The sequence below is a fragment of the Falco biarmicus genome, chromosome 3 (genome assembly GCF_023638135.1).
Source record: "Falco biarmicus isolate bFalBia1 chromosome 3, bFalBia1.pri, whole genome shotgun sequence".
In the NCBI taxonomy this organism is placed as follows: Eukaryota; Metazoa; Chordata; class Aves; order Falconiformes; family Falconidae; genus Falco; species Falco biarmicus.
Genome location: NC_079290.1, coordinates 54,573,976 through 54,862,333, shown reverse-complemented (window position 1 = coordinate 54,862,333; position 288,358 = coordinate 54,573,976). Strand labels below are relative to the sequence as shown.

Sequence of the window (288,358 nt, the reverse complement as noted above, 5' to 3'; positions counted from 1 at the left end):
ATAAGAGCAGAAGTGAGTTAAAATACAATAAAGTATTATTAATACATCTCAGACTGTATCCAGAGCCTGTTTAAAGTGAATCAATGCACAATTAATGGGAAACTGGGCTCCAGTTTCTGTATGATTATGTATAAGGCATATCATGCAATATCATCCAATCTGCAAGGTGTTTAATCTTTTTAGCACTTCTGAAATGAAACTAAATGTGATCTGGACTTCAGGCTGCTCTGTTACTGTAGTGATGGGTATCTTAGAAATAACAGAAAGTGGTAGTCAGAAAAAAGCATGTATTTTGTGGGAGGACTCTCCATAGCTTCCTCCTCCAGCTGTAATTTCCTATCTTCATAATCCTTCAGGTTAAATAGAAATATTTCTAGAAAGCTGGGCAGAGAGGAACCTAATGAAGTTCAACAAAGGCAAGTGTGAGGTCCTGCACCTGGGGAGGAACAACCCCATGCACCAGTACAGTCTGGTCGTGACCTGCTGGGAGGCAGCTCTGGGAGAAGGACCTGGGAGTCCTGGTGGACAGCAAGCTGGCCATGAGCCAGCAGTGTGCCCTGGTGGGCAAGAATGGGATCCTGGGGTGCATCAGGAGGAGTGTGGCCAGCAGGTGGAGGGAGGTTGTCCTCCCCCTCTGCTCTGCCCTGGTGAGGCTGCATCTGCAGTGCTGTGTCCAGTTCTGGGGCCCCCAGTTCAGGAGAGACAGGGAACTACTGGAGATGGTCCAGTGGAGGGCTACGAAGGTGGCTGGGGGGGGGCTGGAGCATCTCCCTTATGAGGAAAGGCTGAGAGAGCTGGGCCTGTTTCACCTGGAGAAGTGAAGACTGAGAGGGGATCTTATCAATGTCTGCAAATATCTTAAGGACGCGTTTCAAGAGGACAGGGCCAGGCTCTTTTCAGTGGTGCTCAGCAACAGGACAAGGAGCAACGGGCACAAACTGCATCACAGGTAGTTCCACCTGAATATGAGGAAGAACTTCTTTACCTTGAGGGTGACAGAGCACTGGCACAGGCTGCCCAGAGAGGCTGTGGAGTCTCCTTCTCTGGAGACATTCAAAACCCACCTGGGCATAACTCTGTGCAGCCTGCTGTAGGAGAACCTGCTTTAGCAGGGGGTTGCACTAGGTGATCTCCAGAGGTCCCTTCCAACCCTGACCATTCTGCAATTCTGTGTTTCTGTGATTCTGTGATTTGGTTTGGACAAAAATGTCAAAATTCTGTATAAAAACCCTGACAATTTTGATTGCAAGAAAATTGTCACACATTTGTTTTGAGTGGATTGTTAGACCTATTATAACTGTGGTATTGATTCACAAGATTTTCATTTTTTTTAATGGAATTTCTGTGGTGGCAAAAAAATTTGAACAGAGGAGACTGTTCTGGGAGAAGAAGCTAAAGACAATTTTGGAGGCCAGGAAAATGAACTACAGTGCAAGCCTTCTGAGATTTTGAGTGAGGTCAGAGCCTGAAGGCCTGCTGAGTGAGCCCATTTATGTGCTAGCCAAGGAGCTGTGATTTCACTGGGACTTTCCAGATTTGGCATTGAAAAAGCAGGTCCCATCACTTTGAGCTTTTCACATGGTAACAATTAGACATGTTAAAGTAGATACTGTGGCTTTTGTGTGACTTGTTTGTCATGTGTTTTGTCCTTACTACATAGGTAAATGATCCAAGAACTCAGAGAAATTCCTAATTTACATAGACATCAAATGCCAGGTGTAGAGTAGTTTGTCTCAGTGAGAAAACTGTCAGGTTTGTCTCTGAAAGAACTTACAGTCCATTCTTGAACCTTACTTTTGAGACAGGTGCTGGTCTTCTCAGAGACAAGGCTGGCCTTTTGTATGTCACCAGTGCTGTGCTCCCTGAGGACTTTTATAAGAACTAGTATTTGGGTTTTGTTTTTACTTTGGTGGGTATTGAGGGAATCAAAAAGGCAGTTGTGGCAGTGGAGGGAATGGAGTTATTGCTGCTGCAGAGGAGACCACAACAGGAAGGAAAGCTGAGGCCAAATCTTGGTTTCAAAGAAAGAGGGACATTTCCCTCTTCTACTGCAATAAGCAATGACAGCACACCCTGCCTTGCAATGTGGTAACTTGTTTGCCTTTCCCCTAGCCATGAGCACGGCCCTTCCTGACAGCCTTATGTTAAACATGGGTAGTCCAGCATTGAGGAAGTGCAGCAGACAGCTCTGGATATAACCTCTAAGAGAAACATGTGGATCAAGTTGGTGAATTGTGAGAAACAGGCAGGTCCTGAAAGCAGAGATGTAGGGGTAGGGAGTGTGCGGACAAGGGCATACAACTCATTCTGTACCTGTCACCAATGTCTTCAGCACTAGAAAGGTGATAACCGCAGCAAAGCTGATTCAGCAGAAAACCAGGAGCAAGGATGCTTTCTAGAGTGATATCACAGCTACCCTTCCCCATGTCCACCCTGGTTTTATGAGGTGCATTTGAGACCGATGTCAGTAGCTTTGCTGCTGACCCCAAATACCGCTCTGGGTGAAAGTCACCTCTGTGGAAGATGAAGTCAGAGGACTGTTATGTCTCTGGTGCCCTGTCCACTTGTCATACTGGAAGGAACTAAGCCACCTTCCAGATAGGTGTCCACAATGGATGCGATAACTCTGCTCTGGATGTGCCACAGTTCTCAATGTTGGCCATACAGAGACTTAGATGCCTGACTTTTGGATAGCTGAGGAAGTTACTGCCACCTGTCCCCAGCAGATTTTTAATACTGCCTCGCTCAAAAGTCTGGCTTTTCACCAGGGGCTTTCTCCTTGTCATGCTTGTTGAGATGGGGCAAATGGAAAAACAAGCTGGATGTTTGACCTGTCTTTTGCAATTTGATGTCTCTAGGGGAACTAAATGTTCCACATTACAGTAATACTTGAGTTCCTGGCTAATACAAAGATATGATAAGACCAGTTTGAAACTCTCTTCAGGCCACCTTGACATCTAAAGAATAGATTCTGCCTGAGTGGGAAGTCAGGAGTCCCTGATGCAAAGAAAGTCCTGGCCCCATGGAAAGGTGCTTTATGGTTTCCCTACTTGGCTCAGCCCTGTGAAAACTTCCAGGGCTCTCCAGTCCCATGGAAGGGTCTCCTTTCTGTCTGGAGTTCAGCAGTTTGGGGCAGTAAGGGCAGGAGGAGCCACCAGAGGTGTGGGCCTCCCTGCTCTGGTGCTGATGGGGGCCAGCTTCATGGCAATTTTATTTTTTCCTCCATATTTGGTTTGAAACCTTTATCTGTTTAGCCTTTGGTTCTGTGGTGCAGATGTTCAGCAACCTGCATTCTTTTGAAAATAATGGGTTATTTGCAGGGCACTGATTGTCCCCATTAAAAAAAAAACCAAACCCCTATCCTTGAAAATGAAAAAGTATGCCTCTCCTACTCTGTCATCTCTTCTAACACATTGCACTGAGGGTTAAAGGCGTGTCTCCGTCTCCTCCCCAAATGTCTTTATTAATAGCTTTCAAATATTGGTCTCCTTAGGCCATGGGCAGATGCAGCTCTGGACATGCTAGAGGCTGCATAGCACTCAAGGAGATAAGACAGTTTAGTTTAACACAGCACGAATGATTCCAGCCTCAAGTCCCAATCAAAGAGATTTACAGCTGTTTTAAAAAGACAGTAATGTTGACTTGACTGGTGAAAGAATGCATGAAACCACTTTCAATAAAAGGCCTGGTTTTAACAAGTAAATAAATGTTGGAAGCACAACATACATAACTCGATTATTATTTTGTAAAAAATTAGTGTAGTAGTCTAATTTTAACACATCAGCAATACTTGTACTTTTGGAATTAGCATTCAATACCCCACAAGAGAGACACATCCTTTAGTTAAAACAATTAATAAAACAGACAGTGAAACAGATCTCCTTTGTCACCATTTAGGAGCAATTTAATACACTCTGTCCCTAATATTTTACGATGCAGAAATCCTATTCTCTAATTTCATTTTCAAGCCTCTATCCCAAAGGGCTGTTAATTTGATCTTTTCTACTTCTTTAATGAAAGAGACCTTGCTCAGCACCTCGCTGGATCAAGCCCTGGGAGAGGCATTAAAAGATCAGAACAAGCAAGGCATCCCCCTCTGCAAAGGGACAAAGGCAACCCCGTGCCTTGTGAGGGGTAGCTCCGCATCGATGCTAATGAAGTGACCATCTGCAATCTGCATCAAATAATTATAAGTTGCCTCCCCTGACTGCACTCCATGTGCTGGCACAGCCTGGTGGGAGGTGCACCGTGGGCTGTGGGCTGCCGGTGCCATGGCCTGTGCATGGGGGTGGCGGGGGCTCGGAGGAGTGGATCATGTTTATCCCTTCACCACAAGGCACACAACCTGCTGAGCAGACAGGTGCTGGCTGTGCTGATGTCCATGGGCGATGAAGCCTGGTTGTCCTAGTAGCTGACATCTATATCTAGATCTATCTGGATTTTTAAACTGATACAACATGAAGAATGTCACTCTCTGTTACTGTATATGTTTATCTTATGGATATCCTTTAAGCACAATGCCTTGACCATGTCTGCCCTGTTTTCTTCAGCTGATGGATTTTGCCATTGTAATGGGCTATTGTTTTCCACAGTTTTTTTAATTTATCCTTCAGTTCAAATGCTTCTGGACATGATTACAGTTAGACTCTTTTCCCAGTACTGTAACAACTCTATTGTTTCTACTTATGCTTTTAAAAACTTTAAACTTCATCTTAATAATGCTCAGCTATTGAAGCCAAAATAAATTCTGCCTTAACATATACAAAAGCTTTGGAAGGACCCTACTGTGCTAAGCATGCTTAAACCCTATTGATGTCAGAGGGAGCAGATTACATTGCATGTGCTACAGAACTACAATGCATTTAGTGCTTCCTTTTTAATTCCTTTTTCTGCCTGGTGCCCAGCTGCCTCTCTGCTGGTATTAAAAAGATGTTGTTGGTTTTTCTTGGTCCAAAGTTTAACTAAAGCGAACACAAGCTTTTATAAAATCTGCCTCTAAAAATACATTTCCAAGATATTCTATAAAAGTCAAGAATAACATATATTTTTACATCAGTGTACATTCTTTGGTAGTGTTTGAGACCTCGCTGCAACAGGACTAGAGCCAGTTAGTGAAAAAGAATGTGAACAGAAATCTGTTTAATTGAGTCTTCACCATTTTGCTCACAAAAGGAAACAATTAAACTGTGTGTTCAAAGTAGTTTCAGGAAAGCATTATGGGTGGCACTCAAGACAAGATCAGCAAGATAACCCTTATCTAGGCTTCGGTCCATTTTAGGTAGGCAGCATCCTATAGCAAAGGCTTTTCTGTTGCAGACTAGAGCTGAAGTCAGAACAGGGAGGCAGGAGGGTGTTTCAGGTTCCAGTCTGTTTCTGTTTAGCTGCAGTCCCCTGCAGTGCTGCTCTTCCAGTCACCTGGCCTGGAGACTTGGCTGGTGCGCATCAGGCAGAGCATCACGGCTCCTGGAAAAAACAAGGCAAGCATTTTCTAGCAATGATGGCAGTGAGTCTTCTAGCAACATCGATTGTGCTTTGCATGGAGGTACCGAAGTCTTGGTGTACTGATCAGCACCTGCCAGCATAGGTTTACAGAGGATGGGGCTAATGGGACAGTCCTCCCCACTGTCAGCACCTAGCAGGCACAAACGAGGTGGCAGTAGCCATCCGGCTGTGCAGCTTCCCGTCCTCCCACCCTGAGGTCACAGCGCAGCTGGATCCAGGCCCAAACATACTGCGGTTTTCTAGCAACATGCCTGTGCACACAAGGAGGGTTACCTCCAGGCAAGTGTCCCTGGGAGATGATATCAGGCCCCTCGCTCAAAGCAGCTTTGTGCTGCACATCCTTGCATACAATCTGATACATCAGTCTTGGCTTGTGCTTGTTCTTGTCTTTTGTACCACACCCTAATTCTTCCCCAGTCTTCCCTTGCCCACAGGATGGTACCTGGCTGACATACAGGGAATTACAGGAACAGAAATTGCTATTGTATGTAGGAATAGTGGGTAATCTGTTGCGATTATACAGACATTGTCACATGCCTTTAAAACTCAGTTTCATTTTCTCCCTTCAGGCTGTTCTCAGCATCCTTGATACCCTTGCAGATAAATAAAGCTGGCAGAGAGACCACCTCAATAAGCAATGAATTTTTCATCTCTCTAGTAACCCAGCTGACCCTGTGCAGCCTCATCCACATGTTGTAGATGCTCAGGTAAGGACTTTGGTGGTGAAGACCTTGCACTAGTACTTTGCAGTGGAAAAGACCACTTTGAAATTGAAGGGAACTTAGGGCTTGGGGCACACTCCTGCCTCTAGGATTTCAGCTGTCTTCCTAGGGCTCCCTCCCTCTGGACCTTCTTTTAGGGCTCTTGCGCTTAGCTGGTGCCAGAGCTGCATGGCACCTGCGTCGTGACCCAGATTTTACTGAGAGCAAAGAGAGAAAGATCATCTTTCCTTTAAAGGTTTTAAAGCAAAATGAGTGGTTGCAGCTGGCAGGAGGCAGATCTTGCAGACCCGCTCCCCTCGTACCTCATGCCTCATGCTTCTCACTTTCCTCCCTCCCACCATCAAGCAGATGGAGGCAGAGGGGTTGTGATCAAGAAAGAAGTGAGGAAGAGGCTTTGGGGAGCATCTAGGTGGGTAGCCAACACTGGAACAGAGGAAACAATTTTAAATTGCTCTTTGGACAGAAACACAGCTATACTTTAGGTTCTCCAGACCCACTAAATGGCTGGATGCTGCTGCAACATCCCTTCTTCCCCACAGTGAGTCCCCTTACGCGAATATTACTCAAGGCTAGGTTTACCATGAGCTAGACTGGGGCTGTGCAGCCTGTCCTCACATGGTCAAGAGTACACCATGATCAGCCATCCTGATCAATACCCACAGTAGTCTTCTTCTCCCCTCACCTTCTTTCTTATAAATCCACCCCTATGACTACTCACAGCATAAGGCACACCACAATTTTTGAGTAAAAATACTGAAATCTGCTGTTAAAGGTAGTTGTGCTTCAGTGTTCCTCATTTTTTATGTGGTTCAGGTGTTTCTAAACAGCACCTTTCTGAAAAAGTATCATTAACAATAATGTTTTTCAGAGGGAGCTACTCATTTTGTATGAGAGTGCCTGAAATCAGCACATGAATTTTTAAAATAAGAGATCTGAAAGTGACATGTAAGCCATGGATTAGCAGTCAGGGAATCAGGATTCTGAAGGCTTGGAAAGGATGGAGAAATAACCCATAAAGTAATAGCATAAAACTACCTAATATTAATTTGAGACAAATATATAGACCTAAACAAACAAACAAAAAAATAATTTGGCCTCTCATATCCCATGTTCTACTTGTACATCAGCCTATGGGGAAGAACTTATGGTGTCAACCAATTTAAAACATGAGGATAGTCACAAGTGGTGTTCCCCAGGGCTCAATATTGGGGCCAGTTCTGTTTAATATCTTTATCAATGGTTTGCACGAGGGTATTGAAGCATCTTCAGTACGTTTGCAGACAACATCAAGTTGCAGGGGGATGCTGATCTGCTGGAGGGCAGGAAGGCTCTGCAGAGGGATCTGGACAGGTTGGATCCACCAGCCAAGGCCAATTGCATGAGGTGCAACAGGGCTCAGTGCACTTGGGTCACAGCAGCCCCACACGGCGCCACAGGCCTGGTGAAAAGCAGCTGGAAAGCTGCCCCGTGGGAAAGAACCTCGGGGGTGCTGGCTGATGGCCAGCTGGACATGAGCCAGCAGTGTGCCCAGGGGGCCAAGGTGGCCATCAGCGTCCTGGCTTGTATCAGAGACAGTGTGGCCAGCAGGACAAGGGAGGTGATTGTCCCCCTGTGCTCGGCACTGGTGAGGCCGCACCTCGAATGCTGGGTTCGGTTTGGGGCCGTCACTACAAGGAGGGCATAGAGGTGCTGGAGCGTGTCCAGAGACGGGCAACGGGGCTGGTGAAGGGTCTGAACACAAGTCTTATGGGGAGCGGCTGAGGGAACTGGGGTTGTTTAATCTGGAGAAGAGGAGGCTGAGGGGGACAACATATTGCTCTCTATAATGACCTGAAAGGAGGGTGTAGCCAGGTGGGTGTTGGTCTCTTCTCCCACTAAGAAGTGATAGACAAGAGGAAATGGCCTCAGGTTGCACCAGGGAAGGTTTAGGTTGTATATTAGGAAAATTTTCTTTACCAAAAGGCTTGTCAAGTGTTGGAACAGGCTGCCCAGGCAAATGGCTAAGTCACCATCCCTGGAGGTATTTAAAAGATGTGTAGGAACGGCACTTGGGGACAAGGCTTAGTGGTGGATTTAGCAGTGCTAGGTTCACAGTTGGAACAGATGATCTTAAAAGTCTTTTCCAACCTAAATGATTCTATGATTCTATGACTTATTTTTCAAAGGTAATTATTTTTTTTTTAAAGAGATATATATCATTACCATTAACAAAAGAACTATACCTGAAGAACAATATCTGCCTCAAAGATTCAAAGATTTGCAATTTCTAATTCAATCAACTTTTATTAGTGGAAATATTTCCAGTGACTTCAGTAAGCCATGGATTAGGGTCTTCTTACAATACTTGTCTGATCAAGCGCCTTGTGCTTCAGGCACCGCTACAACAACTAATCCTTACATGGTCTTCTAGCAAATGGAATTATTATCCTAGTGCTGGGCTAGACAACCTAAGTGTCATGTGGAGGGATAGCTGGTAATTTGGGGTACAATTCAGCAGAAACCAGCCTAGCAGCATGTTTACCATTCTAAAGCAGCCTATATTAGATGGAAGCAAATGCAGAGAAAGTAGTCAAGGACTGGATTTGCTAGAAATTGGTTCCTCTTCTGGGCAGTATATACATTTTTTTTGCTTTGATCATAAAAATGATCAAAAAAATGAGCTCGGTCTTGGAGCTGGGTGTGGGATTAGTTACTTAAGAAACCCATGCCTAGTCTTTCCAGTTTTGAAAAATAACACTGGACTTTAGTTGTGTGTTTTCATCCTTTCTGGACTTAAAAACCCTACAGATTTTTCATTGGCTCCAAAGTGAATGGAAACTTGTTGCAAAATATTTGCCATTCTAGTAATTTTCTCGTGACTCCACTAAAGCAGTCTGCTGATATCTAGGTATCCAGGTGCTCAGGTGTTTACGTACTGTCTAACACTGTGTCCCTTGGCATTGCCACTATTTTCCTCCCCAGAACCCCTTCTGAGCTAGCCTGTTTTCAGAAGAGGTTTGAAGCCATAAATCCTGACGAATAGAAATGGCTGTTTCTAACCTAGAATTAGCCAGGTTCATCTCTGATTCTTTAAGCCCTGCTTTTGTCTCTTTGGTGCTTGCTACTCAGCTGAGTTTGTCCTGCTTACCAGGAACAGCTCCTTTAAGTGGGGAGCCTGGACACCTGTTTAAGGATTAAAGGTCTGATGAGGCACCTGAGAATAATGGAGAACAAATCTAAGTGTAAGCCCTCCTGGTGAATTTTGTCTTCCAGACACTTAAGTCCTCAGTGAGGTTAGGTAGCGACAGAGCAGATTTTAAGAAAGTACACAGTGCCTTTAGGTACTTAAAGAGGCAAAACCACCTACTTTTTCAAAGAGTTCAAAACCACAAATCTGAAAATGTATCAAGTTGTGTGTCACAAGAGATTATGGCTCTGTTAGATAGAGAAGCTATCCAGTCAGTCAAAATGGATCGCTGGCATGAAGGAAGGCTGTGGCGCTGAAAATGGATCCTACAGATGCATTATTTGGCAGCTGGTGGCTGCCCCTGCGCACACATTTTTTTTTGCAGAATGACGCCTCCTATAACCTAGATTTTACTAGCACCTCACTAGGGAAGTGTCTGCTGTATTAGACAGCTCTTAACACCTGCAATGTCAAAAGAAAGCCATTATAAATGGAGAATATGCATTCTGCAGTGAAAAAGTTTTTTATATAGCTAACTCATTACTTATTTGGGGCACTTAAAGATGAAAAAAATCCAGTTACAGAGAGTTCATTCCTTATAATGGACTGTCAACATTGTCAGAAGCTCTGTGGCAAACAGCCAATAAAGAGGAAAAGCTCAGCAGATTGTAAAAGGTGAGTAGCTTTTCTACAGGGCTTTGGTTTTCTACCCCAGCAGAAGTCAGAAACATGCAACCAAATGTTCAGAAATAATGTTGATTGAGGATTTTGAGGTTATCGCTAATCTTTTCCACATTAACATATCCCAAAACTGATTGTACCAATTAGTCAAGGTGAGTGCCTCATATTTCTTCCACTGATCTGCAGTATAATATCTGGCACTGACTAACAAACAGCAAATTAACTTTCTGCTTAGTAGAGTATATTCATCTAGAAATAGCAAGCTCAGTAACAGGACCATGAAGCCCAACTGTAAACCCAATCCTAAAAAAATTCTCCCCTTCTCTTAAAGTGAATTTAAATCTTGTGAAAGATTAGGGAATGCCAATGTCAAAGAGCAAGAACACTTATTCACCTTCAGGTGCAAGAGCAAAACAGCATCATCCCACATCTACGTAGCCAGTAAAGAATCCCTCCAGCCTGAATGAACCAGCTTAGTATCACTTTTCCCACAATTACTCAACCTTTAGCTCATCGACTGAGGTGGACGTTAAAGGTGCCAACTGAGCCAAATGTGTGTTTTGGAGATGCAAATATCTGTTTTCATCAGGTGGGTGGTGACTGTCAGTCATAACTTGTTCAATTCTGCAAACTCCAGGGTAATGCTTTATTCTTCTTAGCACACAAGATCTCTTCATGACACCAAATGTTGTCAAGGAATCCAAATGAATCCTCCTGAAATATCTTCAGTCACTTGAGCTATATGCATACACTCTTCTATCCAGTGGGAAATAGCAGCCATGTGATAGTTTGGAGCTGTATCCCCTGACTTTGACGTAATTGCTGGAGCTAGCAACTTGTCTCCAGATGTCTGATCTGCTATTGGTATTGATTGATTTGCCTCTTGCTGCTTCCTACAGTTCTATAAACATCCATTTCTCATTCACTCTCTGCTAAAATTTTATAAAACGTGGAAAGACAGCCTTGGTGTTTCATAAGCTGAAGCCACCACACACCAAGCAGGAGTTTGTTAGCCAGGTCTGAGATGTTCGTGCAACCCAGAGAGTGCCCACGCTGAACACAAAGACACAGTGTCAGCTGGGATAACTGAAAATCAGACTGAGGCTTACCTACTGTGGCTAATAAATATCCACCTTTCTAACACCTTCTTCCTGTTCTTGGAACTTAGGAGCTCCACAGAAACAGATGAGAAATTGGCCTCATTTTCTTTCCACATGCAGTTTTGCACGACAATGATGCAGGTTCATTCTGCTGTGTTAGAGGCTGATATTTGGTAGGTAAAAATTAGAAAGAAGAAATCAGAGATGCCATTTATCAAGCATAACGGAGAAACTTGAAGCAACAGCAACAATAATCTTTCTTTCCTACATCAGCATTTGCATTTTTTCTCTCCAGCAAATTTTGACAGAAAACATGTTACTGTGATCTGAGAATTGTCAGATTTTTTTTGCCAAACTGTGGCTAGAAGTGAACCCAGCATCTTTCATGATGATTTTTTCCGGCCTGGACAACAGTAATTCTGATCAACCCCTTCTGTGGTCAGAAAATAATTAAATCCAGGATGTGCTATTAATGATATACAAATTCTTATTTTCCTTTTAGATATTAAGAAGCGATCAATTAGGCCTATCTCAAAAGATTGTCTTTCTGTGCCTACAGAGAAAAAAGTGTGATGGGTTTTAACCTTTCAGGAGTGTGGTTTTTCCCCCTTTTTTTGTTTATTAATTATACTTAAAAAAAATTAGAAGACTGACCATGGGGGAAAAAACCTGAAACAACCACATGAACTCTTAATAACAGTAGTAAAAGGAACAAGAGATTAATAGAAAGGGCTCACCCTTGGTTTATGCCTTTACAGTTTCCTCTAACGAGGTACAATGTTTGGTAACTGGTGTCATGTGTCGTGTCATAATGCATCATATTCATATGAGGGTCTGTCATGTCACAGAGAGTAATAGGAGATGACAGATACAATGGGAGACTGTCAGCCTAGAAATCTTTTTTTTGAAAATTTTTATGTATAAAGATTTAAAAGGTATAAAACAGGCTAGTAGTAAGTTAAAAGGACAAGGAGGAGAGAAAGGGGAGGGAATGAAAAATAGTTTTTAAAAGACAGAAAACAGGGAAAGGCAAAAGGGTAACTGAGAAATATCACTTAGAAAGTCAGGCAAGATGGATCCCTGTCAACTCAACCTGCCGGATTAGCTTAGCAATAACATTGGAGCAGCTCAGAATTTGAACCCTAACTTTTGGGACCATTTAGAGCAGGTTCAAGTTCAATCCACTATTTCTTGGTTCAGCCCACACTCTGGAAGTTTGGATTCAGATTTACATTCAGGTTGCTAATTCCCTGCAACTTCAGGTCTCAGACTCTGGCTTTGTACAAAAGATTTTGTGCCAGAGCTTGGCTCAGGAGAAGCTGTGGGGGAGGAAACGTATGGAGTCCTCATCCTACATCAACCCAAGGGCCTGGGGCAGGCAGAGGGCTTGACCAATGCAACCTGAGGCATGTTCACACTTGGCACTTACTGTGGTTGCTGCATATCCTGCATTAACTGATCTGCAGCCTCTGTCGCAGGAGTTGTGTCCACCCAAGTATTAGCAACTGCTGACTAAGCTACTGCCATACCACACAGCCGTGTTTCAACATATGCTCCAAGTGAATCTAGTGGGCAGAAAAAGCACCCCACTGTGCATTGTTCTGCTACTTCACATGGCCTGCAGGGAAGCAACATGAGCTGGGGGCTGAGCTATATATCTGCCAGCGTTCCCTTATTTTTATCCCACCATACATCTGCTTCTCATGAGACAGCCAACGCCATTTTCCAAGCAGCAGCATGGTGGAGATACTGTTGAGTGTCGTGCCCTTGTGATGATGAATACAGACAGGCATGGGTTAGTATAACTATCCTCAGGCAGTAACCTCACGGCTCAGGACACCTCTGGCAATGCCTGAAATCAAGCAGATGTTCCTCTGGGATTTTTTTTTCTGGGAAGTCTCAGCTCCAGAGCCAAGCCAAAATAGTGCTTTCATGAAGCAGGATGCTGTTGCTGACCCTAAAGCTCACAATGATGGAGCAGTCACCACGGGCTTCACTCCATGTGCTAAATTACATGGCCAAGCTCGCCTAGAGATTTGTCGTACCACCCATAGTATAGCTGTTACTTCAGGCTTTCAGAGAAGACTAGCTTACTGTCTGCGTAAAGACCTCTCGCAGAGTGTTTGGACAGAAGCAGGGAGATTTTGGCATACCCACTGATACCCAAAGGACTGAAGGATGCATTGAGGATCCTGATATTAAAGCTGATGGATGGCAAGAAGTAGAAGCATCTCATCGCAATGGCTCGATTTGCTCTGCAGAGCTTTGGTAAGCCTAGGAATGAGACTTTCTGTGTGTCCAAGAAGGGAGGCTGGAGGAGGTGTTGAGCAACTAGAAAGAAGGCTTCCATGAAGTGCCATCACTGCCCAGACTGCACAGGTGGGGAAGTGTTTATGCTGCTATGATACAACTAACGATGCACATTCCTTTGTTTTTGGCTTTAATCCTAAATCTGTTATACATGCTCTTTATATGTGAGCTCAACACTACATGTATTACTGTTCAGTTAGGAATCACTTTTTTTTACTTTGTCATGGATTTTACTGCACTAAAAGCTGGTGTTTTAATTGAACTGCTTAGGATGTGGAAACATAATTATAGAGATGTTTTCAAAGGTATTTTAACTAAATAATACTAAATGTTGTGAGCAGTAGAACGTATAAGAAACAAATAACTAGACAATTGAAAATTCTATCATTATACTAAAGATTTCAACATAATTATTTTTGTTTTAAGCTACACAATACAGATAAGCAAAAACTTTCAAGGTTAAAACTATGTCTGTGCAGGGTGCTCAGGAATGTCCTCTGTTTCTTAAGGTTTTGGGATAATGGGAGAAGGACCTGTCTCTTCTGGTAGCGGGAGTAAAATCCCTCTCAACCATACCAATAAAAACTTATATGTTTTCTTTTTTCTACACTGTACAGCTAGCAAAAAAACTATGCCTGGTCACTTTGGCGTGAAACATTCATCCTAGTCTCTGGAGGCATCCAAAACAGGGGAAAGAGCTCAAGGGGTTTGTGACAAAGAACTTGACTGAATGTGAAGAAGCAACACAGGTTCTGTCTTAACACAGAAATTATAATCTGGACAAAAAGGACATTGTCTTTTTCTTCTCATTTTTCCCCACCAGCATCTGTGGTATGGTGGGTGCTAACCCTAATTTGAACACCTGTCTCCATCCTTGACTGGATGAAAGGGGACTCAAGAGATGACACGTCCGAGGAATTTGCCTGTGCATTCCAGAGGCGGCTCACACAAGGGTGGGAGAGCAGCTGAACAGCCAGGCAGGGTGCCTGGGGAGAATAACGCCTCTGATCTCAGAGCCCCAGGTGTGGGGGGTGCTGCAGAAAGCCAGGTTATTTGAGCATCTTTGCCTTAAACACTCTGTTTGCAGCATTTCCACATCCACACAACATGTGCAGTATGCTGCGGTAACCCAGAGGAGCAGGGTGTGCAGTTGTGAATATATTTAAAGTCCTTCAGAACACGTTTGGAAAAAGGAGGGGAAATATAAGAATGGAATAGTCAGGTCTCATAACATTTCATACTAACTCAAAGCTGAGGGAACTAGTGAAGCTGTGAGACAGAAATTATCTCAGTGCTTTCACTTTTCTGTCCCTATTGCTACAACATAATTTATTTCCTTTCAAGCTCCTAATTAATCTGGATGATGGCACTTTTTTCACTAGAAGTGGAGTTGGCAAAAAATGGTTGAAAAACAGAACAGGAGACACACAGTCCAAAAGTTATTTTCAAAGGGTATATAACTGTGTGCAGTTGCTGACACTGCAAACTCACTCAGCTATAGTATGTTTATAGAAGAAACTGGTGGAGAGTATATGTACTCCCTGCATTTTGAGCCACGCATATTGAAACCATAGCAGTTAGGAAAAGGCTAAATGAACATGGCAGCATGCTGTCTGTGCCCTGGAATGAGGTGTCCTGTCCCCCACAGCTATAATGCATCAATATAATACTATGAGATCAATAGTTCATGCCTGTAACTGTAGATCTAGTTAAGGTGGTATTTGTATTAAACACTTTACTATTATGAAAGTTTATTATCGCTGCTCTAAACTCTGAGGCAAACTTCTGCTATTTCTGTCAGCTGAACTCTCCATGACCTGTAGCCTAGTTAACTCCTTTTCATATTTCCTGCGTCACCGAGAAAAAGCTTTCTTGTTCTATAGCATGAATAACCATTCTTGGTACATATTTTCACAGTTTATATATTTATTTGTTACTTTAAGGAAAATCAAAGAAGATTCCTCTTCTATTTATTGTCATGGGTGCTATTTTGTTTTTCTTCCCCTTCTGCTTATAAAATAGGGAAATGGAAATCAAGAAGCAGTTCAGAATTTTTGTAGTCAATAAATGGGATATTTGTAGACAATGATTGGACACCAGAAAGAGATTTTGGTAGATAATCCTTCTGTTGAGTGAACTTGTCCCTTTCTCTGTTGGTGTGGCACTTATATTGAAACCAAGACATGGTAACTTTGTTTTTCTAACTAGTAGGGATCTTTTGTGTTTAATAAACTGAGTGAGCTGTCTGATTCCCCCCTCTTCCTTCTATTTACAGTTGATTTTTAATAGTCAACAAAATATATAATAGGACATAGTTCCTTGAAAAGCTTGGGTTTATTTGGGATTCAGGTGATGCCTCTGGCCATGACTTCAGCTGTTCATGGGGAATTTCTGGGCTTCTGTAAGCTGTTAAATTAACCAGGTCAACAAAATCCTGGGATTACTTTTTTGAAGAATTGACTACACAAAGGTTTTAGCAGCTAGGTAGCATCTCATGAGGGTGTCCCTGGCACAGCACAAGATGTGCTGACAGCCTTTTAGGGTGCCGTAAGTACTTAATAAATAAATCATTGCAGTACAGTGGTGGGAAGCTCGAGTTGGCTGTGGAAAGGGATGCTTTCACACCTGTTTTGTGGAGGGCAGCTCATAACTCTGAACAAACCATTCACTTCAGAAGTCCAGCCTTGACAGAACAACCGTAATGCTCAGTGTTTCATCTAGGGGACAAGAGCTATTCATCTGTTTTAGCTTTTCAGAAGACACAGTATATCAGAAGGACCTGCAACTGTAAATTCTGCTCGTGCTCAGCCTCACTAGAACCAGATACTTCTATGGGACCTACTTGTTTGGATGGATAAGGATTCCAGTTTTGCTCTTGAGAGGAAATATACTCCTTTCAGAGTATGAAATTACTGGACAGGTTTTTGATGATGCTCTAGTTAGCTCTGGAAGGACATTTCCTTTACAAGAAAAAATAGCAGTTCCCTTTCTCTGGGCCAACAGAAGAGAAAAACTTTGCTTCTATGGAGAAGTGAGTAAACCACGTGCTTTCTTTAGAGATTTTGGACCCATACATTTGATGTGTGTGGGTCTGCAGAATGATGTGTAAATAGCTGAGCAAGTATTATCCCTCCAAGGCAAAGCTGTGGTCCATGACACTGTTCTTCACTTGCTTTCCTCTTGTCCACTTGCACGGAGGGTTTATTTTGGCAGATATTGGGTTGTATAGACCATTGTGACATCCTTAGCCCTTCCATCTCTGTCACCTTGTCAGAGGTTGCAAGAGAGAAGTGGAACCAGCCACAGGTTTGATCTATGCCTTTGCATCTGAACTCTAGGGCACACAGTACTATAATAAATACCTCACACAGCTAGAGAAAACTGTCATACCATAGCAACGCACGTCAGGAAGACTTCTTGTTCTAGCAGGAGTTTTCTAATGAAACTGAGAAACACAATCAGTGGAACTGGCTCGCAGTATCGTTTCTCTCCAACTAGAGCAGCAAATCCTGCCCAAGGGGACCTGGACATCAGAGCCACTGGGGGATGGGTTGGTTTTGAGGGGAAGATTCTTCATGTGGTCACCGTCCCCCCAAAATAATTTTAGTAAATAGAAATTGTTAGAAATTGATAGACATTTTTGGGGTATTTTGTCACTGTTCAGCCAAGAAAGAGAAAATACGAATCAATCAGAGAATGTGCTTTAGAAAGACATATATGTATACGAATAAGCCTGGCACCTGCTTGAGACTGGATTACACTGCAAAACTTGCTGACCTAAACCAGAATATCAACCTCAGAAAAAAATCAGTTTAGCAAATCAAATTGTATAATTGTTCTCTGTTTTTCCTTCTTTCTCTCTTTTAATGTTCTGGCTAAAATATGTTAAAGTTAATTAACTTAACTGTACCAAAACTAGGGAAATATACATTATTTCAAGGATTTCAGACTATCCAGAGTTCATTCTTGGATTCTGCATGGGGAGAAATATTTCACTTTCCTATAAGTTTATACAGCCAGAGACTACCTTTCTCTTAACTGTTTAGACATAAAGTATATATTAATTCAATTAAACTTTAGAGCAGATCTTCAAGTGTTATAATTCAGTATACTTTCATTAAGGCTATAATGGTTTATTCTAGTGCAGTATCTCATGCATCGCACCGTCATCTTTGAGATAAATCCATCGGCACTATACTTCTGTTAAGATTACACATGAAGTCTAAGGTGGGAAGAAGAGCATTGCATTGATTAATACTGTGCAACATATTATAGATCTTGTTCCAGAGGGTGTTTGGCCTGATCACTCTGCTCTCATCTGCCAAATATGAATCACTGCTGCTCAGTGGAAGCGCTTATGGGAGCCAAGGGTTGTGTATGTTGCAATGAAGAATAGGCTATCCATCTTAGACACTTTTATAAATTTCCTTGCTGTGCCATAGCACCTAAAAGTGTTTAATATATTATCCTTGCCAACATCCCAGAAGGCAGGAGAGTGTTATCTTTACTTCATGGGGGAAGAACAGAGGAGTAGTGATAGCAAGGAAACATTCAAGAAATCTAGGACGGAGAGCAATTAAATCCCCATCTCCTGGGCACATTCCAGAGCCAGGTACTCTCTCCTAACTATCCTAACAACCTTAATGGGTCACACTGCTTTTAGGAACACAATTGCAGTAACTTTATATGATCCATCTGCTTTTTATGGGAAGAAAGAGCTTCATAAATAGCATGTATTCACTAGATTTATCTGTGTCTTTTTTGCAGGTGGGAGAAACATTTGTTTAAATGAAATTCAAAGTATTGGTGGAGCCAATGAATATGTACTTTTCTACCACTTCACAAAAAGGTATTGCAGCTGAAAAATGTGGATTTTCCCCCATGGTCTCCAAATTATCTACCACAAGAGAATTCATTTGAATCATTCATGTTTCTAACAACCTATGTTAAAGCAGGTGCAAACATTTCCTTTTTTTGGAAAACCTTCCTGCTAGGGAAAAAAAACAACACAGTGTTAGTATTTCCAGCAGCTTTCCTACTGCTGCCTGGCAGAGGGCAAGCAGAGCAGCTTTCCATTCACTGGTTGGTTGCTGAGCTGCACCCTCCAACAGCAGAGGATCTATATTTTGGTCCTTCCTTTCTTGTGTCACATTTTGACTAATGAGGCTTATGACCAAGTCCTCTTACTAGTTATTGACAGCTTGCTCTGCTGGACTGTTGCTGCAATGGATCTTTGGAGCAGAACCCTAGTCTGAGGCTCTTTTATTGTAACATACTTCCTACTTTATAACCACACTGTTATGAGAAAAGGGAAGGAGAGACAGAGAGAGAAAAGGAAAGGCTTTATGGAATTCAAGCAAATTCCATCCAAGAAATGGTGAATACATAGGCAGATTAACTGTGGATTAACATGAAAGTTATGTTGATGCAGCAAGAATATATCTTGACATTAACTATATATTCTATTTCTCTGTTACACAGCAAAAGCTTACCAGTCTATTTTTAAGAATTTTAAGGGGAGACAAGTCACAGCTACACTGCCGAAATAAATTAAGCTTGTGTCCCCTGGAAATTGCAGTGGCAAATGCTCTTTCAGGAAGACTTCCCTCGTAAATACATGAGTTCTGCACCACCAAGGAAGAAGATTCTCTCCCTCTCCTTATCTGAATGGGCTAATTGAGTCACAAAGGCAATTTCAGTTACTAGAAAAGAAGTACAATATGTCATTATTCTCTACGCAAAAGCAATTTTTTCCCAGAATTTGGGATATATTTCCAAGGAGGTGATTCTGACTGCCATTGTCACTCAGATAAACATATACAGGCATATATTTAAAAGAGCTTTTGCCTAATGTATTTTCTTAGCCTGTGCTTGCTAATTGTTTGACAGATTAAAAAGCAAGAGGAAAGGGAAGACTCCATGAACCCAAGTACACAACACACCTGACCAAGCCTGGATTTGTCCAGGTAGAGAAGCTGAACTAGCTTTAGCTTTGTTAGTTTAGCATCACCTTGTCATGAAATTGACACAATTGTCAGGCTTTTGTAAGAATAGGTGTCCTGAATTAATTTACATGGTGATGCCCAGGCAGACTTTATAGCTTTTAGTTTATTTGTGAAGTTCCTTGCAAGACGGAGGAACTGATACATATCCACCTATGCATACATCTGTCTATGAATCTATCTATGAATCTGTCTATATATCTATACATCCCATGCTGTCTATGGATAAACACCATAGACATAATGAGGAGAAAATAAGGACAAAATTTTTCAAATTATAAAAGCAAAACAAGGAATTCAGTGTGGTTTTCTTTAACTGGAAGACAGAGAGATAGATAGGTAGGTGGGTGGGTAGGTAGGTAGATGGTCAGATAGACATTTAGCCAGATAGAACAATCTGAATGTAGGAGGCTTCAGTTGTTTTGGTTTTTTTAAAATCCTGTTCTATTTTTCAATGGGAAGTGTGGTAGCACTTTGGTGACCAAACCTGTCCTAATCCTCCTTTAAAAAAAATAGCTCAGTGAGAGTCCCATTCAGCCTAAAAAGAGTTTTGCCTTTGACTTTCAATCAAACTGTGCTTCCATTCAAATTAAATACTTCCTGGGCTGCCATGTAGCAGCCTAATTTTTCTGTCCTTGGTGTCAGCATCAAAATTAGCATGCACTTTAGGAAATCCAGTTCAAAGGCTGAAATGGAGAGGTTCCACTTAAAGCAGGACTTTTTCCATTAAACATACTTTAAGAGCTACATTAGGTGTTCCTACAGCTTTGTGTAGAAGAAACCAGAAAGGGCTAACTTGTAGTGTAGAGCCTGCTTTTTTTCTGCTTTGTGATATACAAATCATACCCACTCACACTCAGTGGTTTTCCACATGGGGAAGTTAATGCACAGTGATGGACATACTAGTCTCCAAGGTGGTCCTTGATGACTTCTGTTTTGAAAGCAGAGGAAAGTACAGGTGGTACTAATTAAAATGATGAATTAACAATATAATCTTTTCCAGGTCAGTGGTTGACTGCTTGTTTGCCTCTTTTTAAACCCCACTGGCCTCCACAACATCTCATAGTGATTTCCACAATATCATTATGTCTTGTGGGTTAAAAAGTATTTCTATAGGTTTGCTTTAAGTCTGCCATCTCATCATTACTCAGGGTGTTTTATAGAAAATCCTGAATAATCATTCCCAGTTTGTCTTCTCTGTACCATCTATGATTTTCTACATCATAATTAAACTGATTGTCTGACTATTCAGATTTGACCACTTATTCCCCTTTTCTTCTTTGCCCTTATCTTTTCCCACCATATATGTCTATGTAGCTTAGTTCTTTGACCTTTCCCAAATAAAGCCCATCCATCATCTCCTCTTGCCCTTTTTTCAAGTGTAACTTTCTGTCCCCTCACCAAGTCCTTTCATGCCAGTGCCCAACAAAGCTGGTCCCAGGCTTTCACCAGCTCCAGAAATAACTCCTCATTGCCCAGCTTGCCCTGGGGACTTCTAAGGAATCTCTGCAAAAACATCTGAACTCCTCTTGAGACCAGGATTTCCCCTTCCAACTTGCTCATTGCACTGCAGGGAGGATAACTTCAATCCTATACCACTCTTAGCATCCTGGCTCCTGGCAGCCCAGTGTTGCAGCTGCCTTTCCTAGCCTGGGGCTCTGGTGAGAGGTAGGTGTTCAGCTCTGTGCTCATCCAGTTGAACCCAGCTTGAGCTGGATCCTTTGGTTCTGCTTGCTTCTTATATCCACAGTGCTACAAGGCAAATGTTATGTCTCAAACAGCTACTACAAAGAAAAAAAATATTACTGTGAACAAGGGAGGTGGAGAGAGACAAAAGTTGTATGGAGTTTTGGTAGAGTTTCTGTCAGCCCCAGGAAATATTTATTACTTCTCTTTCCTGCTCCCATTAGAGAGGTCCATCCCTACTGTTTGCTTTGTCATATACCTGCTCCATCATCTCTTTTTCCATGTAGAAATGTCCTGACTTACTTAGTCTCCCTCATTTCCCTGTGATTCTTCTTAGTATCTTTCTTAATGTTAGCGTATCCTTTTCCAAAGAGGTAACTAAAATTACTAGTAGTACTCAAGATGCAGATGTACCATGCAGTTATACAAAAAGGATGCTATTTGTTTTGTTTTCAGTTCCTTCCCTAATAATTCCCAATGGAGTATTTGCCACTTCACTGCCATGGAGCTGACTTTTCAAAGCACTATCCATAATCACTCCCAGATCTATTACTAGATTGGTAATAGCTAATTCCCCTAGCTAATAGCTAATTTAGATTTAATCACTGTGTATATAGCCATGTAGATAGTTGTTTTTTCTCCTTCATATGGCATACTTGCATTTATTGACATTTCATTTGTGATCTTCATTGAATTTCATCTGTGATTTTATTGTCTCATCACTCAGTATTGTAAGATCCGTCCTTAGTTGTTCACATTCAATAGCATATTTCACTATCCCAAATAATTCAGCGTCTTCTGCAGACTTCCTTGCTTCACTTTTAACTTTCTTGTCCAGATCACCTTTGACAATTTTGAAATGCACAGATCCCAGTAATTATCCTATGGGACCACTCTGGTAACCTCCATCCATCACGAAACATCATATTTTATCCTTGTTCTTTTTTTTTTTTTCTATTTTTCAGCCAGCTATTTATCCATGCTAGGACAACTGAACTTTTTTCGTTAGCTCAGTTTATTTGAATGCTTGGTGAGGGACTTTCCCCAAAGACACCTCCATTATATCTTTCCAGCTGTCCTTGAGCTAAATCTAGTCATCCTGTATGCTGTGACATGTAAGCCAAGTGCCTGGGACTCCTTGACCTCTAGAGATACGTAACCATTGAAGATCATGAGCTGTCAAGGGACTCTCTGGAGTCTCAGCATTGTGGTGATGTTGCAGGGTCACAGTGCCACCATGCAATGCTGTAAAGAGATCAAGAGGCCCACAGGGATTAGATCCTGTTATCTTTCCAACCACAAGCAGTCATCCATGCTGTGAAGAACTTATACGGCTTTTGGAGTAAGGCACCAGCAAAGATTTTAATTTTGGTTTGGATATGGCTGGTATATTGGAGAGTGCTGCTCTTAAAACAAGTATAAGTAATTCAAAGTCTTAATTCATGGCTAACGAGTATTCACTGAGCTCCTGAAACCTTTTGTCCAGTATACAAGAACCCAGTAGAAATGTCTGTAAGATTGAGGGGCAAAAAATAATTCTTTATGCTTTATGCTTTATTCAGTTACAAGTAAACATGTGACTTTGACTCTTTATTTTAGAGAATATGAAAACTGCTGCAGCTATGTTATCAACATATTTCCCTTGTGGAAATGCCACATTTTTTTTCTTCTATGAGGATTTAACAGCCCAGCTCAGTCTTTTCCGAGTTCTTTGTACCATCCATATGAGACTCAAATGTACAAAAGTCAACAAAGTTTAGAAGGAAGATAAATCATTGCATGTGTGGAAAGCAATTGCAAGGCAATGTGAATTACACATTCTAGCTGCTTTGGACCTCTTTGCCGATCTGCATCATTCTGCAGAAACAGCAAGTTTAAAATCTGGGTAGGATTAATCTCTTGTTTTAATACCTATTAGATATTCCCTATCAGTTCGACTGATTTGTTATTGTCCCTTTTTTGAAGCAATGAAGTATTTAATCCAAAATCTAACACATTAAAAATGCCACCCGAGACACAGTCTCTCACCCTGCCTCAGCTTGTCATCCATGTAAGGATTAATAAGTATAAACATGTTTAAATGTTTAAGTGAGACAGGACAATAAAGGACATTTGGCCAGCCTTCTAGGGTGTATAAACCCAAATATGGGACTTCTGGATAGAAAAAAACAATGGTTATTTTTCACTTAACTTGACCTTTTAAGCTGCCAACCTTTTTATATATAAAACATCTTTATATGGTGGAACTATTCTCACTGTGCTTTTCTAACATGTGTAATGTTTTAAGTGAGGTCTTAGATGAAGGGCTGGAACAAGTAAACATCTACAGCACAATCTGAGTGCAACAACATGCCACATGTCTTCACAAAAATGTTCAACAGTGATCTTAGATTAGGCTGGAATTCCCAAATCATTTTGATTATAATTGCCTGCATGCATTAGCAAGGAAACCTCCCCTCTAGATAAAATGCAACTGCATGTTCTGGCCTGTAACCTTTCCTCCAAATGTATCGGCACTGCTCAGAAACAGCCCTTCCTTGAAATGGCATATTGTTCCATAGCTCTTTTCCCTCTGGGATCAGCGGGGTCAAAAGTGGTTGGAAACGTACTGAAAATGCTATTAGTTTCTTTTTTTAAGGGGGAAAGTCAGTGATGCCAGGATATGACTCCATTAGTGGTTTTTTTATCCCATGCGCCTCCAGAGACATATGCCCAAATGATATTCTACACAACCACCTTCTGATTTTTGTCATGAAAGCAACATAAGCATGGAGGATGAATAATAGTCTCAGTAGCAAAAAACATGCCTTGGCTATTTGCACACAGGGACCAGCTGTACATCCAGTGAAAGCAATGGGAAACCTTCTACTAACGTGGGGGCAAGCAGCTCAGGCGTCAGAGTAATTCCTAATATCAAAGTGAATTAAATACTACCTGGTATTAGTAATAAAGAAACATGTGGCTCTTGGGGAAAATTCCCAGTGCCCTTACACTGGCTGATAGCCCTCTCATCACCAGGCAACTGACTGGAGAGAGGAGCTCATCTGGAGTTTCAGTAGCTGCCTGAAGCAGCTACTGGTTTCTGAGAAACGCTGGTGCTGAAGAGATCTTGTATAGGAAGAAGGGAGATAATTTTCATGGGCTTTTACTTGTCTGCACCTGTGTTGTCATGTATCTATCTAACCGGCTCAGAATCAAACAAATCTGGGGCTGAACTGCTGGAAAATTGAACTTAACTCCCTTGAGTTCAATGCCCTACCTAAGAGGCTGGTTTTCATTGCTTCAGTGAGAACTTTGTGTCCTCTGGGTTTGACTCCACATAACAATTTCTTTCCATACAGGTTTTTTGCTACGGTCCTATGGCTCATATAACTTAGTCCTCCATTCACACGCATTTACAGCTGATGTATACTGAGATGTATTCTAAACAGCTGCGCCCATCTGTGCATACATCATCAGTGACTGTATGGGTAATTAGCACTTGCAATTATGCTGCATTTTATGCTATAGGAACATACAGAGAACAAGGGCATGGACCTGGTCTCTCATTGGTGTGCAGTGTATGAAGAAAAGAAAGAGTAGGACAAACAGGGCTCCTGGCCTCAGGAAGGGTAAATCACTTTGGGTCTCAGGTTGTGCATCAGCCACCGCAGGTTTCCTTCTTCCAGCAGTTCCTATTCTTCTCTATCATTTTGTTGCTTTTGTTGAGGCTTGAACTTTGTAAAATAAGAAAAGAAACAAAATAGACTTTCATTGAGAATGCCCTTGGAAGTAGTAGTCTGAAAAAAATTACATTTAAAAATACATTCCAGCTGTCTAGCATTTGGCAAAGTTAAAAGCTGGCCTGGGCCCCAGAGACCTTTCTCTTTTTAGTCACACAGATAGTACCAACAACTGTGCTGGAATTATTTGCATGAATTAAGGCAATAGGGAGCTATGTCAAGCTCAACCTAAAGCTGTATTTTAACATATTGCTCCCTCTTTATGTATGTGCATGCACTGTATACCTGTCAACTTGGGTAACTGCTGTTGCTATAAATAGATTAATATAAACTCAGCATCCTGGTGCAAGAGACTTCGTGCTTCCAGTCCCTTGCAATACTTTTGCTGCAGCTTCCTGCCCCACTGATTCCTGCTTCCTTCCCACACTGTATTCAAAAAATGCTTTGTTTTCCCCCTTTGCTTGTAGTTTTTAATTTTTCTCTATTATTTAATGCTGTAACTGTTGAATTTTGTTGGATGCTGCAAATCATACAGCATAAAAACCTTCTCTGAAGTTTGGACTAATAATTTGTTGTCATCCTCAGGGATATTCATATTTTTCCTTCTTGTAAATAATAAAACCTTTTTTTTGCTCCTTTTGTGTAAAAAGCAACATTGTTTTGTGGGTAAAACCTGGGAGATTAAGGAGACTTAAATTTCTTTTGAAGCCATGCTCTGACCTTGGGTGAGTCATCTGGACATTGTGTGATTCTATTACCCTAGTGGTCAAAAGTGGATATAAAACCCACACATATTTAACTCTTCGTATGGTTGAGATATATGGATAGAATGCAGCAGGCAAGTGCTTTGGGTATCCATGAATTTCCGTTTAAAATCTGGTTTATTACAGGAATAAACAATCTTATTTAAAAAAAAAAAAATTAAGAAGAGAGTAAAGAAAAAAAAAAAGAGGTGGACAGAAACTGAAGGCCACCCAAATCAATGGGGAGGTGCACCCAGATTTCAGCAGGTTTGAAGAAAGCCATCAGTGCCAAGTGTGTTAAAGAGGTACTGCTGTAAGTCAAACATCCCATATCACAATATCCACAGCCCACATTAATGTAGGACTTATGCAATCCCAAACAAACGGCTTGGCTGAGTCCTTTCTTTTCCTGCACAAATCTTCGCTGGATTCATGGAGGGAGGGAACCACCTATGTGCATCTCTTTTCAGGATCAGGGCTTTATTTTCCTTCCAACACATTGATTAGAGGAATGCCTCTTTGGAAGAATCTGAGTGTTTAAATATCCCAAAAAGCGGAAATACTGTAATTCAGAGACCCATTGTTTTAATTAGCAAAACACTGAAGAGCACACTGTATCTCCCTTCAGCTGAGCTATTCTTTGGCTCTTTGTTCAGTTCTCTGGATGTTCAGCCTATGAACATTATAAGCATGTGTGTCCTTATCCTTACTTTAAAAGCTTGTTTGTGGTTCATTATGAGCTATTAGGGAGCACACATCAAGCAATTGTTTTGGCAGGGATACAGGAATTGTTTCACATTCTGGCAAGAACAATTCTCTCCTACTGAACAGGCTTCATGGTTGGATCTGCTGCTCCCTCCCTCCTCCTGAGCATGCTTAGTTTAGAAGACCACCTCTCTGGAGGAGAATGTGGCAAGGATTCCGTCTCAAAGGGTCAACAGTAGCTTTAACGTGGAAGGTTTTTTTCCTTTACCCCCCATTTCCAAAAATAACAGCACCAAAATTCCTTCAGCACATCAGAAACTCAAGAACTGGAGGGGAGTAGGTATTAGGAAGTTTTGAGGTAAACGTGTTGTCAGTAACATCCAGGCCTGCAGGAAGGGCTGGCTGAAAAACATTACAGTTGCAATGCTAGGAAGCTTATTTGTGGAGTTTCTAAGCCAGAAATTTGCAGGCAGGACCTTGCACATTAAGCTACTTCTCAGACTGGCAGCAGGTAAAGGTGAACAGTGACCAACATGAACACTAAGCTATGCAAAAGCAGTTGTCACAGTTCTTACATGCTCCTTCATCTCTTGCAAATTGGACAAGCTCCAGAAGGCATGGAGTTTTGTCAGAGAACTACCGTAAAATCTTATGAGCTTTGGCTCTGGTAATGGCTACTTTTTTGGCTAATATACTCTTCTCAGGGTATAGGTACCTTCCAGGTCTCTCCATATTCCCCCAAATGATTTGCTTTCTTAATAAATTCTCCTTTTGTGCCAGGCAGAGGCTATAGTTTCCCCTTCTGAAGGTGGTATGATGTGAAAGACTATCCTGGCAAAGCAGAAAATGCCATGCTCCCTGCCTAATCATAAAATCATAATGGTAAAATTACCCAGCAGAAGACAGTAAAAATGTATTAAGTAGCCCTGGTATAAACTCTTGACAGTGAGTTTCCTGAGGGCAGAGACACTATCAACGCTATGTCTGGCGACCAGCCCAGGAGAGAGCTGATTCTCTGCTGGGATCCTCTAGCAAAGCGATAACTTCTTGGAAGGCACCAGACCACAATGCTCCTGCTCCTAGAAAGTGTTTGTCTCAATCCCGTTGGCTGAGGAGGAGGCTGAGGATGCAGGGGATACTGTTTGAGACACCTGTTGCCACACCAGCAATGAGACTGTGGATGTGCATGGATGCAACTGCCAGCTGGAGCAGAGCAAGAAGCTGCCTGGGGCAGCCCAGAGCTCGGGACAGACTAATGCTACCCTGGCAGCTCACCGACCCTTTCTGATGACTGAAGGGAAAAAGGGGGATGGTGCCGAGGTCTTTGCTGCTGCCCTGTGATGTGCTGTGATTGCAGAGTTCACACCTTGTGCTGCAGGAGCAGAGCTGGCTGGTGGTGCTAGAACTTCAACTGTTACTGCAGCAGTGGTTGCTGTGCACCACTGCCCTGCCTGGGGAGCAGTGGTGGTAGCAGCTCCTGTTCCAGAAAGCTGTCTTGGCTAGGGGCCCCCCACCTGACACAGCTCAGAAAACCATGCAATAAAGTAATAAATGCAGGTAATTCTGAACAACTTTTTGAAATCCCCAGACCCTGACAGAAACTCATATAAGCCAGCTCCTATTAACTTCAGTCAGATTTGAAACAGGCACTACAATATTATTTTTCAACCCATAAGAAAGTAATTTCAGCCTTAATGTTGTTACAGATACAACAGAGAAAGGCACTAATGCTTTCAAAAGCTCCCAGGTAATTTACAGAAGCTGCAACCGAGGCAAGGAGCCGAGCACTGATTGACAAATCTGATAACTTGATGCAATACAGGTTTGTATGTGTTAATCCAGCATTCAGGAACTGCTGCACTTTGTCAGGGATGACTTCTGTGCAAAACCCATCTGCTGCACTTCCTTGTTTCTTTGCACTGGAAAATGTTGCAAAAGCTACATTCAGACTATTCCCTCCACATGCAGGCGATTTCTGTGACTAGTTCAAACTCTGGTATTCTTCTGTGGCTGTCTCAAATGTAGAATTAGTTTAAATTGGTCTAATCTCTCCTTTGCAGTTTCTGGTCATTTTGAGCCATTCTGTTCTGGGAAGCAGCTGAAAGGAGCTTTGCTCCCTGTCCTGGGGCAAGCTGGCAGCTGGGAAAAGGGGGTTTCGAAGGGGAGCAGCACCCATTCGGAGTCAGGCACACCCAGAGTATTTTGGCATGGCAAATATTTTGTTCAAATTAAAAAAACCAACAACCCAAACATCAGGCAGCTTACCAACAGGATAAAAGAAGACTTGAATCTGCTTGAAGAGGTGTATTTAGATGAAGTCCTCTATCACGCTGGTAATTACACAGGCACTGTTATCACAGTAACTCACAGCCAGGTGAGAAGTCCCATGTAAAATAATTACACTTAAGCCCACATACTTATGTAAGGCAAGGTAGCAGTAACAAGTGCTTCATCCTTCTGGCTGAGAGGGCCAAACTGCTCTGTACCAGGGAAAAATGCAGATTAAACCCAAGGAAGCCAGATATTCACTCACACAAGCCTAATCTGAGTAAGTAAGAAGCAGGGATTACAACCCATTGCTGGCTGGAAACAGCTATGCATAGAAAGCAAACATAAATGCATTAAATATGCCTGGACTTAATAGGTTAGAGCCAGAAATTAGATAGCAGGGGACAGGACAGACTGCAGGTAAACGGGCTTATCAGGAGATTAATTATCTGCCAAACCTTGCTGATCCTTGTTTACAGTAAACAGCCAGTGCTTAGTATTAAAGTCCTTCAATTTGCAAGAGACCTCCTTTCAGCCTAGTGGTGTCAGGCACCAGAACCTCCCAAGCTGATGGCTGTTTTCTTTAAATTCTCAGTTTTGCCACCTCTTGAACAGAGATAAACATAAACAGCAGGCAGACACTGCCCTCTTTCCAAAATAGTAATGTTCTCAAGAAATGGCTGCAGAACATGTAACAATATATAGGCCATATATATTGTTACTAGAAGAATATCAGGAAAAATCTGGCCCTCCCTATCTGCAATTTTCCCTAAAAGAAACTTAGGCAGAGAACTAACACACATCCCTTCATATAATTTCTCAGGTCCAGGGAAATGGGAAAGCCTCCATAAGTATCTGCAACTGTTTAATTTATCAACCCTTGAAAGACAGGAGTGGAAAGTCCATTTTGATAGGAGGTAGTAGAGTCCAATGTCCAATATCCAGAACCCTTCCCAAAATACTTGACAAAATTTGCTGTTACCTGTGTGGAAAATAGCATTTAGTTTTGGCATTTATTTTTCTGCCCATGCAAGTAGCTGGTTTGTGGAATTATCTGCTGGGTTTGCACACCAGTGATGCTCATCAGCTGCATACACAACCAATGACCTCTGTGTAACTGCTCTGTTCCCGGCTGAGTCTGCAGCTGATGGGCAGGCAGCACTGGAGGAAGCTACTCATTCGTCTGGTTCTACAAGCGTAGCTACCCCACATTCTGCTTCACTGCCATATTGCTCAGCTTCTTTCTTCTTTTGTTCTTCACATCTCAGTACTCAGATGCTCATTATCAATTTGATCTTGAGTCATTCCATGGAGGCCATCAGGTCTGCACACAAGAGGTGATGCATTCAAACTGCTCACCCATTTGTAAAACCTGTCTGTGCACAAAGGTTGCCAAATGGCATACTTTCACAAGTGTCATGACTTTGGAGAAATTATACTTCATTGCAGTGTGCAAAAAAATTCCTCTTGTCTGAAGATTTCAGACCAAAATCTTTCAAACAATGCTTGAGCCACTAGATACTGCTGTTGGTCACCACCAGTCGGGAGAGTGCTGCTCAAACTGCCACCAACTTTCTTAGTATTGTGGAGGGCAGGAGGATGCTAGATGTGATGTCAAAGTGGAAGACCCTACCCATTCCTCTTCAGCTCCCGTAGCCCAGCTGTGGTAACAACAAAAAGGAAGATTTGCCCCATGCCTTATCACAGCCTGTCCTGCTAGTGCAAAGGTAGAAGAGAAGATGATGTTTGGTAAGAGCGGAGGCAGAGGTAACATGAAGCAGCTTGATCCCAACAATGTTAAGGGGCGGTCTCCGAACAAGGAAAACACTTCTGCCCTCTACCAGGAATCAGAGAGTCTCTTCAGTGTTTCTGGTGGATTTTACTGAAAATTTTCCCCCTCAGGAAAGGATAATGCAGGAGTTAAAAAATATTAGCAATCCTGATGACCAAAATATAATGAGGTTTCAAAAGAAAGTAGAATAATCCCACAGGATACTTTGAGTGGATATCCTGAGTTATCAACCTGGAAGCTTTGCAGTATTGACATTCCATTAGCAGATCTCTAAGCTTTCCAGCTGCTTACTCCTAGCTAATAACGTCCACATTATCTGGAGTAGCTCAGAAAGCACACTTTTTTGGTGAGGTAAATTGTATCTTTATCCCAGCTTCCTTTCTTCTGCATGGGGCAGTGCAGTAGGACAGAGGCATAGGTAAGACTTTGTGTGAATATCTCAGAACAAAAACATTTAAATGGAGACTGAAGATGATAGCAGTGTCTTGCTTGCAGTTAACATATAGTGCTCAGTCTACCAGTCTTTGCCTCATTCAGACTGGATATAAGGAAGACATTTTTTACAATAACGGTGGTGAAACACCATAACAGGTTTCCCAGAGAGATGGCAGGTGCCCCATCCCTGGAAACATTCTAGGCCAGGTTGAATAGGGCTTTGAGCAACCTGATCTAGTTGAAGATGTCCCTGCTCATTGCAACGGGTTGGACTAGATGACCTTCAAAGGTCCCATTCAACCCGAACCATTCTACGATTCATGTTGCATTATCATTCAGGATATAATATCCATGTGTACTTCAACAAGCCAAAGCCACCCTTTACCAATGTTACCACTAATGATACTGGACCTCAGAGGTCCTCAGCTGGAAATCTAACGGCAGCCAAAGGGAATGACTCAGGAAATGAGGCAGTGGTTGCTACAGGCAGCAGCATCCTCATCTGTGCCTTTGTTGCTGAGATGAGATTTTTTCAAAGTATGCCACAAAGCTTCAGGAAGAAGCCACCATCAAATAAGCACATGAAGAGCTGTTTTCTTCTACCGCTGATCAAAGAACAGTGTCAGAAGATGGAGAAACCGCACTGCCACTAAATAAACTTTGTCTCTGCCTCGTTCACATGTGTCCAGAGGAGAGCAACAAAACTGGTGAAAAGGCTGGAAGGAATGTCCTATGAGAAACGGCTAAGGACTTTGATTTTGTCTAGTTTGGAGTTAATGATGCTGAGGAGCAGCCTCATTGCTCTCTACAGCTTCCTGAGGAAGGGAACTGGGGAGGGAGGTTCTGAGCTCTTCTCCCTTCTATCCAGTGATAGGACACATGGGAATGGTTCAAAGCTGCTCCAGGGGAAGTTTAGACTGGGCATTAGGAAGAATTTCTTTACCAAGAGCCTCTTCAAACACTGGAACAGGCTTCCGGGAGAGGTGGTTGATGCCCCAAACCTGCCAGTGTTTAAGAGGCATTTGGACAATACCCTTAATCATTTGCTTTAACTCTCAGTCAGCCCTGAAGTGGTCAGGTGGTTACACTAGGTGATCATTGTGGGTCCCTTCCAACTGAAATAGTCCTATTCTGTTTTATTCTATTCTGCCCCTAAGTCTTGGTATGGATGCTTCCCTGCTTCCTTCAACCTCTTGCTTCCTGAAAGTGTTTCCAGGAAGCAGGCTGGAAGGTCCCATCTGGAGATCAGATGCACGGCAGAGACACAGCTTCTCTATTCTGCATGCTCCATTTGGTACTTCTTATCCAAAACAGGAGAGACTGGGGAGCTGCTGGGCAGGAGGGCCTGGAAATGTGTTGCAGAGCTCGGCAGCTGTTTCTGAATCTGTGGCATTTTGCTGTGGGCAGAGTTCCCTGGGTTCTGCATGCTGACTGACGGACCTCAGGGGAGTGTGTCTTGCAAAATGAACACCAGAGTTACTCCCTAGAGGACCTTTATTTAGGAAAAAAACCCCAAAAAACAGACCTCTGTGTAAATGAAATGCTTGTTTACTGCATGGTGCTACAGCTCTATGTGCTAAGTTTCATAACAATATTGGGTTATAATAATACCCATATTATAGATATAGATGATGCAGAAGATGTAGAGGATATAGAAGATACAGATAATATAGAAGATACAGATAATATAGATAACACCCACTCACCAAGATTTTATAAACAGAAGCCCTGATATTTAATTGTGTTATGCTCCCAAAATAGAAAACTCAGCAAAAATTAAGTCGATACAAGTGTAATAGCTGAACATTATAAAGCCAATGTGTGCTCCTATTCTGTTACGTTACTGCTTCTTACTTGTTTCATTAAATAAGGGTGACAATACTGCAATTATATCTAAGTCTTTGCATCTGTTTTCACATAGATGTGGAAACTGCCTTCTCTATACATATAAAGGGAGGGGTAGCCATAATTAGGGTTGTACAACTTAATATTTATAGAGAGTTTAAAGATGATCTGAGAAGTGTCTGAGAACATAAAAGAACCTGGATTTAAAAGTATAAAACAAGCATTTAGAACGTTTAACAAAGGGAAGAATGAGTCGAAGAATACCCTGGTCTCCAGTGGCCTTGATGAAAAAAGCAGAATGAAAAGCAGCTGCATAACAGTGGATTTCTGGGCATGATTTCCACTTGTGATGCTCTGCGAGAGACCCATGGGAGAGGGAAAGGGACACTGCAGGATGTCAGCAAGGACCTTGGGAGACACTGCTCCCCAACCTTTGTATCTGAAAGCCATTTCATCATCTGTCCTTGCCTATAGCACTTTCTTGTGCATTACAGTTCTGTTTCTGCAGGCTCCAGGGCAAGGCTTGTGATAGAGCACAGCTAAGTGAAATGCTCTTCAAGTTATTTCCAGTGCAAAGAAGAGAGAAGTCTGAAGCTGGAAATCAACAAACAGGGAGGGTTTGTATTTGCTGAATACTCATTTGCATTTTACAGAGGGGATAGGTCTGGCCAATATTTGGGTTTCTGCAGATGTTTCAACCATCCTCCTGGGCTGAAAGTTGGGACATTGAAATGACAGGGGTCGAAAAGATTTTATTTCGATTAAAGAAACCAAACCAACCTAAACAACTTGCAAACCCAGTTTAATTTTTAGTTTTACTATAAAAACAGGCCAAAAGTGCATTAAAGTGTATAATACCAAGTGATTTACTCTAAATACTGCAATGGATTATGAGGACTCATTGGCATTTTATTGAGAGGATGGGAGGAAGAAAAGTCACCATTCAAATTGTCATCTTAGCTGATGAATTCTAATGTAACAGTGCACTATTCAAAACTTTTGAACTGAAAACTTTTTTTTTTTTAAAGTGATTTAATTTATAATAGTAGTTTGTAAACCAACTTTTCCATTAAAAATGCGTAATGTCTAGGAATTCAGGTAACAAAGAGGCTTTGCTCCAGTCTGTAACATGCCCTTAAGAGTCTAGTGAAAGATCAGATTTTCCTCAACGACAGAGGAATTGTGTTATTTGCTGAATAGGAACACCTCATTGATGTGGGAGTTTCTAGAATGCTTTTGAAATTTCCCTTAAAATACTGATGCAAAGACAGTATTTCTTTTTAATCAAAAGGGGCATATAATGCTGGGCTTTAGGGTCTGCCAAAACAGATTGCTGCTTCTTCCCACCATGGCACCCGGCAGAGCTCAGAGCTCCCCATGGTCTGTGGTGCTGCATCATCCCCATTTCCCTCCATCTCCTGCTTCAGTAATATCCTGTCCCCTAACTCATCTACCTGAAAGCCATTCATCTGTTGTTCTTACCTATTTGCAAATTTTTCGTGTGTTACATTTCTTTTTTTTGTGGGCCTCAGAAGGAAACTTGTAAATAAGCAGTTTCACCTCCCTATTTCCCTGTCTTTTCTCAGCATGCTCGCCAGCTTGCTACTTGGTAAAAGGAATCCCCTTTGCACTCCAAAGAAAAGGGCACCGTAGTGGGTGTTGGACATCAAATTACCATGATACCAGCTGTCTATTAGGAACCATGCATATCAAGATAGCCATATAGTCAGCACCTATCTATACTCAGATGCTTCAGAGGGAGACAGGGTAAGCTAGTGAGATAGAAACAGAAGTCTCAACAATTATCAGCTCTCCAAATGATCCCCAGAGCTATAAGAGAACAGATCCCTTTCACAAAGTCATGCAGATATATGCTGTGTCCTAAAGTGAGTGGTTGGGAGAAGGGACAAAGATTTCTGTGAGATGCATGCCTTTGTCAAAGTTTCTTATTTCTGATAAGATGTGTTTTGCTACCCAGGCATCTCTCCGTTATGGCTGCAGAACTTTACAAATTTACTGCAGCCCTGATGGAAATGGTGTATACAAATAGGATTTCACACTCTTTCTCTTAAAATCAATTTCATGTGGAAGTTGGTATTACCCTTAATTTCAACAGAATCACGATTTTATCCAAATTGTTCTTTACAATAAGCCATTCACTAAATGGCTTCACTAAAGTCAGCGTAAGCTGACTGTATTTTAAAGTAGTAGAACACAATGTCCTAGAAATAAACACTTTCTCTTCTGTCAAGAAGCTGAAGAATCAGGGGATATTTCGGCTTACAAACTTGCACACTGCTACTGTTGAGTAGCCAAATGCAGATTAGACTCACTTGCCACGTAGCTTAAACTGGTGAGACAAGAAGGTGGAGGAATCAAAGAATTATTATAATTTGTCAGTTAACTGCACGTACATATAAGTACTGAAATACCATAGTTAGCCCCAAGACCCACCTTATATCTCTCTTTGAGGGACATAACAGAGAATAAAAGAGAATGACGGCACAGCAAACACAAGCTGACTTTCCTAAGCTCCTAAAGGCCACAGCTGGGGGTCCTGCAGGATGCACTAGCTATGCTTTTGCTTACACTAAGCCAACCAACACTTTGGAGAGTAACAGACTTCTATCAGTCATTTAAAGCATCATGATGGCAGTAATTTAACTCCTTTGGGGTTTCTGTAAGATCTCTGCAAAAAGCAAGTAGAAGAAAGTCTATGGCTGTTGCCTTAGGCCTTCTGTGGGTGTTAAATACATGTAGGCAAACAGCTGACAAACCACATATTCAAACTAGCATAAGCATATTCATCTGCTTTACTCAGGTTTGCGTAGGAGTAGTTTTAACTTAGTCAAGGAAAGGTGTTTTCTCTTCTTCCCTCTGTTAGTCCTAACACTACTTACTGTAAGAAAGTAGCACCCTAAACTACTTGGTGGATGTGGCCTAAAGGATGTTGAGAAAGAGAGGGGGAACATATGTACCTTCTGTGTGTATGTACATCTTGAAAGGTCAGATCTCCAGCACGTCTCCTCTGCACCCGGTGCTTTTTAGCCCAGAAAGAGTACTCATCTCTTTATTCTCACATTAATTCCTGTAGTTCAGTTCTCAAAGACAGTGGAGATGGGTGGCTGCTGTCAGTGGGGACACTGAACAGGAGGCAGTTGGCAGCAGAACTGCAGTCTCTGCAGCCAGGTCTTTCCTGGATGAGCATGGCAGACAGGACAGCTCCTACGCTCCCTGCTCCCTGCAGGAGTGAGTGGTCACCACAGGTAACCCTGAGATGGGAGATGGGGCCACAGCTTCAGGAGCAAGCACAGAAGAGACTAAGCCTCATGATGATACTGTGGTAGGCTCTCAGGCCATTTTTGTCATCTCTCCAGAACTATCTTATGCTCACATAAAATTATGGTGATAAACCATAAGAAGTAAAGGGGGTTGGAAAGGTAAAGGACTCTCTCTACATCCCCAAGGAATCAGGAACAAGGGCAAAAAACTTGAAAACTACTGGAGTATACTTCTCAAGTTAACATGTTCAGGATTCCTACCAGGACTGCGAGCAGGTGAAGGTGAAAGCTGGAGTTGTCCCACTGGAGACAAGAAAGGAGCCCTGGCTCCCACTCTTCATTCTCACCTTTTCAGGAAGATTTTAATTCACTAGATATTTGGCATCTGTGGCACCTTGTTTCACTCTTTCCTTCCCTACCTGACCTGGGCTTATTCCAGGACCAAGGCAGCACTAATAGCCAGGGCTCGGGTATATTTGCCCCATTTTATTCTGTGCTGACATGGGCTCTGCAGGGTGCCCTGCCCATGCTTGCACTGGACATGATCAGCAGCCTTCCAGGCTCTTCAGGCTAGCGGTGACCTGTGCCACCCTGCTTCCTGCTGCAGTGGCAAGAGCAGCTCCTGCCTCACTTAGATTTAATCAAGTCAGACTTGTTCTTGCCTCCTTGCTGCCAGTCCTTGGCCGCTCCCTCTTTCTTGTAGACCCCAGCTGGTCCTTTTCATCTTCAGTAGGTACCTCCTCTCTGCTCCCTTCTTTTCTTCTGTTTGCAGCCCTCCCCTTTCTCCAGTCCCTCCCCTCCTCTTCTACAATTCTGCTCCAAAGTATAGTCAGCTGTATACATACAGAAATGAAGACAGCATTTCCTTTTGTTTGTCATTTGTCTACCTTTCAACTGATGTAATCTTTTCAGAGGGCTACAGAGTAGTATACATAACACATACCGTTACTTCTAGCCCACATAGAACATCTAACACAATGGATCCTCAAAATAAGATGTGACCTGTTGCTGCCTGTTTAATATAAGCAAGCATCTGATAATTATTGAGCAATTTTGACACTGGAATAATTTTACCAACATTTTTCTGCATGCCTTGTATTTATCTATATACACACATATGTATATACAGGAAACCCAGGGCCAAACTTTATTTCTAGATGCAGCCTCTTTGCTGAGTAGAAAATTGATCCTGCTGGTAGTCAAAGCTTATTCTTGGCTTCTGTGGATGTTTCCTAAACCTGTTCTTTTCTAGTTATCTCTTTCCAGTCATTGGATTAATTGACACAAACTTCCTTAGACTTTCTAGTTCTGATTCTTTAATTGGATTTCTCCCCTGATAAATTCTGCAAAACTTGCAGTAACTTTTGTTCTGAGTGGCCTTCCTGCTGTGTTCCTGCCTATCACTCCAGTAAGGATTGTTCAGCAGAGGTCCCTCAGATCTGGAGACTATACGGCAGTCAAGGTCTGCTGCGTACTTACTGCCTTGTACTGGCACCCAACCAGAACCTGTGGTGCTCACAGCTGCTGCACCTTTTTTGCCTGCAGCACATTCTGAATTAGCATGTACTGAAAATATTCATTTCACAGATGTTCAGCTTCAAATGCCACTGTTTAGAAGACAGACTCTATTAAAAAAGAGCAGATTTTAAGGAGTCTTCCCATGGACAAGTGGAACTTTTCACCGAAGCTCTTACTTTGCTTTGTTTTTGGAGTAGTCTCTGACACAGAAAAATGTCATTACCTGGAAAAGTTTATTTAGTTCATATTAATTGCTGATCTGCATGTCTTAGGTTACTCTTACACTTGTACTCAGTGTACTAGCCCTGAACTAGTTCTATCAGCCACAGTAGGATTGGAGCACCTGTATTACAGCCCATATATTAAACTTAGGATTGCTGTGATGGGATGGCTACTGGCACCCATATTCTTTATCCTCAGTCTCTTGATGCCCTTCTGGTATAAAATCCTAAAATAACTGAATTAAATGGATTTTTGCCATCGATTTCAGTGGAATCAGGATTTCACTTCTAGTTTTTGTTTTGCCTTTGGTGCAAGGCTACAAAATCTCGAAGTAATCTGAAGATGTCTTTTTCCTTCCTGTTGCACAGCATAAATTTTACTTTTACCTTCATCACCAGGACAGGCATTACCAGGAGCTATCCTTTGGACAGAAGGAACATCAAAAAAACTGCAAAATTCTAGCTTGATGAATGCTTGCAAGGAAAATTTTCAAATGTGTTTTTCCTCAAGGTTGCTGCTTCTGTGTGCAACGGTTGTTCATTTAATTCAGACAGCACCTGTCTCTAATCATTATTTTTTAAAGAGTTCTAGTAATCCATAAACTTAATCTAGTAAAGAAAATGTCCTGTTGCTAAAATACTCTAGTGGAATCACACTCCCATTTTGATTACTCCTTACTAAGGTGCACAAACTGAAGCATTTTCTTCGCTAGACATATATAGTCTCTTCTGTGTCTTGCTGTGTCTCCTTCCTCTCATTTCCTAATTTTGCAGGTACCTTTTCTGTCACTGCTTCAGAATTTCCTTACTGTTCTTATAGTTCAAATTCCTCTAATATCAGCAGCTAATATGAGCAGCCTGGAGTTTAAGATCACCCCAGGAACAGAAATTTCGGAACTTCTTATTGTTGTTATAGAAATTATCAAGAAAACCACAGCTTAACTTGCTGCTCTTTTATTTACGGCCCTGACCCAGCTTGGATTGCAGCTCTGAATGCCATGAGGCACCGTGGATGGATAGGCCCATAATGCTGAACTTCCTCTATGTCTGGAGTTAGAAATGGTTTTTGTTTGTCTGCTGCTGACAGCTTTTGTACTCTGCATCCACACATCACACATCTACTAAGTTTGGCACTATTTCTCAGCTTTTTGGTGGTGAATATTTGTCAGGAAAAGAGCACATGACTGCTCCAGAAATGAGAACTGGCAGCCATAAATCCTTTCCTTTAATTAGGAATGGTGGCATGGACCTGTTGACCTCTGCTTCCAGTGTTCTTTCTTCTGCCTGCTGGGGCGATGGCTGGAGATGGGAGTTGGGTCTCTGTCTCAGCCATGGTGTCCTCAAAGGCAGTGGTCTGCCTTCTTCTTCTCCTCTGGAGCAGCGTGTCCAGCACCGTCAGAGGAACAGACGATCTTCTCTCACAAGTTGTCTTGGTTTCTTCCTATTTCTTCCCTGCCCTGTGGAAGAGGAGAGCGAGCAGGTTCTGGTTGGATGCCAATACGAGGCAGCAGGCATGCAGCAGACCTTGGCTGCTGTAGACAGTCTCCAGATCTGGGAGGCCCTCTGTTCATCAGTCCTCACCAGACTGATAGGTGGGAATACAGCAGGAAGGCCACTTGGAGCAAAAGTGACTGCAAATTTCTCAGAGCATTACATCAGGGGAGAAATCCCATTAAAGAGGGGACCAAGCGAGCAGCTGTGTGGGTGTTTGGCTATTGGCTGGGGTCAACCCACCAAAATGGCGGCGTGACTAGCACCTTGGTGCTATTGTCTCATGCGTAGGTAATAAAAACAACTTCATGTTTTCACTCATTTGAGTTTAGGAAGAAGTTTTTATGCCTTGGACTGTCTTCTGAACTTATAATGAATTGCAAAAACTCATGGGAAAAAGAACAAAGGAAATCCTCTTATTATATCTGGAACAGCAACCCTTCAGCTGTGTTTCCATACATAATAAGATTCACTTATTTTGTTACTACTGAACCTTCAATTCTTAGGACAGAAGAGATACACGGCTATGAATAGAATATACTGTAATTTATTACAAAACAGAATATTTTGTTTCCTTACTTTTATGAAATATTATGGTGTGCTCAAAAGTAGCAAAGTTTCTGCTGTGAAACAGCTATGAACTGGCCAAATCACTACTGGCCACTGAAATAATTATATATATGCGCACACACATGGCAGAGCGGGGTGGGGGGGTGGGGGGGGAAGAAGAGATGTGAGAAGAAAATTCTCATGCATTAAGCAGAGTTGTAAGACAATAAAAGAAATTGCTTTCATCATATTTAACAATTAGATGACAGTTTGCTTAGAATTACTGAGACCAGAAAGGAGTTTTCCACCTGATCAAAAAGCTGAATATTTAAGAATTTAGAAATTTCTTTAGAAACACAGTATTCACATAACTGCAAACACTGAACTGCACTTAATTGGGACTATAGCCTGGGACATTGTGGGAGAATTTCTGCATAATGACTCATTTAGCTGTGATCTATGATGGTTAAGGAATAGGCTTATACTCCTTTTTGCTACACCTCACACAACATGGAGTAATCTACTACAGAAAGATGTGGTGAGCTGCTGGAAGCAGTAGTTAAGTCACTGCAGCTAAAAAGATCTGAGATCAGCTATTAACACATGTTAAACTTCAGTGCTAAAGTTTGCAAATGTCTAAGAGATAAGTGTCATAAGCACTCAGACCAGCTCTGTAATTTTCCTTTCAGAGCTCCTGTTTCTTTTGGTATTGAAGTTGTGGATAGAAGAATGCAAGAACGTCTGTGCATGTTTAAGATATTAATCCCAGATTATTTTAAGAAGTCAGCACTTAGGTAACATTAAAGAAGAACTAATGAAGTGGTTTTGGTGTTTCTGGTCATGAAGTAATCATGAAACATCTGTGTTACTCCTCTTAAGGATGGTGGATCTTTTACAAAGGGCAGAGACAAGGTAATCCAATCATTTAAATATGATATAATTGTATAGATTTACCATCTAATTTACATGTAGCTAAAGTTCAGTGTTTGTGTTGGCTGAAATGATGGGTAGTGCACTATATTAGCAAAAACTTTGAAAACCAAAATGGCCCACCATCTTTCTCATCTGATAAAGTAGCTCTCTTACAGTGTTTTTGAGAACTAGGGAGTTTTAAAGTCGTACTCCTAACAGAATTGAAGCAGAAGTTATCTCTAAGTGCAAAACCACAGCAACATCTATTTCATTGAATACAGCCAATACTGATTGCAGTTAATTCAATTATGCTGACAGACTGATCCCTGACAGCTTTCAAACTTCACAAATAAAAAGCATTAACTTGTCTTCTGAGGCCTCTGTACTTGTCTGAAACCTGTTCTCTTGCTGTTATCCACATGAGGGCCTTCTTTGGTGTCTTACAGTGCCAGGAGTGCTGTGCTGGGCCCACCTTTGTCCCCAAAGTGAAGATGCAGGCACTGGGATCTTCGAAGAAGGTTCCCGAATGTGCGGGTTCCCCAATGTGGGTGAAGGTGGGAGAGGCAGGATTTCCCAAAATTAATTCCTTTGATGCTCCAGAAATGCAAAGGAATCTCTTCCTCAGGACAGTGTAAGGAGGTTGTAATACTCTTTTTTGCCTTCCCGCCTCCACTGCTTTCTACTTAGTTACCTGTTTTCCCTCTCTGGAGGCCCAGACACAAGCATATAAGAATACTTTACATTTTCTTTGGCCCTACTCTACTATTTCAAGTCCTTTTGCAGGTTTTATTGCCAAGCTCTAACTTGACTGATGTCCCTCCATTATTGTTCTTCACCTATATGAAATGTGTTCTTGTAGGGGTGATTGGCAGGCACTGCGTGCCTGGGTAGCTCTGAATTCTTTGATAGTAGAGGTAGTGGGTATCAAATATCATTAATCTCCCTTCCTCCATCAGCCTTTCCCTTTTACCCAGCTAATCACACTGGTGGTGTATTTGTGTAATTCAGTTACACAGTCCCTGCTGTGTATATTTGTAAGGTGGCATCTGGATGAGGCACCATCAGAAAGGGCTATTCATTCAACCAAGAGACCATGATGGGCAATCAGTGTCCCTGGTCAGACAAACAGGCTATCTGCAGCTCTGCTGAACACTGATGCTGACAAAGGTTCAGCTGGGTTACAGCAATTTTTGCCCTAATCAGGATGCTAACTCTAAGGTTTCCCTAGCAACAGAAGCCCTAAGTCCAAAGTGACATCTTACTTCTACTAATCTTTCATTTTATTTTCAGTAGGTAATTGCAGGTAAATCCTCCAGCAGCTGTTCCAAAGAAGGATGAAGTGGTCAATACATTTCATTCTTCTGCCTGCAAATAGGAGTGTATTAGGAACGGTGTCAACAGACAGCCACTTAATTTGTGTATTAATAAATATTATCTGAATTGGCAGCAGGTGTTGTTTCTTTGCAAAATTATGACATACACTGGCAATGAAATATTAGTCTTTTCAATTACATGACTAAATAGAAGTGCAGCTCACATTACTGAGGCTGAGGTATATCATTTAGATAAGAGACCCAGAAATCAAACTATTATAATGTGTCTCTAGCACTGTGGACTTCCCTATCACTTAAGTGGTTTCATCCCTGTTAGTATCAGTGGAAAGAACAAAAGAAAAAAGACTGTTTAATTCCCCTTTTCTTTTTTGCCAACACTAGTTAAACAGCACCCTCAGTCTTTGATCACTGTAAAAAATTTGGAAAGAGCAGTTAATGTTAGATGGGAGACTTACAGAACATTTGCAAACATCTGGCAATAATCGCAGGAGTGAGTTGTTATAAAGCACAGCACTGCTCATTCCACATTAGAACAGCTTTCCGTCATGCAGTTGCTTTGCGCAAGGAGCACTTTATAATATCTGCACTGGCTCCAATTAGCTTATTGGGAAGTGTCAGGTATAGATTGAAAGACTGTGTCTTGTTCTCTGGGTGATAGCAAGCAGCTGTGATTAGCAGTTGTGCTAGGGCTAAAAACCTTAACAGACATATGAAAAGCGGGTAGGAAATTTTTCCTGTGTTGTACTCAGCACTGGAACTCATGTTTCTTGCTACGACTAACAAAGCTTGGCTTTGTCTGAGGTATTTGACTTCGGTAAGGCAGAGGAAGCTTTCATGAGGAAATGACTTGAAAGACAAACGATGGTGTGATATGGGAGAGAGAGATTTGGGTTTGAAAAGGCAAATGAATCTTCATAGACTTGATACTTCTCTTATATACTCATTCTGTAGATTTTTCCAAGGAGTGGAAGCTTTGGTGTGGTGATTTAAAAACTGAATCTAAAGACAAACAGAAAAGCAGGGCAAATCTTGGTATTCATCTTACCACTAACTAAAATGAGGAGTTTGTCCAAAACTGATCTCTGCTCATTTAGTTAGCAAAAGATGAAAGAACAATTTTGCTTTATTGGTCACTGGTTTGCGATTTAGGATAAGTTTTGAACTTCCTGAATGCTATTGAAAGGGATGGAGGAGGAGCAGGGGGAAGAGAAGAGAGGGCAGGGAGTAAAGGACACAGAACTTGTATTCCTGATCATCATGGTCTTCCAGGAATAGAAGTAGCACATTTCAAGCTGTTTGCCAGTTGCTCTCAGCAGTGGGAGTCCCTTCCGGCATTTATGTCTCAAACGCTGCCTTTGGCTGCTCAGCCTGAGACTTAATAAGCAAGGACACAAGCTACTAACAAAAGAAGAAATGTTCCACTTATTATTCAATCTTAGAGCAATACTTAGAGCACTTTCTTTGTTTATTTAACACAGGTAAATGTAGTGCAGGCAAAGCCAAAATAGCAGATACATCAATCCCATCTGCAGAACATTTTTCATAGAACTCTCAGGCATACACCCGGGTCCTTAGCATAATCACTGAGTAGCTGCCTGGAGTCTCCCCTGCTCAAGATTCAGTCTGTTTAGTTTGTCTGAAGCTGCCCAGATTTCCTCTACCTATCTTTTTTTTTTTTTTTTTTTTTTTTTTACTACACATTTGGATTCCCTCTACATATCTGCTTCCTGACCAGCTTAAGCATCTAGAAGAAGCATGCAAACTCAAACCATGGTTTTCTGTCAAAGAGCATTGAACACAAAAGCATTGCTCTGGAAAGAACATAAAAAAGTCATCTGGTCCTTTCCCCTATCCAAGATAGGATCATCTGCCATTTCTGACAGATTTTTCTCTGACTTGTTGTTGAAGATCTCCACAGCTATCTACTTGGACAACTCTCCAATCAATGCATACTTTATCTGTATAATTTCCAAACTTTTCATAACATTTCATATGAACTTTTGCCTATTATTTCCTAATTTTTATTTCCTAACTTTTCCATCACAGAGGATCCTGTTTTACCTATCTGTCAGTATCCTCTTGCAGGTGTCTCTTCTGGAGACTAAGAATTATTCAGGTTCATCTTTCTAGCATCCAGTTTTCTAGACCTCTGACCGTTCTTGTTGCTTTCCTGTGGACTGTCTCCAGCTGAACTATGTCCTTCTTGAAGTTCAGTGCCCAAACCTTATAGTACTCTAAGTAGAATGGAAAAATGAGTCTCCATCAAGTTTTATTTTTCAGGAGTATCACAAAGAAGCTTTCTCCCAGTTGTTCAGAATCATCTCTTCCTAGAGGATGCTCCAGCTGGAGTCGGGTGGGAAGCAATCTGCAGGGTCAACCCGCTCTTAGAGCTTGGTCTTTGGGGCCCTCTGCAGAAACTAACAGACCCTGCAGGAGTCAGATAGGCTGGCTAATGGTCCCTAACAGTCAGTGGAATTTGCAGTCTGTTACATATATTAGCACCGATGCCAGGCTGCAGTCATTTTACAGAGCCTGTTTAATTGCAGTAGCTAGAGAGCCGCCACAGTAAAGGCAGAGCAAATGCCCGTGATGGGCACGGTGAGGAGGCAGAGGAGAGGAAGTCAAGCATATTCCTTGTTTCTGAGCACTCCCAGGGACAGAAATGTGTACAGGGGAGCCTTTTCCTGAGGGCAACTGGTCCTGCTTACAACCATGTGAAATTCAGCGACAAAATAACTGGTCTGTCAAGAAATTTTGCCAGTGGAAGCACAGGCAAGCAGCTACCAAAGGACCTTTGTACTCTCTAAGGTCATCAGTGGAGTCAGACATTTCTCACAAAATTGTTTGTACATCCATGTCTCATTTGGACAGAAAAGGGAAACATTCCAATCTGAAGGAACAAAGGCTTTATTTGATTTGCTGGTTGCCGTCTTTAAAGGCCCTTGTCAGCCTGACTTTTGCCTAGAGGGAGAGAATTGCCATAGTGTGAGGCTTCCAGGCAGATGGCTGGAAGCAAGCGCCAGGCTCAGTGCATCCCTGTCAGCCCAGCTGTAGCTTCCAGATTGGAAGGATCTCACACTCTTTGCCTCTAGGAAGAAAACGTGAATGATAAGAGCCTGCCAGAAATGTCAGCTTCCAGTTGCATGACAATTCCTCCCCAACACAAATTTAAAATAAGAGTCAGGTAAAATTGCAAATTTTCAAAGAAATATTATCTGATGGACAGTTATTAAAAGGGCATTTTCCACAGAAAAAGAATGACATTCTTTCCAGTCTGACAGGAAACTGCCAACCATTTCCACTCACTGGGGCCTCAAAACCTTTCAGTTCTTTTCCAGATGTGCTTTTCTCTTCCATGAGCTGTTGGCTCTGATTCCCTCTTGCGACCCCTCCCACAGCCTCTCCTGTGAGTGCCACCCTCCTCACTTTGCCTGTCCGTGCTCCTTGCCACCCTTTCCCCTCTCGCCAGTGCCCCTCTGCTTTTCCAGCAAGAGAAGGAAGGGAGCAAGCAGCAGAACTTACCAGTCAGAGATATCTTGATACTAGCATTTGCAAATGGTAGCACTGCCAGCTCAGTGATGCCAGCTTTCACGTTTCTTTCTTAATCCTTTTGCTCTATTCAGAGCTAAAATTTGTTAGGTCACTTATACTCCCGTAATTACACAGTGTCTTGCATTTTTATAGTTCAGCTTCAGCAGGATTCTCTAAATCCACACATAATTGAACAAAGGGAAAGCAGGGAGGGAAGGCAGGGAGAAGAGGGAGCCATAAAGAAGCTGTAGCTCTCCTCTCTTTCTGTCTCGGCAGTATATGTTTTCACAGGGCTTACACAGTCACAGCTGCACAAGCTCTCCGTCAGTGCACATTGGTACTGGATCTTGCTGCTCCTAGACTACATAATTCTGTTAAAACACACCTAACAGCCATTCTTCTGAAATGGCCTGCCCTTTACCTCTGCCACATTCCCTGGGAAGCACAGTGCCAGCACCCAGACCTGGTAGAGGTACAGTTCCTGGATAACCTCCTCACTGCCAGAATGTGTTCACCCCTGGGACACTGGGGTTCTTCCATCACATCTACACCCTCCTGAGTACTCTGTCTCACCTGGCTGTAATTTATTGCCAAAACCATAGTCAACCTGCTGTCTACTGGCTGCGTGTCACTGTTCACATCCATTGACGGTTATTGATCAGCATTTAGGGAAATGCTGAACTCTAGCACCCTGTCAGCTCACCAGGAGCTCACCTAACATCCTGAAATACTGTAGCATTCTTCACCTGTGCTGGTGCGTCTGCCTGCTTTTTACAATGCTTTCCAGCACTAATGCTCCTGGGGTGGAACCCCTCTTCAGTAGGGTAAGAAATAAAACCCCAAGTCCTATGCCCAGCCTTCGTGGTTGCAGGCGGAGCAGGATGCCATTCTTTTCCTTCAGATTCCCTCTAAATCTAAACCAGTTCTCTGGGCCCCCTGCTGACATCTTCAGTAGGAATTTTTAATGTGTGCACTGGAGTCCTCACCTTCTGTATTTCTACATCTGTATGTGTATTTGTGTGAGGTCAAGTATGTGACATTCAGCTGGGGAGGCAAGTGCCAAACACGAATAGCATGTCAGCTGGCTCTCGCTCGGGGGTCGGAGGGGTGAGCAAAGGCAGAGCATGAGCATCGTTTCCTTCCCCTATACATCCAGCTTCCCACAAACAATTGACTGCAGAAGTCACCACTCCTTGCCAGCTAGAAATACCCTGTTACCAGTAATTGCAAAAGCCATTAATAAAAGAGGGGAGGGGGGGGGGGGAAGCAAGACACAAAAGGGAATAAATACTGTACATAGCCGGAAGGCCTTTCCCTCCCACACATATGATTCACTGTTGTTCCTTGCCTCACATGGGAAAATGTTGTCCTGCTGAATATGTACCTTAAAGGCAACTCTGCCTCAGAGACATCACATATGCATATTGATAACATGCACTTTGTAGTGCCTAGAGATGTTTTTAATGAGGCTTGCTGAAATGTACCAACAACTTTCTCTCTTCTCCTTCTGTGTGCCACAGATGATTTTTAAATGTGTTTCCTGGTGGTCTTTATCCCCAGTGAGAAGGCAGAAGGATGGCACAGACAATAATTCAGCATGGCAGGAGAGGGGAGAAATGGCTTTCCATCCTTCCCAGTTGTGTAGGCTGGCATGGACCCAGGGACCCCTGTTCCCTCGAAACCTCCACATAAGCTCTTGGGGTCTTCCACACAGTGACTAGAGAGACACGCCAAGCACCACTTAGCCAGGCTATAGGGAGGCCAGGAGAGAGGTCTCTCTGCCAGCAGCGTGGTGGGTGCAGACCCCCTCCATGCAGGTCACCTCATGGGGCTCACAACCCATTAAACTCCGCCTGGCTCTGCACCTCTAGTTAACCTTGCTACATGACTGGCAGAAGTCAGGTCAAGCTTTCTTCTGATCTCAAAGGTGATGGGAAGAGCAGTGACATGTGCACTGAGTATTTCCAAGCCTAAGCATCCAGTCTTCCTTTTTGTAGCCCTTTTTTAACTAACATTATTCAATTAATATAATTTATCTTCAACATCTGCCTCATGGTGTCATTAGCAATTAAAATGGAGATTCAGAGCCATTAGAAGCATGGCCACAGAAACACTGAAATCCCACACGCCCTATTCTGTCCTCTGTGGAATAACTCCCACTGTTGCAACTGGAAGATACTTTTCTGGTCCCCTTCTACCACTGGAGAGCACCTATGCTACTAACTCTACTGCATCTGTGCTCTGCAAAAGGTTATGCAGATGCAGTGCCTGCTCCAAAGTGTGTGCCTCCAGAGAGCAAACCTGCAGCACCCACCAGCTGTGGACATTCGCTTCTTTAAGCTACTGAGAAAGATGAGCTTGGTGACAGGCAGGCAGCAGGTCACATCTGAAAGCAGGGCGAGGATGACTTTTTTTGCCCAGGACTGCACTGAAAGGAGGGCAAATGCATGGAATGATGCACCCTCCCTGACAGCCAGCTAGCTGCAGGGTACACTGCCAGTCATCACCTATCTACCCCTTCACATACCTAAAGCAAAGAGTGTATCTATACTGCGCTTGAAAGCATTGTGTAAAGATACATGAGCAAGCTTTAAATAACTTTGGGCATTGGGATCAGCTGTTTGCAGTGGAATAGATTCACAACAGTGCTGTTAGACCGTCCTCCTCACCTGAGTTAGCTCGTTTAAAACTTGCTGCTGTGCCCCTCCTGCAGGGCAGCCAGGACAGGGATGGAGGAGAGGTGAGGGGCTGCGTGTGGCCTCATCTCTCCCTCATCGAGGGAGACAGTTACACCGAACAATGCTAATGGGATGCCGTGAAGCCTCCACACTCCCTTATTTACAGACAATCTGTCCTACACTTTCTTAAAATTTTGGTCTATTCTTGCTTTTAACTGCTGGACTAGTGCAAGCAGGGTGCTGTAAGTATCTTACAAACAGCTGCTGTGATGGTTCATATATTATGATATCACTCCTAGTTGGTGGTGGAAATCAGAGTACTTGCTTAAAGTGATAGTTCCAGGACTTAAACGTAATGATTCACTCTTGCCTGAACCCCTGCTACTTTAATAAAATCAGTTATTATACATTCCACAGCTTTGTATTGTGGGCATGATCAGATTTATCTGTCCATTATAGCAGGGTATTTTCCTCATATCAGAGAAATCTTCTTCATGTTGAGCCAATTTAGAAATCTAGAAAATTTCAAATACAGTTTAAAATACTTCTTAAAGACAGTATAATTCCTTCCTCCTATCCTCTCCGAAATTGAGATAATACTTTCCTCTACTGAAATAAACTTTTGGATTTTCATTTTTTATTGACATGTCACTGCAGATGACATTTTGCTTTCTAGGTGTACTCAAATCTATAGACTTCATTACTAGGAGAAAGGAAATTCGTAGGTAACCTCAGATAAATTATCATAGTCAGCATCATGATCAGGAACACAGATCCATTAAAATACAATTTTCACAGCAAATTGTCTTTGGGGGAGAGCAAATCATTGCTTGAAATGAGCGTGCACAAGTAGAACACACACAGAGAGGCACACTCCAGCCTTCATTGGTTGTGAAAGCACATAGACTGCTTCTAGGAAAAAAAAAATATTTAGATAATAGTTGCAAAATTTGGTCAAGTTCGCGAGGCACTGTACCACCACACAGGTTTGACTACAGGAGACATCATCCCTCTAGGCCACGACTCTGGTAACTGATGTTTTCTAGAGAAAAAGATGCTCTGTGAATATTGACACAAACAAGGAGCTCCCTGGGAAGCTGTCAGTGGTGTGAATGGTTGAGGAACTGGAGCCAATGCAGTGTTCCAGCTCAACTGCAGTGTCCAAGCTTCCTCACTGTGTACTCTCCACCTTGGTACATTTTCAACTGCCATTTGGCCCTTGATTTTCTCCATTTTCTTCTGCTTAAGTTGAGAATTACAAAGGGTGGTTTTCTCCATGATTTTGTTAAGAAGAGATAGGTGCTCAGTTTCAATTTTGGATGAAGTACTTTAGTAGACTCTGTATGCATATTCTGCAAAATGTACTTCAACTCTCATAGAACATATTCATTTGAGTGTTATCCAGTATCAGCTCATTTATATCCCTGCAGATATATGGAGAGTTTCCCAGCCTTGAAAGCAAAAATCAAGAGACTAGAATTGGCAGCCATTGGCACTCATTTGGGTGAGAATTTTTCCTGTTCCTTGCACAGGTCTATATTATTTTTATCCTTTTAGAATTCATTCTTTTATTTTGGGGACTGCTGGAGGGGAAGCTAAGGAAGAAAACCAGAAGCCTTAAGGTAATGACTCAAGTAAATGTTCACACCTTCATTTTCTATGTGTGTTAAAACAAGAAGGGAAGAATGAAGGCAGGCAAATGCAGTCAGGGAAACTAGTAAACGCTCACCGGGAGGCATCGGCAGCAGAGGTGAGAGGTGAGAGTGGAGTAATGAGCTTCCTGGCTGAAACACAGCCCCTTCCTTTCATCACTGGGGTCACGAGTGGCTGTCACATCGGTCCGATCCCAGGGAAGCAGAGGGGCAAAGGGCTGTGCTTTGCACATGAAGGACAGCCCTACAGGCAGCATGTGTATGGGTAGGGTGCAGGGGAAGGCAACTCAAGGATGAAGAAGTAGTTTCTTTGAGAAGGATGGGGAAGGTACGATGAAACAGAATGAAGAAGAGGCATTGTAAACCAAGGTCTGTTGGTAAACGACAGGTAAGTGCAAGCCAGCCATGAATAAATTCAGGCTAGAAATCAAGAGAAGTTTTCTAGCTTTGAGACCTGCAAGCTTTGGAGGAACCTTCCAGTTAGAGCAGCTATAGAAAAACTGTTTATCATAATGTTAAGAAAGGTGGCTGTGTTGGGTAGAAAGCATTATGTTTTATGGTTGCTGGAGACAGTAAAGTACTGGACCCTGTAGCCTGCAAGATCCTTTCCTGGTCAGTGTTGATAAATGCATTTGTTTGCTGCATATCAAGGTGAGGTTATGTGAACAAATATCTCAAACCTTTCTGTTCCTCCCAGAACTTCCCCACCAGCAGTCTTCTCCACAGCGCAAACCTTACTGTAAAGTAAATGTGAGGCTTGAAGAACAAACAACCACACACCAGGAGGAATGATGTTAAACTGAAACTCTCAACTGCTTCTGTGCGGGTTATTAAGGGCTGCAGTCTGATATCCTCGCTACCTGTCTACCAGGAAAAGCATTTCTTCTGACATAGGAAACTGCAACTTGGTGATGGAAGCTGACTTAATTACAAAATTCCTGTCGGAGCATCAAACAGAAAGTACAAAAGGAAGATTCAAAGGTCACTGAACTGTGTTCCCAAGGGCTGAGCAGAAGTGGTGTAACTCTAGACAGCATCACCTTACACTCCTCACCTTTAAGGTGAGCAGGGCCTAGAAAATTGCTACAATTTGGATAGCTTTATGATATATTTTTAGCATCATTCCAGTGGGTTTTGCTTCAGTTGAAATCCAAAGTGAGCCTGCAGGTTGGTTTCTAGTTTCTAAAGACTGGTTTAACTTTTTTGTAGTAAATGTCATCGATCTTAGTGTCAATAACCAGACATATCGGAACTGCCTGATTATTATGCTATTATAATGAAGGACAGATTTTAGGAATGTTAACTGCAGCAGAATGAGCTGTGGCAAAAGCTGCCTGATTGACAGATAAAGCATTTAGACTGTTTTCTTATCTGTTTTTTTTTGGTTGGTTTTTTTTTTAATGTTAAGGTGAATGGGCATGTTGAAGTAAATATAAAAGGCAATGAGCCAGAGGAAAAGTAAAAAACCAAGTACATTGCAGTCAAAAATACCAGGGTTTGTGTGTGTGGCTCCTGGGCACCATCATGAACCTGCACCCCAGGACAACAGGTCATCCCAGGAATAGCCAGTGCTCGGAGCATGCAGTGTCACCGGGGAGGACTCATGCGTACTGCCATGTGGTGCCAGGTTCTATTCTGACGGAGAAGCCAGGAGCCTGGTAGGGGAATACACTTCTTTTCCTCACACACATGAGGTTATGTCAGCTTTGGAACTGGAAACTTGAAGTGGTTGAAACATACTGGATCTCCAAGGCTGACGAGGAAACTGGGGAAAGGTAGCGTTTGCCCCATGACTTTTTTTTGACAGTGCCAAGTCACTGCAGTAAAAGACATTAATGCCACAGTCATAACTCTTGCCTTGAGCTCTCAGGGATTTCTGTGTGCTTTTAAACATTCAATGAGCAGAAGAGTAATATCAAATAAGCGAGACTGATGTGGCTGCTCTGATATGTAAGATGTGAAAGGATGAGCTGTATGAGTCTCAGAGTACTACAGCTATGATTTTGTGGGTTAGAAAACACCATGAGAATGGGAGCATCTTCAGTGAGCAGGAACACAGGGGAGCTGACCGCACTGGAACAGAGGGCTCCAAGGTGGTGGAGGGGGAGGTTTGAGAAGTAACAAGGGCAAAACATCAGAGGAGAACAAGGTACCAGAAGCAGAAGGAGAGAAAGCCATAGGAACACAATCTTCAAAACAAGTCTAATGTTAGAATATTTACAAAATAATGTCAATACTTTAGTCCTTCTCTTACCCTAAATGCTGTAACAATACAGAGGAACATGTACAGAGCCTGGTTTCCAATGGAGCCGGCACAAAAACATTGCCAGCTAACTTGATGTTATCTGTTAAATGCAGTGTCTTTAACCAACAATCCTCTTTCACTTTACATCTGCCTTGGCATGAAAGCCATAGGTGTCATCAGCAAATGCTAAACCTGATGACATTTAGCCTCCTTTTTACTTTTGTTCGCTATTTCATCTTTGGCAGATGGGGCACTGCTTGATGCTCTGAACATGAAGCTTCAAGCCTGGTTTCTAAACTTGCCACAGCATACAGGGTTAATATTTTCTTCCCGCGTACCTTTTTCAAGGAAAAGAAAAAGTGAAGAACAAAAAACCGATATAAAATCGAAGCAACTCCCGCCTCCCCTGCAACACCATTGTGCGACACAGAGAAAGCAACTGGTGTTGCCGTAAGAGGGCACACTGCAGCCGCAGCTTCAACACAGCCCAGCAAATCTCTCCCAGGAATGAGAAGTGCCAGTTGCTTCCCCTCTGAGACCGAAGTGTTGGTGTACTAAAGAAAGTGCAGGAGGCTTTCTATTAAGATTCCCAAATCTTTGTTTGTCTGCTGGTTTCTCCCTCCTCACCCTGCCTCTTACCCTTTGCAGTCTTTATTTGGATTGCTTTTAAGTGAAAGTTTCAAAGCTTGCAGAACTGTTGCACTTAAAGTTAGTATCGCTGGCCACAGTTTTTAATGAATCTGTAATTTCTTTTGCTCTGTGTGTTACTTCCAGGGAGTGCACAACACTGTTTCGGAGAGTGTACTGTAGTATGTGCGCAGAAGAGAGCAAGTACATGCAAAGACATCTTACCTTGAAGAGATGTAGATCTCTCAGGAGATCACAGGAACCATGTCAGAAGCATCTTTGCAGTGAGTCCCAGGCCTTATATTGATAAAAAGATAAAGATAAAAAGATAAAACTGACACCAGCACTACCAGGAGTGCAGACAAAAATAAGAAAAATTGTTAATGAGCTGAAGGGATCAACATGTAAATCAAGAGCAGCAGATATTCTTTGGTTAAAATCATATTAACAAAACCCCACAATATTTGAAGGCCATAAAATTAATGGATAGAGAGAAACTATGTAGCTTAATAGAAACAGAGTATAGGAAAACTGAAATAAGCAGAGGCTACTACAAATCTGCTCCCAAGTTTCAGAGTAAAACAGTAAAGTCCTTTTGCAGGTAGGGTGGAAAAGTATTAATGCATGAACTGCGGGAAACAATCTGTCCCTGACAGAGGGGTACCTTGGATGTACTCAGCATTTTTTCCCCTACTTAATGACTTTGATAAGTACATAGGGAAGAGATTAAGGATTAATTACCTTTGTATTCAAATTGTACTCAGCATAATGATAAAGCATAACTTTTTTTTTGCAGCCGAAAGCCAAAACATATTCGGTGTCATTCCCTTTCCTTTTTTAAGAAGTCTGGAAACATACCAGATTCTCATGTGTGCCCATAATGTACACATTGAACTTACAGTAAAAGTTCAATCTATTGGAAGATTTCTTGTATTAGGGAGGCATTTCAGGAACTTGAAGAGAATCTCCTGCAGCTCACACTCGGTTTGATGTCACCCTTGTTTTCCTGGCTACCTCTGCACTGTTTCATGTTCCTCTGCTCCCCAGGGCTGTTTGCTTTATCACCTTTCCAGCCAATAGCCCACTAGTTTGAGTGCCTGGCTTCTGGGACAGAGATCATTCTTTGTTATACCTCCACACTTCCTAGCGTAGTGAAGCCCTGACCTCCCGGTTATCGTACTATGCTTAACTCCTAATAATGGTAATCTGACATGCTGGTACAGAATTGCATGTAATAAAAAGATAAACATTTATGTCAAGTAGCAAAACTCACAGCCTTCCTAAATAAGTTGACAAAGCTATTACCACATCTCTGATTGCTAGAAATGCCACAGCTCCTGTACATTGTTGTCAGCCTGGTTGCTGCCAAGAAGATGAAACTATCTACTTTCAAGTATTATGGCCTAGTGTTCTATACCAAGGGTCCCCTGAAAATACTTAGATAACACTTGCTGCTTGCAGGCATCACATGCTACTAGCACACACTGTGTGCTGCTTATCTAACCAGCTGACTGTGGGAATGGTCAGACATTCTCTTGAAGAAGAATCTAAGAGTTATTGGACATCACTGGCATGTTGTCCCTTTGCTACCATCAGAGCAAAGCCCGTAGATCTGATCACGTGAATGGTCTTCAAACATATAAGTGCAAAGTCTGTCAGGCTGGTATAAGTGATTGTCATAGACTGCTTAACCAAGATCATTTTCCACTGAGGAGTACTCACTTGCTTTTCCAGGTGCTGCAGGAGATAGGTAACCCAGAGCAAAGAGAAGGAACAGGATAGTACTGTGTTCAGCTCTGGGGACCCCGACATAAGAAGGACATGGACTTGTTGGAGTGAGTCCAGAGAAGGGCCATGAAGATGATCAGAGGGCTAGGGCACCTCTCCTATGAAGAAAAGCTGAGAGAGTTGGGGTTGTTCAGGCTGGAGAAGAGAAGGTTCCAGGGAGACCTTACAGCAGCCTTCCAGCGCCTAAAGGGGGCCTGCAAGAAAGCTGGAGAGGGACCCTTTACAGGGGCACGTAGTGATAGGACAAGGGGTAATGGCCTCACAGTGAAAAAGGGTAGATTTAGATTAGATGTTAGGAAGAAATTCTTTACTGTGAGTGTGGTGAGACACTGGAACATGTTGCCCAGAGAAGCTGTGGATGCCCCATCCCTGGAAGTGTTCAGGGCCAGGCTGGATGGGACTTTGAGCAACCTGGTCTAGGGGAAGGTGTCCCTGCCCATGACAGGGGGGGTTGAACTAGATGTTCTTTAATGTACCAGTCCAACCCATATGATTCTATGAAGATATCCAAATCTACTCCTATTAGACCTCTACAAACACGTTCAACTGTCTGGTGAAGTCCCTTAGTGTCAATTGCCACTCCTATGAACATTGGAACTACTACATTCCTTGGCATGGCAAGTGCACTCAACAGCAGCACAGACAAAGAGAAATGGCTTAAATCTACTTGCCTGAGACCTGTGCAGGTGAGCATAGACTGTGCCTATGCTTGTGAACAGGTCAGTCACTAGAGGCATGCATGTTGACCATTTCTTCTCAAGATCCCACAGTCTTTGCCTGTGTTGATGATAGAGGACAGGACTTGCAGAACTTTGGGTCCAGAGCCCTGACATTTAGATTCAAGAAGCTTGCTTCTTCCAGAGAGCTTAGCTGCTTTATGGAGCACACTTCGATCGGGCTAACTGCAGTTCTGGTAACAAGGACCTAAATTACATAATCTTGTCATTTGAGTAATTTATTTTTGCTGTCACTGGACAGGATACTGACATATCCTTGCAGAACAGCCTTACAACTTTGTTTCCATACATTAGTTTGACTGAGTAGGAGCAGCAGAAAAAGGAGATCTCATTTCTTAACAGAGATTAGAACAACTTATTGCTGCCCCTGGGACTGTGAGCTCATCTTTGAGTTAGCTGTACTAATTAGCAACATAAACTCCTGCTTCCCTTATGAGATTGGTTTGCAACTGGATTTTGACAAGAAGCTCTGACGGTCACGTAAGTAATATTCTGAGGGACTACTCGGGATGATGAATTGAAGTACTAAAATACAGTGCAATTCCTAATGTGAAACACTTAATGTAAGATATTGCTTGCTGTGAAATGTCTTTCGAAGTGCCGACTTTCATGCTCTTTATTTCACCATCTATTTTTAACAAATTTCATTCTTAACACAAACATTTTTCCCATAGTCTCTTTGAATTTATGTTAGCAGGGTCACACTGCACAGAACATGCCACCACCACACAACTGCAGCATTTCTGGCAATTTATGTTAACTGTTGTTTGAGACGGCTTCCAAGCCACCTGAAGCCACCTCCTATTACACTTCTGATATCAAGAGATCTAGCCCCATCCAGGTCCAGAGGTTTTTCAAGCTCCTCCGCTTCCTGTGAGATATGTAACCACCCTAATCCCCTAACAGCATTTAATCCCCGAGTCATTCCCAGTGAAGATACTTCACATGCTTCATTTGTTACAGAAGCACAGCATCACTAGAAAGAGCTAATGCAAGTGTATAACACTTGTAAATTGTTTCATTACCAGCCCAATATTATTCTTTAATTATTCTTTAATCCCTAGAGTCTCAAATCATGACGTTTCCAGTTCTCATAGTTGTAACAAATGATCACATGACATTTAAAAATCTAGACAAACAAGAAGTTTTTAATTTAAATCTCATCTGACTTTTATAAAGAGAATATTGTGATTCTGAGTCCTACTGTACAACTAGTAATATTTGGATTTGACACACCAGTTATCATAAAGCTTTCCCAATGTTATTATAAATGTGGTCTTGTCATGTTTTCACCAAATAGACAGCACAAACCAAACCAAGACAAACCTAACTTCCCCGATATTTAATAGCAACTATATGTCCTCAAGTACTCATTAATGACCTCTTTCAAACCCAGACTCAGATTTGTCGGTCTGGGGCAGCTCAAAAATATCAGACCACCTGCTGCAGCCTTTCCAGTTAGGAGAGGTGGCAGGAGTGAGCAAGGAAAGGAAGCTCCGTCTCATCAACCAAAAAGTCACACCTGTGTCTGAGCAGGTATTTACAGCCTTGCTACAACAGGAGAGGCACAGCCACAATGTAAATGTATATGATCAAGATTATACTTTTGGCACTACCCTTCCTTTAGGTTCCTGTGTAGGTCTGTAGAAAAAATATAGCTGACCTACAGAAATCACTATGCCTGGGTTATACGGATGTCTCTTAAGCATCAACCTTACTTGTAAAGTTTGGTCTGTAAAAAATGGAATTTAAAATATCCCTGTACTATTCATATCAATGGATTATCACCACGAGAGGTGGTCCAAGCAGACAGAAGGATACACACACACGTGCCCCCCCTCCAAAAAAACCCCCCCCCAACCCCCCCCCCCCCCCCCCCAAACCAGAAATGTCTGTAAATGTCTGTTATTAGTTCAGTTGATGTTCTGAAGGGAAGGATCTGAGAAGACCTACAGCCATGGTTGGGGATAAACTGGCTGATCGTCAGATCTTCAGGACTTCCTGACCTAGTTTGCCTTTGTACCTTCAAGAAGGTACAAGCAGGTGAGAGAAACCCATCATGTTTCAGCAAAAGCAAGTTGTATTATGTTTACTCAATGCAAGTGTAATGATTTGACACTTATGGAGAGCTTTCATAGCTTCATGTTAAATCAAACCACAAGGAAAATGCTGTCCATGTAACAATCATGAAAGCAGGCAAGGCTTCCCCTTTTCAGATTTGTCTTCAGAATAAACACTTCATGATAGCTGAAGAAATGTTAACACTTGTAAGAGAGAAAATACTGATGTTCAGAAAAGAATGTGAGTCAGGGTGCCTGTGTTCTCTTTCCTTTTAAAGTTTACTATTAAATCTGTGGGGTTACCAGAGCACTTCAAGAACACTTAACTATTTGTAATACATGTATTATTTACATGTACACACATATGTGTGTGTGTATATATATATATATAAAAGCATCTATAAATATATGCTATCTATATTATCTATATACATATATATGAATGTAAATATTAAAATTATATATAGGCATATATAAATGTAATGGCAAAAATAGTTTAAACATTTTCCTAGAACTTTAAAACTCAGTATTTGAAAGCTGCTTTAGCCATAGGATTTCCTTCTGGAAACTGGAAAACTTTTATTATTTAGGTCCTTCTACCACATCCTTTTTTGGAGGTGGAGGTAAGAACTCTGTTTGCATGGCACTACAGGAGATGTCTCAGGAGTAGCTCAGAGCAACACAGGTAATTTCTTGGTTTTTCAAGTGATCATCACCTTCTCTGCTTGCCCTCAGCATGCCTCCTCATCATCTCTGCCATGCATGACCCTACATATGTATTTCCACTGTTGCATTAAACCCACAAATGAGTTCAGGTGTGTGAAGTCTTGCTTGCTCTAAATCTTTTGCCCATGGAAACACTCTGAAGGGAAGGTACCTCTGGTCTTGGTGATGGCAAAGGAAACTTTGAATAATTAGGTAGATGTATCCTCTGACTGGTTCTGCCCAAAATTGTGCAAGGCAATATTTTGTACATGACAAGTCACTTGGGAGCTATTTCCAGGGCTTAGGGATATGTGGTTTTCTCACCCTCTGACTGCAATCAGTATCTGGGTTTTCACCTTGTGTTGTCAGGATTATACATTTCCCAGTTAACCCTGAAACCTCTGAGATGTTGCACTGTTGATTAAAGTTTGCATTTACAGGGATGCAACTTTTCAGGCACCTTCCAGCACCTGAGACTCTGTCTATGTCATATATAACTGCCAGAGTGTGAGTTTTCTCCCTTTATACAATGTTTATATGTTGTTGGCACAAAACCTGCTGGCCCCTCAGACACTGCAAATGAGAAACAAATGGAAGGAAATATAAGAAACACAAAATTATTTAGACAATTATCTCAAATATGGAGGTCTTAATGACGAATCCTAAATAATTAGCAAAATGTTGAAGAAATGGATGAAAAAGAGATGGACTCAGAAGAAGAATCTCGGTACATCAGGAAATAAAGTTCATGGAAACTGTGTGTGTGTTATTATGAAAAATACCATCTGAAATGAAAATGAAGATCAGAATCAGAAATTCAGATGCTTGGAGGTTCATTGTAGAAACCTCAGCAGTGCCTGTAAGGTCCCAAATTCATTGAAGGGACAGCTGTTTGCACAGGAAATATAGACAAAAGGAGGCCATGTGGTGGAGGGCACCATCAGATCCTGCAGAGCAAAGACATCAAATGGGGAAAACTTAAAGCATCCTCAAGTGGCATTCTTTGATAAGGGAAAAAAAAAAAAAAGGTTGTAAAACATGAGGAAATTAATTGTTCTCCTTAATTCCCTAAAACATTTGAGGATTCAACCTGTAGAACAGATAAAATAAAGTGTGGATGACCTGAAAGAAACAGAGCACTGTAAGAGTCAAAAAGACCACCACCACCACCATCCCACCCCACACCCCACCCCAAACAAACACACAAAGCAATTTTTCTAACTGGGAAAAAACCCCCCATTTTGCTTTGACCTTTTCCTCACCACTCAGACACAATAGCAATAGCTTCTATATATAAACCTTAGATGCTCTTCAGCTGTGCTCAACCAAAGGATATTTATTTTAACTCAGAAAGGCTAGTGGTAAAAGAAGTAGGGGATATTTTATTTACACAGTGATAAATTAACCTATGGATAACTTCTTTAAGGATAGCTCTAGGAATGACTAGGATGCAAAAGCATCCAGATGGACTTTTTGACCTCCTTTGTTAAAGCTCCCTCCAAGGTATCTGCTGGGCTTTTCAAAACAAAAAGGTTGGAGGACACAAAGCTTTATTCTCACATGTTAGTCTTGAGGCTAGAAAAGCTTCTGCATTTATGCCCTAGCAATGTTTGCCTCCAGTAAATCTGAATATGCTGGGCAGCTGTGGAAGGAGGGAGAAAAACAAAAAAGCCTTGTGTCTGAAACATTAGTGTTTGTGTGCATCCTACCCTGTACAGCTGGTCTGACTCAGCTCTGAGAAGATGCTGTGCAGCTGTTTCTCTGGAGCAATACCTGTGGGCAAGCAGCAGCAGAGTCCAACATCTATGTACATCTTCCTGATCTCCAGAGTTCATTTTGTCCCTGCTCTGTCATCTTTAATCATGAAGCATTAGTCTTTTTCTTACTGGATATTCATGTGCATATGTTCAGAACTTACAGGGCCAATCAACCATTGTTCCAGTTTTCCTATTGATGTTTTTCTTGCAAATCAGAGCCCAGGGACTTGCCACAAGCTCAGATTCCATCTTTTCAAAATTGATTACTTCTTTGCTAGGCCACTGTTTACTCTACTGCAATTGTCTAAGACTGGGTTCGGCTGGTGCAAACCAACTATATCTCTTCTGTGGAGCTAAGGCAGGGTTTAGCCTGTGTACTGTACAGCTCTGGCAAGTCAAGGCAGATGAGATGTCCCCACTATGGGGCAACTCTGCTGCCGCCTAGAGAAAGTGGCCTCAAGTCCAAAGTGGCAATAGCAGCTTGAAGAAGCTCAGAGAAGGAGGCTTGAGACTAAACCATCTCATCCCACTCTGATGAGCTCATTCAGCTGGAAAGAAAGGGAATAAAGGAATAAAAAAAAACCCCAACAAAATAATAATAAAAAACCTATGCTATCTCAAGCATTTCTGTCTGAAGATAGGACCACTAGGCAGCTAGGCACTGACATACCATGCAAATGGAAATAAGCGATGGAATAGAATATTGGATATATCACTGGAATGATCAAAGGAATATTTTGAGAAAAAATGAATGAATCTTCAATGCCCTGAGATTTGCTGTTCCAAAGTAAAGCAACAATCCCCGCAGAATAAATGGTAAGGTAAAATAAACCCTAAGGTAGAGTGGGATAATGGTAAAATATTTCTCATGCTAGAAGGTTCCAAAATGTGTAAGGTAATAAATTTTCAAATGGTTTGAGTGTGGAGAAAAAAGCCTTATGGCAAATGAACCTTGAGAGGAAGAGCAGCAGAACCCTCCACGGCAGTAGGAGATAGCCGTGACCCCTTTTCAAGCTGAAAGCCATCTGGCTTAGAAATAAGTGGAAATAAATGACCAAGTCATTAGGATCCCAGTGAGACATGCAGCAGTCTCAAATGGCAGTTGATCTCCTGTGGTTTTACCCACTGATCTTGTCCACTGCTGGAAAGAAATAAATCCAATGGCTGTGCAAAGTTGTGCGTCTCTGTGCATCTTTCAGATACTGTGTGTGCATCATCACATCAAGTCTATTAGTATGAAATTTTAGACATATTTTTAATTCCAGGGCTTTTAATGAGGATTCATATCAAAAGGGAAGTGGGGATGAAAAATCATAGGAAGGTCATTGCTGTGTGTGAGCGGAGAGAAATGGTTGGGAACTCTGTTTGCCAGGCACACCTGCAGAAAGCCTCTGCCTTTCCCCACCACACAAGGCAAGGTGAGAGAAAAAATATATAAGCTCCTTCCTTTCACCTTTTGAAAGAAACTCGTGATAGTTTTTTTTAGCTAGATTATGCCACAGTCATTGTGCTTATAAGGACTACTTTTCTAATGAGGCAACAAAGGTCAAAAGAAATTAATAGCCAAGATAACAGTTATCAGTCTGATATAAATAAAGCAGCTTATAATGTTTGCAGTACCCCACAATCTCCAACAGATAAAGGAGTCTAAAGCTAAAGGAGAATTTAAAAGGAAGCCGATATTGGGAATATCTACACTCTGAAGTTCTCTTTTTAAGCAGATGACTGGGCCACAGTTGCTGTTTGTAGTTGTCACTGCTGAAGCCAGTGTCGCCACTGAAGCTTAGAGTAAGGCATCACTCACTCAATACGGCTCAGTGTCTCCCATTCCATGGCTGAGATGTGATCCACAAGCCTACATGCATGTCTTCATACAACAGGGACCGCATTTTAATGCCACAAGTGATACCACAGTCCAGAAACCACTGCGTAAGAGGTACATTACAAAGATCTCCCTTGCCTGCACTGTTGCTTTCCTGTTCTTCCCAGAACCCTTCTTCATCTTAACCCTGCAGACAGCGACATCACTACTTGTTTGCCTTTATAAATCTCCAGGCACCTAGATTCCTGTTTGTGAGTGTCTCAAAATGTCAAAGTGGCTCCTGCCTTATGTGATTGTGCCCCCCACATAACTTTATTAGTTCTGCCTAAATTCCCTTGGGAACCTGTTTCAGTAAGGCACAGATCATCTGTGTTGTAAATTATATCTCATGCACACAGACAGCCCCCCCACCCCAGCCTCTTGAAAGAGGTGTCTCTGGAGCTTGGATATGAAGAAGCTGAAGGCAAAAGCCGAACCACTGTGAGGGGTGAGTTTCAGGTACAAGTCTGCTCTCAGCCCTTCCTGCTGATTAGATGCTATCCCAGCTGATGGGTTTTCACATTAATCATTTTCAGGATCCTAATTTACCTTCATGAATGTCATACATGTCTTAGGAGCTAAACTTTGCATTCCAAGCAAGGAGCAAGACAACCAGAAATGTAATTGCTAACAGGACCCCATTTCCTTTGCTGATGCTCCTCATGGGAGCTTGATCTCACAAGCCTTGCTTCAGTGAAAGGGGGATGAACTGCCAGTACCATTTCTATCACTTTCCAAAACCGTAGCTCTCCACTAGTCCTATAAGTTTTAAAACCATCTGGCAGATCGGGTGATATACAAATACCAGCGTAATTTTTGCTCTAAGTGCTTTAACTTGTGTTGATAAAAATATTATGTCTTTCACAATCACCTCTCTTTGTTGATGAGTATTTTACCACAGTAAATCATTCATTCTCAGTTGCAAACTTTTCCAGACTCCTCTTAGACAGGCTAGCTGGGATTGCATTTTTTCCCTGCATTTCAGTCCTAAACTTTAGGATCACTAAACATATTCAGCAACGACATGATGCATTTTTTTCAACAGATAATTTATTTGCAACAGTAGTGTGAGATACAGTAGAATACAAGTGGGAACCAGATAATTGTGTATTTTTCAGTAGATTATTCCAAAAGCTACATATGCAAATTTTAAGTCCTATAACATTAGTTCTGTTATCATGGTGACTAACATTTCAACAATAAGCAGTCTTGTGGAAAAATCCGTGTACGTAGTTTGCTTTACCTCATTTGTCCTAAATTACAGACTGCAACAGTGTGATTTAGATCATGTAAGTGGGTAACAAGTAGTTCAGTCTATATATGCATCTTGTCTATTTAGTAAGTCCTTGAGAAACTCACATACACAGGTTGATTTGAGATACAAAAAACTTGTGCATGGTGTTTTCATCTCTCACCTTGGAAAAAAAGGTTCACAATGTAAATTCTCAGATATTATATTTAGATTAAAGTATTGGATAGTGTAAATGTGTAACACAGACTGCAGATAAAATATTGTAGAGCACAGCAGAAACTGCTCTGCTACCAAGCACTAGAAAGGTAGAAATTTGAAGGCCATCTAGCTTTCTAAGCAGATACTGTGGCAATTAGTAACAATCAGAAATAAAACATATTTTTGAAAAGCTCATATGCATATACACCTGATAAGCCTACACACTGCATAAGATGGCTCTTACTCCTGCTTCCACGGAATGAATGAAAGATACAGCTCCCAAATATTTCAACAGGAGAAGGGTTCTGATGACAACTCAAATGCTGGAGGGTTTCTTTTTTCTTTTTTCTTTTTTCTTTTTTTTTTTTCCCTCCTGAGAATAGTCAGAATCTGGGTGACAAACTCCTCAGCATTCCTGCAACTCGAAAGGTATTTGTGTGCCTCAGTGTAACCACCCTTAGCTTCCATCCTTTCTTTTCTGAAATCCAGTAATTAACTACTTTGAATATGTTTGTTACGGTACAGATACAGAACTGGAAACAATTGTGCCTTCATGGATGAGTGCAAGACTCATCTGTGTTTTTTTAGGACCCTGGAATGACGACATGCCTGGCAGACTTCCTGTGATCTCCATCCACTGTCATAAACAAAGGACATTTACCGTTTCCCACCCCAACCAAAAAACACTTTACGAGGACACCAAGTTATGTTATGAGGTACTGTTTAGATCTGAAGATCTTTAGGACATAAATCTCACTCAAACAGTATTAAAATACATATTTTAAAATCATATTAAAGCACAAATATTTCCAATCCATGACAAAGTCTTATTATTTAACCAAATGTGGCTATTGTACAGCGATGATACCACTGCAAAACAACTTAGAGAAGCACATACCGCTACATGTCAAAGCTAAATCAGATCCTAAGCGATACTGAAGAAAAACATTCCCTTACATGAATGGTGATCTCTCGTGGTGGGGCAGGGTGTGATGATGGCTGCTCCTAAAGGTTTACTTTAGAGTGGGTCAATAAATTTCAAGTTGAACATGTCTCCTTCCAGAATTAAGTGTCTTGCTGAAAGGCTCTGATTTTTGAAAAAACACAGTTGAAGTCCATGAGAGAAGCCATCAGGCCCCAAAAAAGCTTGGGATCGTTTCCATTGCAGTCAATAACGAACTCCCCCACGAGTCTTGTTATGTGGGAGCAGAAGTAGACCTTGCTTTTTCTGACCAATGGCCAGTGGCATGGAAACATCCTTTAATGTCTAGTGATCTCTATTTTACCTTCCCTTCTTTTCCCTAATTGTTTCAGATGCCTCAGTATCTTATCTCCGATACTCTCTGAGCAACAAGTTCTCCTGGGACTGGTTCTGAGGTTTTGCCACACTTCATTAATACAGAGTGTTTCAAGGAAAAAGATCCTCCTAAGTGAGGTGGGTGGTGCTGTGCTCACACTATGCTCACCTCAGCAGCAGAATCAGGCTGAGTGAGGAAAATACACATCAAGCCATTTGTGTAAAGGACCCTTAAGCATAAAACAAATCACAGCTTCTTATTTAAATAACACAGTACCATGCAAAATTCACAAATTAAGAGCTTCTAAGGACTGTCTTTAAATATAAAAATGCAAACCTTTGCTTAAAAATCCACCACTGCTATATGTATTACTCTTTACTTTATCTGTTTAAGCCATGCAAAAGGTTTAATGAAAGTGTCCCTTTAACAAATGCAGAATCTGAAGAAAAAAAAAGAAAAAAAAAGGAAAACAAAGAACAAGAAATAAAAAAGCCAGAACAAATGCCTAGGCCAAAAATACCCCCACAAGTTTTGATCCTTCTCATTGAACCTATTTAGCAAGGTATTTACCCATCTGAGCAGAGATAGTCAGGGGTCTAAACACCACATCTGTGTTGCCCTTCCCCAGCAGATTTAGTCCTTGCTGCAGGAAGGAGCTCTTATGGGCAATTTTACCTTGTCCCTTGCAGGTCCCTACCCATGCTGACACCCTTGAACCTTGATGCCGTCACTGCAGGGAGGCACAGCTAAGGACAAACATCAGCCATTCTATCAGACCTAACAGGCAGCCCCTGCTGTGATGCTGCAACAGGTATGTGATGGGGAGCGTGTCTGGCAGGAGGGCTCACGCATCAGAGTGGGGCTGTCGTTGGGTCACCCAAGGAAGCCCTGTCCTGCACCTGCGTGTGCTACATTCTGTGCCTGGGTGGAATAAGGGAGAGATCACGGCCCAGCTGCAAATGCATGAGGGAGTCATGAATCTCACACTCAATACAGGGAACTTGTGCCACACTAACAGGCTTTAAGAGAGGAAAAGTGAAACTTGGAAAATGAGTATGGCAGGGCTTGCTGGGACTATACAGTGCTGCAAGTTGGGATAGTAGAATAGCCCTTGGATCACACTGCACAGATTTGAGGGTAGCAGTGGTTTATTATCTCATTAGAAACATCTAATTCCCTGTAATAAAGATTGCATGTAGAGTGTCAAAGAACAGACAAGGCTATTACAGTCCACAGTCAGGAGTAATGCTTTTTTTCCCCACTTATTGCTAAATAGGCAGGAGTAGCTTTTCAATTTCAAAATAAAAACTACATAATTACAGTAATAATACCATGCTCCTGACTGCTCTGCAGCTGCATATTGTAAAACTCAAAGCCACTGATCAGAAACAAAAGCAGTAAGTCAGTAACAGCTTTTCAGAAATGTTCTTCTAGGGTGATTATGTCTGTCAAAATACTTCTATGAGGGAAAGACTCATTACTGCACATATCTCATGTCCCCTTCTCCCTAAATACCCTGCAAGTGCTTGCATGTTTTCCTAACAACAGATAAAGAAACCTTTGCCAGAGGTGTAATTAAGACTATATGAACACTGGAACAATCATGGATCCCATTCAAATAGGCATCAGTTACAGCAAAAAGCCAGAAGCAGTCATTTTTTTATCATCCATTATAAAAAAATATTTCCCAACCAGTGTTTCAATACAGCTAAATGTTAAAAACCTTCTACATTACTAATAAATTAAAACCCCCATATCTCCAACCATCTTGTAAGAAAGTAGGTAAGTAATTTAAGATTTAGTTTACATAAATTAGCACAGAGATGTGTATTTGAACAAGTGCACTGAAAACAGATATGCCTTCTTGTCTTCTGATATCTCTCGAGTTATTGAGTAACAGGAGGGCCTTTATATCCTTTGTACAACTTGAGAGTCTGCTAACACTAAATGGTCAATAGTCAAACCCCAGGAGAATGTTTCACCAGATAGACAATGACAAAAGGGACCACGAAGTACGGTCAAATGCTTTGCAGCATTATTACAGTAGACTTCAACATTCAATTTACCGTGTTTACTCTTGGGAAGGGATGAAGGTAGTATATTTATACTGCAAATCACATAAGTGAAATTTGATGGGTTGGTAGAGTTCTTATTTTTTTAACCTACTAAAGTATCAGGTTTTCAGAGGTAGTTCGAAAGGCAATAGTGATGTACACGATTAAAAACCATACTCCTTTGCTTGACTGTGGATAAAACTCTTAAATACTGTTGGTGCTCTTCCTGAACCTTGCAGAGGACACTAAATGGATAAGATGTTCTAACTGGAGCTGACAACAGCCAATTAAGTGTCAGAAGAACAATCTGATAAGTAGGTCTTCATGTCTATAGGCATTTCCCGATATGTCTTAACTGTCAATCTGAATGTTAAACATCTCTATCTCATTATTGACTGATTTATTGAAGGAGAACGCTTTCGTCTCTTTTGGACTTCGGGGTTGCACCAGAAAGAAGGAAAGGAAAATACTAGGACCAGCGCTTAATTTGGAACAATAGACAGGGAATCCTAATTATAGCAAAGTCCTAATCTTTCAACTGAGCAGGTGTATGGTTTGGTGACACCACTACCATGCAGCTTCCCACACCATACCTTTTAAGAAATGGTAGATGCTCAGTCTAGAGGAGATCTGTTTCTTTAATAGGTGGAAGGATATCTGTGGATGTGCTAGCAGGCTGCTCTCTGCTTTCAGTGCTTCTTGCTAGTCATACAGAAGACAACACCTCGCTGGATGGATCTCTTCCCTTCTTGTCCTCACCCCTGTCAATATCAATCACATGAACTATGCCAGATTTCAGGATCAGGTCATCGGTCTCCACGTGGCTCCTGTTATCGTCCACCTCAATGTACTTCCCTTTGGACGGCTGGGTAGCCTTACTGAAGACATCTTTAAAACGGCGTTTGAGTTCAACGTCTGGGCAATAGACGTACTCATAAAGAGCACCAGCAAGGACTGCTCCTATTATTGGTCCCACCCAATATACCTGCAAAAAGAGGTGAAAAAAAGACAGGCGTTAAGCTCTGGAGCAAATAAACAAGCCAGGGTCTCAGAGAAAAGCATACCACTACAGACTTACCCAGAAAAGTTTCTGCAAAATGCCCTGGCCCAATTGTTAGAACCAACTCTCCAGAAATGCAAGGCCACATGGCTTTCATGAACGGGGATGAAATATGCCATCATACCAGTTTAGGAGGCAGAGAAGTGTAACTGCCGTAGGTTTCACAGAAGGTGACCTGGAGCTCAGCAGTTAAGTGACTGCTCTAAAAATCACATATGAAATAGGTCAAAAGGCAGCCTCTTAGGTAATTAATGGCATCCGTCCTAGGTTGCTTTTTTTTCTTTCTGCCTCCTCCCAGTCTCTCTCACATATATTTCATCCCCTTCAAAAATAGTCACCCTGAATCCAGTCACCTAAACCACCTTGCATCCATAGGTGTGTCTTTTCCCTAAAATCTCCTCTCATGCCAGTATTTAGGGAATCACCAGGACCCCGTGGAGCAGCGTTGAAGAGGGACCTATGTTGACATGTCAGTGAGGTACAGTTACTACTTCCCTGATGCCTGAAAAAGATTTCAGTCTACAATGTTCTGGGGCAGACTGGCAGAGCAGCAGCAAAGCTATGGACACCTTCCATCGACAGACATGCAGACATCCTCTCTGGCTGCCCGACCTCCTCCTGATACTAGAAAGCAGCTTTTGCCCCCACTTTATGGAAGATTTGAAGATTTAACTTATTTTTTAAAAAACTTTGTCTGTAAGACAAAAGTAGAGGTTCTTCATCATCCTTATTTGGATCAACCATAGCTATAGCATTTCTTGAGACATAAAAGATCCTGGTAGAGTCATGTATGACTTGTCAAATAGAGCTCTGTAGGCAAATACAATATATAGTTGCTCTGGCATAGCTTTCATTTTAAACTAGCAGGGATAAGATGATTAAGAAGCAGGCACACATCTTCAAAGGAAATAGTTTTGTCAAGTTTTACTGATCCATCTCTTTCCAAGAGGCCTCCTCTAAATTTTCATCTCTTGTTGCCAACCTTAGACAACATACATAGACTGTTTGCTAGATGGTGCATGAAATCAACACCAATGTCGAAAACTGATTTTCTTTCTGCATTTTCACCCAGGGTGACACTGAACTTTTAAGGAAACAGAATCTTCCCTAGTGTATAGACAAATACTACTGCAGTATTTCAGACTCACATTTCCAAAATCATCCAAATTTGGGTTCTGATCCCACAGAATCTAACAGGCAGTCACCTACCTGATTGTCTAATTTGAGTAAGTACATACAACCGACACACACAACTTTGTAGGGTACCTATTTATTTCAGCATGACGTGCAGCAGATCAGTAACATTAGTAGGTGCAGAAGCCCACGGGCTTCTGTCAATGGCATGCCAATGTCACTGCTCTGGAGGAAAAGAAAAGGCCATCTTTCCAAGCAACTGGGACAGTAGTTAAGCTTCTCCTACAAGTTTCTCCATGGTACATCTGTTTATTGTTTACAGCTTCAGTTATAAGTTCTAGGCTCCTTCAGAGTATGGATAATTAATCTTGTGAAAAACTACAGCAGTTTTTCGTATGAACAGCCATTCACTGACAACTGGGTAAATCTGCCTCAGTAGGGTAACACTTGGGAACAAAGTTACACATGGTATCATGTTTGCAGAATTGGAGCCTTAGGGCCTGAAGACAATGCTATTTCTGTTATTAGCTGCAGTGGGAGCAATGTGGGCTTCATACTTTAAAAATCAAGAAAATCCTTAAATGCACTGTAATATGCAGCTCTTACAGTTAGCATTGAAAGTGTCCCTAGAAGTGCTTTCCCTGTCTATAATTAGGTGAGGCTGCGCTGCAATCCATCTCTCCCTTATAAAATGTGAATTGCTTTTTAATAAGTTTAATAATGGGATGCTATAGAAAATCACTGCATCATTCACAACCTGTTTATCAAATTGTTTCCTGTGCAAATACTCCTAGTTAAGCTGACGCTTTCAAATTGAAGCAGGTAACATCTGGTCTGGTCTACAAAGACCAGACTGCAACCCCTTCATCTCTCACTCCGGGCATTCACCGAGGCAGGAAACCTCCCCGGGGAACCAGATCACAGAGGGTCCCTGCTCTCATTTTCTATGTCTGCCCCAGTTTGCTGCAGAACCAGGTGAAACGTGAAGCTGACAGAATTACTTCCATAACTTCTCACCAGCGTGACCGGGGGGGTTGCAATCTGCCTCGGAGGATTTTTCTTTCTAGCAGTTCAATTCTTTCAGTCTCACTGGATTGCTTTTTTTTTTTTTTTTTTTTGGTTTTGAACTTTTTGTATGGTTCCCTTTCTACCCCAGCTACTACCTCCACAAAACAGCCCCCGAATAGCAAGACGCTATTCCAATGTGCTGCGTACTGCACCACAGTCCTGGGCGAGGAGTGTAACTATACCTAAGCCTGTGGCAGGTCAGCGCCTGCCTTCCTCAGTGATGGTCTCTACGGGACATCCTGGGATAAATAACTAAAAGCAAATGATGCATGAAAAATCCTGATAGCTGTTTGTCGCTATGGTGAAGGACTCATGAAGGCAGAGTTACCCATTGGTTTTCCCATCTCCCCATGATGACAGCAGGTCCAAATGATCGAGCAGGGTTCATACTGGCACCAGTGTAATTGATCTAAGGCAGAGACAAAATGTTACCTGTTATTAAAGTCTTGAAGGTAGTTAATCAATTTCTGTTAGTCCTTGTACTATGGGACACCCTGGTTTTGTATGGCTTCTCATCTTGACAGCAGGTATTGTCACTCTCCTGAGTCTTACCACAAAATTAACAAAGTCATCATGTAAACAGGCAGAAAAGTTCTCATGCAACACCCTACCCAAGGGGACCCTCCTGCTATTCCAAAGGTTTTTGGTGTGGATCCATGCAGAATATAGCAGCTATACAGCTATAGCAGCTATAAAGGCCACAGAAGTTTCCATTTACTTCTGAAGTAGTCATAAAGGGAAAGGGGGTCTATTTTTTAAGGAGAAGCCATTAACTTACAGCAAATAAATGCCCAATTGCAACAGAAAATCCAATTGCTAAAGCTACTGAACCAGTGACATCACTTCGTTTTGAATCACAGCTGGCAAAAATAGTAAAAACCAGCTGGAATGTAATTATCAACTCCACCAGGAGTCCATGGCCAGCGGAAAGATCTCCGTGTACCTGGAAGAAGGGAAAGAAACACCGGAAATGAAGAAAAGGTGATTTCGTAAATCAGAAAGCCACCACAGACATTAATTGTATTTCAGTGACAGTTATTTCTAAATGGTACAGAGTGAAAAGCAACAATGAACTTTTAGAGGTACAGATTCCCCTCCCACACTTTTCTCCTCCTTTTTTTTTTTTAATTTTAAATTTTTTTTATTATTTTGAGAGCCATGGAAAATTACTGCTGGACTGAGAACAGAAGGCTTAACAGTAACATCCAACAAGAACTTCAAAGTTAGACTGCAGAAGTATAGTTTATTTTTACACAGGGATTTGCAAATGCTGCACTTCCCCTTCACCATTTTTTTTCTTGGGAGCACTGTAATTTACTATTCAATTATAAATTCATTAATTAGCCCTGACTTAATTAATTTAAATTTCAATTAAAAATTAAGCAGTGTGCGGCTCAAGTGCATTTTTAATAAGTCCTGCAACAGGGCTAACTGATGGCATTCCTTATTAGTTTAGAACAAAGCTGAAATCTAAGCCACAATCTATTTCAAAAGTATGTCATTTTAAGTTGATGTTTTCTCAGCCCCCACCATAATGGCATAGAATTAATTTCCCCCTCCCCAGCCCATATAAAAATGGCATTTCACGCATATATTATTTAAATTTTGTATGTAAATTAACATTACCTGCTGTCATCAGATTTGGGGAAGTTCTAGGAAAAAGAACTTCTATAAAAAGAACAGCTTTAGATATTACACTGCATAAACCTATCCTAAAGAGAGCTTTAAGCCCTGTCTAGATGTTGTAAATAAACCAGCAAGCTCCCGAAATCTCTACTTGAGCTCTCTTTATGCTGCGTGACACTGATTGTATGTTCTTAGGCTCTAAGTCTAGTTGAAGAGCTGGAGGAGAAGCGATTACCGCAGTGACTCCCAGGCCTCCTACGACGCTCGGTGGTGTGACGAGGTAAAGGATGCCTGCGCCCACGATGGCTCCCAGGCACTGCGCAAGAATGTAGAAGACAGACTTGGCGAGGCTGATCTTCCTCGTGCAGACCATTGCCACGGTCACAGCAGGGTTAATGTGGCCTCCGCTGATGTGTCCAAAGCACTGCACCATGGTTGCAATGCTGAGTCCAAAGCAGAGGGAGATAAGGACCATGTCTACAGGCAGGGGCTTCTCTGCTCCACCCCAGTTGATTGTGGAGCCCAGGCTGAGAAGTACAAAAATGAGCATGGCCAAAAATTCTGCTGAAACAGCTTTCCAGAAGGGCTGAGTCCAGACTCCTTTGAACGCTACCATGATGCTCTCACACTTACACAGACGTCCACACTTACTGGAAAGAAAAACAAAGCTTCATAAGAAGTCACCAAGTAAGCCTTATGCTCTCCTGTTGGGGGTTGCTATCCAGCAGACTATCCAGACAGAGAGAAGGCGGCAATGCTGAGTATCCTCAGGCTGGGACGACCACAGATTGCACTTTCAGAGCAGACTGCCCTTAAAACATAACCAGTGTTTTGAGTGTCTGTAGGACAGGGGGTAATTAATGACCCCTTGCAATAAGTCTGTCTGTATAGCTTCAGGTCACAGAAAGCAACTCTGTATCTTCTGAAGTGAGTATGAAAATAAGCGTATTCTTCTATACCAGCTGACATCTGCCTGACTTAGAGTCTGTACATCCCTTCAACATACAGTGGCCTGTTGACCATCACATTCATTAAATCTGTGGGTATCCTCTTTTTCTAAGCAAATCTGTACTTTTCAACAAAACAAATTTGATAATTCAATAAAAAGCAGTATCTTAGTCAAGCCCTAATGGTTTTGATAGCAGTGTAGTGTTAGGAGGTTGTCCTGGGAGGTGTAAGAGAAGTTCTGTTTGTTTGAACGCTCACACAAACCCATATTTCAACTTATATTTATGCAAAGAGCAGTTTCTTCACTGTGGATGTAGAGTAAAAATTGAATTCAGCCAGAAGAATAGATGCAATCCTAAATTCTGAACTTTAAATCAATCACTCAATCAATAAAGCACTTTCTTTTGGGCTAAGGGTGCTGAGTAAGCTGTGGAATAGAGCAATATTTCTGCATGTGTGGTGTGTAGAACTGTGTGGCACAGAAAGAAATGTCTTGATTTTCTTCTCTGTCTGGAGAGTGTATTTATTAGTCTACACTGCCTTCCTGATGAGTTACAATTTTGCTAGATGTTCAGATACCTATGAAAGTGGGTCACCAAAGAAAAGTTATTTGTGATATTAATAAATTAGGAGAATAAGCCAAAAGGGAAGCATTTTAATGAGTTTCTAAGGAATGCTAACAAGATTCTTCTCTAAAAACAAAAGCAAAAAACCTCCAACCCCTCCAAAAAGTAGAAAACAAAAGAAAGGATATTCAGCTGCTACATTTGGGAACAGAATTTCAAGTGGAAGACTGATGAATTTATGCTCAGTTATCTAAGGTAACTGAGCTACAATGCATATTTAATGTCACTTACATCAGAAAGAAGCATAAAAGGCATGTCCGCCCTTTTCAAGTTATTGCAAGAGGAATGGTCCATGAATTTCTTAACAGTTGCAGTGAGTTAGGGAAAGGCAATTTAATCCTGTGACTAGAGCAAATAATTTGTTTCCTTGTCTCATTTCTTATGCTAATTTACTGCGTATTTTGGATAGGTCATTTGAACTCTATCTCAGTTCTCTAGACTCTCAAATGAGAGCAAGAATTACATTATCTCCTGAAAATGGTTGTTAAAAAGTGTTTGTGAAGTGATCGGAGAGGCATGAGTGGGACTTGCTCTGCTGGAGAAGAACTGAAGCCAGAACTAACAGAGAATAAACTCATCTCCAAAATCTTCTGATTTTGGGTCAGACTCGAGACAAACAGAAAGATGTTTTTGTAAGATCTGATATTAACAGTCAGTTAATGACTATCTAGATGAGACTTTTTGTTCAAAATGGCTCCAAAATCATTGCCTCGCCCAACACTGAAGCTCACAGGTATTTGGTCATCCTTACCTTTGAATCCTATGCCCCGATTCTCACTGAAACCTAAAGGCTTACCTCTGGCCCTTACTACTTCCTCACTAATAATTCATTTTAGTGGCCTGAGAAAAGCTCGTTTTCACAGGGCATGTCCCAGGTGACATTTCATACAGGAATGAAGCATATCCTGGAGCCCATGGAAAAGAAACCTGCGTGCACAGGTAAGGGAAGCAGCACTCATCCACCCTTTCACCCCCATCTCAGTTGGGATGCAACCTGGATTTCCCTGATTTTTTGCTTGCTAAGCAAAATGCAAGCCCTGGTGTTCCACACTTCTGCAAAATTTCCAACCACCAAGGGCACTATGGGGGGAATGTAGGTTTCTGGAGCATGGGAGAGACCTATGGTCACTCCTATGTCTGAGTGTCCCTGACCATCTCTTTCTGTATGCAGAGAACAGTGAGATCTCCAAATTAATTACATTCCTTCATCCTGTAGAAGTGAGCAGAAAAGGGTGTTTGGTATCAAAATCGTGCACTTAGCTTCCCTCTAGCTGCGGAACATCTTGAAAGAACACATTAAGAGTGAATGTATGTACAAGAGGGAGATGAGGATCCAGGAGATCACACCTTCTACTGAACTGCTGCTGGGATTGTCTAGAAGGAGGCTGCTACCATTCATGAAAGGCAGATCTCGTACTGCTTCTCCAGCTGAGAGCACATCCCATCAGTTCAGTCAATACTATTTACAGCCCTGAAAATGCAAAAATGCTGCATGCAAGCCAAAAGCGTAACTCAAACAGAGAAGCTTGCTTATCAACATAAAGTTTCTGTTGGTCTAAAACAGCACACTACGTGGAAAAAAATCAAAATATTAGAACTATACATATAGTCAGCCATACTTTGATAGTTAATGATCTACACTTCTATTTTTAATGCATACATGTTTCTCTGAAGCAGCCTATTTTTCTATGATTTCAACATCCAGCAAAATACCTAGCTGTCATGGCCAAATTTTTCTTTCAAACTGCACACCACCTTCTCCACTGTAAAATCCTCTAACACAAGCTCAATACTGTGTTTGAGCCCTGAGTACAGGTTTTCATTTAAATCCGAAGGCTATCTGCAACTTAGAAATCAACACCATCTCCAACATCCATTATTTTTTCAGCATGCATTTAATTTAAAGGCTTGAGATGAGACAGTGGTGTCTGTGCCAGGTCTGCAACCAAAACTGGGACTTCCCAGCAACTAAGATTGGCCATCAAAGTTGCAAAACAATTTTTTGGAGGGGTTGTTGATTGTGGTTGCTTCAGATAAATACAAAACACAACAGAAAAATAGAAAGACACTTTCATGTTATGGTCAACATAAATTTGAACTGTGGTCATGCTTGGAATTCGCTGGTCTGCGCTACGCATGATAGAGTGGACTGTGTCTGCTAGGATGTAAGGTGGGTTTTTACAGGTCGCGTTGCCATCAGGGCTGCAGGCATGGTTATGGCTTCAAAGCCGTAACAAAGTAAACAGTAACAAAGGCTTCCAGTGCAAAAGTCAAACGGTTTTTTTAAAATCCTTCCTTTTCTAACTACTATCATTTCAAGGAGCAGAGCAAACGGCCTGGATGCGGGCTTGCAGCCAGCCGCTCCACACGACACTACTGTCACACACAAGTTTCGTGCGTGCGGCGGCTATTTACAGCGGCACCTCCGCAGCAAGCTCACGTAGCTCCCGACCTGCGCCGGCACCGCGGGCTGGAGCTCAAATGGACGTCGGGCACCCGCTTGCCAGCGTGGGGGGAGCAGGGCGACAGGCTGTCATTGCGAGCCCAGTGCACGGCGGCAGGGCTTGCTTGTCACCGCTTCGCCTCATTTTCCACGGCGCTGTTGAATGAGGGACTGACACGGGTGGATCTGCAGGGGGTGGGGAGCGGAGGTTGGGAGTGCGGTGCCGCAGCCCGGGGGCTGTGCGGGAGCTGGGCTTTCTGCACGCACGTCTCTCGTCGCAGGACCGCAAGTGGCGAATAAAACGACGTTTTAGGGTGCGGACGAGGAGAGGGGTTTGCAGCCCGCTGCACCCCACCTCCCCCCCCGCCTTTGCACCTCGCGTGTTCGAACGCAAGGACGACCGAAAGGCTGCGGTAGCGCCTTCGGGGAGGGGGAGCCCGGTGCCCTTGGAGCCATCCCTCGGTGCAAAACGTGGGGGAAAGGCAGCACCCCCGAGCCCCCCGCCGAGCGACCCGGCTGCGCGACTCCTCGCCGGGCCGGACAGCCGGGGGTTCCCCGCGGGCGCGGAAAGGGGCGCCCCTCCCGCAGCCGCGCACCCCCCTCGGCTCTCCCCGCGGCTTTCCCGTAAAGTCACCCTCGGTTCGGGTGGGCTGCCCCCTCCCGCCTGCCCGCCACCCCGCCTCCCTGCCCTCCGCCCCCTCCCTGCGCGCCCCGCGGAGCGCCGCGCACTCACCCGCGGCGCGGAGCGGCCGCTCCGTCGCTCATGCCTGCCCGGCGGGCGCGGGTGAGCGGCGCGGCCCGGGGTGGGCCGGGGGCGCGGGCGGGAGGGTGGCGCGGCTCCCGGCCCGGCGGCTGGCCAGCGCCCGCCCGCCCGCCGTCCCCTACCTGCTGCTCCGGCCGGCCGCAGGGGACTCGAGGAACTGCCGCCGGAGCCCCGGCCGCGGGTCATTTGCGATCATGTGAATATGCAGATTAATTCAGGGGGTTCGCGGCTGCTTATTAAAAGAAGCAGCCAGGGTCGAAGCGAGCCCACTGCGCTGCAGCAGCAGCGATGGGGAGGACCCAACGGTTTCTCCGTTTCTTCTCTGCCACGCACTGTGGAAGGAAAAAAAGTCTGAGCGACTCCACAGCCGGGGAGCTTTATCCACCAAGAATTCCTACTAGTCCCTTACTAGGATGCTACTGGTTATGAAAGAGGCAAAGAAGTTTTATTTCTTGGAAGTGCTAAATTCAGCAAAGTTTTGCCTAGTGTGGGAAGCCAATGGAGGCCACTGAAAAGAACTGTTGAAATTAGATTGTGACGCTGTTGAGGAAACTTAGGTGGTCCTCACCTTGGAAAGAACCCGATGACTCTACAGCACAAAAACAATCCGATGAAAAAAACAGCCCTTCACGTAATAAGAAAAAAAACGAAGTTGCCTAAGTTTCCAGGCACAATTACTTCATTAGGGAATGCGTAGAAACTGCCTCTTGGAGAAGATGGGTGAAAATGGGACAGAGTGTCTGGAGAATCCTTTTTCTCCACTGACTTAGACCTTTGCATCCAATACAAGAACCTGCGCATAAGTTAGGTAGAAAACATTTTAAGGGATGTGTCGCAAGTGTCAAACGAGGTTAAAACAGCATGCAAGAGAAACTGCATCTACCGCTGTGTATCCATGTAGCAACAGAGAAAGAATCAAAGTTTGGCATGATGATCAGCCAGCCTGTATGGGACACACTGTACCAGCTAATCCTTCTGACCATTAGGAAACAGTGAAAAATGTGAAGGACTGCTTTGGGCATGGAAACCCTGGACAGAAAGTCCTCTTTTAGCTTCTGCTAGAGGTTTGTAGGTAATAATTTACACCAGTGAAAAGCAAGTATAATGTATAACACTATTTGTTCTGGATGACCTCGACACATTTTTACACACAATAATAAAAAAAAGTAATGACCACGTGTTAAATACTATCCATCACAGTTTATGGTAAATGCAGGTGATCATAAGGTACAAATGTAAGTGTATCTCTCATGTTTGCCTGCTCTTCCCCTATAGCCATGTTGTAAAGGATACCAAGAGACTTTCACAATTTGCTAGCAAAAGAAAAACAGCTGGCTGGATGTTTTTCTTTCTCATTTTCAGGCTTCGCTTCATTTGCTTATGTTTTGACCTTAGTGTAGAGGGGGTGCAGCCATCATTACACAGCTCCGCTCTTTCATTTGGCCCATTTGGTTTTTCAATCTATGCTCTTCACAACCTGCTACAGTGATTCCAGAAACTTCAAGTACTGTCTTATTGACACATAAGCCAATTGTATACTTCGTATACTCACAGATCAACATTTTCTGTTGCTGCTGCAGGAGGGGTTGTTCACAGTGAAAGAATTTCAGTTAGAACATTCCTCTACATACTTTTTGTCCCTGTTCCCTTTTCCCCTCTGCCAGGAATTACTGTAAAAAAAGCTCCTTTTTAGTGCTCTGCTTCAAACACCTGTGGCTTCCCTTGATGTGGCTTGAATGTGCCACATCTTTTCCCACCTGCATTTGGCAAAGTCATTATCTGATTATTTCAGCCTTCTATACCACGGCTACTTCTGTCATACAAATCCTTTCCTCTGGTGTTCCAAAAGCTACAAAAGGCACCCGTACAAACCTCAAATTTCTTTCCAGTTTTGGAGCTGGCTCTTTCAAATCAGGGCTGAGTTTGCTTTCATAGCTTTGCCCTGACAACACACTTGTTCTTTGTCACCTTGCAGGCTCTGCTCCTAAGGCCCACTTGCTTGTTCACAAACAAAATTCGCTGAACAAAACCAATAATTGCTTTTCCTTTTCTTGCAGGTAGCTTACATCTGCTCTTTTTGATCTGCAGAGCAGGTCAGTGCCACACGGGGAAGCCAAAACATTAATGGCTTCTGTCACCGCTACCGTTCTTATTGTGATAGATATTCTGGAGGATTAGACAAAGGTTGTGGCCACATAAACAGAGAAAGGCAATGCTTCAGGCACAAACCTGGAGGAAACCGCACTGTGCCAGCTCTGATCAAGCAAACAGACAATGTTCTTTTGGAAGCACAGAAGACAAGGAAGACATCCCTTGAGATGGCACTGAAAAACAGACAGATATGTCAGTGTTGGGAGTTGGGACCACATAGGTTCTTTTTTTTTTCTCTTTTTTTTTGATTATATATTTTCATCTTTATAAAACCTGGCTTAACTCATTTTGGGCTTCTGCCAAGGACAAAATATTCCTCCTGCTGCTATGCTCAACACAGTTAAGGAAATAACTTTAAAAGCATATATATGAAAAATTTAAAAATGCTGTTAAAGCCCAATCTGTGTCTGAGGAGGGGAAAATGTGCAGTGGAATCCTTTTGTGCCTCTGTTTCTCCTTCACTGAACATTACATCTGAGTTTCTACAGTCATTTTTAGGGCATCATGAATTAAAGATCTCCATGGGAATGTAAGCCATGGTGAGAAGATGCTGCAACATGTAAGACACATCCCTGTTCTGAACATGGACTTCCCAGACAGTTGAAGCGCCCTGGATCTGGGTTTTCAGGTTCGTCTGTTATGGAGGGGAGGGCACGCTGCCAAAGTCGGAGAGGAATGTGCAAACAGCTAATTCCAGCTGAAACAATATGAGAGAGAGAGAGGCAGAAAAACTCCCAGCACTAGATTCTGTCACCTCACTGAATAGCAGTGTGGGAGAAGTACCTACGTACTACACTCCTATGGCGTGTCTCATGGATATCCATCCCGGGCAACTCTGTCAGACTGTGGGGTGTGTCAGACAACACTGAAGCAAAGAAAAGAAAGACCAAAATCCAAAAAAAAGGACATGATTTGGAAGCACTGTGTGTTTTCCCAGTGCCTTAGTTCTCTTGCTTTTGTACCCAGCGGAGCTGGACTGTTCTCCCTTACGTTGCTGTTGTTAAGCTCCTCAGCTCGCTCGGCTCCTCTCTCAGCACCACTTCAGGGTTTCAGTTTCCAAAAGCAATGAGGCTTACATGCACGTACTCCCCCTCTCCCCCTCTCTTTCTCTGGGTCTTCCTGCCCTTTCCAACAGATTTTGAACCCACCAGACAGTTTCAGCTACAGCTGGTGGAGGATCAGAACCCCCAAAGCTGTTTAGGCTCCTGCCAGCCTCACGAACCTGAGTGGCTGCAGGTAACCACAGCCAAAGGGACGCTCGCTGCCGCTGGCAGGAGGGGCTCCAGGAGTATTTTCAGAAGTGTCTGAGTGATGGAGGGACTTAGCTGCTGTTTTCATAGTGGTGCAGACTCCTAGGAGACTGAATTCCTTTGACCTTCCTTGGCTCCAAAGAGTGTTTGAGAGCAGGCTGTAAGCCTCTCAGAAACCATTGAGGCTTGCAGAAACTCTCAGACTTTCTTTTCTGACTGATTCAAAGTTTCATTCTGTTGCCATTAATAAATCCCCCTCCCCTCATCAATTTATGTTTTATAAGTTCGGGTTAAGCTGTGTCTACTAAAAGGATCTTACATAAAACACCGCTTACTGAAATGTGATCTTTGCACATTTCTGAAGTTTTAATTTTCCTGCGGTGTAATCTTGTTACTTAGGTCATTCATTTTGTCATGCCTTGGTATCAGTCTGGTCCAGGTTTGACTGCAGGGCTATGTTCTCCTGACATTTAGAGCAAGAATTCCCTGGGAAATCAGTCAAGAGATTTGACATTGCTGCTGGCCAAGCTCCAGCGGGTTTAGTTTTACTCTCCTTCTCTATTTATTGTGGAATCTGGCTGTCCACAAGTTTCACATTGAGTTCCATGCTAGAGAAGGAGAACTGAAAGGGAAAAAATGGCCATTCATTTGGGGGATTCATTCAGGCTTTTCAGAGACATTTTACAAGAAGCTGTGCACTTAGATGACTACTGAGCTTCCTTAGCCCTGCTCTATTACCTCCCTCAAGAGACAATTTGGATTGACTGGTTTTTCTTTGCTCTCTCTCCCCACCTCAATAGGCAGCAATTACAGTTGGAAAAGCAAAATTAAGATCTAGGTAGTATAGGAACCACCTGGAGGCTTTTCATCATTAGAGGCAGTTTAATTTCAGCATGGCATGGACTGGCCCTGTGCTGGGAACACAGAAAAAGAAAGTCCTTTTTCTCCCCTCCTGCCACAAACTGCCACAATTCTGGTTGCAAAGCTGCATCAGTGGCAGAGACAGCCAGGATTTAGATGAAGTGGAGGGGGGGAGCAGGAAAGCAGCCCTGGCACTCATGTTGAGTACAGGAAAGTTGGGGGAAGAATCCCAGGTCAACTGGCAATGGGGGCGAATAGTAGCTCTCTTGTGGAGGCAGGCAACAATATTCAGCAGCACAGGGCAAGGTGCAGGAGGCTTTGCATGTGCTGGGAGGGACTAACAGCCCAGCATGCTGGTGGTCTTTGTGCTGGGGGTTGTGTAGTCTTAGCCAGTGGGCGAAAAAGATCTGCCTAACTTTGCTAGGTGAGACACTGAAATTTGGTTAAGCGCTCACAGATTTTATTAGCCACAAAAAATGTAGTACTCCACTTTGTATATACCACTGTTGTATGCTCCTCAACATCCAGCTGCTGATTTCTGAAAGCTGTGCTTTCCTGACCTGAGTTGCTCTCCCTTACAGTCCTGCTGCTGTTTCTGAGCTCCTCCGCTCCGAACGCTCAGCCTCTTCCCTCACCACTGCTTCAGTATCCTGCAGAAATGAAGCTCAGTCAAAGAATCATGGAGTTTATGGCAACATAAAGTTTTCTAGTTAACTTTATATATCATAGACCATTACACTTTACCTCATGACACATCTCATGAGTTCAATAACTTTTGGTTCAATATATTTTACAAAAATCACCCTTCCTTGATTTGAAAACTTAGGGGCTAGAAAATCCACCCATTCCCTTGGTAGCTTATTCCCAAGACTAATAGTTTCCATCACCAAAAAAGGTCTTTGTCTCTAAACTGAGTTTGTATCAATTCATCTGCCATATATTGGTTTTTATTATGCTGTTCTCTCCCAGATTAGAAAGCTTCTTGTACTTCTACTGTCTCCCCATGAGGATACTTACATAATGTGAGCAAGCCATCTCTTCATCATCCTTTTGATAAGCTAAGCAGACTGAGCTTTCAAAGTCCCTCGCTCTGAAGAAATTATTCTTTTTTTCAGCTCGTTTGTGCCTTCACCACTTTTTCAACATGCTTTTAAAAATGCATTTTTAATATCGGACTCTCAGCAGGCATATTCTGAAGTAAAAACATTTCCTGTAGCACACCCAGGAACTGAATTAGCCATCCTCTGCAGCATCACGTTGAGGAAACAGTCTTTCTTGATTCTTCACAATAACTCTCAGACTTTCTCGGGATATAGCCCTCGTTCTGTACATGTCTTGGATTGCTCTGAGACATGAAACTTTGCAGATGTTCTGTCTGACAGGGCTCATGCTACAGAAGGCCATCCCTTTCTCAGCCTACAAATTTAAGTCATGCTCAAACTATACTGGCAGTGATTCTACATTTACTTCCAGATTTACTCACTGAGGAAAACCCAGAAGCACATGAAGCCTCATAGTGATTCCTTCAGATCCCTGCCAATTGCTGCCATGACTAGTCCATTAAGTACTTTCAGAGATCTATCAACCAGGTCTGAATACGTTTACCACTCCATGGCCAACGTATGGTCATAATGCTTTAAACAAAGTCACTCAGTATTGTAGTAAAGCCTCCACAAACGCTCAAATGCATTGCTCTGTACAGCTACCTCCATCAGCCAGTGGGTAGTTCTAAAAATTAAATCTGTCCTCTGTTGGTTTTCTTTTTTTACTTTTCCTTTTTTTCTTTTTGGCAAGGCTGAGCCTCAGTGGTATAGTATATTTGACATGTGGCCCAATGCTAGGAATTTGTTCTTTGTCCAAGCCATCCGCTGTACATAATATGAAGATGATATACATAATACACAAATATCTTCATATTCATAGGATTTATACACCTAGTGGAAACGTATGCCATGAATGGGCTTATGTAGCATGTTCTGAGAAAGACAATTTTGCTTCAGAACATCCAGGTTGTCTTTGTAGATTACAATAGCAACTGTCTTCTTAACACTATGTATTTTACAGGGGTTTTCTTCCTTCCCAACATTAATACCTTCTAAAACCTCAGGCTATAAAAGTGAAGATGTTGATCTTTTTTTCTATGCAAAGGTTCATCTTTCATTGAACTAACTGAAAAGCAGGGTCTAACTGTGAATATTTACAAGTTCAAGCTTTTTTGTCCATAAGTTTCTAAAGAAAATCTGACAGCATGTTTTTCTTGCAATCCTTTGTAGAACATTAGTTTCATTTCTGACAGTTTTTCATGTTTACAGCTTGAAAAAGAATTAGACGAAGCCTAGTAATTTGTGATACAGGTGCCATATTTTTACTGGACTAGGAGGAATGTTTTAAACTCAGAAATGGCAATTAGAGTTTTTCAGTCTCTGTTACGACAGAGGCTGTACTGCTTTGGAGATTCTTGTGTTGGCTTAATTGTCAACAAAGATAATCGAGATTGATGCAAAGAAACAAACACTTCTTGCTGTCAACTTCATCTTTACTGATACCAGCTTATAGCCACTGCATGGATGGATGGACGGTTGGTTGGTGAACACAGGATAACTGATCGGTCAACAAAGTTTTGTCTTCAGCTGCTGAGCTCCAGTGAGCATGTTCTGGAAGCACAGCCAGCCATAGAAAATAGTCTTTCAAGGCCCATAGCTCTGCTCCAGTATTCACAGGTATTGGCACCCCACAGGTATGGAGGGTGAGTGGCAGATGCAGTCTACAAAGACTGAATGAAATCAAGCACAGGGCCCAAGAGCTCTCTGGCTTTATGCTACCTTTACACCTCATGTTTCTTTCTAAACAACATTTTCTGATCTAACTTCCATGACTGCCTTCTATGGGCAGTTATAGATTGGCAAGCTGCTCTTTTGCAAAGCCAAAGGTAGGGAAAAAAAGCTGTGAGCTGTGAATAATTAAAAACAGTACTGAAAGACTTTTATTGCAGAAGACTTCGGGGATAATAAATATTTTTTTTTTACTTCTTTGTAGACTTATTAATACAGAACAACCATTTCCCACAGCATTCTCCTGGAGAAACTGCTTGCTTAATGGCTTGGATAGGTGTACTCTTCACTGGGTAAAAAAATGGCTGGATGGGCAGGCCCAAAGCATGGTGGTGAGTGGAGTTACATCCAGTTGGTAGCTGGTCACAAGTGGTGTTCCCCAGGGCACAGTACTGGGGCCAGTTCTATTTGATATCTTTATTAATGATCTGGACAAGGGGATTTAGTGCACCCTCAGTAGGTTTGCAGATGACACAAAGTTGGGTGGGAGTGTTGATCTGCTTGAGGACAGGAAGGCTCTGAAAAGGGATCTGGACAGGCTGGATCAATGGGCCAAGGCCAATTGTATGAGGTTCAACAAGGAGAAGTCCCCCTGTACTTGGCACTGGTGAGGCTGCACCTCAAATATTGTGTTCAGTTTTGGGCCTCTCACTACAAGAAAAACATTGAGGTGCTGGAATGTGTCCAGAGAACGATGAAGCTGGTTGAAGGTCTGGAGCACAAGTCTTATAAGAAGCAGCTGAGGGAATTGGGGTTATTTGATCTGGAGAAGAGGAGGCCTGGGGGAGACCTTATTGCTTTCTACAGCTACCTGAAAGGAGGGTGTAGCCAGGTGGGTGTCAGACTGCTTCCAAGTAAGAAGTGACAGGACAAGAGCAAATGGCCTCACGTTGCACCAGGTGAGGTTTAGATTGGATATTAGGAAAAATGTCTTCACTGAGAGGCTTGTCAAGCACTGGAGCAGGCTGCCCAGGGAAGTGGTTGAGTCACTGTCTTTGGAGGTATTTAACAAGATGTGCGGATATGGCACTTGGGGACATGGTTTAGTGGTGGACTTGGCTAGGTTAATGGTTGCATTTTATGATCTTAAAGGTCTTTCTCAACTTAAATGATTCTATGAACTAATTTTTTATGATTCTCCATGTCTTACCTCTTTAGACTCATCAGTCTTATCTTCTCCTGCATCCACACTTCAGATAGACTGTAGGTAGCCCTGCTATAAGTTGCTGTCCACATTGGATTTTGTGAGTTTTGTGGAGAGAACTACTTTTTTGAAAACAGGTATTGTATTAAATTAGTTTTTAAAATGGAGGCAGACATGGCTAATCATGCCTCGTCAAGGATACAAGCCAAAAAATCTGATCCCTGTTAAAAATAGATCTACCTTTGTAAGAATGCATGCAGAGAAAGGGAAACTTCTGAGAGGTTTATGGTTTCACATGTCCTTTTTTGTATAAGCCAAACATCTACAATCCTCATCTGATTTTCAGTTTCACCCTGTATACTTGACTGACACGAGCACATTTTTCTTACCAGCAGCGCGGCAGAACCAACACGCCAGTGAAAGGGATTCTTTTCAGCTACACGCCTCAGCGGCACCATTATCAGCGAGGCTCCCGCTGTGGCGTGGCCAGTCCTTGGGGTGCGAGAGGGGGCAGGAAACCACCCAGCTTGGTCTCAGCCTGGTCCTCAGGGTTGCAGGGTGGAATTTGCAGAATGGGCTCTTAAAAAATGGTTTTTGACTTCTGAACTGAACCTACTTGGTACGAAAAGCACAGAAGGGCACTACCATGCAGTTTCACAATGCAATTTTTTTATGTCCAATGTCAGAAACTTGTAATTAATCCCTAAAGGTCACCCCGACCCCAACTGCATTGCCTCAAAAAGCTGACAGTGTACCTAAGAAATTGCAGATATTTCCAAGTTTCCAAAATGATGAAAAGGTATAAAATGCATATGAAGTCCTGGTAGCCTGTAGCCAAGAAAGCTCTTTTCTTTTCTTTTTTCTTTTTTCTTTTCTTTTTTCTTTTCTTTTCTTTTCTTTTCTTTTCTTTTCTTTTCTTTTCTTTTCTTTTCTTTTCTTTTCTTTTCTTTTCTTTTCTTTTCTTTTCTTTTCTTTTCTTTTTTCTTTTCTTTTTTCTTTTCTTTTCTTTTCTTTTCTTTTTTCTTTTCTTTTCTTTTCTTTTCTTTTCTTTTCTTTTCTTTTCTTTTCTTTTCTTTTCTTTTCTTTTCTTTTCTTTTCTTTTTTCTTTTCTCTTTTCTCCTTTTCTTTTCTTTTCTTTTTTTTCTCTTTTCTTTTTTCTTTTTTCTTTTTTCTTCTCTTTTCTTTTTTCTTTTCTTTTCTTTTTTCTTTTTTCTTTTTTCTTCTCTTTTCTCTTTTCTTTTTTCTTTTCTTTTCTTTTCTTTTTTCTTTTCTTTTCTTTTCTTTTCTTTTCTTTTCTTTTCTTTTCTTTTCTTTTCTTTTCTTTTCTTTTCTTTTCTTTTCTTTTCTCTTTTCTTTTCTTTTCTTTTCTTTTCTTTTCTTTTCTTTTCTTTTCTCTTTTCTTTTTTCCCTTCCCTTCCCTTCCCTTCCCTTCCCTTCCCTTCCCTTCCCTTCCCTTCCCTTCCCTTCCCTTCCCTTCCCTTCCCTTCCCTTCCCTTCCCTTCCCTTCCCTTTCTTTATTTTACCTTATTTTAATTTTATTTATTTACTTATTTATACTCTTATTTTTTACTCAAGTGAGGATGTTGAAGTAGAACAAAGTTTGAGTCTTGGACAGAAAATGGTCACCTGAGTTACAGGCAAGTGTAATTTATTGGAAAGATGGAGAATTGAAGCTACATATAGAAAACAAAGTTAATGTAAAGCAATAGGGATCATAGTATAGTCCAGATATCAAACAGTTAGAAAAATGTGTCAGAGATTTCTATCATGATCCAGAGCAAGGAATTTTTAGACAGGAATCTGTCCTGATTAAACAATGAATAAACAAAATACACATCTTTCCCCATCATTTCTTTGTGTGTAGAATATACTGAAAGTCCTAGACCATTTCAGAAGATTGGGCACACCATTGATTCACTTGGGTTTTGTGATGAGGCCAAAAAGAAAAAGAAAAAAAAAAAAAAAGAGCCTGGGAAACCCTGTATCTCTCCAGTCTCAGTGGTTTTGTTACTGCGCCAAAATAAGGGGTCAGGGCATAATGGCACTAGAAAAGCTCACTTGCTGTAGATTTTACATAACGAGTTCCCAGCTTCTCTCATTCAGCCTGTGCCTGATTCTGCAACTAAAACAGCACAGAGAGCAGATTTCAGCTGTAAAGATGTCAGTGGGAGAGCTTGTTTTATTTTGGTAAATTGCAATATATTAAGGAAATGCCTTGGTGCTTGCAGGAGGGGTAGGGGGTGGAAAGCAAAACTGAAAATGCTAACGAGTATCTCTTGAAATGTCCCTAAATACCCCCTTTCCTTCTCCATGGCTTGCTCAGAAAGGTATGGGTTTGGCAAGGTAGTTTCTGCTGCTTCCAGTTGCAGTATGGTTAGGGATATCTTTTTATACTGAAAAGCCATTAGGCACCATTTCCTAAGAATCAGGTTCTTCAGCCGCAGTGAGGAGTCTCCCTTAGGGCCAACCTGCTTTTCAGAGGTGCCCTTGCAGCTCCTGTTGACGCGTGGCGGCAGCAGCAGTCGCTCAGCCCACCTGAAAAGTTTTGCCTATCTCCAGCTGCCAGCCTGCAGATTGAGTAGCCTAATGTGTATCGGCTTAAGCTGGAAATTTCAGTCTCAGCATCACTTTTAAACAAAGCAAGGCAGAAAATAATTTGTGAGCCAGATTCTGCCTGGTAACAGCACTTCCATTAGGGGAGTTTCTGTGCGCAAAGGCAGCACAGCTTCCTGGACCCACTGCAGCCACTCGGCTGGAGACAGCTGAAAAGATTCAGGGAGAAATGGGAGAGGGGAATTTGTTGGCAGCATGGCTGAGACACAGAACAATTTCATCTGACTTCAGTTCTGTGTTTGTGTTTTCCCTGCTATTCAGCAGGACCTGCAGGGATCACAAGGATTTTGAGAAACATCATCCTCCCTTGGAGCTGAGCTTTTGCTGTGCTGCAGTCTTAGGGTACTTTCATCAGAGATACAATAGCAAAGCAGCAATTTCTTATTGTGCACTGTCACCTCCAGCCACAATTAACATTTCCCCTTCTCATTAGAGTTTTTTTCCGCTGTCCTTTTTCTGTTTTGTGCACTTTTTTGGGTTTTTTCCTTTTTTTTTTCTTCCTTCTCTTTTTTTTTTTTCTTTTTAAGGGAATAGCGGAAGTCACAGCAAAGGTGACAGCTGGTGTCTATAGCTTGGAGTGCATTATAGATGGTAACACCATAACTTCCTTCAAAGCAGAAAGATGCTGCAAACCCTTGCCCACAAAGTTTCCCACCAGGGAACCTACCCCCCAAACCTGTAGCTTGTTCATCATCAGAAGCAGCTGCAGCTGCCCGAACTGCAGACCCACAGACCTGGCAGCAGCCTGTCCCACACAAGCTAAAGAAGCCAAAAGAAAACCTGTGCAAGAGGTAAACTTGCAGTCCCTGAAAGTAGTTCATTTGGAATAACATCATGGCTCTCAACATGCTAATAAAATGTTTACACGCCTATACAGCATATGATACCTTTGCATATACAATACTACCATACTCATTCTCTGCTATAGCCAGAGATGAAAATGGATTTAATCTAAATTCTGTCTGTGTGTACCAAGCAATGGGAACTCTGTTTCTTTAGAAAGTATATATCTTAACACACATTTAACATCTTTAAAGTCAAATGCAGGACTTAAGCTAATTAGCTCCTACTACCATTGTTGAGAAACATCTGGCTGAATATGAGACTCACATACATATATATTGTGTGTGCATGTGCATTTATAAAACATATGCATGCATTCATACATGCATTTGTGCAAGTTTGTAGGGAGGGAGCTGCTATTGTAGTTGAACTTAGCTCTGTGAACACACATTGTTGCTCAGATGAACTGTAAACTCATTATCATTCCTAAAATGTAAAAACCTGTCTCTGTATGTGCCTGCTTTTATCAAGAATGAGCTAATTCAATAGGCAGGTGCTAGTCTGCCTACATCCAGTTTTTACACCCAAGTAACTAGTTTGGAAAAATTAAACCTTTAACATTTAATATCCTCCTAACATATATTTACAATCCACTGAGTGTTGATTTACATCTCTGTGTGCTGAAATACCCAGATAAACCTGCTCTGCTCCTACACCTTTTGTCTCAGAATGCTGTTTCTTGAATGCAAGTTATATGGGATACTTTAAATTTGCAGGTCTTGGGAAATGAGCAGTATTGGGAAGTTCTGTGGAAACTGCAGTTTCTGGAAGGAATTTGAGAAAAAAACTCTTGAGAGAGGAGGAATTTCTACATGATGAGGACAAGACAGATACGTGTGCACAGATGGTGGCTGACAGTACCATACTCTGAGGCAGGCTTATTAGTGCAGCCTCAGTGCCGTGATAACATAGATGTGTTGGACTAGAGCTGGCTTATGCTTGACAGCTGAGATCGAACCAGCGATTGGTCTCACCCACTTGTGCTGACATAGTTAAGAGGGTGGGAAATGTATGCAAGAAGACAGAAGAATGGAAGCAACAATTACATATACTAAAAAAAAAAAAAGTTAGGGTGGTGGCCTTTTTCCCTTTCCTTTCGTAAGGATTTTTTCTCCTCTCTCAGGGTTCTTAATCACATCACTTTCTGAAGACAAATAGAAGAAAGCAACATAGTTTTGTATCAATACAGTCTCCACGTTGTTAGTAGCCTCCACAGAGCCAGAGAAAAAGAGGCTATGTTAGTAGCAGGTAAATCCTGAGAGTCTGTAGCAGCCAGGTAAACTGTGGACTGTCACAAGAGTTGGCAGGACCTCAGGAAGGACTAGGGGGACATGGCCCTGGGTACTGGGTGATGCAGTCCTGGTGGCTGGGAGAAGGCAAGAGTTTGCACACATGGATGAGAACTACCGTTTCTGCAGAACTCTCTAGTTGAGCATCACTTTATTTAGAGCTACTGCACCAAAATAAAATAGCTTCTCTTTATTTGGGTTCAGAATAAAGTGAGACAGCAAGATTCTCACCCTGTCTCTGTCTGCTCTTCCCTGTACAAAAGGAACCGGAGGGGCACTTTTCCCTGCTCAGACAACTGGCACTGGTTTTATGCTGAGGCAGTGCCTGGGCAGGCTTGACAGATGGACAGTGTTTTGAAACAGAGCTTGCATTCTTAAGGCTGCCAACTGCCCAGAACAGAGCTGAATGATGCTCTTCTTGGCTGGAACAAAGCTGGGAAGTCCCCGGCTTCCTCCAACCCACTGGAGATAAAACATAAAGAAAGGCCATGGCCATCTTATGAGTTAAATTCCATACTAATATCTAATTTCTAACCACAGCTATTTATCCACATAGTTAAATGATCTGAGGAAAATGGTACAATTACCTTCAAAGTACAGGACCATTTTACTAGTGGGGAAACTGAGACAGAGAGCAGTTCATGTTTGTTCAACATGTCCATGAAGTTACAGAACTTGGAAGAAGATCCAGGTCTCCGAAGTCCAAGTCTGTTACGCCAGCCACAAGCAGAGCTACATCTAACAAACTAGAAACCTGTAGGACTCACCGCAATTAGCTACAGCACCAAGAACTCATCAGTTCTCCCCCAAAACAGCTATTTTTATGAACACCAAATTTAATCTAAAACAATCTCATTAAACTAAATAATATGACTGGTTTCCTCCACCCACCCACATACACACATTTCAGAAAGCAAATCCATCCCAGGTATCTGGGGTTATGGACAGATTCCTTTTGCCGAGTCAGTTACACACCCCATACTTTGTGTTCTTGCCCTGACCTCTGAACTGTAGGTGAATTAGTTGATATAGGACAGGCACATCTATATTTTTTATAAAGTGTTATCATTTATAGTCTGATTTTGGACATTAGGTTCCAAGGCCAAAGTAATTTAGTTTTGAAAGCATCACAGCAGGTTATACAGCTAATAAACTGGCATGAACATTACAGTTAAAAAGACTCACCTGATGTATTGTTAGCCTGAAGGCACACACAACAAAGACTTTTACATATAACCTACATATACAATACAAAGCTCTAGTAAAATATTTTCCTCTCAGACTTCTGCAAAGTGTTATACTGTAATTTCCATTTAAATTTAAACTACGTTTAAAATTAAAGTGGTGATCTCCAATGACACATCACCAAGATAGAACAGCCCGAGGCAGGAGCAGCTCCAATAAATTTGGCCTTTTGGGGGAGTTACACCAGAGGACATTTCAGGAGGATGTGCCGTGTTTGACTGCACTGTGGCTGCACACCTCTGACTTCCAGCAAGCAACAGTTTACCAGCAGATTTAGATGGGACGGGAATAACTGATGTCTGAGTTTTGCAAGCCAATCCTACCTGGAAAAACAAAGCTGCCTGACATTGGCAAATATGTCAGAATTTGAGAATGCACACTTATGAAGTTTAATTTACTTTTAATTTTAATTTATTTGCATTTAATTTCTTTTAACTTTACTATTAAATAAAAAAGTATAATTTAATACAGATTCATTTTAGAGGAAAGGGAAGTATGGAACGTTAGTGTCCAAAAATCAAGGTTTTGTTTCAGGAGGGAAACATGACTGCCTGGTGTTTGGAAGGGACAAACGAGCCAAGGGAGCACCCTCCTCCCGCTCCAGCCCTCCCACGGCCTCGTTGGAATGCCTTTACAGCACATTTGACTTGCCCTGACAACCGACCTGCATTATAGAAGTACTCAGAGATCTTAAATGAAGAAACATACATAACTAAAACACATTTACTGTAATGAAGCCCCTTACAAGAGGCTCTGCATGCCACAGCTGATCTCTGGTATAATTCTAATTACACTGAATGTTGCGGAGTGTATCTTCATTCCTCTTCTGCATATGTTCAATACAATTTTCTGAGTAAAACAAACAAACAAACATCTGTGCACAGTTGTGGAGGTGGGATTTTATACTAGTTTACAGTGGATGACCTTCAGTTTTTGTTTTCGCCTACCAGTCTAACAAAATATAAGCCAAGTTACAGACCAAACTCACACTTTGACCTTTTAAAATTTACTTTTAAAAATAGAGGTTATCTTTTATGCTGCAAATTATGCCTTTATCTCTTATAATCCCATAAGTCAGATATCACAGTCCCACTTCAATTATGCTAAACTCTTATGTTAATTTTAAATCATGTAACTTAATTCCTGGCAAAGCAGGCTGGTGATTTTCAAAATGTGGTTAATGAGGCAAAATACAATCTAGATTCTGCTACTGAGATCATCTGAATCCCTTAAGTCACTGAAGATGACTGTGGAGAGGCTCTTCTTTACAAAAGTCTGGGTTAGATTTTCAAAAAATGAATTTTTAAGTGCAGTTAGGGGCTATGAAATTTGAGGTTGAGCATACAAAGAAGTTAAATTACTTTCACTAGAGCCATAGAACAACAGTGAGGCTAAAACAATTACACTTCTGTGCACATACATGCTTTAAAGGCCTTAAGTAGGGTCCTCCCCTTTTAAATCACAAATGCAAACCATACCAGTTTTTCAAGATGACAATCCAGGGACCTGATGTCTATGTCCATGGATGCATGCAAATCAATGTCATTTTCTCTCTCATTTGCAGAAGCCAACATTTGTAGTAACATCTCTCACACACACCCCTTGACTCAAACAATAGCTTTATCTAAAACCCATTAGTAGATTAAATCTTATGAGCCTGTACAGCTTTTTCAATACAATTACAACCCCACAGCCCCTGAATCTCTGTTGTTTCCTGATCAGATAGGCTGAAAGTTTGTCACTAAAGCAAGCTCAAGGTGAAACTTAAGTTTTTCAGAGACTTTGTCATTTACTACTATTTATTTCCCTGAATTAAAGAATTCATACAAAACATATATAAACTGGCCTCCATTCTTTATTAGCATGTTAACCTTTTTTTCCTCATATGTTTTTTAGAAAATACTGGTACACGAGCCTTTTTCATTTCTGTCAATTAACAATTGACATATAATAATTAGTACATATCCACAACAGACAAGAATAAGCAAGTATATAGACATCCAAAGGTTACCATCCATTTATTTTTTATTCAACATCTTCAGTGGCCTCCCTACAAGGCAAGAGAGACTCATTCAGGATTTGAGGTGGGAATAAATACTTACAAGAGCAGAGGATCTAGACAGCTCCACTGCACCCATGGAAAAGATGCTTTTTACACCAACATCAAATCCAAGTGAAATCTAAGGCAGTTTTCACGAGTTAGGAGGTTTGACGACACAGAATCAAAACTCTGGCAGGATCTGCTCTTTAATGTCCTAATGCATAATCCCACTTGTGAGCAACAGTCATGAAAATGCATGGCCAAATTAACCAAAAAAAATGATGGGTAGAGACACATAGGAACTGGGTAACAGCCGTTACCTAGCATGGTGCACAACACTGGAGCAGTAGCGTGCTGGTGTCCAGCATGACGGTGGCTGCAAGGAACTACCTCTCTGCCCTCCCCATGGTGCCCCGGGAAGAGCAGTGCAGCTCCAGTGCTCTCTACTCTGGGATGGATCCCACAGGGAAATCAGGAGGAATTTCTGCCAGGGAAGGTGTGAGTCAGACACCATCTTGAGTCTAAAGGGCAGATTTAGGGACACATTTTTCATGGGAGGAAAGACATGCATCGGGGCAGTTCAGTGGTTGGATATCCTGCCCCAAACGCTTCTGGTGTTAACATCTATGGGTCCGTCTAGGCACAGCAACAGCTCACACAGGTTAACGGTGTGTGCATTTATCTATCCAAGGCATCCCTGCACCCCTCCACACCTCATGGTGATGATGGCTTGTGGGGTCTTTCCTTCTCCTCCTCTTTGCTTGACAGCCCCAGGGAACACGCTGGCTTCAGCTACAGGTACTGCTAGTCACATACAGCACCCCCTCCCACTTGGGCTGCTCAGTGTGCTTTTACCTTTCTGCCTGGGAGCGACTCATTCTGCCACGAGGAGAGATGTGCAGAGTCTGCTCAGTTACACACTGGCACCATGGGGGCATCTTTTTTCCTCTTCTGAGGAGAAAACTCAGGGAGAAACAAGCAGCAAGGGCACATAGGAAGTGGTCTCTCCTTCCAGCAGGGACCCACAATTACTTCTGTAGAAGGACTGAAGCTGTACCTTTGTCCGAGATGAGGGAAAGGACAGCAATAGCACTAGCCGTGAGCAGTGGTTGGGAACAGAGGAAAAGCACATTTTACTTGCATCAGTTTCCCACCAGGCTGTTTCTTTATTCTGCAACTTGCTATATCAAGACACTGGAGCTAGATGCCCCAGCCCACTCGGGGAAGCAAAGAACAGCCGTCATCTTTATCTTGGAAGGGCATTGGGATTTCTCCCAATCCTTTTTGCAGAAATTTCTCCTCCTGCTCCTCGGACATCCTGGCCACCTATCCTACAATACCACGTGCAACTGCAGGTTGCAGGAATGACCGCGTGGATTAGTCAGACAAGATTTGAGGGAGGAGAAGGAAGAGGAGGATAGAAGGTACCTTTTCCTTTTATAACCAGGACTGTGGGACAACTACCTCTAGGACAAATCATCAGTACTCATCCCACCACATAACACTGCACATTCACCCCACCCCTGGGGTTTGGTGGCTTCTAACAAGGCAGGAAGGACAGCAAAACACAGGTGACTTCAGGAAGCTCTGGGGACAAAACCAGTCCATGGGTTTGGGAGGCAATGTATAACAAACACACCTGTATAACAAACTGCTGGGAGCTGGGCTGATGATCAGACACTGGCAGAACAAGAGCGGTTGCAATGGTGTTGCTTCTTAGTACAGACCTTAAAATGTCCCACTGCTACCACCCTAAGGCTTTGCCCTATCACCAAAGATCAAGACTATCTTGAATTTTGGGACCACAGCATGCATCTTGTGGTTGACTCCAGTGTAAATTAAAATGCTCCTTTTAATGTATGTGGCAGTTCTCTGAAAGGAGGGTTGTTTGTTGACTCTAGTGCATCAATCAAAATGGGGCGGTGGATTGGGACTTCAGATCACAGGCTACCCAAATTTATTCTGCTCAACAGTTTACCTGCTATGTTATTTGTAGTTTTATGCATTCATGTTTAAGATCATCCTTCAATAAAAACCAATCACGTCTAAAACCAGCTACAGTCTAATGGTAATCAAATAACCAAGCCTTGCAACTGAGAACACTGCAAACATTTTAGAAAATTAGCCGATGCTTCTTTATTAATAAGTGACAGAAAGTAAAAAATACATTCAAAAATAGTTCAAAACCAATTTCTAAAGCAGACACACCAGAAAAGAATCATGCTACTCTGAATGCTTTTTTCTTAAACCATTAAAAGAACATTAGGTAAGCTAATGCAACAGCTGGCTGCGCTACCACTTCCACAGTATAACCCATAATGGTAAAAGCAGCTTTTTCAGGCATTTTAGTGCAATTTATGCTGTTTACAGGTCTTTTTTTTTGTGCATTTTCCTATAATTTAATGTCAAGTGATATCACTCAAGCTTATAAAATCCCCACTAAGTCAAGACAACTCCACTTAGCAGTAACTTTGTTTCCTTTCAGGGCTAATATCAAAGTAGTTGTTTTGAATCCCAAAATGATTAATATCTAATAGAAGCCTGAAGCTATTCTCTGCTATACGACTGGTGATGTATAATTGAACATTAAGTAATCTAAGTAATAGAAATCGTAGGTCAGCTGTCTCTCCTCCTCAGACAATTCCTTTAGGTATTGCCTCACTACTTCTGCACTTGTTCTCTCATCAGAGGAGTGTCTGTCTTTGAATTTAGGAAACTTCAGCTTGTCTGGAGCACCTACCAGCCGCAAAAAGTAGTTGGCATCTTCTTCCAGGGTTTCAAACTTTCCTATAAAATCATAGTTGATGAGGCAGGGATAGCAGAGCTTACTGACTTGCTCCCAATGAATATCCATTCCTACTGGGCGATGGGAATCTAATAGATACTGGATAAACTCCTTGAACTTGACTCCTGATCCGGTTTTCAATGCCTCTTCATTTGCATTATGTCTATACTTCTTAATTATTGCCTTTCCAAATACTGGGTGATAATAGCTGTTTGGATGTTCAAACTTATCCCTGAAGGCAGACACCAGTCTTTCCATAGGATCACGTACAAATATAGTCTTGGTGTATGTGTTCAAGCGTGTGTATATCTCTTTTAGATCGTAACTGTCCAGTTTCCTTAGATGCTTTCCATAGTGCACATCATCATGGGAAATGTTGTGTGCTGAAGCAGCAAGTCCATTGAGCACCATAAGGACCCTTTTCCAATTGGAGCAACCTGCTTTTGGCACTTCACAGTACAGGACCTTGTGTCTGTCCTCAACATAAATTCTTGACACCAGGTGCACAAGGTGGGATTGCAACTTCTTTCTGCTGTTGTATTTCTTGCAGAAGTCATGCAGGAAGGACCTGCGCTTTTCCTGGGTGCTGTCCACATCCTTCCACTTGCCACCTTTGACTAACGTCTTGTTTAAAGGGTGCGGTGCAGGAGGTAAATACACCCCTCTGAACTGGCTGAGAGGTGGCTCGCTTATCTTCTGCTGGCCAGACAGTTGGCTCACTAAGGAGGCAGCCACCACACCAAAAGGGTTAGCCTTGACCCGCCAGTGTGTGCCACCTGGGATGGCCATCTTGTGCTTACTGAGGCCAGGAGGAGTGCTCCTTCTCCATGCTGCTCTCCTTGGCATCCCTAGAGGTGGGAGTGTGAAATCCTGCAAACATGGAGAGGAGAAGAGCTTAAAACGCAGCCACAGCCCACCCCAGCCCATTCACACTGCAATAGCAGCAAGGATGGCAGTGCACGCTCTTGACCAAGCCACAGTTAGTAGTACAGTCTTTTTTGAACCACTTGATGGATACATCTGATTCAGCAACAAGCTGGGCTAATTACTGAAATACATGCTTCTGAAGCTTACCTGTTAGCGCACAGTAAGTCTTCTTACAAAAATAAATAGCTTACATCTTAGCTTTCAAGAAATCAGCAGAGGTTCACACAAGGAGGTTGACAGTCCTGGTAGGGTTGGGCAGGTGCTTCTCTCTACCAAAGATGTTTCCCCCTGCCACAGCACCGGCTGAGTTGCATGGCCACTAACAGCCCTCTGGAGCGTGCCAGCAGTCATGCCAACCACTCCCGGATCTGCTTCCAGTGCTGTGACTTTGAGCAGGCCTTGTCCCCCAGTGGTGGCAAGGGACAAACCTAGGGCTCCCACTGACATCAGTAGGTCTGAGTGGGGTACAGTGACGGATGAAAGCCTCCCTCCAAAAAGGTCCTATTCCTGCCCCTCTACAGACAGACCATGGAAGTGGGATGCATTGGATCGCATGTACATACAGGTGTTTGCAACACAGGCCTGCACCTGAGCTAGCTGTCTTCACAGCTGATACAGCAAAACAGGTGCCTCTAGAGCCTCTTCCATCTGACTTATTTAAACATCAACATTAATGACATCAACTCACTAAATATCAACTAGTGACCCTGCAAAGAATGTGAAAAGATGAGACTTTCCTCCCAAACATCTCTTGCAATGTCCCCGGCTACTGTGCAATCCACAGGCTGCAGAAACAGCAAAGCGCAGATCTGTGTTTTGCTGTCAAATTCTTCAGGGTCTTGTACCATGCAAGCTGACTGAAGAGTTTCTTGCAGTCTGGGTATTTCTGCTCTCTCATTCCCAAGTGGATCCTTGTGTGTCTGCTAAGGCTTGTAGATTTTTTTTCTGCCAGTAGGCAAGCCTGCTGCATTGGGACATCTACACAACTGCCTATTTTCACGACACTTCTGGAGAGGGGGGGATGCTGGTCAACAGGTATTTAAACATCCTGTTGCAAATACCAGCTAGCCAAATGGTTAGATGGACACACATGCACAGACTGTCTGACTGCTTTCGTTAAATCTAACTTTTTTGGAAACCTACACAAAAAGACTCTTCTGCCATAAACTGATTAAACATTTACTGGAAAGTTGATTTGTGGACTGGCAGACCATAAGTGTGGATTTGGGGGGATGGGAAATTTCATAGGCTGACTCAAGGCTGTTAAAATTCAGAGGAATAATGTAAGTAATGGTAACGCATGGAACACAATTTTAATTCCCATTTGAAATAACAGAAAAACAAGCAGTTCCAAGAAAAGTTAGCCTATCTTGCAGTGTAATAATTTCCAATGACAAAAACAAAGCTGGGGGATCAGGCTATTCTGTCTGTATTGCTGCAAACTGCTGACAACCAGGTCTTTGTTTTCACTGGACTGAGTAAAATTATTTTTGTATTGGTGAAAGCAAATAAAAGAACAGAGCCATGAAGGACTTGTACATCTGTGAGAGAGGGCATGTTGGTGTTTTTAGAGATGCAAAAGGATACTTGAACTCTTTCAATTTGACGTGGTCCTTTTTTTCTAATATAATTTGTTTCTTTAATTCTGTTATCTAATATTTCATTCTTTAAAACAAACAAACCAAAAGTCCCTAGATATTTATCGCTTCTGCTCTAGGACGGGAAGAATTCAGGAGCGTAGCTAGTGTGTAATAACAGAAAGCAGTACTAATAGTAAAACAGGGGATGACTATCAGCCTAATGGGAATTTCAGCATCACAGTGAATGGCAACTTACAAGTGCTACTGCAGAACTGCAGACTTATAAATAAAAATTAAATGCTTTGATCTTAAAAGGAACACCTGGAACTGAAAAAGGTGAAAATGAAAAATATGGGATACACAGAATACCAGGCTCAACAGAAGTAGGGATAAAGTTATACTACAATGCTAAAGTAACCAAAGATTGTAAACTCATTGGTGCAGCTCTGGAGAATTTTGTATTTAGAAGACAGTTTTCAGTGGTATGTGACTGCACTGGTGTTCCCCAATGCAGAGAAGATTGGAGAGCGCAGCAGTATCTCATGACTTCCTACGGTATGTAATCTGAATTTAGCCGTCTATTTCAGGAGGTATTTCAGTGCAAAGACACTTAAACCACCTGTATTTCAAACTAAAGCCACTAAAATGAGACCTATACTTCAGAGGAAAGTTCAGCCTTCTGGATTCAGCCTGCAATCCTGAACTAGTGGATGATGCCTTGGTTCCACCAGGCCAGGAGGGAAAAGGACAGACTGAAAGGTGTGTGGCCTTGATTTTATTCCATTTCAAACAGTCTGCCTGGGATCTAGGACCAACCCAAGGAGATTCCAGAAAAGGATTGCCTTTCAGTCTCAGAAACTGTTAATTCAGCTGTAGGAACTGCTACTGAAGGATTTTTCATGGAATTAAAGACTTCTGAGAAGGATGGGCAGAACTATTCAGAGAAATTTCAGGTAACACCCTGAAGGAACAGCATATGCACAGTGGGACTCACTTGAAAGGGGCTCTCTCCAAGTGAGATGAGGCAAAAGAAGAAAGAATGTATCAGGAAAAAAAAGTCCCATACAGAAGAAGAAGAAGAAGGAAAAAAAAAAAAGACCTAGGGGAAAAAAAATTACACAGGAAGTTCTGACAACAAAAAGAAGACCTAGGTATGTACAATACTGTTAGCTGCTTCCTCTCTCCTCTTCCCCTTCTCATTGAGACACATATCCCATTGTGAATACAACAGTATTGGCTAGTAAATGTTACTATAAGCTCCACAAGGGACAGTGTGCTTGCAGTCAATGCTGGCGGTAACTTCCACCATGTAAGAACAAGAATGGATAGTGATAATTTTGAAAGGTGTAAATGGCTGTTACATTGCCATGGAAGTTTTCCAACTCAAAAAAAAAAAAAAAAAAAAAAAAAAGACATCAAATCTTCCTATACACTTGCCTGAGTAACTGGGTTAGTAGGTAGTAAAGGTGAGATGAATGAAGGGATGAATCAAGTTTTACTTTTTATAAGAAATGTTTAACTAGGAAGTTTTCATGGGAAATTAACAGAAATTGTTGAATAGATAGTGCTGCTATATTTCTCAAGGAAAATCACCTGACAATCTGGCATATTTAGCTGCTACCACTCTTATGTATGTGACACACCTGAAAGCCACATACTCTGAAAGGATTTTCATGTTTTATGATACTAGGTTTACACAAAGTGAGGTGCCGCCTTTGGCTTCCTCTTGTTGCCAGTGACTTTTCCATGCCCATTTTATAACACTTTAAAGATCTGAACATCTCCATGTTATGTTGATTTTTTTCACAGCGGGAACAGGAAAACAAAAAACCTGAAAAAGTAATAAACATTTTTTAAAAAACCTTGTCTTTTATAGCTATGTTCCTAACAGTCCACCCCACAATCTGCTGAGCCTGATTATTTTGGAAAATGTCTGAACATACACCAACAACAGGCAGCACGCACATCAATCACTAACTCTGGATCCAGATCTTCCCATGCAAAAAGTCCTTATCAAACTCCTTGATCCAAGTGTCCCAAGTGCAGCGATGGCTACTCATGGTTTTCTAAAGAGAGTCAAGTATTGCACTCTTGCCAAGAATTATGCAGAGTGCTTTGCTCTCCATTTGTATTAAAACATTTGAAAGGTAGTAAAAAAATGGCCATGAGCCCAATTTAGAAGAGTAGGCATATTGCCTCTGTTTCCCTTCAGCTAGGCAGAAACGGAAGACAGATTTAAAAATTAGTTTAAATACAAGGGAAAAAGGAATGTAACTGTTAGTGTGGTGTTTGGCTACTGGCAGACAACTCAGTGAAGCTGCTGAAACAAAGGGCATTTCTGAGTCATTAAGGGGTTCATGGATTTGTTTTGACATTTTTATTGCTGGAGATTCCCTTCTCCTCCCCATCCACAAAAGGATTCCTCCTCACTGTAAAAATAAGTAGCCAATACCTTCTTTTAAACACACTGAATCTCTCCTTTCCTTTAATACCTCCACAAGCCACTGGGGTAGGAGAGATTGACTACTGCCAAGAACGGTTAAGACTCATCCAGTTATGCTTTGTGGTGGTTTTACTATGCATGGGTGGGATCTCATCTAGATAGTTTGCAATTAGAGCAACTTGCCATGAGAAGAGATAATGATGTATTGGAAAGAATGAAATTCCAGGCTGATTTACAAAGATTTACAGGCCTGCAGTGTTGTGTTTTCTAAATGCTTTAGTGCAGGATCTTAATTTTTACTTACAATTATAATAAAATAAGGCCAACAGGAAATGTAGGACAAATAATAGTGAAGGAAAGAAATATTCTGTTTTATTATGCTTTTCTGGGCTGCCAAATAACGACATTGTAAGTATCAGTAATGTGTGGTTTGGTTCTCAACATCTAGCTAACATGTCTTCTGTCCTAAAACATGCTTCCTGAAATAGTCCTCTAAGATGCTTCTTAGCAGCAACTGAATTAATCACCTGGGAGCCTACAGTGCTCTGCTTTTTACTGTGGGTTGCACTTGACTGCTGCAGGTTTCAGGGCCCTGGGGACCCTCTCAGCACTATTATTCTAAATAGCTAATATGAGTGCTCTGCAAACACACGGGTATTCAAAGATGATAAAAATGTAATTGCTTAAGACAAGAACGGGTTGAAATATTTTTTGCTGATGAAACTTATGAAAAACAATTATTTAGAAGGACAGAGCATTTGTGTTTTTTGATCAAGCCAGGCAGGGGTTCTGCAGTACTTACAGAAACTTACCCATGAGAAGCAGCAAAGGTGCCTAATGATGAAATGACAGGAGTTTGAAATATATGCTTGGAGTATACTGTGACTTTGCTTACATCCCAGTCCTTTGGTACTAGACATGTTTGGCAGTGCCAAAGTTCAGCATGAACTGAGAGCACTAGACACTTTATTTTACTGTACATTGCTTCTTATGTGAGGATTGTATTATAATCATAAAATGTCAAGACCTTACCTGTTTACCTAGGACCTGTCTGTAGAAAGCAGACAGATAAAGGGTCTTCTAACATAAGGTTCATTTTCCGATTCAGTTTCTGATTCTACATTGATCAGGGAGCTCAGGAGATCAGTTTCTTAATTTAGGTATTTAGATGAAGGTAGCTTGAATACTGGAGGGCTATAAAACAAAGATCCTCTTACTTGGATTGTAGGTATGTATGAGTCTTGGAAAAGGTTATATATAGTTTCAGCCTAAACCTCATTTGCTAAAAACATCAAGTTTTTCACATAATTGGAAACAGAAGGATTTCTTCAGCAGAGATCCACAACTGTGGCACATGGCGCAGAATTGAAATATGAGGCAGCTGAAATACGAGGAAAAGTTTGCATGACTACTGCTATCTTCATCACTTTTGGATGGAAGTGTTGATCTGCCAGAGGGCAGGAAGGCTCTGCAGAGGGATCTGGGCAGGCTGGATTGATGGGCTGAGGCCGACTGCATGAGGTGCAACAAGCAGCAGTGCTGGGTCCTGCACATGGGTCACAGCACCCCCATGAACTCTACAGGCCTGGGGAAGAGTGGCTAGAAAGCTGCCTGGTGGGAAAGGACCTGGGGATGCTGGTTGACAGCTGGCTAAACATGAGCCAGCAGTGTGCCAAGGTGGCCATCAGCATCCTGGCTTGTATTAGAGACTGTGTGGCCAGCAGGAATAGGGAAGTCATTGTCCCCCTGTACTCGGCACTGGTGAGGCTGCACCTCAAATACTGTATTCAGTTTGGGGCACCTCACTTCAAGAGGGACATTGAGGTGCTGAGTGTCTCCAGAGAAGGACAACAAAGCTGGTGAAGGATCCAGAACACAAGTTATATGAGGAGCGGCTGAGGGAACTGGGGGTGTTTGATCTGGAGCAGAGGAGGCTGAGGGGAGACCTTCTCACTCTTTACAGCTACTTGAAAGGAGGATGCAGACAGATGGGTGTTGGTCTCTTCTCCCAAGTAAGAAGCAACAGGACAAGAGAAAAAGGCCTCAAGTTGCCCCAGGGCAGGTTTAGATTGGGTATTAGGAAAAATTTCTTCACCAAAGTGTTGTCAAGCATTGGAACAGGCTGCCCAGGGAAGTAGTTGAGTCACCATTCCTGGAGGTATTTAAAAGACATGTAGAAGTGGCACTTGGGGACATGGTTTAGTGGTGGAATTGGGAGTGTTAGGCTGGATTTGATGATCTTAAAGGTCTTTTTCAACTTAAACATTTCTATGATTCAGCAAGCCAGTGAAGCCTGGAGCTATTACTACCTCACTTTAGCTGTAAAAACATGTAAAACTATACTTACACATGTATGTACAAGTTTTCTTAAGTCTGCCAAGAGGAGGGATTATCCTTAACTTTTTTGTGCCAGAAGACTGTTTGCAAAGCGTAATTCAGAACAGCCAGCCTCCTCCACTAGTATGTTACCTGAGCCGACATGTAAATATGCTCCCAACTTTCTCCTATCATAGCAGCTGTGTAGTGTAATGTCAGCCAGCTAAACAAATCCCTGCGGGAGCTCCCAATGGAGAAACTATCCAGGCTGGCCACAAGTGACAGGAAATATCTGCTGATGAGGTGCTTCAGCTTCTGTGCAGTGGAGACAAACCTCTTGATTTATCTTTTGTGCTTAAAACAGCTACTTCCAGAGATAGGCACCACTAACCTCTCGCCTCCCAGTGGAGTCATTTATTTTTTGCTTATTTAATTTATTCAGGGAAAATCACCACTGCTACATTCCTCACAACCCAGAGTTGACATATGTATTCCTTGTGAAAACTGCAAGTTTAGCAGAGGTAATTCTGTCAGAGATACCTTGTGGCTCAAACACAATTCCATTATGGAAGAGGAAGAATGAAACAACTGTGCTTTGAACTTTCATAGTTCTTTCTGTCCTCAGAGTTCTTAAAAACCCACAAAATAGCAGCAAGCTTGTCTTTCCTCTGGATTAAGATCTGGGAATATTTTGTATGTGGAGCCATCAATCCTGACAGGCAAAACCTTACTATAACAGACACTACATTTTCCCGTGAGCTACGTATCCCTGAAACACATATACTTGTACCAAGCATCTCTAAGATTACTAAATTAGTTGGAGGGGAAAAAAGAAAAAAGAAATTAGAATATGAGATGCTCAGAGCTTCCTGCAGAGACTAAGAGGTAAACTTTGTAGCTGAAATACAATCAGGTTCAAGGGAAGTCCTTTCGAACACTGAGCCAGACACAAATCAGAATAACTGATCATAGTAAGGAAAAACCCCACTGCAGCTAAATTTTAATTAACAGTTACCATTAATTTTAAATACTGCTTTTCAAAACACAACTTTGTGAATCAGTGACCACTCCCCTTCAATCTGTTAGTAGAAAGTTTGCAGGGTGGCTTGAAGTTATGGCAAGGGCACAGACAAAGCAAGTAAAGAAGAGAAGGACAGAGGGAAAGAGACTTTTTTCTTTTTATGTGGTGTGGCCAAGTGTCAGTGAATGAGCTGGTGTGGAAAAATTTGAAAGGACAGCACCAATCCAGAGCTGGTTTTGGAGGAGAACAACCCAGGAAAGTGGCAAGGAGCCCCAATGCGGTAAGATAAACAGTAACATTATCAGGGTTATAGCAGGAGTCCTGTCCCCATTTAATAAGGGGACAGGAGGAACCCATTTGTCTTTGTCCAAGACCCTCACAGATACACGACTCCTGGCTTTGCACAAGGCTTCTCTCCTCTCCCTGCCCCCTGCCTTCATCTACAGAAAGCACAAAGTCACCCATGCTAATGAGGCAAGACAGGCTGCACAAGCCACTTCCACAAGCTGATTCATATGGTCAGCAACCTGGATAAAGGAAATTAATCTCTAATTTTACTTGCCAATTCTTGTTCAAATCCAGAATTAACTCCCTCCTGTTTCCGCCCTCACAGTCAAAACATTGGGTTTCTCCAAAACACGCTCAGAATGGGAAGGATAAGAATGATCAGGGCACGCTTAATAGAAAAAATACCAATAAAGTGCTATTATTAGCAGAAGCTTAGTAACATGTAAGTTTGTATGACAGATTAAAGATCCACCAAGACTAGTACAACAACGAAGTATTGCAAATAAAAACAAGCACCCCACCCCTTCCTACTAATAAAGAAATCATCATCAATGTCTATCGATGGTAATGACAAATTGGCTTCTGGATAGTGCAATGCTGATACTGCTTCTCTAGCTTTCTGACTTCATGGGGCTGGCTCTTTGCAGTATAGCTTACAGACTTGTGAATAAGCACAGAGCCATTGCAGCCCAGACAGCCTGTGTTTGGACAGAGCCTGCACCTAGTCTGCACAGGGTGCTTGGCTCTAGGTGTGCAGCTAAGCTGTGCTGCTAATAAAAGGCAACTTTCAGATCATGGACCACTTAACGCTGGGCCATATTTAGCCCAACCTCCTTCCTATGCAGTTGCACTCATTTTGGGTATAGGTAAACCAGTATGTTTAAACAGCATTTAATTTTGAGCCCAGCCCTCCTCCTCTCTGTGTAATCTGTTAATAAAACCTAAGTCAGCCACTGCAGTCAATGGTCAGAGATCTTCATCAGCACTCAATCTTATTTCTGTACTGAACAGAGCCATATGAAAGCAGCTTAACCTGAAATTCAAAATGGACTCAAACTAAGCACACAATACTTGTGTTATGAAGAATAAAGTTAGAAAAAAACTCCCAGGTTTCACTGACTAGCAGGTTTATTATGTGTATACAGGGAGCTTAAATCTGAAGATGACACTTTCAGGTAATCTCTGCATATTACATATTGGTCTCTTACTTGAGTTCATTAAATAAAGTTAACATCCCTACTTTCTTATAACTTAAAGCACAGAAGCAAGTCAAATAACCTAAACCATTCCCTCTGTTTACAAATGCAGTTCTCAAAATCGTTACTTCCAAGTGCATGATATTTCATATACACAGTCATTTTATGAAAAAGAAAATAAATAATGCCTCTCGCATGTTCACAACGCAAGCCAGGCAGGCATTTTTGAGCACATTTCATATTTTAAACAACATCTATTTTCCTCTCTAAAGACAAGGGCTGATACCTGAGGCTAGATGCCAATATCTCTTTATCCTAAGGTATTAGGGACCATGTCTTGGCACCTGCTGATCAACACTCACCCTGCACAGGGGAGCCCCAGTCCCCACTGCCCCACCTGCATGAGGAGATGTATTTCCTGGGAGGGTGATCTAACTCCTGGGCATTAATCCCGGAGGTTAAGTAATGCTGCATGCTGGGACTGAACCGCTGGCTCCTCTTTTCCAGGGACTGCTGTCCCCACCAGACAATGGATGAGCCTCAGTCTCTCTCTTTCACTTTTATATACAGGAGAGATATGACACAGGTCTCACAGGTAGCAGAAGTTGTAAGCTTGAGTAGGTGGAGGAAGAAAATGAACCTAGACTTCCCTACTTAAGAGAATCACTGACTTAAGTTTTCACAGATATCCCAACACCGTTTTAAGATGACTGCCGGGCATACCTGTACCTCATGCAGTCCAACCTGGCAGGTGTGAGCTTTCCCAGAAAGGTGGCTGTTTCTGGGTTTCCACCACACTGAGACAAGAAGTCCCTGGACTAGATCAGTCCTGCCAACACTAGGGCACCCTGTACCTGCAGAAGAACAAGCCTAAGAGGCTCAGCTCCTCCTCTGTGAGGTGATGAACACGCAGAGGCTGTCACAGATCTGGACTTGAGTGGAATTTAGGCACTTCGGTTTCCTTCTAAACCTGTTCACCCTCAACTACAATGAAGATGCAGCTGCTTAAAGATGTTTGTTCTTAGTAGCCAAATGTGGAGCTTGGGTGCCCATTAAGATATTTGGAATAAAAATGAGGCAAAATGCACATGTTTTGGGAACAGGGAAACAATGTGATTCTAAGCCCAAAAGGTTTTGAGTTGAGTACCAAATCCTTCCCTCGATTACTTTAAAGGAATTGCTTCAGCTGTAAATGTCAAGCTACAAACAAGCTGCTTGACAAGATGCTCTTACAAGTGGTGACCTAAGTAGTAGCCTAGTTTTGGAGGAGTTTCAGTCATGTTTCCCCATCCCACCACTCCCTGGCCAGTACTTCCAGTTCCTGCCTGTACCCAACTGGCAGCAGTGCGCAATGCAGTGGCTCACCACCTGTATTTGTGCTTGCCAGCCAGCCCTCTGCCCTCTCCTGAAATGGATACGGAGCTGGGATACCAACAACTGCCTTTTCCACAGCAAGCACAGAATTTCCCCTCTGACCAGCCACCACCCTTCACATTGCTGGACTCTTATCTTACAGCTGTGTCAAAGCTGGCTGGAATTGTCCTCGGCTCCAAGGGAGATGGCCTGGCAGCATAACTGGACAGGTCTCCCTGGGGCACCCAGGGCATTTACACCTAGTGAAATGTAAAACTGAAGACGATAAACAACTGTACTCCTTCCCCACAAGACCCACCGTCCCCTCTGAGAAGAGAGGTCTGCAATGTAACGCTGTGCTTCTGCATACATGGCAGTATTTCTCACATTAGTGGCCGTGGTAAGATCCACAGGGATTTTTTGCTGGTAAACAGCATTTCTATCCTGTCTGCAGGTAAACACACTTATCTTCCAGCATAAACAAGACATCTTGCTCTTTCAGAAATAGTAAGAAAAGTTTCAAATGAAGCTAGGTTCAACTGAAGAATATTAATATATATTCAGGCATGAAGAATTCAGTTTCCCCTAAATTGCTTTGGAAGAGACAGTAAGATCTCTAGCGGTCTCAAAGCATTTTTCCCTCCATCACAATTAGCATTTAATTCAAATTAGATAACTTTATTAGTAAATAAAAAATAAATAGAAATGTATAATGCACTCTAGATTGGCAAATATCTCAAATCTGTGTTTGCTTACATTCATACACTTTTAAACAAATTCCTGTGTTCAATTTTACAAAAAAATATTAATACTTGAGAATTGATTGCGTTCATAAATTACCGTGGGACAAAACGGGTTGTGAATTTACAAAAGGGATTATTCACTGCACACTCCCTCCTCACACTGACTGAAATGTAGCGTACCCTTTTTTCACTCAAGGGGGTAAATCATGTTTACCATAGGTAAAAGAAAATACCCTAGTTTATTCTGTAGCAGCTTTTTTGTGTAACTATCCACTTGGCATGCATTAATCTGCAAGCAGTGTCACAGATGATCAGTGTGCCATCCAAACACTATCTAGTTCAAACGCCACCCCTCTGTGAAGCAGAGGAATAATGAGAAAGAACGTGTCGTGGTTAAAGGTAGGTGCACTGGCCAGAAGCACAGTGTTTGGTTTTGTGTAACTTTGAGCAGGTCTCTTGACCTTCACACTACATTTTTGCATGTCTGCAAAACAAGGAAAGATAATAATTGCCTACCCCATGTGAATATTGTGATTCCTAATTTCTGATTAACACTGGTAGAAAACTCTTGCCATTTTACAGAGGGAGAAGGGACACTCAGCAATCTGAGAATCAGGACTGCAACCCAACTTCCCAGCCTGTACTGCCTTTCATTGCTCAAACCTTACACCATTTCTTTTAGTATTTCTGTTGAACATCCAATCTTCTTAAGCCTGTTGCATACTCTAATGCCTGTTTTTTTTCACAAGAAGAATCATTCTTCATAAAGTTGAAGACATTTTTATCTTCAGACATTGCATGTATGTTTCTGTCTATACAGTCTGAGAAATGGTTTCCTCCAAAAGGTTACTGAAAAGGTTGTCAAATAAAAGTGTCTGCTGTTCTTATTTGAATAATACTTTCTCCTGTGTTTTTCTGAGATTCACCACCTTTAGTACTATGTATTATTTAATTAGTGAAGGACTGTTAGGTTATCTGAACTTGAAGGGGACAGAATATGTTCTCAGGAGCAGCCCTGATCAACCTGGAAGGAAGAAAATGTTATGAGCAGAACAAATCTGAAAAGGTTTTCCTGTCTGATTTTCCTATTTGATCAGATATTGCATAATGAATGAAAAATTAATTGTTTAAAAATGCAACTTCTACTTACTGGTAAACAAAATGTGCAGGAGGAGCAGGAGGGATCTCATCAACCAGACAGGGCTCAGAGGTGCCCACCTCAAGCATATGCATGTAAACGGGTGAGTACCTACAGGGCAGCATGATGGGGGAAGCTCTCACATCTTCTCTGGAAAACCAGCATGGCTGGGTGCCTCTCCACAGTGCCTGTACATATGCTATTGCACACTGGACAGGGAGAAAACAGGAGGAATGAGAGGCCTGTATGCAGTCTCACTGGGATCAGAGAGATGTGGTGGGACAGCTGATGGGATTAGAGAGCTGTCATGAGTGGGTATAGGCTCATCAGGAAGGGCAGGCTGGGACAGCAAGGCGGTGAGTCACCCTTTCAGTCAGAGGGCAGTGGGGACACATGGAGCTCTGCCTCTGGAAAGACAAGACGGACAGGTGGAGAGCATGTAGGTCACGACTAGAGGGCTGACCAACAACACTGTGGTGGGTGTCTGTGACAGAGCCCCTAATCAGGAAGAAGTAGAAGATGAAGTCTTCTGCAAACAATGGGAAGAAGCCTCACGTTTGCAGACCGGTCTTCAGAGGGGAATTTAACCACCCGAGTATCTGCTGGAGGAGCAGCAGAGCACAAGCAATCCAGGTTTGGGGAGTGCACTACTGGAAAATTCCTAATGGATGTGATCAAAGAGCTAACAATGAGAGGTTGGCTGCAGGACCTCACACTTACAAACATGGAAGGACTGGCTGGAGATTTGAATGTCAGGGTGGTGGTATTTGCCATGAGAAGGCAGAGTTCAAGATCCTGAAAAGAGGGAACAAGGCAGAAAGCAGGATCACAGCCCTGGGCATCAGGAGAGCAGACTTTAGGGTGTTCAGAGACCTGCTTAGAGGAAACCCATGGCATATGGCCTTGGAGAGGAGAGAGGGCCAGGACATTTGGGTGAAGTCAGAGGATCACCTCCTCCAAACTCAAGAACGGTTTATCCCCAAGAGAAGGAAATCAAGCAGAGGTAGCAGGGGTCTGCATGTGCAAACAAGTAGCTTCTGAAAAAAATTAAACATAAAAAGAAAGCTTAACAGAGATAGAAGCTGGGACAGATGAATATAGAATAACCCTGATCATGCAGGGTTAGGAAAGCCAAAACTCACCTGGGAGGGATGTGAAGGGCAACAAAACCAGGCTTCCACAGGTCTACCCACAGCAAAAGGAAGACTAGGGAAAACGTGGACCCACTGCTGAATGGTGTAGGGACCTGGTGATAGATGACATGGAAAGGCTGAAATAGTTGACACCTTCATTGCCTTGGTCTTTACTAGTAAGACTGGCCTTCAACAATCCCATGCCCCTGAGACTTACGGGAAATTCTGGAGCAAGGAAGATTTTCCCTGGTGAAGGAGTATCAAGTTAGGGAATTTTAAATAAACTGGAGATAAACAAGTCCATAGACCTGATGGGATGCACCCAAAAGTGCTGAGGGAGCTAGAGGGTGTCACTGTGAGCCTATTCTTGATTATTTTTGAAAGGTTGTGGTGATGGGGGAATGTTCCTGAGGACTAGAAAAAGCAAATGTCACTCCTGTCTTCAAAGAGGGCTAGTAGGAGCATCAAGGAAACTACAGGCTGGTCAGCTTCACCTCAATTCCTGGGAGCATGATGGAGCAGGGGATTATTCTTCCCCAGGTAGATTTCACTTTGCTGAACTTCATGAGGTTCCTGTTTGTCCATTTCTCCACCCTGTTGAGGTCTTTCTGAATGGCAGCACACCCATCTGATGTCTCAACTACTCCCCTGAGTTTTGAATCCTCTGACAACTTGCTGAGGGAACACTCAGTCCCATCATCCTGGTATGTAATGAAGAAGTTAAACAGTATTTTATTCAGCTGTGACGCCTGGGGTACTCCACTGGTGACTGGCCTCCAGCTGGACTTCGTGCTGCATAGATTTATGAAGGGGAAATCATGCCTGACCAGTCTGATAGCCTGTACCATGAGATGACTGGCTTGGTGGGTGAGGGGAGAGTACTTCTTGTTGTTTATCTCAAATTTAGTAAGGGTTTTGGCACTGTCTCCCATAATGTCCTCACAAAGTACAGACTAGATAAGTGTTCGGTGAGTTAGACTGAAAACTGGCTGAGCTGCTTAGGCTCAAATGGTTGTGCAAAAAATCCAGCTGGAGGCCAATCACTAGTGCCACAGGGTCGACAGTGGGTCCAAAACTGTTTCACACCTTCATTACTGACCTGGATGATGAAACAGAGTTTACCCTTACCAAGTCTGCAGACAACACAAAACTGGGAGGAGCGGCTGACACACCAGAAGGATATGTTGCCATTCAGAGGGACCTCAACAGATTTGAGAAATGGGTAAACTGGAACTTCATGACATTTGACAAAGGGGAATGCAAAGTGCTGCACCTGGGGAAGAACAGCCCTAGGCATCAGTATAGGCTTGGGGCTGGACAGCTGGAAAGAGGCTTTGTAGGAAAGGACTTGCAGGTCCTGGAGAACAAGCTGGCTGTGAGCCAGCAATGTGTCCTCATGGCAAAAAAGACCAACAGCTTCCTGGGCTGCATTAGGCAAAGCATTTCCAGCAGATCAGGAGAGGTGATCCTTCCCTTTTGCTCAGCTCTGGTGAGACACACCTGGAGTGCTGTGTCTAGTCTTGGATTTCCCAGTACAGGAGACATGAACATACTGGAATAAGTCCAGTGTATAAATGGACATGGATATAGACATAGTGGAGTGTGTCCAGTGAAGGGCCACAAAGGTATTTGACAGGAGCCTCTGACATACGAACGGTGGTTGAAAAAGCTGGGGCTGTTCAGCCTGGAGAAGAGAAGACTCAGGGGGATCTTATCAATGTATATAAATACGTGAGGGGGGGAGTGGGGGGGGAGTGAAGAAAATGGAGCCAGACTCCTCTCACAGTGGTGTCCAGTGACAGGACAAGAGGCAGTGATCACTAACTGAAACACAAGGAATTCCATCTAAATACAAGAAAATACTTTTCTATGGTGTGAGTATTGAGCACTGGCACAGGTTGCCCAGAGGCTGGGAGTCTCCATTCTTGAAGGTATTCAAAATCCAGCTGGATGCGATCCTAGGCAACCTGCTCTAGCTGGCCCTGCTTTGAGTAAGAGGGTTAGACTAGATGATCTCCAGAGGTGCCTTCCAACCTCAGCCATTATGCGATTCTATGAAGCACATGAAAGTGAAAGTTTGTTTAGTGGGCTATATGCCTGTGTCTCTTGAAGACTTTCAAACTCCTAATTTTGGGGGAACAAAGTATGTAACATTGAGGAATATGGCCCCAGACTGGGAAAACAGGAGCAAGGGACATGCCGTCAGATAACATGACGTTGCAGCACTTGGAAGCTGGCATACATGGACTGAACTTTTCCTAGCTAGGTCATGTGAGAGAAAGCAGGGGACAAAGGAGAGTGCTGAAGTAAACTATAGCAGTGCACAAGGAAAACTGAAACATGAAGGTTTTGCTGATATTATCATAGGTTTATTACACCATGGGTGTATCTGAAGCATCCTTCGGGTGGTAAGTCATTCCTCCACATGGTCTGTGCAAAAAACTTACATTGTCATTTAATAAAGGTTTGAGTTTTCTTTCGCCTTGTTACTTCGGCAGAAGGCGCATACATACTGACAGTACATCAGAGCTGTAGTTACCCCCGGTCCAAGCCTAGCTCCAGCAAGTACATTGCTTCATCACTGTCCTTTGTGTGTCACTGCTTCCCCAACCCCATGTGCAGAAAGGGAAATACTCCCTGACAGAGATGTCAAAAGACGAAGAGACTGCAAGAGAGTCTGCCTTGAGGGAAGAGCTCCTCAGGGACAGAACAGTGGGACAGATATCGTGGAACACTCTCACCAGCTTCCTGATGCAACCTGCAGCTTCACTGCAGAAGGGACAGGCTCAAGTCTGAGCTCAAAAACAGCTGTAATTTTAACCTGAAAGTCTGTGCAAACAACTTCAGCTTCTAAATGCATGGAGGTGTATTCTTGTTAGTCCTTCAGAGCTTCTGAGCAAAACTACATGTAGGAGTATACATTAAGACCACAACACAGACAAATCTGAGTGTGATGAGTGTGAGTAAGGATGAAACATAAAGGATTGCCTTCAGACACATTTTGATTGGCAAGTCTGTAACGTGTCTTTTAGCCAAGACAGTTATACAGTTAGAAGCACAGGGTTTGTTCTGGTTGCCTTGCATTTCCCTTAGCAATAGTTAACATGCTACAGCTAATCAGGCTGTACATCCTGTGCCAGGATTTACCCTGAAGTTGCAAAGGTAGTTAAAACAGGTATTGAAAAGCAGAGTGCATACCATTTCTGGATGTCCCTGCTCAGGCAGAGTTGTAGATGACCACTGCTGTTAAGTGAACATGCATACCTATATACATAAATGACAAAAAAAGGTGCTCAAGGAAAACAAGCAAATGCCTTACGATCAAAGGGAACAGGAACCAGTGAAGATGATAACTGTAGACAAAGGTTTCTGGAAGCAGATACTACCTTAGTGTTTTATCTATGTCATACGTGACCAAACTTTGCTTAGGCTTTAGAAAGAGCTAGGAACTGCACAGAAACAACAGTGGTCATCAAGATGTTAGAGGTCCCAGATACCCACAGATAGTGAGGGGTTTACTTAGCAGGTGATCGCTAGGATGGCAGCTCCAGCATTTCCCCATCCCCTCTCTGTTTCACTCACCTCTCAACAAGACATTTCCTGCCTGTCAAGTTGTAACATCATTTATCTTCTGCAGAGCCACTTCTCTATCACTTAAATTTCTGGCAGTCAGTGTAACACAGTGTTGTTGCACTGACTTAAAGGACTACAGGATCTTAAGCCAGATAAGTACCCTATCCCGCATATAAAATTTCAAGTTCAGTATTGAAGATAAACAGAATCCTTCTATGGGAGATATTCCATGAGGATCAAACCCCGTTCAAATCTTTTTATTGTAGTAGTATTACTACAGATCAAATATGCAGTGCCTCTGCAATTGTGCCCTAAATTATAGACTTTAAAATGAAACCAATTTCTAATTTGAAACACTCTCCCATTTCTTGGAAGTCCACAGGAGGTTCGTATGGAATGAGACATCACCAGCTTCAGTAGTATCCATTTAAAAGTGAACAACTACCATTTGTCCCCAAATCAACTTTTTACAGTTTTATTTAGAAACACCCTCCACATATGAAAAAAATGCAATTTTCCTGCAAAATCAGCTGTTCTGAAGTTGACTGCGGAGAGACAGAACAGGTGACCAATTTGAGGAGGGCAAGGCAGTGGCATGCAGGAAAAGACCAGGACTGCAAACACAAACTATGGCACCTGATCCACCTTTTGCAACTGCGACAAATGTCCTTTTTAGCACAACACACTCTTCCTCAGAAAAGGGCGATGTCATCCACAGAGCTGATTTTGTCACACAGAAAATGTGCAGAATTAGATCTCCAGTCATCCATTCACAGCCCTGTCAATATAGCCTCAAGTTGTGTTTTAAAAATACAACTGCCCCCCCTTCTGGCCAGCAAAGGCTGCCAAAAGTGGCTTTGCAAGACATCTCAGGCTAATTTTAAAATACAGTTTGGTTTATAAAACTTAATTAGACTTGGTTTAGGATACAAACTCTCAGTCAAAGCACAGAATTACCATTAAGTTTCAAAACATTTCTACGCTTATTTAGAAAAAGCGAAGATTTCCCTATGCTTATGTAATGCCATATTCTGGGCTGAATGTATACACCCATCAATTTCTCAGGATAATGGGAAGGTTGTAACAACCCTCGATATTATTTGGTGTCAGAGGACCAGGCTTCCCTTAAGCTGGTCCTCTGCTTTATGGGCTTACTCAATCAGGAGCAGTGCCAGCTCAGGCCACTGAAAGTGACACAGTGACATCTGTGCTGTGCTCTGCCACGGCAGGGGAAATGCTGTTAGACCCAAACCAGGCTGCCTTAGGTGGTCAGTCACCTGGCGAGTTAGTCCTCCATCTAGATGATGAATTCATAGATAACAGTGATGTAATGACGTCAATGCCTCAATTTATAGCTTGGAAGGAAGACTGCTTAAGGGTGTGTAATTGCTGGAATACAAATATTTTAATGACTGCTTTTTAAGTGACTTATCAAAATAAATCTCACAAACAATCCAGATACCTGTTTATATGCCATCTGGATAACAGCATTCAGTAAGATGACAAGAAGCCAAGAATGAGAAGCATCACAATGCTTCTGTACAAGTCGGGCAAGTCCTTTCAATCTGGAAGAGCATGTAATTTAGGAAATCAAATTCTAGATTTCCTCCTCTCTCTCTGGTTAGGGGAAATTTTTTTTCATTGTAGTTCCTATATGCTTGATGCTGAAATGCTAACTTTCAACATAGAAAGTTTTTTTTTTTTTCTGAATCACTCCTAACTGATACAGTAATACAAACAGAAAATGCTTCCACAAGCAACGTCACAGTTTAGTGAAGCCTCCATGAAAATTCATAGTAGAAATGAAAACCTAAACAACACTAAAAGATAATGTGCTTAACATGTGCTGTGCATGTATTTCATATCAATAGCCTTCTGTTTTTTAAAAGGAATACTAGCAAACAGGAGAAATATTACTTTTTTAAAAGTACAATTCTGTGCTATAAAATTTGATACCAATGAACAAATTACCTCTAGGCTTTATCCTCACCATCAACACATTGAGAAGTAGATGAATTAAACTGTTTAAATGGCAAATCTTAGGTTTAAATCAAAATGATGGCTACTGTTGTGAATTCGACACAACTGCAGAGACAGGCAGTTGTCTGATACATGGTCCTTAGCCACACCTATATAGTTAACATTAGCCTGTCCTGTGGAGTTCTCCCCTTTAATTGTTACAATTCTTCTACATGAAAAATTAAGTAACAAGAAGTATGAAAGTGTCAAAATACCTGATTAAATACCTGTTGTTGCAATGTTTCTCCAGACACTGAAAAAGAAAGAAAATTAGTTTGTACATATTTTAAAGAATACCATCGTGTACACACAGAACAAAACCCACTGAATTCAGCAAACAAAAAAATCAAATTTTATAGTTAAGAAACAGAATTTAACAAGTACAAATTACTTGAAACTTCAAAATGGAAATCCACCTAAAGTAAAAGAGGGACAAGCCCCTCTCAATAAACATGTGTTAAAAAATAAGATTGAGATAGGTAGCCAATCTTCTTAACCCAGAACCCCACAAGAAATTACAACATTCAAAGTGAAGACAACAAATTTCAGATACGTGCTATGAAGCATCTTACGTTGTGAGACGTAGTGCTGCATGAATACATGCCTGAGAGGCTGGTAACATCCATCTCAGGATTTGGCAATTGGAGGAGAAAAGCAGCTTCTGCCTCTACCCTAAAATAAAATTACGTGTCTGTGTCAAGACTGAGGATAGGCACCAGCTGGCTCAAGGGAGAAATTCTATCCTGGTAATATCCACAAAGTGGTGAGTTGAATTATGGTCTTGTTTCCTTATTCTGGCCTTCTGCAGTGTCCTTCAGCCTGCTCCTGAAGACATGATCAAAGCCTAGACAGAACATTGCTTTTCTATAGCTGTCTGGGACCCTAGCAGCAATGACACCTCAAACCTAATCTTTCCTTTTAGATCAAAAGGGACAGTAATTTTGCCTCATTCACTGACCTCATGCACTAGTTGTCAAAAGGGCAGCTGGTATTGATTACCTTCCCTTTGCTACTGGAGACTATCCACATGTACTAGGGAAAGTCGGGAATTTCACACTCACCTATTGAGTTAGGCTACATGTACCCAGAGGTTTTTTTAAGTAATAATGACGGGACACTACTTACAACCTGTCAGTGTCACTATTAACTGTCATGGGAGCTTGCCTAGCATGAGTGGCTGCCACCTCCAGCACTGGAAATGATATTCCATTTCAATAGAATTTTTTGTACCTGTATGTGTGGCACAAAGATAGAATTTTCAAAATGACGTTAAAATATTTTAAGTGTTAAAATAAAGACTAAAGATTCTGTTTAAAGGAAAATGATCCTCCCTACTTGTCCCTGAGAATGCTCTTCTTCTCAATGAAAGCATTATAGGTAATTCAGATAAAGATAATCGCTTTAGGCTATATTATGAGACTGTCTCTTATGATAATTATTTCCTGCATGCTTGTGTTGTGTTTTTATTTGCTACATACAAAAATTATGGTTTTTTGGCTAACCTCCCAACTATCTTTTAGGGCAAATGTCTCAAAATGTATTCCCTTGTTCACTGAGTTCATCTTTGGGAGAAAAAGAAATTATTCTTGTAACTAGTATTTTAACCAAATAGATTGTTGGTAATGGAAGATTAAAGGAGTATGTGTTGTTAGCATTCTGTAATGGTATACAAGTTGCTAGGAAAGCAGAGTGTTTGAAATCTCTGGTTAGATCAACACTATTTTGCTCAAAGGTTTGTGGACTTTGAATACTGATGCTTTCCTGTTTCCCAGTACATTTGTTTTTAGGCTATTTTGATTCACTTTAAAGGAATTTTAATAACTTTCTGTTGACAGCATGGACAGCTGGTCTTGAGAATTAGTGAAAATTCACTTGCTGACTGAGGAAGGAAGTGACATCAATGAGTTTCTAAAGTCAGCCCCGGGGGAAAAGTGCGCTCTGCCAGAGTAGCCTTTCATGCCATTGTATTTCCAGTGATGCCTCAAGATGCAAATTGCATTATCAATCAAACTTGCAGTTTCTACCCAGACAAATACAAAAAATGAACAGAAAGACTGGGAAAGACCTTTGTGGCCATTCCTGACACTGCTAAGGAAAAGGTGAGGAAGAATTTACAGTAGTTGTTTCCTTGTTCACTCTTTAGTTCTCTCTTTTAGTGGTTTAAATAATACAGTATCAAGGAAAAGGCAGTTGCAGAAGTGACTTTATGAAATACCAGGCACGATGACATGGGTTAAACAGGACAGAGATTGGCTAGGCTGTTAAGGGTAGAAGTGAGATCAAATTCAAGGTCACCAGCAAATTGAATACTGTGTTCTCCATTTATTTGCTAGATGATCCTTGTCCTCCTCACAGAATAACTATCTGAATTTGGCACAGTCAGCAGTTGTGCTCAGAAGAACCAAAGTCTGTAATAAGACAGGTGCTGCAAATTAGGGTGGAAATATATTGGCACCATTATATGGGGAACCCTGCAAAGTCCTGGTGTGTACTGTTCTTTTATTTTAGGAGAAAAGGTACAAAAAGCCATGAAAAAGCAAGAACACCACCTACAGTGCCAAAAGGGCATTCAGTTTCCAGCCGATGGCTAACAGTAGGGCAGTAGGAGGCTTTGTCATTGAAATTAGCCAGAATTTTGTTTGTCCCTTTTTTATTTTCTTTTATTTTAAATCCCCAGAATTGTCTTACAATGACTAGTCACTGATCTGTATTTTATTTATGGCATCCTCAATTCTGAGGCGGATGTTTCTGTTTAGGTGCCTTGTGATCACTTGCGGTGACCACTAGCATTCACTACAGTGATTCAAGAAGCTCCACTAGAGAGAGTGCTCCAAATTCACAGGGCATGAGGCAACGGGACACTGATAAAACCAGAACTGTCAGAACATGTCAGCCAGTCCCACAGGCAACACCTGCATTAGTCTCACAAAATGCAGGTAATTCTTGAGACTTGCCAGAAGCTTCATTACTGATAGACCTACACATGCTAAATTCAAAATTTACAACAGTTTTTCCAGACCCGTTGCAATGAGGTAGCAGCTTATGCAAGATGAACGGATGCATGAACATCAAGCCAACTTCCATCTGGAAATCTATATGGAAGCTGCCCAGCAGGTAGCCAGTGTAGTTCAAGAGACACATCTTCTGCAGCTCAGACTGCATGTGAATGGCTTGCTCTTCTCCTAAAACTTCTTTTTTCTACCTGTCATCTGGCAAAATATTCCTAAATGGGTTCAATAGTGCCATATGACCAGCCTTGGAAACACAAGCAAACCAAAAGGCCTTAAATCACAGACAACTACGCTTCAACGATACTTTGAGTCAAGAGATGTATTTACTAGTACAAACTACCATACTTATTTGCTGAGGCTCTGCTCTCCTGCCACCCTGAGAGACGCTAAACTGGTGCAACTGGATTCCAGTGATGGTTTTGCATCAGGACTGGAGACACAGACCTCTTCTAATTAATTTTTAGTGATTTTCTTTCGTCTTTCCAGTTACAAATAAGTGTAATGGATGGTTGGATGGTTGAGATAAATGGTCTTCTTACACTGACCTCAAGCTATATCACTTTAGAAAAAAAATATTACAGCAAACATTCTTTAAAAGATTTCTCTGTATTTTCATACACTAATTAGTACACTAATTCCTGTTTCCAGGGCAAGTTGGGTTTTTCAATTTTTTTTTTTTGCTTTCTTGTTCTTATTATAAGATTACCTTACTGAAAGCAATAACATATGTTTTCTAATGTAAAACTGACCACTGCAAGACACGAGATGGTGCCATAATTGATGCTGTCACGAAGAACTGCTCAGCCTTACGCACACAACCTACACAGAGAACAATACGCAATTATGCACACTGTGCCCTGCTTACCTCCATACAAAGGAATGTGATATTTGTGCAGGTTTACAGATTAATCTGCTGTAATTCCTTTTAATGTTAAACTACTTCCAGCTCAAATATAATTAAGATCACTAGGTACAAAAGATTCAGATTGGAAATAGGAGTACACTCCAACAGAACAAATAACAGCTTGATGTTGTTTCTTATGTTCAAATAGTTGGATACATTAAAGGATTTTGACAGCATGTTTGTTCCCTAAGTATGTAGGAGAAGAAAAAAAAAAGTTGCATTTCAAAAGGCAAAACACTACTACTGCATTTAATTAAGAGTGTAAAATCCCTTAAATACACAGATCTGCCAATTTCTGTGACGTGACTGCTACAAGTCCTAGCAACAAAGAATTTCTTTTTTTCTCCCCAAAATCAAATACCAATTTATAATTTTAAGCAACCATCATCAACATCAATAAAATAAAGGGTTTGGAATGAAAAGTTTGTTTCCTTAAGTCTTCTGATAATCCTGCTAGTATTTGTGGCATAGAAGCAAGGCAGGGGACAGACAGAAATTATGGGTCTGTCTACCCGTTCCCAAAGGTCTGAGGGTTTCCCAGCAGACCAAGAAAAGTGGGGAGAATACCAGGGGGCAAAGGTGACCCTCAGCCTTGCTCTGAAACAGCCATATGCATAGTCCACAACAGCCATATTCATGTGACTGCGAGTGGGAATAGCACTACTAAAAAATCAGTTTTTGAAGAGGGAATGCGATATTCTAATATCAGTTTAATTTCATTTTTTCAGTTTGTGACAGAAACACTAACAGCTTGGGATTTTACTGTATTTTTACAGACCTAAACAAACACGTATGCAACCTATTCAGTTATGATCCACCCCACTTCCATTACTGGTTTCCTAATCTACCAGAGCAGATTCTAAGAACTGAAAGGAAACCAAAGCACTTGTTCGTGACAGACTTGGGCAGCAGTTTCCCATGCCACCAGAGCCTGAGGAAGAAACACTCAGATTTGTTTTTCAGACCTGTAACAGAGGTGGTGTGACACTAACAGATTATCTTCTGTGAAAGCCTATAACTTGGCACAAAAAGATTAAAATATTTAGGACAGAACCATACATTTCCTATAAGTTATCCACAGAATCTCCGACATCTGTAAGCAACACAGCTCCCGCTGATGTGCATAGTATTTCCTCCCTCTCACAAGGAACTTAGAAAACTGAAACTGCTTTGTTTTTTATAGCATTGCCTTCAAAACCTAGTTTAGCTTACTTTTGCACCTCTGCCATAATTATGCAACCGAATATGATTACAGTGGCCTAAAATGTATTAATCACATCTTCATGGTATTGCATAATCCTTTTAAGTTGTCACAATGCCAGCTCATAAGTTGCCCTGGCAGTAGGAAACATAAAAAGAAACCCAAGTTGATACTGATTGAAGCAAATGAAGGAAAGTTGGCCATCTCAAAACAGTGAAACTCTCACAGAATTCCAAGGTCTCCCTAGCTAATTTTTCGTGATTACTTTTGATATGAAAACAGAGCTTTAATTGTCAGTCTCTAATAAGGATGCAGAACTGTTCCCTGTGAGGTTCAAAGGATCCTGGGAAACTAAACATTTACGAAAGCTCAAGTAGCCAAATGTCTTGTGCTGATTAACATACACCATTCAGTTTTCACCTAACAAAGTCATAACAAGTAGAAACCCCAAAGGAAAAAAAAAATTGGACTGACAAAGAAACATTAGTCTTAATAGGAACGAGGGCCCTCATTCATTTATTTGTGTGCAAAAAGGAGGTGGGGGTGTAACTCAAATTCATTCCTGGACCAAATCCTCCATTGACTAACATTGTGTAACTGTACTTATGGAAAGATGTTAGAATATAAGTTAATTAAAAATGTGAAGTTTCACATGTCCTCTGCTTCATCAGCATTGATAAATATTTTTAAATGAGACAGAATTGCCAGGATGCCCACTAACAGAATTAGTAGGCAGGCTTGTTTGCCAGTTTTCTTCTAGAAAGTTTTGCTTTATATATCTGGAAAAGGGAAAGCAAAAATTTGTCACCTTTTTCATTTAAGGATGGAAGATTTGAGATAATGGAAACATGCCAGACAGCATATTTGGTTTTAATATCAACACAATATTGATATCACGGTTTGAATCGTTTCCAGCTGAACATCGTGTATATTTTCAATGCTTATTTGGCATTCATCCTGTATCTAACAACAAAAATAGTTTGTTTCCATTTTGTCTTACTGCTCACTATGCAACCGCTTTGAAATGCTTTTTCCTTTTACCCAACTACTTCACGGCTTTTTCAGATTCCTGTTCTCTTAAGGAACTGCATGGAACAAATTGTGGATTCCTACTCATCTGCAACTGGACATGCAAAGGTCAGTTAATTTTGGCTTAGCAGATGCATTTTCTCAAACTCTATCACAATGTGATCCAAATCTTAAGGTAGAAACTGCCTCGTATCTCACACTGCAAGGGCCATTGCTTTTTCATTTGAAATCACATGGACCACCAGCCTCCACTTGCATGCTGCTAGTTAGGTATGGTGCTTTACGGTGCCTTACATTATGATCATCTAGAGGACAGGTCACATCATCTGTTAAAATGCCTTTTTCACTACACTCCTGTGTTGAGCTCAATTGCTTATGCAGTTATCTTCCACAAAATAGGTTTCTGGGCTTTGACACGAAAGAAGCTGTTTTCACCCATCAGCTGGTCCATTGCAGTTTCCTATACAAGGTCCTTAGCGTGTGTTAAATGAGAGATGGCTGACCCTGTTTTTTTCTGCTGAAGGAAAACTATCTGGTGTTTACTCTAAGAACAGCACAGTAAGAACTGTCATAATGGAAAAGACCATGGAGAGCAACTAGAGCTTGAATCTACATACACAGACCCCCCACAGAAATAAAGCTGTGGACATACGGCTATCTCTGTAATATACCCTGTTATGGTCTTAGGTAGCTGGAGCTTTGCATTGCACTCACAGTAGGGCTGGAACACTGCAGTAGTTTGGCTTTGGGTTTGGTTCCTGCTTGGTTTCTGTCCATATTAAGAACATATGGTTGCCCCCACCCAGACAAGGAATGTGACTGCAGTTGAAACTGGCAGTCAGATTAACCATGCTGAGGCAAATTCACATGGAGTCATGACCATCCAACCTGGCATACCCTAAAGAAGGTCAGCTGTTGGTTTTTCACTTGCAGCGAAGAGGAGTTGATACCCATCTCTGAAACACACTATCTCCATATAATCTTAATTAGAATACCCTGGAAATGACAGTTGAAGGTGCCAGTAGCGATGGGAAGCAGCACACAAGCTCTTACAGGGTTACGTCCATTTATTTTGACTTACCTGCTAGGACAACTGCACCACAAACAGCTGAGCTACAAAGCTTCTCTGGTGTGACTCAGAAGCAGTGGTGTGTGCAAGAGGAGCATGCAGCAAGCCCTAACAGGGGTGGAAAAATCTAGCTTCTTGGCATTAATTACAAAGGAGAATCCCACAGCAAAGTCTCCATGGGAAGCCTTAGTCTACAGTTTCTGTATTTCAAAAATAAAAAGAAGATGAATTGTCTATACAACATAAGGCCAGGAAGTGACCAGTGGTGATGAGAGCAAATATTCTTTCAATTTACTACTCATCCTGAGTTATGCCAACATAAATAAAGTATACTTATTTGAATCTGCCATGTTTCTTTGTTTAAGGTCTAAATGTGCCACTTTAAGGCATGGTCTTAGCACACTGGCCTCAAATAACTTCCCTGAAATTATTCCATTTGGAAGTAAAATATTCCCCAATGAGAATGTGACACTTACAGAAAGACACTACTCATGTTTACAAGGAAGGTTACATGCAGGAGAGTCTGGAATTAATCCACTAGTAAAGAACAGAGGGGAAAAGGAAAAAGTGAAATAGGAGGGATCTGAAATAGGACCTTACCACCTGGAAAACTAAAAAAATTCTCTGAACAGGATAATTTTATAGGGAAAGAAAACTAGGAGGAGAAAGGTAAAGAGGAACAAAGCTAGAACATAACATTTCTTAGTGCATGGCTCTGAATTAAGATCGGTCAAAATACAAACCAAACACCTACAGCAATCAGTTGCTGCAGGGAGTACAAATTTATCTACTTTTGTATAACTAGAGTACGACCTTTTGTGCCCAACTCTTGTGCTTGAATCCAGCTGTAGTTATTAGAAGTCATTTGTAAAAGGTCATCCATGACTGAGAATGTAATATGAATCCAAGATGCACAAGGGTTCAGGTTTGTGCTACTCAGAAGAAATTGGGGAGAGAGAAGGGAGGGTGGGAAGCTCAAACCACTGCTACAGACTCAGTTCTCAAATAGATTTGGATAGTTTGACAGGAGTATTTAATCTTAGGAGTCAATTTTTCATATGTCAATGTCAATTATTAGAGAACACACAGCTTTTACGTTTGTCATTGATGACTACCTTATGGAAATGTTACCAAAGGAGGTTACATTACCAAAGGCTACTTATTTGCTTATTGTTATTTGAGACAATTTTTCATGTTTAGAGCACTGTAAAACCTCTTCTTCCCACTGTTTCTCCATTCTAAGAAAAGATTATGGACACTCAATTTTTATTGTTATAAAGAAATAAGGTTCTCAGGTAAAGATAGTTTATAGTCCTATTAAACATCTATACCAAACTTTCTGCTTACACAACTTTAGTACTGCTTGGGTTTTTTGTTGTTTGGTTTTGGGTGCTGTTTATTTTTTTTCAAAACAGTACTAAATGGGTGGTATTTTAAGGAGCTCCTCACAAGCAAAGGCTATAACGATGCACAAGCAATCCTCAACAAGAAAACAGACATTTAAAAACATTTTAGTCATTTGAACATCAGAAAATTCAAACTGTATCTGCAATATTGACAAGGAAAAAAAAAGATAGAATAATTTATGGGTGGAAGTAAAAGAAAATTCATGTAAGAGAGAGCTGCTAGTAGTTGTTTGATCAAGGTCTTAGGAGACCACCTCCCCAAAAACCCAAACCCAGTTGTGAAGGCCAGTCTGTAAAGGATTCACCACCACTATATGAAAGCACATTTATGCTTTTGCAAAATAAAATAAAATAAAATAAAATAATTTTGTATGCTTAATGTCTTTAAAGCCAAACCTGCAGCTCAAGCTTGCAATCTGCCCTACCACTAACTTTGGCTAGCCAAGTAGCAACTGAGTGTATATTGCACATACTGTGGCTAATTGCAACTGCCTCCTTTCCTGCAGGTGAGAAACCCTGATGCTCCAAGCCTAACAAACAGCACTAGAATCTGCTTTGGCAGGAGCCTTTTGCTTACTTTAGAAATGCCCATTGTGCCTCCCTCTGTGTGCCATCCTTGCTACGCCAACTTGGATATTGGCAGTGCTCGAAAGTGGAAAGCGGCAGGGGCAGTGAAGCAAGTTCAGCTGGAGAAATCATTATGACAACTGAACTCACATATGTCACTGAAAACATGGTGAAATGTTCCCTTTTAATTAAACAGAGACTGAATATAACAGCAGTAAGGTGGTACCCAGTACCCAGCAACTGCAAAGTACCCCAACACCAAAAGCATAAATGATGCACTGTATCAATTTGATCACTTGGGCAGAGTCTGAGTAGACATCCTCAGGCAGAGCACACCTTTTTCATGCACAAAGGGCAAACTGTCAAATAGACTTTAAAACCACACCTGCAGGTTTTGTACACACAAGCATTTTCTGCCCGCAAAATATACTGTTGCTGCTTGCAAAGGACCATATGTATGTACCAAAAGCTGGTACCCAGGTACAATTTGCATCCATAAAATGTGCAGGTGCAGTTTTATGGAGACCTATAAGAACAACGTGACCGTACAGCACACAACTACTATTTGCATAGCAGCTTTCAGAAAACAAGAGAAGTAATTTTCCTGTAGGATGTGCCATGCCAGGTACAGCAAGGGGACGCAGAATTTACAGCTGAAATTGCAGCCGTTTTCACGACTGGCAGACTGATTTAAGAGACAAGTCTACCCAGTCCTGGTTTGCAAACCATGGGTGTGTACTGGTTGCAACGACAATACCCCAAAGAGAGAGTAAGATTAATGTGTCTTCTGCAAAGGTGAAAAAGGAATTCCAATACAGTTCTTAGCATCAACTGATTCAAATATTTTTTTACGACTGAAAAAACCCACCTTGTTTATTCTTCCCCAGTGAAGGCATTAAAAAATAATCCTGCGTCCCTGACATGAATCGGCATGTAAATTACTGACCAAGGTAGCTTCAGCAAATACTAAGTGACATAGTCATAATATGGTGCTTTTATTCCTATGTAAATTACTAATTTCTACTGAATTGAGCTCTCCAGATGAGACATTTGTCTTTTCTTCTGACAGGAGAACACAGTCCATACTGCATCTGATTATCAACAAAACTTGTTATTGGCTTCTTGCTAATGGCAGGGGCAAGGTCTTCACATATTTCCACAGATTAAGGGGAAAAGGCATATTTCTATTTAGCTTAATTTTAGTATTTATTTATAATGGACACAGTTCTTTTTATGAAATCTAATTAAAGAATGTGAAAAGAGACACAAAGGAACTGTGGAAAAATTCTCTTCAGATTAGGAAGTATTCTGGACTAAAGCCACACCAACTGCTATTACTTAAATAATTAGTGAAGAGTAAAAAACCCAATTTGACAGGACTGAATTTCCTGCCTTCTGAGGGAATCTAAAACAGAAAATGTGATAATTGAGCATCCACCCCCTGACACAACTTTTGGGCATCACTAATATATTGACCTATTACCATAATTAAAGTGAGTTGTGTACTTTGGTTTGTTTGCAATATAAAGGCTAGGCCCAATTATTGCAAGTATATGAGATACAAATCTTCAGAAAAATTAATTTTACATCTTGATGTTGCTTACAGGGAGTGAAGGGAGTGGTCAGCATTTTTAAATGGATGGATAACTAAATGTACAGCCAGAGACTCTGGAATAGCTGAACTGCAAACAGTTCACACTTTCAGATTGCTTCTGTTCATACAAACATATCAGTAAAATCCTTACTTTCAACAATACTTTTTGCTCTTTGGATTACAGATAACTAGCTCCCAGGATCACAGCAGAAAATGGAAACACTGCTGATTGCCACCGTATAGCACCAAACTTGCTAAACATAGTTAACAAACCCACTGGAATAATGGAAGCAAGGCTTACTGATCACAGGAGAAAGCCGCACAGGCACAAAGAAAGCAAGTCATAAAGAAATCCCTCAATTATTAGTTCTCATTTGTGAGAAGAGAATAGAACAATTACATTAATGCAACATGGACTCTTATTTCTTTGCTGGAAAATAAACGGCATTATGCAACCACCTACTCATACTCAACACCCAAATAATCTTAGCTAAAAATACCACTTTAGACAAGCTACAGACAGACAACTTTTCTTAGGGTCTGGTTTCATGATTGGCTTAAGCTGCTCAGTGCCTGGCAGAAACGGAGAGCCTGGTTCTTGCTGCAGCTGTAGTGACGTGCTCTTCCTCCTCCCCTGAGCTAGCACTAGTGCAGCTGCATTGCGGGGCCAAGTCGCATCACAGTCCTGATTCAGCTAAAAATTATCATCTTGCTTAATAGGCTGATTTTCAACCATATCCGCTCAGATCAGCCACATTAGCTGTGCAGGTGGAGAAGTGTGGCTGGGAACAAGTGGGGCAAGAAGCCCTCTTCTGGGGAAGCTCACAGATGGATCAGCATAAACCTGCTGTAAATCCATATCCTCAGAGCCCCCATCTGCCCAGCTGCTACTGAACCGTCAGCACCAGAACACTACGATTTGTCGCAAGTGACTGAATAGTTCAGATCAGCAACAGTAACGTCTCTTGATTGCCTGCTATTTTCTTTCGGGGATTGCATTGTATGGGACTCCATATTTCTTTATACTCAGATACATTATCTATTTGGCTTTCAAAAAGGTATTTGGTAAGGTCTCTCTCACAAGATTTCTTACGGAAACTTAACAGGCACAGAACTGGAGGGAACATCTTTGCACAGATTTAGAAAAGCAAATGTTTAAAAGATGGGAAACAGAGCACAGGCATATGACAGAGAACAGTTAATTCTCGCTGCGGAAGAAAGTCACCAGTGGAGTCGCACTGCCTCATGTTGAGGACACCCATGCTCTTCAACATGTTCTTACAATCACCCAAAAAAGGGACCAAACCGCGAGATGACAATGTTTGTTGATATTATTTGGGTCAGAAATTATGGAAGCTAAAGAACCTTTTACAAGAGTAAGTTGGTAATAAAATGACATATGAAGTGCAATTTATGCAAAGTGATGCTAGGGAACATTTAGGGGAAAACTTTCAATCAGAACTTATAAGTGCTGGACTCTGAAATGAGTTCTGAGCACACTGCTGCTCAGGACTGAGATCTTGGGGTGGTAAAACTTCTGTGTAAACGTCATCTCCGTTGCTCACAAGTTAAAGAAAGCAAACTGAAGACTGAAGGAAAAATGAAAAGAAACCATTGTGTTTCTGTATATACACACGCCTGCATGTCAAATACTATAAGCAATTCTGATCCTTCCACTCACGTACAGAACTGGAGAAGAACAAAAGAGGGTAAGGTGGTGGACTGGAAGTACAGACTGGCTTACAAGGAGCAACAGCTACAAAACCTGGCAAAGCAAAGCAATGATTCAAAGGAGGTATGATAGAGATCTGTAAAATCTTAAGTGACGTGGAAGTGGTGAATCAGAACCGACTGCTGCCTCTTCTAACACAAGGCTGGGGGCATCAGATGAAGCAGGCAGATGGCAGGCTCAAAACAAACATGAGGAAGCAGCTCTCTACACAGCTGGGAGAGGAAACTCGGGAACTCTTTGCAAGGGGATGTTAATGGCTGCTAAAACTTTACATGGATTCAGGGGACAACCAAACAAGCTGAGAGGTGGGAAGTCCTTTGGGGGTTGCTAAGCAAACAGAAACCACCTCTGGTGCAGGAAGTCCCTGAAACACAAACTGCTGGAGTTTGGGAAAGTCACGTGAAGAGGTTTCACTTTGCTGCTAGGATATTGAGCAAGACAGAGCACTGGCCTCATCCAGTATTGCCGCTGTCACGCGCAACAGCGCAACATGCTAAAAAACAGGCCCAGTTTAAAATGCTTCAGAGCCTGGACACCCTCAATAAGTGCATCCACCATGGCGTACTGACATGGCAAAGCTGTGTTCTTTATCCTGCGCTGCTCTGAACAGCGGGGTGAAATCAGTCTCAGTTCTTGACCCCCAGGCACACAAAGTGTTTACTGTCCTGTTTTTCACCCCTCAAATCCTTCGCACATATAAAAGCGGTCCTCTGGTCATGCCAAGGACCCCTAAACCCTGGCAATGCTGAGCAGTGAAGCAGCTCATTTATACCTAAGCTTCTTCAGGTTTCCCCTGAAAATATTCACAAATTAAATGTTTCCCCTCTACTGGTTGTGCTTTCAGGGACCGTGCTAGAGGGTGGTCTCAGAGCAATGCTCTTTTTGATCCTACAGTTTTGTTGTTAGAGCACATGTGGGAGACCTTAAATATGGGACAGCATGTCTCCCTCCTTTCCCGAAAGAGCACAGTGATGTCCTTCTGCTCTGGGGGGGGGATGCCCTACCTACCAGGGTGTCATACTTTTCCTGTTGAGCTGATATACAGACCTCCAACCACAGGAGATGGACCAGTACTTAGATAAATTTCCAAGGAAAAGGAAGAACAGACTTACTGAATATTGAAAGTATTAGGCTCTGTGTGCAAAGAAAAATAAATAAACAGAGAGGCCTCAGTGACTTCCAAAGTTACCTAGAAAGTGTACTGAAAGCAAGTGACTGACCCACAGTAACCTAAGCCACATGCTAACACCAGACTATTCTTCCATGCCACAGGCTGGAAATGCCAAGTGTTTAGGAGGTATTACAGGAATTTTTTACCACCTGTCAATTTGCTGGATTTGGTTTTGCTCCCTTGGAACTGCACAAAATTCACTAGAGAAAAACAAACGAGCCTTTTTGAGAACTGCACTGTGTTGGGTTTTTGTTCACAAAGCAGATATTAATTTAAAGAATACAAATAGCCCAAAAGCCATTAAACTGAACTCTTAAGCACTATTTCTAATTATACTGCATTGATTAAATACAATTACATTTTAATTAAGCTTTGTTCATATAGTAGTCCTCCCATGTTTTTTCTCCTTCTAGAGGAAGAAATGAAACTCTTTTTCCAGAGATTCATTTTCATGGCAAATAATGCTTATCACTTCATTTATTTTAGAAGTGAAAAACAAAATCTGCACAAAACACTAAATAGCTCAGTTATGCTAGCCAAAAATCACCTGTCAGCTTTAAGGTTCACCTGCACAGAGAACCCCCCAAATCAACACCTGCACTATTTTCATTGCTCATTCTTAAGTCCCACCAAAAGGCCCACTTTTAGCAGTCGAAGATGTTACAGCTCCAACTGCTGACTTGTGTTAACAGACTGTGTGAGAGCTCCCAGTCTATTGCGATGTAAAATCAGGTTACCTACAATCCCGGCTGAAGACCAGCCAAGTGATTTGCCCAGCACCTGTACAACGGAGAAGATATCCTGAATATTAGCACCTACTGCCCTCTACCTGCTTCACTTAAAATGCCTAAGCAGCAAGCACGCAGAGGAAACTTCACTTTCCAGTTTTTAATTTCTCAGTCTCATAGTTAAGCTGGTCAAACCACCCTCATTATAATTGATTTCTAATCTATTTCTTTTTGATTACAAGAGTAAGAAGTGTTATTCCCTTCTAGGTTGCAAGCTACATGAGGGAATGTCATTGTGAAATGCGCAGATACTTATTTCTTACTTAATTCTATCCTGTTTTCATAAAGCCTAATTTTAAATCTCCCTTCACAACATTCAGTTAGACTTTGAACTCAGATGTCCACCTTATCTTCCCAGGAAATGTGGTGGGAGCCGCATTGCAGTGAAGTTCACCGTGACTGACAGAGAAAAAAAGAATTTCAGCTCGTAAATCTTTGTCCTGCAATATGATCTGTGCAAGGAAACACTTATAAAGGCCATCTGAGCACCTGGCACATACTACAGAAGGGCAGACCTTGCTGCCTGCACAGATAAGACTGCACCACAAAGGAAAAAGTTCCTATAAGCCACAGAATATAGCCAGCATGATGAATGGGGACCCAGAAAAAGTTTGTCTCGATATTTTTGACCTGCCATTCAGCATAAGCAATGCTACTATAATCCACAGCTATCATCTCTGACTTGCATTTTAAATTCTCAGTTTTGCCCAAGAGAACTGTTTGAAATTCCTTAGCTATATAGAATTGACAGGAAACCTATTCTCTTGGGTTTTGTTAGAGGTTACACATATGCACTAACCTCTGGACTTTAATGCTGCTTCCTTCTGACCTACAGAATAGAAAATACTGCCATGTCCATTTGTGGAGGGACAGAAGCCATGAAGAGGACACTCAGAGAGCCAGATGTGGCCTCAAGTCCATGAATGCAAAGGCAATGCTGTATCTGGGTATACATATCCATTAATCGTGACCAATGGTTCTAAAACTAAAAGATACAGGAAATCACGGCAAGTTGTTACGATTTTATTATCCCACCTGCAGGTCTTCCAAAATGCACCACAGTAGCATTCCCTCCATGTGAGGCAGGAGATACAGGGAAATATAAATGCCCACTTAGGTATGTAGCTACTTGAACCTGTTTATATGTCCAAGCTTCAGTATGCTTCCGACAAAGACTTGATCTGAGGCAACCACTTTACAAAACAAAACCCCATATACTTCCAGCATGTTAGGTCCTTGTCATTGCTGGTTCTTCTTCCCAAGCTCTGTCATGAGTGGTCTGGCTGTTACCATCCCTTCCCATTCCCAGACTCATTCAGGCTCACACCTGGAATATTCACCCCTGGCTCCATCCTCTCGCTACAGCTGAATAATTTGGTAACTAACTTGTCAGACTGCCCAGACAGCTAAAAAAGCCCAGGCAGCACTGAACCAAGGACTTCCATGGCTGGCTTTGGTCAGCAGCTGAGGACAACGCTGACAAACAGGCACGCTACAACTACACGCCGTGTTTGCTGGAAGTATGTGTAAACTAATACTTGCGTTCTGCATGCCTTGGCGTTAAGCTGGCCTGGCAGACGTGGTCCCCGAGTGCCTTCTTTACTCTCTGTGATTGGCAGTAACAACCAGAAAAATTACAGCAAACTCCACCTACCTGGGGCACCCCTTGGCTCACTCTCCAGCCCACTGATGCTGTGTATCCATCAGAGAGGTACGGAGAGAAGACCCCCTGTGGCAAATTCTCACAGCCATGCAGCCAGTAGGAAAAATGCATTATTTCTCAACACAAAGACAGATTTACAGGCGGACCGGGAGCTGCCAATACCGTGTGTGGCCAGGCTGCAAGTGAACCGTAAGCATCAGAAGAGCACTGGGGTACAGCGGGGTCTGACAAAACAAACCACCCTCAGAGCATAATGAATCTAGATGGTTTGCAATGAAATGTCAAGAATTTTAAATTCTTTGATTAAAAGTGCACTCCACTTGGTATTTTAGGTGCTTCAGAATCGATACGTGTAAATGACGGCTCTGTTTTTGTTTGGTTTTAACAATAGTTTTTGCATTTGCAAAAGTACAGCAGAGAGATTTTGATACTCAAGAAACATATCTGTATTTGTGATTGTACACACACACACATACCCCCGCTGCTATATATGGTAAATCATTCCAGTTCAGGTTTTATTAATTAAGTCAATACGAATTGAGCAGCCTTTTGGTATATTTTTAGCCTGAGTAGTTTTTGCACTGAATCCTGTGCACAGTAGTCTCTCCATAGCTTCCCCTGTCCCAGAGGAAATACTTCACTGTAGATCTCTGCCCTGACACTCTGTTTGCAGACATTTAGCTATACATGCATACTCCTGAATCAATAATAAAAAAGATGTCCCAACAGTTATTTTTAGAAGATATTTTAAAGAAAGAAGCTTTTACAGAAAAAAAAAAAACCAACCCACACACAGAAAATTTTGTGTGACTAAGTGCCCCCTAGTGACAAAGTCCAATTCCAAATAACTTTCACAGCCACTTCCAACCCTTACACAGTTTTGGTTCTCGGTATCTCAAACATCTTTTGTTTGTTTTGTTAGTTAATTTGGTTTTGTTTAAAAAAAACAAAGCAAAACAGCCAACCAAACTCTACCTCAAAAAAACCAACCAAACAAAAACAAAAAAACCAAACCAAAAGCCAAACAGAAAAAAAACAATCACTGTGTTACCATAAAATCCGTCTTATTATTTGAAACATGACTCCAAATGCTTTGGTCTTTTCCTGCATAGGTAGCATCAAAGTCAACGTGAATATTCCTATAGCTCAAGAGAGGTGCATAGTCAGCTTCGTGGTGGGTTGTTTAAATTACACAACATGCAACGAACTGATACATTCTGCTGCTTCTAAGAGCTGCCTGCCACTGAGTGGTGATGCTGCAAAAGTAGAAGAGAGAATTAACTCTGGGCCAGGCCTACAACTCTTGCCTCTTGCTACAAATCCCTCACCCCACACGGACGCCCATCTGAAATCAGTCATTCCTTCCCCAGGACAGCCCACCTACTCGCTGGAGCAAACACGGCTGAAGGGCATGCACATAGCTTCATCTGCACAGTTACTTTCTCCGAAGATGTAAGCAGAAGAAAACACGTACTTAAGGGAATTTTGCTTACAAATGAGCTCTTAGAAAACAAAAACACCTCCAAAAGAAAAAAAAATCCTGGGGTTTTTTTGTCCCTCAAACATTTTAAATTTGTGAAATTAGAGAAAAGACAGAAAAGATACCAACTGCTACTCATTAAGGTGAAAGCTGAAGATTCACAAACTGTTCTTAATACAGAAGAAAACTGTGTGTGTATATACATGTATTTATACACACATACCCTCCTCACACACACACAGATGCCACTTCAAAACTATTAATTGCTCTTCTGTAAATACGAGTTCTCCCATTTTTTTCAGATGTTTTCTTTGGCTTTTAATGTGGAGAATCTCACACTGACAATTACCGTCAGTTTGTAAAACAGCTCTGGGTCATATTTTAAAAGACCAACAATGACTAATTTAAGTAATATTGTTGTCTGCTATGGTGTTTTGGGTTTTTTTAAGAGGATGTCACTTCAGTGAAAACATATTTTTTTGTCTCTGCATTTAATTAGCATGAATTATATTTTATAATTTTTCTAATGTTATAATAACCTTACCACATTAATTTTCTTTGCTACACTCACCATCTTCGCACTATTGCAATCAATGATGTTCACTAGAAAACCAATTCACCTACGTGCTTGCAGGTTTCTGTAAAACTGAGCTTTTAGTCAAAAGTACTCATATATTCCTCTGGAACATTAAATTGAAGGCTTAAAATATAGCTTTTTAGTAAGCAATTTCTTACAGAAGAACAGCTCGTAAAACAAAAAAAAGACATGGCAAAAGAAACAAATTGTTCAAATGCAGACAACATAAAAATGCACTGAAGTAAGTTCAAATCTCCTAGGGAAATTTTGCTTCCTTAAAAACGACAAACACCAATACTAAGATGCTCTAAATTACAATTTGACCTTTCAAATTACTGTCAAAAAAGGTACAGTTTTATTGTTGGTACCTGTTCTCAACTTCTAGCAGAGCAGCAGAGTACTTGTATTGCTGTCTCTTTGTTCCTATTCAACATTGGCTATCTAATATTGGTTAGAATCAGCATACAACATCAAGGACCATAAATGCAGACTGTCTACCCAGAGGAAGGAATAAACCACACTTCAGCATTTTCTCACTCATGACAGAAAAATCCAGTGCCTTCTTAAGGCTAATAATTGTAGACAAGAAACATGCTACTCTTACACTTTCATGAGACACAAAGCTCTGCAGTTGTGTCTATGGAAATTTCTTCTGAACATACTAAAATGATCTTAGGGCTTTACAGAAACCTTGCTCACAAAACAAAAAAGCTAGGATAGTTAAAATTAATACATCATAAATAAAACATGCATGTCAGTATATATTAAGTGACAGGTCTCAGAAACTCCACCGCCACGTACACGTTCACAAAGCAGCAAGAACACACACAATTCATTAAACCCACTCAAGTGTGCTAGTTCTTCCTGGCATTATTCATAATTGAAACATTTCAATTTTAGTTAACAGGAAAAAAAACTAATTTAAAAGTAAAACAAGGAAATTAGTTCTGTGTTTCTGGATTACAATCCCATAGTGCCTTCAACTAGCCACATTTAGCCTCAGGGGGTTTAATTAAAGTGTTTGGTTTTGTTGTTTTTTTTAAGAAAAGAGGCAAGGTAACCCATTCAAACAGAAACCTTTGCAGACACAGATCTCTTAAATATTTTTCCCAATCTGCCATAGAAAGCCAGGCAGAAAAACAATAAAAAAGTCTCAACTTATATTTTAACTATCTTAACTTGATAATGTTATTCCTTAAACAGGAATGCTCTTAAATAGGCATAAGGAAAAGACTCCCCCACAGATGAGCTTCAAGTCAGGTCCTGAGAAAGGAAAATCCACTGCTTGTAGCAGAAAGCAGAATAAGAGCAGTGTATCCTGTCAGACATAGTCCTGAGGTGACAGATGACAGGATGGGGGTGACAGTCTCCCCCGACTTGTTCACCTGCTTTAACCAGAAAAAGTCCCTGTCAGGCACCTCCACAGCCCCTGCATGGTGAGAACACCTTGGACAGCCTACACAAAAGAAGACAAAGCACCATGTATGAAATGGTTTGGTTTACTACAATGAAAATTAAAAGCTGAGATTTAGATTTTACATCTCCGGCTCAGTGTTCAGAAGCCAGAGGGGCGCACATCACAAGCTCTGATGTGGCTTGACAAGACTAGACTCTGTAGCGCCCATAAGTCTCATCTCACTGTATATGTTTTACCACTGCCCAGGGCACCAGCACTCTGTGGGCAGTTGCCTGCACCTTTCCTAAAGTCCTGCTATATTTCAGTGCCATTCCCAGAAACAACACCAACTTTCCTCCATGCTGGGCCATGCTCCAAAGAACAAGGATTAAAAAAATCCTTTTTTAAAAAAGTTATTCTGAAATCTCATTAGAGTATTACCTAAGCGGAACTGGGAGAGCCCTGGGGAAAGGAGGGACCACCGATGTTTGCTTTATCCCTGCGTTCTTCCCTTGCTATCTGCTTTTGGTTACCTGCTGGAGACCAGGTAACTGCACCCAGCAGATTTTGTGTTTGGCCCCATGCAGCCCATTACCATTCAGCAAGCAAGTAACAAAATTATGTCCTACTTATATAAAATCATGTGAAAGCTGTTCCAGTGCAACACCAGATGCAGGAGGAGACTATTATTTTGAGCTGCAGCTGATGGAATTCCTGAAATGTAGCTCTGTGTTGTTTCTGTTACCTTTTCTCAAGGTATGAAAAAAAAGAAGAAAAACCCCCGCAAGTTTCTTGTAAAGGTCCCAATTTCCCTAAAAAGCTGGTCTAGATTCTTTATCATCTCTTGTCTGTAAATTAATATTTTCACGATTCGTACAATGAGGCAAAAGAGCTGTACACACTTTTCTATTTGCATGAGGAAGAATTGATTTTACCTGAAAGTGGGGTTATAGTAACACTTGATCTCATCGGTCACATGGGGCCTGAAACCCCCCACAATTAGCATGTTAAACAATTCCAGATTTTAAGGTTCAGATAATTAATTATCATTATTATCCCATAATACAGCAATATCAGTAAATCTTTACCCAAATGTCTCCAAGCCTTTTTGATTTTTCATTTGGGGGAATTAATCGTTCTGAAAAACAAAGCAGCTAAAACAGTTATCATGCCATTGTTTAAATAGCTCCCACCACAAATAAAAATATGCTGGTAAGTCTACATGTCCGAGGTCCAATCCCGTGTAAATCAAGAAGAGAAGTGAAAGTCATTCTATTCATTTAATAGTCAGACGACGTAAGAAAGGTGACAAGACCCTATACTCTTAAATTTTGCTGTGTCTCTCCATAAAGTCATCCTCATGAATTCAAATAGTAAGCAGTTTACCGCTGGAAGGCCGGGTGAATATCTAAGTGCCATGACTACAATACACCAGCAGGGGGAGTAGTAACACTTCGAGAACGTCAGTCTTCAGCCATGGTAAATATACATAAAAGTTATAATGTATACAATATTGATGCCGGGCTGTATATAGACAGTGGAAGGGACATTTATCCTACTGAATGGCTAAGAAATTAAAAACAAACAAACAAACAAACAAAACAAAACCCACAAACAACACAACAAACAGTTTTGCAACACTATTTGTTTTTGGAAAGAAGGTGGAAGCCCATATAATCTCAGATCAGCCCCAAAATGCCACCAAACATAAAACCCAGGGCAGCTAGATAAAACTCCCTCAACTCTGAGACTGTTATTTTAATGTATTTTCTCCTTTTAAACAGCAATGACTACATCTTTCTCTGGGAAGGAGAGAGGCACTTTCTAGCTTCCTAAGGAAACGAATGTGTGGCACCACTGAGGCATTCTCAAGCCTAAACTGCAACCGCTGCTAAGGAAAGCAGAAGGTGAAATTTCTTAAAGCAGACTTTCACTTCTGGATTTCTTAGGGACAGATAACCAAACCAGCACTTTCACAGAAGAGAGTACATTTTAACTGCTGGCAGACTGATCTTCTAAATGCTAGTGCCAGCAGCCCTGACACAGCCCTGCCCACGGGGGTAGGAAAGGAATTGCTGCCATCCCTGAGCTCCAGCACAAGGAGAGGAAGCACCGACACTTGCCTCTTCGCTGCATCACGCCCTCTCTTCCCTTTCAATCCTATACTACTACCATAAGCTATAGATACCTCTGAGCAGTGGCACTGCCCAACGCAACTACAGCCCAGCCGCTGCGGAGCGGAGGAGCTCAGGTCCCAAGCAGGGAAACGCTGCACTGGGGAGCAAAACTGAGAAGAAAAGCTGCTGCCTGCACTTGGTTCATCACTGCAGCCAAGGTTCCCACATTTGTACCTTTTCTGCAGCACTGTGAGATTTTTAGAAAGAAACAAGAAAGCCTCTTCCTTCAAAATGCTGCAACTTTGTAACAACTGCTATCCAAGTAGGTAACCAAGGCATTTAATCAACTTGTAAATACCCAAGTGTGAAGACATCCTAAGTACTAATCATGAAATTACTATGCATGACAAAACTCAGAATAGTGTTTTGCTGTAATTGTGCATAATTTAACTCAAAAAAGCAAAAGGAGTTATATTTGGATACAGAAGAAAGAGGTCAATTTGATGAGCAGGGGAAAATGCTGTCATTTTTACTCATCTACTAGAGATATTCTTCACCCAGCATAAGAATTTTAGGACGTTTCTTCTCCAATGTGATGCCAAGGGAATAAGCCATTGACAAGGGGCCATCTAATAGAAGAACTGGTGTTCCAGAGCCATGTTTTTAACAAAAGAAATCCATCTCTGTTACCTTAAAGTACACTTACAAACTGCTGTTTCAGCTATTAGAGGCAGAGACCTGTATGTTATAATCTCAGAGTACAGCTGTTAACAATAAAGCGATATAAAGCCTTCCTTCCTACTGATAAGAAAGAATGGAAATATTAAGTTAAAACACCCCAGATGCGCTCAGCAATTTTTAACGTTTTGCTAATGCTTCTGAACAATGGTCTCAGCAAATTTCCGAACTTTGAGTTTGTATAAGTGGACGTAAGTGGATGGGGTCAACTCCAGGCTTGGCTTGGACAGTTTCTTGTTGTTTTTTTTCTCTAAGGGGAAAGCCGTGGGACACAGGGTGGCATCTGCCCTTGGCACACTGCAGCTGAGCCGGGAGAGGCTGCATGACCTACCCAGAGCCTCCCAGGTTTTCAGCTACCCAGACACAGCGTCTCTTCTGGCTGAGTGGCTGCTCAGCTAAGCAAGACTGCGTTGCGTATGAGCTGCCAAGACCAGAGGAAGGGATGTGTGGGCGGAGGAGTGTGAAGGTCTGCCCACCTGTCAGGTCAGCCTGTGTCCCCCTGAGCTAACCGCACCAGCCACGAAGAAGAGCCATGGGCCTCCTCCCGCAGCACTCCAGTGCAGACTTTGCCCTCTTTTTGTACCCTTCCCTTTGTTAGCACCAACCCAAAACAATTACATCTAACCTCTTTACCTGGCAGAAAGGCAGGGAAAAATGAGCTCGGATCCAACCCCAGGGCTTGTGTGACACAGCAGGATGGGAAACCTCCTCAGAGGAAAGGTTACCCTAATGCATGGGTCCAAGCTGTCTAATCGTTGTTCTCTGATGCTATCTTGAGGATATCCCTCCTTGGGGCATAATTTTTTGGTCAAAAGTAGAAAGAATATGATAAAATTGATGTCTTAATATCAGGAATAAGTGTCTTTTCCAAGTAACCAAGATTAAAAAAGGTGCAGAGAGCACAGAAGCTATTCTAAGAAACTGTCTTCTAATTTATACCTTTCCATGAAATTTTTCTTATATCATTATCAAAATTCCCTTAGATTTATTTTAAATAAGTATATTGCATTAGCATAAACACACCATAAGAGGCAGAATCCTTGATAGGTAGCTTTCAATGTACATAGATTAGGAAAGCATGAGAATGGCTGTAAATACCAGTTTCTACACTTGCCTAGATTGCAGCTGGATCTTCTAAGAGTAGTAAAATGGGTGTATTTTAAAACAGAGAACAAATACGCAAACTCATAAAAAAGACAGGATGCTGGACAGAAATGCTCTGGGATGAAGCTGTAATATGAAAATGAGAACAGCCATGACTGACCTTTCATCTCTCCATCATCATAAAAAGAAAGACCCCTCTCCTGAGCCTCCTAGCTCTGGAGTTTGCGCATATGTGCCTTATCTCCCTCCTTCCTCTTTAAGGTAGCAGAAGATTTCATCTCTAATCTCTTTCTCATCTGCTAGACAAAAAAACTAGATTCAATGCCTTCATTTTTTTAAAAAAGTATGTATTATCAAGAATGTTCCTAATTATCAGTTACCTGGAGAGCTAAGAAACACATTTTCTATCCTGAGAAAATATTTGGAATTTTTCAAAAAACTTTTTTGTTCCTTATCAGGAAGAAGAGCCTAAGATTACAATGATTTTATAACCAAAAAAAAGCACTTTGGACTAGCTGAAATTTTCAATTTGAAAACATTTTGTCCTTTTTCTTAGGCTGCTGACTCTGACAAATTTAGAATAACTAAGAAAGGATCCTTTTATTCAGAGGATGTCAAAACAATAATGTCAACACAGTTCTCCAAAGAAATTAATTTAAATAGAAAATTCATCTGAAACTTTATTTCCCACAGACTGTTTCACTGTTGCACTGGACCAGCATTTCTTTCTGAAGGAGAATATTCTGTCAGAAAGATCCCTGACTTGCTCTAGGGCTCCACGCTTACCTATATTTTAGCAACAGGAGAATCAAGGCCTGAAAAAATGTTTTTCTACAGTAAGTATGTAGCCCTCCTCCTTGGGGTCCATCTGCCTGTGATCCCAGGCCCTAGGGCAGTACAGCACAGCTGTGCTCCCTGGGTTCACCTACCTGAGAAAACTGCTAAGTTGTGAGGCAGGGATGCGAGAAAACATGTGGGCTCGAGCCATGCAAGGTAAGAATGGCAAAATTGCAGACAGAGGTACAGTTATCAAGCTGAGGATTGGTGCTGCTACAGGATTCAATAGGAAAAAACACTGACATGAAAAGGTATAAAGTTATTTAGGGGAGTGGAAGAAAAATATAGCATCTTAACTGCTTCTTTCTATTCTCTAACTTCCTGAACTAATGAGTATTACAAAGAAAATGCACAAAATAGATAACTAAACTGACTGTAGTGAAAGCTCAATTATAATCTAAAGTACTAATTCATCTGTATAATTTTAACTCATTTCCCGTTGCTAAAGCAGATATTCACTATATATGAATGTATAAACCAGTATTTAGTATTACCCTCAAATAATCTTTTGGTGTCATACTTGATTTTTTAGCTTCATGCTTCTATGTATCAAGGGTCTAATCTTACCTGATTATTCCCATTTTACTGCATTAATTATCCTATATCCTCATTTCATAGCTTGGAATGAATTACGGTAAATCTGTATTTCTAATGGCTTCCTGATAAAACACACTTTCCGATATTATTTTTAAGCACTTACAATACAGTGTGGCTAGGGGCAGTATGTGACAGATGCCATGGAATCACCGAACATTTGAAGATTACTGCATTAATTTTATAAGTGTTATACTTATCCACGTGGGCTTGTTAGTGATTGTATTACTGCCTAAGTGGTTAGGAGATGAGTTACTGCAGGAAGAAGTGATCAGTGAAGGCTGGGGATACTAATACCAGAAAAGGCAGGTTCTATACCATAACCAGAGTAGTCTCCAACAAGAATATGCATTATTTAATATGTATTAATTAATTCTCACAGTGTAGAAGACAGGTGGCCTGTTCTTGACTAAGCATACATGTAGCTCATTTATAACACGTTTTCTCTTTTCTGAATAAACTCTTTTTTTGCTTTAGGAAAGCCTAGAGGTCACCACATAAACCTGTATTTCCAAACTTGGTTTGATATAAGGGAAGATGGGGAGGACAGGCAAATGGGTTGAATCCCACCACACGATCCCAGTCACAAGACATCTAGATTTAGCTTGGAGAGCACAGTTTGTGGGACTGAGTAGGAGATGCTGTTTCTGGCCAGTGCTCTACAGCATGGTAATCAAGGAAGGAGGTAACTTCAAGCATGTCCAGGGAACCAGACACCTTCCAGCTGACCAAAAGCAGATCAGGTGAAAGGTGCACATACCAGGGCCACTACGCTCATCAGGGCTGTGGTCCTACTGTGGGCTTGGCTCTGCATGAACATAAAAAATTACTCCATTTTCTTTCAGTTTTAGTTCAAGAAACAGGATTGTTCTTCTGTTGGATGTTCTCACATCTCAATTAACAGCCAAGACCAAAACGACCACAGCCAGTTCCTTCTACTTAACACTGGATTGGGACGACTTTTTCCAAAGCTGTTTCAAGAAAAGAGGTAGTCTACATTGACCACTAGCTGTGGTATGCCACCACTCCAGCTGATCTCAAATAGCATCTCAAGTCATAAGCCTCTCTAGCCTTAAAGAGATAAAGAACTAGCCTATGTGTTAATATATACTTCAGTTCCTTCAGAAACTCTAAATACAGGACTTTATTTGCTGAACAGCATCATAGACAACACACTGCGGTACCAAATTTGTAAGAGATGGTAGCCATTTTCTCCTGAACCCAAAAGGATGCAAGGGTTAGACATACAACAGGACCTCATCAGTTACACTCTGCTGTTAGTATGACAGTGGGTGATAACTGGCTTAATATCCATGAAAAAGTAAAGCAAAATGTTCATGCTGATTTATTGGATTAGGCACCAAGTCATTTGCATTACAAAGTCATCGAACAACTGCTTCTAAGCGTGCCAACATAAAGTATCACAAAACAATTTGTTTCACAACTGAGATTGTAGAAGTCTATGGCACTACCAGATATACTTCGAATACAAAACAGTTGTCACTGTCTGCCAGTCTTTCAAAGTAATTATTTAGTTTCCTTTTGGCATTACAGTGATGCATAATCTATATGCGATTCACATATTGTACTATTCTAATTGTATTTTCTTCCTTTTTCTAAATTCAAGCTATACACACAACTAAAGTTATATTTTCACATCTGATTAATTTCATAATCATTTGTGTTAAATCTGCTCCAACTCAACCTAAAAGATGTGGAGGAAAACAGTTTTGTTTTTCTTTTACCTTCGATTTAGATTTAAGAAGACAAGCAGCAGCGGCGTGAGACACATATAATGTGGCTTAATTACATCTCATACAGACTTAATTACAAGAAGTGGCAGAAAGAACCTGCAACATTTCATCACTAGAGGAAAGTTATCAACCAGATTTCCCAAACTTTTAATATAGAAGTGCTATTAATTGCTTGCTGCCTGCATACAGGGTTCATATTTGCTATTCAGCTTGATAGACATATCACAACTGCCATAAGAAATTGATAGCAAAATTAGTTTGATGAATTTAGTACTAATAAATTCAGAATTTCCTCACAATGCTCAGGGATTTGAAAGCCTGCATTTACAAGTTCAGATTTCTGCATCAACTGGTTTGCCCTTTTTTCTTCTTAAAATTCAGGATAAAATACTGTTATTGTTTTGTCCTTTGATACCCTTGTTTAATTCCCAATGCATAGACAAGACATTTTATTGTCAACTTCAGTAAACCAGTAATTTCAGAACTAGCTGAAATACACAATTTCATCCACAGAGGAAACCTGAGACAAGCTGGTTTCTGGGCACAGAAACTGAGGAGAAATAAATAATAATAGAAAAAAGTATTTCCATAGTATCCCACATGACAATTTTAAAGAAACTTTTATTGCTCATTTAAATTTTAAACTATTTCATAACATGTCAATTGCAGTTGTACACATTTATTTAGGTGTAAGTGATAACCTTTCATTACAGTCCAGGTGTGACAGACTTATGTGAAAAACCCCCAGTACTGTGTTGATTATTGTTTCACTGACATATTCACACAGGCTTTTATCTAAGCCACTTGTAACACACCATTATGTGCTCACTTTGTTATGTATTATGTGATTTATAAGGGAATTATTAGCTATTGCCTAATAATATTTTGAAGATACAAAGTTCCAGAAAAAAAATACAAGTTCCAGAAAAATTGAAATCACTATTTCAAAACTCAGTGGCAATCTGTCAAAAAAACCCCCTGTTTTTCCAGCAGTGCTGATTTTAACAAGGAAAGCACTTTTCACTGAAAATAACCTGACAAAAGAATTCAGAGCAGGCATAATCCATTCCTGTCTTCTTTGATGGTATTTAGTATGGGATCATTTTGTAGACATTCTGCTGTATTATTGCTGTTAACATCTTTGAGCAACAGCACTCCAAAACTGGTTATTCAGCCTAAGCTATTTCCTGGTCATTCTTCATAACACAGCTGAACACTTTTGCTGCGCTGCAGAGAGCGTGTATGAAATGCTAACTAGACGCTGACATTTTCAGTTTCATTCCATGTCTTCAAGAAAGAAGGTGCAAACAGCCAGGGAAGAGCACCAGATATCTGGCTGCGCTACTGAGCGTCACACCCAGTGGCATCAGAGTCTGTATGGAGGACAGGACCGTGTTGGGGTGGGAGCTGGAGTGTGGGTAGCACTCACTATATAGGACACTATTAGCTGGCTATCTGGGGATTAGAACTGTAGACAAAGACTACATATAGAGAAGTTACTCATACCATTTTCCTTCACTCAGCACATTTTATTGCTTTTTTCCAGTGCAGAATGGGATGTCTCAAGCAGCAAAGCTTTAAGTAACTTTCTTTAGGAAGCTGTTCAGTAACTTGCGATACATCCTTGACAGAAAATGAAACTCCCTTAATTTAAGGATTCCTGGAACCTAGCTGAACACTGCTGCTACAGCTCAGTCACCCAATTGTTTAACCCACTGTTCGCTAAACCTTTCTCTGGCTACCACAGCACTGCTAGGAAGCTCAGTCCTTCCTCTTGAAATAAAAATAAAAAAATACTCAAACAAAAAAAGGTGTTCTTTAGCTTCCTTACTTCTAAGGTCTGAGCATTTCTAATAAATACTTGATTTTGTCTTCTGTCCAGGGCTAATCCCAGCTGGTGCCAATATTTTACTTATCTGCCTCACCAGCACTTTTGACAAGGGGTGGAAATCAACAGCATGCTGAAAGGATGCTGTAATGAAGATGTCAAAGAATAAAAACTTGAGCTTAAATCCTGACTCATGCAGAGTCTCATTAGTACAATTCACCCTGTCTCAATCTATTACCATTCATAACTGCTCTTTATTTACAGTCCTTCAACTCATCTACAGTCTGTATAACCATGTTTCTATCCAAGCCAACATGCATTAGTTATTCATATGTGCTTTGGTGAGATGGTATCAAAGGGTTTACTAAAATGCATGTATTATATCACTTGCTTTTCATCTGCTTATTTTGTAATCTTATCAGAAAGGTAAAAAAGCAATCTGGCTCGATTTATCCTTTCTAAGCCTATTTGTCTTATTGCTTATGGTTCCATTATTAAAACGAGGAGAATAATCTTCTTTACTCCACCTCTCAATGCATTTATCATTTGCCTGCTTTTTATGGTTCTAATTTCACTAACTCTTGCAGTTAAAGTCACAAAACACTCTCCAAAATGGACCCTGCAATGTGAAAAGAAGCATCTGCACAATGGGGATAAGGTTTGTGGAAAGAATCACAGAAACAGAACCCCAGGTATAGCAAATTTTGTTCCTAAACCTGCCTTCTCTGCCCTTAATAAACCGTATGCGCTAAAATTCATTTCTGCAGCAAGAAGCACAAATCAACCAGGCAGAGCACTTCAGCACTCCTTCAACTCTAACCACACAAGAAGTCTCTCTTGACTTCAGGGTCTACTCAAGTGTCACAAGCTAAGTACAAGATTCACAGAAGGAAAAAATCAACTACATTAAATCACAAGCCTCATTCATTAGCTCTGAGGGCCTACCTCCTGAAGATGGAGGAAGAAAGAATAAAAAGCATCGATGTTGGTGCCACTGAGGAGCTCCGAGGTCTACGCCTGGCTCTGCACAACCCAGTTCTTCTCGTGCCTTTTTCCGTTGCACCTCTTGACAAATGTTCATTCATATTCCTTGTTCTCTTTGTTGCTTGTTGTCGGGTTCTTGAGCTTTGTTTTTGCCATTCCCTGGGAGGACCTGTTGTATGACCTCCCTGTTAGACTCTCCCCTTGCTACTAGCTTGGTATACACACAGCCCCCTCTGCACCTGCAAATGGCAGAACTGGTTTGAGATGTTACTCTGTACACTGCAGGCCAAGTCGAGGTTCTTCAGTCATCAAAACAAGATCAAAAGTAAAGGAATTGGGGGTCTCTGTTTTAAATAGGCATATCAACCTTTTCCACAGAACTTTTACTCAACCAAATGGAGCCGATAGTTAAGAACTGCATTTTTTATGTGTCGCTTTGCAAGTCCCATTAGACACTGAGACTCACTGAGTACACCTCTAACATTTTTCCTTAAGTATATTTTCCTTGAGCCAAAATAAGTCTTCCCAGCAAAATACTAAGCCACCTCCAAAAAAACCCCAACTTGCTAAAAACCACAAACCCAGCCCAGCAGTCCAAGACAACATCAACCCACCACTGCTACACTACAATAATACCATGCTGCTTCTCTAATGGCCAAGGAAACCCAAATAATATCAATCAGTTGTTATAAGCTGAAAGGGTAACAACATCTGCCAATTCGGTTTCACACGAAAAAATGGCTTCTTCTCTTGGCAGTGGAAGGATGATGTTGCTATAGGCCAGTTAGAGAATCTCTGACCAAAAGCTGTGTTTTCAGCAACAAGAGCAAATGATTGGAAGTTCAGCTAAAGAAATGTGTGAACACAGTTGGGGAGGGAAAAGGAGAAAGACTGAAGAGATGAAGTCAGAAGAGATGTGACGATATCAAAACAATAAAAGAATCATTATATTAAAAATAATCATGACAGGGACTGGTCTAGAAGAAAATACACCTAAATAGAATGGAATACAGTGCAGAAACTGTTGAAATGAAGGAATACTAAAGCAAATGCTGATGAACAAGCAGTGATAAAAGAAGAGCAGCAGTGTTCAGCCTGACTAGGGCGCAGAAGCAATTTGAACCACTGTATTTACTTTCTTTTTTTTTTCTTTCCTTTTCTTTTTCATTTATTAAATAAATTAACCACTTCTGCTTACTAAAATGAAAAAGAAAAAAACTTTCAACATTTCAGACGTCTACGAAATGGAAAACTCTGCAAGGCCATCGAGGAACACTGTGGATAGGTTGAACAGGATTCAATGAACAAAACAGATTTGCTCAGACTTTTGTGAATGTCATTGACCTCCACAAGAAAGAAAATATTAATGATTGCATCTTAATTATTATGCCACCAAATAGATCCAGTGGATCCTCGAATCATGAGCACCTCTAGTTCTGTCTCCTGCTACTTGAGACACGTGGAGCGTGGGGTCATGCCAACTGGTAACAAGCAATTTAGGAAACTGATCTCCTGGCTGGTGCAATACCTTCTCAACAGTGCAAGGATCTTGAGGGCATTTTGCAGCACAGCAGCTGCCAATCGAAACACAGGGACACCTGTTTCACTGATGGAAGTACAGAGCACTTCAGCGCTAGTCAGAGACACACATGCTAATGTGTTTTGGCAGCTGAGGTTGAGGGCAGAGAGAGGCAAAACACACACATGCACACACACTGAGAAAACAAAAAATCCCACTTACAATTCCTGGCTGTTTTGCAGCCAAACATGTCTCCTGACCCTTTTCAGTTCTGTATGGAAAAAGACCCACAACTATGGTTCACACTAAAAGGCAGAAAAGATGCAGCTTCACACGATTACCACTTTGCCTCAAAATTCAGGTAACACAGACAACACTTTGAAAATGAGGTTCCTATGAGGTGTCTCAGCTGAGTTACAAAAAAGACAGAGACATTCCCGGCTACACATGACTTCTGAAAACTTAGACTAGGTAATGTGTAATAAACATGTAATTACTCTTTCATTAGTAATTACTCAGGGGCCATAGAAATTAATTACATTATTTCATTGACAATTACTGCATCTACCTCTTTAAATAAAATGGGTTGTGGAGAAGAACTGCACAGAAATGTTTTCATAGCTGGCTTTAGTCAGTGTGAAGCCATATATCTTTTTTTTCTTTTTAAACTTTAGCAATTTTTAATTTCAGAACTGTTTTCCTTGTTTAGATGTACTATATTTCAGAGCTGCATTATACAACAAAATCTTACCCATTTACAAAATTGTAGCACACAGCTGTTTTGTTACTTACACTCCATCTTAAAATTGACTGGTTGGAAAATGAAGTTTGTCTGAAAACAATCACTTCTGATCTCATTTAAGTTAAAAAAAAAACCCTACGAAAATCTCTGTTCTTTGAGCTGAAAATGGGATTCACCAGCAAAATAAACACTACCCTGAAACTGCCGTCCAGAAAGAGAAGGGGATTTCACTTTAATTCTTCTCTTCTTTGGTGGTTTTCAACCACAAACCTACAAATGTATTTAAGGGCAGAAGACCAAGCAAACACAGCTGACAAACTAGAAGGTCAGTAAAGCTGGGAAACAGCTGAATGAATATCTTGCACTGACTAGATGCGGTAATTTTCAGAAAACAAGTAATTACCTGAGATACAAGTCAGACTAGTTCTGTGAACAGTCACTGCTGAATGCTGTTTTAAAAAAGTAAAAGCATCAAAAGTTGTTTGCACAACCAGTTAGTTAGGATAGGTTACAAGGAGAGATCTAAAGAGATTTCATTCAACAGAACTAGAGAAGTAAGGGCACCATCTTCTCTCAGGTAAATTAGTGGCAAAACTTACGGTCATTTCAAAAAGAGTCATCTCAGACCTCAAAAGTAAGGACAGTATTTGCTTCCTAACAAGGAATTCTTCTTTCTACTAATACTGAAGAGACATGTCAGAGAAATCCCTCAAAAATGATGGGTTTGGTTATTTGTTTAAACAAAGAAAGAAAAAATAAAGACATGCCTTTATGCCTATGTCATCACCATGAGGTCAGCCCACATCCTTTTGTACAACACACTGAATAACAGGCAACAAAATTAATGCCTGCCATGCAACAGGTAGCTGTAGGCAACTGATAAAAGGATTAGTGGTTTCCAGTTCCATATTCAGGAAGGCACAAGGAATAACACTAGGCAGCATTTAATAGCGTTTTGCCCCATCATTTAGTCCTGTGATGTAAATTGGTATTTACCAGCTGCAACCCTGACGGTGACAAACCAAAGGCAAACAGACCTATTCTTCCATGAGGGTCCTGTCACACTCGCTGGTGCCCATCCATGATGGCTGTGGAGCTGCACAGCCACTAAGTGACATGTTCACAAGGGGGTAAGAGGAGATGTAGCAGGGGGTAAGGGTACCCCTGCTGGTCTCAGCCAAGTGCCAAATGGATTCAGGTGACAACTAAAAGGTGAAAGAGGGAATATCAGTTAACCAAGAAAGGAGTACAAGAGAAGGCCACAGCTGGTTTGGGGGGGGCAAATCTCACAGAAGGAGTTTTCCAACAGAGAAAATTCTCAGCTCTAACAGAAGCCAAATACTGGGGCCCAGCGTGCTGCAGAAAGGCATTTCAGCTAATGATGGGCATCCCTCTGAAGTATGAGACAGAGATCCCCTGCTACACCCCTAAAACACCATAACACACTTACACCAACTTCTTTACACAATAACTGGGGGTGGTAGCTGTTACAGAAAAAACCAGCAACTTTCCTTTGAAAGAGTCAGGACTTAAATAGACCTACTTGCTAATTCAGAAGAACAACCACACTTTGACAGTAGGCTACCAAATATCAACAACAAAAAAAGGAAATTTCCTATTAAATGCAGGAAATCTTCCCTCTCCTTTTCAACAACAAAACCTGGAATCCCACCAGACACTAAAAATTAAACTGTGCAAAGGAAAAACAAGTGAAGACTGAAATGACTGCTGATGGATGTTAGCCCATGAAAATGCATCAAGACAGTTACAAGGAGCACAATCAACAGCCAACCTTTCACAGCATTTCTCCTCCAACTTCTATAATACACTTAAAGTTTCACTTTGTCATTGAGCAGCAAATACAAATATATACCATCTGATGAACTGGAAAAAAACCATCTCTACTGATTTCACACAGAAGACAGTGCATCATCGGTATAATTAAGTAATTTGAAAACAGAAAAAAGCAGGTTCCGTGGGTTTTGAAGCACAGGACAGAAATCCGTGCTTCTGCATTGTAATAGGTTATTTCTTTTCTAAAGGCAAATGTTTATGATTTTATGCCAGTCCCTTGGATTGTCTGAAGATAACTAGATCTTCAGCATTCAGTACACAAATACATCAGCACACAAAGACATTACTCCATTTTATTCCTATACAAACAGCAATTTTCCACTATTACAAAATGAGCATACAATGAATCCCGTGTTCACCTTACTCCCACAGTGTCTCTTCTTCATACGGAATGAATACAAAATGGGAAAGAATTAAGCTTGTATGGCCAACTCATATTCTAACACCTTTTGAGTACTTGAAAAGTGATTACCTCCAATCTGTTATAAATACATAAAATTAAAAAATATATTTAACTAAAATTCAGATTCCTTTTATTTTTACATATAACTATATATATACACAAAGTTTTAAGGAAAAGCAAAAAAATGCAGTGTCATTTAAGACAGAATTTCCATAGCAACTTCCCCTTCTTTTCTCCACTAGAAAACTTTAATTATAAACTTAATGCTATATCCAATGTTTTGTGTATTTTTTTAGTACAGCACTCGGTACAAAAGTCCATTTCAGGCCTAAAAAACATTGGTATGTACTATAAAGGCATTAACTGTATATTAAATTATACTACACTTCATTTATACTACATTTTATTTTAGCTGTGATGGCCCAGTAATTACTCCTGATTGTTTCTGATCTCTCACATATGAAAAAGCATGGCTGATAAATTAGTGATGATAACCAATAATGAGAAGGAAGGGCATTTATACTTTCTCTTCGTACACCGTTTAATTGTTATTAAAAAAATCCATTATGCTCTGTATTTTACTCCGTAAGGCAGATCCAACCCATTAAATATATCTTTTTTTTTTCTCTCCTTTTTTTAACAAAGATCGCAAGATACTATCATATTACCTTTTCTGTCTCACTGCACTGTCAGGCTCTGGCCAACCAATTCTGAATTTGCTTTCACTTTCAGACATTTATCTGCATACAGTTAGGTGAAAGGTATTATTAATCATATCCTGTTGCTAGGCTACCTGGAGATGTTCATTTAAGCTTAATGTTTCTCTTTTTTAAAAAGTGCCACAAGGAGGATTTGAGACAAGAAAACTACCTTGCAAAAGCTGCTTAAAAAAAATATAATTCAGGACTCTCATAACAGGATATGCATTAACAAGAAAAATAAAAACATCCCAGCATAGTCTACGGTTTCCATAGTACAGATCCATTTGGAACATGGACCTTTTGGATAAATGAGATGCACAATAAGAATTAAAACTGAGGTTAAATATTCAGCCTTATAGCTGTTGGGAAGAGCTTTAAAGACATCACAATGTCTTTAATAGCAATAATTCAGCAATGAGAGGATTATCTAATACTCAGTGAAATGAACAGAAACATATTTACTACATATAATTTAAAGAAAAATACCATATATGCCTAGGTAAATGAGCATACTGCTTATAAGTTTATTGTGATGCCAGGAAAGATCCGAATAAATGACTCAATAGCCGAAGTGACTATTAGGCAGGTATTTGCTTATTCAGTGCTGGGTGCATGGGGGATTGCTCCGCCTAACATGCACACCCACTGTGCACTTTACTAGGAATTTATATAGCATAAACACACATATTCATGGGAAGGACATACATAATTATAGGGGTGGCACATTTCTTGGAACACAGCCACTCCTTCTTGGGCCTGCGCACTGTCTCCTGGTGGTCTTCATTGAGAGTTTTAAAGATGAAGGCTCAAAGTCTTCCTCTACGTTGAACTTTTAACCTTGTTCCTTGAAGCATGCACAGTGTCTTCAAGGCCTTTGTTCAAACCAAAAAGCAGTTCTAACCAGTATACTTTCTTATCTTAACTACAGCACTAATTTCTATTGGCTATGTCTGTTCAGGCAAGGACAAGTTTATCAAGACACATAATTTCATGAATCATCTGCTGATTTGTTGTTTCCCTCTTAACTCTTTACTTGACTTTTTCAGTATCAATTAGTATAAGCGTATGTGAAGACTTACGCCTCTGCATATAAATTCATACTCATTCTATACCTTTACTACATCGTAACACAACATACTTATTTCACACATTTCATCAAGTAAAACAACTTGATGAAATCCCACCAGCCATACCCACCACTCCACATTCACCCACTGAGTGGCACCATGTTAGCGTAGCCACTCATTCCTGCAGATATCCTACTCAGGTATCTGCCACATCTAGGAAGAGTTACTAATGCTTGACATGTTACATGTTACAAAAGTTCTGTGTAACAAGAGGTTAAGGAGCACAAGACTTAAATGACTTTTTTTTTACCTACTAAGTAGCAGTCATTCAGCTGAACTGGAAAACATGAAGCAAAATCTGAGCACAGACAAGGCCATGAATAATTTTACTCCAGGATAGTAGGATGAAGTTCTTTGACTCTCTCAAGGTCTTTAATACAACTTGCTCTCTCATTTAAAAATCTGCAAAAGGCCTTGTCTATGTTACAGCTTAAATCATGTTAGTGAACTGAAGCAAGACAGTCCACACAGTTTCCCTTCCACTCTGCCCCTGCTTGTTTATGCAGAATTAAAGGCAAATTAACTCACACCACGAGGCTGCTGCACATAGCTGAAATGCATCACTCCTACTCAGAGCACTGGCTAGAAAAATAAAAGGACCTACCTGAATGACTTTCCAAGAACTTTGGAGTATTGATACCCATAGTAGTTGAAATGGATGAGAATAAATTCCATCTCTGTAGGGTGCCTTTCCATCACTGATGACAGAAAGAATCAGCTTTGGGAGTATCAATATCTGCTACATATTCTCATCTGGAAATTTGGGTTGTACGCCTAAGCATTGGTACCCACTCAACACAGTGAGCACTCGTAACATCCCAATTCATCTGTTCTGCTGAAATGCAAAAATTCTGAATGTCAGCACAGAGTGGCAACTATTCTGTTTCTGGGAAAAGTAAGCCTTTTTCTGAAGTTCTGCCCTGAAAATGAACCTAGTGCTTTGGCAAAGCAACAGAAAGCAGTGCTACGGAGTTTTTAATACAGATTCCTGGCTTGGATACTGGATATCACAGGAGACAGACATCAAAAGTACCCTTCACCCTTTACAGAATTAAGAAACCAAAAATTACCTTCAGAGACTAGCAGTGACACTGGAGTCTTTTTAACTGCTGCTACCTGATGTTTTGGTGTCTTCCAAATAACAACTGACAACAGTTCTCTTCTTCATGGGAAAAACAAATGCAAAATACTTCTGGAAGACATTACTATAGAGCATTCATGTCTTGCTAAAAACCAGTACAAAAACATCTGTAGTATGGAAGAGTAAGAGATCTTTCAGTTTCCTTATTTAAAGAAATTATTTCCAATTAACTTTCATTTCTGCCCTAACATTATAGGCACAGAGAAGTTTGCATTCGGTGTTTTCAGAATACTAAGCGCTGGATTCTTACATGCCTAAGGAGATTTATTTTTTTTTTTTAAGTTGGGTTTATGCAATTTGGGTTTTGAAGTGTCTACTTGCTAGTTTAAAAAGAGGGTTTTTTGCAATCAATATTCATTTCTATTTATTCTCCATGTTAAAAAAGACAAGAAAATGTTGTTGTCCAAAAGGAACGTAAAAGCCTGCAGGCATGTTTCCGGTACCAATTCTGGTCTAAGACTCCAATCTTCCCTTTGTCAAGTCAAACTTCCCTTTGAGAAGGCTGAGATGAAGCCAAACAGGCAACGCTGGGAACTAAGTTAGTGCTGGTGATGTCATCATAAGAATTCTGGTTGTTTGATCACGGACAAATTATTTCATGCCTTTAAGAGCAGAAAATATGAGGACAAAAGTTATCTGAGAACTTGTTATAATAGCATCCTTCTCTCACACATGTTTGGAGAGGTCCAAATGGCTGCAGCTGCTCTTGCAGAACAAGTTTTGTTCATTATGGTTCTGCTAGGAAGAGAATGTCCTGGACATGACAGCATAACCTTTCTAGTTTAAGAGGAAGAGAGCTTTAGAAACCTCGACTAGTATACAGACATGCAGAGTAAGAATCACAAGCATTAGGGTGGTGTCTTGTTCACAGCACCTCATCCATTGTCTCTTAAGGCTATGTTTAGTGCCTAATGTTAGAGAGGTATCCCCATCATTCCATGGTGAAATTCTCAACTGCAAATAGCATGAAAACCAGAAAGAAGTAATACTTTTTACTTTGGATACTGACATTCAAAAATGTTGAGTGAAAACGTGCAATATGCTTGCACAAAGCTAGGACTGGTTGCCTGACACAAATAGTGAGGATCTGATCTCCTCCACACTGCAGAAGCTGCCCAAAGGACAGAAGCCATGTCAGTTTAGGGAAAGAGACCAAACCTGTTAAGTTTTTTAGGAAAAGATGAAGAGAATGCAATACAGGCTTGGTAACTTACAACACGTTGGTTGTCTTCAACAGGGGAAAAAGTTCTGGCAGCTCAAAAAATCTTTCTGCTTGATATACACAGAGATAGAGCAGCAATTTCAAAAGACTAGAAAACCACACTGAAGTTGAATCATGCCTACCACATAGCTAGGGAAGCAGGGTAAGTCGTGAGCCCTGAATTATTTCATGCTGCAGCAGGACTGCCACTTACACACAAATTACCTAGCTTAAGGCTAGCCCAAGGGTGTCTCCAACACAGTGAAGTTGCTATTTGTGGATGCGATTTAGAGCACAGAGTAGTTGCCAAGTATCTAGTTGCAAACAACCTAGTGGTTGTTTTGCACTCTTCATATGTATTTAAATAATTCTTGCAGCCTGAAGTAACACAAATGTATACAAATCCTGCAAGTGACTTGTCCCATATAAAAACTATTTTATATACAATTATAGAAAGGTATCACTAGTTAGATTTTAAAAAATAAGTTAGATTTGATTTTAGAAGTGAAACATGCCAACCTCAAAATGCTTTATTGATCAAATGCTTTTATATACATGTTTGCTGACATTGTACTAAAAGTCATATTGATGAGGACCTGTACCTCTGGTATTGGTTTTTATGGAAACTGTACCAGATAGCTATTTCATCAATGAAGATCTATTCCGTGTAAAAACTTACATATAAATTGTTCTGAGATTACAGTATTTTTAAAAAATTAATTCAAAGAAGAAGTTCAGTTTTATTTAGAAGATCAAGCATTTCTTCAGAGAGAAAACCACTTAGAACAGATGTGGCACTGCTTTAAGTTTACAAGACTATGCTTTCTGGTTTAGTAGTTCTGCTTTAATAACGCTTTGTAGCAGTACTAACTCCACATTGCTACCCATGTTATGTTTCCCTTGTAATTCAGATTCCAAGTGTGTGAGGGAGAAAAAAACACCACAACAAAACATCCTTTCTTGATATGAGATACAGTTAGAGAAAAGCCTTGATTTCTAACTTATCGCAGTCAGTTTTAATACAGGAAAAGTATACCAAAACATCCCACTTATAAGAGGTAAAAAGGATATTTGTGTATGTATAATCTAGTTTTAGTTTTGTAGCTGGCAACAAATACATTTTAGTAACTACATTTCCCCAGAAGGAAAAAAAAAAAACACTTTAAAAACCCTGAAAGTTTTAAAAATATAAAAAGTTAAAATCTTCCTGTGCCTAGTAGTCTGATAACCAAGCTGCTACAGTCATCATGTGATACCTCTCCACGTGTCCTGATGCCTCAGTCAAGAGCACAAATAAAGATTACACTACAGCATGGCAAAAGCAATATTAAGGTTCCAGGGCAAAAAAACTAATGATGGAGTAATGTACTAACATTGTCTGACATTATGCAGGAAAAAGAAAAAAGGAAGCTACTACTAAGAAATATGAGATCTAAGATATTATCCCACATCTGGTCTGGTAGCATGTAACAGGAACAAGTATTGCATTCATCTGTACAGCACAGGAAAACCCTTACAGTATAGATAACAAATATACTGTTTAATTTCACACTCTTTTCCTGGGTCTCCACTCCCACTTTGTCTTAAGAGAAAACTACTTGACAGCTTACTCCTCTTTTTTGGCCTGTCCGTCCTTTCCTGAATTGTCTCATCCATTTTTCCCACAAGTTGTGTCGGATAGGTCAGCTGAGTTTTAAAAAGCTAAAGAACAATTTGCATTTCTTGCCACTACAGTGGGACAACTAGCCTGAACCCAGACTAAAACTTCGTAAAGTTTCACAATGCTTAGTGGCTGCTTTCCCACATGTCAGTAGCACTGTGCTTAATGGGTGGGAAGAGATAAACATGGCTTTTATTGGAAAGGATTTACTGGTTTGGAGAAAGGAACCCTAAGATTTTGCATGCAGATTTTTATCTCGTTCACTAAATTTAGGTTTCCTGTTACCATATTCTCCTATAACTGTTGGTAGCTGTCTCAGAAATAAGATATTAGGATGACAGAAACAGAGATGATATGAGCACTTTGAAGAGTAGGTGCAGTGATTCCCAAGAAGCATCACCTTGTCAGGAGGCAGAACTGGCACAGGGGCAAGGGATCGGAGTACACCACAGACCTGGATCCTGTTCTGTTTAATAGCTGCTTTGCTTTAAGTGCTTGGAAAAACCCCCACAATCAATCGTTTTCTGTCCCTTCTATTATTTAAATGACAGTATTTGGAACTGTGGCAGTATTTTACATGGTAGCATCCTGTTGTGAGTAACCCTAACTAAAACATTCAGGGCAAATTCAGTAAAAGACACATTTGCTGCAGCCTCAGCACCCACAAATACAATAGAGGGTGAGCAGTGGATAGTTCCCTCCCTAGCCAGAAGGTAACTTCCTCTCATCCCATAGTCCCCGACACGGGGACCGCACCAGTGAGGTGCTGCTGTCGGCAGTGTCTCATGGAATCCTCTGCAGCCTGTGAACATTCCAGTAACTTGTACAGACCTCCAGACTGCCCAATTTATGGCCGGTGGCTCCTCAAAAAAGTATCCCTCAATCAAGCATCTGCGAGAGTGATTGTAAGCTAACTAAAATAACTTTATCTTCTAATGAGCAGCTAGTTCTTCAAGAACCCAAACACACGACACCTACTATTTCACCTAATGAGATGACTCACTAGAGCGTAATTAATGAGGAACCCCTCTACTGCTGGTATATTGAACAACCAGACTTGACTTGAATTTTTACAGACTCAGCTATGTGGTATGAACCTCCTTATACTACCATGCTAGCCATGCAGGTTTAGTGCCCAAGTCCTACCTGCAAGTATTCAATTTTGTGGTAACACCTACTGCACTGAGGCTCTCCACATGAGTAACGATGCCTTATTTTCATGACACACTTCTCATCTTACAATTTATATTCAAATTTTTGCCATTTTCAGCTAAAAATGCTCATTTGACCTTTTCTAAGGGCTTAGAACAGTTTTTGTTTTACAGACATCACCAAGACATCCTTCAGACTTCACTGCTCTTTATACTCATTTAACCAAGCAAACAAAATGCTCTTCCTGTAACAATGCACTCAGTGAAGTCCTTTCTTTGTGTATAGGCTTTGTCTAGAAGTTTCTTCTTTCTCTTATAGTAGACTTCGGGTCTGTTCCCTTCACTGTTTCCTCAGATACACAAAAGACCCTCAGTGTCTCCTGTCTTGCTAGCTCTGTGCATGCAGCTCAACATCTCAGGAAGTTCCAGGTTCCTGCTACAAAAGTAACAAGTGCATTTTCCAGAGTCTATGCCCATCTTACACCAACGTGTAGACGTCTTGGCATGCTCCAAGTTTGAGAAGTGGTTCTTTTCTTCTACCTTAAGTGAAAATTCGTTCTCTCAAATACAGTTTGTCCTTCTCAACCTTTGTTATCTTCATCTCTCATGAAATATGTCTCCTCATCTGGAAAACTCATTCCACTTGAATTCCACTCTGGTTCCACCTGACAGCATCCCTCTGTACTTTCCATCCAAACAATCCCTGTTCCACTGGGTCCTGAGATCTGGCCGCGAGATACTGCATTTGAGCTCTGATGGCCATGTAGTACTGTTCATACCAGAATAACTGCAGCCTGAAATGACGATTATAATTTAAGCCACAAATACTTGTTATTAAGAGGCAGAGGACTGTAACAAATCTTGTCTGCATAGTAAAATAAATGCAAAAAGATTTTAACCTCTGAAGTACTCTACAAGCATACAAGTTTTAGGACATGCTTCGCAACATGCTTTAGATTCAATTATTCCTAATTGCAAAACATACTATGGTATGGACTATACATCTTCAAAATGTTTATTGAAGTAGCACTGATGACTAACTAAATTTAGTTGTATTTGCAGTGCTGGTTTTCTCCCACTACTTTCCTTCTCTCCATTCAGATTCACAGCACATTTTTTTCAGTATTCCTCTGTATAGCAATTCTATAATTCATTAAGAGAAATGACAATGCAGAAAGAGCAAAGGGTTTCAATTTTTCCAGGAAGTACTGGGCTCTAATAACATCCAACCATCAGTACATCTATTAAGTGAAAAACATCAAAACAGGACTCAAGTCTGATTAAAAGTACCTTTTTAAGCATACTTCAAGAATCAGTGTCTATGTTGTTAATACCTGCCTGAAGGTAATGTTTGAAACTCTGCTGAAAATCAAATATGCCAGTTGTAGATAGATGTTATCATCAAACTTCTACAGTGTCCTGAAGATTCTTCCAAGCCAGGAGGTTTTACTGCTGCTACAGAAAAAAACCAAAGATCTAGAGGAAAACAAATCCCTCTGAAAAATAAAGTACTGCAGAAAGACAACTATAAAAATGGTATAAATAAATTAGAAGCAAGCTTTCCAATACACGTAGTCCCCTATAGACTATCAAAGCCATGCCAATAAATAAGTAGTAGAACAACAATGACAAAACAACAAAAACAACTAACTGAACATCAAGAAAGCCACTGGCTTAGCTGATACCCAGAAAAGGAAAGAGGTGTGCCACCATCATCTAAAGGAAAGAAAGGGGGAGACTTAAAACCCCATTTGTATTCTGAGATTTCAACATCCAGTGAGGAATTTAGCAATATAACAACTTTATGTTCCAAGTACAAGAAAACATGAACTTTGCTGTTTTTTGTCTCTTAGGTTCCTTGTAAACACGGGGGTGATTTTTGAGACTATTTAGATCTCAAATGTCACAGAAAGCTTGAATCACTAATAAGATATTTTACCCAAATTATGTATTTTTAGGATGCCAAAGTACTCAATGCATAAACTATGTTTGGAGATACAAAAAGAGTAAGAATAGCATTTTAATTGCTTTGTTCTATATACACTCACGCTCCTATGAAGTTGCAGAGAAGCTCAGTAACCCATGAAGAATGCAGTATAATATAACAAAGCATCTGTGGATAGCTCCATCCTCATTTTTTGCTCTTTGTTTTTACACTTCATTATTTTCATAGTACCTACGAGCAAAGTGTACTCTGTGTTTTTGTGTCAGCCAACCACCCACTAAACTACCAGAAGTTTAATCTTTTTATATTCAAAGTGTCTTCCTACATTCAGTTCCTCCTCTCCATACATAAAGCAAGGGTGTGGGAGAACAAATCCTGCAATTGCTAGCCAAAAGGAACAAAGCAGACTTCTGTCTGCCAACCTCTAACTCTTACATCACTTGCAATGCTGCGTAAGTTCTATTTTCAAAGAAAAATTAAAAGCATGGCTGAAGCTATCTAGCTCTTGATAAGAAATAAACACTTCCCTTCATAAAGCATGACAAGATAATGAACTATACACACTTGTATATAAAAATAATAAAAATAAAGTAAATCCTTGAACAGCTTTAAGTTATGGATGCACCAGAGCACAGAAAACAAACCACAAAAGTTTTGTGCTAAACTTATGATGATCTGGAAGGTCAAAAAAAAGCTGCAAAAGGAAAAAAGTTATCCATATCTCACCTACTTACAAAAATATACTCTCTTCCCGGTACCCCAAGATCCTGCTGCATATACAGATTAAAGGGACAAGAAATAGTGCATAAAGTAACAGTGTATACAGATTAAAAAAATCCTGCTACCAACTGTAAGAGGAAAAAAAACCCAAAACAACCCAGCCCAGAGATCTTTACTGTCTTATGCTTAAAACAGCTAACAGAATTCTTCTCTTACCAAGAACTAAATGCTCTTGCTGTTTGCCCATTTTCTGAATTAGGACAGTTAGTTTTCCTGCTATTTCCCATTGGGAACTCAACATGTGCAAGACGTTTGATGATGTTTCATTTAGTGACCCTGTCTGTCTATCACCACATTTCTTTCCAAAATGAGAAGTGTGGGGATTACCTGCAGAAAATGCTGAGCTATTGAGGTCTCCCCAAACAAGCAAAAAATCTGGGGTGGTAGGAATTACGTCTTCACTTTGTCTGCATGACATGGAGCCATTTGCTAGACTCCTAGCGTCCTTCTGTACTGTTGCTCATTTGTGGGGATAATAGAGACCTTCAAAATCATAAAACAGCTGTATGTCTCACAGATACCTTGAGCCAGGCATCAAATGGCTGGTATTAGGGAAAAGGTTGAAAGATACTCAAAGCAAAACCCCACTATACTTATAATTAAGGTCTGTGTATGTAAAACCTTAGTATTATTTCATGCTCTGTAACTTAATCAGTAAATTTATCCTGGTAATGGTTTCTAGGTACAGCTTTCTCTGGACCTACAGTGCCAGTGGCTAGCAGGCGTTAAAATCCATAGTTTCAACTAGCAAGAATCCAAGTCCTTGAAGATCTTCAACATTACATCACCAAGCTAACCAGATACAGAACTAGCACACACAGCAATAAATAAAAGGCAAACAGACAGAGGTCAAACACCATTTATTTTTAATTTAAGGACATATGAGTTGTGTTGTTAAAACAAAACTGCTCTGGCAACAAATTTGTGATGACAGTAGTTTGGACAGCACAAGAGGATACATACAAATAGCCACACTTCGTACTTCTGACCACTAGTAAGAACATAGTTTCCCCCCACTCTGATTATTGGTATAACTGGACTCCATTTTTCACTGTAGCTTATATTGTAAACATTTTCTTTTAAAGTTTTTTGTACAAACCAACATCCTAGCAATATGTATAAAAGGAGGAGGCTGTTGGGTGTAGGTAAGAAAAGCAAAGGAAGTTAATGCGCTTAGCTAATGTGCTGTTCTCTATTCATTCATGCCTATTGGTTCTGAATATTTTTCTTTTCCTACTTTAATATACCTTATTATATATAGCTGTTGGAATTAAAACTGTAAGAAAAGAACATTCTGCCTGAGGGATTGCAAGAGAAATGGAAGAAAAAAAAGAAACAGTGAATCTGTCAAGCCCAGATAAAAAGAATACTCAAAGAATTATGGCTGATAGTTTGGATATTGCACAGAAAATTTAACTTCGTCTTGAGAAGGTATATCCTTGATAGTCAGAAGCACCTGTAGCCATGTCCAGTTAGGGTATTAAACAACACAAATTACCATCTCTACCACTGCAAGGTGCGTTTGCCACTGTCTTTGCTCTGCTCTTTGCCACTTTAGAACAATCCTTCATTCAAGTGAACAGTTTACAGCTCAAGCATGTAGAAAACATGAACAAATCCATAAATTTTTCTGTATTAGGCTCTAAAAAAAACCCATCAAAAATACATTTACTTTGCTTTTGATAATGAGAGGCAACAAAAAGGGAAACAGAACACGGTAAAAACTTATTATATGCAGAAATATGCAGACTGTATTAGGACTTAATCTACATGATGCAAAATAAATATTAAATTAACACACACACTCCAAAATAAACATACAATACAGATCTATGATATGTAAAGAATAATACATCAGGCTTAGGAAACAACTCTTGGTTAGACCACTGTGAACAACATTAATAACTTTAATATGAACAGCAGTGAAACATCTATCACCATTTTTTTGGAGGGAGTGGATGCTGAAATAAAAGACTCTAACCTTTGTATGTGTTTCTGGTTTAAATGGTTAGTGAACTATAAATCATACTTTTCCTCATGTTTTGGCTTTTAACTATGTGAATACTCAAGTTATACACAACCGCCTCACAGATACTGACACAATATTTAATGAATTTTTAGTTTATTAGACTTATGTTTTTAAATGTAATACGTTTTCTTTACTATTTCAATTATTAAAAAAAATTTAGTATTTTAAACCAAGCACTACACAATATATTTGTTGAGTTTGGGTTTTTTTATTTTGCTTTATCGGGCCAAATATGAAAAGACATACAAAACCAGAAAATTTGAGACATTGAACAGAACTGGCTTCTAAATACAGTGAACTACATATTCATACTGACATACCAGTTACTGACAGTTCTTAAACTAGGATAAACAAGGAAGTATTTATACAGTTCCGATTTTATGTACCACCTGTCCACTCTGCAACCACAGTTTCTAAGCCTATATACAGTGGCCATTACCATTTACAAGGAATCATTTTATCTGACTTGATAATACGTTTTGGTAAGATAAATGAACTCGTTATAAGAACTTTGTAAGCAATGAAAGCAGAGCATAAATCTTGAGGAATGGCTTCTCAGGATTTAATTCATAATGACCCAGGTTTTCAGAGTTACTAAGAAGAAATGGAATAAAGAGAATTTAATCTTTTTGTTCTCTTGCCTTTGTAAGGAAGGGTCTCAAAGCACACCAAACATGAAAAAAACCCCTCTACTGAACCTAAGATGATATGTCCCTGTTAGTATGGGATGCAAATACCAGTGAAAACCTGCAAAGTAGTACCTGGATCAACCCCACTTTGTAGACAGAGAATTGGGGCATAAGTTTTCTATATTGTTCAAGGTTTCCTAAGAAATCTAGGGCACGCTCAGACAGAACACATTCTCTTCCACCTTATCTAGGACATCAATTAAGAGATCACCCTTCCTCCCACATGAGAGGGAGGCAAAAGAGTTTGATGTCATAAATCTCTGAATTTGCTGTTTACCAGGTATTCACATCAATGTCAGGTGAAAGCCACCTACTTCCATAAAACAGAGAGAAGCTTCCTGAACGGCTGAATGGCTGAAAGAGGGTGTGTATAACCCTTCTGCTCACAGTGTTTTATGTTGCAGGTCTGTTTTGTATTATTTTTCCCCTCCTATATTCACAGAGGAGCATCTGTACTTCACTGATCAGCATCTAAACAGGTCTTTCAAAAGGATCTTAAAAATGTTAACTTGAACTGCACAGCATACAAAGGGTTAACTAAGCAGAATAACCGTGGAAGAACCTGGCAAACCTTTACAGTTTTATATAAGCTAGCAACATGAAACCCCTTTCTATTCTTGGCTAGATTTCCTTTGCACGTTCTGTTTAAAATGTTTATATAGAGAGAATACAAACTGTAGTACCCCTAAGGGGTATTCATAAAGTGAATTTTAGGCAGAGGAAACCAGCCTCTTCCTAGACAACCTCTTAAGCCCCTGGGAAGACAGTGGGTCCATAGGAAATGTTCAGAAAATAATAATTAAACTGGACTTAACTAAACATATTTTAATAAATATTTATTAATTTTAAAAAACAGCAAAAAACAAGAACCCCCCCTCCCCTCGTTATTTTGAAACTTCAAACCAGTAACTCACCTGCATCTGTACCTGCCTGCTCTCGAATAATTTTCAGCTTCATCCAGACAAACGTTCTTGTTCCCCCCAGTCTGCCCATGCTCCAAACAACAAGTACTACCAACTCCCTGGCCTGACCTTAGTCCAAACCACTGCATAACGCCAACCTCACTGACACTACACCGCAGGTGAGACTGAGACCTGAGGTTATCTTGGAGGGCAAAAGGGAGTGTGCCCCTCTCCGTGAACTGCAGCGGTCAGGAAGATCACCCTACTGACCCTAACATTTCTTTTCCAAACTCCCTACTACACATCTTGACTCCTTCTTTCTCCTATATTTCATGACTTCTGTCTAGGTTTAAGATGCAAATCATAGTTTGAAATGTCTTTACAACTCCCTTGATGAATCTCCATACTCAATTTACAAAGCCTTCCATAAATCCCCTTAAACCAATAAAAAAATTCTTCCTTATTCATGCGTCACATTAATAGAGCATGGAAAATCTTGATCTGAAACTAAATTGGGGGTCAAATGACTCCACAACCATACTCTACTATAATGCCCCTGGCTAAAACAATACAGCACATCTCCATTTATTTTTTTTTTTAACTTAGGAACTGTAAGAGGAGCAGCATGTACCTGAGTAGGGGTGGGAGAGCAGCATCATCCACTGCAGGACTATTACCACCTAAGGGCATCTGAAGATGCTCAATTTGGGATTCTATAATCAAGGGCAGAAAGCATTCCGATGTCTAGGTTAGGGTTAGGGTTAGTCATGTCATGTTCAGTACTCTGTGGGAAATGTGTACAATGCATCACTGCTCACATTTAAAACACCTCAAACTTTTCAGACTAAAAATGAGCTATGAAAGTGGTCTTATTTCCTTAAAGCATGAAAAGCTTAACACTGAAGTAAGCTGACATTACCCTCCTTTCCATAAACCACTGCAACTACTGACTGACATTTTGCAATTTAAGCAAGAAAGGAGTCAAATTTATACTGGCATTTCTACTGTCAGGCAAAAAAGTATGAAGCATGCATAAACCTGCAGTCCCATCTACCGCTTGTCACTGTATCAACAAAAAGCAAGTGCGGATGTCACTGTCTCCTATCCATTTGCATTACACATATGGAAGGCATGGTGATCTCTTATCTTCTCAAATGCTGTCTTATATTCAACAGTGAGCCTTTACTGTTTCAGTGTAGTACTCACTAGGACAGGCTGTTTGATAGAAACTACCAAGTTAGAAGTCATTTTCAAAACAGTTGTCATGTGCTTAGGCAACAGCTAGATTTTTGTTTGTTTGATTGATTTTTTGTTAACCGAACCAAGTGTTTGAACTTCTTCAGCAGAGATTCAGCAATCTGAAATACATATTCTTGCATCTCTTAACTGGACATTTACTTAAAACAGACTTCTTGAGGACTTCTTCCCCAAGAAAAGTTACTCTTGAAGAAGGATATATTTTGTTATACACACAAGGTTTCTCCAAACAAAAAATGCATAAAAGAAAGGAATAATAGAGTGAGAGGGTTAATACTATTTTGTGAAAGCTTTACAATGGTTGATCACATCTTCTTTGGAGATTGTTTAATCTGTGACTGAATGTTGCCTTTTTCTTACTTTCAGGAACTGAATTAAAAAGGAATGCAACCTTTATGCAACAGTTCAAACAAAAGACAGTACAGTTTCTTTCAGAAAATGTAACTAAGTAGAATACTCCTCCCCCATTCAATGAAGGATGGACATAACCAATTTCTCTATCAGCTCTCCAATTCATGCTTCAATAAACTGCACAGGGAAACTTTGCTCACAAAATTCTGAGGTCTCTTCATCTCAAATCAAAACTTAATCGATTGCAAGGAGAAATCATATTTTAGAGGACAGACTGCAAAATATTTGCTAATAGTCTATGAAGTACCATACCTAATTAAACAAAATACATTTGTCAAATAAATTGATACATTATCACTTGTCTTCTCACTCTTAAATTCAAATACAGTAATCTATAATGAATCTCCAATATATCAGCATGAGTTTAAGGACCCTTTGTTACAGCTAGTTAAAACCTCAATTACTCTTCTGAAGGAAAGTCTGACATTCTAATTTTTCGCCATTTTTAACAGGACATTGAATTTAAGCTACACATCATATATTGCTTTGAATCAAACAGTTCCTTAAAAAGGAAGCCCAGTGATTAAATAATTTATATTTTTATTACATTTTTCTCTGAGATAAACAAAATAGAGCCTCTAGTTTTTATTTCTATTATTTTATTATATTTAGTTTATACTTTGATAAAATTATATTTTCTGGCAAAATTCATTCTGAAAGATTTACAGATAGTCTTAACCCTAAGTTACTTAATCATTATTCTTCTGGGATGTAAAGAAAAACATATCCTTACAAAATTCTAACAATATTTTTATTCCAAAATTTTTTTCAAGTGTAAACTCTTCCCAGTAAATTAAGTGAAAACAGTTATGAAAGTTAATGTAACTACTTGCATCTATTTATTGTTAAACATCTCTTAGAGCCTCTATTTCACCCACCTAGACGTGTGTGTGTGGGGTTTCCTCAAAAAATTTGTTATTAGTGGTTAGATAGATTGCTTCAAATTAGTAAAGTTACTTTTTTCCATTCATGCATCCCTCATATCTGAAAAATTTAATTCAACAGTGACCATTTGACACTACCGACACCCTCCTCATTAACTGTCAGCTAAGACAAGAAAATTGAATTTTTGTCTGCTAAAGTTTAGACAGCAGCTTCCTAGCCAGAACACCCTCAGTTGCTGTCAGATGCTCAGTTTCTCTAAGCTGAAGAAGTGAACTGGACTACCTATACCCACTAATGACAGACAGCTCTTCTGAGATGAAATGGCAGCAGGTCAGCTCCTCCAAGCAGTCAAAAGGGCGATGGCAACAGCTTCACACACACTGTTTAATCATTATTCTGTTCCCCAAAGGTGTTGCAGCTGATTGATACACTAAAATTTCATTCTAGATGGTGATAAGAATTCCAGGCTATCTTACTATTCTATTTTCTATCCATACCCAGTAAATGTTTTGCCCAACTCGCTGTCAGCTCCATTTCTAATCATGGTTCAAGCAACATTAAGCAAATGTGGCATTCAGCACACTTGATGCTTTATAGAAAAACCACAGAAATCCTCACTTATTTCTCTCCCTCTCAATCTTGGGCACTAAGAGATGCATGTTTTGTTAAAAGCATGGAAAAAATATCCATGTAATGAAACACTAATCATTACTTCAGTCATGTTATTGACCACACTGGCAGAGAAGTGCAGTTGTACTTGTTACTCATTTTTTAAAAATACTGATCTTCCTCTTACAAAGAAAGTGCTTTATACCCAACCACCTCCTCCCCTCAAACATTTATCAGATCTCTGACCTCCTCTTATAAAAATTTCTTTCCTTGAAAGACAGTTTATATACACATGTGGGAAGTCAATCCTAGAATAGTCATGAGCACAGTTAAATAGCTATCTTCCCCCTTTCTAAAAAAATCATTGGAAAACAATGTTCTCCAAGTTACTGTCAGTTCTTTGATAGGTATGAAACTGAAGTGATACAGTCATTCCCAGCTTATGGTTTTTGCTAGAGAAAAGCACAGAAAAGTAACAAGAATGTAAAAAAGTAGCCAGGATATTCCGCTGAGCCAGTCACCCATCAGTCACTTTTTTATTTTATGATCAGTAAATGACATTCTTACTGGAACAGAAGGTGGAAAATCTGTTTTAGTGATGCAATGATACCATGCCCTGGTGAATACTTCCATAGGATTAAACAGCATCATAGGAAAAATGCTACTAGGAGTCTCCAGTACACTCCTGAATTCCAGAGGAAAGACATCAGTCAAGACGACACTACAAATTGATGGGAGAAGGAATAATCCAGGGCTACTGAACACATCTCCAATCCAGGAAGCCTCTAAATTATAAATCATAAAGGGCAAAGAAAATTCTCCAAATTATTCTTATAAACTTGCCTTATTTTTAGGTAGTCTACTCTAGGCCCTGTTGCAGAGGCAATATGCTAAGCTTGAGAGACCTTTGGACCTGACCTGGTTTAGTTTTAATTCTTCTCTACTAGAGATTATTGGCTTCATAAGCCTCTGCTTGAGATACATGAAGATAGAGGTGACCTGATACATGTTACGCTGCAGAGGGTGATCACCTTGCTACCATGCTACCCTCTGCTTGGCTTAAGTAGCATTTCTCTTTGAAACTTACAGCTTTCAGGTTTGTAGTGGTCTGAATGCCTCCTCTCACTGGTATTCATGGCAGTCTAAGCTTACGTCATGATGTCCTACAGTCAGTCTTCATTTAGAAGACTATTTATGATCCACCTGATTAAACTGTCCTGCTCGAAAAAGAAAACTCACAGGAGTCTGATCTGGGCTTTTTGCTTTTCTGGACCCACCCAGTTTTTCAGTCCCAGGCTTCCTGCCCCCCCCTGCCCCAAGGGCTGAATGCCACCAAACCTTTTACCTCTCTTTCAGGCTCTGCCTTCCCTCCCTTCTTCCACCATTCCTCATTCCCCAGCTCACAGCACCATTACAAGGCAATGCCTCCACATACAAATGCTTACTGTTACTTTCCATTAGATGTTGAGGCATCAGATTAGGCCTCCCTCCCCCACAACAAATATTTTTTTTATTAGTAGCTGGAAAACGTTCCTAGATAGGTGCAGTTTCAAGTGAACATTTTGATGATAAAGTATTTGACATTACATGAAATGCAAACAAATATGTTTGCTCAGTTTTATTGCTATTTATTTAAGAATAAAATGTGCCTGTCTGCAGCAATGTAACTACCTGAAACATTACCTCTACGCCACAAACACTTGTTACACAAGTGCACTATCATATCAGAGCAAAACAACAAGAAACAAAGAAAAATAATATTTAGAAAGAAAGGAGGAACAAACGCTTAAGTAATTTAAATTGGTCCATCTTCAGTGTTCTCACACAAAATAGTTCTTTGTTAATTCTGCTGACCACTTGTATGATCAGTAGAACCACCATCGGTCTCTGAAGCACAGACATTTTTGGCACTGGGTGATCTTACATGAGGAAGATGTTTTTACTTCTCACTATAAAAAACCATGATACTCCTACACATTCACCCAGTGTGAGCCTTTACGAACTGCAGCCACATTAGCTTCTTCCATGTATTTGGAGGGCGGGAAAAGACGCAGTAGGAACTGGAGTTCTGGAAAAACCTGAAATACCAAAATTTTTTTCAAGGCAAACCCACAGTTATAGCCTGGTTTGTCATATGGCCCCTGCAATATGAATTCTACAATTCTTAACCTGTCAGAATGACTGTGTAATGACAGCCTTCTTTTAATGGTGCCACTGGAACATGATTTAATGACAGAGAATTTAACCAATGACTGACATGTGAGAAACAGCATAGTCAAAGAACAAAAAAAAAAAAATTAGTGATAAGAACTGCCAAGAAATAGCTGGACCAAAGTAAAACATAATCATGAAAAACATTAGCATGTACAATAAACATGTAGTAGTAAGTAAATTTAGCACATCTCTTGTAACAACTGTAGTATCTGGCTTACCCTCCTTCCCTGTCATCATGGATCAAAAAACCATTTGCTTTTCTCTGCCATTTTTTGAATCTCTTTTTTCTATGGCTTATGTCAGGTGGTAAACAGTAACAAAGCACATTCGTTAGTGAGCACATCAACTTCAGAAAATGTTATTCAACCGAATGAACTAGCCCTTCTGGTCCTTTCTTGGCTCTTTGGCCCTTGTAGAGGAGGTGAAACCAAAAAGGTGCTGTGACACCATCTCTGCAGTTAGATATTCTGGCAGTCCTCTGACCCAGAGGAAATACCAGGCTTTCAGGCAGAAATGAATGCTGAAAGGATAGCAAATATTTGCAAAACAATGACCTCCCCTAAGTAATTAATATGACTGTCTTAAGTGGATGCTAGTCTATGTGGATTAGCCCATTTAAAGTACCAAGATTAACATCTAACTTTGTTGAAAGTAGATTACTTGTAGTGTGGCATTGGCCATCACAGACTAGTCTGCTTAAACTGACTCCCAACTGTCATTCAACTATGTTTTGTTTACAGCGTATTAATGCCAACTGCACAATATGAGTATATTGGTAGCTGGAGAGGCAACAATGACTCTACTTGCCTAGAGTACCTTGAACCCAGCTGTCAGTCACAGCATCTGGCAGTTTTATCGGGGTTATATGTATATCAGTCCTAAATCCAATCCCAGTAGAGTTTCATTATATTGCATGATCAATCATAACTTAAATGGTAGCACACCTCAGCTATTTGCAGATTAATTCTACCAGAAAGGAATTTCTGCTCAAAGGTTAAATAAATCATGAAGTATTTATACCTCACTGCAGCTACCTCAGCCTACATAAACCCAGCCCCATCTGCCTGTTCATCTTCAAAACAGACACACTGAAGTGAAAAAAATCTAACAGGAAAGAAGTACAATGAAATTAATTTTGCCATCTGTAAGAGGATAAAGCAAATAAATAAAAAAAATCCAAGTAGTACAATAATTATGTCCATATTATTCTTATATTTCACATATACTTTGTGTTGGCCCTCCAAGTCAATGAAACTAATTTGAAAGTCAGGGGTAAAACTGGGTTTTTTGAGAGATGGCTTATCATCTCCTTCTCTCTGCCACCAGTCCCAAGAATGCAACAACAAACTTGACATAAGATCACACAGAGCAAGAAAGATTATGACGTATTCTTGTAAAAATATCTTTTACATTTTGTTGCTTCATTGCGTATCATTTAATCAGGGGCCAGTCACCCAGCTCTCACTCTAATGATTTTGCTCCTAACAAGTAAATTCTTTAGTGATTAGGAGTCTATTCATATCAAATGGACTTTATTATTGCATTAATAATTCAGCAATTCCTACAGCAAAAGAGTACAAAAGAGAAAAACACATCCAAGTAAATTCCAGTCCCTCTACCAACCTGCCTGCCCTGTTTCTTTGCCTCCCATCACAGAACATGACAGATTTGTTTCTTCCCCAGTCTCAGTATTTTACAAATTCAATGACCTCTTAGAGGACTGCTATGAGTTACAAAAGGTTAGACAACTTAAGGATCTTATATTCGTATGGAAATTTCAGTTTCTAAGGAAAACAAACTTCTGTCACCTTTATTAATAACTGCTCTGTGGAGCTGCTCGGCTTGAGTTTTTCTAAACAGCTTATAAATCAAGTTGAAGTTCATGAAATGCCTTGATTCTTTGGCCCTACATCAAGAACAGTGTTGCAGAACTTTCTGGAGAGTGTACCATAATTCTTGACTACAATCACAGAATCATCTTAAAGCAATGACATTCAATGAGTTACGTACATAACATGATTAAAGTATCAGGCTGCATTTTATACACAATTCAAGTGTCATGACCTTTGTCAACAGATTGCAGCCCATTAGTTCCCAGTAGTGGACAAAGCATACCGTGCATTAATGAATCTTTAATGATGGCAAGAAGGAGCCAGAAACAAAGAGAAATGAAAATAAAATTAATGCATTTACATGTGTTTTCTTCATGTATCTCGCCATGCTCCACTTGAAGAGTGTACTGTAATACTTTAATATACTGTAGTATGTTGTTTTGAATACAATAACATTATTGCAACACACATTCCATTGCATTATTTGGCCACTAAATGTTTTTGCCAGGAATAAAGAAATAATTTTGCATAGATCAGCAGAGCAAAAAGTGAAATTCTATTGACCCAGCTTTATTACGCTTTTTCTAACTAAAGCCTCTCATTCAACTTCCACTGTTGTGAGGCCAAAGTCAGAAAGAATGAATTTGAAAAGTAACATAGCTCAAGGATATTTGGTGGAAGAAGCCAAAAGCTTCCATGACTAGTAGCCATCCTTTAATGAAAGAGCTACCATTTTCCTTACTCCACTGTTGTCTTCAAAGCCCTCTAGAGACAAAGGACAAAGCTGGTGGCCTTTCCCCTGCCAATCCCCATCAGTACTAGCTTTTTAGCACTCTACTGTTTGTGTCCTTCATGAGCACGGACTTGATGTTGGGCCCCCTCCAGTGGAGTAGCTGACCCTTCCATAAAGTTTGTATAGCACGCACACCCTACTATTTTCATTCCCACTGAAATGCTGCCAAAAGTAGCTACAGCAGACAGCTTCCTGAGCAAACAAGAATGGTGGGAATCGTGCCACAACTCACAGCTACACTGAGAAAACACCATTTGCACATCACAGCAAATGGGTGTCTCGACTGGAGATCCATGGCCCCCATCCTAACCCAAGAAAGCAAGACCCTTGTTCACATTAAGGCTTGCAAAGACATGTGTTTGGGAACTATCAACAGCTGCACGAGAGCAAGAACATACTTTTCTTTTTAAAGGTAACATTATCTCCTATCTATACCATTCTCTGAAAACAGGATGGTTATACAAAGTCAAATTAACCTCTCATGGCATACACATCTGAACAGTAGAAAAATTACGAGGTTTTGGAAACAATTCAGGAACAACTGTCTTTCTTTCTCTTCCCGGGGTTTGTCTGCAATTTTTAAAAGTTTAAGCAAGAATATCAGGTATGATCAAAAGTCAGAAAGAAACTGCCTTTCTACACAATGTTTACTACATTTATTATTTCCTGTTAGACATTTTTTCTTTCCTTAACAGAGCTATTTTGTGGATGAATAGTGAAGCATCAGGCACTGGTATTTTCCCATTTCTATTTAATACAACTGAGTGCTTCCAGCTGCAGCTAACAGAACTCATGCACCACATCTCCCTAGTTGATCATAATCAAAACCAAAAACCCTCAAACCCTCTTTTCTCTTGTAAATAATTTACTAAGAGGCACTATGCACATACCTAGGGCACAACTGCATGACTCTTAAACAACCTCAAGTTCACTTGAGCTGTTTCTAAGTGCATGCTTGTATTAAGCCTAGCTTATAATGTGCCTGTAGAAGAAAGTATTACAAACCTTTAACAGCTTCGCCCTCCATCTATGCCCTTACACGTATGTACAGCTGGGCAAGTTCGTCTATCACTAGATTATAATTGGTATTGAAATCACCTGCCCCACTCCAATCATATTAAATATAAAATCAGTTAACACCTCTTCTTTCACCTGGCATTTGCTCACAGTGAAATTTAATATTGATTCTGATTATTCTTAACCTTTGGCTGCTGATCTTTTCCAGGTGTTACCCAGTGTCCATGACATGCAGAAGTCATCCCCTGAAGTGCATGTCAAATTTTGTGGCTGTTAGGCCATCATTCATTATGTTCTAGGGCAATGAAATTCTTTTCCAGGAGACAAGTATTGCCTTGCTATCTCTGTTTCTCAAGAAAGTCAATTTTCCCAAGTCAACGACTTTCTTTGAGCTTTCTGCCCCCTGTTGCCTGCTTGGCTCACAGCAGGTTTTGCCCATGTGAACTGAATTTACAACCACTGACTCAACACCAGTTACCCTGTATCCCACCCCTGCCATTCCAGAAGCTTCTGTGCTACAGCTTCCCTGAGCCAAAACCCCAAAGTATTATTAGTTTAGAAAGGGCTAGCTTTTACCATGTCCTCCTTTTTGGAGTATTACAGAACTGTAAACAAGAAAATGTTTATTAAATACATGATGTGAAGTCCTGAATCTTCTTTGCTTAGCAGCCTTAGTCACCTACAAAAAAAAGATTTCTATCATTCCTCAGATATTTTGATAACTCATGTCATTGTCCCTTGTAGAGGGTACTAAGTGTACCTCCTAGGAAGCCAAAGGATTAAGAGATAAAAACTGCCTATTCAGCCTGAATTTGCTAGAGCTATGCCGTGTGAATTTCTGCCAGGACTGTGTGATAGAAAGCTGCATGGTCAATATAAGCTAAATCATTTGAAACAACAAAGCTGTGAGGGACAAATTGTGTTTGCTAGCAGGTATCACACAGGTTTAATAGAGGTCAATTATAGCCTTGGATGTTGTTACCCGGGGGAGGCTCTCAATGTGGTAAGGAAACAACCATTTTTGGTGGATATGAGTGGGACTGGAAGGAGTGGGAATTCCTAATGAACTACTGCAGGGGCTAATATTTTCTAGGTTGCAAAATACTGTTGTCACTTGCCGCCAACTATGGCTTTCCAGGCAGTACAGGACGCTGCTGCACATCTTTGGCAAATCAAGATCGGACCAATCAAAATTCAAAGCAAATGGATGTGTGTGATATTTTATACCCCATCATTTTACATCTAGTGAGGCTCATACATGCCTGGGAACAGTTTCATCTATATACAGGGCAATGCTTAAAATACAGCATATTTTGCAATTTTCTTGAGTAAGGAATATTTAGTTTTAAAAAAAGAAGAACCTTTAAGCTGATTTGGTCACCAACCCTGACTTTGGATAGAAATGAACAAACTTCAGAGGGGTTTGGTTTTGTTTTTTTGGTTTTGGGTTTGGGGTTTTTTTGTTTGTTTAAATGTAGCATTTGATAGTACCCAACTAACTCTCCATTGTAGCTGAAGACGGTAACATTCAATCCCAAAGATACAGCCACAAGGCTCAAGGTTGGAGGAGCTGGGAAAGAAAACACTATACACTGATGTGACATAAATCTTCTCAGTTTCAAACTGACAGTTATGAAATGCCTGCCACAGAAATACTGTAAAAATGTAGCAACATTCTTTTTCTTTGAATATGCCATTATCATAAATGCAACAACAACAAAAAATATACACAAAAAGTGAGACAGTTGTCTGAGGCAGTTGGGACCCAAACTTGAAAGCCCAGCCAATTTCCATGTTGCCGTGCAATAATGGTAACTGTTAAAAATAAAAAAGAACCAAAAATAAAACAAGTTTTCCATGTTTAAAAAAATAAAGTTGAAGGAAATTTTCTTCTTCCTTGAACCTTTTTTCCCTGAGACATACATCACTTACTTCCAGCTAAATCATACACATCCTCTATAGGACATTAATCCTTTGTACGCTGAAATGGCTCTCATTACTTGTAACTTGTCAGCCTTCTGATCTGTAAATGTTTATTTCACAGACGTTGCAAAATACTCAAGAATTATCCCGAATTTATAGCAGTAACCTATTAACAGTAACACCAAATGAGTAAAATGGAGGCAAAGACAGAAAGGCTCTTGAGACTGAATACCAAAACAATTCTTCCATATAAATTAATCCCCATGTATCCAAATAGTTAACTGCAGTGAGAAGATAGGTTTCTGTCTAAAACATTTCTCCTACCAGCAGTCCCTACTACACAAAAAAGGAAAATAGAGAGGACTCTAAGAGTAAAGATACGTGCATATACATATATAGGTATATACACACACTAAAAACAAACACTAGAATTTCTAATTTAATTCTAGTAAGAAACCAAAGGTTTCCCCTGGAATTTTGCAGAGACTACGCATCACACGCTCTAACAGAACTGTTTGTAATCAAGCGACACATCAAAGCTGTTCAACATCAGACACAGAGGTAAGCACCCTTAAATGTACTCCAGCAGCAACCACTTGCTATTCTGACAATGTGCAGCACACTTAAGGAAAATGGAACAAGTCAGGAACAGAGAAACCTTTATCTCCCAAGTTTTTCTCCTATTACTTGTAAATGATGACCTGCCAGGTAAAAATTACGTCTCCAGCCTTCTTGTTTTGTAAGGCTATACATATGTCTTAAATAGTACTGAATCACACAATCAGTGCACTGAAGAGACAAGACTGCCGAGCTTCACTGCCTGCATATTCAGCTTGTGAGGAAAGGACTTTCTGGAACTGAGGAGGTGCTATGAATTGGAAGTTACTAAAAGCAACAACAATGGTGGGCAATAACTGAAAATTGAACACTTCAGTCAACGACAGCATATCTTTAAACAAAAGATGAATAACTAATATATCATGTTAAAAAAAAAAAAAAAAAAGCATAGCTATTTAACAGAAAGACTGATTGCTATGGGCTCCATGTAAAATTTACAGACATCACCTAGATGTTCGGCTCCAAGGATCTGAATAACTCAAAACCAGTGTGAAGACCACCTACACCTGTTTTGTATCCAATTCAAAAGGACATTTTGAAGCCAGCATGACTGACACAACCTTCCCAGGAAAGAGGACACCCCACTTCGTAAGTGTTCCAATAGTAAGCCAAAAACCCTCCAGCAGTAGTTACAATACAAACTCCCAAGTTAGTTCAGTTACACACCTATAGATAAAAGAAAGTTAGAGCAGCCTCTTTTGAAAATCCTGTTTGAAAATAGGCAAGAAAGTGTATGTTCAGGTGCCCTCAGCACAATTAAGATATGAGCTATACCTTTCTAGAAGTAGACCTCTGTGGTCTAGGTATGAACAAGGTTGGGTGGGTTGTCAAAAGCTTACACACAATAATAAACAAAATGTCATCAGCTTCTGCTCAAACATGTTATTGAATATATAGCTGAAAGAAGCTTCCAAAGCCTATCCTATTTAGTTTCTTTTAAACCACTGGAAGATGGAAGCTAAATACCAAAGGATTAAGACACAGCAACAACTCAGAAACACTCTTCCACAATACCCACCAGAAAAGAGCATAGCAGGAATTTCTTTTAAGAAAGAAGGGTTTCTAAAATTAGATGCAATTTAGCTATAGGAATGATAAAAGTAAAATGAGTTGAGATGCAAGACTGAGGGCTGCTGAACAGCCACACCTAGGAAGAACATCCTCACAAACAGATAAACACGGCATTAAATGTTATATGCTGCAATACAAAATATTAACTTCTTTTTCTTACAGCTTCTGGGTTTTGCAACTCCAAAGGATTAAAACATACCACCAACTCAGAAATGCTCTTCCACTACACCCTCCAGAAAAGAGCACAACAGGAATTTCTTTTGAGAAAGAAGGATTTGTAAAATCAGATGCAATTAAGCTATAGGAGCAATAAAAGTGAAATGAATGAGATGCAAGGTTGAGGGCTGCTAACAGCCACACCTAGGAGGAACATCCTCACAAACAGATAAATACAGCCTTAAATGTTATATGCTGCAATATTAAGTTTTAACTTCTTTTTCTTACAGCTTCTGGGTTTTGCAGCTGCTGAAGATAGGGTGAGACTACAATCACTAGTTCTGAAAACCACCGTTCCTTATCCTTGACTTTTACTTGTGTTTTTAGGTCATTATGGTTTGACAAAGTATCAATCTCTACCTGTTTCTTAATAGAATATTTTGTGCAAAGACAATTGTTCTCTCCCTACAGCTTGCACTCACTTAAAGGGGGTGGGTGGGGGACAGGGGTGGGGAATGGGGGGGTCACCCATTCTATGTTATGTGGTAAAATTCACTTAATAAAATTGTGTAGAATTTTGGGGACCTCAAGTCTGTAACTGGTCACCAAGCAGCATTTACTGACCCTATTGAATCGGCTTTCTTTTGTGCTTCACTCCAATAATGAGGCAGACTTTTTTTTTTTCCTTTCTTTTTTTTTTAAAAAAGAAAGAAAAACACTTTGCGCAGCAAAGACTGCATATTCTGACCAGAAGGGTAAAACCTAAACACACCCAAACTTATTAGAACAGCTTTATTAGTAGTTGGGCATTGTAAACCAGGAAGATTTGCTTGCATACCAGCCGTGTTCTCCCATCAGAGTTAGCCAGACTCCCATAAACTACCCCAAGGCTTTGACAACAGAAATATTCCAAGGTTACTAGAACAACTAAATTATTCATGATTAATAACAGATATTGAGCAGTGTCCTTTTCTCCTGTATTTAAAAACCTGGTTTCTACTTAGTTTAATGTATTTACTGAAGACTGCCTAGGAAAACTACGACTTCCATGTAAACAGTTGCCTTTGCAATCCATTATGTATGAGCTGTCCTTTAAGCCACATCAGTATCGCTCCACTTAGGCAAGGTCTGAAAAAAAAAAAATCAACCCACACAAACAGCAAAGACTAAATATTACCATGTGTATGCACATGTTCATTTGTTACTTAAAGTGTCAAGATAAGGAAGAAACTCGCTCCATGCACTCAGAATATCTCACCAGATTACTAAAGGACCCCCAAAGATGCCCTTGGATTACCAGATCTGGCAAAGTGCGGAAAAAAGCCCACCTGCTGCTTATGCTGAGTAGTGTGGGTACAGCCTAGACAGCCACAGCAATAGCAGACTAAACTGAGAAAGCTCATGCCAGTTGTTCATGGAATTTCAAACTTTCTTTACAAAACCAAGAGCTGTGGCCTGAGGAGGCCTGTGTGATGGAGCTACTCAGGAGGTGGATGCACGGAACTGCAAGAAATGACACAGACTGCTGAAGGATGCCTGGGCACTCACAGGCTACTACAAAACTGGCACCCTGCAAAGCAAGGAGAAAGCATGCAGAACAAACCAGTATCCTTAAGGTGAGACACAAGGCTACTGGGAAAGAGGCAGACTTTCACACCCTCAGGAACCAGAGATCTATGGGAGGACAGAGGCAGTACAGCCTTCCTCACATTAATTATCAACCATACTGCACCCCATGGAACACCAAAGTAGCCCTTCATAATCATGAATTTCCTAGGCATACTTCACAGAAAACATAAACTTTAAGAGAAAAAAAGCCAAAACACCACCACACAACAAAACCCCACACAAAGCCAGCATACACATCTATGGACAAAGACATTTTCAGACTATTTTGTAGGGATCAGTCACACTAAATCACATCAGTCCCCTAAAAAGAAGTTTTCAAGTACAGAATTAGAATTTGCAACTTAAAACTCCAATTCACATCTATAACACAGCAGGATTAGAATGCAAGTGTCCTTTGCACCTCACACTCCCCCAATTCAGGTGATTCATGGTATAAAACTCAACATCCTCATACAAAACTCAGCTCGGAAGACCCAGCAGTTTGCTTCCCCTATATAAGATTAACAGTGCTAGAAATTACTAAGCATGTCATAAATAGTAAGCACTTATTGATCAGTGCCATAATATTTAATGCTTTCACTGAAGAATGCAAGACTGTATGAAGAACTGTCAAGTAAAGCTGTAGGATTTAGTTCAATTCACATCAAGCTTCATTTATGTATAAGAATTTATATATAAGTGCATATATTTATATATGAAGAACTTGAAGTGCTCCATATATATGACATGATCAATGTTGATATCAGTGAAGTTTTCAGCCAGATGAAGTCTGTATGTGCTGACACTCATGTTGGACTATTCTTGACAAGTCCATTCCCTGCTGGTCTACTGAGGTGAACTGAAGACACCCAACAGAAGGGCTTTGCTACATCTAAGTAAGGATATATCATTCTGTCTTTATACACTCCATGCACAGAGCCAAACAAAGAAACTCGCCTGTTCTCTCAGCCTGCTAATATCTCTGAAAAGCCATTCAAGAGGCCCACCATGTAGCCAGCAGCGGTTTTTTAGGCATCTCTAAATGAAAAATTTTCTCTTTTCTAAGGTATAGGGATGATGAACGTGGCTAGAAATAGAGTCCAAGCACAATGGGAGGGAGCAGAAGACATGGCTGCGCTGAGAGGTGCATCCAGCTGCTGAGCCTGCGGGAGCATCTGAAGTAGTGAGACAGGATGAAGGATTAGGGAAGGTGTTCCTGGGCTGGATAAATTTGAATGATGAGGAAAGTTTGCAAAAGTAAATCAGAAAAAAAAAATGCTCACATAAGACCAAGTCTAGTGGAAAATAAGACAAACGAAGGAATCAAATCACAGTTGAGATTTCTGAGATGTGAAGAGCAAGCAGAAAGAAGAAAGCCAAAAAGATGGAGAGGGGTCAAACTAGGAAAGAAAAGTGGCATTAAGTCTAGTGCGAAAAATTATGAACAGCTATAAAGAGAAAAGGTGGCACTGAGGATGGTGCATGTGAAGAAAAATGGTCTGACTTTAATATAGCAGGACAAACACTAACAAGGAAATTGTAAATTACCATACAAAATTCTGATTCCCCACAAAATCTACAGCTGATTGGGAATCATTCACAGCACAGCTAGGAGAGCCTGAGAAATAAGCATGAACATTACAAACAACAATCAAGTAAAACACACTATCTCTTCCAGTGATTGTGATTTATAAAGGCTCCAAGTCAGTTATTCAGAGGAATGGGGTGGTAAGCAGCAGCACCTCACTGGTGCAAAACTACTTTCCTCAACGCAAACACATCCAGCTTTGCATCCTTCAGCAACAAAGTGCAAATGCCAATGATGTAGGTCTTGAGTAGGGCACCGTGGAAGATAAAAATAGTTCTGCCTACAACAAACACTTGTCTCTGCAGGCTCACAGGACCGAAGTTGAGAAGCACAAGGCGCACTTTCCATTTCTTAATAGAACATCAAATCACATGCTCAGCCACTTGCAGATTAAAACTAGCTGTCTTACAGCTGTGTGACTAGTGATAGGATTAAAGAAGCACATAAAATCCTGTAAAGATACTTGTCAATTTGGGATTCTCGAGACACAGCTCATCCCCAAAAAAGCCACAGTGTACAAAGCATGGCAAAATGAAAAACACAGCAGACAAGGGGAGGGGAAAAAAAAAAAAAGTACAAAATATACATCAGTTTAGTTATGGGTATTGCAAATATGCAAATATGGGTCATTTCGTATCAACTCCTAAGCAGCATGAAGGGGGGAACATTAGAGAACTGAGCTGCAGAAGGTTTAGAGGATATACAGGTGTTTGAAATAAAAAAGAATGGTGCTCTACATTTTAAATTGGAAAAAGCAGAGGCTAAGAGCAGACACCAAACAATGATTTTTCACCATGCTCTTTCTGATGTGCATGACCTAATGACTATAGAGAATGCCAAAATTCAGGGCACTCAAAACAGCAGTCACACTTTAAGCTCACTAACCACTCTATTATTCTCTGATAGCTTCCATTTTATTATGGAAATTTTTCACATGGAAATGACTTATGTGTACAAGGAGAAGCCTCTCTCCTGAAGATTATGGCAATACATCAAAGAACCCCAAAGAAAGCATCTGGTTACCCAAAAGAATAGAGTACATTCTAATTCCCCTTTTATTATATTTTTCCTGTTTCTTTTTAATGGTAGATAGATACAGACGAAAGAAAGGAGTGGAAAAAACATGGTGAGAAATAGCAACAAGGAGCACTGCAAGGAAAGAAAGGTTAATTACAGCACAAGAAAAGATGCAAGGAATGTGAAGAATGTCAGCAAGTAAATAAATCAATAATCTACAGTCACCATCTACATTCCTGAACTACCTTGAAAGCAAAGATATCTGCCCTTAACATTCCTGACAACAGTAGAGATTAAGGAAGACTCCTCCAACCTCTTGGTTTCTGCCAGCACCCTTGTGTCAACAGCAGATTACAAGAGAACCTTTCTCAAGGGAGTCTGGACTACCTCTTCTAACAGTTTTGTTAATACAACCTTGTAAACACCTTGGACCAGCCCAGAAACATCAACAAGCTGAAATTAATGCTGTGAACATTACACTTAGTTGAAAAAAATCCTTGAGGCCATTGTGAAAGAACTGCAGGAATGGTGCACCAGATTCACCCCCTCACCAGGGCTCTCTAAAACATAGCAGACCCTAGCAGCTCATACGGAATAAACACACAGATCAATAAAGCCAGAAGACTAATGTGGTTTTACAGATCTATTTCTTCAACATACTATAAAGAGTTTTACAGAGGAAATGGAAGCTGAGCAATAGAGACAAGAGGCCATAAAAGTCAGGACTTCTTAACAAGTTGGGAACATTCTGTATCGTTAAGGCGGGGGGGGGGGGGGGGGGGGGGGGGGGTGGGGAACCACACTAAAAAACAAACAAGCAAAGAAAACCAAAACACCATGACAAAACATGTATTCAACTAAAATCACTGATATGCCTTCAAGTAACATGGCACAACAGAAGTAGATCTTCAGAGCAAAACAGTGGGTGGGTGTTATGGACCTTACTGACATCCACCCTATACACATTCGGGGAGGGTGGGGGCATCACTTCAGACTAGCTCTAGACTGGTCCTGTGAACTGAGCATCCATTAGAGGTTGAGGTAAATAGCCTGGTTTGTTTCATCCATAAAGGAATGTAGATCAATCTGTGGTGCAAACTAAAATACTGTAAAAGGGGACCACTAAAAATTCAACTCAAGTGCTCAAGTGTAATCCTGAGCCAGTGCTAACACAGATGTACCCAAACTAGCAACACGACCCTGATGCTACATAAAAGAAGTCTTGTAAGTCCAGTATCTAACTCTATCTCAACAACAACAACAACAAAGGAACAGGATGATTCCACATGGGCATCGTTGCTCAAAAGACCACTTTTGTCTACAAGGCCTAGCAGTAATTCTCCAAAAATTGCTTTGCCACACCAAATATAATGTACAAAACCCACAGAAAATCATCATACAGAATTATTTCTAAACTGGACTTGCATGGCTTCACACATACACAATATGATTCTGCAATACTTGCCTTTGGAAGTGAAGCTGATACAATACAATTAGGTAGCTGGGGACATCTTTTCATGCTGCTCAAATTTCTTAATGCTTATGAAGTGTAGCAATTGAAACATATCTGTTTTCAGTGTCCTTCTACTGCCAGACAGGGGGCCTCCCCCCCAACTATCCACATGTATTCAACAGACTTTACTCATCTTTTAAATAATGGATGCGATTAAAAAAAAAAAAAAAAAAAAAAAAGAAGAAGAAAACCTACTGTACCTGTGTGTTGTTCTTCAATCCAAGCTTGCAGATACATGAAGAGGAGTAGACCAGCTACCCCAAACATCAGTACAGACACAAAGACTTGTATTAGGTTCATGACCCTACCAGGGGGCTACTTTTCAGCTTTCAGAATGATGCATGGCTCACTTTTCTGAAGTTTTCAGCATGCCTGCATCTTCTGTAGAATCTTCCCCTGAGACACCAACCTGGAATAACAAGAGATGGAGCTAGTTCTCATGTTACATTTTTATCCTTCACCAGAGACTGTGTAAACAGCATACTATATACAAGCTGGAGCTTTTACAAGCTATTACTTTCAGCACTTAGATTTCTGTCCACAATCTTGACAACCCGACAATCCTTCTGCCCCTGGACAAATTCCAAGCAGAAGTGTTTCTTGAAGCGGCTGCAGAGACCATTCAACCTCCACGCTGCCAAATATTGCCCTTTGCTGTAATTGAGGGAGGTGGGACCCCAAAGGAGATGCCCAGGTGTCACACCAGTACACCACTGCCCACCAACCATCACAGCTGAGAAGCTACAGCAGCAACTGGAGGTCCCCCAAGGTGGTTGGGTTGCACCCTGGTGCTACCAGTCCCCTGTGATGGGCAGCCCAGCAGCTCTCCTTCTGGACCGTGCAACCCTGCGAGCCTGAGGAAGGTTACCTCCAGTCACCCCCAGAACACAACATCTCTGCTTGCAGTCCCTCAGCATTGGTTCAGGCTACGCTTTGGGCAGTCATACTCTGATGTTTACCCTCAAACATGAGTGAAAGTTGAATTTTGCAGGGTTAGGGAACGTCAGTTAAGACGATATCAGTAATGCAACACAAAGGGAATTAATGGACCGTGGTTTTGCTCAGCTATTTTGCAACACAGGAAGGATTTGTCAAGAACCCAATTCTTGACACTAAGTTCAATGTAAATGAGATGAAATGTAAAACTTTATCAAAAAGATTACTTCCTTGCACAGCAGAGGGCCCAGAAAAAATGAAGTAATTTACCCGATACCCTGCACCTGCCACAAAGTGCCACAAAATTCAGTTTATAAAAACAGAACATAGAAAACACTGCAGATCATAAAAAAGCCAGCTCCTTAGCCTGAATCAGAACATGTTCACTTAGAAAGCACTTCACTCAGAAGCTAAAGAGCAGCTGTTGAACTGGCCTGCACAGCAAAAGAAAAAATGCTAAAATTCAACAGAATGGTGTTTTGTTTTCACCTGGATAGAGGTAGCTTTCTTCTTAGTAGATGGTACAGTGCTGTGTTTTTGATTTAATATGAGAATAATGTTGATAACACACTGATGTTTCAGTTGTTGTGAAGTAGTGCCTACCCTAAGTCAAGCACTTTTCAAGTTTCCATGCTCTGCCAGTGAGCAGATGCACAAGAAGCCAGGAGGAAGCAGAGCCAGGACAGCTGACCAGAACTAGCCAAAGGGATATTCCATACCATGGGAACATCCTGCTCAGTATATAAACTGGGGGCAGTTGGCCAGGAGGCACCAATCGCTGCTCGGGGACTGGCTGGGCATTGGTCAGCAGGCGGTGAGCAACTGTATTGAGCATCTCTTGGTTTTTTACCCTTGGGTTTTATTCCTCTCTCTCCCCTCTCCTTTTCATTTATTATTGTTATTATATATATATATATATTTATATATATATGTATATATATATATATAAATTGTTGTTGTTATTATTATTTAACTTTATTTAAATTGTCAAACTGTTCTTATCTCAACCCAAGGGTTTTACCTTTTTCCTATTCTCCTCCCCATTCCACCAGGGACGGGAGGAAGGGAAGGGGAGAATGAGCATGTGAGCAGCTGCATGGTACTTAGTTGCTGGCTGGAGTTACAAAACAATAAATGGACACCTTTGTAAGGGCATATCTGATAGAAGTGTCTGGTAACTACCACAAAAAATACAAAGAAAAACTCAAGCTTTTAAAGGCAGCCTACTGAAAAATATTTGGGAATGAAATCTGTTAAAAGAAAGGAGCTGACATACATGAGTGTCCAAATAAACCGAAAAATAAAATGCAGGTATCTAACAGTTATTCTGAAAGGCACAAGTACTGCCTGTTCCATAAGTTTGTATTTTAAATAACTCGGCACTGTTACACCTGTAATTGCTGAGTTTCTCAAGACATATACACACAAAACTTAGCAGAAACTCCCATTAAAAGCAGCTGTTGAATGAACAAAGTAACTATCTTAGAAAGACACAAAAGGTTTCAAGAACAAAAAAACTGTGCTCAGAACTTTGAAGGTTTTTTTCCAGTTCTGTGCCATTAAAACTATACATTTTGCTGAAGCACAAACATGCCCGCAAAAAATGTAAACCTGAGTTTAAATATTAATCATTTTATATGTAATTGTTTTGTACAAGATAGATAGCTAGACATTAACAGAATGTAGATGTTCTGTCTGAAGTACATGTCTGTATGGGTCATGAAGTGTCTGGCTTGAACCTGGAACACAGAAGGATGGTGAGGAGGTGCTTTATTCCATCTAGTTCTTTCTGCCTTGATTCTGCAGAGATGGAATTTCCTACGTGTTATATACATGTACCTGCACCCATTTGCTGCTATTGTGACGATGCATAGGACCGGAAGGAAGCAGCAAAGACTGGGCAAGACCAAAGAAAACGCTCGGGGAATTCTCTGTGAAATACCTTTTGTGAGGGTGTGGGTCGTGGAGCCTCCTTTCAGCCAGCTCCTCACTAGCTGCTATCACTTGCAACTTTTCCTACAGTGCCCTCAGCATTCTCAGACTTGCAGTCTTCCTTATCTATGCTAAAATGTTTACTTAGGCCTTTGCACCTAACTTCAGTCCTGCAGCAAATGCACTTCAGAAAGCACTCCGCTGATGAGAGAGAAGCTTCCCAGCATAAGCAATGTTTCAAGAACATTAGTCAAAGGACCAACAAATGCAAACTTCTTCTGTTTTCCACCAGACCAAAGCTGTGCAGTTCACGTAACAGGACACTGACAGCATCTTGATTGGGGAGTGGGGGAAACCAAATAAATAAGACGTGAAGGTCTGAATGAGTATCTTTGAAAGAAATTAATTACATTGCAAGTACTAGAAAGCAGGAATCAGTTTCTTTTGGAAAAGTTGTTTGGGTTTCATAACTTTCTCATCATAAAAAAAGCGTGCAATGCAGACACGCACATGAATAGTGGCATGCTTCCAAATAAGCCCATTTTTGTGGTTTTGTCACTTGTTTCCGCCTCAGACTACACAAAGCTCTCACATTTTCAGCCCTCCTTTCCAAAAACCAGTGTCCCTGAGTGGGCAAGAAAAGCCTTCTCAGGCCATATGGACGATGCTGATAGCAAAGTATCTCACAGCACAGCTCCGCAAACATTTCCAACACGTGTGGGCTGACACTGCTGCTGTCTTCAGCCACTTGCTCTCATCATCCCTGACTGCCCAGCTCTTGCCACCACCATGAGGGCTTACACACCTGCACAGTAACATTCAGAAAGCTCATCCAGCTAAAAACTGCTCCAAAAAGAAGGAAAGGGACCTTACTGCCAGAGGAAGTAAGGAAACTCTGGTTTCAAACTACATCCCACAAGAGATTTACCCAAGGAACAGTGCTGATGGTTTTTCCTTTAGCAATACAAGCCATTGCATGCATCCCTGATGCTCGATGTCATAGGATATACAGGTGACCTTGCCCAAGCACCATCATGGTTGCATGCAGCAACACCTACAAGCCCTGCATCATCACCTTTCAGATGCACAGTAAAATCAGGAACAATTTCAAGCAATTTAATCTGTGAATAAGAAAACAGATGGTTTTCTGCTATGGTAGCTTCAGTTTTGAGTGGACAGAAGTTCCTGAAAAGAAACAGTAGTTCAAGGTGCATTTTTTTTTAAAAAAACTACCAAACACACTAAATTTACTCCACCATCATGGCCACTACAATTACCTTCGTATCAAGAGTTTTCATGCTCCTTGCAATTAGTTTATTTAAATTTAACTTATATGAAACTTTATTCTTTGTTTATAATTTGGCTAAGTTTTAAGATTAGTTTTAAACAACAGTAATAGCAGTTTTAATCACAACTACCTATTTTAGCACAGGTTAGACTCTAAATGTATCAAACCCATCCAAAAATCTGAAGCTATTCTGCTACCTTATAAGATTTTTAAAGGCCTTTCAGCTTGAATAAGTAGTTTAATTTATTTAACATAGTGATTTGTAACCCACATATGAAAAAATGATAGCGACATTAAAAAAAAGTCTGTGCCTATGAGTCTTCTAGTAGAACTTGAAAAATGGTCCCAAAACACTGACAAATTTGCTTTTTTAGTAGTAAAAAGCAACAGTCATGGATAACACTCTCTAGCATCCTGGCAAAGAGGAAATACCTACAAATATTCTTCAATCAAGATGAATGCTCTCTTGTGGCTGTGAACAAAGAGCCAACAAGCAATTACTTTCAACCTAAGTATTTTCAAAAGAGATCAGCTGTATCCAGACAGAGGTTCAGCATCCCTAGTTAAGCTGTAAATCTTCTTTTGCTCCCAATCCTGGGCAACATGGCTCCACTGGGTGCCAGCTTGACCATCTTGCTGGATAGGATGCTTGCCAGAGGGAAACTAATGTAGTCCAAGAAACTGCCATGTCCTTCTTGCCCTTCATTCCCACTTTAGCCCAGCCTCCCACTCCATCTTTTTAGAAGTATGGACCCCAATGTCCCATCCTTTTCAACTCATGCCTTCACAGAAAATGTCATAGTGACCCACGCATCCCAAGATTTCCAGTCTTTTAGAGTACTGGAAAGAGATTACTACGTATTGTTCTTATCCATCATGGATAACAGTTAAGCTGGCAGACAAAAACACTACATGCCTTAGATGACACCACAAACCTTTTTACAGCAAAAATTTAGGAACATGAAAAGTTTACAATCATCCAGTTCTGAGGCCAAATTGTTTAATACCGTTGTCAAATTTAAGACTTTCAGGCATCCACATTCCACTACTGTAAAATCTTTGCATTTTTGCCATTGCGTTTTGAGTCCAGTTCAAAGAGGCACATTCCTGTACAAGGCCAACACAAGCAACTGAAATAGCACAGCCACCCAAAAATGGGGAAGAGTGCATCTCCTGCTTTTCCTCATCTCAGTACATCATCCACCTTTCTTTTCCTGGCAGGCAAATACACCTGCAGCTGAGGAGAGGCACCTCCAGCACTCAGGTACCATTCCTGGCTTCTTCCTATTCCAGACCACACAAGACTAGTGACATCTGCTTGCCGTATGTTTGGCTAACCTAAGATTTCCTTGCCACTATTACCTTCACCACCACCTAGTTCCAAAATCAAAAACATAAAAGGAAAACATTAGATTGCCTCAAACTATTTAGAAACCTTTTAAATTCCCCTCCACCTTTTTTTCTTTCACCTGAAAAAAACCCAGATGATCAACATGAGTGATTAGCCAGCAGAATACTGATGAAAAAAACAGATGCTCTTTACAATGGTTAAAGCATTCATATTACTGTGGGTTACCACAAATTCCCACCCACTCAGCATCTCCTTAGACACAACTGAATTAATGAAAGCAAAATGGGAAAAAGGACATAGAAAGCTACTTCAACCCCACACGTATTTTTTTTCTTCCCTCCTTCCTTTCTTTCCCCAAGAAGCACTATATTTTATGATGCCTTCACAGCAAGAAAACTTCACACCGAGGAATGTCCTGCTGAACACTGGTCCAGGCTACTTTCAGCTCAGTCAGCAGAAGGAGGCAAGGATATCTTCAATGCTCCCCCTCCTCCCTTCACTTCTCATCTGTTAGCTTGTGTCCTACTTCACGCGTAGGTGATCCTCCAGGATCACCTTTCCACTGTCCACATCTCAACTTTCTGGCTTCACAACAACTAGCACAAGGCACAGCTCCAGCTCTTAACAAAGCTTACACAGTTCCTCATATCAGGCAGTGCTACTCTTTGTTCTGGCTTATTCCAGTGTTTGCTAGGAATAAACATACAGTATTTGCCATTTTCTCTCTCCAGTAAGTCATGCTGAGTATTATGGATGGTGAAGTCAAAATCTTTACATTACAGAACTCTGAATTAAGTGTGTAACCAAATCAAGATAACCAAACTCAGTGCTGCTGAGCAAATAAAAAAAATAAAGTAATTTTAAAACACAAAACAAACAAACCAAAATTCCCATACCATAGACCTTCTTGTCCATAGGAATCTACTGGGGGACTGGGGGAAGGGGGAATGGTTAACAATCTGGCAGGCCTCACTACAGAAGCTGAGTACAGACAGGGCAGCGTATCAACGAGTTTCTGTCTCACCCCCTGACAAACAGTATTTCAGTGCCTGGTGCCATAAAGGGAGATACCCAGCATCCATGCCCACCGGTACATCGCTCCTGCTGACACCTCGGCAACTTCCTCACCTGAAGAGCTGCGTATGAAAAGGTTGTGTCAAAGTGTAATGGAAGACACCATCTGGCCTGCCCAACTTTTATCACTGGCAATAACAGAAGATTACTAACTACCAACTCTGCAAATCAAGTTATGAGAATTTTGTTAGAGTTCCGTACGACAAAACTAATGAGATATTTTGTAGGAAATACGTATGGATTTCTTGTCAAAGGAGGGAGGTTTTTAAACAAAGTGAGCATCCTCCACTCATCCACTGAAAATCCTGAAACAACAAAGCCCCTCTAAATAAACAGAGCTCAAAAATTTAAAATTTCAAGAGCATTCAGGAAATTCCAAACATCAACATCAACAAAGTAACTTCCCACCCCGCCAAGTTGCACATATTTAACGTTTTTCTACTTCACTCTGCCTTGTTACACAGCAGACCACAATGTTGTTATAGCAATTATGTTTTGTCATTAATGCACTTTATAGCATACAACATGTATGCTACAAAACTAATAACGTGGCAAAGAAAATATGGTTTGCATTTGATTGGCCATTTTAATCAATTGAAGTCACTAGTTCCTCATTATCCTGTCAATATACATCCAAAGGAAAAACTCCTTTTAATGAAGCAATGGATGTAAACAAGACTCATTTTAGTGAAGAAGCATATATTGGTTTCTGGTGCCATTAAATCTTTCTATAGGAACTGTATTAGCTGACGACTGAAAGCAGTCCATAGCACCTGCATTGCTTCTGAGAACATGCAACAAATACAATGACTTACCTGGTTCAGCTCCTCAACCATAAATTCTATCAAACTTCAGACCACGGTAGTTTAATCCACAGAGCAACCCTCAGCCACTTGTAGGTTAATTTAAAGCTGCAGTTATAACAGTTATTCTTTATAAAGAAACAAACAAAAGCAATGCTTGTGTTAACAACAGATAAACACAGAGTTCTACCCACGAGTAAGTTAATACATGAGCATCATGAAAAGTTCTGCTTACTTAGAGGACAGAGGAAACACTCCAGTACTGAAAGTGATGGGTTTGGAACTTCACCAGTTTACCAGAATTTTCAAGACCACAGGTCTCGTTCTGCAGCTGCAGGGCATCTCGCTTCAAAAAGGAAAAAAAACGTTATTATTTTTCATAAGGGCTCCCAGCCAGGAGTGGGGACCCTACTGCACCCAGCAGCCAGCCAGGTCTGGCACGCTGCGCTCTTACCTGCCTGAAGCACTGCCGGAGGTCTGCGGGCAGCCTCATGGAAGTCACCTGGATTTGGGGCAGTTAAACAGAAACAGGGCTCACCAGACAGCAACTCGATGGCTCCCAATCTTCTAGCAGGACTGGAGGTAGACTTTCTTCCCCCTCTTGAAAAGGACCGTGTCAAAGCGAGATCTTCCCTCGTTTAAGTTGGTGAAATGACGCGATCTCGTGCATTGCCTGCCGTGAACCGGGGTGCTACCAGCATGCCAAGCAGGCGTGCCGTCCGCCCCAGTCGCTCACTCCGCTGCTGGAAAATGCACAGGCAACACAAGCCATTTTTTTTATTTTGGAGACATGCCCTGAATTCCCGATTCCCGTTGTGTGACGGTGGGGGAATATGTGCGGGGGGGGGCGGGGGGTGGTGAGGAGTCAGCAGAAAAGTTGGTCGGCGCGCGGAGCGCAGCCTCGCACGGCGCCGCAGCCGGGGGCTCCGCGTCCCCCTCAGCTCAACTTCTGGGACGCTCGGGAGCCGCAGCCCAGCCGCAGCCCCTCTGCGAGCGGAGCCGACCCTCGGCGCCCGCCCCCGGGGCTGGGAGCCCCCCTGCCACGGACGCGCCGCAGAGCCGGGCCGGGCGAAGCAGCGGCTCGGTCCGCGCCACCCCCGCCTCCTCGGGGCGATCCGCCATCAACGTACCGGGGCGGCCGCGCTGCCTCCGCTGCCGCCTCCCGCCGCCGCCGGTGAAACCCCCGGCGCCCGGGGGCTGGGCGGTGCCGGCGGGGCGCCAGCTAGGGCAGCCGCTGCTCGCGGAGCCGGGGAGGCGACCCCACGGCAGCCCCCCCGCCCGCTGGCCCCGGTGGGGGGCCCCGCGGCAGCCCCTCACCTGCCCGCCGCTCCCGGGAGCCGCCTCCGCCGCGGCGCCGGCACGCAAACTTTCACCGCAAAACTTTGGAGCGGGGCGGGCTGGGGAGGGCTCGGCCCTGACCGGCAGCGCGGGACCCCCGGAGCCGGGCGGCGCGGCCCCGCGGCGCAGGTGAGGGCGACCCGCGCTGGGGCGGCGCTGCCGGCGGAGCCCGTGTGGCTGCGCGCAGAGCCGCGCTCCGTCCCTGCCTCCGGCGCCCCTGGGATTAAGCGCTTTGCTAACAGGTTTAGTTTGCTGTTACATACCCAGAGGTAGGCTCTCCCTCTGCTCGCAAATAAATGTGTATCTAAGCTGCCAGGCAGAGGCAACTCAGAGCTGTAATTAGCTACTAAAACAGGCAGCGTCGAAACTTTATTGTCGTCTACGGGAAACGGGATGACAGAGAAGAATGTTTAATTGGTGCTTATTAGCACTTCATATGTGCTTGCAATCACTATCGGCTTATTGTCACAGTAGACAGGCCATGTAGATAAGTGACATTACCCCTCCTTAACGGCCGCATCGCTTCGTTTACCTTTCTTCAAGGAAGTCCTTGGAGAAACAGCCCTAGGTCTGGCGGAGGTGGGGTAAGCACAAAGGAGTTCTGACTTCCCAGAGCTGTGCTCAGGTCGTTTCTGCCCGGCTCTCTCCCCTTCGGACGTCTGGCTGCCGTGCCGTGTTCCTAGGATTACCCCAGCACACACTTCTGAAATGCTCCCTGAGTCGCTGACCCATTGCTCACTTATGGCATAAGGCCTTTCTATTAACATTTTTACGACATCTTTCACCCTAACGGGATTCAAATCATCTCACGCACTCTTAAGCCAGCGCACAGGGATCGCTTCTGCAACCAGCGAAGCACAAACACCTTTGGCATAAAGCTGAGCATCGCCAACCAGCTCAAGACTGTTTCAGAGCAGAGAGCTGTGTGCTGCTCTGATTTCCAAGGGGGTTTAACTAAGCAGAGTGTAATTACCCTGACCAGAGCTTAGACCTTGGAGATAACATGTGTTCATTGGAAAGCACTCCAGGATCCATAGCTGCAGCAGCCGTAGGCAGCCAAGACCTGTGTGCAGTGGTGCTCCCTCTGGATTTCCAATCCAAGCGCTAAGCCATCTCACTCCTGCTTAGTTTGGGTTGCGTGAGGACATACAGCCTCACCGTGGTGCTATGAATTTTCTCTCTTTTATTTCACGTAAGGATCTCCCTAGTCACAGTTCGTTATAGAGGCTAGCAGCTTAGTACAGACCGAGGGAGCAGACTTTTCCCTCCTTTTCCTTTAAAGCCAATCATGGATCCACTTCTGAATTTCTGGTGTGCAAAGACTATCCTTCACACCTGTAGCTTGTCTGGCTCCCTAGTAGAAAAAGAAAGGGATAGGGGGAATGAAGGAAGAAGCGAAATAGGTTTAACAGCAGAATATGCCAGTTGTTTGCTGTTCCACAGACTTAAGCATGTTTCCCAATCTAGGCAACCTGGGAGGCACGTGATACTATGATTACCATATGCCCTAACAAAAAAATGCAGCCTCGTATTTAAATTACAGATCTGTTGGTCCCTGTTGGCCAGTGAGATTTTAGAGAAAAACAAGATGCCTACTGAATTTTAGTTTCCTGAGGTAATACAATCAGAAGATTGTAATGAAGGTCACTGAAGCTTCTAATAAGGATACACAGATTAACCTTCTGAGTGTTGCAGATTTAATTTTACTCAATAAGTACATGCTGCAAACATATTTCTTCAGATTGATCTACTCAGACTGTACTCATCAACTGATTAAAGTTATATATAACACTGAAAAGATCAGATGTCTTGATGATTTTTTTTTCAGTTAAAGGAATAAATTAATTGCTTTGGGATAAAGCCAAGTCTTATTTTTCAACTTAATAATAATAAAAAAACCCCCAACAACAGACCATGCATTTAGCTTATATAATACTTGTTCCACCACAGGTTCCAGCTATGGATTTAAGAATCTTTGCGAGTTTAAAAATTCAACATGCAGGTGAAATTAGACACTGGATTAGAAAGCTAAACAACTACGTAAATGTAATCAGCACCTTTTGAGGCCTGACATGTAGCAAAAAAGAAATGAGTTACGAAAAGGTGGCGGCAGTCTGTCTGTGTCAGCGAGGCTGGTATGGAGCCAGCGCCTGCATCAGAAACCCTATTCTTGGCAGGTTTCTGCATGTTTCCTATGACTTCTGCTACATAAGCAGCTCAATGGTTAATGTAGCAGAGTCATCTTCTGAAGGCATGTGAGACTTCAGCCATGTGGTGATGCCTCCTCACAGTAACAGGAGTAGTCAGTGCAGTTAGAGAAGAAAGATAACAGGACATGAATTGAAACTGAAACCTGCCAAAACCTGCAGGTCAATTCGCTGGGATAAAACCACCTTTACTCTACAGTAAAACCAATTCAGGCTCTTTTAAGCACATTTTCTATGTAGATTTTCATCTCAGCTTAGCAGTGACAGCCATGGAGGAAAGTTTGGTGTGGAGAATAGGTCACAGCTACCCGCACTCGCAACTGCTCCTTTGTGAACTGCCAGCGTGCACTGCATCAGCGCCCTAAAACCCCTGTTGGCGCTCGGCCCGTTCCCCTATGAGACAGAAAGTGTGTACCACTACAGTGAGCTGTTAGGAAACCCTCTTGCTCTCGCTGAATTTTCCATGCAGCCCAGGTTTCCATCTGACATTTTTCAAAGTTTACAGCAAAGCTAGCTCAGCCACCTACACAGATGCACACATTTCAAGGAGTCAGAAGTTGGGATTCTTACGTTTAAAGAAAAATTAAACCCCCATGATTCAAGTAGCAGCTGTGACAAAACTGTGCCTGTTTGGCCTGATCCTCTTCCAAAGGGAAGGATTAGACCTACAGAGGGTTTTTTAGCTTAGGCAATTTCATTCCAAGTGCCATTATCATTTACTGCAGTGAATTTTGGGACGGGCCACACTGGCACAGTTTCCGTGCTGTGTGTTATATATCAATATAGAGCCAATTAGACAAACCTTTGGTGATTAAAAGCATTCTATCATTATGAAGGTGTCTTTTGCTCCAAGGCGTAAACCATTCAGCAAGTAGTTTCATTTTATTTCCTTGAGCTTTTTTAATTTTCAGCTAATTAGCTAGAAATATACCACCTACAACATGTGCTTTTTCTCAGTTTGGAGGCTAAAATTTGCCTCTACTAAGCATTGCTACCGGGCATTTGCTTGTTTCTTTAAAAAAATTGCTAGCAACTTAGTATAAAATTCATTTACTTAGTAACTGGCATGCTGGGGTAATTATCAAAGCCTTTCTAAGCAAGTTGTGTGCTCATTCAAAAATATTAGGCAATTCAAAGTGTAGTTCTTCAGCTATTACAAAGTTTTGTTTTTAAGAAATCTCCAAAACCAAACCCAACTTTAAGTCGACTTATATACTTCAATGAGTTAACTGTGAAGCTATTTTATTCTAATGGGCTGCTGTCTCAAAAGACGGGCCAAAAACCCCAGAAGCTGCAAGCATTTTTTCTGAAGGTTAGTGCCTTATCTTACTCCGATTCTAAAATGTGCTTCAAATGGCAGCTACTACTCTGTCAAGCGCTACACAGGACTAGAAAATGCCTCAGGATATCCTGAAAATTGATTTTCTGAAGCAGTGAATTCATTCTATATTTGAAAGGCTGGTGAGGGCTTCCAGTCACAGGTGTAAATGGGAGGGTTAAGATTAGCTCTCCTTCTCTTACTCCCTCCACCCTAGCACTGGGAGAGCAAAGTGCATGTATGTTCTCATACTATTATATGATACATTTGCATTTTAGATCAAAGTATATCCATTTTTGCAGACTCTAATTGGAGGCTTTCAAGACAAGACTGGATAAAACCCTGAGAAACCTGGCCTGACCCAATGGCTGACCTGGTTGTGTGCTGGAGGTTGGACTACAGGCTTCTCATGATCTCATCTTATGTGAGTTGTCCTGTGCCTGGATAGCCCATCTAAAAATCAGGATGTCACACTTCCACCAAAAAGTCACATCTCAGTCCAAAAAAGAGATTTGAAGACTGCTACCCTGCCACAGAATAGCAGACAACAAAGGAATCAATGAGGTCCTTAACTAGCATCAGACGGCTTTCTTTGAAAAGGAGTTTGTAAAGCAGGGAGGAAGGTCCTCTGAAAGCCTTCATCACTTTCATGAGAAAATTCCAAAAGAAGTCTGTTTTTCCAGGTCTTTTGAACAGTGTTTGTAAAAGTTACATAACACTGTAATTTCTACGTCACCTGGTTCTAGAGAAGGGGAAACACTTGTCTTTGTTCTGCCAAATAATGCTTGATTATGGCACCTCCTGGAAAAGGGTAGCCTATTAGTGCTGGAGTGCCTAGTTGAGAGATGGTTTCTTTGGTGTTTCTGTTACCAGTATCACGGTGTTCACACAGATTTAATCGTGAATTTCTTAACTTTTTGATTTAAATGCTTTAAAGGCATTCATATCTTGAAGGATATCGTCATGCATGTCTTTCAATTTTGACTGAAGGGACATTAGCAGATTTTTTCCATCCTTAGGTATAATGCAGACTGAAAAAACCCCCACCAACACCTCTCTGAGCAATTTTACTACCTTTTACACGAGTACTAAATGTCAGAGAAGTAAAATCTGGATATTGTGTTTTGGTCTCTACACAACCCCTGAATGTGAGACAAACAAAATTTTCTTACTCCCCACAGCCCCTTTGGTGGTAGAAAGTTCTGCACTGATTCAACATCTGTTGACAAGCTGTCTATATGAATTGACAGAGAAATGAACTGATACATGAAGCTGAGTGTGCCTCCAAAGCAATTCACAATCTGTTGAAACAAGACACCATACCACTAAATATGTGATTCCAGTGTTCTAGTTCCTCTTCTATTCTAAAATACCTGGAATAAAAAGCAGAAATACAGTGACATGACAGTCTGGCAGCTGCCCTGAAGCACAGATAAAGGAGGATTGTATGAAATAAAATGGTATAGAATTTTCTTAGTCAGTGTCATCGGTGTACTACATGTTGAATGTTTGCATTGCTTATTAGGACCAATGGACATATTTTGAACCCATTCTGACAGCCTGGATTCAAACATTGAGCAAATGATGACATTATGGTATTGATATGTGCCAGGAAAAAAAAGTTACTGAGAAATTCTAAGGCAAATGAGGGTGGAAAGTAGAATAAAGACAAGGCAGACTGACAACCAGACACTATGTAGTAGGAAAGGGACAGAATGAGAACTACAGTTTGTTGTGGGTTTTGGTTTTTTTGTGGTTTTTTTTTTTGTTTTTTTAAATCTAGTGAAGGCATTAGTCCCAACTGTTTGATCATCATGTAATATATGGCCAAGTGTCAGTACTGTCCTATGCCTTTGCACCTCTGCAAGGTGTTATTACAGGGGCAGTCTATGGAAAATTAGGTCAAATATCCCATACTGGATGCCGAATACATGCTGGCTAGCCTAAGATTTGGAAGCAATTTCATTGCTCATCACACACTTCCCTGTAGCTGGTAGTTGAGATACATATGAAAAAAATGATAGCTTTTGAGGGGGCATAACCAAGAGGTGCCTATGATTGCCTGTTTTCAGCCAAAAATATTCTCACAGCTGGGTTTTTAGATGAAGATACTACTCTGAGACAATGGTGATTGCTTTGGTGAACCATCTTCTTCTAGCTAGAAACTTTTAGTCTAATTAGTATGCTAATGTAGCTAGATCTGTTGGCAGTATCTGATGGTGTTGACCATCATGTGGTGCTGTTTTGCGTGATATCTAGGAGGGTGGATAAAGCTGCAGATCTCATTCTTTTGCCCCTCCTCCTAACCAGATCATTGTTTGGAGTTATGTGTGCTCCTCGTCCTGGGAACATCCTCACATACTAAAAGCTCTTGTTAAGGTTGGGAAACAAGATGGATTTGGGAGTCAGCAGCATGCATGGGCAATTAAAGGGCAATTAAAGTCTGTATCTTCATAACAACATAATCAAGCTTTCCAAACACAAAAGTGCATAACTACACACTAAAAGGAAGAGTAGACTGGGAAAACTAAACATGCCTCTAATGTTGGGCTGTTCAAAGAGGAGGAGAACTGGAAGAACTGTTTCAGATCACGCCGGGAACTAGGCTTGGAGCTATTCTGGAAACAGGGGTGATGCAGAAAGTTCTCTAGCCAATGGGATTTCCCTCCCGTCACATACCCACAGCCATTTTTCCTGCCTTCAGGCTCCACTGCTGCAAAATGCTGTAGAAGAAAGTGCAAATGAATACCATGACGGAGCCCCAGGATCATAAAATCCTAACACATCTCACAGGTTTCCTGCTGATTTCCCTTGGCTCAGCTCAGCTCAACTGTATTTAAACCATGCTCTCCAGCATTTGGCTTACTTTCTCTCTAGTAATTAGGTTTTGCAGGAACATTTTTCTTTATTTTTAGGAAACTTTTCCTCATAACCAATCTGGCTTTCCCTCATTGGTTTCATGCCCTTTTCTTCTTATTCTTTTCCCAAAGGATACAGAATAGCTCACTACTTTCTTTGTAGTAACCTGTCACATGGTAAATCATTGCTTCCTACTAAGGAAACCATGACCCAAAGCAGATAGTTTCCTTAATAGGAAGCAATCATACTTTACCCTGTGTTTGAATTCTGCAAAGCATTTATCTTACTCATGAATTCAGTGTAGGACACCTTCTTTCTGTCTTTGTCTCATTGTAAGCTGCTGAACAAAAGTGGTTTTCGCAAGGATGCTTTAAATGACCCATTCTCCTGGCCAGGGCTTTCTTTAGATTTGCGACTACTAAACTCACCTTTTCCAGATGGTATAATAATTTTCCATCTCTCTGTCTTTGGAATGAAATTTAAGAATACTTGATAAGTAACATGGGACAGATTATAAACTTCCGCAAATGTACTTGTGCAGTGCTTTCATCGACAGAGACTGTTATTTCACATCTGGAGAGGGGAATATGATCTATCACCCCACCCCATAAGAGAATCTAAAACAATTTTAAGGTTCATCTTTATGCAGGAAAACATCTATGTGCGCAATTAAGCACTTGCTAACAACCAGTGGAACTGTGGCATATTCTCAAGTGCCTTTGCTAGTACACACCTGATCTGGACTTCACAAATGGAATGATTGCTTATATTTATTTTTAAGTGTTTTTTAAAAAATGTGTGCTGGGGAATTTAATCAAATTTTGGAAATGGGAAAGCTTAAATGTTTTTGTTGTTTTGTGATTTTTGGGGTTATCTTAATTACTATGGGAAAACAGCTAAAAAATTAACAAAGCAGCTTGTTATTCATTTGTTTGCTTCACAAATAAATGCTCTACTTCGTAATTACTCCTTTAAAGCTAAATGCTTATGTACAAAATGTATTGTTAAGGAAAGCTTTACAGTCATCACGGCAACTATGTGACAGTATTTGTAGAACTAAAGCACAGAAAAACTATTTATTGTGTTGTTTACAAACTGCAAAATTCTTGGCCAGTAGAGACTGAAGTTTTCTCTATTTGAATGTTAGACAGGAGAAGAAACTGCAAGAAATGTGGGCCCTGTACACACTTAGCATCCTTAACGTAACATTTGTGGGTTGTCATTGACCACATTTTCCAACCACAGCTGTTTTAAACTATTTTTTGATCACATATGTTAAAAGCAATACGTGTTTAAGTCTACACACATACATGATCTTGTATATTCTTTTGATTTATAAATATATCCATATGTTCCTTTGTTTCAAATTTGCGGGTCATCTAAAAAGAGCTGATCTTATGAAACCAATTAAAACTTCCAGCAGTGAATTAAAGTAGCAGAATTTTTTGTTTACTTTCCTTAATCTCTTTCACAGACATCAAACTGGTGTTAGGTACACAGTTGCTGCTTGTGTCAGTGTAATTACACTGATTGCCAAGCTATGTTTTCAAAAGCAAATAAACTGAAATAATCAGGATTTTCAGGATTGTCTGCTGTAAAAATATCCCATATGTTAGGTACTCACGGGGAAACCATTATTAGCAAATCCCGTTGACTGTCAGAGGTCCATAGACCACACAGAACCAAATACACTCTCTCGCTGCAGTTTGGATTTATTAACCAAGAAGCCCAGTGCTCCACAACATGAAACTTGGCTCCTATTGTGTCTGCAGCCAGGGCCACTCCAGAGTTTTCATCTGCGATTGCTTGTCTCACACCACAGGACCTGCAGAAAATTACTGCCACATCCTCTCTTCCAGGCAGAGTAACTAGCCAGCTGCTAGCTGCTAGCTGTGAAACAACAGATTTTATGGAGGACTGGCCCAAAACCATCAGCAGGGACTAACAAGATGGAAAAATTCAGTGTCCCACCGAATCACCAGTCTTACTATAACCAACTGCCAATTTACATGTTGAGGATGGGGACAGAGAAGGGAGGAAGAGAGGAGAGATGTTTTAGTAAAGGAGGTAAATGATATTTAGCAGATGAGATACAGGGCAGTTTGTTTTCAGATCGTCTTTTCTTTCCAAGTGTCTGCAAATATGCTTTTAGGGCATGTTTTTTTTTTAAATAAGGACAAGGTATCCTCTATACAAGGTCAGAGTGAATGAGTTAGCAGTTTGCTCAGGTATCCTTGTCCCCAACAAGTGCATGCATAGCGCTGTAATACTGTTCTGGGGCTGCAGGCTATAGATATGATTTCTATTCTGCCACCCTACTAGCAAAATGTGGCCTCTCATTTAGCTGCATCAGATCATGGTTTGCAATTGAGGGATCAACTTCAAATAAAATGTATGAAATTCACCTTACAACATAAATGTATCTTGTATTCAGCACCTGCCTTCATTATGCTGCATTCTCTAGCAGCTGCCTGTAAAGATTACATTATATAGAAAAACAGACTTCTAAGCCATCAAAGAGGACTGAATGGAATCCTTTAAGAATATGATGGTAGCATGAAACCTGGGCATTTTCGATAAATGAGTTACAACACCTTTTAGGTATAACACTTGCCCCTGAGCATCTTTTTTCATTTCTGCATTGTTATGATCACACTTTCTGCTTCAGTAAGGTCCCTATTTTCCCCCTATTCTAGTGTTAGAAAGCCAGAACTGCCACCATTACCTCTATTACCACCACGACCAGAAGATGGACCAATTTGACAGGAAAAGCTGCAATATCAACTGCATGCACTTTAGTATCTTGAAGTAAACAGATAAAATGAGTTCTCCACCCTCTTAATGTATAGTAGCTTTGGGTGTAGGGGTAGACTGAATATTTAGACAATGGCTTTCTTCTAGTTGACAGGCCCACAAAGTCTGACACATCATAACACAAATTTTTCCTCTAAATAAGATAATGAAATATCCTATATTCCAGGAGAACACACTTTTTAATTTGAGATGATATTAATTGCTGATCAGAGCAGGTCAACAAATTTCACATTTCTGATTTCCACTGCATATAGTGTTATTGTAAATCAGTGTAAATCAGTGTAAATATTCGCAGGTGTTTCGCAGCTATTGCAAAACCTATGGGGAACGCATGCCAGGGCAGAAGTAGCAGTTTACAGTGCTGGGAGGTGGAGCTTCTGTTGCGGGCCAACAGCTTGCAATGGGCACAGGTAACGCATCTTGTTTTGGCATGTCTGTGCTCTCCTGCATGATCATGAGTAACCGTCATGTTAATGCTGCCAAAAGCTTTGGGTTGAGCATCCTGAAGGTAATGGTGGCTGTGGCTCACTCATCTCCCAGGCCAGTGCCCTTCTCCATATTCATAGAGGCTGAGTCATTATTTCCACAGAGCCTGACAGCCACTGCAATTCCTTGCTTCTTCCCCTTGGAGCACATCTAGATCTTTATCTGTTTCTTCCAGGACTGTGTCTCAGAGGGAGTGTAAGTCCTGCTGATGCTATGATTATTTAGAAATTCTCTTTAGCTGTTGTCAAACCCTTGCTCCTGCAGTGAAGGAACAGGTCTTCAGGCTCTCTGACAAGACAGTGGCCAGCCAGGAAGCTGGTGCAAAAAACCTAGAGCTTCCCACTACACATAGCAATGAAATGCTATGTGCTTGGAGGAACTGCAAGGGAAAAGGCATTATATTGGTAAATAACTAATGCCACATTTAGCCATACCTGTGTAAATCTGCAGGGACTCTTCTGAGGCTGGTGGGGCAGCTCTAGAGGTACCTCATTTAACAGAGCCCCGTGTAAGAAACGGGTGCATGCTCAGGAGGATGGTGGCTCTATCCAAAGGTTAAGGTACACAAAAACATTTCAGGAGCTTAAGGAAGAAAATTAGTGTGTGAACATGAAAACCTGAGGAAGGAATGAAGAAATTAATTATCACACCAAGGGAAAAACAAAGAAGCATGAAGAAAAACAATTAGCAGTTGAAAATGCTCTTGAGTCCAGTAACCTTGGAGAGTGCATTGAGCACTAGCCGTCACTTAAGGCAATTATCGGATATCATATAAACCTTTTTTCAAACCGAGGCAGAATTGTTTATGTTTTGGGAAGCAGCTATCAATAGTGAAATTAAATATCTGAATGAATGCAGGAACATGTTCTAATAAAACGTGAAGGAAGTAATCAGGGAATATTATCAGTCTTGTCAGTCTGATATTTAGCAGTGATAAAAAAAAAAAAATAAAAGGCTGGTGCCAATGTACTTTCCTTTTTGCAAGCTGAGCCTATCTAGTATAATATTCAATGGCAGAGACTCATAAAGAGTTTAAGAGCTTCTCTGCAGGATGGAGCTGAAGACACGCACAAACCTGAGATTTACACTAGATTATTAAAATGGTTTACTTTTAATGCCGGACCAGGGCATCCTGGGATCAGCAATAACTTCCATGATTGCACAGACCAGCCTCTAGTCACGCAGTTGACCTGAATAGGAGACTGACGAGTTTCAAAGAAGTGAGGCTTTAAACTCTGGCCTAAAGAAAAGAAAGACTTGACCAGCCCAGGACAGAAATGCAGGACCTACTTGCAACCCACTGATCTTTTTCACCCTCTCCCCAGGGAACAGAAGAATGGTGGCAGTGCCCAGCTACAGAATGTTGTCTCAGTCTGGAGGTCCCCGGTACAAATCCCCATACAGGCAGCTGAAAAGGAGGTCACCGCTTGCAATTACAACCTTACACTGTACCCTGGACACAAATAACACCCAGCGAGAGAGTACGGCCTCTGCCTGCTGCTGTAGCTCAACAGATGGAGTAGCTGCTAAGCTTAGCTTGCAGGATTGAGAAATGGATTTTTTGTTTTATAAGCAAGACTGTGTGCAGATGAACTGAGGATGGCCTACAGATCACAGAAATAAAATCTATTACTTTAGCATTTTTTTAGGTTAACATACTGCATGCCACTCTCTCCTCTCATCTCTTTCCTACTTATTTTTTTCCAGAAAGTAATTTGCTTGCTTTTCTCTCATTTTCCAGAGCTGAACTTCAGCAACTGAAATTGGTGGGCTTTGCTCAGAAAGCCTCCTAAATTTGTTAATGCTCATCTTTGATGAGATGGCTTAACACAGGTAGCACTATATATATATATATGATTTCACTTTTTTTTCTATGCTTTTATTATAATTGTTAATGCTAATCCTTAATGAAGTGGCTCAAGCCAGGTAGTAAAATAGATTTGCATATAATTTCATGTAGTTTTTCTGTGCTTGTATTGTAAGTGAGATTTTTATTTTTAAAAAAACAAAAATAAAACATAGAGGCTTGTGTCAAAGTTTGTGTCAAAGCTTCACAGTGAAGCTTTGACACAAACATCTCAACACATTCTCCCTGAAATCTCAGAAGGTCATTTTAACAGCTTCAGAAGTTACACACTTTGTACTCAAGTTCTACCCTCTTAAAGCACCAAAGTTCCTACCTTGAGGCAGTAACCATTTTAGCTGCCGTCTCCACACCTCTAGGCCCACATCAGACAGAACCTTATGCAGCTTTATTCTTTATTCAGAGCCTCAGATCCCTGAAATACCAACAGAACAATTTTTGTGAGATGACATCTTCAGACTAACTTTTGTATCTACCTTAATGATTAACATAAGTGTTAAAGTGATCTGCCTGAGTGATTTTTTCGTTTGCATGAAGAAATCTGTCTTTGTCTGCTTCTTTGTTTTAAATCGACATTTTTCCTAAGCTGATCAGAACATTAAAATTGCTTATCATGAGCCAAGTTTCTGTGATTAAGGGAAAAAGAATCTACGTATGGCTAGAGAGGGGCCGATGTGCACTGAGTAGAGGCCCACAGGGTGTGTGCAAGTGAAAGTTGTAACTAATTAGTAATATTAAAAGTATAAAACAGGTTGCCTTCTGAATGTAGCCATTGCAATTTATGATTTCTGCCAAACTATATATTGATTTCTCTGTCTTAAGAATCAGCAACTTTCCCTGTTGATTGAATTCTAATTACTCACTCCATAGTTACATTGATTTTAACAGGCTTCTGGACAATTTTGAATCCAGGCTGGTTTCAAATTATACTTAATGAATTTGTCATGACTATTGATATAAACACTTCCATTAGATAGCAACTTGAAAAAGAGAGAACCTGCTTTTCCTCCCTTCTGCACAGGCCAAACTTGCCCTCAACTCGTACTGCCCTCACCGGGAGCGGTCAGCTGGCCTTGGGCTGCACTGCATGATGTCTCTGGGGAGAAAAGGCAGAAAAGAACAGTTGGTTTTGTTTCTGTGAACCCAATTATGAATATGTCTATAGCAAACTGTGATTAGATTCATTGTACAAGTTAGTATTTTTGAACAAAATTTCAATCACTTTCCAAATATTTCATCAAAGTCAAGAAAATCTTCTATCTGCAGTCTCCAAAATATGAGTGACACATGTTAAAGACAGGTAAATCATATTGGTGCTGGTTATGTATTTGTGTAAGGGGCCTCTTACATCGTGTATGGGGCAAAGTCCCCCACCAACAAGCAGGCAATGTGTGAAGTGTAGCAAAGACTAACAGCAAAAGGTTTAATTACAGCTTTTTGATCTGTGCACTCTGGAAATATTTGGCTGCAGCCCCCATGTGTGTGTCCGTGGTGGAGAGACACAGATTATGTATCCAGGTGTTGTTTGGGCATTGAAGGTCCACCTTTATGCCCTGAAGCCATGGGGCATGGATAACGGGCATCGAGGTGCCTGTTTCAGCCATATGGTGCTCTCCCCAAAGCCCTCTGACTATTCCCAGGGTCACCCCTTCAATGACAGATCCTTCAGCTTGCCTGATGTGCATATGGGAACAGGCATTTGCATAAATCAATAATGCAGCCCGACTGTTTTACAATTAACTTCAGGGAATCCTTTTTGGCCTCACTATTTTATTTTCATTTACCTTGGGCCATGGCTCCCTACTCTTTTGAGTTATCGCTATATAAAGGAGCATTCAATATTCAGTCAGGCTGAAAGCTGCTGATTACATTTATCAGCTTTAATAAGATATGTTGTTAGATCTTATTTTCTTGAATTATCTATAGAGCAAAGATATGATCAATGGCAGTCTTTAAATATTTCCAAGTCAATATTTCCAGAGAAGTTTTCATTCAAAAGGACCTAGAAGTGTTTTACAACTAAAGGCCCAGATTCTACTTACAGGCTTTCTTTAGGCTTCATTTTCTCCCTTCTAAAAATCATTATTTTGGGTGCAGCGGTTCTGGTGCTAAATGTGGTAGAAGCAGTAGGATATAGAATCACAGAATCATTTTGGTTGAAAAAGACTTTTAAGATCATCAGATACAATCATTAACCTAGCACTGCCAAGTCCACCACTAAACCATGTCCCCAAGTGCCATATCTGCACATCTTTTAAATACCTCCAAAGACAGTGACTTAATCACTTCCCTGGGCAGCCTGCTCCAGTGCTTGACAAGCCTCTCAGTGAAGACATTTTTCCTAATATTCAATCTAAACCTCTCCCGGTGCAACTTGAGGCCATTTGCTCTTGTCCTGTCACTTCTTACTTGGAAGCAGTCTGACACCCACCTGGCTACACCCTCCTTTCAGGTAGCTGTAGAGAGCAATAATGTCTCTCCCCTCAGACTTCTTTTCTCCAGATTAAACAGCCCCAGTTCCCTCAGCTGCTTCTCATAAGACTTGTTCTCTAGACCCTTCACGAGCTTCATTGCCCATCTCTGGACATGCTCCAGCACCTCATTGTCTTTCCTGCAGTGAGGGGCCCAAACTGAACACAGCATTCGAGGTGCAGCCTCACCAGTGCTGAGCACAGGGGGACAGTCACTGCCCTAGTCTTGCTGGCTGCACCGTTTTGGATACAAGCCAGGATGCTGTTGGCCTTTTTGAATGCCTGCGCACACTGCTGCCTCAGGTTCAGCTGGCTGTCAACCAGCATCCCCAGGTCCTTTCCCACCAGGCAGCTTCCCAGCCACTCTTCCTCAAGCCTGTAACGCTGTGTGGGGCTGTTGTGACCCAAGTGCAGGACCCAGCACTGCTGCTTGTTGCACCTCAAACAATTGGCCTCAGTGCATCAATACAGCCTGTCCAGATCCCTCTGCAGAGCCTTCCCAACCTCCAGCAGATCAACACTACCCCCAGCAACTTGGTGTCATCTGCAAACTTACTGAGGTGCACTCGACCCACTCATTCAGATCATTAATAAAGATACTAAACAGCACTGGCCCCAGTACTGAGTGCTGGGGAACACCACTTGTGACCAGCCTCCAGCTGGATGTGACTCCATTTACCACCACTCTTTGGCTCGGCCGTCCAGCCATTTTTTACCCAGTGAAGAGGACACCCATCCACGCCATGAGCAGGCATTTTCACCAGGAGAATGCTGTGGGAAATGGTGTCAAAGGCTTTACCGAAGTCTAAGTAGACAATATCCACAGCCTTTCCCTCATCCACTAAGCAGGTCACCTTGTCATAGAAGGAGATCAGGTTAGTCAGGCAGGTCTACAGGTCCAGGCTGTATCTGATGTTTTTATTGTTACAGCTACATCTAAACTACTAGATGCAGTAGTACCCTGCAGTCTTGCTCATGGATGCATCTTCCCTGTGATTTCAAGCCCATGTTGGAGTTAGACATGTGCACAGCCCCATCCTTTCCCACCACCTTCATTTCCATGGGAGGGAAGCAGGGTGTGCTGTCCCCAGCTGCAGTATGCCCCCACTGCTCTGCCCTGGCACTGTGCCCCCAAAAGACTCCCACAGCTCCTGCCCTGTGCCTGCTGCCCTTCTGAGATGGATTTTTACTTGCTCTCTGCTGGAAGGAATGCGACCTCAGAGTATAATTTTCAGTGTAAATGGTAGAATTGTGGGTGTGTTAGGGTGGAAAGAAATCAATGGACAAATCCAACTAATTTGAAATCAGAGAATGATTTTACAGCACATACCTATCATGCAGTCAATATCACCCACTTACTATACATACCCATTCTGGAAGAGGCATATGGAAGTTTTACTGCAATGACTGGTTGTTTTCTTTTCTAATGAGGAAATGAACAATGAGTTATCCTCCTTTAACTCTGCACATAGAGAATAATTCTAGTAGGCAGGAGAGTTCAATGTTTTAGATGTTATTTTCTAAATTATAAAGCTTCCCATGGATTCTTACAATCTCTGGTAAGCTATCTGCTGATTACTAAGAGCAGTAAATGATCTAAAAATATGTACAACACCTTTCAAGAGGAAAGTAAAAGAGTTCTTTAAACCTGAGAGATGAGTGGTTTGTTCTCTGTTAGGATAAACACATCAAGTTAGGGTTTACTCTGAGCAGCCTACTAGAAAACAATCTGCATAAATAGATGAAATTTTATCAGACAATGAATAAAAAATTCAAACAGAAAATTGGTTTTCTTTAGTTTCTATGAGGACTAAAAAGAACAAAATTACCGGGCTATTTCTTTCCCCTTAAAATCTTTTTATAGATAATGGTGAACAGATGATTCCGTCAAACTTCACTTGTGATGAATTCAAGACAAGATAATATCATCATTCATCTTCTTGATGAACCTCATCATTTTATCTTCAGTCTAAATCCAGGAGAAAAACTGAACAAGTCATGCATCTACACATCCTTTCATTTAAAAATTACAGCTGAAGGTTAGAAAATGTTTAAGGTCAAACTTCTAAGCTACCATCTGGAGCTCATTTAACAATTGCCAAGAACATCTGCCACTACCGCACATGCCTAAGACAAAAATCTTAGCCAACATCAACTTTTCTTTTAAGGACAAAATCCTAGAGTCATATGAGCATCGGCTGAGATACTTTGCTGCCAGCAGTCAGAATTTAGTGTGAATTTAGCGCAGTTTGGCAACCAGTGGAGCCATTAATAGATAAAGGCAGTTTTGTAGTTCTTAAGACAGTACTCACCATCTAAAAGCCTTGTCTTACTTATAGTAGTTTACAACTTTGCAAGACATATCAAAAACATTGTGGGGTGGGGAGGGGGGTATCTACTGACTGATGAGGACTGAAATGTGGTTGTGGGGTAGTCAGAGTAAACTCCCATTGCTGCTGCTGGGGCTGCCCCTCTGGTGTGGCTGCAAGGCGGCTTCAGCTCTCAGATTGCTGAAGGCAGTATTTTTCAAAAGTGCTGTAAGTGAAATATGGATGCAGACACTTAAGAACTAAACAAAACACGCCCTCAGAGATGGGTATAATATTCTCTGAACTTTTATGTCAAAACTGAAAGTTATAAAAATCACAGAAACACATGGCTTACAAGGTCTTAATTCCTCAGATACAGCTCCACGTCTTTATTCGCATTTTAAAATACAGCAATTCCCACTGGCTATTAATTCCTTACATTGGGGAAGACATTTTGAGTTTTAAAAATACTGTAAGGTTGCTATTCTTTACTCACATACGTGAATTCCTAGTAGCAGGAAGAGTATAATATGAGATGAAGACTTGTGCTACTAATACAGGAGAATTATTTTTTTATTCAGGGCTTGTATGGAAATTATTCCCTCTAAATGATGGACATGACATATGAAATGTCTATTAAGATATGATGAAAATTTTAACTAGAATGAGATGTTTTACATGATTGCATCATTAATGTAGTTATTTGATCAGACAGAACAGACGCTTTTAGACATGCTTAGTGTGTCAAATTTCTGTAGTTTGGTAAATGTCAGGCATTGGATTATTTTCCATAGGTGAAAAATTAATTCGATATATTAAGTATTTAGTGATTCATCCGTACTATGTAATAACCGATATGTGCAATTCAAGATAATGCATATGTATATTAATAGGTATAATAAATAAATTTATTCCATTTACAGAACACTGAATCTGTATTTTAATGGTGTCTGGAAAGCAGAGAAAATTGAAATGATTGCTTTCATTCAATTGTAAAGCCGTGAATGTGACTAAAGCCCCCACATTGATTATAGATCAATTTACCTTTGAAACTGAAAAACAGGAGTTATGCTCCATGTCTTGTTCTTTATGAGGTCTTAAACTACATTACATTTTGAATTTTAACAGATGGAAGAATTTAATCCTCATCAGAGGGACAGGAGTTACATTGTCTCATGGTGTGGAGAAGATTAATGAAAAGTATTGTGTTTTGTTTTTCTTTATTATAGCTAAACATATATCTGCTAAAAGATTACCATAAAATTGAGTTTTTTACAAAATGTGTGTGTGTCTCTGAAAATGAAGAGAAACGTGCTTGCAGCCAAAGTGATAGTTCTTTACAGAATACCTGCAGATATAAAGCAAAATGTCTCCCAAACTTTAATTACAGTAAAAGGACAGAGAACACTGAGATTAATGGTAAAGTAGTTTTTGAGATCAAACATTTAGAAGTTCGAAAAGCCTAGAAGTTAAAGTGCACAAGCAATGTTTACAGGATTTTGTTGTACTTTTTGCGTACTTCAAAACAGCAAAGAAAAGTCATGTTTTATTTTTTGCATGGAGCAGGAAAAAGACAAGTCTGAGCAGAAATGTACATATGACACAAGTTGTATATGATAATTAAGTCACATTCTTTTAAATAGAATTGGAGCTTTCTACTGGGTAGTTTTAATTATTATTTTTTATTTTTCAAATAATGCCATAACTCTAAAAAAGTTATAGGAATGGCTAAAGCTATGCTTTGTTTATATGTTTCTAGTTGGTAAGCATGTGTATTTGCTGGCCATGTTTGCTAAGCTGTGTTTTTTGTGTTGTAGAAGATATGTAAACAATAGTTACAATTTATTGCATTAATGCACATCTAATAGCAGTGTCACCAGCTACTGCGCAATACCTTCTTTGTCCCTCTGCAAAATAGGCATGATAATACTGTTTAACTTTATCTCAATGAAGTATCATGATCCTTAATCATGTCCTACCAAGAAAGCAAACCTAAGGATTGGTAGTCCTTGAGAAAAAGGGGGGAAAAAGGAAAAGAAAAATTTGACAGTTTGAAATCTAATTATGTCAGAGGGTGGGAAACTTTAAACCTGGAACAAACTCATAGCAGTTGGATGCTTTTGATAGAAAAACATCATATGTCCAATATTTTCCCTTTCCTTTCATTGATTATATTTATAGGTTTTAATAACTGCAAAGATTCACACTCAGCATCTAAAGTTGCATGGTCTGTTGTGGTTATAATGCTGATAATGCCATAAATACAGCATTATGATACCGTAGTGAAAACAGGTTTTTCTATGCTGCATGTCACTTAGGCGATGCCCCCCTCCCACAGCCCTGACTCTGTCACCTCACCTCTCCCCACAGGTCTTCCTGGGCTGCCTAGCTGTGGTTTGGAGCTGCTCAACAAGCGACAAAATTGTCTTCTTTTTTTCATTGTTTCTTGCTAGCCCAGTTACGTCACCAGGCAGACATTTAAAGAAGAGTGATGGAAATTTGAGGAGGGGATGAAAAGGCATGTCACATATACATATACATGTCCTGACTCCCAGGAGCTGAAAGCTGATGTTTCAGGGTATGCCTTCACAGCGTTACACAGAGGCTATTGCGGACATAACCTGGTTTGTGGTGAGGTTCACTTGGGCTGGGGAAAAAACACATGGAAAAGGGACCATGGAGTATTGGCCAAGGAGGGAAAGGTTAGAAAAAAATTAGAGGTTGCAAGAAATAGGGGAAAAGAGAAAACTGGGAGACTAAAAAGTAAGATAAAGCATCTGAGGAGTTGGGAGGGAGGGAAGAGAAAGGAAAGGAAGTACTGAAGGTTAGTTTGAAGAGTTTGCTGACATTGTCAAAAAATGTGTAGCATCAGGAATTCCCCAGAACTCCCCAACTCTACAAACAGGAGAAGACAGGCAATGGCTGAAAGAGCTGGTCTTATTTTAATGAAATGTTTATTTAAGCCTAACATATTTGAAAATTATAATTGGTTTCCCCCAGCAATGCCCTTAACCAAGCCCCTTTTACAGAGATCTTTGAAAAGCAGTCAACTCATGAAAAATCCCAGTTGGCAACCCTTTTTCCCTGAAAAAGGAGCTTACCGAAATCTTCAAAGGCCAGAATCTGGCATAGTTTTCTCTCGAGTAAAGTTAACTCTGCAAGTCGAAGCCCTGCCAGGAAACATGATGTGCTCCAACTAGCTGCAAGCATGGTCGTTGTGTGCCCAGACTCATGAGCACTAGGGATCAACCTCCCTGCCCATCTGCCTGCCCAGCCATCGATACCTCAGCTTATACGATCTGCCCGTGTTCATGGAGCCTGTTTTTGTCAACAGCCCAGGTGACAAACTGCAGCTGCCGCCATGGTGGATGACTGAGGGTAGAACCAACACAGCTGTTTGGTGAAACCCATCCCTGCCCACAGACTGCCAAGTGTCCAGCTGTGGCACTGCAGAGCGTGGTCTATAAGCAGGGGCATAACCTCACATTAAGAACGAAGTAAATGAGTTTGCACAAAGCTGATCTGCTGCCACCACCCTTCAGTGTTAGCAGAGAGCTCCTGCCCTAGCAGGTGAAAGACAAGATGCAGTAACCATACACGCAGGTAGACTGTTGTCAGAGACCATAGGGCGAAGGCCTGGTTTAAATGCTCTTTTCTTGGACAAGTCTTCTGCTGGCTGTGATCAGTTTTAATGTGTAAGCACAAATCTTTTGTAAAAAAGAATATCACATTCCTGCTACCGTACAATTAAAATCCACAGGGATATTTAGAGAAAATAAAAATTCATGTCCTTGCTGCAACATGTGTAGAAATGTATGGAGTGACTACTTGCCTAAAAGCTCAACTGGACAACAAAACTTCTAAATACAGCTGATGCTGGGAAACCGCGCATCCAATGTTCTGAAAATCAGGTTCTTGCAATGTGTTCTAGGTAGGTAACTTCATTATTCACATCATATGGTCTTTGTAATTCTGCTCTCAGAACAGACACAGAACAAATGTTGACAGAAAGAAATCCCCAATAATAATGAAGCAAAAATGTATATGTATTCATGTCTGCAGCAAATACACAACAGAGATGGCGGGGCAAGTTTAGAGGATGTCATTTTTCAGTCAGAAAAATCAGTCCATGAAAGAAAGCTTTCATCAATACTTTCTATACAGTTTCAGTGTGGAAAGAATTTCTGGTCAGGGTACATGTATAACCAATTATCCACTGGCTGCAGTCCCCATGGGAGAAGGGGAACAGAAAGGCTCGAGTCCTTAATAGAGCTTATGTCATCAAGGGACCTGAACCTCCAACTCAGAGAGGAGTGCCTGGACTCCTGGGCTGCAGTGGGAAGCACTTTGAGGGGGACATTCCGAGGGGGACAGTACCTTCCTCCAGCTCCTCTGCCTTACATTCCCTTCTCACCCCCAACCCAGCCCAAACAATGCCTGGTGATTGTGGCGCTTTCCTGGAATGTGCAGGGGAATCTAAAAAGGGATGTCTCCCATGATGTTCACAGATGCTGAAGATCTGGAAGAGCCCTTCCCACCCCCCTGGCAAGCCTCTCAGTTAGAAGCAGCCCCCCTGTCTATCACTTGGGGGTTGTTAACAGTCAAGGAGTTCATAAGAGGAAATTGAGTTTTCCATTTCTGAAGAAAAATCAAATTACTTGCTTTTGAGACCGAGACCTAGGCAGACACAAATATACCAAGTATAATTTTGTGGTATTAATTTAATTGCATATTTCTTTCAAACTATATGGCCACCTGGATGCAGTCACAACAATAACAACAGCAAATCAATGTTTGTGAGGAAATTCAGTTAAGTATTGAGATCTAATAATATGCTGTCTTAGAAGCAGCTGTAAAATTCTTTGTTTCCCTTTGCAAACAGAGTGTTAAGAATGCCAAGAACCAGCAAGTGTCTAATATTATTCTTCCCCAGATGAAATGAAAAGATATTGATTTCTATGAAATAGATTCCTTCATATGTAAACACATTATTCTAAGGCTTGGAAGAATCATATACTTTTATTTCTGTTCTCTTCTGAAAATGCTTGAAGGAAATATTTTATCTACAGAATAAAATAAAATGTGTATGCTTCCTGAAAAAAAGCCACCAAATATAATGCAGCTTTTCAAATAGTGGACATATACATTCCTAATTTTACCTTTTAATTACTTGAATAAAAGGCATCTCTGAACACTAAAAGACATAAGTCTGCCAGGTTACTTCAGTTACATCATGTTTGGTCATGAGGCTGATTTCAGGAGAGGTTCTGCTTCATACATCTTGCAAAGAACACTCATGTGCTACATATTTGAAATGGTGATTCTACTTCTTTATGCCAACACAAATGACCACAGAAGTGAGAAGGAATGGGGATGAATCAGGAAGGGAAGTACCTCTTCTTATTGGATTGGTTTTGCAACTGACACGGTTCTCGTTAGGTTAATAATTCCTTTAATTTCCTTGAAAAGGGAAACCTTTACAAAGATTTCCGAATTTTCTTAGTGGTCTGTTAGTCATCTACGAGGTCATTCATCCCAGTTAATGGACAAGAAGCAGAAATGCCCCAAATACTACAGAAAAAGGATGATACTGGTATGTTTCCAGCCTCACTGGGTGGAGAAACTGTCAAAACCCTAGATGACATTCTGAAACATTTTTCCAATGCGATCAGCCACTTGAGCCCTTGCATTCCTTTTTAGAGTAATTTCTCTGTTACAATAAGCATATCAGGAAATCTGTGACCATATCTAGCCATTTCTATATACACAGACTGAGAGAAACTTTTCAAATTTAAGAATTTTAGATTTTAGCAATGTCCTTTACTCCTCTGTTTTTTCTTTCATCTTTTCCTCAGAATGGGCTGCCATCATTCAGGTTTAATTAAGGCACATGCTGTTCTAACTCATCAGCTGAAGTACTCTTCTTCAAGAGGCTTGGCCACAGAGACTACTGTTTCATAAATACATTCCGTTTCCCAGCAGCTTTGCCTTGTCTTGAGCATATGCATAATGGAAAAGGAAAGGCCCAGAAGTTACCAACTGCTCAATAAAGGACAAAGAACGTTCCTGTGTCTGTTGTGGAACAATGCAAAAAAGCAAAGAAGAGAAGCGTCTGTTCTGTTAATGGTTACCAAGGACAGCAGAACAAAGAGGCAGCCCCAAAATTAAGAGAAAAAAATGACCTGATTTGTGATGGTCACAATAACTGGATGGAAATAAACCCCCATACATTACAATTCAAGTTAAATAAAAGCCTGTTTCTGCTAATACTTTTGAGAATATGTCCATGAGCACTTCATTATTTAAACAGTGTTCCTGTGGTACAGCCAAGTTTAGAAAGAATTTATTTAACATGCCATTACAGCAATTAGCCCTAGGGAAAGTTCAGCTTGCATACCCAGCTTCTAAATATGTCTTGAGTTTGTATTTATCAAGTGAGTTTCCTTCCCCCTGCCATTGAGTATAAACTTTTCCTTTTTTCCTCACCTCACAGCTCCTATGAAGCTTTCAGCCTGAGCTCTTTTCTGAGCAGCTGGCACATTGCAGGTCCATTTCAGAGGCTCCTTTCCACCTTTCCTCCTGAGGGCACCGACACAATGTCTGTCCTCAGTAAGGTACATCCGTCAGGCTCCATGTGACAGTTTGGATCATCACTGCAGGAGTAAGCAGATAAAGGAAAGGATGTTTAAGAGGCAGAAATGAGGTTCAGGACACTGAAGTTCAGTTTCGCTCTGATGTGACTTGAGGCAAGTCATTTAGTTATTACCTTTATCAGCTTTCCAATTCTGCATGGGGATAGTAATAGTTTATCTCCACCTTGCTTATTCACTCCACAGTGGATGAACTATCACTTGCAATGTTTATTTACAGCATATAGCACACCTAGGATCCAATCCCACCTTAGGCCTCCAGACACAACACTTCCTCAAAAAGCAGTTTGAACCCTATAACTTTAATCAGACCTTCATGACAAAGTAAATGTGATACTCTGCATTGTGGAGGAAATGAGTTCTTTTTCATTAAAAATTCTGGGTTTGAGTTTGCCAGGATATCATGTAAAAAAAAAAATATTATAGTTTTAAACATTTTATTTTTATTCTTCAGGTTTTGGCTGCATGTCAGAAGAGCAGAGAAATACATGAACACTCCAGGTTTACAGTACTGCTGATGTGGCAGTTGCCACTATGCAGGAAATGCCAGGAAACTTAAAAGAAGTTGTACCTTGAGTGGTTCATCTCCTGAATCCAAGACATGGTGTCTGTTGCCTGTACCCGTCTTCGGGTGACAAGGAGCAGGAGCAGCACCGGTCTCCTTCATCACAAATGATGAAGCCTCTTGGCTTCATTTTTGTTTTTCCTTTCCCACCATCCATAGCAGTGACTCTCCAGGTTCCCTAGGGAACACGAAAGGAAGTGATTTCTTACAGTTTTCAGCTGAATGCAGCATGTGTCACCAACATCCCAATGCCACAATCACACTTTTATCTGCCATCAGCTGATATGTCTCTTGCAGTGCATGTGGCAGGACCTTGCATTCTGTCTTCTGGGTGCCATCTCCAGCATAGACTGGGACCATTTTCAGCTATATTTTCAGCAGGATTTCTCATGACATGCAACACATAGAAGAGAATGCAACTCTAAATCTATTGGTTTTTAACTCTGCAACTGAAATCAGGTTATTTTAACAATTTTTGATGAGTATGCATTTTATAGTCAATGAATTGTGAATGTTGCAAAAGAAAGACAGTGTTTCAGAGACTCTGTTGTATAGATTAGCAGTGAGAGGCTTGGGAATGTCACTGGCTGTGTTGAAAGAGTAATGTTGCTTTGGTTTTGCAATATACCTGAAAAATCAGCCCTTTTTACTGTGCATACTCTTTCTGCATACCACACTGAACATACGTTCATTATTTACCAGTTCTGAACAAGGCACAGTAAAGTCATTGTACAGTGATACTAATGGAACTTTTCTCTCAAGCGTCAACAGGGTTGGCCAAACGCTGATTTGTTGGAGGCAAAAAACACCATTTAGTTTCATTTTCTACCACTTAAGCTGCCTGTATCATAAAATGAACCAAAGTACAATAATACTTCTAGCAAATGACTCAATCTACAAACCCATAATTCCCTGAAAGTTTCAAGCACGCAACTTCTTTTTTAACAGTACTTTGACCCTTTTGCTGCAACAGTCTCAATAAATTAAAATCTGAATATTTCCCAATCTATTTCTCAGCATTATTTCCTTCTCATTACACCTGAACGGTTCAGGATGAATGGCTATGACAAGAAAAAATAAGAAGGATTTCAAGGGCTCCATGAACAGTACCTAATGTACTGCTGCAGTTTAAGATTAACTGACACCAGCTTGACCTGCTACCTGCCTAAAGGAAAATGGTCAGATAGCATTTGGTAAAGTTTATGAGATGCCAGTTCCCACTGTGGTGTATGCAGGTCTTTAATTTGCTGTAATTTATGTCTGGACGGCTCCCTAGGCATACCGCTTTGTCACAAAAATGACAGAGAATCAAATTTCAAGCCAGTGATCTTTTTTTCACTTTTCCCCAGTATCCTTTGGAATGAAAGGAATGTGATACAGAGAGAACAGTGCAAGTGTGATGAATAGTCTTCATGGGACAATCATGAATAAAATCGAAATGAATTACATAAGCATTTGGAGAGAAAATATATATGCAACTGCTCTCAACTACTTCCTTAGTAGCACAGACCTTAAGAGGACACATGATTTAATTTTATTTTAACATTCTTTTTAATTTAATACTATTAATTTTAAAAGAAGATCTATGCAGTCTAGTTTGGAAGAAACAAGATTTCTGCTCCCTCATCATAAATCTATGCCACATCTGAGGCACTTGTTTTAACAAATGTAATGAAGAAATATAAAAAACCCAAATGAACACAAGCTTTTGAACCCAAACTAGCTTTGATCGAGGGCAAGCTTCCATGTAACGTTAGGAAACCACTCATATATTTTAGTGCTAAAAGCTGTCCGGTTATAAAGAAAAACAATCAGGTCTGTTTTTCCCTCACTGAATTCCTGAAATTAATAGGGAACGGCATAGTGGCTGTGAGCATGCGTGGTTCCTGGGGTGGAGAAGGAGGGAGCAGTTCTCACTGATTGCTGCTGACCCCTTGTGGTAAGCCCACCTGCACAGCACTGCTGAAGCGACCGGTTTCCTCGTGGAAGGAGGTGCCCACCAAGGGCAGGAAAAGTCTTAAGAGCTGACTCCAACGATCTCAGTGAGCTCCCAAGAGCATGACATCTGAGGCCGTCGAGATCCCAGAAAATGGTCAAAATTCAAAGGCTGCTCTTAGTCCGTGAGGGGAAGACATTGGACTACAATCAACAGTACACCCTTCTTGGTATGCAAAAAGGCTGCAGCTCTGCAAGACATATGGTGACATCCTAAACCCTAAGGCTGAAATTCAAGTAATTAACTCCATTCACCAAAAACCCAGGATGAAATTAGAGGCTAATTTATGTAAGTTTTAGTCTGCACTAGTAGGGAATACAATTGTCTATAGAAATTTCTTTCCAAACTAAGTTCAGCGCTAAGATGGACAGTTATTCAAAGAAGGGCATTGCCAGTGTGTTGGATAATTTAATTTAGATTTCAGCCAGAAGGGGAGATAAGACAAGCTATAAGAGGGTTGTTTCAGATATTCCAACTTTTAGCTTTTCTAAAACACATATTAAAGCTGGCTGTAAGACAAGAAGTTTAAAACAGGTCTACTGGAAAAAAAAGATATAATATGTGCTTACTCTCAAATACTTATAAATGCTTTATAAATTGCATACTCACTACACAAACATTTCTTCCATTGAGAACAAGCCAACGTTCTCCCTAATTCCATTTGTCCTAGCAATAGATCCTCTTGCAGGAGGAAAAAGAGCTAATGGGAATATTAAAGAGTGTGTAGCAAAGGGTACAATTTGATTTTTTCATAAAGAAGGTACGTCTGAATCTCACACAATCCATATGCCTAGGAATTGTACTGTAAAGATTTTGTCAGCTGTCAAAATGCATAATGAATACCTGAAAGATAGTTATTGTTTATTGATGAGAGAAATAAAGCATACGCAGTTCCAAATCTCATGTCATGTTTCTCTAGTGCTTGCAAAAGTTAGAGGAGGACTGCTACCTTATTTGATGCCTTCTCTAGAGCTGATGGTTAGTTATATTAGTCGGGTATCTGTTCCAGCCTTTTTAACACACATGGAACCAGTTCAGTGGACTCATTGCTCATTGGTCAGTATTGCTGTCATTCTTCCCCTTCTTAGGAAAAAAAATATGGTTGGAACTAGGAATAAGCATTATGCATGTTGGCTAAACATACAGTGTACTATATACTTAAACTCCTTTCTCCGTATGTTTTTACTTGTTTTGTGTGCTTCCTGTAAAATTGCCTTAGGTGGTCTGTGAAAAGTAAGGGGGGAGAATTTTCCATGAATATTTTGGGTCTCTTAAAAGCAAACAATAAAAGACAGCAAAGACTACCTTAGATGAAAAAAGTAAGTTATAAAATTTGAGAACGGGTAAATGGAGCTTTTAATATTCATTTGTAATTGTAAAAGCACCTGGGAAAATGTGTTTGCTTTAGATCTAAATGAATCTGGCCCAAACTAAATCTCCGTGTCTTTCCATATAAAGGAATGTGCCCTTGAGAAGCATCTTTCAGCTTAACTTTTGGACATGGAAATAATACATGATAGTCATGCCTGATGGGCTGCCCATGCATGATGGGTAGCATGGAACTTAGACACCAAAAGAAATATGGAAATCAGGCAAGCCTGATTCTTTCCCCTCAGTTGTAGCAGAAATAAGATCAAAAGTCAGAAAATCATCCGGACCAAAGTTTAATCAATCTTAGGACATTGCCCTGAAAAACTGCAGTTCTGATTTTTCCAACTAAAAAAAGCATTGTTTCATTGGAAATTTCCCAGTAGTTCCATAGATTCAGCAAAGAACTGAAGCCATTCAAAAGGTAGATGAGAGATAAGATTGGGAACTAGTATTTTATCATTTGAGCCAAGCTTCAAAAACACTCAATAAATGTATTTATTGAAATCATAAAATCTACAGTCACGATCTTTATATTTTCATATCTTTAAGATATTGGTCTAATGTCTACAATGAAATTTGTCATCCACTTTTCCTTTTTATGTATTTCATATACCAGTGCCACTTTAATATGCTTTGGGGTGTTTTTGGAAGGGGTGAGTTTTCTTTTCAGAATGGTTTAAATATCTGAACAGATGTAAAATTAGCTAACACTGCACAGTATAACCAGTTGTATACTTCAGACAAACCTGTCAGAGAATTCTAATATGATATTTATCAGCTTTTAAATGAGAACACAGCTATCAACTTCAGCTCAGTCCAAGATAATGTAACGTTTACAGCTGAAGAATGACTGAATGCTTATACTTACAGAGGTGTTTGCTTTTAACGGCCAGATTTTCCAGTCCCATGATAAAACAGTACAAAAACCCCTTTCTTTTTCTCATATATCCTAGGTTACAACAACAATTATTATGATTTTTATGTCTATACAGTGCTGCCTACAAAATATTTAATACCTAAGCAGCTGGTACACTGTGGCTGATGCTTACTAAATGAATAAATGTTTTGTCTTGTGTTTCCCCCGTGTACTTGCATCCATCTGTTGTCTTGTGTCATTTTTGATTGAGGCCTAGAGGCACTACCACAAAACAAATAATGTCAATTTTGTTTTCATTATTGCAGGGCCAAGAACCCTACTTCCAGCCTGAGAACACTTTGGCACTTAGTACTGCACAAACACAAATGCAAAGAGATGTTTTCTGTACATACACAAAAAGTGCCATGCAGTAGGACATGTTTACAGTACAAAAGTTTGCATAAGAAGTTTTAATAGGTATTTATTACAGGACACATGACTTTATCAAGCGTGCGGTCTGAGTGAAAGCACATTTACCAAGCTGGCAGAGGAAACTGTATTTCCGCCTAATGAGCACTGTAAAGTGAAGTGTGTTCTCCAGGTCAAATGACAACATGAGGTTGATCTCTTCTCCCAGATAACAAGGGATAGGACTAGAGGAAATGGCCTCATGTTGCACCAGGGGAGGTTTAGATTGGATGTTAGGAAAAGTGTTTTCACCAAAAGGCTTGTCAAGCATTGGAACAGGCTGCCCAGGGAAGGGATTAAGTCACTGTCCCTGGAGGCATTTAAAAGACTTGTAGATGTGGCACTTGGGGACACGGTTTAGTGGTGGACTTGGCAGTTTTAGTTTAACGGTTGGACCTGATGATCTTAAAGGTCTTTTCCAACGTAAATGATTCTATGATTCTATGACAGGTGAGCATCACACCTCACACCCTCCCCATCCTTGCTGCACCTGCGACTTGCCCTCTTCCAAGACAAGAGCTCACCAGCTGCGACGCAGAGACACTGCGGGCCATGGTGCACTTGTGCTTAGTCCTTGGTTGTGTTGCATTGGCTGCTCCCCCTCACTGCTGGGGGTAAATCAATCTGTGTTACTCCAACACAAGCCCATACAGCTGATCTCCATAAATCCTTTTCGATATAGAGGAGGTAACTTAAGGATAGTTCTCACTGCAGGGATATTGCAAACTGCACTGTTAGGGGTTGGGATGGCTTTTCGAGGGGGTGGCTTCTCATTTTCCATAACCACAGAGGGAAACTGCCCAAGTCAGTTAATTCAGGTGCTTAAAGCTGGCACCCTGAAACTCTTATGAATGTTTCAAGACAACTCTTGGGTCAGAATCAAACCATAAGGTTTGATGGCTTGCCTGCTCAGCCCTGGCATTACATGAGTACTTGCTTGTGCGTGATGGATTTATACACCCATACAACCATATGCACATATAGTTATCTATACAGTCTTTTTTTTATTATTATTATTTTTTCTTCTATTAACTCATGAAAATACATCAGTGAGGGTTGCACAGTAGAGTGCTGGCAGGAAGAGAGAAATTTCTCCAGAACGTTTCAGCAACCTGAACCTCTGAAACCCAAGCTGGCTGAAATCAAACTTTCCTCTTTTCCTTTGAGACAGTGGCACTGAGGGACAGAGTTGCAGCACAAGGAAGAATGAGAACGACAGAGAAGCACAACTGGTGACTGCAAGTTCACGGGAGCCTCTGCTTCCATGTGTTTATATAGCAAACTTGGTCTGTGAGAGCAATGCAGCATGGACCCTTTGTTGGGCAATACTTTCTAGGTCTAAGCCTTGCTCATATTACCTATTTAAGCCCAAAGAACAATTCATGTAAAGGCGAGTGTGTTTTCACTCCAAATGTGAGCACTCTAGGACAGGTCCTGTTGCCAGTCTCATAATCTGTGAGCTCAAAATTCTTGAGAAACATGTTGGAGTTGTCTGTCTCCACTGAGTGAACGGCTTCAGGGACAAAGAGCTGAATCCTGAACTGAGTGAAGTAGATAGTCCCTGACACCTCTGTCAGGACAAGTTTTTCTCAAGAGAAGGACATGATCTCTTTCTCTTGGAACTGCATAAGAAATCATTCAGTATGGCCATGTTTGACAACTAAAAGAAATACAGCTATATCTGAGAACTTCAGATAACTAACTCAGTATTGCAGAAATTTTTAGGCATGGAGTTAAAGCTGATGACCCATTTTCCATTCCTTTAAATCCTAAATAAGGCATATTAAATATTCATTTTCTATCTGTTTGAATGTGTATCTCTGAACTTTGAAGGCCATTCCTCTTGGGAAAGAGAAAAAGGAGAAAGGGGAATTCCATCATATATTCAGAAGAAGATATATTCTGTTTTGTGTGATTGCTGGCATGGGAGCAATCCTCAGAATGGGGCATGTCACATGTAGCCAAGTGGTCTAAAATACTAGATTTGATTGAACAAGACAGATACAGCCCAGGTATGGAAATTTTGTGGGAGGAACTGATGAAACATCTGCTTGTTCACCTCTGTCCCCTTCTTTCTTATAGAGGTTCAAACCACACAATGGGCCTCTTGTTAGACTGACTGGTTATTGGGATGGAGCAATCTCTGAAGAGATTTTGTTTTTCCTTTGTTCTGTTTATACTGAGGTGGTGGTTGAAATATTGACTCCTGATCATTATTTTGCTACTAATTAAGTATATGGCAAAAACTCTTAGCCATGGATGTCTTCTCATTTTTTTTTTCATTATCAGTCTAAGTAAATGAATAAATAAATGCTCAATTAGCCCATATAGCAGAGATGCTCTCTGACCTCTTCCTGCATCACTCAAGTCAGTCAAAGCCTGATGGTGAGGCCAGACCCCAACCCCTGATATTATTATTATTACTCCATTAACATCTACCCCAATTAGTATCAGAGCCCCTGTGTTCCAGGCACTGCATGCTACACCATAAGAGATATTTGCTATCCCCCAGAGCCTTCAGCCTAATATGAATAAAAAATGAAGCCAAATGATGTGCTGCCATTCATCAGGGAAGCAGCCTGAGTGGTTGTGCTCTGTGGATTTTGTGTGAGAAGAGTCCGTAACTGCCTGCATTGCTGGCCTTTCTCTGATCCCCAGGGCATGACTAAGAAAAAGGGAAAAAAGGTAGGAAGATGAAGGTAAAGCCAGTTACAAAGTTCTATATTTGATAGAAAGCTACATGGAGAGTAAAAACAAAATCATAAAATGACAGGACACAAATGCAGTGGGAGTTAGGGAAAGATGAAAGAAGAAAGGAAATTGGATAACAATAGTGATCAGAAAGAATAAAGGCAAAGATAAATAATGACAAGCAAGAAAGAAAGAGAATTAGAGGTGAATGATGAAAGCTATGGAAATAAGGATGGTAGCTGCTATCAAAATTACAGGAAGTTATTTTATTTAAGATGTTGTTAGGAGTCAGAAAATGTTTTTTTTTAAAAAAAAACAAACAACCAGATGATCCTGAGAAGAAGAAGATTTCAAGGCAAAAGGGACTTTGGGGAAATGTACAAAAGCAACTGACAATATGTTTACATGGCACTAGCTGCTGCTGGAGTTAGCAGAGGATGGCCCAGCTTGGTGTACTGGCAATGGCACAGCTTGTGTTAGCACAGACTTTCACACAGCCTGAGCAGTCTTGTTAAAATGTAGGAGTGTTATAAAGTACTATTTGAAAACACTCTTAGGTGCTTTTGGAAATTTCATCGGAGCAGGATCCACCATCACGGGTTGTTGTAGTTAATTCCTTTATAATTATTTAATAATGACAATTTTTTTCTATGGGATAAAAAAATCACACAACCTTGTCAAGAACACCATCAAACTTCCTTATGAATAGCTGACTAATGTAGAATAGCATAGGTTTTGGAGTTTGTTTTACAGGCACAATTTTGGCTGACTCCCAAGGAGTCCGAGCCTGAATGCATGCAAGGGGCTACAGGTATAGGGCCAGGCTCTGAGCTGGGAAAATCTTTTTCTCTCTTGTTTCTCTCTGCCTAGCCCATATTCTAAATGGATATCCAAGATGCTCTTGCCAATAGGTTGTACTAACATCACGTGGTGCTGAACGAGTGGTTTGGGGAACAAGCACCTGAAAAAACAGTTGCCACAAAAACACCCTCTCCAGGCAGCCAAGACACTTCGCTGCATTGCAGTGATGGGCATAGGGCTGAGACCCAGTACTTCCCAGAAATGGATGTCAGACCAATCTCATTGTTTTCTTGATGGGAGATTGGTGGGATGAGGAAAGCGAGGACACAGAAAGCCAGACACAGCAGTGGGGCCCCTGCCAGGGCAGGAGTGGAGAAGCCTCAGGGTGCCATTGGGATGGAGCCCTGCCGTGGCTGAACCATTTCCAGTGTTTCCATGTCTGGAGGGCAAGGGTTGTTTGAGAGCCCGGTGCCATTCCAGGTCTGCTTCCAGCTGTCTGTGCCTAACAGCAGCAGCTGCACAAGTTTTACAGCTCCTAGGTTTTGCGGCTGCTCAAGAGTACCTCCAAATTCACCACCAGAATGGATTAATTAAAGAAGTATAAATCGCTGCTGATGCACCAGCTATACTAATTTAGAGAAGTCCCACCAAACGTTTTTATGTCCCGCTGCTGAGTTCAGTAAAAAACACGTTTCTCTTGTTCCTTGTAATAGTGCTTTGTTGTCCCCAGAGGAGAATCCTCCTTAACTTAATAGCAGTACATGTGTAGTTAGTAGCCAGAGTTTGTAAAGCCTGGAACACCTTGCTCTGCTTCCCTGAATGCCAAGATACACTAAGTTTCTAAGTAGGATTGGTTTACTACAATTCCTTGCAGTCATGCTGGTTAAAACACGCTTAATTTCTCTGGGGCATATATTTCATTGGATTCTCTACCATTCAGGCTATTCACATGCCATCAATTTATAATGAAGGTCAAATTCTGAAGACCTGAATCATCAAGAAGTGGTGTTAGGGATTTGTTAATTCACAGGGACTTATGGCACAGGAAAGCCATCCATTTCTGTGACTAAAATGACACAATAGCAGAGATAATATCTGCAGGTTTTTTTCAACCAAAGCTCTTGCCTAGATCCGTTCACAGAATGAGGGTTATCTGGATGGAAAGAGACCCATAAACAGTAATTATCAGAGCTGGGTGGAAAAAGGTAATTCCAGCTCCGGGAGGATTTCAGTATTCGATGACTGCTTTCATGCCGATTTAAAATGAAAGCTCAAAATGTCAAAGTTCTGCTTAGTCAGACTCCAAGCTCAGTTTAAAATCCTGGGCAGATGCAAACTGCTCCTGAAGCACCAAAAATTGTGAAATATAAGCCCTACTGATTAATTAATCTTTCGTATGAAAAGTTTTCCCATCAGGAAGGAAAGGGTATCTGAGGCCAGGCTCTTTGAAGCCCACCCAGAGCTGGCAGCCTGGCATATGCAGCTGGTGGCCAGAGGTGAAGACTCCGCTCTCACAACAGTTTCTCCCAGTGAACTCCAAGCCTCTTGAGACTGGTTTGAGAATGATCTTGTCTCCAATGAAAGAAGCCTCTGTGAGCCATCACTATTCAGGAAGAACTGTCTAGAAAATGTGTTCCTTTCCATTTAGAATCCAAAAAGGGTACAGAGAGTGCCATGTTTCATCAACATAAATAATTAACTGCAGAAGGACATGTAATATTCATAGCTGAAAATCATTAAACAAAATAGGCTGGGAAAAAAGTCTTAAACATGAAGTGATATTAATCATTTAGCCACAGATTCAGCTTAGAGCTTCTCTTTTGTTTAATTTAATTATTATTTTTAAAATCTATTCATGGGCAGATGTTTCTCCGCAAACCCACACAACTAATTCCCACATGTGAGAGAGTCAGCCTGAGGTTTAGCTTCTTGCAGTGTTAATTAACATCATGAGGCGTTGTTAATGATAGTGGACAAAGTGAAAATGAAGAATTTTCTGTGCTTAGTAAAATGGGGATGAAAACAGGTCAAAAGAGCAATGCTTTTCAAACACCATTGTCTTCTCTTCTGTGCATTTTATGCTCCCAGATGTTTTAGTTTATGCAAGGTGAAGAAAAAACACCTTTCTAGCTTTTCTGTATCTCCAAGCGCGCATAACACGAGCCTCTCAGAATGAAGGTGTTTAAAAGCAGAAAGGACCCCAGAAGCTGCATGAGAATTTCCTAGCTGGAAGACAAGAAAATACTTCCATGTAAGAGCTGAATCTGTCTCAGCAAGCCCAGACATCCAGAGCTATGCCGCTCTTCTCACTGAGGAGGTGATGTCAGGGCAAACCCCATGGGCCAGCATTGTTCAGCTCATGGCCTGGAGAACAATCACACACAAATGAACTGTGTCAGATCTCACTGAAGCTCCTCCTGTCCTTCTGCCTTCCTGACATCCCTTCTCTCTTTCCTCCCTTTTCCCCTGGAAAACAAAGCGCAGCCTGTAACCAGACTCTCTGTGAGATGGCTACGGTTCTGACAAGTAGGGACATAATCTATAAAATAAGAGTAAAAAGTGCAAAGATAGAGTGGTTGGAAAAATCTCTTCTGGCTGAAGATAAGAACATCTGAACAGTTTCTTCTATGGGGTCTGTGGCCTACTATCCAGCAGGAAGGTATCAGAACCTCACCTTAATAAAGAAGAATATGGTTTTTTCCTCTGGGTGGTTTTTTTTTTTTTTTTTTTTTTTTTTATGGCTACCTTGAGTTTCTGTAATAACTACAGTTATTCTTTACCATGACCTTCATACCTTTTGTGTTGCACTATGTTCTCAGCCAGTTCTGAAAGGTTTCATTCACACAACTACTCCCTGCGATGCCAAGGAGCCTCTGCAGAGGGAGAAGACACTGTATATCTGAGTTTTGAAGAGTAACCTCCTTGAGGAAGAAGACATTATTCTGTTAAAGTTTCATTGAGTGCTGCTGCAGCCTTTTTAAGTACAAGCGTCCAATGCCTGTGAACTGTACATGTGGTATTATATATACTTCACAAACTAGCTGGAGCCACAGACAGACCTTGGACCCTGCAGGAACCCCCTCATACTGCTAGAGATACACAAAAAGTGACTTAAAGCTACTCTGCTGGGGAAGGCGGTTGCTTCCTTGGGCCTGGAGTGTGGTCAAACATTTGCCAAACATGCCAGGGACTTAGGGCATCTTACAGTCCCTTGTCTTTTAGCACGTGTATGTTTTGGAAAGCAGGTATGAAACCTACACAGTGAAGATTCTCCATTCCCTCCCACTTCATGGTTATGTTTGCTATTTACAGACACTTCAAAAGACTGAAGAGGACTACACAAAAGCAAAACAAAGTAAGAGCTTATGCACTTGCAGGTCGTATACTGGCCTTTCATGAAAGGTGCAATCATGTAAAACACCTGCAGTTAGTATTTCTTCTAGCAAATTGTCTGTGATAGTGAAGTGAGATATTTTTCTTCATTAGCTAACTAAACATCATGCCCTCATGTTGAATATCTTATACTTCCATGCCCTCATGTTGAGTATTTTATACTTCCATAAGGAAGTTACAGACACATATATGCTTTTCTGTCTCATTTGCAAGGTTATTCAATCTTTAAAAATGAAGAAGAAAATTTTGATTATCCTGTGGTGATTTACTGTACTATGTCAGGACATCATCACTAAATTGCATGGAAAATGGTTTCTTGTTCTGTTTTAAATTAAAATCATGACACAGTCTTAGTTACATAGAGGTCACCAGTGTCTCCATGGCAATTCTCAGATATGTAAGCAGGTAGTCAATGAACATTTCTGGTGAAATAATTTTGCTGTGAGTTTGCAATTTTCTTTCCCTATTCAACCATTTCTTTGTCCAACCTACTCTTTAGGGCTGCACTCTCACCAGAGCTGTGAATTCTCTACGGCAGACTCTGTGTGTGCATGGTGTCTAGTGTGATGTCTATTTACCAATATCCTTAGCTGTCACCTAGAATAAATAGGTCAGCTAGCATGTTATAAGCCTACCAGGATGGTGACCAGTGAAACCGCAGTGTTAATTTACTGCTCTAATATGATTTTAGGGCAATATTCCTACTATTAAGTAATATCACATGTGACAGAAAAATACTTCTCCTTGAAGGGAAAGAAAAGCAGCAAGGGAGAGTGGTGTAAGCTCTGGATGGCACTGTGTTTTGTAGACAGAACAAGATGGCAGAAATGGATGCATCAAATTTTCTTGTGCTAAAATCTGATCAAATTATCTGGCATGAACCAGGGCTCTATTACTACTATCAAGATCTGAGGACATAATTATATCAGCCACAGCATTTCTAAGGATGTTCAACCCAGACATGAATTTATTAGAAAATGGGGCAAACACATTTGCATTTTGAGTTCATATTACAAGAGGAGGAAATCTATGCACTATGCCAAAATAAGAATTTAAATGGTCTAATATGAAATTGTGAAGTGTAATGAATGATTTAATAACATCATCAGCATTAGCACAGATGGCTCACCGTGTTGGTGCTTCACTCTGCCTGGTGTAATGGGAACAGTTGAGAAATGCCACACATCTCTATTACACAGTATTGTCCTGGGTGCCAGCACAGTGTACCACTCAAGATGTGCTAGTGCCAGAGCATGAAAGTTACCACTCACATTTCAACTGCAGAGGAAAAGCCTCATTGATCTATAACAACTGCTGAGTTGTTTAGAACACTACAGAAGCAATCTTTGATCTCTGGGAGTCGTATGTTGCCTAAATTCATATGAAGCAAAGAAGAGGTTTCTACTGAGCATTACTGCCAAAAAACTTTCTTTCTAAGGAGGGGGGAAAATTAACAATGAACTCTGAAGCTACTGGGTTGGACAGTAGTCTAACCCTAAAAAGTGAATAGTGTTTGGGTGCCTTGCTACCTTTAGTCTGACTTAAGTTCACTTTGAAAGAAACAAGTTTTTCAAATAATGACATTTTCTGAAATTTCTGAGATTTTCACTTGCTAGCAATTGATGAGTTGAGAACTGATGTGTATTTAAAAAGAAAAAAGCCCCAAAAATGCTATATTCAAATCTCTGTTTTGGTTAACTGTGCAGTTATAGAAAACAGCAGACCTTGTGCTTTGGGAATAGGTAGGAGAAGAAAGAATGGGGACTGGTCACAGGTGCAAAGCTGTGAAAGCTGCTTGCGCTAGGACTGTCACCAAAACAATTTTGGTTAAATTATACCCTTAAAATCTTATGGATAAGAGTCTCACAGAACTCATTTAAGATCAGTTATTTTGTTACAAGAATAGTGATAGCAAAGTTTCAGCTGCCTCAGATTGGGTACTACTTTGTCTTGGCAGTGAGAACTGGCTTTTAAACAATTTTAAATGTGTTATTTATGGTTAGAATCTGGAAAAGTTCAGAAAAACTTTCCACAAAACTTGGGAGCATGCAGATGACCTTCCTATTTCAACCTGCATTACAGATTGTCTAAACAAGCATGTAATTATTCTTATTTCAATATTTTATTCATTACTGCCTCTTCTGGTTTGTCATGGTTTAATCCCAGCTGGCAACTAAGCACCACACAGACACTTCCTCCCTCCCCCCACATCGGGATGGGGGAGAGAAGCGGAAGAGTAAAGTGAGAAAACTTGTGGGTTCAGATAAAGACAGTTTAGTAGGGAAAGCAAAAGCTCTGTGTGCACAAGCAAAGCAAAACAAGAAAATAATTTGCCACTTCCCATCTCTAGGCCAGCCATCCCCAGGAAAGCAGGGCTTTATCATGCCTAATGGTTACTTGGGAAGACAAATGCCATCACTCCAAATGTCCCCTGCTTCCTTCTTCCTGCATCTTTATACGCTGAGCATGGCGCTATATGGTCTGGGACATCCCTCTGGCCAGCTGGGGTCAGCTGTCCCGGCTGTGTCCCCTCCCAGCTCCTGGTGACCCCCAGGCTGCTCGCTGGGGTGGGGTGAGAGGCAGCACAGGCCCTGGCGCTGTGTAACCACCGCTCAGCAGTAACAAAAACATCCCTGTGTTATCAGCACTGCTTTTAGCACAAATCCAAAACATAACCTCATACTAGCTACTATGAAGAAAGTTAACTCTAGCCCTGCCAAAACCAGCACATGGTTTCAATTAGAAGAGGGAATTATGATAAAAAGCAAGAGAACAAGGAAAAAAAACTCTGATTCCCCTTAAGTTCTTGACAAAACTGTCATTGATTTCAAGAGGAAAGAGATTTGATCATTTTCTGTAGTGCTTATCTAAATCCTTGCAAAAAGAAGTTTTTAAATTTTGCACTAGGACACATCTAGGACTATCAAGCCTCCTTTGAAACAGAAATGATTCAGGTTTACTTTGAGCAAAGGCAATTACAGGTTTGCTTCTGACACCTGTGTATGTTTTACAGCTGAACTAAAGTGAATCTTGGTTAAACACCATTTGTGGCAACAGGGGTACCTCTCATGCGACAGCAATCACCTCCACTTTCATCTCCCCCTGAGAGCGTCCTCTTTGATGGCTTTCAGTAGAATGAGTTATCCCAACACCTTTCCACACAGATTGCACAATGAACCCCAGAGCTGTGAACTAGAGGGTAAATTTGCTTTCTATAATAGTTTCCTTTTGCTGGAGAGCATGGCTGGAAAATCTGAGACAGTGGGTCAGGAGAAGCCACTTCTATCTTGAAAGCATGGTTGCTTGGTAGGGGCTTATGACTAGTATGACAAGGACAGGTAAGAAATTCAGTATTGAACATCATTGTAGTTAGCAAGTTAACTGTTAGGACAGGTACTTTAACGTAAAGTCAGTATTTGACCTACCTTCAAAGGTAGTAACTGTTGTCTTTTAGCACACAGGGCCTTTGGAAGTCAGACAACTTTTATCTTGGTGTCACGGATGGTTGTGAAATGTGTGGTCTCCACCTGACAAATGTAAAAAGCAGCCACAGACTACTGAAGAATTCTCCCTGAAGTCTAATGATCTGTTATTCATCACTGTTTATCAGTGCCCCTACTGTATATTTGCTGTGCTGTCATGGAAACAGCCGTTCAACCAACCAATTAAGAGCAAATTAAAGTGACGCTGTCAAGATAAGCATATGTTAGAAATTAATTTCTTACCTGTTTCACAAAAAAAATCCCTAGAATATTTTTAATTCTTAAGAATCCTATTTGCATTCATCTTTCCAGAAAAAAAACAAAGACAGTAGCTATTCCACGAATGCACAAACCAAGAAAAAGCTCTGTGGAGTCTGTGCTTTCACACAACTTGTATACAATGGATCACTAGGGACTTTAGAAGTGCATTTAATAGGATTAATTCACTATAGTTTGCTTTGATTATTTTCCAGTCTGCACACAAAAGCAGGAGACTCCACCTAGTTCTGGATGACAACTTTTTTTATATGGCAAAGAGGCACGGTAGTGCCATTATGGCACATTGGCACACTATGCCATACTGTCTCTACATTCTGCCTCAAATAGTCAGGAGATTTGTTAGTAGCTTCTCCAAGAATGCAGTTTCATAGCATCATTGGAGGTGCTCTGGCCTTGTCTTCCTCTCTCTTCCCATCCCCTCTCCAGCCACATCCCTGCTTGTTCCTTGCACTGGCATAGTATGCATTTGATCTCCCTGTGATGTGAAGGAATGACACTGACTGGATTCATTTTCTTCCTGAACCTCGTCAGATGAGCACTGGTCCCACTCCACAGCAAATGGGGACAGTATGCTACCTGGAACAGCAGCCTCAACTTAGCATGTAGCTCCACAACATAAATTCAAGGACAAGAAGGTCTCCAAGGTGAAGTCCGAAGCAGTTTAAGCTCTCTCAGCCACCTAACTCTTAAAAATTGTATTATTCCCTTTACTGGAAAATTATTCTACTCCGTCACCCTCAGTGGAGTTCCTTAAGAGCATCAGTCTTCTCTGCCACATTTACAGCGTGTCCTCTTTTGCCATTGAAGTATATTCTCTCCCCTACTCATGTGGAGGCAGGCAGACACGCAGTGGTAGAGCCAAGGCGTGCAGTTTCCCACCCTAAGGGATTCTATGCTAGCACTTTGTGGGCCTATTAGAGCTTCTTGTTGCTGCCTTAGCAGTGTGAAAAGCTATGCTGCACAAGGGAATCTACCCAACAGACCCTTACTAAAATGTCACTCACATGAAGACAACGTGAAAGCCATCCCCAAAGTCACTAAAGTCAAACTCTAAAACTAGACAGAAAATAAGAGGAAATCAAAGCCAGGACGGATAATTCTTCCTGTACTATTCTTATATTCAGATGAAGAAGATGAAACAATAAATCAGTGCTAATACGTGTGGAGACCTGGAATGTGCTGCATCTTTCTCCAGTGATATATGGTTGAGAAAATGGCTGATGAAAGTAATTATTTATAGGAAGCATAAAACCAGTGCTAGTTAGAACTCAATAGCTGTCACTACCACTTTAACAAAAGCTTGGGAGAGTTATGCCAATTTGATCGTGTCTTAAAGTGAGCTGAACTGTAGAGAACTGCAGTTTTGTTTCAGATATCAAGAAAATCATCAGAGTAACAGCAGTAATCAAAATGAATGAATCCTACAGAAGTGTAATGACTACAGAGCTGTCAGCATCTTTTTCCATCCTGCTCCAGTTGATTCCAAAGAAAAGAGTAATGAGCAAGAATCCACTACAACTAACAAGCACAGTACAGTCTGTGTGAGACTTTCTACTTATTCTAATACTTTCACTCACCTGAGAGTACCTAACATTATCCACAGAATACACAGGTGTTAAAAAATAAGATTAAAAAAAAAATATCACTTGGTTTTATGACCTGTATTTATTGATGTATTTTGGTTGTGCTTATGCTGTTGGCTGAAGTTCAGTGTGTAACACTCAGCCACATCAAGTGCCCTCACCCATTCAGAACAGACGATGTTGGCTTAATTGTGTCTCCATACTATATGTGAATTCCTGAAGTGGTTTGTTTTCCTCTCCATCTGAATGAACAGTATTGCTGGAATATGTTTTACTCATGCCCTCTTCCAATTCCATGTACGCTCTTGCATTAAACTTGCCTTAACCCATGATGAATGTTTTTTCAGCAGCAGTCTAGACTAAAATGTTACACTGATATAGCATCATCACTTTTCCTCAGGAACAGAATAGTGCAAATTATGCCTCTGCAATGAAGTTCTCCTCTGGTCCCAGCATGTCTTTCAGGATCACTTTAGTCCTTTCCTGTTGTGTCCCACAATCTTCAAACGACCTCCAGTGGTGCTTCCCACCTTCAGAAGTTTCAGACACCTGTGTCACTCTTTTATCAAGCAACACAGATGCTGAATTTATTCCATAAGGTAATTCAAGTCTCTAATGACTTCAGATGACTTTCAAAGCACTAAACATATTACGCTCATCTAATGTAAGGCACCAGACCCACAGCTTGCCTCTGATTCAGAAGTGCTTTGCATCTTTGAAACCTTGAAGTAATCTAATCATGTATGGATGTGTGCAAGTCTGCAGGAGCCACAACAGTCTTAAACTTTGGTCTGGATTCTTCATGATGAATCAGCCTGTGAGCTTGTCCATTTCATTACTTTTACAGTAACTTTTTCACTTGATGTAATTTTGTTATTACTTTTTATCTTGGATTTGAGTCGGCAATGTGCACTCACAGCCCAGAAAGATAATCGTATCCTGGGCTGCATAAAAAAAAAAAAAAAAAGTGTTGCCAGCAGGTCGAGGGAGGTGATTCTGCACCTCTACTTAGGTTTGGTTGAGGCCCCACCTGGAGTGTTGCATCCGGCTCTGGAGCCTGCAGCACAGGAAAGACATGGACCTGTCGGAGTGGGTCCAGACGAGTGACACAAAAAAGATCAAAGGCATGGAACCGCTCTGCTATGAAGACAGGCTGGGAGAGTTGGGATTGTTCAGCCTCGAGAAGAAAAGGCTCTGGAGTCATCTTATTGTGGCTTTTTCATATTTAAAGGGGGCGTACAAGAAAGATGGGGACAGACTTTTTAGTAGGGCCTATTGCAATAGGGCAAGGGGTAATGGTTTTAAGCTGAAAGGGGGTAGATTTAGACTAGGTATTAGGAAGAGATTTTTTTACAATGAGGGTGGTGAAACACTGGAACAGGTTGTCCAGAGAGGTAGTAGATGCCCTATCCCTGGAAACATTCAAGGTCAGGTTGGATGGGTCTCTGAGCAACCTGATTTAGCTGAAGATGTCCCTGCTCTTTGCAGGGGGGTTGAACCAGATGACCTTTAAAGGTCCCTTCCAACCCAAACCATTCGATGATTCCACAATACAGTCAATATCAAAAGGGATAAAAATGTCACACCTCTGTATATAGTTCAAGCTCATATTCTATTTCTACAAGCTACGTTATAGTACTTTTGTATTAATCATGTCTTGAGTTACTTGTGATGGTGCTATTCATATGCTAACTTCTTTAACTGTGTCGTACAACACTAAGCATACATCTGTTTTTATATAGTTTATGAGCTCACAACCCATTTTGTCCTTATTTTTAGAAACAGGAATCTAAACAAACCAACATTAAAAAAGCTGCAAGAACTGCTTGACTGCCAGTTTCACTTGCAGGAACATTAAATTAATCAACTTATAACCGTGTTGCTATGTGATATCAATTGTCCTTGAAATATTCTCGTCCTTTGCCTTGAATGTGGGAAGCTTTGAGCTCCCTACTGTGTTGGAATTTTATTCCCAAATTTGTTGCAGTCCTGCTCTGAGATACTGTCTTTCCTACCTTGTTCAAACTAGACTAGAGTACACTGCCTCTCATCCTGCTCCCGCTGCATTTTTTATATGTTTATGTACATGGATAACATATCAGTGGATAGAATGCAGTCCAGCATGTGAAAAATAGTACAAAGTTGAAGTATTCTGACAGTTTATTAGATAGAAAGGTGTATGCTGCATAGAAAAATGTGGATGTTGTAAAGGGCAGACCCTGCCATTACCGGTATCTTGCGAACACCCCTGCAACGTTGCGTATTTGCTATCAGGAGTGATGATTACCTCTCAAACCCACTTCTCGCTGCTTGAAAAGATGGTCTGGGAGACCACTGCGCCCTGCCAAGGGTGCCATCGCCTTGCTGCCTTGCACCCCGACACCCCCCACCTCACTAGCTGCCACAAGCGGCTCCACAAAGGCCACCCCGCGGGTTCTGCAGCGTTTTCCCAGGGAACACTAGGTGTCACCAGCATACTCCTACACAGCCTGCTGACACCGGCTGCGTGCTGCGGGGGGATTTTCCAGCGCCTGCACCTCGCTGGCAGAGCCCCCCCCCAAAACCCTACTCGCTCCAGGTGTGAAGGTGTTTGCAAAGCACCCGCAGTGCAGGGTGCCTGCCTGAAATATGTGTTTGCATGGGAAGCAGCAAGAACAAGTATTTTCGCAAACACAATTTTCACTGCTTTTGTGTATTCTCGTTTGTCTCGGAGAAACATGTGGCTACGGGAAAAAAATATTACGCAGGGAAAAAAGAATTAATTACCCAGTTATCACACCATTAGGGAAAAGGCTAATCCACACATTTCTGTCCCTTCTCTGAAGGAGAATGGCTGTCCAGCGCAGGATCATGTCGCACCCGTTTATAGGTGCTGTGGAGAGCTCAAAGCAGAGTTTTGCTTTGGAAGAGCCATAAACAAGAATGACGGTTTAGCTCTAATGTAATCAAATTCAAATCTTGCCAGAGGTTTAAAAAAGAAATGACCTTGATCATTGCATCAGGTCTGAATAAATTATCTTGGCTATTCTTCTATCCTTTGGGCATATTTTAACAAGTTTTTTGCACCAAGGATTATACAACGCACTTGTGTGTCACGATGCAAGTTCAACTTCTGCGCAGGCTTTTTCCCTCTTCAGCCAGTCTGTGACTGGTAGCAGCAGCCAGGAGTGCTGGCATGGGTGAGGTAAACACAAGCAGTGCCTGGTGGCACACTAGAAGGTACCTTTCAGCTTTTATGATAGCCTTTGGAAAGGGCTGAGGCATCCTCTTCCCAGGAACTACTGCCAGACGCTGGCAAATGTGCAGGGTGAAGTACAGGCTGGCACTGGACAGCACAGCAGCTGTCCTTTGGTCCAAAAGTCAAGGAGAGCTGAAAGTGGCCTGGCATGGGTGGGTGTCTATCTAAGAACTGGCAGAAGACTTTCCCTGCCTGTTTATTTTTTTGTGATAGGGCAGATGGAGAGTTGCCTCCAGATTTTCTAAGTATACAAAAAGTACACAAATGTCTGTGCTCAGAGGTCTGTGTGGTTAGATATCATGTACTGTGCTAAGGATGAACTCATTTAATGGCCTTAGAAAGTCTGGAGAGCAATTATAAATGCTAAGTTTAGCACTAAGGTGCTCTCTATGCCTATATAGAACTGATCACACTCAGCTTCTACTCAAGACACGTTCCGGGTCTGTCTCCACAAGTTACATCTGCTCAGACAGAAAGCCCCAAGGTTCCTCTCCGTCCATACACAAGTCATTCAGGATAATTTTGAGCATCTGATCCAGGGCAGGAAAGAAATAAATTCTATCTCATCTCATAAAGCATCATCCACTCCCTTACCTTAGGGAGTACATATATATCTCATTAAGAATCAGCCACATTGAGCTGAATGGCAATCATTAAAACCTCAGGAATTACTCCCTCCCAAAAATAAAACTAGACCCCGTTTCCTCCATCTCCACCTCCTTCCCCACACTTCAGATGCTGAGTAAGGGTCTGGGTTCATACTGTGCTCTAAAGACCCGCCACCTCTGGCCCCAACCTAAATACTTGTTACCCAGGTACCAGCAGCCTCTCTGTGTTGCAGGCTTGGGGCTGTCAGTAAAATCATAAAGGCAGAGCCCAAGCTGTCTTATTCTGGCTAGGCATGAAATGAAAATGAGTAGAAAACAAATGATGCCGTTAGAGATAAAGCTATTGAAGGATGAAATCTGTAATAAAGTCTTTATTTCTGAATTGTTCACTCTTCCTTTATCCTTTCATTGTGAATAAAGATTCCATATAAAAAGCAGAGCTGATTTACACAGAAACCAACCAAGTAAAATTACATACTTAAAATATATTACAAATTTGTATAGTGGATCAGTATAGAATATTTTTTTTACTAATTCCATCAATTTTATATATTTTAATGTGTTCTATACAGAAAGCAAACTAAGCTTGGGTTTTTTCCCAGAACTAACTGGTCTTTCTGATCAAAGGGAATACACTGATACTAAAAATTTTGCCAGTCTCTTTGTTCCCCCTTCCTAATGTAGAGATTCTCACTAACAACTTTTTCAGACTGCCAAGCACTGATACAGCTAACAAAGTCGTACATTTGAAAACCTAATGCAACTTCCAAGGATGATAATGCTCATGTGTGCATACTTCAGAAAACCGTTTGTTTACTTGTCTTGAAGAGCTTATCTCGTCCTCATGGCACTGTTCCACACACACTCAGCAACATGGATGTCCTTCTGTCTTACACAAGAAAAAGATATTAGCCTAAATTGACAGAGAGAAAATTTCCATTAAAACCCCAATGGCAAAGAAGTCTCAAAGTGTGAATATCTTTCCTAATCCCATCTCTGCACATTGCCTTAAATTTATTTCAACAACTTTCAAATGCTCCGTTTAAGTAGTTGCAAAATTGTGAGAGTACTATTAGCTTTGTATTTATATTAACTGCAACATACTTATTTTTATCCCAGATATTGCAGCTTTTAAGTCTAAGCTGAAATGCTGATTCACCAGTGGTGCATTTTGCACCAAGTTTATGTTGCATGTACACTTTATCTGCTTACAAAGCTTAACAACACAAATTACGAAAAACAATTAAGCATTATTTTGTTTGAAATATTTCAACATTATCCATGAAAACCTGATTCCACTGAAATCACTAGGAACTCTACAATTAATTTTAATGAAACTAGCATTTTACCTCTGTGTCTCTGTGGGCCAAGGATGATGTTACTCGTCTAATAAAATTTTTTAATAAAATTTTTTTGTTGATTTCTTCAGAAGAGAAACCTATGCAAAATATATGATTCACAAAGTAACTAATCTACATACCTAACAGGTGAATAAACACTTGCTGTTTTGGCATTAGGCAGCTTTAACTCTGCCTTTAATAGCAATACTGGCAATTCGGGATGTGCTGAGAAATTCGCAGAGGGATCAATAATGTGTTTGTGACAATCACTTGGCATTGTTTCCAGAGTGCTGCAGCACCAATGGGGATGAAAAAGGTGGGGTACCAGCTTCTCTTCCCCACTGCATTCCCACCTTCTATGCCCCATGTGCACCCACTTTATCAGTGCCTGCTGCTCCCCCCCACTCCAGGCTCTGTTGTTCAGAGAAGAGAGTATGTATTTAACTTTCAAGCCTGTCCCTATTTTTGCCCATACCTTAGGGCTATGTTGGTTCTCTGGAAGGTGTTGCAGCTTCCTTTGTCCTTCCCATCACCTTCTGCACAATAAATCTTTTAGCCTTCACATTTATAAACAGCTTAGATGATTTAGCTTCTTTGCCATGCAAACTATTAGACACAGCCTTCTAATATTTACAGTTATCAAAATGCAAAACTTATTTCATCCTCCCTTACAGCCTGGGTTATTAGCAGACCCATCTGTGTGGTGCGCCAGGCTGTGTGATTAGCACACCCGCCTGCTTCAAATCTGTTGATTATCTGCAGATCAAAGTCCCACTTGACTACGGCCATTAACACCTTTCAGCACAAGAATATAATTAAAAAAATCTACTTTTGCGCAGATAATTTTTTTTTAAAATGCTAAGAATCTGTTTCAGATGACCATTTTCTTGAGGAAAATCTGAGTGCTTAAACGCCCTTGGGAAGCTGTTAAAAACCCCGTTGTAGTGCAATAGGATCTGGGGCACATTTCTGTGGCTCTTTATTCAAGTCTTCCAAAAAACAAAAGGGAGGGACTGGCAGCATTTCACAGTTATCTTCTATTCCAATTCATATACTGTTAAATATACTGTTTGTATTGGGCACAAACAGTGTTTCCCTTGCATGAAGTGTCTTGTGCCCCAAAACCTCCTCCCTTTTTCAGTCCCTCTCAGGACTTCCTGGTAACTGAGCTTCCCTGTTTACTAAATGTGACAAAATGTTGCTAAGTTTGGGAATTATGTAATGTAAATGATAACGATTTTCCTGTCCCTTCGTGCTCCAGGACAGCAACAAATTAACATTTTTTTATGAGCAAGTTAATTATTTAATTGCTTTTTAAAGTCAGATAAGTCGACTGCATAATTTTCTATTTGAATCTCCTTGGTAAAGCTCCCTTCTATTTGAAACTCCTTGGTAAAGCAACACTAGATCACAAAGATGATGGCTGAAGTGAATCCAGGCTCAATATGCAACACAGAGCCCTAGTAAGAAGATAAATCTTTCTGAGCTATCATCTTTTTGTTCTCACATTTCACTGAAATACGTTACCCACTGTGAGGGGAGGAAAAGCCTCAAGGGCTCTTGGTATTTCTCAACTATGAATTTCCAGTTACTTGTTATATTTATGGCTACATTATCAGTCTTCATCAGGATGCAGTAAATACTTTTGCAGAGGTCAGTATCTTGGATTTAGTTCAATTGTTATTTTCAGTGGTGATAGAAACTTGACTTAAATCACTTCTGCCATGTACTTGAGACACTCAGCTTGTTCCACTGTCTCCCTTTCCCTTCTCAAATGAAGGACAGATCCCCCGCTTGGAGCCACTGAGAATAAGAAACCTTGCTTTGTTGCCTTCCTGCCAGCTCTGCTTTAGTCTTCTTGTTCCCCTAGCACCGGTCTGATCCTTCAGACTCCACAGATAATCCAATAATTTCTGCTTTATCATCTGCTCATGGCTTTCAGTCTCTTGGTCTGTGTTTTTACACTTCCTTAATTTAATTCTATCCTCCCTCTCCCATGGCCAGTACCCCTGAATCCCTTTTCTTTTTAACTGCCCTTCCTTGGAATAACACAAAAATTTTGCCTGTCTGAAAATCCATCCTCTCTCATGTATACCCGTAGGTTTTTTATTCAGGCAAACCCATTATTTTTCCACGGTTCGGTCCACCTCCAACTTCAATACCGAGCACCTTAGCACTCAGCAATGCAAGATTGCTGTAGCAACCAGATTTTCAGCAGTGTACATCACTTTCTTCTGAGTGAAAACTGATGCTCCCTACAAGGACTTTTCCCCCTATCTTTCCACGCCTACGCCTTCTACCCACCTCCACATGCTTCACTCCTGTATTTGACACAGACCTCTAATTAGCCTAATTAAATCAGAATAGTATGTCTTCTTTATAGGAATAAATTATGTATTAAAAATATATATATTGGGCTGAAATGCAACCCCCCCCCAAACATTCTTGCTCAGAGCAGGTGTCATTTGTAAAATGTGCTAGCAGCTTGCCTGCCTGAGATACAAATCTTCCTCTCAAACTCCTACCTCTGCTGTTTCTTAGTCACTTGTAGTACTTTCAAACTCTAACCCAAAATCCTCATTAATCTTCACCTAGGAGAAATACATCCACAACCCTCGTTCCCTCGGAGAGCTGATTTTCCCTGCTCCTTGTCATATTTCCTCACTTTCACTTGTTCTCGACTCCTCTCCGTGATCTAGCAGTTTCCCATCAGCCTCACAAGGTTTTGCATTACTTGCCCTAAAAATAGAACCTCTTCAAACTGCGTCTCCATCTTTCTTCTTGCCGTTATCTCTGACATCTTTCTTAGAACTTCTTATCTGGTGCAGTCACGTCGTCTTCATGCCCCAAGTCCCTATTCTATGGGGACCGCATCTAATCTTGTTCCCAGTGCTTCAGGCAAGTGTTCAGATCTGCTGGCTCTGCTTGAGCTCACAGGACACCGTCTCCTTCTCCTGTTACTATTTAAATACTACCCCTGGCCTGTGAATGTGGAAACTGTCAAACCTCTTTCCCTCAGCTTTCAGCTTGCAGCCCTCTGCTGAGTGTCTTGTCCAGAGCTGTCAGAATGCCACCTTTCCTATTTGTTTTTTTAGGGTTCAGTAACAAACATCAAGATTTTCTTTTCTTTATCCAGTCAAAGCACTTCACACTTCTATCAACCACATGAGCCCAAAAAGTTAGTGTTACTTCTCTCTATACTTACCTCCCACTCTTTTCTGCCTTCTTCAAATCATGTTTCTTCCTTAATCTGCAAACCCCATCCTTTTCCATTCTTCCAACGAACTCCTTTGGCTAAATAAAATCTGTTCACTGGAAAGGAGGGGTGATGTCTTCCTCTTCTGCGTCTTCAGTCACAGCATCCCCATTCCTAAGAACTTGCTTTCACCAATTGTGACACAAAAGGGACCACCACTTGTACCTAATGTGACTTCTGGTACATCAAAGGCCCATGAAATATGCTTGCATTTCAGAGTAAATCCTTTAGAAGAAGATGAAGGTTTAGTTTTTAATATTACTATTGATACATAATCCATAAGTAAATATTGGTAAATTGATTCACCATAACATAGAGAACATTTTTACTTCCAGCTTTCGTACACTGGACCTTGTGCTTTTTGCTAGAAAGCAGAGCCTTCTGTCCTCCAAGTAGAAAAATTCCCACATTGGTCTTTCCTTAAAATAAATCAGCTAAGAACCCTAAACTATGAGTCATGCTTTCCAGGGCTTTCTGAGGATTAATCATCTTCAGAACCTTCTCCCACTTTTTCAAAATCCTTCTTTAGTTGTGGAAACCACAACCGATGGGAGAGAGAGTTTTCTAGCGTAGGTTGCACAGTGCCAAATAACAAACATTTCCCCACTCTATCCATGACACTTGTACTGCAATTTAAGTACTAGGATCCCCAGACATTCCTATATCAGGAAGATAAACATGCTGAGAGCCTTGTTCCTTAGAAGCAAGGAAACATGTTTCTGAATGGGGTTTCTAATACTTATACAAAACTTTCCTTTGGATTGCAGAATCCACAAAGACCTTCACATTATTCCCTCACTTAATTTCCTTTTTACCTGAATACTTTTGAAAGCGTTGGTGAATTGGGTCTCCCTTGACCTGTGTGTGATTTGTTTTCTGGCTCATACAGAATTTCCCAACTCTGGCATCAGTGGAAACAGACACTGGAACCAATGGAGGTCCCCTTTCCTGGGTGGCCTCAACAAACCATCAGGTCATCAAAACTGCTACAGTATCATGGGTAAAGTCAAGTTTCTTGTTCAGGTATTTCATTAGTATAGACACTTCTATCACATTCACAGATGTCTTCAGTTGGTTCCTGATAGTTTTTTCCCTCTATTTCTTTTCAGACACTCTTACTGGGGGTAGGGAACTGATGAAAATCTGAACAGTACTGTGTTATACAGTTAACCATTTGAAGAGAATTACAATCATACAGTTAACCATTTGAAGAGTAGTTACAAAGTGCAAAATTAAATGGGTAATTTTTTTTTACATAGTATTTCCTAAAACTTAGACCAAAATTTCCAGAGCTTTCCACATGGAAAAATATTGACAGTTCAGCTCTATAGGCTCAGAGAATTTCTTGGCCATCTCTTTTCACACTCTTGGATACAAGATACTTAGTCCTGCCAATTATTTCTACCTGCTGTTGAACCTTGTTTGCTGTTAGACGGGTAAGTATTTCCTACTCATATGTGACTGCATAACCTGGATGTTTCCCCAAATGCAGAGAAATGTAATTACTTTAGGTCTTTTTTCACACTGTTCAATTTTTACCAAATTCTTCTAGTAATGAGATCATGCCATTGTCACAAAGATCATGAAGAATTGTGTACAGGAATTTTTTCTTCTTCATTCCATTGCTACAGTTTTGTCATTTGTCTGTCCTTACCATTTTTCTATATTACCTTATGTCCCTAATACTACATAAATAGAAAAGAGAAATTTGATAATGTTGTATTGGCTTAGGTTTTTTTCTTCCCTCTAAGTGGCATACTCTCCTTCCTTATTTACAGGACTGTGTTTTTTCTGTAAGTGGTAGAATGTACTTGAATATTTCCAGATAATAATGGTGTTTTTTTCTGAACATTTTGTGAGTTTTGATTTAACTTGCATCTTTTTTTTTTAAAGCTTACCAGCATGAGCTTTGTTCTGTTTGCCCATAACAGATGTTAACAAGTTAGAGATCATTTTGCTCTGAAGTTACCACCAAACTTGCTCTACCAATCAATTCCTTTTTATATTTCAAGATGAAGTTTAATACAGAAGTCCCCTGAGCTGGACACAGCACTTTTTGATTTAAGAAACTGTCATCTATAACATTTAAAAATTCCGAGGACATTTTATTATTGGCAGCATGAGACTAGCAGTACAAGATACTCAGATGGAAGTCCTCTGTGATAAAGCCCTGCTTTTTCCACAGATTATAAATAGATGTTTAAGATATCAATTACTCTGGTCTCTAGAGCAATGTCTGTGGTAGACATTGTCTTGAGATTTTTCTGGGAGGGCACTGATCCTTAAATGTTCATGGGAATTTGGCTTTTATGTTGCCAAAGCTCTGAGCATCATCCCTCTCCTGATCAAACTCAACCTCTGCACAAATTGTCAACATCTCTGAATTTCCACATCTCCTACCACCCATTCAAGGATGTTTATGGTTCCTTGCTTCTCTTCCCTGTTCCTTCAAAGACAGACTTTTCCCCTTTTTCACACCCCTCTGCCCCTTTCTGCCCTTTGTGGTGTGTAAGTGTGTGTCCCATTCATTCAACTCCCTGCCACTTTACCATAAATCCACCTCCAATATATTGGGTCCCTCACACCTTATCATCTCCATTTCTTCTCCCTCATACACTGTTTAGATGCCTGTTTCCCCACCAATTTCCCCATGTGAACACCTCTTCTCCCCTCCTCTTGCTCAGCTCTCAATCAGCATATGAGTTGCCTATAGCTCTGCCTGTTCAGCTCCTGTCTCACCAATAACATTGTCCTTTCCCTCTGGATCCCAGCCACCTTTGTCTTGTTATCACGTTCCCTTATTCCCCATTAGCTTGCTCTTTTACAAATCCTGTTAGAGCCACAGACTCTCGGAAAACAAATCAAGCTAAAGCCTCTGCTGGACAAAAGGAGCTTCAGGAGGGGCTGGAAGTAACAGAAGGATTTGTTTACCTGCAGCACACAGTGGTTTAGGGGCCTCTTGGTTTCTCAGAACTGAGGTTTACTGAGGATTGGTGTTGTACCAAGGTCAACAGCTGCTCTCCTCGGTGCCTGGGACATCTTGTCAGAGGAAGTGTTCTGAGCACCTTTTACTGTGAAGAAAAGGAGGAACATCATCAATTTGAACCTTAGATGTGGCTTTGCTTGATCAGTCAAAATAACAAGATAACAAATCATAATGCTCCACATTTGGAGCACTGAGGAGAGAAGAAAAGAAATCTATTAATCATTTTTAATTTAGGGGGGGGAAAAAGAGTCCTTACCTTGCTCCAGGATTATTTGTATTAATATGATTAATAATACATTTGAAAAATTAAGTCCATAAATTGTTTGGTTCATATGCAACAAATGCAAATATTTTTAATTCCAAAGCAGTTGAAAAATAATGAGACTTTTTCCCCCCAAACTACGAAAATTCATTTAGAACTGAATACAAAGTACAGACAGTAAATTCTGCTTTGAGACAGGAAAGAAAAATAAGCAGAATCTCCTACAGAGTCCCTGATGGCTGAATGTATGAAATTAATCACTGACAGGTGGAGAGGACAATTCTCCACGCAGTGTTGAGCTTCCTATTCTCTGAATGACAGCCATTTAGAATAGGAAAGCCAAAGATAATAAGAGGTGCTTTGCTGCATTAACTTTCTGATCACTAACCATGCACCTGCAGCAAAAAGGGGTTTGCCCAAAACCTGAACTGGGAGTACATCTTAAATAAGTATATATTACTCCTGGACTTGCATTTCCTTTGGAAGTCTTCCAAAGTACTGTCACCATTTGTCACAGCCCTGGCCAAACTCTTCCCTCTCCAGCACTCACCACTTGAATGTTTGGTGCAGACACTGAATTCATGTGGTTTTGGCTCTCCTTTATTCTGTGCAGGCTCCTTGGTCTTCAACCTCAAGCCATATTTTGTGGGAATACCGTGCCCCACGAGACCCCTTGATTCAGCTTCACTGTGCTCAAGCCTTCTGCATCTCTGAGACATTGTGAGTTCAGTCACCATCCCTGCCAAAAACATGTCTCTGTGGGGTACCTGGGAAAAGGTGAGTGTGGAAGCATAACAGAGGCATCAAATGCAACAAACCCACATCAGGTTCAGAAGAAACTAAATAAGTCAGACTGTGAAACTTGTTGCTGTAGGGTAGTCCGGATGCCAAACACAGACTGCCATGCCTACCACTGGATCAAGTCAGGAGGTGAGAAACAGTCCCGTAAAACGTGTTAAAAAAAGCAGAAAACACTAGTTGATGAAGCCTCTGAGTTGCAGATCACCAGAGATGAGCATAATAAGCACCATTGTATGCTCTAAATTTTTTTTCCTGATTATCTAATATTGCCCTCCGTCAAAGCAGGATGGTGGGCTAGGTTGTCTTTCACTCTGACTCAAAACAGTTGTGTACTTATGATATAAAACAGCAGGGATTTTGCAGAGAAGTATCTAAAACATCTTTTCTGCTTCAAAGAATACTGGCAACATAGAGATTGAGAAAATCATAAATATGTCTAAGCAAATGAGTGTCTCTTTTTCTTCACAGAAACCAAATGTCTTCTCTGTTGCAGAGAAAGCAGCTTTCTGCCCTTCTTTCTCTCCTCAAAATGGTAGGTAAGAGTCTCCTTTGCATATACCTCGTTCTTTTCCCAGGATGAAACCTCTCTCTTCAGCTCTAAATGAACATCAGTTGAATGAAGTCCTCCAGCCACTGGTCAGTTGTCTTCTAACCACCCTGAATGGCACACATAAAATCAGTGGTGGCCATCTTTTTTTCTGACAACACTTCCCTCTGAATGGGTGATCAACAAGGCTGCTTTGACATAAAGCAGACATAAAGTTAGCTGTACACTTAATTCCTCACACTGATACACATGTGGGTTTTTTAAAGGTATAATGACACCTTAATAAAGGTAAGTACTTGTGAGGTGAAATGTGTCAAATGTTGGATGTATGCTATCTGTCCTGCAGTTTAGAACAGGAAATGTAGGATAAGCATCACAAACTGCAACTACCAGGAAAAAATATTGATAAATAGCAGGTATTTGTTCCAGATGGGATTTAGGTTTCTATACATAACATTAAACATTTGAGAGCTTTTCAGTTTCATTTTTCTTTGTCATGGATATGTATAAACATATATATGAAAAATTACAACAATTGAAAGTCACACAGGACACACAAAACAAATTTTAAAAGCCCTGTTCTGTAAGCATGTTTGCTGCTGAATTTCTTATCCAGATTTTAAAGTACAGCTCTATGTTCCATGTCGCTCAAATGGCGGTATTTAAAATCACTGCTAACACCTTCAGAAGCTGATAAGCTTGTTTCAGTGCTGTCAGCTAAGCCCCCATACCTTTATCTGGAGTTTTCATATGCTACAAAGTTCAGTGACTGCTTACCTCATATTCACGGAAATATTTCAACATTTTCTGCAGTTCAGTCAAAAAAAAAAAAAATACTCTTACAGGATCAATGTGTGTCCTGGGGCAGGATTAAGCCAGTGTTTGGTGGTACACCAAATTAGCCTTTCTAGTTGCCTGATTGCTTTAAACTCTGTTAAAAAAAAAAACACAAAGAAAAAAACCCCAAAAAACCCTCACATGTACAAGAATGTGAAACTTTTTTATAAATATGAACAAAATGCCAAGACCACAAGCAATTTGCAACCTCTTCTCTAAAGTGCAGAATCTCCTCTATAAATCTTAATGGACCATTCATTCTGAGTTGCAACTATTCTGGTTACCTCACTGCTGTTTGTTTGCGAAGCAGAATCAGGGTTCACTCTTTATCATACAGTGATTAAAAGAACACTTGCAATTCATTACTGCATCCAGTTTTACTCCTGTACATGCCTCATTGTCCTAGCTGTGGTGTAATTAGTTTGGCTCTCCAGTTGCTGAAGAGAGCTTACGTGGGTGGGAGCACTGCTGCCACCTGCTACTGCTGTCTTATCAGAGAGCCGTGCCTGAACACTGATGCCTTCTAAAAACTGGAACGAACTTGCCGCTTTTTCATGTGGGAGCAGAATGAAGCAGAGCTAAATCAGACCTTCCCACATCATTACAATGGCAAACCACAGCAGAAAGAAATCAGAGCACTAAGTAGGGCCAGGTCCTTCTTTGGTATGCATTTGTGGTGCTTCATTTACTTTGGAAGAGTCCATTCACTTCAGCTGAGGATCTGGCCCTTGCCAGGCTCTTTGAGATTTTGAAGAATAGCTATTTATAAATAAGTAGATTTGCTGCAAGCTCTTTTCCTTTTGATGAGGATTTTTTTTTCTAGTATACATTTCAAGAATGAAGAACATTTTAAATCCTTATTATCTGTTACTTTTTCTTTGCTTGTTGGTTCATTCTTCTGTTCAGAAATGTGTGAATATGACGTTTTTGATGAAAATCAGTTTCTGCCTGCACTTGATGCTGCTGCACCTTGAGCAGTGACAAATTCTAGACTGATTAATGCTGCATGCAATCTGTGGAACATCTGATTCCTATGGACACTAACGTGACCGCAACAGTAAAGGGATCCGCTGGGTCTCTATCCTGCCCTGAAAAGCATTGTAGCCCACACTGACTGTTGTCATTGGGTAATTATTATTTTTTAATTTGGAACCAATAAAGAGCTTCTCTATATTCTGGCCTAACATTGTTAAATGTTAATGCTGCCCACAATGCTCAGTGCGCTTCCTTCTACACCATAAACTGAACAAAGCGGCTGTGCTCTCTTGCCAGTCACAGATTTATTGAGGTATGGATTACACATATTAAACACAGTCATCAGGCCACAAAGGTTCTATCACAATCTGCCTATGAGCTAACATCATTAAGAGGCAGACTTCATATATCTTCATGACTGATACGTTGATCTTTCCCACTCCATTGACTAATGAATTGACATGCGCAATGTTCTTCAGCATTAGAGTGCATCCCTTTGATTTACAACACTAAAGTAGGGGGCTGTAAGCACTCAGATGTTGATGAATTCCAGACAGCACTTGCACCTGGCTGACCATGATGCTTCCCTCCTCAGAGAGCAGTGCCTGCATCCCAGAATTGTATATAATAAACCTGGTGGGCCTCACTCTGTCTGCATTTTCACCTCTACAATGCCATCAGACTGCTTGCCTTCCTGAGCCAGATCCCCAGCTGCTATAAATCAGGCACATCGATTTACCTCGGTTGTTCTCTTAGCAGTGTGTCTGAGCCTTTTGGTTTGTCTGCTTTAAAGATTCATCTGGGAACCACCAATGTATGCTTGCTCCTGAGGCTTGTCAGTGCCAGGGAAAAGGGCTCTGGAGAAGGAGAAGAGTGGATTTGTGCCCGTGATGGTGTGAGCCCTACCAGGCTGCAGCTGTGGTAGGAAAGCGATGGCCACTGGCCCAACACTGCCCCTGAGAACAGAGAGGAGGAGTGAGGGTGTGGAAAGATGGAAAGATGGGGAGTGAAAGGAGATTTGGCCCAGAACTTTTGTCTGTTGAGCTAATTGACTGGCTACAGGCATGTGTTTTGCTAGCAGACTTGTATTTAAGTTACCCATAGCACAGACTACCCAGTTCTAATGAAATACAGACTAATTTCAGCCCTTTGGAAGTTGCTATCATGTAGAACAGTCATCTTCCAGTCTACTACTGAATCCATCTGATGAAACAAAAGAGCCATCTCAGGTACCATTCATCCCGAGAGAAGGGCAAGGCAAGAGCAATTGTTTGGATGTGTCGTGGATGAAAAACTGAACATCATTTGCATTGGGAGTTTGTGGTGTACTGAGGGGAAAAAAAAAAAAAAAAAGTGCCAGTAAAAGCATTTTCACAGTTAAAATAGAAAATGCTTATTTTATGTAGCAAATAAATCAGAATTTTAAGAAGTCTGATAACAGATGTACCACTAAATCATCCAGATCTTCCCACAAAGAGATATATTTCAGCCTCTGACACAACATTTCAATGATGACTAAAATATATTACTCTTTGTAGATTCTTGGTTTGTTTGTTTATTTTAACTTTGAGATGCCTCATATATTTATACAGATTTCATATCAGTAAGATGTCATAGATTTACACCTGTTTAACCAGAGGATTTGGAGACACAGGCAAGTTTCTTCCTGCTACTCATGGAAAAACAGCATGCAAGAAATAATTTAAAAAGACATGACCAGACAGTCTAACTGACATGAGGGGAAAAAAAGAGTAACATTAAGGGAAGTTAATTCCTTATCCTCTTTAAGTGAACAGATCTGGGATTTCACTGAAAATACAGACACACACACAAACCACCCACCCCACCTCCCAGCAGTTCTACCAGTTTTCCATCGTATGCTTTTCTAGTAAGAATCTAGGTGGTAAATAGAAACTGGTTCCTACTCTTTGTAGCTGACAAAAGTTGAGGCTGGAGAATGAAACGAAAAAAAGATCAAATAAAGAGTTATATCACAAAGGAGATTGTTACACTCCTTGCAATCAAAATTAGATCATTTTTCAAAGCTGCTAGATATGAACATAAGCTGCTTCTGGGCATCTTTAATTTATGTGACTGCTACTGGCAAAATAAATAAGGTATTTTGATACTGTTCTTAATAGCATTACAGGGATAAGATGTGTCACAGGTTGACAATGTCCTATACAGCACTGCAGCATCTGTTATAGAGAGAGTAGAAAAACCTTTCTTTTTAATATCTAGCTCTTATTGTCTCTCATTGTTCATAGACCATACTTATTATGCTGAACTGGGTAATGGAAAGAAGTGTTTTAAAAATCTAGGTAAATCATAAATCAAACTTGTAATGGGTGCTGAACACATCTCTTCAGATAATCTTCATAGAGATAATTGGGGGAAACCAACCTGACATGGGGCTGGAGCTGAATTCCATCGTGAAGCAGCAACAGCACGGGAGCTATCTGGGAATATATTCTGCCACCTGGAATGAAGAGATGAACTGGTGGGTGTAAGAAGAGGAGAAGACACAGAGATGGGTGTGAGGCCCTAGGAGGAAGACCTACTTGCATGCAATGTTAGGAGGAAGATCTGCTCGTGCCTGAACCACTCACTGAAGTGGATGGTTGAAAGAAAAGCACCCCTTTCTTCTCCTGGCCAGCAACTGCAATGCGGTTCCTCAGAAGAAAAGCAGCATGTGGATATTCACTAGCAGGACCTCATCCCTAAAGGACCAGCTTAAGTACTCCCTTTCATGGCAGGAATCCAGGTCTCTTTCCTGCACTGAGGAGGTCTGCTCAGAGAAAAGGGCCAGGGAGCCTAGTGGGACATAGTTCCCTAGAGAGCGAAAGGAGGGAACACAAGAAGTGGATGATTTACTGAAATAAAAAGTCTTTTAATTTAAATAAACCACCACCAGACGTCAGTCTTCTTGTCTTCTTTGTTAGTGTTCTTACTTGGCCTGTGGGAGTCTTCCTGCCTTGCCTTCCAGAGACTTTAATGTGTTCAAGATGCTGTGAAAAACTACATGAATTTTTACTGAAAACCCCTTTTCTGGGTGTCATTAAACTATCTTGAATTTCCTGTCTCCTGATGTTCATCTTGCCTTGAAAAGTTCCACTCCAAACCAAAGTTCTCTTCTGCCGCACTCTGCTTCATACCTGCTGGCTCTTTCACTGCCCTTTTCCCTCAAGAGTAGCAGTAAAGAGTAGCTGAATTTGTCAGTTTGGTGTCCCAGGCTGAAGAGCAAAAAGTATCGCTCAAACTGCACTTACCCTCAAGTCCTCATCTCTTTGGAAGGTGTAGGAACCCCTTCAGGAAAAAAAAACAACAAAAAACAGGCATGTGGACTGCCAAGGCAGCAAAAGCAACCAACAACAAGCCTTAAAAAGCTCTTCTTACCATGAAACACAGGTTGGATTCATTTGCATAAACAAACTTCCAGAAACAAGTCTGTTGGTCAATATCCTGTAAACTGAAAACACCGCACAAATAAGTTTTCCTTGGAACATGCAGTGTGGACTAGAAATACCAACTCACTTGTTTAAACACACCGACGTCCTACGTACAGTGCCCAGTGAAGTAAGGCAGGCCCTTCCCTGTGTGTCTCTAGAAACCTTCTATTACTCTCTTTGTATCTCCAGCAACATCAAGTGTATACTGTTATTTTGACTCCTGAGACAGGCTTCTTCCTTCTCATTAACTGCAATTTAGAGATGGGAACAGAATAAACTGCAGGCAAAGTTTGATCTGAGATGGCAAGGTTAATTCTGGGAAAAATGTCCCTCTACTTCTCCAGTTGTCAGATTTAATCTAAAGCAAGCACTGTGTGCAGATAGTAAACATAATATCCTCCTAATTATATTAAATTACCTCTCAGGAGCTGCTCTGCCCTGTTGTCAAAGGCCGGGAACTGGCTTTTAATGATGGATGTGAACCTCAGTGGGACATTCTATATCATCATTTAGTTCAGCAAATGTAGTCCAGATCAGTTGTATAGGTGTAATTAGATGCTGAAAAATAATTACCTTGGTCTTACCATTAAAAATTTCTTGCTTGTATCCCCTTGTGATCTATGAACAAATTACTTTATTAGGAAATCATTAGAGCTCAATTTGTCTCTATATACTACAGACATCAATATCCATTTCTCATAATGGAACCACACATTCTTGCCATAAATTCATACAACTACATACCCAGATATCAGTCTGGACTCATTATCAACCTTAACGAAAAGACTGTTTTTACATAGTAAGATGTTTTTCTTGTGTGCCAGCTTCCAGCATAAAAATGAGCAACAAGAGCTTTATTGTTAAGCCATTGGCTCAGACAGTCTCTGTGTTTTTATACCCCATTGCAGAGGAAGAGCTTTTTGTGTGGCTGATCTCTTCGTGCTACTGCAGTAGCCAGGTCTGAGCCAGCAGGAGCAAAATAGCTCCTCAGATAAATTATGCTATTATGAGAACACTACTATTATCAAGGCCTTGAGAGCATCCTGCTCTCAGCCTATGCAGGGCAGTGGGGTGGCATCCCCAGATGCCCTATGTATGGGCAGACCCTGGCCATGGCTGACCCATCTTGTGGGAGCTACTGGCCCTTGCTGTTCCATGGCAGTGAGCTTAGGGCCCCTTGCAACTTTTGTTTTGTACCTAGCTCTCTGAGCACCGAGAAAGCAGGCTACCTCAATGCCCTTGGTGTGGGGACATGGTATAGTTTCAAATCATCTCTAGCAGTTAACTGATTTATTGACCATTAGAATTTACAGAGCAGATGTAGAGGAAAGGAAACCATCATTTAGAGCCTGGGTCACCTGCTGTTACAAATTACCTTCACATAGTTCAGCCTTTAGCTTTCACACAAGTGCGGGTTCTCATTGAAGTCTGTTGTTGCAGGACTGAGTCAAACAACAAGCTCCAGCTAATTCTCTACAGTGGCGGCTGGATAGTCACTTGCTGTTGAAGTGGGCCAATATATAGCAGTTGCCATCTCAGTACTTCTCTGAATACCACAAACACCCATAGGAGTACTCCTTATACTGGGGCTTCGATATTTCCATTTTGATGTGTGCAAGCAATCCTCCATTTCATAGCATGACAGTTTTTCTGGATTTGGTATGCCAGAAGCATTTAAGAAAAATATAAATAAAAGGGTTGTCTATAGCAACAACCATGACCACAGAGTTCATAATCACTTCAGAAAAAAGGCAGTAGTGGACTTTTCAAAAATATTGCTTAGAACCTGATAAAGGCTGAGAATATTCTCAGCTCTACTTATCTTATGTTTCAACAGATGCATGTAAGCGTATGTTTCCAGTTATAAAGTTGTCAGTCTAGAATCATGCCTGTCACATTGTCAATACACTTGTGGTCACTGCAGTGGAGTTGACTCTGCCATGGCTCTGGTTCACAAGCTACCAGAGGCCCAGCTTCTCCATTCATGACCCCTTCAAATCCCTCTGATGGTGGCCGTGTAATAAGCATCACAGGATCACAGAATCACAAGCTGTTCAAGCTGCTGAGAAAACGCAGCACAAGTCATGGCACTCGGCTGCAAGCAAACAAAATGCCAGACTCTTTGCAAAGCCCTTGCAAGTACGTTATCTATGGCACTGAACTTTTTAAAGCAGTGAGTATACAATAAGCATTTCAACCAATTCCTCACACAAAAGGAACAAAGTTCTAAAGGCATCAATATAAGTAGTATAAATCAACTGAATAGGCAGCTGGAAAATGACAGCTACCTATATTATGAGACTTTAAAAGGGAAGACAAAATACAGGTAGATTTTTATCTTTGGGGTTTATAAAGCTGTGTTTGATGGACCATAAGGTCTTGCTAGACTTAATGGGCCAAATTCCTCCCTGGGGTAACTATTAAGTTTGATTGTCTCTCGTCAGGATGGTTTGAACCAAGAGAATTAGGTATGCCACTGCAATAGTTTGAGGTGCTCCACTTTTAAGACCTGCCATACCTCAGATGGTATATTAATTCCAAGGCCAGGAAGCATATATTCAAAAATGCAGGAAGCAGCAGAAAGAGCAATGTAGTACAGAAACAAGTAGAAAACTGGTGTTCACAGCCAGCACAAACTGAATGGTGATGAAAGAGCTCAATTCTTTGCCTTCTGCAAACTGTATATTCCAATTATACTAATTCTTTTATCTTTACCTCGCCTGTCTGACACCTCCCCCCCAAGTCTAATCCTGCCAGTGTGTCCGGAGCAGTGCTCAGGGTGGGACTTTGCTTTGCTCAGGGGAAACTGTCTTTAAATGTCATTCTGTCTCCCTTCAAGTTACACAGATTTCTCTTGTTTGCTGATCACCTCTAGCTCTGAGTTCAGTCTGATAGACTGACAGCTATTCTTGGCGCTGGCTATTACTCAACAGTGGCACTCAAGGACCCAAACAGAAAAGAAACAGGTTTCCCTTCCAACCTCAGAGAGAGTAATTCTCAAACCAAGGTACCTTAAAAGTGTTTCAGTGAAGGTGAGGACATTCCTCTACAGTGATTTAAGTTTCTACTTGCGGTAGACTTTCTTGTACTTGGAATACAGGTTGGGAAACATTGCTCTAGAAGGTTTACTGCCTTAAATTTACCTTTTGTTTTGCTGACTCACAGCAATCAACCAAGACTACAAAGTTTCAAAAAACATTAAATAAAACATGCTATGTTTAAGATGACAAATACAAAATAAGACATTGAGATTCTTACTGCAGTCTTACTTTGTTACTGACCTTGCTGAGAAAGCAGAAAGAGGTTTTGATTATGGAACAGAAGATTTTGCAAGTGAAGGTTAAAATGGAGTGATTTTGAGTTTTCTTAGGTCCACACTTCCCTTTGGTTTCACTTGGATTTTTTACCTTTTCTGTTTCAGCTTGTGGGTCCAACTAGGTTAGCAGTCTGGTCATAGCAGCGAGCACAAGCAGATACTAAGAGAAGAAAAAAGAATATGTACCCACATGACACCCACCAGTGCACTGCTGATGGGTAAAGAATCACTTTCTTTTGTTTCAAGCCTGCTCCAACAAGTGTCGTTTATTGGCTGGCAGTACCAGAGTACTGGAAAAGGCAGTGATGAATCAACACCACCCATGTCAGGATGTTGTGGGTTCCTTTTATCTGTTTTCCTAGGCTACTCAGTAATTCTTTGCCTTTGATTATCCATTTTGAGGTACAAGAACCATTTAGCTGGTTTTTTTTCATGGATCTAACAGGTTCCTAAGATCTGGCTGAGAGCCAATTGTTTTCCACATAACGCTGGAGTGGCTCCCCACCTCCCCCAGGTGCATTGCTCTATGTTTATCTAAACTGAATTTCAGCTCCATTTTGTTGTTGTGTACATTAGTAAGTGCTACACAAGTAAGTAAGTAAAACCAGATTTTAAAGTGACCCAGTTTCAGCACGAACCAGTTGATGCTGAGGATCCAACATTCATAGCATATGTATTTCAGATGTGCTGTTGTGGGATGTTACCTGGGACTAACCTGGGCACACACATTGAAACGTATTTAGTAGTCAGAGTATATTTTCCAGCTTAATTTCTTCTCATCTGCAATCTAGACTGTGTACTCAAAGACTTTTTGACAAAGCAAAACAGAGTGCAGTAACTGAGACTCATAAAATTTGCTTCAAAAGCACATTCCCAGTAAAAACTAAAATGCTAATGTGGACATTCCCCCAATACCTTCTCTCCCTATTACACTGTATAACTTCTTAGCATCAGCAAACTTTATACTTCACTGCTCACTGTATTTTTAATGTTATTTGTAGATACATTGAATTTGAGACCATACTCCCATATTTATCTCAAGATAACACATAGATTCTCCTGCAAAGCAGACCCTTTTGATGGGTGAGTCAGCCTTATCTCCTAACCCTCTTGGAATTAAAATTCTTTGGGCCATGAGTCATATTTGAGAGAGATAGTTTCAGCTCTCAGTCTGACAACTTTACATTAACTCTCTTGGTCTAGTCTTTTTGTTCTCTCACAGCATGTCAATCCTTGCCACTGATGACAAATTGTCTGAGTACCTTAAACCTGTCCTACCTTAAACCTTTTATAAGTACCAGCTATTTTTACATGCATTGTACACAAGATCTAGAAATAGATGTAGAGATAGAGTAAATGTTTCTCACCATTTTATCCTGGAGAATAACCCAGTCTGTAGTTCTATGTATCTGATCAGATTTGGCTAAAGCTCCTTTCACCCCTCTCATGCAGGCTGCTTTCCAGCTGGATGTGTTCTTTGCTGTGGCTTACTGTTTGCCAGAATAAACAATTGAGCCAGCACAGCAGAGATGGGGACAGGTAAAAGTGGGAATGAATGAAAACCAGCCCAACAAGAGGAATTCAGGACATCTTATTGATAAAGAACAGCTTATCTAATGGCCTGAGTTGCATTCCTGTTTGCTACCATTTCTAAAAGTGCTGATATACATTCAACATTCTGAAAATTAGTGTCATGTCACACTGTCACGTGACCTGTTTCAAACACTCAAAACATGACAAGACATATCTTCTGCCTTGCTTGGAAGATGATGCAGGGCTCAGTATGGGAATGTCTCAGAAATATTTAACCCTGGAGACTGGAAAGGCCCTGAGAGGCCTCTAGTCGAGCCTTCTGCTCAAAGCAGTGTCAGCTGTGAGATCAGACCAAGTTGCCCAGGGCTTTAGCTTAGTGGGTCTTGAAAACCTCCAAAGATGGACACTGCACAGCCTGCCTGGGCAACCAATTCTGTTGCCTGACTGTGCTCATTAAGAAATTTTCTCTGATTTTAATTTATGCCCATTGTCTCTCATCCTCCCACAATACACCAGCACTCTTTTAATTTTATAGCCTCCCCACAGGTAGTGGGGGAACACTGCTAGGTTTCCCTAAAGCCATCCTGAACAAGACCTGATCCTTTAGCTTCTCCTCAGAGGGCAAGTACTCCGGTCCCTGACCATCCCAGTGGCTCTCAATTGAACTTGTTTCACTTGTCAATGACCTTCTTTTCATGGGAGGCACAAAATCAGTTGTAGTGTTCCTGATGAGGTCTAACAAGTGCCAAGGAAATAATCGCTTTCAGGGATACCCTTGTTATACTCTGCTTACCACAGCCCAGGATGCCTCTAGCCTGCCTGGCCATCAGGGCACACTGCTGGCTTCTGTTTAGCCACTGTCCACCTGCACCTCCAGATCCTGCTCAGCAGATCCACTCCCCAGCTGGTGTGCCCCTTGTCCATGCTGTTGCAGGGGTTAGTCTGTCCAGGGTACACGACCTCGCATTCGTCCTTCATGTGTTCCTTATTGGCCCATTCCTCCAGCCTGTCTGGGTCCCTCCTAAAGGCAACTCTGTCTTCAAGCACGGTGTTGCACCCCCAGTTTGGTGTCATCTGCAAACTTGGTGAGAGTGCATTCCATCTCCTCCTTCAGGTCATTGATAAAGATGTTGAACAGGAGAGGTCCCAGTGTAGACCCTGAGGTATTCATAACCAGCCTGCAACTACAGCACCAACCATGTGGCACGGTGTACTCTAGTGTGTGTATTCTAGTACAGTACTGTGCTATAACAAAAAACAGAGGGATGGGGTTTTTTTTTGTATTCAAATAGATATATTTGTAATCATGACAGATTTTATGCAAAAAAAAAGAGGTTTTGGTATCTGAATTTATGGCTGTAATAAATAAGATGTGGTGCTAGAATGATCTTTGTTTAGCAGAAAAGGTCATTCAAAAATGTTATCATAAAGCTCACTTAGGCGAGCACTAAATTAACAATATTTATTTGCCCTTGTGCCTTTGTATGAAGTCTTATGATGTGAACTATTAAATGGAAAATGTGATAAGAAAGTGATAAATATAGAAAAGCATCAGCATCAGTATTAATGGAGCAGCAATAATGCAGAAAAATCAAGTTATTTTTATCCTTATTTCAACAAACATTTAACATTTGGGAAATAAAAACAGGGAGAGCAGAATAAGATGGTCATTTCACACTTCTGATTTTCAGGAAATACTAACATTTCAATTATGTATAATTTTATACAATTACTTCTACATGTGCATGCACATGCATTTTTTTTGTTATACAGAATAGAGATAGAGATGAACCAGTATCTGAAAAAGAAAACAAGTTGAAAGCCGTATTTTCAACATGCATCTTCAAACATTCAAGAACAGTTGTTTCTTGCTGTTGGTCATTCCAGCCTTGGGCTGAGGGCAGGAAAATATAAATACTGTATGAAAGGTCGGGGTGTTCCTGATCTCTTTTTTTGACAAGCAAAAGTAAGAAACAACAGAAGCCTACAGAAGAAAAGGTGATACAGAAGTTAGTGTTCAGTTATAATTTTAAATGTAGTTTGGTAAGGTACTAAAGCATGTTTCTAATGGGCTTTGACAGATAATCCTTGACAATTTTTGCTGTAGTGTGTACCTCCCTAGTCATCTGTGTCACCTTTCTGATGAAGGATACTCGAGACTGGAAGAAAAGAACGGCTGCCAACACCTCCGTTGCTCCCAAAAACACATCTTAGCCAAAATAAACAGTTAAGTAGGTAGGTTTAAGCTGAAATGCCAGACTGCAAACTGGAGCAGTGAACACGGTAGTTCAAGAAGTTGCTCTGGGGCCTTTGACCATCAGATTAAGAAGGTCCTGCCTGTCTGCTTTGGCCTAATGACTTATTTCTGTCTGTGCTGCTCAGCTGTGTCGTTGCAATTGATGCTCTAAAATGGTCCAGGTGAAAAGAAAAAGAAAAGAAAAAGCAAAAGAAAACTTAACTGCCTTGCAAGACAAAGCTGTTTCAATCTGTAAACCAATTCTCTAGTAATTTGGATTATGTACAAAACAGATAGAAGTAATGGACACATACTAGAACACTGGCATTTACTCCTGCCATCACTGTATACATACATCATATTTATAAGAATGCAGCTGATAAACAAAAATATACCACACTACATTACTGCCTACAAATTTAATTATGAAGGTAGGCTGATGTGAGGTGCTGTCATTGCATGAGAAGTCTATAGTAGAGTTATGGGGAGGACTTTCTCATGCCATGAAATGGCTCAGAAATAAACTTCATTTTGTGTTTGCATTGAAGAAAAAATAATTCCACTTCACCAGTAAGGAGATGTTATGGAATATTATTTTATTTTTACGAGTGAAACACTGCATATAGTTTAAGCATTATTTGTAACAGAAAAAAAGAGTTGTTTTAAAAGTAAAATATTGAAATCATTTGTTCCAAATACAACAAAATATGACATTTTGCCTTTGCTGTAACTTTTGTCTGTGTTGTGAGTTGTTTTTCATATATATATATATATATATATATATGTATGTAACCATACAACATTGTCAGAATTGGCCTAGCTTCAAGAAATGCTTGGTTTTGGTGCACAGCCTCTTAAGAACTGCTCAAAGCACCTATTACTGGAGTGGCATCAACATACAGCCAGATAAAATCCACAGCTAGAAACTTCCAAATATATATACTGTACAGGACGGAGTGAAGTAACTTGGGATCTCTTCTTTACTTAGAATTAAATTCATGTACATTAGATTTCAGACAGACCAGACTGTACTCTTGATGGGCAAGCTCTTAAAGAAAACTTAGTAAAATGCTCTTTCTCAACTGCTATAGTGTTAATAATACAAGCACAATGATGAACATAATCATGTTTTTAACACATTATGACTACCTCACGTGGAAAATATGAGATGAAACTTAGAATATTTGGTTTCCTAAGGATTTCAGCTGGTTTTATAATGTTTCAGTAGCTGTCTACTAATGATGGAAATAAATCCCGTTAGAAAAGAATGATTAAGATTTGAGATGCAATTGCTCCTAAACAAATTATAACAGTTTTTTTGGGGCAAGGCTTCAGCTGGAACACTATATCCAGTTTAAGTATCACAAATATGAAGGACAGATACACAGTAAAGACAGTTCATGGGAGAACAGAAGACTAAGAAACATGTTGTATTTGGAAAAAAATTGGGGTTGATTAGTCTACGGAAGAAAAAACAGGGAGGATGCATAACGAAAGAGAAAGGTAATAATTGTCTTCTGAGTCCACTGTGAGTAGGATAAGACATAATACGTGTAACTTGCAGCAATATAACTGCAGTCATTTAATTTAAGAGATCTAGACATTAGGAAATACATTCTAATTAAGGGTTTAAAGGAATATGAAGACTGAAATAGATTGTAGGTTGCAGAATCTCTTGGAGTAGCTTAAGAGCAGGACAGATGAACATCTGTCTGTAGTAGTTTAGTTTTTGAAATGAAGAGCTGGAGGTGAAGAACTTCTGAGGTCCATTCTGGAATGTGTTCTATGGTTTAGAAGTCTGGCTACAGGATATACTAGAGCTGAAGAGACACTGGAAAAGCAGATGAACACCCCCCACTCCACATCCCCCACCATCCACAAAGTAATTCCCTCCCCAAACCTTGCTGAGTATACCTGCACATTTTAAAACATTGCTGTGTTGATGCTCTCTTCTGTGTTTGATTTGATGTTTACAGATTGCTGTGATCAAGTTCTATTAACCACAAGTGCTGAGAAAACACTTTAAAGCTGTTACGCACAAATGCGCCTTGAAAGTGAATAGAAAAATTCACAACAAATGCTTTTGACGCTGGAAGACTGAATCATATGACAAACTCAGCCATTCAGAGAACAAAAAGCCTGGGGATGAGACTGCTACTTCTGACCACAAGGGATAAAGAAGCTTCATAAAGATCTTCTGGGACCAAATGTGGAAGGGAGCTATGATCTTCTCTTCGAGTGCAGACAGAAATGAACATGGTATATAGATTTTTAAGTGCTTAATGTGTTAAATTTATTCATTACTTTGGTTTTTTTGGTTTGTCAGCTATCTCTTAGTGTTCATGTTCACTTTAGCTCGAAAAAATTGCTAAAGGGTTTTGAGGGGGTAAACCTGACAGAGGAGAGACAGTTTTATTGTGGCTAGATAAGCGAGTCCATGGGAAGGGGGGCAACGAGGAGATCTTTCTCAATGTCTTGACTCCAAGCAAGTCTTCTTTCTTTCTGGCCACCTGTAATGAAACCTGAAAGCAATGACTGTAGTTACCATGCATGAAAGGAAACCCAGCATGAAAAAATGCAGAACAGGTTGTGTTAGAGGTGATGGGGCCCATATCTGTTAAAAAACCAAAACCTAAAAAGCACAGCAAAACACCCTGCCTCCAGAAGGCAGCAATCACGCTGCAGCTGTGGCTGCTGCCTGCAGTTTAGTGGGGTGGGCGGCTCTTCTCCCACTCTCCACCATCTGCTCCCCCATCTGCCAGATGGCTTCTCTTTCCTACCCTTGCCCCAGAACTGATTGACAGGCATTTGGCAACAGATATGAAAATGCAAGTGACTGATGAAAATTTACTGCTTTGCATTTTCTCATTGCCTTTGACAACAGGGAGGGGAGAACATGCATTTATGAGTATGCATTGTTATTTGTTGAACAGAAAGACTCCATTGGCAACTGCTATGCCTCTGAGCAGGTGCTGATCACTATCCTACTTACAAAGATTTGTAATTCAGCTGATATTCCAGAAAGCCTTTCATGAACCAGAACTAATTTGCGGTTGGGACAATGCTTGCAGAATGCTTCATATGTTGAACTTGCTTTGCTTTTTACCGTACCAGAGATTTTAGACTTAATTGTGACTTACTCTAACATAACTTATTCTAACATAAATCAGAAAAGAACTGAGGTTTGTTACAGGTAATGATCTGAAGGCTTTAACAGTCAGCTAGGGAAGTCATTCTAGACATTTCTAGAACAACCAAAAAAATAGTCCAGTATGCAGAAGACCATCACCTCCTGACCTCAGTAAAATGAATAAACATTTGACTAATGTCACTTGAGGATGGGTACAAGAACCGCCCTCCTACCTCAGATTCCTTGTTGTTGCCATTGAAGAGAAATGCTGCCAAGGCACACATTTTCTTGGGCACCCCTCATGCTAGAATTGATTTGCTAGGATGCTCAGGCAACACCCATTGCATTTTGGAGAACTTTTATCACTGCCTTTGGTGAGCAGGAGGAAGACCACAGCTGCATGAATCAGAGGAGAGTTCTGTAAAGTAGTATGAAGGAATTTTGTGTGCTACTTAGCTTGTTCAAGGGTGTGGGTGGCTTTGTGATTCCCCATGAAGAAATAGTAATAGATCGAAGCAAAATGGGAGCAAAAAATTTGTCTCATGTGACTCATACACATAACTTCAAAAAAGACCCTTTCTTTTGTAAAGTATTTTGAAGTTCTCTGAATTCAGAAAAAAATCACATTTTCAAAATTCTCATGGAGTGAAACTTCTGTCCTAGACATTGGTTTAATGCAAAGGATATGTGCTTTCATCACTCATGCAGTGCCTTTTCGTCTTTCTTAACACATGCATTTGCACAAGGGATTTTCCTACGTTTGTCTTGTCTGGTGCTTCCTGTGTTATCCTTACTATCAATAGTAAATTATGTCATTATAGTGTTAAAGAAAAAAGGAAAGAACTTCCCAGGAAGGAAGAAGATGTTTTGAAAGAATAGTTTAACCCCCACTCCCAAGGACACACCTGTAGAGGGGTGTCTTGCTGGTACTGCTTAAAAACAGAATGTGTATGCATCGAGTGTGAGAGAGAAAGATAGAAGAAAATAAATACCTTTCAGTGCCCTAACTTGGGAATTTCTGTTGGCCTCCAGAGTCCTCAGTGGTAATGGATCTGTCAGTCAGAAACACTTTGTATTCAGCCTACATTGTAACCTCAGAACTCTTTGAGGAACCTTTCTCCACTGCAAGGCTCTTATTTTATGACATCCATTTGCCACGTGTGATTCTGGGCAGGGTGGAAGCAGAATCCACTGCAGAAGAGGGCAGCCTTGAGCACAGGCTGAACATTGTGGCTTTCAGGAGAAAATTTTAGAGCAAGACACAATCTTCACCTTATATACCTTTACAGCATAGATTGTTACATACACAACAGTCCCAGAGCCAGTTTAAAATCTATATGGAGACCACAGTCAGCACAATCTCTGAATTATTATTCTGCTTGTTTGGCTTATTAAGATTATACCCTAGTGACTAAACTCATTATTATACAGTGCAGGCAAAACAGCTTATGTTGTGTCACAGCAGCAAGCACTTCCTTCAATATAAAAAGAAAATTAGTTTTGCAACACTGACCAAGACAACTGATGAACCACTCTTCTGCAACATTTTGCAATTTGCAGAACCACAAGCTGGCACTGCTCCATGTAATGATCGTTTCCTATACAGTATACATTAGGAAAAAAATTGTAAAAGCAGTGTCTTCACTTTCTGCATAGGTGATATAAAAGGGAAAAATAAACAAGGTAAATTCTTGATGATGTTTATACCATTCGTGTTTCCGATGAATGACACTGATGATTACTGAGTTCTTTCATTTAGTATTGCCTGTAAAGACACATAGCTAAGATAAGGTTCAGCACCTGTTTGAATCTTCTTCTGACAAAACAAAACAAAACACTGTTTCTGCTTTTAGTGTTGCCATTACAATATTTCCTCTGGACATGATGCTCTGGTTTTGTTTCCCTGTGCTGTTACCTGTAGTACTGACGGGTGCCATGGAGGGCATAACAAAAGCATACCACACATCATCATAACAAGCTGACACAAGACAGTGTTAGATGAAGGACCTTTTCAAACCTGATGCCTCCCAAGACACTCACTAATAGCCGAGACAGCAGGGATTTAATCTGATATAAAGCAATTGGACAGAAACTGGCTTATGTGTGTCTCTGTGTGTGCATGTGTAGTGCTACAAGATGCCACAAACTTCTGTTTTATGACCCAGCCACAAACATTTGTTCCAGGCAAAACACAACACACAGTGTTCCATCCAGGGAGCAATTTTTGTTTAAACAAATTAAAAAATATCAATTTGTTCTTTTTAAATTTTGTGAGTGCCACTATTTCCTGTTCCTTTCTTCTACCATCCACCCACATCACTCTGCATGTGACTCAGTAGGGATTTGATTTATTGGGATTAATTTGGCAAATGATTAGTTCATAACGCAGAGTAATGGCTTTGCAATCCTTTTTGGGGAAGTGGTAGTAGTTGTTAGAACAGAGAAATACCTGATATGAGGGCGGAGTACCTGCCTGTGCCAGTACAAGGTTTCTCAAGACTGTGTGATTTCCTCTTTGCTTGTCCCTGTACAGAGGGGCACAGCTTAGTTACCACTGAGGAAGTTCTCCCTGGTCCTGGATATGTCATGGTAGCAAACTGACCCCAACAACATGGAATTTCCAACTCCTTGCATTTACAAACTTGTCTGGATTTGCTGTGCTAGTGTATTTGCATTTATTAACTTCAGAGGAACTGAATTATCTCAGGAAGTTTACATATTCCTGCCTTTTCTTCAAACATTGGATACAAAACAAACTACATTCCAGGAAGAAAGGGGGAAGATTGGTATTGCAAAATTGCAAACAAAATGACAGCAGGAGCTCACAAAACAAAGAAAAGACAGGGCTGGAAACCCCCTGATGCTGGTCCCCTTGTCCTTGCTGGTAGCTGGGATGAGGCTGTGACAGTAGAAAGCAGAAAGCTGCCTCTGCCGAACTCCCCAGTTCTGCCTTCCAAAATCAGACACTGAGGCTTCACTGGAGCTGACAGTCCAGCTCACTACGCTTCACCTCCTATAGGAAGCAAGCAACACTGTCAAGGACATGCAGATGAGCAATTAGCAGCATGCTGATGAGTAATTGAGAGTTCTGATTTACTTTGGACCAGCCTGACATGGGATAGGGTGGGAAGCCAGAAGCAAAAAGGGGTAAATTTTCCCCTTTCAAAAGGAACGGGAGGGAGCAAGGCTCTCTGACAGCATGCTTCTGTGTCCTGGCGGGGCCACTGGGGACCATCACCCTTTCAGTTCAGACCTCTGTGGCTCACTGAGGGATGTGGCTGTTCGCTGGGGCAGTGTATTTGTGGGACCTTCTGAATACCTCAGCATCAGTTTTCTCCTTGGGGAGGATGCTGGTTCATGCAGATTTCTGAACGTACAGTTCTGTAAAGTCGAAACATTTGAAGCCCTTTGAATCTCAGTCACAGAAACACTAAAACTTTCTCCTACTTTCCTTTTATTAACTCCCGTTTTGTAGTTTAAAATATTTAGGGCAACATATGATTTGTGAGGCTCAGATATTTATTAAAACCAGCTGTGCTCCTTGCAGAGTTTGTGAAACTGCTGTGAAAGGTATCTCTTGCTGGATGGTGAGACCTCATTCCTGAGAGAGGTCCTGGATTCCTTATCAAAAAGCCAGCACAAGGAGCAAGTCCTGTCTCTACCCATACCTTCATGTCCATGCCAGTCAGAGTCCAGCAAGTGAAAGGGGGATTTCTGTACTGTTCTCTGCACCTTACCCTTCTCTGCCTTGCCTTGTATGGGGAAGTGAGTGTGAGGACCTGTGTTGCCAATGGACTTTGTAAACACAACATTGCTAAAACAAACCTTAAATTGCTGTGAATCCTGCAAATGCTGATAGAGATGATGGACAGAAAACTTCAGTGAAGTTGCCTTTGTTTGCTATAGTCTTTGAATTTTTGCTGATCATAATTGGTTTCATCGTCTGACTGCAACTAGAAAGGATTATTTCTTTTGCTCTGGAGTTTAAGGATGAGCATATTTGTTCAGAGGATAGATGAGACCAAATTAGAACATGCTACTGGGGCATAATAAATTCGCAGTAATTGCAAGCTAGTATTCCTTAATTCTTCCAACACCATCATCTGTAAATATTCTGAACCTTTCATAGTCAGCTCATTTGTGTTTTTTTCCTTATTGAATTAACTGTTGTCTTTTCATTCATGCTGTCTCCGGAGGGAAACCCCTTTTAAATCTTTTTGGTTTAATTCCATTAATTGGCATATTGTGTGGTCTTACGTTTCCCCTCCTGGGTCTTGAACTTATGTTCCTTCTGTTCTTAAACTCCTTAGCTATATTTCTGCAGCTTTGACTGACAACTTGCTTGATCAGAGGACAAAGCATTTGCTTTTTTATCTTTTACTTCCAGGCTAATGTTTAACAATGTATTCAGTTTATCAGTCAGTTTGTTAATCCAGGGTGAGAGTTCTCTATTCTGAAGTCATCAAAAAATCAACAATAATAGACTCATTTATTCTAGACTACATTAAATTATTATTAACTATAATAATTAAAAATAAATAATTTAAAATTCCTCAAGCCTTTACTGATTTATGGATAGTTCTTGCTTTTTCCCTTTGCTAGCAACTTGCATGTTTTGAATCCTTTTTCAGTTACACTAATGAAGACAGCAACTAAATCATACAGCCTTTTCAGTATGAAAAATCAGAGGGTGAAAGTTTTGCTTTCAGCATCATAACTTCCCCCTCATATTAGCAGAAGAATGAGAGTGCAGGAAGTATGCAGCATGAAGGAGAAAAAAAAGTAGTCTTGCTGAAGCTTTATTGCAGTAGCAAGAAAAATGGGTTGAAAAACATAGCCTTAATACTACTTCTAGTCAATATATTTTATGGTTATAATAAACTGAATTAATGATACATTGAAAACGTTTTGTTGTTGCTCTTTTTTTACAGGATACACAAATCCTATAGAATAACTTTACTGTAAGTTACTCACAGGAATTATGTCAAGCTATAGTCTTGAGTAATCTTATATGCCATCAACCAAGTGTAGACAAAGCAGGACAGAAAGACATCCAATGCAGTGATGAGGTTACGCAAAAGCAAAACGATCACATCATTCTGGCCACCCTGGTATCCCTTATATCAACATGTCGCTGATCCTGACCCAGAGTACAAGGTGCAGTTTTCAAGGGTGATAAAAGATGGTTGCATGAAAGCTTTCCTTCAGACCCAGGAAGATCCTGATATGAAAACAAGCAGTGCTCTAAACATCATGGAGTCTTGCTTTGTATTTGCTCCTTGTTATAGAGCAAGACTGACAAATACTTATTTTTATATATATAAAAGTTATGCGGAGAGGCGGAGTTCTAAAGAAGCCAACCCAATGAGAACTGTTCACTTCATGGCTCGCAGTAATAATGGCCTCTCATTTAATCAGCCAAGACCACATTCAGATCTTTCCTTGGGCAAGTTCTCATTCAATGACTAAAAATCCACAAAACCTGCTGACAGTAAAAACTACTGCTGGACAACTCCGAAGAGGATTTTGCTATTATAAGACTTCAGGACATGGCCCATAGCTGTATGCATCCATTCAAACTTAATGAAAGAGAAATTGTATACTTCGCCGTGTTTCACTGTGGAGGTGTTTAGTTGTTGGAAGTGGCGTCAGACCCACCTGGCTCAGCTTGTGCATTTGTTTGTTCACAGTGCCCAGATGGTAGCAGCTAGATTAGAAACGGCTGACATCCTTGGGAGCATATGAGTGCTCAGCCTTGTCAAAAGTTCTGCATTTAACTTGGATCCCATAACGACACAACCTAAATAAATGATCACAAGCAGTGTTGCTTAGCCTTACACAAAGAGGAAAGGACTTTAACACATTCTTTTCAGCTTCCATTCTTCTCACCTAACCTTCTGAAAATACTGATTTGTAACTTTTTTAGTTATGCCTATGGGCATATAGGATATTACCAGTCCTAAATGAGGGTGTCTGCCAAACTGCAGAAATTAATCTAGTCTCTGCTCCAGAACTACTTTAAGGTGAGAGTACATATTTTAACATGTAGTTTGGAAACTTTCAAGGAAGGAACATTCTGTCTCATTGTGTCTTTATGTCCTTGTTATCATGGACAGCATTCACTTTAAATAATTTTCATGAGCCTCACCACAAAACTTGTTCAAGTTTTTCATCTGCACTGCCCATCATAGAAGGCTAGGTCTGAATTTCAGGGCTCTGCTCTTTACAAACCTTCTAATTTCTGCTCTGAATACATTCCTTGTCACTTTACTTGTGCTTGTGATGACATATTAAGCAGATCATTTTTCGTTATGGTTTAAGAGACCTTTCTATATAGGTATTCATATATGATGGACAGAAAGATCAGCTGAGTGAGAAACTGGAACTGAAGTTTACTGCAAGCCTTCTCATGAAACCTGCTCCAGCATAACTTTTCATATAACTTATGAAACATATGTTATATGCATATAACATAACATAAAATGTATATAGCATAACATATCTTTTCAGGGATAGTTAACATTTCCTTACTATCAAAGACACAATTTATTGTCCTAATAAGGCACCTGTGTATTTTCAGCTCTCAGCTTTCTGAGATGCCCAGCTCCATGAGTGCAGGTTTCAGACACCAGGCAGTGCTGGACAATCACAAGTCTTGTGCTGATTTCAGTGTCTTAATATTTTGGGTTAATTTTACCTAAAGCTTCTGTGCTTGCTCCATGTTTTCCCCTGCTGTGTTTTAAGCCACCAGGTCACCAGGGCAGCCACAAGAGCTTAGCAGGGAACTGTATGCAGGCAAGCAGTGACATTCCAGAGGGCAGATTTTCAGTATGCCAGGAAAAACAGCACAGAGCTTGTAACCACAGCTAAGCATAACAAGGTTTTGCACGTCTGTTAGTATAGCCAATAGACAGCTCCAGTAACAAGACTTTCCAAGATGGAGAACCATTTCAAGATCAGTGTTTCTTACACTACTGTGCCATGCTTTTCATATATGTATGCTGCCAGGAAGGCTAGCAGAGGTACCATGCATATAATCCACTTGATCTTCCTAAATGCCAGCACTGTCCCTGTAAATTAAGCCGTCAGTTACACTTAAATTAGTGGCAGATTTCTGTGAACAAGAAATCCTCATATTCAAACAATCCAATAGATTGTACCTATCATGGATTTGACTATATCCAATTTTTTGGTCATCTTTAACATCATTGGCTTGGGAAAATATTCTGTTGTTAGAGTAACCAATATGGATATAGCACCTTTGTATGGCCCAGCTGCATTTCCTGAGAACTGGAGATTTCAGTCATTTTGGTGGTGCCCATGAAACCAGATTCTTAAGTCAGTTAAATTACAACAAAAGCAATTCAGACCAGAAAGATAAAACAAGAACAGCAGGCCACAGAAGATGCAGATGTCAGGAACAAGGCTTCATCTACTGACAAAGAAAAATTAAAAGCTCTGCTTTCCCTGACTCATTAGAGGCTAGAACAATTGGAGAACAAAAAAACCCTACAGAATTTGCTAGTGCTTTTAAGGTGAGCAAGCATATGACCACAAGCAGTCCTTTTTCAGAGCAACACTCACTCAAGCCAAAGCAACAGAGCAAGTCAGGGCTTAACTCAAACAATTCACACAGAGGGCAAAAAGCCTGACTATACAGAGCTTTGTGCGACTGCCTTTAAAAGATGTATTATTATAAAAGAAACAGTTCAACAGATGCAACTCTGATTTGAACCCTAGTGGTAACAGTAGGGTAGTATTTCATACCTGTGCAACTCACTCTTCTTCCTTCACTAGAAAAGGTACACGACTATGATGATTTATTTTAATGACTGCAACTGTAACTTGGTGCTAGCCACTTTAACTTTGGACTTTTTACTTTAACACTGGACCAGGGGCAACTAAATCATTGTGGCATTTCAACATGTTTCTGCTCACTGGCTTAGCCATGGTAGCAGTGTGGCTTTAAAGGGTTGCAGTTTGCTGAGATGATTAAACTCTGTAAAACCTTAAAAAAAAGATATCTGTGTTTTGCAGCTCTGCTATCTAAGAATAGCCAAGGCTGTTCAGAAGTCAGCCTCAGCTACTCCTGCTTTATCTGTTTATTCAAATTCCTGCTAGGACACCTTCAGTTTTATCTTCCGTTTTCCATTGCTCAACTTCCCCTTGCAAGTTCCATGAAACAGAATTTGGTTAAGGTAATTCATGTAATTAGCTTAGTGTATCCTTATGCTTCAAACACAGATGCCTGAAAAGCGCATGCAATAATTTTTGCAAAAATTGATCCATTTCTTCTTGCCTAGTTCTTAATAATTTTAATAACATTTCAAAATTTGGAACAGTAGTTCAAATTTTGGAAGTTTAGAGTAACTGAACCACTAAACATGCAATTTAGCATGTTATTGGAGGGTGCCTTCAGATTCTGAAGAAAAACATTTTGGAGGAGGAAGGAAATAGAGAAGAAGAGGTATAATAAAAAATTCAAGTTTAGAAGGCATCCTAAACCACTGTTCCCTACTTGTTAAACTTAATAACTGAAATAGGTCACATATATTGCAATCCATATGTTCTTTCTGGAGAAGAGTTATTGATGTTATTTCAAGGGTATACACAACTTCAATCAAACAGAATGTCTTTTTCACAGCTATTGTTGTTGTTACTATGGCTTTCATGCTCTTCTTTCAACAAAAGATGTTCATGAAAATTTTTAGGCTTCCCATGTGGAACAGCCACAGTATGAACAAACCAAAAATCTGTAGCCTTTCTTGAGAGAGATCCCTAAATTTAAAAGTCTGAATAGGCCAATACATGATAGATTATAATTGCTTTTAAGTAGACAGCGTTATGGCCTCACGTCAAGCAACAGCTAATTATTGAGGTCATGAAAAGGGTGCTCTGGCCCTAATGTATATTAATCACATAAAGACTAATGTACATATTCCTAGATAAAAATGATACATCAATAAATTAAGATTAATTCCCTTTTCGTTGACTGGTCAGTAAGTCTAGTTCTAAGAAATGCTAATATATATTTATCTGCTGGAACATAATGTTATTTTACTATTTTATTAGTTATTGCCCTTACTGCATGAAGTCATCCTCCCTTTTAAAATGCCAAACCATTTGATGGTCTGTTAAAATGCCAGATAACATGTGATGTTGATAATAAAACCAATGAATACAAATAGGGGGCTGAAATTAATCTATTCTAAAAGTGTTACATTTTTGCTGCCTGTTTTTGTCATTAATGTTATGGAAGTAAGAAGTATTGAATGAGAATGTCATAACCTTTACCAGTGTGTAGCAAAGCACCACAAAGGCAAAAAATGTTCTTTGATCATCCTGTGGGGGCTGGCAGACTCTGGATGATGATTAATAATTATGAGACATTTAGAGGTAATTTTTCAAATTCTATCTAATTTAGCATAATCTATAATACATACGATTAAGAGCTAGTTCAAGCTGGTGCTTTCAATCTTTGTTCAAAGACAAAACTTTTAAAGAAAATATTTTAGATAAACTAGGATCAATGCCCTTTGGGTAGAACAAAGACTAACGAGTAGTTAGCAGCTTGGTGACAACCCACCAGCCCAGGGACTTTTAATCAAAGCAGACTCAAAATTGGCTGTGGTTAGATATGAGGAGTATACCATCAGGATGACCATGAGCACTGGCCACCAGGAGAACGAGCCCCAGCCACAGGTTATGGATGTTCGCTAGCGGAGTGTCCCTTCGAAGGGAGAGGTGGCTCAGCAGGTCTTTAACCTCCTCCAAGGTGTGTTCTTAGAGCAGGGCAACTGGGTCTGGTCACCCTTTTTAAACAGCGATGTCACGCAGTGACTGTGGGTACAGACCACACTGCCAGTCATTCCTAACAGTGAAGGTCTCTGGCACGGTTACAGCATTTCTGTCTGCATTTGCCTGATGAGTGACTAAGAACTTTGAAAAGTTGTAGCTTTCACAGCCCAAATTGGCGGAGACCAGCAAAACAGGACTATTATGGTCATGGTTAAGTATCCCACCCCTAATAATTGTAATGCTTAAGGGCAAGATTAGTAATGCTTGGGGAATTGAAATATGAGACCAACGTAAGGTGCTGCAAACCTGAGAGGTGTGGAATACTTTGCATTTCATTCAAAGGTGCTTAACACAGGGCAGGATCAGGTCTTACCTCTTCCAAAGACCCATGCTCTGGGAGAATTTCCATGTTATGCAATGGAGCGGACCTGTGCCTGCTGGCCAGATCTGTTCCAGAAACCAACCCAAAATAATCCTGTCAGCAAAGCATTAGCAGAATAAAGCCATTTCAAAGCTCAGGTATGCGCCCATCACACTGTTCTGTTCTGTGCTGAGTGCTGATGCCAAGTCTTGTTGACAATTACTTGGGAATGCTGCAGCCTTTAATTAGAGGTTGTCAACATGCCTAAAGGTCCTGAAAGCGTGCAGAATAAAATCCTGTGGAAAGCAAAGAGAGATTACTCAGTCCAGAAACCAGTGAGGATAGTTACTCCCAATCTGAAATTGTTCTGCTATGTGACAAGGCTCCATCTGCTCCATCATGAAAGAATTGGAGACTTTTTAAAAAAAAATCTTAATTTTTTTAAAAAATTTAAATTTTTCTTAAAAAAATTTGAGGCAAATGTATACTGGCCAAGTTGGAGAATATGTGCCTGCACTTCGCCTTTTACAACTAAGGAATAACTATGGAATAATCACTACGGTGAAGGTAAGCAAGTTAACCTCAGTTTTAATGATCTGGGAACAGAGTTCTGTGTGATGGCATGTGCTCTGAAGCAAATGCTGATTTATGTATTTCTCTTTTATCTTTCCCTTCCTGCCAAGCAGCTTCAAATCATACCATGTGAAGAATTCTGGGTAAACGACCCCTTTTAAACAGGGAAGGCTAATAAATATTTTTTAAGCAATGGAAGATGGTGGAAGAAACAATGAATTAAACTCTGATTTTTCAAGAAAACCTTGGGTATATGTATATGAAAAAAATGGTAACTGTTTCTCTCAATAGATAGGAACCTTGTCCCTAAGATAGGGATAAAAAAAAATCACCTATTTAATAACTGCCATTTATAATGCAGGGAGAATTGATTTACTGGTTTGAAAGCATTCTGCCAGTCTAGAAGTTCCTGTAATATCTAAATCACTGTCTATCAAATGTCTGTGCAAGCAAAACAAAGCCCTATCACTTGAACAGCGAAACAACTTTTCATATTAGTCAGTAGGAACTTGATAAATCCCACTGATGTAGAAAATTAGCACCTTTGCATGTTTCCCAGGTTCTGATTTCATTTTGGACGCTTGGTCATGCATTATAAGCGCTGCCTGGCTGGCTGTAACTATTTCAGTTGAGATCTATTATTTCTAGGAGAATTATGTGCCTTGTTAGGGAAATGCCAGCTATTTCCATTTCAGCATCTGCACTGCAGTTGATCTATTATTAACATTGAGCTCATTAAAAAAAATGAAAGAATCTGTTTCGTGTCTTTGGGGTGGGGGTTACTGAGGCTTCTGTTGAAACAAATAAGATGGCTGTGCTGCTTCCAGTTGACACAGCTGTCAGGGAAGCATTGGCTGCCACTGCACCATGTAGGGATGCTCGGCTACGAGGGCCTTGTAGCCATATGTAAACAATACCGTGCCGATGACAGGTTTACAACACTGGAGAAAACATGTGCAGCTGTTAGCCTCTGGTTTTTATAGTGCAAAAAAAAAATGTTTTTCAACGTGCGAGCATTTGGCACAAATGCAGCAGCAATGAGAAGGGATGGACAGGCAGCTGATGGCAGCTTTGTGTCTACCTGGCAGGCTGCTGTCCCACACCACGCTGAGGAAGGGGCTGATGAACACCTTTCTTTCTCCTTGCCTGCTTGTTTTCCTCTGGGTGGCTTTGCAGAGAAAGCTGGGCTCCTGTTGACCACATAGATGGGTTTTGTGTTTAAAATGCTGAAGGGTTCCCTGTGGGGGGAGAAAAGCATCACTCTGGGATGCTCTAGGAGCAGTCACTTGGGCCATGTATCACTGAGACATGTAATAGCCACTATTACAGGAGGGCTTTTAAAATAGGGAGGGTAAAAAGGGGTACTAGAGTTTGGAAATTCTGACCAAAAAGTCTTGAATGGGAGGGTACACAGAGGCCTGAAAAAAGAAGCTGAGGCGCAATGATGTCTTGAAGTAAGTTTTATCCTTTCCCACTTTTGTGTTAAGAACCCCGAGCACAGATTGCTTTCTAACCCAGCAGACAACATGTAGACTGCATGTTAGAACAGGTGGGGAAAATGAAAAGCAAAGGAAGTTAGAAAACCACCATAATTTTCCTGTAGTAAACAACACTGACATTCTGATCAACCACATCCCAAAACACTAACTGTATTTTACAAATAATTACTGTGTTTTCAAACTCCAGTGTATACATGCTCGTTACACTTTAGCCTCAGGCACCTCAACTAGCCAAATCATGTTAAAAAGTACAACTCCGTCAGCAGCATAAGTTTAAACTTGTTCTTCAAAACTTATTGGCTGACATACCTTTCTGTGACAGAAAGATCCTAGCACATCCTGGTTAATGTGCTGTTGAACACCTAAGTCATGGTAACCTAGAAGAAAGGGTTAGTAAAGAAAATGATCTGGTACCTGTTCTCTAGCCTTGCAGGCAGTGTCACTGCACAGTTTGTGCCTCAATACTTAAATTCTTTTCCACTGCACTGGCTGGACCCCATTGACATCCACTGGGATGGTTGCTGGCCCTTGCTGTCCTCTCACCCTAGATTGGCATTGGCTCGGAAAGTGCTAGTTAGCATATTTCAAAAATATGCATGAGGAGTACATGGACAAATAAAGAGCATCATGGCCCAGGGCTTGTGGGTATGCCCTTGTCATGTTTACTATACCAGTATGGATGTAGCTTTAGCACAGATGGTAGTGTTAAAGCCATTTTCATTAACTTTTAATTCTATGGGACAATGGGCTGCTACAATATACTGGAATTCCCTATTGCAAGGCGGGTAGTTGGCAGTGCAGTGAGGCAGATCAGTCCCTTGGATCTCAAGATGCATCATTCACAAAGACTTTAATGATCAATGGAAATGGTTGCTTGCTCACAAAATAACATAACTACAGAAAATAAAATATCCAGGGAAGCTGTTGCATGTTCCCATCTGCAAACATTGTGGAAATTTGAAAACTGATAGAATTAACTATTTGTGAAAATCTTTTTTCATTACTTCTTAGCTAGGGTTTGCTGTCTTCCCCATTGATTCTATTTTTCCTTCATATTTTTAGAAAGAAGTAGTATTTCTGAATGAAAGGGAACAAAAATTCAAGAAAATTCAGGAAATTTGTTTTCTTTAGTTTGAGTTTTCAGGTATGTGCTGAATTTGGAATGATATTTCCTTTTTTATTTAAAGTATCTTCCTCTCCCAGCTAAATTCAACTTTCAGATCATGTTTTTTTGCTAAACAATTTTTTGTTTATGCCTTAGAAGCAAGTGAAAACAAACTTTCAAACTGATTTAAAAGTAGTTTTTACCCCTCCCCCAATTGTTTTAAAGAGAAGATTAAATCTCACCATTTGACCTGAAATAGTTGCAGTGTGAGAAAACAATATTCAGCAAGAAATGTTAATATAAGCAAAATAATTATGTTGTTATATAGCTGGGGGGAAATCATAAAAGGAATCATCTTGATTTGAGAGATAAAGCTCTGTAATTGTGCTGTATTTTATGCTTAGCAGCATGTCCAGATGACTGGGTAACACATTTCAGAGAATTATTCCATCATATGGCTTTTGGAAGAGCTGTTAGTTATTGCATTCCAAGACCTTCATCATCTAAGTTTAATTTTTGAAGTTGTTCATATCCTTGTCAATATTGGTATTTTTTTAGCAAGTGCTGGAAATAATGACTGTTTATGACACATCCTACTTACATAATGTCCCTTTTTCTAACAAGGTCATAGCATAGTCATCTATAAAAATTGCACATTCTTGCCACAAAAAGCAGACACAGCTGGAAACAGAATATAAATTTTGAGTAACCATTTGTATGTGTGGTGCACATACACCACAGTTCGTTCCATGAACAGCTTCCAGCCTACCGTAAGTGCCTTCCTTTTACCTCTGGGTGGGGTTTTATAGCCACCATAAGCTTTATCCTCTAATAGATCAAAAAAGCCTGCAAACACAGATGGGTGATGAGATTCATGATGGGGGTCTCCCATCTTTTCCCTTTCTTCCTTCCCCAGCAAGTACTGGGAGATGGCACAAGTGCCCACACAGGGCATGTGGGAGGTTTGCTCCAGTTTTAACTCCATTTGCTGCACAGGTGGATTGTGTCAGGTATCCATGGGCAGTCCTGGTGCTGCCTGTCTCACCGCAGATGACAGGTTGCTCACTTTGCTTTCCAAGGCAGCAACTTATCCCATGTCCTCCAGACCTCAGTCTCCGTGGGAACATCTCTGGGTTCTGCAGCAGGGCTGGGCATTAGAGCAACATGCCACAGGCATTCTGCCTTTGCTTTTACCCACTGTCTCCCTTGGCATGGCCACAAACTGCTAAATACCGTGTGTACTTACAATTTCATCTGAGGAGTTGTTCTTGGATCAGCTAGTTTAGGTTAGGAGAAAATGAAGAACCAGGTTCCTTACTCTCACTCTCATAACAGTCTCTGATGTGACAACGAGACAGGACCTGCCAACCCTACCATTCACTGCACTGTGTTTAATTCCAGTGATGTCATGCCCCAAAAAGATGACCTCATTGCTCTAAACTTTAGACAGTAATTGTACCTGCCATTCTATTATTTGGTTTCCAACAACTGGGCAAACGTTTCTGTAGAGAAAGTCTTTATATTCCTTAGTAGCTGCCTGACTGCAAATTCCTTCACTTAATTCAGGTATTATACTTAAGTTCTGAAATACTGAATATTGATTTTTTCCCCCATTTTTTAAAAAATGTAATAACTTATGTTCCTGAAGTTTCACAATAATGTCATCCACTGATGCAATCCATAACTCACTCAATAACTTTGTGTTTGTAATGAGCAGTTGAAACTATGTATTAAAAAGTGTCTATTAAATAAGTGTTTAATTGGGCATAAAAAGAAATCAGGATGCTGCAGATAATATGGGGTCAGAATAATGGTAGCTGAATGGTATAATTCTTGTAGTATTAGTGACCAATAGAAATAACCCAGAAAATGGCAGAGCAAAAACACAAGGCAGGAACTATCAGAACCCATGTATGTCTGAAATCAGAAGTGGAAAATTGTGCCTAAATACATATAAATTTATTAGATAAATTAGGTCCCTTTACTTTTCCTCTGCCCATATGTTGACAGGATCTCAAGTCCTTTTTCCATGTGTCTTGTGCTTGTGGATTTGTTCACAACAGCACTGCTTCTGTCAAATTATTTGAGTCACATCTTCTTAAACCCTTGGCTGAAATTTCTGATTGTGTCTTTATAGTTTCTTGACTATTAATGTGTCTTTGCAACCTTCTTAAATAACCATTCCCCATCTCACAGAGGAACTCTGTACCTCTTTTCAACACGGGGGGAGCCAAGACTTTTTTCACTGGAATGTAAAAACTCAGCTATGTCAGCAAAACTTTTGGAAAGAAAAAAGGAGCAATGGAAACAGTTAGTATACACAGCCTTTTGGTGATTCACCTATAAGTTGACAATGGCAGAAACCACCCAACAGCTGCAGGGGAACACAGCACTCAGTACCTACCAGCCTGGAGCAGGCACCACTGTAGCTATCGGCATTTCTGCCTTCCTCCCAGCTGTGGTTCAGACCCCACTCCAAACGCTGGGTTGTGAAAGTTAGTATGAAACCAGCTATCCTTTGGTCCAGGAGAATGCCAAAAGGACTCCCTGACACAGAAGGAGTACTGAGGCAAGGAATTTTCAGCTGCATTTCAACTAAATGAAAGAGAACCACACAAGACACGAGTAGGCATAAAGGCTACAAGACACATGGCCATAGACAACCCCAGGTCAGGTCAGGTCAGGTCTCCAAATCACAAGGGGAATGCTTGTGCTGTCTGTCTCCAGGATGGAAGGTTTAGAACAGGAAAATGAGTACTGCAAGCTTAAAAACTCCAGGAAGCCAGAAGCAGAAAGGCACATGTTCTGAAGTCTTCCTCACTAACCTTCTCACAACAACCCTCCATCTGAGGAATGTAAGGAAGCATTTGCACATCTTTTGAAAGAGGAAGAGAGGCTCCTGAACTTTCAGAAATCAAAGTTGGCAGAAGTTATCTACCTTTTATATAACACGACGATAATTTTAGTGACAAAATGACAAACAACTAAACTACCTTCTCTACAATATAATGAAAATCTATAAAGTTTGCTAAAGATGATAAACAGTTTAGTAAAACCCAGCCCCAACTCATCAATATTCATTAAATGCTTAATGTTATTTTTGTGGCAATTTTCCTCACTTGGCACTGGCTTCATACTAAGGAACAGAACCATTTCTGCAGTTGCAGATCACTGTTCCACCTCACCAGCAACTGGCTGTGGTTTCTACCGAACTGGTAGAGGCCCTTCCCCTTCCCTCAGCACAAAAGCCTATTTTTGTATGGCTAAGGAGACATGAGGTTATAAAGCTATGATTCTCAAGCCAGCCTACCCAACTTACAGGTGTGGCCCTCATCATATATGGTAACAGAAGCTTTTAGGCAAACATAATGAGAAACTACATATAATCAGTACTTAATTTTTGTTCATATATATAAAACTCTTTTTTTAAAAAAAATCTGCCCCAACAATGAGGATTTTTGAAAATTTTCTTGTTAGCCTTATACAGAATAAAGGCCATTTTGGGTCCATTAAAATCCAGAAGATTGTCTTTCCCATGGAAGCTGCATTGTCTATCTCATAAGAAGTGCTGTCGATATAGTCATACTATTGCTATGCTTTTGAAATATAGATCATCTTTTTAATAAGGAGAAGAAACATCTTGAAATGAATAAAAACTGAGAAGTTCAAAGTATTAGCAGAACTCTAGTAATCTGCAAGTTTTCCTTGAAGAACTTTCATAGCTGAAGATTATGAAATAAACAGTGCAGACAGGTAGGTTTTCGCTATGGCCTGGCTTGCAATTTGCACCTCTGAAAAAGCAATATTCCTTTTTCTTTTTCTTGATTCCTTTTAATCAATATGTCTCGTTCCACTTCATGGCTGGCACTTTGGCTGCAAGAATCTAAATTTTCGTTCAGATATGCTAAAAGTAACATGACCTCCTAATGAACTTCTTGCCGTGCACGTGTGCGTGCACACGCACACACACACACACAAAATCCCCTAAAGGAAATCAACGATTTTGAATTAATTTGTTCTCTGCTTGAGAAGGAACTGGTTTGCTGACCTAAACGTGAGGCTACAGATAACTTCTGAATACTGACGTAATCATTTGCTAGTGCATTGGTTAAAGCAGAGAGATTTAAATACCATTGTTTTAAGTCAGCAAGCTGAAAAGCACGGTTTAAATAGCTGATTTTTATTTTGTTTTGCATAAGCTTTTTTTTTTTTCTAAAGGAAATTTTGCTACTGCACGTTGTAATCTACTCACATTTGTTTAAGTGAGTTACACAGTGGGCCTCAGATCTTCTAGTGTCAGAGGTAGGCTGGCCCATTAATATGTGACTGCATGGGCAACAGAGGATCTCTGGGAGTCCCTTCAGTCCCTATGCTGCCACACACCTGGATGTGCATGTTCCTGGTGGCAGCAGCCCTAGGAAAGAAAGGAGCTTGGACAAGGCTTCTGCCAACAGAACACTTAATCTGCCTTGCAGGTTGCTCCTGAGAAATCACTAGGAAAGACAGCAATGAGGAATGGGCTGCGAGCCAAAGGAGCTGTCTCGGCAGGCTGCACAAAGCCTGTGGATCATGAGTCAAACCCTCCTGATTCAACCATTGAATCAATAAATAGCATTTCTTATTCTCTGTCTTCAGTATTTCTACCCTATTATAAACTGTGAAACTGCCTCATTACTTATTTACCAGGTGCTAGGCACTCTCTAACTTATGATTTGGACCAAGCTGCATATGGACAGCAACTGGAGCTCAATTAGCATTCACAGAAAAAAGAAAAAGGTACCTGAAATGTAGCAATTTTAAATGGGGGGAAATAGCTTTACACTTAAACCTAGCTGTCATTTTAAAAAAGGGGAACAATATCTGCTAGTGAATTGAACAGCAATAGCTCTTTCTGGTTACTTTCAGAAATTGGTAGCAGATATTCTGCCTTTCCACTCCCACTTTTTTAGAGGTTTGAGGAGGGATATCAGCCTCTGTGGCTTTTCAACTCCCATCTGGTTTCTCAGATTTGAATTAAATAGTCACTGAATGGAACTAAGGAAATGCAGTGAAACGAAAAAATCATCCCCTCTGTCCTGCAAGAGGCTGGCTAGTGCTGCCAAAAGCCGGTTCAGCACTTCAGCCCACTCTGGTTCCAGTTTCTTACCTGTATGAGCTGTGTGTATTAATGTTTAGGCTGTTTTTGACAACAGGCTGAGATTTCTGCAGGGTTTTATTTCCTGTAGATATTATCAGTTGAGACATTGTCATTGCTTGCCATATTTTCACAGTTCATATTACATAGTCTTACTTTTAACACAGGCAAAGCTAAACATTGAAAAATATGAATGTTCTTTTACATGGGATGCTTTCTTTTCTAAATCTGCACTTCAAACCGTTGACACCTGCTTAACAAAACGACCAGTGTCCAAATTGGAACTGCAGGGGACTGTAGCGCTGAGGCACACAAACAAGCTGCGGGGACACACTTTGAATCTGAAAGCAAGACTAGCTGCATCTGTGGGCTACTTTCCCTCACTTAATGAATGCCTTCATAAGCAGGACTAAGTAACTTGTGCACAACTCTGTGACAAAGTACCTATGCAATGCTGGACAGCCGCTAGAAAATCTGTATGATCTCTTACCGCATTTTGCAGATTTAGTGACTTTGGTTCCTGCTTGCTGCAGATATGCCGTAAATATGCCCCTAGCCTGCTGCCAAGCATCTGTATAGACTTAAACATCTGTAGAGCAGGAGCTTAAATGGATTGTGTAATGTAATGAACAGCAGGCTACATAATTAGCCTTTATTTACTTGTAACAAATCAGTTACTACAGGGAATTGTATTTTCTACGCTGAAAAAATGTTGCATCAATGAAATTGGAAACTGCACTTGTATTAATTCTGTTGATGAGCAGTATAATTTCAAAGTGGACAGGGTGAGTATAAGGACACAGAAAAAATATTTTTTTCTTTTGAAGATTTGGCAGTAGTACACCAAGTCTGTGCAGTAATTCCAAAGAGTTATTGATTTTGGAGCCAAAAGAGCCATTGCATTCATCTGGCTTGACCTCTCACACAACAGAAGATTTTGCACAGCAAATTCCTCAACAAACCCAGTAGCTTTTTTCACTTTGTTTTTAAAAGACTTAGGAAAACCCCAACCCTGAAGTAATGAGAGAATTTCAATCTGCAGGTTCAACTCACAATGTAAAATAAAAGTGAATTGAGTGAATTTAGTAGTTCTGGCTCAGATTTAACTGAGACCCACATTTAGATTCTGCCATATTTTCACATAATTTCTGACCTTTATTCTGTCAGTCATAAAAATCCTTCCCCTTCCAGCAGTACTGGAGTGAAAAGAAAACAGCACACTTAAGACTCGTTTATTCTTGGGCAGTATGTGTGAGTAATGCCTGATGGAATATGCAGAACTTAATGTCCACACCAAGGCTCTGAAGTGATATAACTATGATCTGGCTTGATCCAACAATCCATGTTTCCGTTTGAAAAAGAGAACAAAAGAGAGCTAGAAAATGGGACTAATGCACTGTAACACTGCCACTCACCTCAGTGCACAGAGAACATGAAGCAATAGCTCTAAGGAATAAAATGTCTTGCATGCAATTCTGGCTATGTGGTGCAGTATGAGGATATTGAGGATTTCTTGGTCCATTTACCTAGGAGGAGTTCACCAAAATAAGTCACCCCATTAGGATGTTACAAATGTTACTATGACTTTGTCTGGTGGGGAATATAATATAAGGGATCTCTCACACCCTTCCCTTGCTATGCAATGTAGCAAGAGGAGCTGGAGATGTTCTGTGCCAAGGTGTGTCTGCCTTGCTTTCATTCAGCTCCGTTTTTTTGAAAATTAAGGAACTGTAAAGCTTTATGAAGCAAAATGAACCAATGAAGCATTATTCACAGGCTCATTCACCCATCTGCTCAGCTCAGAAATGATCTTGTTTTTCCATGAAATTTTAAAGTTTGGAGTGACTGAACCTGGTGGGAGGGGACTATTTAATGGGGTGGGATCCTGCTGCAACCTGCCCTACCCTAAAGACTCCAGAGTGGTGCTGGGAGTACTGCACTGCCTGGGATTTGCCTGAGATTTCCTATTGCTGAAGAAAACCAAAAAGACCACCTGTAGTCAGAAGTGTTTTTCCTTTATTCCTTTTACATGAATCCCCAATGACGTACAAACAAACTGCTAGAAACACTAATAATAGAATAAATATTCTTACAGTGGAGTTCTGAAGATAATTCTAGGTCTAATAATGAAAAATGTAATTTCTTGCTCACTACAGAAGATTTTGCTATGCATATTGTAGCTTTTAAAATACCTAACAGTCCAAAGACATTTAAAAATCAGTAAAAGAATTTTCAGAAGAAATAGGTTTGTATTTAAGTCCTACCTGTGAATCAAAGTGGTTGTGTCAACTGAACTCATGTTGAGGCAAACAACTTCTTTTACAGGATATACGTGTACCTCGAGAGAGTATTTACAGCACTGGAAACTGCACGATGGTATTTCAGTGCCCTGCAATATTTGATACCTTTGATCCTTTGATCTGTTTTGTATCAACTGGAAAAGAGATGCCAAATTATTGAAAGCATGAGACCTTAGGTGCACCTGTCAAATCTGAGTGCGTGCACCTGCCATACATAAAATGCACCTTTTTGGGTTCAAGTTGGCATTTGAACATGAAAAATGGGTATCTTTGCATTCTGAGCAGCTTGTGAACCCAATTGCAGTTACCAATTTTGCATGCACGTAGGCTCTTTAGGTACTAAATTAGACATGCTATTCAATAGGGATAAGCAATAAAATATCTATACTTCTGAGCAAACCCAATAAATAATGTCTTGTGTCCTGAGCAAGTCAGGAAAATGTTTAATTCCTGAAATATAATTTGGTCTTTAGCTACACTGTTTTTATAATAAATTGCATGTGCCTTAAAAACGGTGTTTCTAAATCATAATTTAATTCCTGTATTATAAGTAGGACTGCTAAGTGTCCATATGTTACCTATCATATACTGGATTTTTAATTCCTGTTCTTTTCTTGATCCCTAGATTATATGGCTGTTACATTCTCCAGCTCCCAAATGCAGTCCGTCTGTTCAGCCTACAAAGACTCATATTTTTAGGGCTGGAAATGGCAGTTTCACTTCCTCCTAGCAGTTAAGATGGTAGTTGCTATGCATGCATATGTCTTAAATCAGTAAAGTGTATGGTCATATCACTGCAACACTTACACTTCCCCAACCCCTGATCCCAGCTGTGAAAAGTACATGTTGTAATTTAAAATGTAGTCTAAAGTGAGAGAGGATGGTTATTAATGCTACTGAACAACTACCTCATCATCCTTCTCTACTGATGAGGGAAATCTTCTGTCATTAGCAGTTAGATTAGAAAAATGCAACTCAGTTTTTAAATTCCAACTTTCTTCCTTCTTCTGGCCTTGTCAGAAAGCAAGTACTGGATAAGAAGGACCTAACACAATTCTTGTGATACTATGATTTTGAAAATCCTAGCAGTTGAAAACAAACAAGCAAATAGAAAAAGCCTTCTTCATATTATTTTTGGGTGCCAGTTTAATGAGAACATCAGCAATTCCAGAGACACCGCTTCTGTGACATCTGACATCAGTTGCATGAGACATATTCTGCTGCTTAGGCCCCCCCCAAGTACAGACTGGCTCCCTGTCAACATTTCTGTCCAATACCAGTGGCAGCAGACTGTGACAAAAGTCTAATGCTTTCCTTATTAAAAATCTTTTAAAAAACAAGAAGATTTTATTGTGATAGGTAGATCTTCCTGGTATGGTGAAGTAAGAGGATAGATGAATAGACATGACACAAATAATATTTTCTGCTGTACACAGGTTTTGGTGAGACACTCTGCCACTTAGGAGGAAGATAATTTATAGTAATCAATTCTGCAGACCTTGCTCCTGTCATTGCTGTTGTACTGTGATAGCAGATGAAGAATCAGTAATGGCAGTAAAGAGGCAGTGGCAGTTTAGTAGATGTATACCTATCCTGCAGGGCACACTAGAAAAAATGTTGCATTTTCATCTTCACCATTTTACTTCCTCTTTTATAAGTCAAATTTTTCTTCCTTCTCAATTATACATATATTTATACACACACTCACAAACTCCCCTTATTTACTGTATCAAGAGGTAGTTATATGAAATGTAATATTCACAACCATGATGTGCATCTGCCTTCTTAGCCACAGGAGTGTTATGCTGGTTCGATGCACGGGTTGGGCCAAGATGAGCAGAGGTTACCAGCAGCAGAGACTTTGCAGAAATACAGAAGAGAAAAAGGCCAGGTGAATTTCTTGCTAGTGTGCTGGGAGACCTTCTATGTTTAAATATAAAGCTGTATTTTACAGTTTTATTGAAATGTTCCCTGTTTTAACAGTTACTGTTTTATCAGATCCTGCAGCCCTGAGAGTTTCTTACGATGTCAATGAGAGTTTTGTGCAGACAGGGATTTTGGGACTTAGCTCATAATAGAAAAGATGATTGATGTGAGTATGAATACACAAGCATTGATCTGTTGATCTGTCCAAAACCAGTCTGACACAGGTCCAGCTGGCAAAGACCAACATGAGGACACAAAAACACAGGCATTTATCTCCTGGGACTTACAAGCCTGCCACTTGAACCAACAGACTGCATAACACCCTAATATACTTGGCCAGTGCAGCAGGCAGCAAGATTACCATTCATAGACTTTGAAATGAAACACCCTTCACCCTGTTTATGCTTCATGCATGATTAAGTGCAAAGAAAGCAAGCTGTATCGGTACAACAATCTGTCAAGGAGAGGAACCTTTCGCACAATGATAAAACAAACATCTAAACACATTTTCAGTGTAAAACATCTTGTATTGTTTATAGGCTATACATGAAAACTGTGTTAAAAGGACATTAAGGATGAAGAGTCAAGCTTCTCAAAGTCAAGAAATAATGGAATTCAGACTGTCTGTGAAACCCAATTTTTGTTCTTTTGGTAATATTAATTATTACCCTGTAATTAGATAGCTGCATGCCATATCTTTGCACAGGACCCAGGCCTTCCTCAGAGCAGAGCGTTGGTGGTGTTCAGTGAATGAGAAGCTATTCAGTATTTTGGTTTACCCTTGTTATTCTGTGAGTTTTTATTTGTTTGCTCACATACTTATGTACATGCTATTCAATGCCACTTCATATTCCAGCATACTCCAGCATCTCTTACGTCATAATCTGATGGGATAAGTCAGGTTGGAAGGGACCTCAGGAGTCTCCCATCCAATTGAAAGCAGGGTCAGCTGTAAGACAAGATGTGGTTGCTTACAACCTTCTGGGCAACCTGTTCTACTGCCTATTTAACCTCTTTGGAAAATTTAACTTCTTTAGATTTTTCCTTAAATCCAGTCTCAACCTCTCCTGATTCCATTTCGCTGTGAAGACACAGGCACTGGCTCTTTTATAAGCTCCACATAGGCGCTAAGGGGCTGCTACTGGGTGCTCCTGAAGCTCCCTTTTCCACAGGCTGAGCCAGTCCTGGTCCCTCAGCTTCTTCTCACAGGGTAAGTGCTCAAGTCCCAACTGTCCTGGTAACCCTCTGCTGAACTACTTTATCAAAGTCTTTCCTATATTGGGCGGAGCGGCATAAAAGGACACAGCACTCTAAATGTAGTGCTTATTGAGTAGAGATGGATAATCACTTCTCTGGATTTACTGCCTGTGCTCTGGTCAATACAGCTCATGATACTTTTGTCCTTCTTTGCTGTCAGTGCACAGTTTTGGCTCATGCTCAGCCTGCTGTCCCTCAGGACCCCCAGGTCCTTTTCTGCAGAGATGTTCCCCAGACAGTTGGTCCCCAGGCTATGCGATTGCACAGGGTTCTTCTTTCACAGGTGCAGAGCTTTGCATTTGTCCTTGCTGAATTTCATAACATTCCTGTCAGTATGTTTAGGTCCCTGTGGATGGCAGCCCCTGCCCTCAAGTGTATCCACCAGTCTCTTCCAATCTGGTGTGATCTGCGAACTTTACAAAAGCACACTCCATCATCTCTAGACACACATCATCACCTCTGGAACACCGGTAAAGATAACAGGGTGGCTCCCAGCATAGATCCCTACAGTACTCTAATAATTACAGGCATGCCAGTAGACCAAGTCTGTTGGAGCCTACCTTGTGTGACCCATCATCCAACCAGTTTTTTATCCATCTAATTGTGAACCCACTCACACCGTAATGTCCCGTGAATGGTGCCAGCACAACCTTCACATCAAATGGATGCTGGGCAGAGGCATTTGCTGCTGCTGGAAGAGTTTCCCTCTGCTCTGCATCCCTTCTTGCTAGACCACAAGCCTACCAGAATGCCTTCTGCCTGTGGTTTGCTTAGCTGATGAATGCTGTTGCTGTTGCACATGACTGTCACATGGCCTCTCTCATGACAAATAAAACATGTTCCTTTCTGCATGTATTGTGCAGTATGTGGTCCTATGATGCATCTGCTGCATGCCATTCAGTTCCTCTGTTTAGAGATGTGCATATTTCGGCTTAAGCTTTTCTATGGAGCTCACTTCTATCACATGAAGTAGCAATGCTTTAATCTCTGTAGCCTCCAGGAGAGGTAAGGTGGTGGATGAGGTATTGTTATGATGTGGAATTGTCTCTGCTGATTTCAAGTTACATTTAAAGTGTGTAAATGAGTATTCACAGGGTTTAGCTTTATGCAACACATTAAGTATTCAGACAACAACTCTCAAAAGTTTTTAGTTGGGGCCAGGAATAGTCTCAGAGGCTAAATTTGTACACCCAGGAAGTGAGAAACACATATCAAGAATTATTCATACATTCAGACATCTTGCTTTGGAGCTGTCAGTCACCAACTCTCTCCACTCTGTGACTGCACAGAGAATTTGGGTTCTAAATTTTGGACAGTTCTGGAAGTCTGGTGTGATTTATTCCTTACGACTCTGGAACATCTGGTAGATCCTAGCTCTCCCAAGGGAGCACTGAAAGCTACATGAGCATATTATTGCAGTCCTGTCCTCCCTCAAGAGATGTCATGTTCTGCCATACATCATCAGGCATCTTACAAATAGGTGTTCCTGCCTAATTCCCTGAACATAGTCCACCTGTTCTTTGGGCAAAGCAGAGGCCTTGGGTTATATAGTTTATATATTACACATATCATGCAGCAACTGACTAGGACACAACAGAGGTTTCCTGGATTTTCATCAAGTCTGATGTTTATTTAAAGTATGTGACTTTGGAAACCTCTGTAGAAATCCTTTCAATAGGCTCAAGCTTTTGTTTGTTCACTTAGCTAACTATGAAACAGCAGTTAAACTACTCTGCATTTCTCTCTTACTCTGTAGATGAGGGTGTGTGTGTGTAAATATAAAACCTTTAAGGCTCTTTTATGTGCTGAAGTTAAGGTCAGTTAAACACTTCTTCAGCATGGCTTTCAGCATAATAGCTCATCTGAGGTAAGTCAATTAGATGACAGCAGACTCAGATCTTTCTCAGAGCCTAAATTACCCAACAACAACAACAAAAAGAGGTACACATCTGACATCAACAGGAAGACTATAAATTATATGGAAAGCTAAAGGATGGAGTTATGGGTGCAATAGAGAGACATAAGGAAACATAAATTGATGCAGAGTTTTCAGATAAAAGGGAAATGAAAAAGCAGCATAAGAGAAACTCTCCTTATTTTGCAATATTGAATGGGAAAATCAGGTCTCACAAAAGCCAGACTGCAGTAGCATTTCCTAAATGCCTGAAAGCAGGTTCAGGCTTAAGTACTTGCCACAAAAATACCTGGGCAAAAATGCAGGCAGAGTCCTGTTTTGACCAAACCACTTCTACCAATAATAAATATTCATCTCATCATGCTGATAATACAAACCTGAGAGGAGTGGCTGATACACCAGAAGGCTGTGCTAGCATCAGTGATACCTGGACAAGCTGGAGAGTTGGGTGGAGCGGAACCTCATGGAGTTCCACAAGGGCAAGTGTAAGGCCCTACACCTGGGGAGGAACAACCCCACGCACCAGTACAGGCTAGGGCTGACCTACTGGGAGGCAGCTCTGTGGAGGACCAGGGAGTTCTGGGGGACAGCAAATGTGCCCTTCTGGCCAAGGCAGCCAATGGTATCCTGGGGTGCACTGGGAAAAGTGTGGTCAACAGGTCAAGGGAGCTTCTCCTCCTCCTCTATTCTGCCCTGGTGAGGCTGCATCTGGAGTGCTGTGTCCAGTTCTGGGCTCCCAGTTCAAGAGAGACAGGGAACTACTGGTGACAGCCCAGTGGAGGGCTACTAAGATGATTAGAGGGCTGGAGCATCTCTTATGTCAAAAAACTGGGAGACCTGGGTCTGTTTCATCTGGAGAAGACTGAGAGGGGATCTTATCAATGCCTACAAATATCTTAAGGGCAAGTGTCAAGACAATGGTGCCAGACTCTTTTTGGTGGTGCTCAGCAACAGGACAAGGGGCATTGGGCACAAACTGTAGCACAGGCAGTTCCATCTGAATATGAGGAAAAACTTCTTTACCTTTGGGGTGACAGAGCACTGGAACAGGCTGCCCAGAGAGGCTGTGGAGTCTCCTTCTCTGGAGACATTCAAAACCCTCCTGGATGTGATTCTGTGCAATCCACTGTAGGTGAACCTGCTTTAGCAAAAGGCTGGACTAGATGATCTGCAGAGGTCCCTGCCAAACCTGACCATTCTGTGATTCTGTGATCTCAATAGCAGTGCTGTTCTGTATTCTTTTTAGAAACAATTTTCATTGGCCAGGGTAACCTGTGTCCATCACTGAACAAAAATTTACATACTTGAAGGAGCTATGGATTTATTGAGAAAACCAGACAAGGATAAGCATGTTAGGGTAAAATTAAATTAGGACTGTGAAAGTGTAAGCTTCTTCTGGCTACAGGCTAGAGAGTGTTGCAGCAAATTTTCATGCTTAAATATTTCTTTTAAGGGTGTCTTGTGATGGATCTTGTCTTACAAAAAATAATCTGAGCCAACCTACAGCTTTCTCGAAGGTGGCACCATGGTTAGCTTAACATATCCCCACTTTTTTGTAAAATGGGCAGCTATAAAGTTATGGGACAGAGACAAAAGCAACCCTTCCATACTAGGCACTCTAGCTACCAGTGAAACAGAAGGAGAAACAAATCACATGTTACTAACAGCAGACTGAATTAATTGACCATTAGTGACAACTGGTGTATAACAAAAGGTTTATGAACTGAAGACAGGCCAAAAATCCTCTGCTGTTACAGATTGTTGCAGACTGGCCATGTCAGCAGTGCTTACAGACAGAAACGTCAGGGGCATCAACCCATTAGGAATACTGCATTTAGAAATTATGGAGTCTGCACCTGTAATTTAGTTCTGTGCTATGAGTGCAGCACTAGAATGGATGAGGTACTTTGGGTTTTCAGGCTTACAGTCTCCTCAGATCACCTCTTCCACACAAATAATCATGTTCATCAATGGTTCCATCCTGAGCAATAGTCTTCAGGACTCATGTCACATTGCTTTTGAAAAAGAAGAAACACACCACCAGGGAATAGATCTGGCTGGGAAAACTGTGATGGCAAATTTCTGTCCCTGGAAGTTGGCAAAATAAAAATGCTTGGTGGAAATGATTAAATTTTGACTATGATTGCACAGCTAGTATTTGTTAAAGTTTGGGATAAACTGGGAGAGTTGAAATAAAGATGTTTCTTAAAATCTTGATAATTACATGAAATTCAAAATAAGAAGGAGAGTGTTGGCTCCCATTGCAACTGGTGATGGCCTGTGCAAAGGAAGAATCCTTCCTCACCCCTTCATGCTATGCAGGAGGTGTCAGCTAAACAAAGTCACTACTATATTTGAAAGGTATTACCAGAAGATTAGTTTTCCACGTTTAAATTTAATTTATCTTACTGACCCAAATCATTCACAGATATATATGTGAGAGCACCCTGGAGTCCTGTGAATAAGAAGAGAGAGAAAATTCTCCTGGAGCAGCTGAAAAATAAGGAAAATTAAATTAAGGTTGTTGGGGGAAAGCAGCAAACTGCTCTATATTTCTTTCTCTCTTACTCTGGAGATGGTGTATGTGTGTTTGTGCAGATGTAAAACCTTTTAGGCTCCTTTACTTGCTGAAGGTGAAGAAAAGCTGACTTTTATCTCTGGCAGACATACCAAAAGGCTGACAGCACAGTGTATTATTCATTTGCACTGTATGAGTCATTGCCTGCTGTGTTAGTCAAAGAAAATTATTTTGACCAAGGGGAAAGGTGAAAAATAGTCCAAACCAGAATTATAGGCCTCTGTATACCATATTTTATTATCAAATTTACAAACATCCATGTGCCAGGACAAACAAGGAGCTGACCCTCAGCGGACAACTAGAGATGGTGGTTTTTGACCCTCGCTTGCATACATAGCTGTGGTCTTAATTTCTTCTCTCCAGAGTTCCAAGCCTTGCATGTCAGAAGTTTCTAAGTAATGTAAGTACAATGTAAAAATTTGCCTTCCTAAATATGTTGTACTGCTAAAACTGTAAGATTTAAAATAGTTTTGGACAAATGTACCATCCCTTTATAACATTTTGTCGGTAGGACTCAAAGCATTATTAAACGGCAAAATGACACTGAAGTTCTGGTTGTTCATAAAGGTGGAAAACAGAGACTCCCAGCCCTGTTCAAAGCCAGTCCACAGCTAAGCTGGGAGCAGAGCCCTAATGTCCCAATGATCAGAAATCCTCCCCAAGCTTACAGCATCTACATTTTGTACGGATTGCTTTAGTTCTTAAAGTAACTAAAAATGTGGGTTGTTAAGATATGCAGCCAGATGTAACTTCTCAGGAAAAGAAAGGGCTCTGGGTGAGGACAGCCATGTTGCAGTCCTGAAAATTTGGATTTCCTCCCTAAATTTCCTGTGTGAATCTTAAGCAAACCTCTGGGGTTTTTTTTTGGCTTATTTTATGTATAATGGGGCTAGAAAAAGCTTTTTAGCTCTCAGGCCTTCACAGCCTGTGAAGTACTGAGATTCCTTGCAGATAAAACCGTCACTTAGAAACAAAAATAAAAACCAAAGGTCCCTAATTTTGCCTCCCAAGGACACCTGAAAACCAAAATTGTGCCTCAGGACCATGTTTTTCCTGAAGTGCACCAGCAGAGTTAGCTCACAGGCAGAAAAGAGAACTGGGCTGGGACGTGCTGTGTTTTGGAAGCCAGGTGGCCCAGCAGCAAGCACCGTGCCCTGAGCTGCTGGCAGTGGTTAGCTCTGCTGCCGCTGCACAGCCCACCGCTCCCAGCCTCACCGCTGCATTTCTTCAGGTGCTCAGAGCTCCAGAAGAATCTCTGAGCCTCCCAGCCCTCCCAGGTCTTCAGAAAGCTGAGTATAAAATAGTTATTACAAGTAACTGCTGCACTGAGTCGGCCTCTGGTTTAAGTAATTCATTTTTGTAACAATGTGTAGGTTAATTGATCAGTCGTTAATTTTCTTGCTTTGTAGTTTTTCCTAATTTTCTCCATTACAC

General features: G+C 40.9%; 2 protein-coding genes across 6 annotated transcripts; both read right to left on the bottom strand.

The window, feature by feature from the left end:
- Positions 1-62,664: 62,664 nt before the first annotated feature.
- AQP4 (aquaporin 4) lies at positions 62,665-76,446 on the bottom strand. 4 transcript variants are annotated; one of them, XM_056333468.1, is made up of 5 exons: positions 76,219-76,446; positions 71,552-71,966; positions 70,469-70,633; positions 70,019-70,099; positions 62,665-67,413 (listed from the first exon to the last, which is right to left on the bottom strand). In XM_056333468.1, the coding sequence occupies exons 1-5, from the start codon at positions 76,290-76,292 to the stop codon at positions 67,135-67,137; spliced, it is 1,014 nt and encodes a 337-aa protein (XP_056189443.1). In that variant the 5' UTR covers positions 76,293-76,446; the 3' UTR covers positions 62,665-67,134. The 4 variants fall into 4 exon arrangements, with proteins under 4 accessions (XP_056189443.1, XP_056189439.1, XP_056189440.1 ...); XM_056333464.1 differs by having other exon boundaries at positions 76,067-76,442; XM_056333465.1 differs by lacking the exon at positions 70,019-70,099 and having other exon boundaries at positions 76,067-76,444.
- A 15,737-nt stretch (positions 76,447-92,183) lies between these two features.
- CHST9 (carbohydrate sulfotransferase 9) lies at positions 92,184-188,900 on the bottom strand. Of its 2 annotated transcripts, none has more exons than XM_056333759.1 (5): positions 188,618-188,900; positions 188,399-188,509; positions 180,980-181,188; positions 115,095-115,132; positions 92,184-96,019 (listed from the first exon to the last, which is right to left on the bottom strand). In XM_056333759.1, exons 3-5 carry the CDS (start codon positions 181,077-181,079, stop codon positions 94,922-94,924), a joined length of 1,236 nt encoding a protein of 411 aa, XP_056189734.1. In that variant the 5' UTR covers positions 181,080-181,188; positions 188,399-188,509; positions 188,618-188,900; the 3' UTR covers positions 92,184-94,921. The 2 variants fall into 2 exon arrangements, with proteins under 2 accessions (XP_056189734.1, XP_056189735.1); XM_056333760.1 differs by having other exon boundaries at positions 188,702-188,900.
- Positions 188,901-288,358: the final 99,458 nt, after the last annotated feature.

Bases quoted from the DNA above. Each gene is read 5' to 3' on its own strand.
- CHST9 (XM_056333759.1), bottom strand. From the start codon at position 181,079: ATGAACCTAATACAAGTCTTTGTGTCTGTACTGATGTTTGGGGTAGCT. The intron at 115,133-180,979 runs GTACAGTAGGTT...TTTCTTTTTCAG, and splicing joins GATTGAAGAACAACACACAG to TGTCTGGAGAAACATTGCAA. The intron at 96,020-115,094 runs GTATTTTGACAC...CCATGTTTGCAG, and splicing joins AACAACAGGTATTTAATCAG to GATTTCACACTCCCACCTCT.
- AQP4 (XM_056333468.1), bottom strand. From the start codon at position 76,292: ATGATCGCAAATGACCCGCGGCCGGGGCTCCGGCGGCAGTTCCTCGAG. The intron at 70,634-71,551 runs GTAATCGCTTCT...CCCTTCTTCCAG, and splicing joins GAGGCCTGGGAGTCACTGCG to GTACACGGAGATCTTTCCGC. The intron at 70,100-70,468 runs GTAAGTTAATGG...TCTCTGCCTTAG, and splicing joins CAATTGGGCATTTATTTGCT to ATCAATTACACTGGTGCCAG.